The 288,358-nt window shown below is 40.6% G+C and overlaps 16 protein-coding genes and 2 long non-coding RNA genes across 36 annotated transcripts; 10 read left to right on the top strand and 8 right to left on the bottom strand.

Annotated features, from left to right (window-relative positions):
- The first annotated feature begins 2,743 nt into the window (after positions 1 to 2,743).
- On the top strand, positions 2,744 to 26,754 carry LOC307023637 (heparan sulfate glucosamine 3-O-sulfotransferase 6). The gene is made up of 2 exons (XM_079657032.1): positions 2,744 to 3,513; positions 25,107 to 26,754. The coding sequence occupies exons 1-2, from the start codon at positions 3,005 to 3,007 to the stop codon at positions 25,723 to 25,725; spliced, it is 1,128 nt and encodes a 375-aa protein (XP_079513158.1). The 5' UTR covers positions 2,744 to 3,004; the 3' UTR covers positions 25,726 to 26,754.
- Positions 26,755 to 47,809: 21,055 nt separating this feature from the next.
- Positions 47,810 to 61,805, top strand: meiob (meiosis specific with OB-fold). Its single transcript, XM_079657031.1, has 14 exons — positions 47,810 to 47,890; positions 48,233 to 48,339; positions 48,539 to 48,596; positions 48,775 to 48,906; positions 49,232 to 49,304; positions 49,478 to 49,673; positions 51,875 to 51,975; positions 52,183 to 52,235; positions 52,423 to 52,518; positions 53,252 to 53,344; positions 57,733 to 57,877; positions 58,747 to 58,933; positions 60,916 to 61,002; positions 61,461 to 61,805. Exons 2-14 carry the CDS (start codon positions 48,283 to 48,285, stop codon positions 61,575 to 61,577), a joined length of 1,395 nt encoding a protein of 464 aa, XP_079513157.1. The 5' UTR covers positions 47,810 to 47,890; positions 48,233 to 48,282; the 3' UTR covers positions 61,578 to 61,805.
- Positions 61,806 to 62,327: 522 nt separating this feature from the next.
- mlst8 (MTOR associated protein, LST8 homolog) lies at positions 62,328 to 68,773 on the top strand. Of its 2 annotated transcripts, none has more exons than XM_079657035.1 (9): positions 62,328 to 62,452; positions 63,564 to 63,716; positions 64,895 to 64,946; positions 65,037 to 65,199; positions 65,282 to 65,357; positions 65,471 to 65,623; positions 66,565 to 66,689; positions 66,788 to 66,951; positions 68,074 to 68,773. In XM_079657035.1, exons 2-9 carry the CDS (start codon positions 63,588 to 63,590, stop codon positions 68,190 to 68,192), a joined length of 981 nt encoding a protein of 326 aa, XP_079513161.1. In that variant the 5' UTR covers positions 62,328 to 62,452; positions 63,564 to 63,587; the 3' UTR covers positions 68,193 to 68,773. The 2 variants fall into 2 exon arrangements, with proteins under 2 accessions (XP_079513161.1, XP_079513162.1); XM_079657036.1 differs by having other exon boundaries at positions 62,384 to 62,452; positions 63,561 to 63,716.
- Positions 68,182 to 75,008, bottom strand: bricd5 (BRICHOS domain containing 5). The gene is made up of 6 exons (XM_079657038.1): positions 74,483 to 75,008; positions 73,633 to 73,770; positions 73,408 to 73,557; positions 73,195 to 73,302; positions 71,338 to 71,491; positions 68,182 to 69,228 (listed from the first exon to the last, which is right to left on the bottom strand). Exons 1-6 carry the CDS (start codon positions 74,534 to 74,536, stop codon positions 69,134 to 69,136), a joined length of 699 nt encoding a protein of 232 aa, XP_079513164.1. The 5' UTR covers positions 74,537 to 75,008; the 3' UTR covers positions 68,182 to 69,133.
- A 106-nt stretch (positions 75,009 to 75,114) lies between these two features.
- On the bottom strand, positions 75,115 to 77,548 carry pgp (phosphoglycolate phosphatase). The gene is made up of 2 exons (XM_079657037.1): positions 76,604 to 77,548; positions 75,115 to 75,959 (listed from the first exon to the last, which is right to left on the bottom strand). The coding sequence occupies exons 1-2, from the start codon at positions 77,202 to 77,204 to the stop codon at positions 75,634 to 75,636; spliced, it is 927 nt and encodes a 308-aa protein (XP_079513163.1). The 5' UTR covers positions 77,205 to 77,548; the 3' UTR covers positions 75,115 to 75,633.
- Positions 77,549 to 77,965: 417 nt separating this feature from the next.
- zdhhc4 (zDHHC palmitoyltransferase 4) lies at positions 77,966 to 81,703 on the bottom strand. Of its 2 annotated transcripts, none has more exons than XM_079657034.1 (7): positions 81,530 to 81,703; positions 81,137 to 81,271; positions 80,936 to 81,009; positions 80,328 to 80,506; positions 79,676 to 79,801; positions 79,332 to 79,576; positions 77,966 to 78,580 (listed from the first exon to the last, which is right to left on the bottom strand). In XM_079657034.1, the coding sequence occupies exons 2-7, from the start codon at positions 81,257 to 81,259 to the stop codon at positions 78,281 to 78,283; spliced, it is 1,047 nt and encodes a 348-aa protein (XP_079513160.1). In that variant the 5' UTR covers positions 81,260 to 81,271; positions 81,530 to 81,703; the 3' UTR covers positions 77,966 to 78,280. The 2 variants fall into 2 exon arrangements, with proteins under 2 accessions (XP_079513160.1, XP_079513159.1); XM_079657033.1 differs by having other exon boundaries at positions 81,517 to 81,700.
- Positions 81,704 to 82,186: 483 nt separating this feature from the next.
- grid2ipb (glutamate receptor, ionotropic, delta 2 (Grid2) interacting protein, b) lies at positions 82,187 to 144,420 on the top strand (the record flags this gene model as incomplete). Of its 10 annotated transcripts, none has more annotated exons than XM_079657015.1 (26): positions 82,187 to 82,844; positions 85,644 to 85,897; positions 86,580 to 86,909; positions 87,719 to 87,873; positions 104,173 to 104,469; positions 109,130 to 109,215; positions 112,791 to 112,860; positions 114,984 to 115,136; positions 115,689 to 115,844; positions 117,414 to 117,565; positions 118,073 to 118,210; positions 119,537 to 119,622; positions 119,773 to 119,920; positions 121,453 to 121,751; positions 124,286 to 124,330; positions 125,187 to 125,954; positions 128,564 to 128,713; positions 129,079 to 129,166; positions 131,098 to 131,187; positions 137,485 to 137,681; positions 139,478 to 139,633; positions 139,716 to 139,802; positions 139,885 to 140,014; positions 140,629 to 140,747; positions 141,406 to 141,570; positions 142,847 to 144,420. In XM_079657015.1, the coding sequence occupies 25 exons, from the start codon at positions 85,652 to 85,654 to the stop codon at positions 142,916 to 142,918; spliced, it is 4,383 nt and encodes a 1,460-aa protein (XP_079513141.1). In that variant the 3' UTR covers positions 142,919 to 144,420. The 10 variants fall into 10 exon arrangements, with proteins under 10 accessions (XP_079513141.1, XP_079513138.1, XP_079513137.1 ...); XM_079657012.1 differs by lacking the exon at positions 82,187 to 82,844 and adding an exon at positions 84,575 to 84,888 and having other exon boundaries at positions 131,110 to 131,187; XM_079657010.1 differs by lacking the exon at positions 82,187 to 82,844 and adding an exon at positions 84,576 to 84,888.
- Positions 144,421 to 145,905: 1,485 nt separating this feature from the next.
- On the bottom strand, positions 145,906 to 193,660 carry arhgap17a (Rho GTPase activating protein 17a). 3 transcript variants are annotated; one of them, XM_079657565.1, is made up of 21 exons: positions 193,138 to 193,659; positions 180,095 to 180,134; positions 170,903 to 171,007; positions 170,225 to 170,301; positions 168,266 to 168,377; positions 167,208 to 167,284; positions 166,985 to 167,102; positions 164,992 to 165,060; positions 164,717 to 164,798; positions 162,517 to 162,644; positions 160,648 to 160,759; positions 160,105 to 160,186; positions 159,526 to 159,606; positions 157,776 to 157,889; positions 157,180 to 157,271; positions 154,787 to 154,934; positions 154,272 to 154,514; positions 152,172 to 152,305; positions 151,255 to 151,788; positions 149,938 to 149,958; positions 148,180 to 148,400 (listed from the first exon to the last, which is right to left on the bottom strand). In XM_079657565.1, the coding sequence occupies exons 1-20, from the start codon at positions 193,188 to 193,190 to the stop codon at positions 149,954 to 149,956; spliced, it is 2,406 nt and encodes an 801-aa protein (XP_079513691.1). In that variant the 5' UTR covers positions 193,191 to 193,659; the 3' UTR covers positions 148,180 to 148,400; positions 149,938 to 149,953. The 3 variants fall into 3 exon arrangements, with proteins under 3 accessions (XP_079513690.1, XP_079513692.1, XP_079513691.1); XM_079657564.1 differs by lacking the exon at positions 149,938 to 149,958 and having other exon boundaries at positions 145,906 to 148,400; XM_079657566.1 differs by lacking the exons at positions 149,938 to 149,958; positions 154,272 to 154,514 and having other exon boundaries at positions 145,906 to 148,400; positions 193,138 to 193,660.
- Positions 193,661 to 196,912: 3,252 nt separating this feature from the next.
- lcmt1 (leucine carboxyl methyltransferase 1) lies at positions 196,913 to 210,413 on the top strand. Its single transcript, XM_079658817.1, has 11 exons — positions 196,913 to 197,308; positions 198,342 to 198,433; positions 199,166 to 199,287; positions 200,330 to 200,406; positions 200,975 to 201,036; positions 201,153 to 201,255; positions 203,998 to 204,118; positions 205,365 to 205,466; positions 205,803 to 205,894; positions 209,398 to 209,495; positions 209,729 to 210,413. The coding sequence occupies exons 1-11, from the start codon at positions 197,223 to 197,225 to the stop codon at positions 209,749 to 209,751; spliced, it is 978 nt and encodes a 325-aa protein (XP_079514943.1). The 5' UTR covers positions 196,913 to 197,222; the 3' UTR covers positions 209,752 to 210,413.
- Positions 210,414 to 214,893: 4,480 nt separating this feature from the next.
- On the top strand, positions 214,894 to 222,372 carry LOC307025254 (aquaporin-8-like). The gene is made up of 5 exons (XM_079659899.1): positions 214,894 to 215,214; positions 215,901 to 216,027; positions 216,744 to 216,955; positions 218,935 to 219,069; positions 222,104 to 222,372. The coding sequence occupies exons 1-5, from the start codon at positions 214,961 to 214,963 to the stop codon at positions 222,144 to 222,146; spliced, it is 771 nt and encodes a 256-aa protein (XP_079516025.1). The 5' UTR covers positions 214,894 to 214,960; the 3' UTR covers positions 222,147 to 222,372.
- A 2,776-nt stretch (positions 222,373 to 225,148) lies between these two features.
- Positions 225,149 to 228,455, top strand: LOC307025396 (aquaporin-8-like). Its single transcript, XM_079660028.1, has 5 exons — positions 225,149 to 225,523; positions 225,901 to 226,027; positions 226,660 to 226,874; positions 227,632 to 227,766; positions 228,283 to 228,455. The coding sequence occupies exons 1-5, from the start codon at positions 225,267 to 225,269 to the stop codon at positions 228,326 to 228,328; spliced, it is 780 nt and encodes a 259-aa protein (XP_079516154.1). The 5' UTR covers positions 225,149 to 225,266; the 3' UTR covers positions 228,329 to 228,455.
- A 90-nt stretch (positions 228,456 to 228,545) lies between these two features.
- On the bottom strand, positions 228,546 to 229,694 carry hbae5 (hemoglobin, alpha embryonic 5). The gene is made up of 3 exons (XM_079660030.1): positions 229,536 to 229,694; positions 228,897 to 229,104; positions 228,546 to 228,759 (listed from the first exon to the last, which is right to left on the bottom strand). Exons 1-3 carry the CDS (start codon positions 229,628 to 229,630, stop codon positions 228,631 to 228,633), a joined length of 432 nt encoding a protein of 143 aa, XP_079516156.1. The 5' UTR covers positions 229,631 to 229,694; the 3' UTR covers positions 228,546 to 228,630.
- A 4,320-nt stretch (positions 229,695 to 234,014) lies between these two features.
- On the top strand, positions 234,015 to 234,798 carry LOC307023488 (hemoglobin subunit beta). The gene is made up of 3 exons (XM_079656785.1): positions 234,015 to 234,173; positions 234,265 to 234,487; positions 234,575 to 234,798. Exons 1-3 carry the CDS (start codon positions 234,082 to 234,084, stop codon positions 234,701 to 234,703), a joined length of 444 nt encoding a protein of 147 aa, XP_079512911.1. The 5' UTR covers positions 234,015 to 234,081; the 3' UTR covers positions 234,704 to 234,798.
- A 2,966-nt stretch (positions 234,799 to 237,764) lies between these two features.
- On the bottom strand, positions 237,765 to 243,173 carry hbae4 (hemoglobin alpha embryonic-4). 4 transcript variants are annotated; one of them, XR_013803965.1, is made up of 5 exons: positions 242,824 to 243,173; positions 241,460 to 241,664; positions 240,096 to 240,250; positions 239,169 to 239,224; positions 237,765 to 238,890 (listed from the first exon to the last, which is right to left on the bottom strand). XR_013803965.1 is itself a non-coding variant. In XM_079659057.1 (4 exons), the coding sequence occupies exons 1-3, from the start codon at positions 242,913 to 242,915 to the stop codon at positions 240,122 to 240,124; spliced, it is 426 nt and encodes a 141-aa protein (XP_079515183.1). In that variant the 5' UTR covers positions 242,916 to 243,173; the 3' UTR covers positions 237,765 to 239,224; positions 240,096 to 240,121. The 4 variants fall into 4 exon arrangements, 2 of the variants coding, with proteins under 2 accessions (XP_079515183.1, XP_079515182.1); XR_013803964.1 differs by having other exon boundaries at positions 239,169 to 240,250; XM_079659057.1 differs by having other exon boundaries at positions 237,765 to 239,224.
- A 14,414-nt stretch (positions 243,174 to 257,587) lies between these two features.
- On the top strand, positions 257,588 to 260,489 carry LOC307025500. The gene is made up of 3 exons (XR_013804179.1): positions 257,588 to 257,668; positions 259,849 to 259,947; positions 260,134 to 260,489. It is a non-coding gene; the product is annotated as an uncharacterized lncRNA (long non-coding RNA).
- Positions 258,238 to 264,842, bottom strand: LOC307025499 (5-hydroxytryptamine receptor 3A-like). The gene is made up of 9 exons (XM_079660224.1): positions 264,708 to 264,842; positions 263,785 to 263,829; positions 263,522 to 263,631; positions 262,551 to 262,720; positions 262,068 to 262,228; positions 260,816 to 261,026; positions 260,104 to 260,223; positions 259,885 to 259,967; positions 258,238 to 259,610 (listed from the first exon to the last, which is right to left on the bottom strand). The coding sequence occupies exons 1-9, from the start codon at positions 264,789 to 264,791 to the stop codon at positions 259,374 to 259,376; spliced, it is 1,221 nt and encodes a 406-aa protein (XP_079516350.1). The 5' UTR covers positions 264,792 to 264,842; the 3' UTR covers positions 258,238 to 259,373.
- Positions 264,843 to 271,105: 6,263 nt separating this feature from the next.
- On the top strand, positions 271,106 to 275,838 carry LOC307023633. 2 transcript variants are annotated; one of them, XR_013803751.1, is made up of 4 exons: positions 271,106 to 271,299; positions 275,121 to 275,219; positions 275,425 to 275,623; positions 275,700 to 275,838. It is a non-coding gene; the product is annotated as an uncharacterized lncRNA (long non-coding RNA). The 2 variants fall into 2 exon arrangements; XR_013803752.1 differs by lacking the exon at positions 275,700 to 275,838 and having other exon boundaries at positions 271,116 to 271,299; positions 275,446 to 275,585.
- On the bottom strand, positions 274,535 to 280,910 carry LOC307025253 (5-hydroxytryptamine receptor 3A-like). 2 transcript variants are annotated; one of them, XM_079659897.1, is made up of 7 exons: positions 280,526 to 280,910; positions 280,259 to 280,428; positions 279,914 to 280,074; positions 275,693 to 275,903; positions 275,414 to 275,572; positions 275,157 to 275,239; positions 274,535 to 274,826 (listed from the first exon to the last, which is right to left on the bottom strand). In XM_079659897.1, the coding sequence occupies exons 2-7, from the start codon at positions 280,326 to 280,328 to the stop codon at positions 274,590 to 274,592; spliced, it is 921 nt and encodes a 306-aa protein (XP_079516023.1). In that variant the 5' UTR covers positions 280,329 to 280,428; positions 280,526 to 280,910; the 3' UTR covers positions 274,535 to 274,589. The 2 variants fall into 2 exon arrangements, with proteins under 2 accessions (XP_079516023.1, XP_079516024.1); XM_079659898.1 differs by having other exon boundaries at positions 280,570 to 280,910.
- Between the last annotated feature and the right edge of the window lie 7,448 nt (positions 280,911 to 288,358).

Below are 288,358 nucleotides of genomic sequence, written 5' to 3'. Positions count from 1 at the left end.
AGAAGCCAAATACAATCACGATGAACAAAAATGTTCCAGCTAATGCTAAACTCTGGCTAAAGCTCAACTCTGGCTAAAGCTAACGGTTTAAATGAGAAACATCCCAGCTTTTGACTTAAGTGGAATTCATGTAATTTGGTGTAACATATATAACTGTCACATTTTTAAAAGTAATAGATAATTGATAAATGTTTGTTAAGTTATATAAAAACAAGTTAAAATGGAGAATATGGTGACAGTTTCTAGGTATTGATATTTCCGCTTGCATCCTCGAAATAAAAAAATGCAGGCAAACACATAAGAGCCACCTTGGTGTGAAACTGCCTTCAAAAAGCTAAATCTTTTGAACCCTGCACTTAAAGCAAAGAGAACACAGCTCTGCATGTCACACATTAAACAAAAACAAAGCAAGCCACACATTATTGATCACTTAGACTACGGAGTAGCACGTCTCCGATTGTTTTTAAACATCACAGCGGATCAATACGGAGGAGTGCTCGGAGAGTACAGAAGGGTAAATGATGCCTTCTCTGTTTAGAGACTCGGGGAAATTGACATACTGCCAGGTTGGAGGAGGCCTGCGTCGATAGATATTGTCTTCCCCTTCAGATTGATCACCAGTATGGATGTGCTGCCATGTAGCAACCTCTCTTATATGCAAGCATATAGGGGGACAGTGCCAATAAAAGTGTGATTTATACTGTCACATTTATTGTCAAAAAACTATTTGGGGAAAATGGGGTTTGGCATTCAGAAGCATCCATTTCAGAAGAGTCTGACACTGAAGGCTCATTATAGGATAACACCAACATGGCGCTATGAATCTTACCTGAAATTCAGTACATCGAGCACAATGTCAGGCTATAGGTTGAGCTGATACTGTATGGTTGTTTCAATGATTTAACCAAATAATATATGATCCAAACTTTTTGATAGCTAAGCCTCCGCGCGATACAAACTAAATCTAGGTTTCACCAGCTAGTCCGTCCATAGTAAGCCTACTCGATATTAATCAATTAAAATATGTTATTTAAAGGCAACCCACGCACAAAGCACATATTTAGCATATCTCCGACTAGTTTTGGTTATCTTCTCAACTAAAGCTCTGTTGATTTAACGGTCTATTTCTTTGTTTGTTTTTCTGTCTTCATATATGATTATATTTATCAAAATTGGGAACCAATACATTTGATTCCTGCATTTTTAATACTCTGCCAATTAGGAACAACCCCTAATAACTCTTTTTTTTTTCAAACTCAATGAAAACCTAAAGTTAGTAAATACCCAAAAAAGGGCACAATGTTCAAACAATGGGATTAAGGCAACATTGCAGCCATAAAATATGACATCTTATTTGATGTTTCATTTGAGCTTTCCTGTAGGTCTACTGTGTTACTATACCATTAAGGCCACTTGAGGGGGTATTTTATCCAACATATTGGGATGTTATGGCTCATTATTAAATAAAAAAAGCACAGACTGTTGCACATTCATAAAACAGGGTTGCATTTAGGGTTTTCATTTGCACCACAGTAGAGTCACGAGGAGGGAGGTATCCGGACATTTTATCTGCCTGCGTCATTGCATTTCTGAAAATACAATATGTGTCCTTAGGCTTTGTTGGCAAAAACTCAGGAACAAATGTGTAGATTTCAAGGATATATGAAGGATTTTCTTACACGTGTTAAATCAGCTAATGTCCCATACGACAGCTAAATATATTTATTAACAAGAATGTTGTGAATCTTTTGTTTTGGTTTTACTGGAGGTGTTCTGGATTACTGCATGTTTATAACCACAGTGAACTGGTCTCACATTCACTGGAGCTGATGACACCTGTCTGTCCCTGTTGGGCAGCAGTGTAAAGGTTAAATGTGTGTGTTAAATGTGTGTGTTAAAGCCGTCTCCGTGGGGGTGTGTGGTCAGGAGGGCTCACAGACAGCAGGTGGCCACATTACAGAGAACTGAAAAGTAGGTGGATGAGGTGATTTAAACGGAAAATTAGAGGAAATTGCATCCTCAGTCCGCAATCAAAAACTCATATCCCCTCTTTATTTTGTTTTGCTCCAGATATTTTCCAGTATATTAAAGTAATGGCTTTATTCAGTTGTGAAATGTAACTAAGTACATTTACTAGTATTTAACTAAACTTTAGTACGAATTTGAGGCACTTTACTTCTGCTACACTACATTTAAAAGGGAAGTAATGTAATTTAACTCCAGGACAATTATAGCTCATTATTACAAAATGCATCCATACATTAAACTAGTCGGAGAACTCTTTAAGTGACAGAAAAGTCAAATTATTTAAATATTTTACAAAACGTGAATCAGAACTTTGAACAGTAAAATGCTACTTGATGTAACAATGTTATTTAGAAATGTCACATATATAAATATAGTTATATACACAAATAAACGCACATTTTCTTCACAATGTGACTTTTATACTTTAAGTACATTTTGCTGATAATATTTTTGTACTTTTAAATAAGATTTTGAATGCAGGACTTTTACTTGCAATGAAGTATTTTGACACTCAAGTAAAATATATCAATACTTCTTCCATCTCTGTCTAAATGTCCATAAAATAATTATAATGTGATTTTTATGAGTTTCTATCAGTCTGAAGACGGTGCTAATTGAGCTGAGGATGGAAGGGGCGTGTGCTTTATAAACAGGGCGTGGATTTTACGCACTAACAGGAGGGGGTGTTGAGTGTTTTCCTGTCGAGCAGCTGCCAAGGAGAGCACAGGAGGCACACATACACCCAGAGACACTTTCAGATGACACTCACCGGGACTTTGCTCAAGTTGTTGAAAAAGAAACTCCGATGACGAACAGACGATGAGAGAGGAAGTCAAGGTACGAGAGATAAGCGGAGGAATATGTGGAGCTTTTTTACGCGCTCGGGGCAAGTTTGAAAGTGGCACCAACGAGGTGATTTCTTTAAATTAAAAAGCGTCCTCAGTTTGAGTGACTTTTAAAAATATGACGTCCTTTGATGAGGCATGTTTCCTGCGTTGTGTCCTCATGCCCAGGATTGCGACTCATGGGATGTAGTAAATGGAGAGCCGCGCTCAACCTTGGACACCTGAGGGTGCAGTCCAAGCTGTCCGTGTTCTTTACCATGATCATCCTCTTCACTTACCTTTTTTACTGCCTCAATGGATACTGTGACTCCTTACCCAGGCCTGTATATGACCAACAAAGTAATCATCAGAATAAAATCACTTTAAACGATGGAGCGTCCCAGCAGGAGAAAATTACGCACAACGCGTCTCAGGTTTTCCGCGAGCAGATGTCGGACTTCAGCGATGGTTCCTCTGATAATATCTCTATAGCTAATACCTTTGGGAGCAAAAAGTTCCCCCAGGCCATCATCATTGGAGTGAAGAAAGGTGGCACGCGGGCTCTGCTGGAGTTTCTGCGGATTCATCCGGACGTGAGAGCCGTGGGATCCGAGCCGCACTTCTTCGACCGCTTCTACGATAAGGGACTGGACTGGTACAGGTGAGCAGGTTTTTTCAACTTAATGATACAGAGTTTGGTTACTTGTTGTGGTAAAATAAAGACGTTATTTGGTGTTTTCAAACGGGGAAATGACCGGAATAGAAAGGGACTGTAAGGGTCAAAGTTCAGGGCAGAAGTCATTAAAGCCTGATTAGAGTTGGAGCTGTTTGCTATCACTTTCACATGAAGGAAAACGTCTGGTTATTTAAGTCAGAGAATTGATTTGTGTTTCGTTAGAACACATGTGAAAACGTAGAGCTCATGTATCCATGTGTTGAGTAGCTTCCTTGAAGGGTTTAAAGAATAAAAAGAGGTGTTGATTTTATATAAAAGAATAAAACATTGATATTATTCCTGTGATATATAAGGCTACATTGCATTATACCTAACGTGTAAATAAGCCCTAGTTGAATCAAGTTATACAACCACAGGTGCCAAAAAAGTCCCCCAGATTCTTCCAATGTATAATACTGTACATTTGCTCTATATCTCTCTCTACATAGTGGCAAATTAAGTATTTTCAGCACACTTAACACTCATGATTTTGTCGACTAATCTGTACAGACAGATCTGTAAACATTAGTTTCTCTGTAAAGAATCTTGTAAAAGCACTTGTGTTTACTATAAAAGGAAACATTGTAATTATAGTTGAATATTAAAAAAGCCTAAAAATTGACATATCGACTAAAGAAATCTTAGTTTGCTGGGATGTGTGATCAGCTCAATTTGATTTTGTGTCTTTGGAATCTGTCTGAGCCTGAAGCTTTAAAGTCAGTTATAAACAATATTTTAATGAGTGATACATTATAAGGACTTTGAAAGTTGTACATTTATGGACTTTTTACTGCCAGTTTTTTCATGCTTTTGTCACTAATCACTAAACAGTATTAAATCAATGCTTTACGTGGCATTTGAGTGTGCTGTCATCAGATTATCATCATGTATTTTGTTTTATGGGGGTTTTCCTGCTGCATGCAAGCTCAACCTGTGGGACTTTACAGTCAAGTCTAATTTTTATTTTGACTTTACAAATCACTTTATACATTTTGAGGCAAAAAAACCCAGAATGAAACATTAAGAAATAACATTTTGAGCTGTTTTTTTTGTAGATTTGTTCTTGAATCGTCACAAAATGGTGGTAAAATTCCCATTACCATTTCCCAGAATCCACGACAAAGTCTCCAAATCTATTTTTTTTATCTGAACATCACCTCAAACATATAGAGTTTACTATCATGGCATTCACATGTGCTGCCGTCTGATAATCGTGTACTTTCTCTTATTACTGACTGAGCATGATGCAGCATCAACAGAGCAGTTTCAAAAACACTTTCCACTTATTAGTCGATGTACAGCTTGTTTTTTTGTGCATGCAAACACATCTTTTCATGCGTGCTGTGATCAGTCCCTCTCCTCTCTTCATTAATATCCCTCAGCACCAATAAGAGGCTCTACTGATAGCTTCCAAGGATGGCAGCGTATTCAGTCCCCTGCCAATAAATTGCTGTTTATTGAGCTGACACGCTGCCTCCCTAAGTGTCCCTGCTGGTCCCCTGAGGGCCGGAGGAGGGTGGGGTTGTTGTGGATGGAGGCAGTGAGGATGACCCCCTCAGTCAGGTGTTAGCTCGAGGATGAGCTGAAGATTGAATGCGATATCTGTCTCGTCAAAAATAAGCCAATATTTGTATTTTTCCCATATCGTCCTCGGGATTGCAGAGAGACACTGTAATCGTTGTTAGGCAAAATTGGCTTTTGAAGACTGACAGCAACTTTTATCTTGTCAATATAGCTTTATTTAATTTTCTCACACATTGATATCAATCTTGGGATATCAGCATGCATCCATCGTTGTTTACATGCATAAACACACAAATAAAAGCGGTTTAAAATATTTTTTTAGTCTTAAGCTTGTTCCTTGAAAGCTCAAACAAATTGAAAGACTTGTTTTAATGTTATGGGTAAAATGATTCCAATTCATGTTAAGCCAAAATAGGCTTTTTTTTTTTTCTATTGTCAAAAATAACCTATATTTTTTATTCCATAAAAAGGCTGTAAAATATTTGTATATGGGAAGAAGTGTTTTTTAGGAACCTTTATATTGTGTGTGCCTGATATCTGATAGCCCAGAGATGAGAGAAAGAGAGACTGAGACGGAGGGACAAGGAGAAACCATTACACAGGAAGACTGATGTGTGGAGCAAATGACGGTTTGAAAAAGAGACAAGTAGAAGGGAGTGGAGGAACATGGAGGTGTGGCGGAGAAATGTGGCGTGAGAGAAGACAGAGAGACGCAGGAGAGATCAATACAACCGCGTAATGATCGGTGCTCTGGCTCAGGTGGAACAGCACTAAGTGACACCAGACATCAATGTGTGTGTGTGTGTGTGTGTGTGTGTGTGTGTGTGTGTGTGTGTGTGTGTGTGTGTGTGTGTGTGTGTGTGTGTGTGTGTGTGTGTGTGTGTGTGTGTGTGTGTGTGTGTGTGTGTGTGTGTGTGTGTGTGTGTGTGTGTGTGTGTGTGTGTGTGTGTGTGTGTGTGTGATCGTGTGCGGGTTTGCAATTACTCAGTAGCTGTTTCAGAGGAATAGGTCGGGTTTTCCTGCTGCATGCAAGCTATTTCAACATGACTGATATGTATGTGGGATGATACAGTTATGAGTCACAAGTTCATTTTGACTTTATTTATTTATTTTTTAATTTTAATTTTTTATTTATTTTACTAAAATCATACAAAAACAAAAACGTATAATTCATACACACAAATGAACAAAATTAGTAGAAGCGGGAGGGCTGAAGCATAGCTTATGGGGAGTAGCCCTCCCGTGCATCATCATTAGCATCAATATAATAATAATGGCATTTATTTAATCAAAAACATATAGAAATTAAGGAGTACAAAGAAACCAAGAAAACCAATGACAACTGGAAAAAAACAATAAATAAAACAAAAATTAGAATACATATATAAGTAATACTGGGAATATCCAATACCTGTTAGCTGGAGTAATCTGCAAATATAATTGTTTTTACTTTAGTTTTGAATTGTTGATGGCTTGTAGTACCTGAAAGGTCTGGGCGAAGTCCATTCCACGTTCTAACTCCGATTATGGATCAGCTGAGTGATTTGATGGTTGTTCTACAGGGCTTGCTATACAGCCAGTTAGGATGCCTGGTTGGGTATTTCATGACTGTGGTTTGGAACTGCTTTTGAATGTTAGTAGGCATTTTATTATGGAAAATGTTGTGCATAATCAGTACCGTTTTAAGCTTAACTATATCAACACATTTGAATAGATTGAGTTTTTTTAAATATGGGAGTTGTGTGTTCATATTTACCAACACCACAGACGATTTTTTTTGAGATGTTAATATTTTTTGTAGATTTGTTGAGTATGTGTTTCCCCATATTTCGGAGCAGTAATAAAGGTAAGGGAGAAATAGACTGTTATAAAGAGTTCTGAGTATTTTTTCCTCGAGAATGTTCTTAGTACGATACAAAATACCTATTGTTTTTGACAGTTTAGTTTGTACATTTTTTATATGGTGCTTCCAGTTGAGTTTTTCATCAACAATGAGTCCTAAGAATTTACATGCACCAACTTTCTCTATCTCAGTATTGCAAATCCGTATAATACAGTCATTTCTACTCTCAGACTTTGTATTGAATAACATGTCATTTGTTTTGGCCACATTAAGAGATAATTTATTAACTGCAAACCAGTTACATAGTATTTCTAATTCTGCATTAACAATTTTAACAAGATCACAAAGATTATGAAGGGAGCAGAGAATGGTGGTATCATCGGCAAACAAAATGAATTTTAACATGTCGGAGGTGTTGATAATGTCATTCATATAAATCAGGAACAGGAACTTTACACATGACTAAAACTGAAACCCCTGCAATAGTTTCAACACAGATATGCACATTGTGCAAGTTAAACAACTGTTTGCAATCTGTATTCAGACAAAATGCGAGTACAGGATGAAGCATTCATGAAACAATTTGAATTGTAGCTGTTTCTGTCCACACATTTGTGGAAAAAGGCCCATTATCATTTCCCAGAATCCAACATGACGTCTCCAAATGTCTTTTCTTTATCCCAACATTACCCCATAACCCCAAATGATCCAGTTAATATCAAGCAATCAGTCAATCCTTACATTTGAGACATCAAAACCGCTATGTTTGGAATTTTGCTGGTAGAATAAGGAAAATGATACATAGATTTTCAAAGTAATACATTTTCTGTGGAGCAACAAATCAAATATTTGACAGGTTGTTTCAACTGTTATAGGTTAACTGTCTGGCTATTAGTATTACATAATTTTTAATTTAATTTTAATCTAACAGGTCATTTACAGAACTCTTTCACCAAACGCTCTTCAGTAAAATCATTCCAGTCATAACCTCTGAATCTTGTCAGCACAAGTAAGTCAATTTAGTTATACCAGCGGAAAATCATGATGGCTTGCTTTTCCACTCTACATCGGAAATAACACCGCAGAATTTTTTAATAGTACTTTTGGTGTTTAACTACATAGGATCTGTTTCTTTAAAAATAAAAAACATATGATATTTGGTGAGAAAAGTGCAGGTAAAACTTAATGTTTGATGGCATTCATTTTCATCTGAAGCAAGCAACTTATCTAAGTGGTGACAAAGCTGAACATAACACGAGAAAGGGTTCTTCGTTTCTTTCACTGCTTCTGTTGATGGTAAACGGACCTTACACTTCTAACTCTTTTTTGTGTGTGACTCAGACATGACGTGATCACCTTTCTTTTTTCCCTTCCTCTCCTTTTATCTTAATGAAATGTGTTTCTGCTCCTTCCTAATCCACTGACAGCTCGTTTCAACACCGTGTGAATTGGACCGGTGTAATGACAGGTCAGGCATTAACATGGACAGCTCAGGGACATGCGGAGTGGCTGAGAGGGATTAGGCCCCCCGGTCGCAGTTAAACAAGGCCTTATGAAGCATTAGTCAACACCTTCTTATTATACATCCATGGTCAACACCCCCGCCCCGCCACCCCCTCACCTCGTAACACTGGAGCATGATGAACGCTTCAGTGTTCCTACACCTCCATCTTTACTGCTGTAGGAGAAGGTTATTGTGCCCAGGGGCTGTGTAGTTTCTCTGGCCTACAGACAAGCAATAAGACTTACTGGGACTTTTTATTTTTATACGACACAGATGTAAATGTTCAAAGCAACTAATCTATCGTCCAGGAGGCACTTCTTCTGCACGCGCACTTCCCCAGGAAAAATTGGGCGGCGCTCAATTTATTTGAACAAAAAGAAATTGTGATGTAATATGAAATGTAACACAGACTGGCCATTTTTGCAAGAGCTGTAAAACGACACATGTTCACGTTCAGGTGCCAAAGACCTCGAGCTGTGAAGGTATTGTGAACCTCGTATGAAGTCAAGTTGGATCAACGGCTCGACAAAACGTCTTCATATGCAGCATCGTTATTTTGTACCGTTTCTTTCGGACTGTCAACTTTTTAAATTCCTTTTAACCATGACAAGGACCGTTCCCTGTCCTTAGACTAATGTGTATTACTGTAGCCATGACTCCGAAGGTCCCGCAACCTTATCAAAGGAGCAATTATAACCCACAATATTTCCCTGAGGCTGAATTATACTTGGTTTGAACGTCTATGGTTTGAACAACATGTTTTCCTGCGTCCTTCTCGACCGTTGGTTGCGTTGGTCTTAATATTAACGTGACGTAATGGCAGATTAAAAAGAAAGTATTTTCGGTATTTTTCAACAGTAACTGGAAAGCATAGAAATATGATATTGTCAGAAAAGCAACTATGTGTTGTTCTACAGGGCAGCAATATACTACATTAGCTTGCTTGCTAACTAAAACTAGTTAGCAACGAAGGAGGAAGTTAGCAACGGAGCTAAAAAAGCTAGCAGCTAGCAAAACATTTTTGTATAAATGCTTGAAATAGAAAGCTACAAGTAATGGATACGTTTTTCATTTCTTGCCTTTCTTTTGTCTCCCATACATCAGTTCCATCATCACATATATTTCTGAAAATATTATATTTTTTGAATGTTACAATCTTTGACGTATCAATTAAGCATTGACCCAATATGACTTATGAAGGATCAGTAAACTCATAATGTCCTTTCCTCGTCCTCTTTCTGCTTTCTATTCCCTGTATTTCTTCCAGATATCATATGTAGTTATATAAATATTATGTGAAATTGCATGTTAAGTACCCCGTGATCCACATATATCAATTTGAAACAGAACCGTCATATGTGAAGCCAACAAAATCATCAGAAACCGGGCTGCAAAGTATCACTTAAACTTGTATTCTCTGACAGAGCTCTTCATTTTAAAATCAGTGTCTCTGAGCTCAGAGAGAGAGAGCGAGCCTTGGCCCGTGTCTTTAGATCGTAACCAAGTAAAACACATGGACATCCTTAAAGGAAGCATTTGGCAAATTGTTTTCGAAAAAATGCTTACATGTGGAAAAGCCTTGGCTCTGACCTCCACTGGAAACGATTCGGTGGTTTCGTGGTGGAGAACGAGGGTTTAGACAGCCATGGTGTGCGAAGTGTGTGTGTGTGTGTGTGTGTGTGTGTGTGAGGTCGGATTCATTCACATTGCTCTACCTGAAAATCCATCCTGTTATCCTCGGCATCTCTCCACCTTATTTCTTGACACTATAAATATCCAGCAGATATAAATGTCATTTCCCGATATCGATCACCTACAATAGGTTCCCTTCTATTGATCTCTCTCTCTGGCCGGCTTTATCACGCTGTTGCGGCAGAAATGAATTAACTTCTGAATATTCAATCTTGTTGACAAGGAGCTGTTACTGCTGACATTTATACCCCTCAGTCTCGAGTGTTGCTGCGGTGGATTTATCGGCTTGTTCGGGTCAGTCAAACTGTGAAATGTAAAGCCAGCAGACGTGTCCTCGCTGCCGTTAGAGAGGCTCTCCGTAGAGTCGATGTGTTTTCTCTCTGTCTCTAAATCTCTGTCTTTATCGACTCATGTATTCGTCTCATAGTCTCCTCTCTATGTTCTATATTCCAGTTACTAGGGCTGCCCTCAAATAGTCGTCTCGTTCGACTATCCGGCTAACCCCCGTCCACACAGCAGCTTTAAAAAAATCTTCCAACGCTTCTCTGCCCATTGACTTTGAATGGGGGTGACGTCACTTTGCCTCGCTTTTCGCCGAACTGCATTGTGGGGAAGCAAAGCGAAGATTTCCAGGATTTTCAGGATTCAAAAGTTGAGCAATGTTCAATTTTTGAAGCTGAGCTGGAAGCGTCAGCCAATCAAATCCCGTTTATGCAAATTTGACAGTACAAACGCTAGCCAATCAAACCACGTGCAAGCTGGGAGAGCCAGACCGCAGTTCCTTTCCTCATATTCCAATTACGGTAGCAAATCACCCGGTTCTTTAAGACCATTACTATTTACTGGGATACAAACCGGAGGATCCAGGCATGGAGGGAGGTGGCAGAGACAGTGGGTGCGTTTCACTTCGGTTAAATGGAGTCCTTGCGTCCCTCACTTGCGTCTTTTCCCTGCGACTAGTCCCTCCCACCAGGGAAGGAGAGACGCAAGGAAACCACGAGAAGCAGGGAAATTAGTTTTAAGAGCAATGGGACGTCATTTCCTCCAGAGCGTCACGTGAAGCGACGTCCATTTGTGATGACGCCGCACAGCTGATCGTCTGACAGCAGCCAGATCAGTGCATGCGCTGCATCGCCCAATCAGTGAGCGATACACAGTAAGGGGGCGGGGCGAGTGTCGGAGGATTTCACCAGAGGATAGACAAGTTTACGCGCCAAAACACGGGTAGCGCCATGACACTACACAAATGCACTTCATTTCCGCCGGAAGTCTTTTGCACAGCGTCTGTCGGTGTAAACCGATGTAAACAGTCAGACGGGCACTGGTGTAAACACAGCGATTTCGATGCTAACAGTGATGCTAGCTTGGGAACACGATTCTACTTCTTTGACTGGAGATGGCGTTACTCTCCCCCACCCGAATTCAGTGCAAAACTGGGAGGATAACATGACGACGTGGCCCAGCATAAAACCAAAATAAACTGCCTTATTTAGGTCATGCCCACAGGAGCCAACAGTTGTCTGTTGTTTACATAATGCACAATCTACATGATCTCTTTATGCTGTGCAATATATCATATGTGCCTGTACTGTTTGAGTGAAAATAAAGTTTGATGTAATTTCATTTCATTATTGCACTGTTATTGCATTATTGCATTTCATATGTTCCTTAGAGTGCTACAATTTCTTTTAACACAGTTCATCATTCATATTAAGCTCATACTGTACATAAATAACACTGAATTAATTAATTGTTGAGAGGAAACTAAAGAAATGGCTTCAACAAGAAAGATCACATGTTTAATCCTAACAGGTATTACAAATTAAAATATAAAAGCAGCCCACACAATTACATCACTATGAAAATATTCATATATAATATTAAAAAATACAATGCATGCACTATTTGTTGTGTTTATCTGTATTTAATGAACAACATGGCTGGGTGCTGGTTTGTGGTCGTAGCACTCTATCTAACCACTCGTTCAGGTGCTTTCTCGAGTGATTGCAACCAACTACCGCACACGTAGTTCCCGAACCACTTTTCTTCATGTTGTAATTGTTATATCCTCTTTGTCTCTGCGATATCAGTGCTTTGTCGGCACAACGGAGCTAGCTAGCAAAACAAACCCAGTCCGCCAAAACGGAAGTGCATTGCATCGAAGGGAGGAGTTCAGGATGTAGAGCGGAAACGGCTCAATAACTTGTGTATAGTCTGGTAGTTCCTCGATTATTGCTCCTCGATCCTCCGGCAAAAATAAGGCCACTGGGACGCTACTCAAGTTGGCGCAGACAAATCAACTTCCCGTGATACCGAGCCCGAGGAGCGAGGAAATGAAAAATAACCGAAGTGAGACGCAGCCAGTGAGTCAGGCAGCAGCTTAGCCTTATATAAATATATACATATAGAGACCTATTTAATGATATAATAATTCTGATCTCAGAACAAAATTAATTCAAGAGTGTAAGTCGCATAGGAATTTTTCCCAATGAAAATATTTTCAAGTGTTTCCGTTTGCTGTGTTATATGTATTTATTTTTGTGCTGTTATTGACGAGTGGACCGCTTCGTCCGTGCACTGTGACTCACGTGCACTTTCCTCATGCCCTTTCCATGCGTAACATTTTATTAATATTTCCAGGGCTCATTATTACAGATTGTATTGTGTCTTTTATATGTAGCAATAGGTAGCACTGTTTTACTCATATTTGTCTTCCCTCAGCCCTAAAACAAAAAAAACAAAAATAATAACCATAATATTAATAATCATAATATAGCATAAAAGTGCAATGCCTTGTCGACTAATCTCCTGCATTGATGTCTCCTGGTCGACTGGAAAAATGTAAAATCGAGCAGACCCACCAGTCCCATATGCAAGTTTTATTTCCTGTCAGACCTTTCGACCAATCACAAGAGGATTCTCCAGTGAAATTCCTCTCTGCTTGCATTCTTGGAAGCTGTATGTTGCAAAGAGTGCAGACTGACAAAGGGTTTTCTTAAGAATATGGAAAGATAGGAAATGTGTAGATCTTGTTGGAAGAAAGAAGCCTTTGTGCATGAGACAGGGTTGAATGCTTGGCGAGTATTTGAGGAATATATGCATAAATGAGCAACACTATCCGGCACGTCTGTCAGAGCTAATAAACATAACATGACACCCGCTGCTATTTACATGCACAGGGATTTTTGGCCGAATTAATATGTAAATGCACCTGGAAAGAGTATAAGGATATAATCAAACATGACTTGATAAATTGGTGTTGGACAGGTATGGATTTTTTACTCGTTGAAAAAAAAGGGCCTGATCCAACTCAGTCATCAATATTTTGACAGCTTGCCATTGGTCGACCTTTCGACTCCCAGCATGCCTTGTCTCGTCCAATCAGAAATAATGGATCAGAGGCACGACGAGAGGACAGACGGGGAAAATGTGAACCTCGCTTCTCTTCAATCACAGTTATAGAGCGATGTAACGGACAGCTTGTGTCATTTATCACACTGACTGATCTTTCATTTCAATTGTCTGGCTTTCAATTCCAGACTAAGTGTGCGTTTAAAGTAAAACCCTCTATGGCTGGGCAATATATCGACATGATAATGATATGAGGCCAGATATTGTGTCTGATTTTGGATATCTTAAAGGTCCCATGTCATACTTTTCTGGTTATTACCCGTCCCCTTGTGTGTTATGTAACCTTTTCTGCATGTAAACGGTCTGCAGAGTCACAAACCCTCAAAGTGCACCCTGTAGCGAGTAAAACTCTAACACAGAAAAGACCTGTCTGTGCTGCCCCAGAACGCCTCGTTGGAGATTTCTCTTTTTCCATTTGTTTCTTCCGGGAACCAAGTGAAGTCATGCGGTTCCCGGAACCAAAATGGACCAATCCGTGGAGCTCCTCACACACCAGGAGGGGTGGGGACCTTTAGCGTACATTTTCAACTAACAGGGACTCCCATTGACTTGCGTAGAGCTCCCTGGTTGGTAATAGACGAGATGGGATGGCGGAGAAATGCTCTCTACAGACCAATTCTCACAGCGTTTATAAACCTTTTTCTTACTCAATATCAAGCCACACTTATTGTTTTTACTTCGGCTGTGAGTCTTTGTGTGTGCTCAGGATGAGTTTCGCTGTGTCCCGCTGTATCGCCGACCCGGAAACCACACCAGTAAGCCAGCTCACTGAGCAGCGAGCCTCGCAACGTCCCGACCAATCAGAGCACACTGGGCTCACAGGGAGGGGGGGGGGGGGGGGGGGGGGGCTGGAGCTCCAACAAGCCGTTTAGGACAGAGAGTGAATACACAGACTATACAGAGATGCTGTATGAGAAACCAATGTGAGTTTGGAACATTGAACAATATAAATGTATTCTATTAGACCTCAACAATGGAAATATGATCAGTAGAAATGGCCATGACACGGGACCTTTAATATCGTAGGTGTCGTTTTCTGTTTTTAAAGGCAGTTATTCTATAATATAAATAATTATTTCTGAATGTACTGGACTGTTCTAGCTGATCTACTGTATTATTTGCTTTTACCCACTTAGTCATTATATTCACATCCCTTTTTATGATTTATAAACAATGTCATTATGTTAATATATTGTTAAAGCACCAATAGTTAATCCTATAACATCCTTTCAATATCAGTATTGGGTTTTTAGTCATGTTTTATGTCGTAATATTAGATTTGTATTACCTAACCCTACCACAAACTCGTCAAAGTCTTGATGTCTTTCCTTGGTGTGTGTGTGTGTGTGTGTGTGTGTGTGTGTGTGTGTGTGTGTGTGTGTGTGTGTGTGTGTGTGTGTGTGTGTGTGTGTGTGTGTGTGTGTGTGTGTGTGTGTGTGTGTGTGTGTGTGTGTGTGTGTGTGTGTGTGTGTGTGTGTCAACAACAACATAATTATCTAACCCTACCTTCTTTTGTCTACATCAATTGCTTTCATTTCTTATTTTGAGTGTCTTTGCTTTGCGTCATCAGCCTTTCATTTTAGGTTACCGTGCGTAAAGGAAATGAGAAAAGGATGAGAAAGACATTCAAAGTAATTGCTTATTCATAAAATAAGGGGAGGTTAAGGAGGAAAATGGAAGAATAACATTGCTGGCAACAGTAACATTCATCAGATTGGGTAAGCTCTGTTTGATGTATAGCCAATTACCAAACATCTGCAATACTAATCTGATTGAATAATATATGGATCTGATTAAACGACACAATAGGCTTCTTAATGGATACGTTCACATGTTTTCTCTTTTAAAACCAAACTCATATTTACATGAGTTTTTTTGGTCACTAATTGTACATGTGTCATTCATTCAATGGTCAGCAGTTAAGGAATTCCTTCTTAATGCAATTCCCTGAATATAAGAAGGTCCTTATTTAGTTTGAACAGAGTTGAGCGATAGTGACACAAGAAAGGATTTTACAAGATACTAACTCCATTTGTCCAATTCAAATTCCTGTGGAGGCATTTTAGCTTGCAATGAAACACTTGCATTGAAATCAAACATATCAATTAATGTGCAAGCAGATGTTATTGATGTGCATCTTCTGTGGAAAACCTACAATTTTCCATACAGTGCATTACTAAAGGGGCATCAAGATACTTCACCCCGTGCTTTCTTATGATGGTAACTTATATTTAGTGAAATAAAGATCCTCTTTCTCTCAGAAACCAGAAATCCTTTGTTTGTCCCACAGCGGGCAAGTATATATGGAAACAGCAAGTGGACAGTACAGATAAAAGGAACAAATGAGAAGAGTAGACAAGCCATCTTTAATTAGCATTTTAAAAAACAAGTCCATCGTAAACATAAATAAATAACTTGGCGCATTTTTTAAAGTAAGTAAACATATAAGGATATCAAAACGGCAGTCAGTAATATAAGTTTCAACTCATTACAAATGATGATTTCAGGGAAAGTTATGGATTTCAAAACATTGTAATTCGACTGTCTTCTGGTTCTGTTTCACATTACAGTAAAGAAAGAATCTCAATGCAATATCAATCTGCTTTCCCTTTTCCATCAACAACTAGATCCCTTCTACTAGATTAGAAAATAATTTACCCCAGTTTAAGAACTAAATCAGCTAAAAAGTAACAACCTGCACCGTAGAGTCACAGGATTTTCACCTTATGTACCTATTTCGGACTTGCATTTGCACACAGACATATATATATTTAAATATTCATAATTGTTCATATTTGTATTAATCAGCTTCACCCAATTATATTGTTGATATTCTGTATACCTTTACGAATCTTATATTCATTGTTGTCCTTCTGTTTACCCTTAACTATGCTAGCCTGCATATCAATCTTATTCCTGATGTTCCTTAGACACTAGAATTGTATTTTTTTGTTGCCCATATTTTAATATCCTGACACATTACATTCACACATGCTGCTTGGTTTGATGGGCATGAAACCCTGTTAACCATCACTGCTCTGTCTGGAGAGGCAGGTAATTATTGACCGTGTGTGTGTTTATGTATGTCCGTGTGTTTATGTGTGTGTGTGGCAGCAGTGAACCCGTCACTGGTATCTATCTCTGTTTAATGTCTGACTGCCTGGGTGGGTGTGGGGTCGTGAGAACCTGCAGCCACCCAGAGAAACACACCTTTCTTTGTGTGCTATAAAACCTCCCTAGAAAAAAACTGTCTGTCGGACTTACCCGACCTGAACTGTTTAATTGTCGCTGATGTCTGCGCTGGCTTTCGGGAGGAAATGAGATTAATTAGGCCTGAAACCCTGGCACAGAGGGCAGGGAGCTGAGTTTGAGGACAAGCTCAAAATCAAACAAGACCCTGGTTTTGGGAGGAAATCTGGAAAGCAACACGAGTTCATGCTGCTTCCAAACTGTGTCCTGTGTGTTTGATGCGTGTGAACGTTGCCAAGTCCTCTCTGATGAGCCTGATAGATGCCACTGATGGCAGAGCGCTGACTGGAGCGACTCCAGTTGTAAAAGCTGAGCAGCTGCCAGAAGTGATTTCCTTTTTTTCTGCTGAAGACGCTGCGAACAATGAGCGGAGAAACCACAAGGAGTGTAAGAATGAAACTGCTCGGAAGTGGGTTTTTAGCATCGGACAGTAATCGAGTGTTCTCATTGGTCAGGAGTTGGGTTGTTGCCAGATTTGCTAAAGTCCATTTAGGGTCAAGGTATTTAATAGTGAAAACTTTGCAGTTTTTTGACACCTTTAAATATATATTTAAATATATGCTCATTATAATAGCTAATACAATATATTTTCATTATTTTATTATATTTTCTGACGACTTTTTGCTGCGTTTAGTGTAGTATAACCTTTCCAGAGAATTGGAAATCAAAGATAGTTTAGCGTATTATTATAGAAAATAAAGCAAGTTCGAAAAATATGTTCCTTCATTCATTAAAATACTCAAGAAATTAGATAATAATCGAAGTAGTTCCCACTTATTTTCAGTCTTGATTGCTTCAGTTTTAATGAGCTGACTTTAAGGTCAGTTTCGACGTTTTTATTCCTGATTAACTTTAACTGTAGATATCCATATTGATTCATCAGCCTAATTATGTAACGTGGCGAGGACATCATTCGTGACTTCACCGGTTCAGGATCGACTGGATCTGTCCATCCTGTGTTCAGGGGATCAGAGGAAGGCAGGCAGGAGATAAAGCCACACAAGTAGGCCACTGCGGACTCGACAGGAACACATCTGCAGATTTTCCCAGTTGATAAGTCAGGAAGGGTGGGAGCAATCAGTGCGCGCACACACACACACACACACACACACACACACACACACACACACATAATTACACCGCTCATATGGACACATACAGTAGACTCAAACATAAACATTCAAACACACATAACCGTCATAACAGGTTGTTACGCAATCAGAAAGATAAAATCACTGCATCCCGTCAAGTAATAAGCTCATTGGTTTAGAATTAGATGAGAGGATTTATACCACTGTTATGTCTGCATGGTGAATATTATAATAATAATAATAATAATAACAATACATTTGATTTATATAGCGCTTTTCCTAGTGCTCAAAGCGCTTGATATCAATATGAAGCTACAGCCGGCAGATAGTTAGCTTAGCATCTAGTGACAAAGGGAAAGAAGTCTATTTGAATATTCGTCCATATACACAAATTATCCAGAGAAAGAGTATAAGGCTCGCGTGTAAAACCATACGCTGCTGTTTACTTTGGTTTTTGTACAAATTAAACAAACAACATGCGGGCTCCAGCTACGTATAGGTTTGTACTGTATCGATCTTTTCATCAAAGTCAAAAATCTCACCTAGAAAAGCTAATTAGCACATTTTCAAAACATCATTAAGTCAGGGATTTTGTTGCAAAGTGGCAAGCTAATGCGTAAGCTTCAAACACTGTAGAATTAGAAGCTTTGCTGAACACAGAAAAACAAACACACTCACACACACACACACACACACACACACACACACACACACACACACACACACACACACACACACACACACACACACACACACACACACACACACACACACACACACACACACAGATATTCCTCTGTCATTAGGGCCGGTTCCTCAAAGGAAACTCTGACTGACCACTTCTCACTCACCGCTCTCAGGCCCTGTGATGTCTCTATTAACCGTTACGCCTCCATTTTCCCCTCAGATAGACACATTCTTCAGCTCTTTCCTACCGACCTACCCGTGTGATGCAAGCCTCCTCCGTTAAAACCCTCCTCACCACCACGGTGCGTCAGCCAGACAGTAACCTTGGGAGTGTGTAACGGCCCGCCACACACGCGCTGAGGGAAGATACAGTAACATCAGGTGTGGGCAGAATGGGTTTATGTAGTAGAGACATGACGTAAGGGGCTGAAAGATGATGTGATGTAGAAAAGGGTATCTGCGGCTTCTGAAAAAAAGAGCTCCTATAAAAGCATTGAAATCCAAATAATTCTGCCACTTGTCTGGGTCCAAGTTGCGTGATTTGATAAATACCTCAACATAAATAAATGAACCTAGGAATTATATGTCACAAAATCATACATGAATTTAGGCATTATTGTCCTGTTGTGTAACTAATACTAAACTACCAGACCATCTAAACTAACTAATAGTGCGTATTTTCTTTGTAGAACAAATTCAGTTTGATTTTTACATTTCTGTTATTCTTTAAACATGAAAAGGGGTATTACATTGCAATTTCAAATATCTCTAAAAGGTGTTACGAAGACCTGAATTTAATGTTGTTAGCTCTGCAGAAACTGCAAAAAATGACTATTTATGACTAGAACTATATACGTATGGACCGTTTCTACCTGAATTTTCCATCAAGGAAAAGCCCGTAAATCTGCATTTCAACAACTATGCAATGAAAACCAGATGAAATTACTTATCATTAATTACTCTAGCCTTAAAATCTCCTTTTGGCTTGAAACAATAAGGAAAACGTCCAGGACTAATTTTTCTCTATTTTTACTCAGCAATGAATTGGCTTTCATTTAGCAAAAAGTCACATTTTGTCCAGCAACAGCAACCAACTAATGTAATAGCCCACCTCCAACAGACACAAAGAGAAGCACTACTTTACTTCCCCTTTTATTGAGTTGCTTACAATCCCCGCTGACTTCTAATCAGCCCACAGGAGCTGCTCGGCCCTGTATTTGCCGTCAGTAATGACAAACCTCTCCCTCTACGCTGCAGATCTTTGAACACACACAGTATCCGTCTTCATACGTCCCTCTGTAGTGGTTCAGGATGTGTTTCAAAATTCCTTCACACGTGTCAAATGTATTCATAACAATCTCACACTGAAGGATACACTAGAGGCCAAGTGGAGGCTTTGAAGTTGTCAGAAGCAGTCGGGGAAAAGTGGAATAAATAGAGGAAGTGAATGGAGGAAAAGAGGGGGGGTAACATCGCATGTGGAGGGAGAAATCTGCACATGATGACATGTTGCATTACACGATCCCTGGTGGTCTCGCCCCTCTGAATCACAACCATCTGCCGCTGACCTTCAGGGTGGAAGAGTCCATTTCCACGCTGCGCGGGCTGGCACGGATTAAGAGGGTCCGGGGGTCTGGCCGGCGGCCCATCAGAGACCGTTTGGATCGCAGCTTCACGAAGCTCTGAACCCCAGAACCAGAGGGAAACTTCCTAACCCAGAAACACTTCCCTCATCTGCCACACACACACACACACACACACACACACACACACACACACACACACACACACACACACACACACACACACACACACACACACACACACACACACACACACACACACACACACACACTGAGGGCTATATTGCTCCCAGATGTGGAAGGCATGTTCAGATGGTTGGTTGGTTAGTGTGTGTGTGTGTGTGTGTGTGTGTGTGTGTGTGTGTGTGTGTGTGTGTGTGTGTGTGTGTGTGTGTGTGTGTGTGTGTGTGTGTGTGTGTGTGTGTGTGTGTGTGTGTGTGTGTGTGTGTGTGTGTGTGTGTGTGTGTGTGTGTGTGTGTGTGTGTGTGTGTGTGTGTGTGTGTGTGTGTGTGTGTGTGTGTGTGTGTCAGTAGAAAGTACAGAAAAAGACATGCGTGTTGTACAAACGGGAATAAAAATAGCTTGTGCTTCCAAATAAAAATGCGATAATAGCCACCATGTTTACAGTACCTGCCTAAAACTGTTTTAGAAATAAAACACTCACTCACATTTGAGAAGCGCTTTAGTAAGGGAACCCTTTCATTCCCTACAAAGTCATAGAGAAATAACAACATTAACAGGGAAGTCAGTAAAAAAAAAGGGATTTTCAGGCTGCACAACATTTAGATTTTAACATATAACACGTGAAAAATACCTATATTGAACTCAGATGAAAAAGGAAAACAGTGAATATGCAGATTCTACAAACCTAGAGCTACATTTTTTTGTTTCCAGACAGGAGAATTTAAAGGAGCTTCCCAAGCTTCACAGGCGATTGATCACACTGACAGCTGGAGTCAGAGGCATAGGAACTCCCATCATTGTCAAAAACTGTTTATTTCATTAAAGGGAAAGAGGAAATCCAGGCATAGTTCAGGGTCTCTAAATATACACACACCAACTCACACTTCTGGGTCATAAGTGATGATTGAGAGGGATTCTTCTCTCCCCGTGTATACATTGTTTTAAATCAAATTAAGCTGTTTTGTTCTCGCTCATGATTGGATTTAGTGCCTGCATCGTTTCAGTGTACCAAGAAGTCAGTTCATTTAAGTTCATATATTTCAATTACAGATATTGTTAAGCAAAGCAACTAAATATACCTTTAGCTGAGGCTATATAGCTTTGACTTGATATAGCTGTCTCCGAGTGGCAGAGTTTACCGAGCCAGTGTGGTTTGGCTTTGCTTGTTATACTGCAAATACTTCTTAGTGTTTTCATGGAAAAGTTACATTTCTTTGGCACTTTTTATGTAGTAAATATGTCAACAGATCTTTGTAGTGACCAAATATGTAGTTACCTCAGCTTGGCCTGCATGCCAATAATAGAAAATGTTATTTAAACAATCCATCTGTAACTTTTGAAGTTGTAAAATCTGTCAATAGATTCTGGTATTACCTCAAGTTTGACCAAATATGTAGTTATCTCCACATGGCTTGCTGGGCTGAAATAGAAAAGGGTATTCAAACAATCAATCTACAACATAAACTAGGCTCGCCTTTCTCCTGGCAGCTTTTTACGGGGGTCAGTATACACAGCTCACTCCTCATATCGTAGTCATAAACAGTAGCCTATTAGCCTGCAGTACTTTAAACAGGCCCTAATAAACCTCAGGCCACCTACAAAGAGCTCAACTAAAACGTGAGCGTCTGGACACTTTTTGTATACACCGATAAACGCACATCTGCACACTTTTAAAAGCCGACTGCATTCCTGCTCCAGATGGTAACGCTAAAGGTGTGATAAAAACAAACAGGTTGCTAGTTTTCTGTAAAGACTCTTTGGAAACAATACAGAGGCGGATATCAGATAAGAAGAACAAACGCTATGTATTAACCTCACGAGAGAAATGAGATAAGAAGTTTCTCAGATGTGAATCCAGGTTAATGAGAGGATTACGTCACTGCTTATTTTCTTCTCTACATCTGTGCTCTAAAATTGTGTTGTTCTCCACCACTGTGTGGCCTCCTCCAGGGCTCTTCTGTTGTATTCAAGCTGGGCTGTGATTACAGGCTAGTGGTTCAAAATGTAAACATGATGTCAAAGGAAGCCCCACTCCACCACCAAGGGAAACGCCGTGGCTTCCATTAGACTGATTGGATGAAATCAAAAACATCCATTTAGTGCCATAGACACGCTCACAAAAAAACACCAAACATTGCAAACACACGGGCACCTCGGGTTGCTTTCAGATGTTGTTGTGGGCATGGGATGCACTGCCTGCAACCACAGAAAAAGAAATGTTGCTTTTCTTTGCATTCATGTGGATAAGATGCACATGATACAGTAGGAGGCAATTATGTTATACTGGGAGAAATTCATCATAAAATAAGCCTCCCCTGACAGTTATATTGAAGGAGTGCTTGCGGCCAGAAATATTTTGATTAAAGGATGGAATGCTCCCTTTTTATGCACTCTAAACACTTAATTGATCAGGCATGTTCTCTCGGGGGTTGTTTGCGAGTCAGTCTGCGACATTAAGGAAGGAAGCACAGGCAGGTAAAATAGCAGTAGATGGATCGAACCGACATCTAATTCCTGCAAAATAACCTCCCAGATGAATGACACGTCAGGGTAACAGCATCCAAATGGCCCCTCAGAGCCAGAGCTGCTTAACTGTACTTGGCTCCAAATGAGAAATCTAACTTTTTAGATTCATAAAAGCTTCCTTGCCACTCACGTCATGTGGTGACCAGAAATAAGCCTGCGCCCACAGCTTCAGAAACTTGGCTTCAGAGCAATAGGTTGTAACTCAAAGGTTTTTAACTAAAACGCTCATTGTAGTACATCCCAATGTTCAGACTACCCATAGAAACAGTTTTGTTTTTCAAAACTGTTTGGTGTTATTGTTTAGGCCCGGCCCTGTTACACATCTCAAGGGTTTCTTATGAATACCATAAGTTGTGTATTTGGTGTTACCCTCGGAGCTTCATGCCAGGGACACGCTGGACTTGGAGCTGACTGTGTGTGTTGGATCAAAGTGAAAGAGAGGAATGGAGTCGGCTCCATCACCACAAAACAGAGCTCAGAGCCCCATAAGCCCTTCACTTACAGACCAACCACGAAGACTACGACCCAACCGTCACCACATGACTCCTAAAGAAAGAGGGGGAAGCATGGAAATTAGCTGAGGGATCTCTCACAGTTGCAATACTGGTCTTCCTCAATGCTTAGATTTCTATAACAAACTGAGCCTCAGATCTGAATATTTTTTAACCCAACAAAAGGGTCTTTCTTTTGAGTTGATATTGAGGATATTACATTCCATTTTAGTGTTACTGTAGCATTTGATTTAAATAAAGGACACAAGACGAATAGGTTTTTCCTTTTTCCTTCCATTTGCCTCGTTTTATATACAATCTGCTCAGGCACTTTAGAACGACTCTCAGTCAAAAGCAGTCTTTGGTCAGGGTTTGTTGTATTTTTTCAGGCTCTTATATGTCCTCTCAGCCTCTGAGTCATCTAAGTAGGGGTGAAGATCAAGAGGAAGAGGGCAGTGCAGTCTATTAAGAGCCAGAGTGTGCTTAGAATACCTCAACCACTGATGATAATAACAAACAAAGGGCCAAAAGCAATAACCAGGATTGGATGCGAACACACGGTTACCAATAGACAATACTTCACTGACCTCTTTGGATAATTTTGGACTGAAATGCATTAATGAGACTTGGGAGCATGCAGTAGTTGGCTGCAACAAAATAAGACATGGCAAAAAACAAGTGCATCAACAACATCACAATTACAACTGCTGTCCACTACTGCTGTTTTTTATACTAACATTAATACAAAAAAGGACAATTGACAATAAAAAACACATTCACAATCAATGTTTATTTATTTTCCGTGGCAGTAACGTATTACAGTTATGTCATAACCTTTTTTTTCCGTAATATGTAATGTAAGGAATAGCAATTGGAAATTCAATAACTACTTCAATACTGTCACTTATCCCAATAACACTCTGTAAGCTTGGCGCTGGACATGCAGTTTGCCAAAGGAGTATAAATGTCCTTCTCAGTAACTCCAATTAATTTTCAAGTAGTGTGTTCTTAGCTGGCTTGCTAAAGATCGCCAATGTTACATTCATTTATTTCTTATTTTTGTTTAGAGTCAGGGCTAACTCCATAGATTAAGCTACAGTCATTGTGGCTCCCGTTAAGCTAACTGTTCAGTAAGTATATCCAAACAAGGAAGGCGTCCGCTTGCTAAACCATAATGTCTCATTTGTTTTGTTTCCACACCAATTAAAAACTGAATGTATTGATTGGTATTGAACATTTGGAGAGTTTAAAAGCTACCTCAGGTTTAAAATAATGTAGCTAACTTTAATTACTTTTCTCTGTACCCGTGGTATGGCTATTTTTTCAGTCCTGTGGGACAGTCTCCCAGCTTTAAAGACCGAGAGCTGAGGGGAGCCCGTTTAAGAGGAAGTAGTGGATGAGAGGAAATTACTTTCCTGAGGTTTATATAGCCCTGTGGTTTTCCTAGTAGCCGTTCAGACTCATTCGTAGTCACCGCTGACATGGTCTCTCCATCAATGCCAGCAGCTAATGTCAAGTTTATCTTCCTCTAATCTCAGATTTATCCCACTATTTACAAAGCAAAATCAAAAAGCCTTCAAGGCAAGTGAGGCATCATCAAAGGAATGCTTTGGGAATAAGAAGAAAATCTGGGAAATGTGTACAAAATTAAATAATATGTAGATGTGTTTTTGTATTATAGAACAAGCTGTGTGTGTACACTCATGTAGTATTTAAACAGTTTTATTAATGTAACTCTTTTTTTCTGTCATGCAGGAATCTGATGCCTCGCACTCTGGAGGGCCAGATCACCATGGAGAAGACCCCCAGTTACTTCATCACCAAAGAAGCCCCTCGCCGTGTTTTCTCCATGAGCCGCCACACAAAGCTCATCGTGGTGGTTCGTGACCCCGTGACCCGGGCTGTCTCTGATTACACCCAGACTCTGACCAAATCTCCCGGGCTCCCGTCCTTTCAGAACCTGGCTTTCCGCAACGCCACCACAGGCCTCATCGACACAACTTGGAGTGCCGTGCGCATCGGCATCTACGCAAAGCACCTCGAGAACTGGCTGCGCTTCTTCCCGCTCTCACGTCTCCTCTTTGTTAGCGGAGAACGCCTCGTGACGGACCCAGCGGGCGAAATGGGCCGGGTCCAGGACTTCCTGGGGCTCAAACGGGTGGTGACAGACAAGCACTTCTACTTCAACCAGACCAAAGGTTTCCCGTGCTTAAAGAAGCCAGAGGGGAGCAGCAGGCCTCGCTGTTTGGGGAAGTCGAAGGGTCGGCCTCATCCCCAAATCCCCTCTGAGGTCCTGCATAGGCTCAGAGACTTCTACAGACCCTTCAATCTCAAGTTTTACCAAATGACCGGCCACAATTTTGGCTGGGACTGAACGCCTACTCACCAAAGCTCTTAAAAACTGTTAGTAGCGTTCTTGTTCAGCCAACTACCCAAAAACCAGACAGGGATATCTTAAAGACTGTGTGTTACCAAAGCTTTTACTGTGCAAAATATGCCATTTCTTTATTTTTTAAGCGATGAAGACTCCATTTTTTTCATCACGATTTACAACAGCAATGCTAACAAGGGTTGTGAGGGCCTCAATCCCTTGGGCTACTTCAGCAAACCTTTTTGGAAGCGGTGGTTGCTGACCCAAAATGACAAGAACAAGCCAGATGGAAGTCATATTTGCACTTGGCACCCCCTAGAAGCAGGAGTGTGATAAGCCCTTATTGCTCTCTAAAAAACTTAACAGCCTCAGTATTGAAAATAACTCAGAAAATGTGCCAACAAGAGATGTGCATAAAATATATAAATGGCAAAAGAGTAACAAGCCTTAACAGCCTGGCAAAGCTACGATGAACAAAATGAAATGTTGGAGCTTCCAGAGAAGCATGGGAGCTCTGCTAAAAGAATCTACAAGCCTTGACAGCATGGAAAGAAGCAAATGGTTTGGATTTAAGCACAATCAAAATAAATAAGTCTTCAGAATTATTGAATCACATCAGCATTGTTCAGTTCACCTCTGTCACATTTACACGGTGGTTGCAGTTTTAGGAAGTTCTGTTTTTTCTTTAGTTCTTTCAATGCAAACTTTTTTTCTGGACCGTCTTTGATTTAAAATGAAAGCTTAAGTATGGTGGGAACAGTACCAGCATTTTAAAATGCAATCCGTTATGTGCTGTAAATTTGCTGATATTTATGTTGCCATTTCAATGCTTGTATAAAATGTTCTCTACAGACAAAACCAGCATCTGTGATTGTTTTCGACTTCATTTAACCAACACTCACCTCCACAAACAGTACTTGCAACTGTATATTTCTAAAAGATTAATTTATAAGAAGACAAAATATTGTTCTGATGTTTTTCTCTGAGACTTTTGTATTTGAAATTCTGACTTAAACTTTTCTTATTCTAAAACATGTGTTTTGGGGCTCATTTTTCTGAGAAGCACTCTGTCCATCCTCTTTGTATTTGATCCAAACAAACTAATGTTGCTGCTGCCGGGAATCTAAAATACATCTGCTGAGCAGATGATTCTTTACCAGAAACAGGCAGATCATTAAGAGGAAAATGCAAATAATCACTGTGTTGTGTGATGACTTGTAGGAAAGCAGACTTTTATTTACATACAAATGAAAAATGCTCTAGTTTAGCCATTGTTCATCATAAAGTAAGTTTTATAATGATGAATAAATCATTTTTGAAACGTAGTGTTTTAATTAATAAAGATTTGTATTGATATCAACAGTTGAAGCTAGAGTCAGCAACCAATTAGCTTTGCTGAAAGACTGAAAACTGGGGAAAGTTTACCTGGCACTGTTCAAAGGTGATCAAATACGCCAACGAGTACTGATTTGAGAAATACATGTTTGCACTTTTTTGCTAAGAGATAGATAAGAGTAGCCATTGTCACGTCTGTATGCTAAATATAAAGCTACAGCTAGCAGCAATTTCGCTTAGGAATGGAAACAGGGTGAGCAATCTAGTTTGACTTTATGACTTTTATACAAAAGACATCAAATATGCCTATCAGCACCTCTATAACTCATGATTATTTAATTCACTTGGGTTACATTCATCAGAGCTAATAGCTTAGCCTTAGGGTGACCAGACCTCCCCGTTTTCCCGGGACAGTCCCCGTTTGTATTGACCTGTCCCCGGTTGAAACTGTCCCCGGAAATGTCCCCGTTTTTTAATATACGTTAAAAACACATACAGTAGCAAGGTGAAATAAAAATGTTTCATGTCAGGAAACACTGGGTAAACAGACTGTGGTCAAACGGGTCAAACCAGTCCCCACTTCGGAAAACACAGTAAAGCCAGCCCGCACATTGAATTGCAGTGCACGAACAGATAGAGGCCTTTAAAAACTGCCTTCAAAATAAAAGCGTTTACTCGGTCAATAACAAATATACCTAAAAAACACACCAAACACATTCATATATACTGGAGCTTAAATTAAGAAATATGTACTATACAATGTGATCAATAATAATTTAAAACAAACTACGTATAACTACCACATTATAACTGACTGAGTGAATGCAAAATGTAAGTATACAGTTATGAAGACATATCTGACATTTCCACTGGGTGAATAATTTCAATTGATGTTGACACCATCTCACAACACTCCTAAAATAACATTACTTTCTGAAGCACAGAAAATGTATGCTGTTTAAAATCTCAAATTAGATCTATTGTCCATCTATATTTTGATTATTATTTATTTAATGGAAACCGTCCATAATCAAAGAGTCATTTGAAATCAATCAAATACTTATTTCACTTCAGGGTGATAGCAGGAGACCCCATCTAGTCAATCAGAGAAAATCAGGACAATCTGATGAAGAATTTCAAAATAAAATACTTTTGAAATTTCATATATGGCCTATCGTCCTTCTGTTTTTATACAAGAATAAATAAAAAAACTTTCAAATTATCAAAGACTTATTTCACTCCAGGGTGATAGCAGGACACCCCATCTAGTCACTCAGAAAGAATCTGGACAATCTGATGTACAGTTTCAAAATAAAAGACCTTTGAAGTCTCATATATGAGCTATCGTCCTTCTGTTTGTATCCAACAGCTAAAATGTTCGAATTACATTGAACCAGAATTGTCCCCCTTTTTTCTTTAACAGTGAAGAAAATTGGATATGTTAATGATATATTGACCGCAAAACTCAAAATGTCCCAGGTTTTAATTTTGAAAATCTGATCACCTTACAGCTTCCCCCCTGTTGTCAGTCAACCTCAACCCTGAACTAAGCTAACAGGCTGCTAGCTATAGCATCAAGTTGCAAAGGTTGGTGTTTGTAGTGACTGATCAGGAGGTTTATGAGGGGTCATATGGTTGCAGGGGCTAAATTTGAAGTTAACGCAGGACAGTGGCTTTTCTGGTGTGTAAGCAATCAATTCACTGGGTGATTGGAGACCTTTTGGGAATGGACAATCTTTGACCTCTTTCGCTCCCCCTTGACCTGTGAGCCTGCCTGCCATAAACTGCTGACCGCTACCAACACGCTGGTTAATGGAGTCGCCCTGCATGAGCTATGAACATGCCCTCACACACATGCACACACACAAATGAACACACACACGGGTATACAACAACTCCCCCCCCCCCAATCCATTAATATTGCATTCTCAACCTCTGGGACCTCCACTGAAGGGAGGTGGTCCGGATCAATAACTGCCTGTTTAGTTTATAGGCTGCAGGGATATGTGCTTATACCTACATGTCCCACTGTCACTTTGATTTAACTCAGAGGTCGAGCATGGGCCGCTATCACACATTTGGAAAATATTATTTAACACCTGATATATCCTCCATACATCTGCAATCGATGCAGGACCTTTACACAAGGGAGCACACATGCTGTAAATGACTTTAATCTTTCCATGTTCATCCATCTACCTTCTTATTCATGCAGATGTTGAAGTTGATATTTCATTTAAGGACAAATCAACAATGGAATCAATTTTAGGTTGAGTTGAGTTGATTATAATTACTACCCAACTCGTCCATTCCCATTTGAATTACAAACTTTATAGCATGCTTATTGCAGTTTTAATATCATGTTTTATTTTATTTATCTCTCATTTTTTAGCAGTCAAAGCTCCAAATTAATGCTGCTTTGTATCTTATATGTAGTTTGTTGTTTTTCCAAAGAGCAAAATAACTGAAAACCGGATAAGAAAACCTACAATATCAAATAGTTTAATGTAAAAAAAAAGCCACTTAAACAGCCAATGACATTTTCAGAATATAGTTTAGACAATGATCCGTTATCTCCATTCATATTCACTAAATGTCTAGCATTAAACAGGTGGGTGGTGTTGATTTTCTACCCAGCATACTCTCCAGTTATAAAATACCTTCGAGTCATACAACCCCATTCATGTGTGAGGAGTGCGTAAAGGGAACCAGCCAGCTATGTCGTCGAGTTTCCCGCTGGTGAAAAGTTTCCTTTATGTCTCTCTCTGCACCAAAGAGCCCTGGGACTTGAGATAGCAGCAAATCTCTCATTCATCAGCTGACTGAAGTTATTCAGGCCTGAAGGTATTGATATGCAAACAGGCTGGTTCAGCTGCAGGTCTGCAGAACAGGCCTTTATCCAGAAAGTCTCCATTCCTGATACATTTCTGTGCTGCTCACACAATGACCTCCCTGTCAATGGTGCATGTGAGCGTCTGGCTTCACTGCATAGAACCCAAACCCGCACGGATTAAATCAAACCCGGATATTGGGATGGATGGGCGAATGTCACCCCTTCAGATCTTTACACCCATAATGAAAGTGACTAGTGACCCCTGTGGAGGAGGTCAAGTGTCCTCAGTCGGGTGGGCGAGGAATGGTTGCTTGAGGATTGCCCGACCATTTGCCAGCCTGCTTTAAGGGCACTGCATGGGTGCAATCAGGCATGGAACAGCTGGAGGACAGGGGGAAGTGAAAAACATTTGCCCATCAGACAAACAGCCTACAGCACTGCCTTGTGCATGTACGGGATACGCCTTGTTGAATTTGGTCAAATCTGACCATCAGTTCTGAAAAACCAATCCCAATACTCAAACGAAACATCGTGCAGAAACCATCGTTGTCCCTACCAAATGTCATGGTAATTCATTGGATAAATGATACGATGTGCGTAAGTTTGTGTACCAAAGTGAAGGACTGTCTTTCTCACTCACAAACACATTTATGATATGTTGCATTAAGGTAATAATGAATCTTAAACAGAAACCCCTTTTCCTTGGTCCAGCCAATGTACAATTCAGAGCATTTTAGGCAAAAAGTTGCTTGCCAAAAATACCAGGTTTTCCTTTACTTAAAGTGCAATATGTGACGACATCCCTATATGCGTCATAGGTTGGTAAGTGTTGATGGAGATTGCAACATCTGCTGATTGACATCTTGCTAAAAATCTTTTTTTCCAATATACCTTGTGCAATGGCCTCATTAATCTGAATACAATGGTTCTGCTCAAAACTGGTCAGAATATGGCCTGGTTTGCTACAAGTTAGTACGGAACAATTTCAAGGACCAGATCAAATTGGGGATGTAAACATACATTTAAATAAATGATTACTAGTGTAATTAGCCACATCCTGCCACTGTTGTACTCTAAAAATCTAAATGAACTAGCACTTAAATTCAGACGTGTTTTATTCCCACAGCAGAGCACTTAATGTCCTTAACATCCACACAAGGCCTACTGCCGTCCATACTCCACTTTCTCTCTCCTGAAGTGACTCGAGCAACTGGTCTTTGCTCCAGGACTCTGTCTCTTCTCTCTGCAGGTCAGGATCAGCCGTGTGGCCCAGAGGTCAGAGTTCAAAGTGCCTTCACCCACCAGGGTCATCTATGGTCGTTTGACCCTCATATGCACAGGGTTATTCTCAGACCAATAAGGGGAAAGTGATTACGATCTCTTAACGTCGCCATGTAATGGACTCATTTACTGTGAATGATAGAGCTATATTGGTCATTATTGGGGAAATTGCTCAGGGAGGAACCCTTTGTTTGACATTATTATGAATGATCCCCTTACGTTTTGCCAAATCGCAGCTGAGTTTGACTACGGTGGGATTTCATTCAGCTTGGAAATAACACAACTCAATGTAACATATCTTGAAAAGAAGCACATATTTTATGAAACAACTGCTTACCAGAGGGACTTCTTTGTGGGTGGGGTGTGCCTGGTGGTCATTTGATAGAGGAGTCATCTGTTGCCCTTTAACCTCAAAGTCTGGAGGTGTGAGAGGGGGAAAGTCTGCCGTCAGCCACACATACCTGATTCTGACACCTTAACTTTAAAAACCTTAGCGCAAAGATCCTTTATTAACTCGTACCACACATTTTTGTTTGACATTTTTTCTAAATGTTGGCAAAATCTTCATAGCTAAGCGCTGAATATCCAGTTCCAATTTTTAGAGTCGAAGCCAAAAACCAAAGGATGTTTCTCAGGATACACCATCGGACACTGGATGTTCTGGACTGACCACAGGCTGAAACAATTCTGAGATATTTATTAAGTCTCTGTCTCAGGAGGGACTCTTGGCTAAGAAGCTAACATCAAAATATGCAGAAGGATCCAGGAGTTGATAGGCAGTTGGCGTGTTAGTTTTACGGATAGATTACTTACAGTAAATGGGCCTGGACCAGAACCTATGCATGAAGTGAGAACAGTTCCAGTTCAAAAGTCTGTCAAAGGACCTCAAATGACTGTAAAGAGACGAACAATGACTACAAACCATTGATAAAGAAGATCCCAAATGACCACAAAGGGACTTCATACAATGCAAAATGATGAGAACGGTATGCAAATCCACCGCAAAGACACCCAAAATGACCAAGAAGACACACATAATACTTTGAATTAATGTGAAAAGACCACAGAGACCCAAAACAAACAGAGAGAAACCAAAAGCAACTTCCTAACGACCATAAAAGGGCGCAAAATGCGTCAGAAAAATACCAGAGATGACACAAAACTACCACAGAAAAATGCAAAACCAGCAGAGAGACGCAGAACGACCACACAGAGAGACAGAAATGAACTTCACAAAGGTGCAAAAGAACCAAAGAGAGATGCAACATGACTACAGAGATGCACAAAGCAAGTTTGAGTGATTCTGGATGTCGTGTCCTACAGTATTTTGGAGAGGTGTAGACCTTATGTATCTACAGATTCCCATTGCCTCCTAAGCTGTGCTTGCATGTAGGCTGTTTGGAGACACGAACAACAGCTCTTCGATTATTAATCTTCGAAGAACCAAGGATGTAAATGTAGGTCTTAACATATTCCCTCTCTCTTTTTAAAATGTGCTCTACATTCAAAAACATTTCAACACACCCTTATGGCGATTGAACTGGCAGAAAATGTATTGAACTGAAGGTTCTTCAGAGAAAAGAGGACTTTTGAACCCCATTCCCTGCTAACAAGAACTCGGTCAACTCAAAAAGCAAACTGGAATCAAAGTCTTTAAAATCAAAAAGGTGTCCTTAAAACTCTCAGTCTGGCAGTTGTCTGTGTATCATAACTGCCTGAATGGATGCCAAATCAAACAGCCTGTGATTGGTTTAATATGAGGCCTTCTCCACTTCGACAAGCAACCTTCAAATTAGGAGAAAACACTCTGTTCCTGGCTGCAAGAGACGCATTCCTGCAGTGGAGAGCATTTGCACCCGTGTCTCCTCTCTAATTAGCAGATCAAGGGAGGAACAAAGACATGCAACATACATTAATTACAAAATCACGGAGAGTACATCTCAAAGGTCTGTGTAACGTGCTCCTTTATGCTATTTTTCCACTTTAACGGCCTCCTGTTGACAGTTTGGTTAATGAATGGGCCCTCTCATTGATTCCACCATATGTTCAGCAGAGCCAGTTCAATGAGGTTTCGTGTTGTTTCGGATCCAAGATGTTTGGTGGTTCAGTCATTTAAACGTCTTGGGAAGCGAAGGAGACAGAGAAGGAGGAGAAAGAGCCAGATGAAGAGATCTCAGGGAACAGGTTTTTATTATGAAAGAGAAGCTGGGGTTTTAAAATATAGGTAGAAAAGCACAGCTGACAACTTGTCCTCAGGGAGGGTCATTAACACCTAATGAAGCGGACACACAGTGAGTATCTATGGATGACCTTTGACCCTTAAAGTGCATGCAACAGTCAAATTCTAAGGGGAGGGATATTGGTCCTACTGGGAATATGCAGTTATTCTTGATAATGATCTACTGCTATTAATTATTAATGATCTGTTCTGGAGTTATTGTGTCCATAAAAGGACTTTATAGGAATTCAAGCAACACAACTTTCTCACATTTTTGCTGTAGTGAATGTGAACAAAAATATTTTTATTGTTAGCCTTTTCACTAGAAGCCAGAATTAAAATGGAGCATGGAAAAACATAATTAGTTTTTTTCCATAACCCTAACCCTACATATTCAGCTTTACATAGACAGTACAAATAGGACAAAACTGTGAAAATGAATGACATTTTAATTATGCTAAAGCTTTAATTAAGTCAATCCACCGAAATATATCCATTGATTGTAATGCTAAACTTTATATAGAAATATTTAGTTTCATTTAGTTTTATTTGAATCAAATTTTTAAATGTTGTCAATTCTTTTTTTGTTAATCAAGAAACAATTAATCGTATTTAAATGTTGGCTTATGTAATTACATTTGAAGCTTTCCATTATCATTTTTAACCTTTAACCTTTAACCACACACACACACACACACACACACACACACACACACACACACACACACACACACACACACACACACACACACACACACACACACACACACACACACACACACACACACACACACACACACACACTGTACATTTACCCATGGTGCCAAGTACTCATTTCAGTTGTGTGTCTTTGTAGTTAGAAGTTCGTGGGCTCTGCTTTGGATTTTCTGTTACCAGAGGTTTTTCTTTTCTTTCTATGCAAACTTACAGCATCATCTGAAGAGAACTGTACAGGAATGAATCCCCAAAATGAATCTGCATTTTCTCACTTATGCTTCCTCTGTTTCGAGCCAACTATCTTTCTTTAGGTGTTTTTGGTTAGAGGCCTTAAAATAAGGTCTTTGGTTAACACAAGCTTGAGATATTTTTTCAAATTTTTTTAAGACATAAAATACTTCAATGGAAATCTTCTGAATCTTTTACATGTCTTAAATACAGCGTTTGCCAACAATTGCCTTAATCAGACTACAAAATATCAAAATGCCAAACATAAACCGCTTTTAGCTTAGCCGTTGTCACTTGAAGTAATGTGACCGGGATCTAGTTTAGTTTTGTATAGACTAACTTTACTTCATAATTTCTGGCGATTATATTTGAAATTGCAGCTTCAAAAATTATAAAAGTAGTGTTTATGTGGAGATAATCCTGAACAAAACATGTAAGTGTGTTTTCCACAGATCTTATTTTGCACTGTATTGTATCAGGCATACCAGTTGCAAAGATGGACACACACACACACACACACACACACACACACACACACACACACACACACACACACACACACACCCACACACACACACACACACACACACACACACACACACACACACACACCATGTATACATCACTTCAGGGGACATTACATTGACTTACATGCATTTCCTGGAGACTTATCCTAACCTTAACCATAACCAACACATGCCTAACCCTAACCAAGTCTTCACCCTAAAATTAATGATTCCCCTCATGGGGACCTCCAATTTGTCCCCATAAGGGAAGTGAGTCCCCACACGTGACTGTGTAAACAGATTTAGGTCCCCACAAGTATAGTTATGCCACACACACACACACACACACACACACACACACACACACACACACACACACACACACACACACACACACACACACAGACCTCTATTTCCCATTTCCCAGCCCTATACTTCCCTTCACCTCCTGTCCTCCGTATTCCCCTCTGCACCAAAAGGTAAATTAGACGCCACTCCACGTAACAGATGTCTGGGGAGTCAGGTCTCCGCTCTGAAGGCTCTCTCCGGTCAGATGGAGTTTCCTCTCGTTCCCGCTGAGGATACGGAGAATGTCCTCAAGGACCCGATCGTCTTTCAGCAGCTCGAAGAACGCTTCTGAGAGGAAAAGTTTAAATTCTTGCTCCAAGGAAAGTATGTCGCTAAAAGCTTTTTCCTTTTCTAATACAATTAATCAATTATTTGGACATTTTTCTTATTATGAAGCAGTCATTTAACAACATTTAAGCCATATTTTATGATATGTATTCATATTAAATACATTCATAATAATAATAATAGTATTTATTAAAGTTTTTAACCTATATTGGAAATTATTAAAAGCTCACCTTGCAATAGTGAAGTAGGAAAACTATAATTATTTGTAATTGGATTTTCTTATTTATTCAGTAATTTACAGTTTGATTTTACTCTTTGGGTTTTGTAATAATCAATTATTTCTATTAAAATTGTATTTTTTGTTTTAGATGATTGATTTGGTATCCAATAATAGTAATGTCATTGTAAAGGCAATTATATTGAGCCCAAAAGTGACAGATTGCAGATCATATCTTTTGTTAATAATATCAAATTAAATTACATTACGTTGTTCACTTACACTCTTTACATTTCCACATTATATCAATGTTTCCAGTGCATGCAAGACCACAATGAAAATAACTTACAGAACCATAGCCTGTTAGTTTTATCTTCCTTTAAAAAAAAAAAAACATTTTCTATCGTAGCGTAGGCGAACTTGTGCTGACTCACTTTGTTCACAGAGAATGTCAGTAGCTCTCTGAGCAAACATTATCCGTCGGTATGAGAAAAGATTATCAAGCTTTATTATCTCCAGCGATTACCCGAGCACATTGGGGGCAGTGTCCTCTTCCTGTGTACTGCTGGGAGCCAGGCTGCAGTTAATTCCAACTTTGGAGCCAGAGATGGGAACAATATCGCATCTCATGCCCTCGGGGGCCTGACAGGGGACCAGATCACCTCCCCGAGTCTCATTATTTAATATCAGAGCGCTTTACTCAGAGGCTGCCAGGAGGTCAAAGACTTATTGTCAGCGTTCAATAAGAGGCTTGTCACACACACGAACGCGAACAAACACCAGCGTACGATTTACAGACTAGTGTCTCTGTACAGGAGAGAAAGATGTACAGATAGGAAGAGACAGCACAGTTAAGTAAAGGGTGAATAAGAAAGAATGGATAAGGGCCATTTGACGGGAATGGAGAAGGAGGGAATGTCCAGGTCAGGCCTTCATCACCAGAGAGAGAAATGAGACGAGAAGACCCAAGAAAAATAGAAATCGTTGGCCACACACACTTTCCGTCTTTCTTTTCCTTTCCCTTCACAATAACAAAACACACAAGACGAGAAGACCACCAATAACTACGCACAGATGTGGTTATCATTCACAATACAAATATAAAATATGAATGCAATGAAAATAAAGTCATAATTTCTCTTCAATAGAGTTATTTATCATCTTGTTTTCTTGCCATTATGGCTGCAGGCTAAAGTTTTTGTTATTTTTGTCGCTCTGTCAGATTGACATCCTTTGGTTTGAGGGGTAAAACAAACCAGAAATTAACATTGAGAAAAATTACATAGCCATTATTTCTGCCATTAATCCAAATGACCTTACGTAACACTTAGCAGATGATGAGAGGTTGGAAAGACCATCATAAATTATTCTATATATACTTTAATTATATGAAATGACTGCTATGATGTTACTGATGCTCAACTCAGGCATCTTATTCATTAGACCGACCAAAACACCAAGCATTACAGCTGCACATGTTCCATAATAAAGGTTAATTTTTATTCTAAAAGATATGTTATAAATCTAATATCTGGACAAGAAAAATACCCAAATTGGCAATACAAAGACAGAACGAAATACCAGACTCAAACCTTTTAATACGAACCTGATATTGGCAATTCACTATCATTCTTCACAAATAATGATGGTGGATATGAATTTATGCTCCTTGTTTTGTCAGGGAGTCCTTACTCTGCCAGGATGGGATCTAAAATAGGAATTTTAATCAATGGAGTTTACATGTAGCTTCATTGGTCAAACATAATGTTCTTGTGTTTCCAAACTATGACCAAGGTCACCCCCTTGCTATGTAATGCACCAGTAGTACTTTTAAAAATGTAATTTGGGTGTTGGAATACTTATTTTCATTTGTATACTGCCCTATCAAAAATGTAGTAGTTTTCAAGCCATGCTAGCATCATAGCTCTTGGGATGCTAATGTAGGACAGTTGGTAAATATGTAAGCGATCGTCTGACGCATTGCTAGCAAATTTCATACGTACATTCAAGACCCTCATACGATTCCTAACGACTTTGATGGCTTTTGGGATCTCCTGACTTTCACTCTAGCTCTACTTTGTGTAAACATTCACAAATACTATCATGCTAACACTCTTAATTTAGATGGTAAACTGACATTTCTATGGTTAGCAAGCTGATGTTAGCATTTAGCTCAAAGCACTGCTTTGCCTAAGTAGCATTACAAAGCCACTTGCATCTCTGTGAGGTATTGCCCTATACTTTACTTATGAGTCAATTTCATGCAAGACTGAACATGTCAGGGATGATGCAAAAGTAGCTGCGCTTATGTGCCTTGTTTTGTGTATTGTAATGGTCAGTCAAATAAAATAATTGTTGGAATTGAATGTCACCTTCAATATAAAACCATCCTTTTTAGTGTGATAAATCCATACCAGTCAAAACCTAATCCATACTTTGCTTTGCAGGACACCATAGCATGCTCCATATGCCATACTGGTGTCCATCTGTACCGAAGACTTCCCAGAGATGAATGTGAAGCCTGGACACACTATACTCCCCCCACTCTGAGCCCTCCCATGATGCAAAGTCAATCCCACCCCCCGTTCTGAGAGGCTGACACTTACACACAGGTAATAGAGCACATCGTAACCAGCACACGAACAGCCGCTGCAGGCCTGATCAATAGGCAGCTAAAGGAACAGGTAATATGATATTGATGGAGCCACAATTACAAGGATGTAACCGTCCATGCATGCATGTGTGTCTGAGTTAATATATCTTTTTACTACACAAATGTATCTCTGGCTGACTTGACATGCCATTGCATTCAGAGCAGCTCCTTTCCAGTCTGACACACCGGAGGAGTCATGGTCTAAAATAAATCAATTACACAGGGACTATGTTGTTAATATCAGCACTGCATTGGCACTTACTCCTGAATGAGTCCACATTTACACATATATCTGTTTCTATTGATATAAACAAGCAGGGACATTTCCCAAATGATCTTTTAAAGATGAATTAGCTTTCAAGCCCATCAATATTCAGTTTTATTCGACCATCTTCACAACGACTCCTGTATATTATCTGTCCTTTCATTATCAAAACACTTTTCAACACGTTTTTCCAAATCCTTCAAATGGCTGCTTGGCAAGCGGCCCAACGCTTCAAACTATGGGTAAAAGGCTTGTGATACATCCCCCTAATCCTTTTTCCATCATGAACTCTATCGCTTCTAATGGTTTTTCCTTAAATCCCGCCATAATTACGGCCATGTCGAATGTTAAAACGTACGGCCACGGTACAAGCTGCCGTATTTTGCGACATGATATTGAGACAGTTTGCAGAATCCAGACAGAGCAGCATTAAGCGCTTTCAATACAAATCCTTTAACATGTAATTATTCCTACATAAAGTATACGGTAGGTATGTAGTCCCAAAGTCAGAGTGAAATACCAGAAGCCTAACTCTGGTGGTCCGGGGTATAACGTCACTGACAGTGAAGGGGAAAACGACTTAGAGGTCAAAGTAAATGTCCCAAAAAGAGAGCAGGAGAGCAAATCAGGCGAGCTGGGGTCTTCTAATCCAAATATAACAGACGTCTGTGTAGGTTCAATGTAACAGACCCCTTTCATAAAGACAGAAAGAGACGGTGCGCTGGCATGGAGGTCCGTATCATGTGACCAAACACAGTAAAGGGAGGAAGGGACGGGAGCAAAATAGTTGAATTAAAGTTCCAGTATAGCCCAGACAGAGAAAGTGAAAGAAAGCTAGAAAATTCAGCCAGAGTTTGGTATAGTTTTTATTTAAACTTAATTTCAATCTTTTTCTTTTGTGTCTAGAATATGTCATGTTAATAAAGTCACAGACAGTTCATGTTTAATGATGTCGGTCCCGTCTCATCATTGTCTTAACACTTAGTTTAGTCATTTGATGTCAACAAAATGACCACTAGAGTCCATTTAAGTGTCCAAACGCAGTAAAAGGATGAAGGAGACGGTTGTAAAATGGATTAAGCTCCAAAATAGCCCAGACACTCACCGGTCAAATATAATTCTGCTTCCTCCACAGACTCAATCTCAGGCAGGTGCTGAAACGGTGACATACAGGTCAAAATTCAGAGGAAACACAACATAACGGACAGTACAAAGTCCTGATGGAGCCATTAGGATTCCCTGCATTGCTGTAGGTCTGAACTAACTGTCATTTCCTGCGCTGGCAGCTGATTTAAGGACGGACATGTCACTGCATACTGAGTCTAGGGTTAGGGTCTTATCTGCCCACCCAGGAAGAGCCGGCACCCACTTTCACTTCCAACTGCTCGACTGGTGTCTGCATCCGCTCTGACTTTCTCTTAATCAAGCTAGATTGACTTTTCACATTTACAAAAAGAGGCAATGAAAGTGATGATAAAGTTGCGGCTGACCCCCACAAAGGGTGAAATGTCAGCGTGAAGCTCCCTATTAGAGGCAAAGACAACTATTTCAAATTAAATAAGATACAATGATAACTTTGCCTTCACTAAATAATTAGATGAATGAAAATCGAACACAGTTTTAACAACCGAAACTGTTTTTAGACCATGAGGTGTTTTTTTGTCTACCTCACTTTTGAGATGCAAAAATTACATTTACAGAACTTATTTTCAGATGTCCTAGAATATAATTTTTGATTAACAAATAACAAGCGGAGTGCACGAAAGGATTTACAACCTGCACTGTTTGAAATGATAGCAACAAACACTAAAGACCATGGAGCATGACACATCTGTGTGTGTAGGTGGACCGCTAAGAACATTTGAGAGTGCTTGTCCTTTTCGTCCTATTCATAATATAATATATTTCTCCTTACGTGTGTATTAATGCCTCATGCATGTGTGTACGTTCGTGATTTAGTGATGCACAACTACATATAATTTCAAACAATAACAAGGATTATAGAAGACTCTAAATCTTTTTAAATATGTTTTTGCTTCTTTCCCATCCTCATCTTGTGACCTTTTTCATTTTGTCCCCCCCCTAAAATTGAAACCACTGCACTAAAGGACTCCTGGAGACTTTTAGACATAATAAAAGCGACCATTATTTGTCTTCTTTCTAACTATTATATTCAGTCACTAACTTCATCAATCACTCTTTCAGTGAAAGTTAAATTCTCATGTCTCCGGTCTTTCTTTCCTGCAGCTCTACATCTTCCTCTGATACTCAGCGGGTTCTTCACTGCTGAATCCCCAGAGTCTCCCTGCGTTCCCATTTGTTCACTTATTACGCTGAGCATGACATACTCTTACTTCCATTTTAATCAAGACTCGGCTTAACGTCCTTTGTGAAACTGCTGTTGACGTTGCATTACCCCTGGCAGAGTCTGTGCTGCCCAAAGGCCTTGTTTCTCTATATATCTCTCTGTGTGTTCCTCCTCTCCACCACAACATCGAACCCTAGAGCCTGACTGGTTATTGCTGGGAAGCTTGGCTCTTCCCAGTGACATCCCCCCCCCCCCCCCCCCCCCCTTCTGTCCTCCCTCCCAGTCTCTGCTAGTCTGGACTGGCTGCTGCTAAAGCGCTGCAGTACATGATGGCTGGGACGAGGCCATAATTCGTTCCATTCCTTTTTATTAGACCCATAGCCACACTGTTATTAGTGCTCGGTGAAGAGAGCTGTAACAGCATGATGTCTTCCATATGTGATGTTAGTGCCATCCCAAAGAGAGAGACAGATGAGACATAGGCCTTTCCCTCTAATGGCAGAGTTGGTTTGAAGAAGGCCTCCAACCATCCAACAGGGTACAGAGCGGCATGGCTCCCTCTTACAGGCAGGCGTCATTGACTTGCTGGATCACTTCGAGGCAAGACTCATTATCTTTGCATAATCTGCAGGGGCATTGCAGAATTCTTCCTTTAATGCATTTGTCATGCACCCATCTTACAATCACATTCAATTTGTACTTGCAAAGAGCAGCATTGTTTCTCAGATAACTCACTATTATCCAATTTGTTATTGTATTTGAAATAGAGTAAAGTTTTGTTTTACTTCTGCGCTGGAAACATTTACAAGGAGAAGTTTGTCTAACTTAGCTTGAAGTCAAAATAAAAATAAATACCATATTTTTCTGTTTCCCTTTCGCAAGGAGACTGCTCTACTTTGAATAGGTGCTAAATGCTAACCTGTTGCTAGCTCTATGATGGACAGGACAACAAAGCCACAGTCAGGACATGCTTAGCATAGCTTAGCTCAAAGACAAAGAACAGGGAGAAACAGCTTTGCTAGAAGCTGTAACACACTTTCTAAAGGCACCCGTGGAGGTCATGTGTTCAAACCAAAGACTGTATGGTTTAAAATGGTTTTATAAAAAAAAATTATGTGTAAAAAAACGTCAAGTTGTGGTGCCACGAGGGGTTTGGTGCTAACTGTTATAGCTAGCTACTGGATGTAGCTTCATATCTAAGAGACAGATAAGGGTATTGATTGTAGGGATGCCAGCGATTATTCGATTTTTCGAATATACGTTACAGACTCCATAATCGAAAATTATTTTTAAAATTTGATTTTATTTATATATTTTTTGATTATTATTTATGTTTTTCTTTTTTAAGTTCGATGTCGGCGAATAATCGATTAATATTCGCCAGGGCTGTCCGATTTTTGAATTTGATCATTGTCAGTTTCTGGCATCCCTAATTGATTGTAGCACATAAAGCACAGACAGATCTCTTGTTAATGTGCATAATAACCTTGATATCTTAGGAAGTCTAACATAGATCTAGATGTCTTTGTTATTCATCCCTATCAAACCGATCATGACTAGAATAAGCATAAAGGAAAGATGGAAGTGAAAAACAGAGAACATTAAAACACAGAACCACATCATGATCGTAAACTATGGATAAGGCCTAAAAAACGGATCAATCATATTCAGTTTTATATTATAAGATCCTTGAACTTCTCACTGAACATTTCTATGAAGTAGCTTATATGAAGAAATCAATCGAGTGTTTTTTCCACTTTTGGAAAGAAAAGGAGCCTATGAATGATTCATGCCTGAATCTGGATTTCTTTTAAAAGTCCAAGTCTTACGATAAGTCCAATAATACGACATAATGAGTTTTATATGCCAAACAGTAAGCACTAAGACTAGTTGATGTCACTGTTATTCAAACATTGTTTATTTCACTCTGTAATGAAACTCTCCCGTGACAATATCACATTATAAATAATAGAAAAGCCACTTGTGTGCATATGTGGATGCCATACAGATGATGCAGAACATCAGTGCCACATGCCGTCAAATCTGAACCTAAACAAAGCAACGCTGAAGTAATTTAACAATTAACTCGTAAACACCATTATAGCGTGAAACTGTGTCCTGCTTTGTAGCACATTTAGGGCGATTCTCCAGAGTATAATGATTCACTGTTCAGGAACACATGCGGCAAAGAAATGAACGCTTCTGTTTCATATATCACTCGGTAATAAGTGAAAAAATATGTTTCTCGCCTCAATCTGAGGAAAAAAAATGACTTCAAAGATGGATTTATTTTTATTTTGAAGAAAAAGAGAGTTTCTATCTGAGGTTTTCAGGGGAACTACCTAAACTGTGAATGTTTGAAGACGTTTGTGAGGCTTTGATGTAGGTGAAATGATGAATGGTTGAAAACAAACGTCTCTGGGTAACTTCACATCAGGCCGGATTTTGAGTGGATAATGCGTTTTAATTGTGTGGTTTCCGCTGTGACTAAATACTGGAAACTACGTATGCACATATGTAAAAACACATAGCGTGGATCAGAAAATGCATTGCAAGCTCATTTTCACACAAACAATCTTATATGCTGTTGTCAAAAAACATCCCATAACATACATCATGTTCCATATTCAGATCAGAACATAATAACATTGGAAGCTGAGTAAAATATATTAAAAACAACATAGATTTGAAAAAAAAAAGATCCACAGTCAATCAATTTTGTCTAGAGTAAAAATGTTGACAGCTATTAAATAATTTGCCCATTACACTTACATCAAATAGCAATAATTGTCTTTCTGGAGCTTTTTCAACACATCTACAATTGATTGATTCCCAGCTATGAGCCGCTCCTCCATCTCCTTTGTTGGGTTTGAGAAGCAGTGCCACATACTGAACCTATCCGCCCATACCCCCTTTCATTCTTACCGATACAAGGACACCACATTTGGATTAAGTCCAAAACTGTAGAAGCCAGACAACAGGAAGGTCAAAATCATGCCTCAGTCGGGCGTGTAAGTGGTGGTACCTGTTTTGTGTTGACAATGAAATAAAAGCGCTTCAACCACAAGCTACACTGAAACATAATTCCTTTTTACATTCAGTAACAGCGTGGGAATGTTCACTGTGAAACAAACTGAAAAGAGTTGTTTCATTTTAGTCATGTTTTGCGACAGAAACGTCACTTTCCCCTCGTTTAATTTGATGTCATGTAATGTAATGTTTCCTGCCTCGCTTACAGAGAATCATGGCAACAACTTGGCCTCAGTATTCCTCCCATTACCTCAATATGGTGGCATACAGTAATAATTGGAGATGACATCATGCATGCCACTGATTTCTGTCCTGGTGCAGCTTTTCAACAGCACGTTATTAACATCATTTAAGGTTTCCCTCCACAGTCATGCACCCACCCTCCTCTTTCTGGACACGGAGATGAGAAAACCGACGGCATTGTTCGACCGGAGCCCAGCTGGATTCAATGGCTGTGTGCAGACTCTGCGGTGCGACAGCTTTACAGTGCAGTTAGTCACACAGGTGGCAGGGAAATTACAGTGTAGATACTTGGACGTCTTCCACTTCTTGAAGCCAATAAAGACTGCCAAACTGCTGCCAACCACTGTTAAAGCTATACTTGGATGTAGACCGTGCCAAGATATTGCTCACCGTTCAGAATGATTTGTTTTAATGGTTGGGTTTCAATCAAATAATGATGATTGGTACCATTTAAAAAAACGTGTTTCATTATCAACAATAGCTCTTTTGTCTATGTGTGTGTGCAAACTGAATCCCTTTGGTCCACCAAGCGAAATACTACGACTAAATACCCACTTCCTGTTTGAGTTTATTTGGAACATCACATGTGGATATAGTGTAAACACCAGTTCCGGATCAGAAATGGTCATTTAGATGAAAACACGAGTCTCTGGCGTAGTTTTTTTAGACAAAGAAGGAACACACAGAAAGTAAATTTGGCGGAAATATGTAGCTGTCACTTCCTTGCCATCCCTGCAGATGTAAAAAGACTTAGCTCTGTGTTGCCATGCATCTGAGCAGTCTCTGCTTCCTCTTCTCCTCTCTTGTTTTACACAGCGAAGTGCAGCTGAACCACAGATATCCTGTCTGGTGCCCTCATGGAGGTCCGGTGGACATTCGCTAAATATGAACAGCAGTGGAGGAAGTATTCATTTTTTTTTACTAGTAAGACCACAATGTAAAAATACTCCTTTATGAGTGAAATTGATGCATTAAAAAGTAAACGAATATAGGTACCATGAGCATAGTTCTCTTAAAGTCTTAAAAGGATGATACAGGATGGCTTCGGTCAGTATTTTATGATATTTTTTATATTATTAGATTATAGGAAAGGGTTTTACTACTGATGCATGCATATGAAAACAGCTTTAAATGTTGAGGTGGGGCTAATTGAACTGTTCCGGTATGACATGGTAGTTATGCATATCAGTGCATTATGTGCTAAATTGCTATTATGGAAAAATCCTAATTAGCATATAGCACAAGTAAAAAGAGAGCTTAAAGGAGCCCTATTATGCTATTTGTTTAAAGTTTCATTATTGTATTTTGTGCCTCTACCGTGACATGTTTACCAAAACCACACACTGCGAGAAACGGAGAACCCCAAAAAGCATAATAGGGTTTCTTCAAGCATTTAAAATGGTCACATTCTTAATGAAAATGTTTACGAATGTTGCGTTTCAATGTCTGGCATGAGCCTCTGTAGTCCAGATGAAGTTTGTGTTATTATTCCCAGTGTGTATAGTGCTGAATTGCAGTTTTCTTAAGAAGCAGCAAATGTATAACAAGACATTGATTGATGTATCAGTGGCAACATAATGAATTCCCAAAGAAGAACAGCCCAGTAAACTGCTTAGTTTAGTCAAGATGGACAGGTTGCATTGCTTAACACAGTCAGCTTAACAAGGTGTGTTATTGTACACTTTAATTACCCGGTATTTGAGCGTTACACCTGCAAAAAGTCGGTTCTGATTGCAGTCATTATACTAGCCTCATTTACGGTTGAGACTGAAAAAACAGCACTGTGTTTATAATACATGTGTTAAGTAACATGGTAGATCACTGTATGCACTGGTATGCATAAGGGCAGAACACACACACATACACACACACACACACACACACACACACACACACACACACACACACACACACACACACACACACACACACACACACACACACACACACACACACACACACACACACACACACACACACACACACACACATGATAGATTAATAGCCGGGCAGTGGTCAGACAGCTGCAGGCCCTCCAGGGAGCCGACCTGCACTTGAAAAAAGGCCATCCAATCAGATCAGATTCATGCAGTGCCTATGTTTGAAGCCGTGCAGTTACTTCCTGTATAGGCCCTGAATAAAGTCACACCATCAGAAGCGACAAGCAATGCTGATGTCTGCTTATCATAAAGAAATTCAAACGGTTTATTCAAATCATTTGGAAAAACCCAACCAAATATCGGAAGAAAAGGCATGATTGATGACAGATAAACCGAGGCCATGAATTCATTATGGATGAATCACTGAAGCAAAAGTAACTTGATTTATCTGATGATGCTTTACAGTGCTGCTGTGATTAATGGACTCACAAACTGTAGTGAGAAAAACCTAATGAAATTAGAATTTGAAATTTGGTATCATTTGAATAGCCATGCACCGGTGCAAATAACAAATCGATGCCTCTGCCTAGCTACCATGTACTTAATCAGTTCACATTATACAACATTATTCAAAGCCTGTCAATACATCGATGAAACGTAACACACCAGACTGTCTGTTGGGGATTAATCTGTTCTGTTATTGTGCTGAAAAAACCTTTATAGCTGCTACTGCACTTTTTCCTCTCAGCGATTAAAAACACATTGACCGAAGAATTATATCACCAGACATATTACTGCCTGAAAAACAACATTAGTCACAGGGATGAGATATCCAAACCACAGGGATTAGTCACCAGGGAAGAGGTACAAGGCTAAGCGAAGCTAAATAAGGGTTTACTGTTACACCTTTTGATTCCTGCTTCGGTGTGTGAGACAGTATCACATGTCAAATACAGCTTTGTGTCATCAAAACAAACCAGGAAACTGTCAAATTCAGCTCCGCAAATCCGTCTGAGAATAAATCCCATGCTGTGGATGGTGACAGGGGTGGATTATAAAGGTGCATGATATCTTAGTTTTAGGTGCAATGAAACCTATCAAAGAAGAGACTTTTAAAGAGATGACTCACATATATGATGTGTGTCTCTGTGATGTGAATGTGTGTAAGTGACAGCTTCCAATTAATTGGTCTATCAGTTATGGCAGTTGTATTGTTCAATCTCATTTCCTGCATGTTTGCGCAGCTGTTCATAATGTTTACTGTACTGAATGTGTGTTGAAATTGTGGATTTGATCTTAGGTAACATCACCTAACGTCTAACAAAACATTGGATGAATGCAGGTCTCTTGTCATCACAAAAGAGATGCATAAACTTTATACAGTAGTTATAGGTTGTTAATCAGTAAATAATAGTAATTAATGGTAATAAAGTGGAGATGAAAGTGACTTCCTATTTTGTTATGAAGTGTTGATTTCAGACTTTTTGCAACATTTACTAGCTCCTAATAAAAGATTGATGGTGATTTTTGGTTAAGAGGAGATAAGATATACTTAATTAATTCCAATTTGGGAGAAAACTAATTGTAGATGCATTGCAGATGAATTGAAAATACAATTAGATACAAAATAAACTTAAACAGCGAATATGTACAAACCGTGAACAAAAAAAATGAACAGTACATTTTTCCTAGATGAATACAACGTGAAATTACGATTTTCTACCACCTGCATTTGAACGCAGCATCTGCTTATTCCGTCGCGTGCCGTGCAACAGTTTTGCCGCGATACACAAATAACCGTTTGGGAAAACAAAGCAGGTAGAGTCAAAGAGAAAAGACGAATTAAAAAATAAAAAAGGTCTTGGGTATAACTGAAACTAAGCTAAAAATATTCTAAATATTAAATTCAGACTTAGTTAAAACCCTCAGGTAATTTAGAGGTGTTAAGAGATAAGAGTGAACAAGTCACTGTTAATGTTAACTTTACTAGCCTTGCTAGCTAACTACTTAACAAAACTTAGCAAGTAACTGCTGTCTGTTTGTTTTAATAGTTTAAAAGGCCATGTTAGAAATTGAGAAATGCTTTAATAACTTTGTTCTAGTTGGAATTAAACCACAACTTTCACCTTGTATTCTTTTATTTGTTTTACCTCATTACAGTGACTAAATATATTAAAAACTGGACTGGATTTAAGTGATGATTTGATAAAATGGCTGCTCAGACGTTCATTGCCATCTCTGAGCTGCATCCCAACCTCTCTCATCCGGTGAGTTTAGATATACAGCTATTTCATATCTATGTGTTTCTACAATATCCCTTTAAACAAAACCAGTGTGTAAACGCCATGAAAAATGTTCTTAAATTATGGATATTTGGGGCCTGTTTTTCTGAATTAGTTTTGTTAATTGACCACTGATTAAAATATCCAATATTGTAATTTTCATTGTCTTTTAAATATTTTTCAGAAAGTGGCAGGCATCGTCATTGGGAAATCAGATGTCAAAAGCTTCCCTGACAGAAAAAGTTAGTATTTTTTTTTGTCATATTAGTTTACATTTTACATTTATTTTCAATGTCACACTCTCCTAACATCACTGCACCTCATTGTGTTGTACACCAGCCCCCTCTTCTGGAAGCATTTTTCTCCATTTCTTTCCCATTCAACTGGATTGAACACTAACTGAACCTATCCGAATTTCAGATATCGGTGTGGACAGATTCACGTTTGGCTTCACTATCAAGGACTCGCCTGACTTCTTTGTTAATGTCACGGCATGGGGGAACGACTTGTACGTCAACGGGCTCTCCAACAGCTTCAGCACTGGAGACTGTGGTGAGGAAGTCACTGTCAAAAACCCAAAGCTTGAAGAGTTCCTAAAAATGACTGGATTTTGGGAAATAGAAATGTATTTTATGGGATGCAACACAAGTGCTTATATCTTGTTTTTCTTTTATTTAGTCGTAGTACAAATTAAGCTTTGGTCATGCCAGCTTTTGATATGTCTTTACTTGTAGAATATAAATCAAGCTACACAAAAACGTCTTAATTTAATACAAAATGTAGCAATAAGATACTTTTAAAAATGCCTAAAAACTTTAAATCTAATACAAAAAAATAAAACTAATGTGAATGACTTTTTTCTCATCATTTTTTCCAGTCATTGTTGAAAATCCTTTAGTTTCCAGCAAAGACCCGGAGAAAGGGGACAAATTCTGTCCCACAACACCTAGGTAATTATCACTTTTTAATACAGATTCCATAGAGGATTCTTTCATGGTCACTCTCTGGAGCTTTTAACAGCCGGAGGGTAATAATGTTAATATACAACCCAGTGTAATGCTGTGTAAAACATGATGTAACTGTGTGATGATGGTGTTCAAAAGGCCTGTGTCTGCTCTGTTAGCTTCTACAGGCTGATGGTGACAGAGGTTCACTCCCAGGTGTCTCTGTGTGCCGATACGGGCACCATCGAGCGGCTGCTGCCTCTGATCCACCTCCCAGTGAAAGACCCTGGGGATTTCTACTCTCTGGGAGACATCGTGGCCAACGGGCAGAGGCTGGAGGGCACGGTGATAAATATACTGGCTGCAGTGAGATCGGTAAGACGCCTTAACATCACAGGCGTTCAGTATTGAATAGCATTGAAGAAGCGATATAATAATATACTTTTTAATTGGTCAAGCTTTGCTATATTAGTTATTTGCTTTTTTTGATGATCCTACATTTCTGTCAAGCTGCTGCTTCTACTTTTACTTTTGTATGTTGTTTCCTACATTTCACAGAAGTCTTTTCTATGTGTCTGAATATGCAATTGAATAAGTGATTGATTTAGGGAAGGTGTTTTTTCCTACAGGGAACGAGAGAAATTGAAAAACCCAAATTTATTTTCACACATTGATTGCATTAGATGTAGGGATGGGTATCGTTAAGGTTTTAACGGTACTACTACTTTTATCGATACCGCTTATCGATCCGGCCCTTTAACGGTATTATTATCGGTTCTTTAAAACAAACAAAAAAAGTAAATTAACCAAACAAAATAAATTAAATAAATAATATTTCACATCAAAAGAAACAACAGTGTTTTAACAAATCGTATTAAATAATCTGATGACAGAACTGTAAACAGAATAGCTGAAGCTTTAACAAAATAAATAACTCGGTTACCTCTAATCATTAACCCATGTATGTGTGTTACTGCTTGCATACATAACACCTGACGTGGAAACGTTACTCGTGGATGGGGCTACAGAGCTACTAGAAAGACAGTTGAACCCGGTGCATTTCTCCGTCTGAATGTGGTGCACTTTTGCTAAATGTTTTTGACAAATTGCTCGTGTTACCGCCCTTACATGCTAAACTCTTATTGCACTTTTGGTAACGAGCATTGTCCACATCGAGACGGGTAATGTTTAACCACACCTCGGAGCACTTAGTTCTCCTCGCTATCTCCTCCAATGCCATGAATCAATAAAAAAGGCTGTGCGCGTGCATGTGCGTGTGTGTGTGTGTGTGTGTGTGTGTGTGTGTGTGTGTGTGTGTGCGTGTGCGTGTGCGTGTGCGTGTGTGTGTGTGTGTGTGTGTGTGTGTGTGTGTGTGTGTGTGTGTGTGTGTAAACCGCCCCGCCCCCTCGCACACAGACGGGGGAGAGAGAGATCTCTCGTCTGGATTGGAAAGATCGAAAATAATCATAGACGCATTTGTTTGTCTTTTTGCATGTTAGAAACGGAGCTGGCGACACTAAAACCGCAATATAATGTTTATGTAGCAATAATACATATGACATATATTTTTTAAATGTCTCCAGTACTGATAAAAAGACAGGTAACGTCGGAGCTTAACGGTGCCACGGTCTTTAATAATTCAGCCCCGGGCCCGTTTAATACCGGGTGGAAAAAAAGCTGTAAAAGTTTCCTGAGCTTAAACAGACTAATCATAAAAGGGTTTTTAAAAAGTGTTCCAAAGTCAAACTGGGAAAAGTATGGTTACCTCTTCCTTAGATCGGGGAGTCCAGGAACCTTTTTTCCAATGAGCCTGAATGCTAAGCAAACATATATATGTTTTCAGGGTGTCTGCGGGGTCTTAAAAAGTAGTAAAAGTTGATAAATCAATTAAGAGAAAATGAAGGCTATTAAAAAGTATTAAACTGCATTTTCCAAGGTATTACATTGTGTAGCTTGTTTTCAATAAGTATATAAATGGTCCAAAGAGGTTGTGTTCTACAGTCTGCCTGAATGTAATCATGGCGTAGGTGTGTAGTGTGATTCTGTGTAGTTTATTTATGGCATCCCGTTGGATTTGACGTCATCTGAACAGGACATCGCACACTCACTGCTTGATAGCGCACGAAGGTCCGTTTACGCCGGTTGCTAAGCAACATCGTTATGGGGAAATGCAAGTTTGCGTCCAAATGGTTGGAAGATAAGGAGGAAGGACAATCAATAATGTATATAGTAAATGTGAGTAAAGTGTGTCGCCAAGGTAACCGGTTAAAACTCAAAGTGGCGATGAGGTCTTAAAATGTATGGAAAGGGTCTTAACAAAGGTCTTAAAAAGGTTTTACATTTGACTTCAGGATTCCTGCATATACGCTGGGTTTTCTAATGTAACTGAATTGACATCTTTTAAATTGCCTAATTGACTACATTGTGTCTGTTTTGTCTGTGTGGTTACTTTGTGGTGTTCTCATTGATTCACCATCAGAGAGAGGCCAAACCCTTCTCTTAATATCACTGCGCCTGTTCACAGAAAGGAAAGATACTGTGAAATGAACTTCTGATGATCCTGTTTACATGTTCAGATTGGAGAGATGAAGCAGTTCATCACTTCAGACCAACGCAAAGGGCAGAGGCTGGAAGTGAAACTCTTTGATGACTCCGTGTCTTCCTTCCCTCTCGTCTGGTGCGTCTTTTATCTGTTTGGAAAAGTGAATAACTTATGTTGCATTCGTTCCATGTTCCATCTCCTTGGCCCCCTCGCATCACCGCTGAGTATCTTTAGGTTAACCGCACATTTACTTTGATGAGATGCAGCTTTAGATTAACCTGCTGAACTCCATGTGCGTTTGATTTCCACTGAGTAACTCCCTGACCTCTGTTTTACCCACAGCTGGGACAGAGAAGCCATTCAGCTTGTGCAAACTTTGATACCCAAGGAGACGGGTAGGTTAGCAGCTGCTGCTCACTTCCAGCCACAAAATGAATCTGTATTTAACTGTTGTTCCCGACTGTCACGTCTCATTAGCATACTGTAGTGGAGAGAAACATGGAGGCGGATATCTGAGATGTTACTCTGTGTTTATGTTTAAAATAGCTTTCTGTTGTTTTAACTTTTATTCTCCATTCACAGTGCTCTTCATAGCCGATGCAAAGATTGGTTTTGACAGCTTTCGCAGCGGCATGACAGCAACGGTTAACGCAAAAACTATTATCACTCTCAACCCTGGTGAGGCTTTACAGCAGGGGTGTCAAACTCAAATTCACAGTGGGCCAAAGTTAAAAATGGCTACTAGTGGAGGGACGGACTGGTTCAATGTTTATTGCAAAACTAATTGAAATGAACTTATTGCACATATTAAACCTGGAACTAACAAAGCTTAAATTATTGCCTATAAAAACAACATTAAATAATCAGTTGCATTCATTTCTTATGGCTCTATCTGCAGTTTTTCCGGGTCATTTCTTATGATTACATTTTTCCACAGGCCAACAACAGCTTCAAAAAAACTATTTCCCTCAAAAAACAAACCAAACATGCCCTGTTGTCGTGAGAAAAAAAGTACAGAAGGAAACATCCATTGAAACTCAGTGTGCTGCTCTGTGATGCTAGTTCAAGCCAGATACTTGGCATCTCATCTCGGGTGCAAGTTCATCAATGTTTGGGCTCAGGCTCTGAGCTGAGGAAACCCTCAGGATGGAGTGAAGGTGTGCGTGGAATATACCGGCGGGCCAGATCTAATAGTAATGAAAGGTTATCCTGCGGGCCGAAATTAAATCCACCAAGGGCCTGATTTGGCCCCCGGGCCTTGAGTTTGACACATGTGCTTTACAGCAACAGTTTATAAAAACACAACATCTGATATATAACTTTTAAATGTGGAATTAATCAAAACAAGATTTTCAACCGTTTCCATTGTGATCCTGCTGTGTACTGTAAGTCAATCACAATTTGCTCTCAGACACCAGAGAGGCCAGTCTGCTGTTCAGCTACGCCAAAGAAGTGGCGGAGTCTGGAGCTCTGGATCAGGACGAGAAGCCAGAAGACGTGCCTGGTGGGTAGGGATGGGTATCGTTTGAAATGTATCGATTCCGATTCCGGTTCTTATCGATTCCCCGTTTCGATTCCAACATTGTAAAAGAAAGAGGTCAAACGTTTAGATAACAAAAATATCTTTATTCTTTTAAGCTTTAACTGACATTTTTACAAATAAAAATATACATGCAATACAAAAGTATTGCACAATAGCTGTGCTTTATTTTAACTGAGCTATGCCTGTGGCAAGCTATTAACAGGCGGCATTACACTGTGCCTTGTCTTTTTCTTTTTTAGTGTAGTGGAGCCTCACTTTAGAGCGTTTACCGCGACCCATCTTTGGTGTTGTGAAATGACTGAGCTCGTGAACTGTCTACGGGAGGGCGGGGGGAGCCTCGCTGCGGCGCAACTGTGGACCTTTGTCGCCTGTCAGCGCAACTTACATGATGCCGTTTGAAAAAATGAAGGGCGGTGCTCGCCATCAGCGAACCGAGCCGGCCTTCAACGGCCCGCTGACGACCGGCCGCTCTGTGATTCTCCAGAACAAACAGATGGCCAGTCCGCCCTTACCCTGTATTCCACCGGGTCGCCGCGGCGCAGACGGACCCGGTGTAATACAGCGTCTACCGTGTTTAGGAACCGTTAAGCAGAACCACAATTGTGTATTTTGTACGGGTACCCGGTACCTGGCATTTTCTTATCGGTTCTCATCTGGAACCGAGTTTCGATTCCCAACCCTACTGGTGGGTTACTGTGAAGAACTCCCCCCATTCTCATACTGTTACTGTAGTATTATAATAAGGGGAAGTCTGGCTGTATGTTGGTGTAAAGCCTTCTTTGTGTTTTAAATCCCTTATGTTATCATTTACTTTAAAGTCACAGTGTTAATTGGCAATGCACTTCTAACTGTTATCCTACTCCCTGATACATGCAACATTTTCTTATTTCAGTCAGACAACTCATGTGTTTCTTAATAGGTTTATTATAAGCAGCATATAGTTTGAGTTAGGCGTCTAGGCTTGGGCCTCATCACTCCACAGATTTACAAAGAACATTGAGTGATGATTAGATAACTATACCCCGAGCCTACAGGTGGAAGCTGGGGTGGAGCTGGGGTGGTGGTGGGGCAGCAAGTAGCAGCAACATGAAACACAGCAGCAGGAACATGAACGTAGCAAGTGAACACAGCAGTGGCAGCAGCAGCATAGCAGAGGCAGGAAGACCAGGGTTGCGTTCCAATAGTCCATTTAGTTTAGGAACCTTCCTAACCAAGTGCAATGACCCGGAAGTCCCTCAGTGGCAGCCATGATAAGTGCCGTTCCAATTCTCCAAATGAAAGGAAAGGAGGTTTCAAACTTCCTTTATAACCTCCTTTAGCTTAGGAACCACTGGACCTCCCTAACCGAAAGGAGAGGAGAAAATACTGCCCCACAATGCCTTGCAGCCGCAGCATTTGCGTCACATAACAGTCGCCCGTTCACGGAAACAAACGATTATGACGGAGAAATTATATCATGAAAGTTACGGTGCTTATTAAGCATTTTAAAACGTATGTGGTAAGTTGCCAAAGTGCTTTGTTTTGAACGTTCATCAGTATTATAATCAAAAAGAGAAATATGACGTTTATAATAAATACATTTGTATTGATTTTAAGATATTTTCATACAATCATACGTATTGGGATCATTTGTATTAATGTGAACCGGAGGGAGAGGGTGACGAGCAGAAGTTTCATTTTCCTTTTTTATTTAAATTCCAACTTTGGACATGAAGAATATGTTTCTCTGTTGTCCACGTTCATAAAGCATAAAGCAACAACATCGGAGCACGGTGCAGAGTCTCTAGATGAGTCCCTTGTTCTTATTAAACATCCATGTTGTAGTCCGTTGTATAGAACACTGTAGTTTCCATAGTTTCCCCACAGCAGCAGCAGACGCACACAATGACGTCCGCTGGCGCATCATAAACACGTCGGATAGTGAAAGTGCATTCGGATTCTCTAAAGTACCGAAGTCTCTTCTCCTAAGTCCTTTTGAATTCTCCTATCCACTATCCCTTAACCCCGTGACGTTTCACTCAGAGGTCAAGGAATAGGAGATAGGGTTAGAACTTAGGAGCTGATTTTTGGATTATCGGAACGCAACCCTGGCAGCTTAAATAGAGCGGCATGTTTAGGAGAATGTGTTTGATTGGTTGTAAGAGGGACGAGGTGCGTCACGTGTTAATGTATCATTGGTGCTCGAGTTGACTGCCTGAACTAGCTCGCAGGTGTCACGATCTGTCTGTGTTGCGTTTTGTCTTTTTCTGTCTTTGGTTTCCTGTTTTATTTTGATAGGTGTTCACCTCCTGTCTTGCCTGTTGCTTTCTGTCTGTTTCCCTCCCTGATTACCCGATTGTGTTCACCTGGTGCCCCTGTGTTTTCTCCTCCCTCCTCACCTGTCTCTTGTTTGTTTGATTAGTCATGTGTGCATTTAGGATCTGTGTTTTCTGTTTGTGTTTGTTAGTTCCTTGTTGTTGTTGGACTGTGTTCACGAGTTAGTGTTCTGGTTGTTCTAGTTTAGCCTGGAAATAAAGGTATTATCTGTGAAATCTGCATTTGGGTCCTGCCTGCTTCACTCAACCCTGACAGAAGGAACTAACCAAATATGGGCCCAGCAGATCCTTTTGAGCAGGATTTATTGGATTTTTCCTTTTCTTCGGCTGGCTGCTCTGATAAGTGGAGGGGAGCGTCTGGAGTTCAGCAGCGTGAGGCTGCTCTGAATGAAGCGCACCAGATGGCAATGGAGAGACCAGGTTTAGTTAAATTCTTACCTGGTTGGGTTTTTGGACTTCCTCTCAGTGTGTGATTCCAGGCTAGCAGCCCGAGCCCCAAGAGCCATGGTTCCGGCCCTAGTTCTGGCCCCAGCAGCCATGGTTTCAGCCTCAGTCCTGGCCCCAGCAGCCATGTTTCCAGCCCTAGTTCTGGCCCCAGCAGCCATGGTTCCGGCCCCAGTTCTGGCCCCAGCAGCCATGGTTCCGGCCCCAGTCCTGGCCCCAGCAGCTATGGTTCCGGCCCCAGTTCTGGCCCCAGCAGCTATGGGTCCGGCTCCAGTTCCGACTCCAGTACCGGCCCCAGCAGCGTTGATTCTGGCTCACGTTCCGGCTTTCCGGCCTACTCCAGTCCCTTGGGTTCTGTTGGTGTTCCGACCCACTCCAGCTCCCCGTGTCCTGTTGGAGGTCCCTCCGTCACCTGTTCCGCCGGGGGTCCTGCCGACACCATGTCCTGTTCCGCTAAGGGTCCTGCCAACTTCGTGTCCGGTATGGTTCGGGGTCCCGTCGACTACTGCTCCGCCGGATTTCCTCCCAGCACCATGTCCTGTCCCGTTGGGGGTCCCGCCAACTACTCTTCTGCTGGGGATCCAGCCAACCCTGTGTCCTGTCCCGTTGGAGGTCCCGCTGACTACTCTCCTGCCGGGGGTCCTGCCAATCCTATGTCCTGTTCCTCTGGGGGTCCCGCCGTCAACTCTTTTGCCGGGTGTCCTGCCAACCCCTTGTCCTGTTCCGTTGGAGGCCCCGCCATCACCTGTCTCGCCGGGGGTCCTGCCAACTCCTGGTCCTCTTCCATGGGGGATCCTGCCGAAGCCTGTCCCACCGGCTCCGGTTCCTGTTCAGCCGACACCGGGTCCTGCCCGGCCTCCGGAGCTGTCTGGTCTTCGCCCTCGAGCCCGGCCCCCTGAGAACCGCTGCCTTCGCCCTCATGCTCGGCCCCCTGAGTTCGCCCGCTGTGGCCTTCGCCCCACCTTGAACTCTGCCTTGCCCCCGGGCCGTCCGCCCGAGACCCCATTCTTGATCTCTGCCTTGCCCCAGGGCCGTCCGCCCGAGCCCCTCCTCCGGACCCCCTCCACCCACCCTGTTGGTCCTAGTTTTGTGTCCCTCCTCCGGTCCCCCTCCACCCACCCTGCTGGACTTTTTTTGGGACGTCTGGGATCCGTCCCTTGAGGGGGGGGGGGTACTGTCACGATCTGTCCGTGTTGTGTTTTGTCTTTTTCTGTCTTTGGTTTCCTGTTTTATTTTGATAGGTGTTCACCTCCTGTCTTGCCTGTTGCTTTCTGTCTGTTTCCCCTCCCTGATTACCCGATTGTGTTCACCTGGTGCCCCTGTGTTTTCTCCTCCCTCCTCACCTGTCTCTTGTTTGTTTGATTAGTCATGTGTGCATTTAGGTTCTGTGTTTTCTGTTAGTCTTTGTTAGTTCCTTGTTGTTGTTGTTGGACTGTGTTCACGAGTTAGTGTTCTATTTGTTCTAGTTTAGTCTTGAAATAAAGGTATTATCTGTGAAGTCAGTGTCAATAAGATATACTGTCTATCAGCAACCAATAAAAACAAAAAGACTGCACTCACGTTTGTTTGCGTTTGCCTCTGTGTGTGCAGTGGAGTCCATCACTGACGTGTACACCGTGAGCCAGCTGAAGCAGAAGGCCCAGGAGATTTCTGAAATGTTCTTCGGGATCACATACAGCTTCATCTCCAAACTCGACCTGAACTCTTCTGTTTCTAAACTCATCAAGACTCGCTGGTAAATCCATAAAGTGCATTTGTTATTAAACAGCGGCTGTATTAACGGTTTCCCCTCAATTCTTTCATCATCTGCAGAGGTGGGAAGTAGTGGAGTACAAATACTTAGTTTCTGTACTTAAGTACATTTTTCTGGTATCAGTACTTTACTCACTACTTTTTTTTCTGACGACTTTTTACTTTGACTTCTTACATGTTGAACACAAATACCTGAACTTTCTACTTCTTACACTTTGAACGTCTACTTTCTACTTCTTACACTTTGAACGTCTACTTTCTACTTCTTACACTTTGAACGTCTGTACTTTCTACTTCTTACATGTTGAACACTAATACCTGTACTTTCTACTTCTTACATGTTGAACACAAATACCTGTACTTTCTACTTCTTACATGTTGAACTCAAATACCTGTACTTTCTACTTCTCACATTTTCCAAACAGGCTGGTTCCTTTAGTTTGAATGTGTGTTTGTGGCGTGATCATTATTATTTAGAGTCATTGCGTGCCTATTGATTTGAACACGATCCGTGTATCCGTCATTTCCTGGTCTTCTCTAAAGAAGAGGGACCAATGAAAACGTTGTCATGTTGCCGTTGTTCAGCATGGAAACATTCATTAGCTAACAATGACATTATTGTTCTATTAATATAAAGGGAGGTCAGGTACTCTTTAAAACAGCTGCTAGTTATGGGTACTTTTTACTTAAGCACATTTCAAAGCCTCTTTACTTTTACTTTAGTAAAGAAGTTTAGTCAGTACTTCTACTTTGACCAGAGCATTTTTAAACACGAGTATCTGTACTTCTACTTGAGTAAAGGATGTGTGTACTTTTGCCATCTCTGATCATCTGTTTCCTGACCCTCCTCAGCACCAAGTGTAAGTTCATGGTGACGGAGGAGGAGGTGAGCTGCAGCAACCTGATGTGTCCGGGCAGGGATCAGATGTTCTCCAGCGCCGCAGGCTTCGACATGCTGATGGACTTCACGGACCACACCGGCACGCTGCAGGCCTGCTCTCTGAGGAGCCCGCTGGCAGAGAAGGCTCTCGGCTGCACGGTCAGTAACGCCTCACAGGATCATCAATCATCCTCAACTCTATATGCGGTTTCATCCGGGAGTTAAAGAACGTGAAAGCAATGGGATGAATGGTTTCTTTAACAAGGGGCCACAACATGTAGAAGGTCTCAAATCCAAGACATTCAACATGAAAAACAAATCGTATAGAAATCAAATCAACACTGAAAACGTAAATAACCCAGTTATAACAAAAAATAATTAAAAGATAGGTTATATATAAGGTCATCCTACATATTCTCCTCATTTTAAAGAAGCCATATGATATTATTTTGGGGTGTCACACAGTCCAGTTCCTTTTTTTATGCGGCCTTAATAATCCTTCCATTATTAATCCCAGTTTCCTCGTATTACCTCCACCAATGGTGTCCATCCTCTGTAATCGTATCATATATGCAATACTGGTGAATTTCGAGTATAACACGAGCAACTCTACTACAAAATGCAGTGTTTTCTTCCACTGGACAGTATAGTGTGCCACAGTGACGCGTCCTACAACCCGGAAGTAAGCTGCGCATTGGGTTCCCTCGACAAAAAAGCAATGTTCATTTCTCCATAGGATTTTGGAAAATAGCTGGAAATAAGGTCTGTGGTTGAGACACATTTAAGAGACGGATCACGTTTTGTTCAGCCGGATAATCTCCACATGTCTACCCTACTTTTATCATTTTCGAATCACAAATCAAAGGAACCCATGCGCAACTTACTTCTGGGTTTCAGGACGCGTCACTGTGGCACTCTATTTAAGTTTAAATTCTGTTTCATCTTAATTATATTTAGCATGTATATGGTTTACTTCTTTCTTCCTTTTTTGCCACTTGAACATTTCTCTTGCACGGTTTTATTTCTATATCTTCTTGCCTTATTTTTTACGGTCAGTAACTCTTCACAGGATCATAAATTATCCTCAACTCTATATAAGATAAGGTAGTACTTTATTGATCCCAAATAAACAAGAAAGTAGAAAATATACATGTTGAATTTACAAATTAACAATAACAAAAACTAAATATAAAGTAAGTTATTATATATACATAAGTATGTAAGAGATGGAATATTAAAGGTGACCTATCATGCAAAATGCACTTTTGTACGTCTTTTCTACATGAACATGTGTCCCCGGTGTTCCAGGGAACTCACCAAGTGTCAGAAAACACAACCCTCTCTATTTTCCTCCATACCCAAATCTCTTAAAAAGGGGCTGCAACGGATCTGATACAGACTGATCCAGATTTGAACGCTTCTATGACGTCACAGAAGTGGCACTACAGCTATTGGGCCAACTCCACCAATCAGGAGGAGACAGCCACGGACATTGCCGTTGGAAAGCGCTGGAGACGCTGTAGTACATATTTCAGGCCTGTAGATGGTGCTGTTCTCACAGAATCAGCCCATGATGCAAAAACGGTGTTAAATTGAGCGAAATGAGGAATGGCTAAAATGCATGATCTGTTTGGTATTTTGAAAAATAAAAAGTATAAATATGCCTTATATAGGTATGGTACTATGTTATTCAAATATATCATGATAGGTCCACTTTAAATACAAACTGAATATATAAATGTCAGTGGTATATGCGGTATCAACTGTGTAGGAGTTAAAGAACACGAGAGCAATGGGATACATACTGGTGCATGCCGAGTATAACACAAAGAACTCTACCCTGGTTGATCACAACTACAATATATATTATGTATATTTTAAGTATATTGTTTGTTACAGTACACTGTTGGAGGAGCTTGGGCCTTAAGATTTGAATTTCCAAACTAACCTTTAGCTACTATGAATATGACAGCCTTTGAGTGCTGTGTTACGTTTGTGTTTACATCTACGCCGGAAAGTAGAATTTGCTGCTGTGTAAATATAATAAATCCATGTCATAGTTATACTTTTCTCTTATGAACTGGTATCTTAAGCAGCTATGCTTCAAGTTGGATAAACCGCATTTTAATTTCTTCCATCAGACAGAGGAGTTTACCAATCTGACTGAAGACGAGCGGACGGCAATGAAATGGAAATTACTTTTGGAGAGATGCAAGATATACGTGAAGGTACTGTAGCTCTTTGATTAAATAATGTGTGTTACGGTTAAATAATGTTAAAAGTTATTTTAGTCTATATTATTTACCTACCTTTATATTGTTTCATTTATTTATAGGTCTTAATCTCTTTATTTTGCATTTCTGTTGTACCTATGCTTACTTAGTTGTATGGGGTTTTACATTTTATATTGTTGCATCGACTCTTGTGTCCTATCTGTCAGAGAGAAACCATTATTTATTTTATTTTTATTATCAAACATTTGACCTCCTTGTGTCTCTTAACCTGATAAATTGTTATATTTTGCTGCAAGTTCTTAAACAAATAATCTGAGGGGAATTTGTTGTTGTTTACTTTTAACTTGTGGTGTGTCATTTTGTAAAGCACTTTGAGCTGCATGTGTTGTATGAAAAGTGCTATATAAATAACGCTTTATTATATATTTAAATATTGTAATGAAACGTTTCAGATCCTCCCCTCCATTAAGATGAAGAGTGGGATGAGGGCGGTGGTTCTGGACTGTTCTGTGGCCGACCCAGGAGAGGTGAAGCAGCACCTGTCCGCCCTGCTGCAGCAGCAGCCATGACCAGAACACATAGTCACAGTACTGTTTTGATTGAAATGTAATAGATGGTAATTTATATACATGTGGAATTTGTGTTTTGATAACATAACATTCTTTGCATAATATATTTATTTATTTAACTTATTTATTTAAATATTTATTAAAGAATATACTGTTTGCATGACTGCTTGAAACTGTTGAATGAACTAACTTATATGTTATACATTAAAATAAAGTTATATGTCAATATCTCATGTATCAATCGGCCTTTATTGTTCCATGTAAAGAGGCTTTGATTAGCAGCCACACTCATAAATAACACCATTATAGAATTGTAATCACTTACCCATGTTTGTTGTGAACTAGTCAAAGTTAATTTTATTGTCAATCTTTCAGTTTGTGTGCACAGACAGAGAGATTGAAATACCCCACAATCTCAAATACACAAACAAATATATATAAAAATATGTATGTAACTAAGTATTACTTCAACCATCTATCTATCTGAATTCCTAATAATATCCTGATTGTAGTACACACTTTTTACATGCTGTTATTTTTGTTAACTACATTTAATCAACTGGATATTTTAGTATTGGTACTGGAATTCATTCACCAAAATCTTAGTATGTAATTTACAAAGGCCTTCACAAACTATTCTAAGTGGTTGGATGAGTCTTTGTTAAATAATTGATCATTTAAAAGCCACAGGTATTCATTACTCGACTGTGGTCCATTTATCCTGCTATGACACAACACGCCACAAGATGGCAGCAAAGCGACGGTTATCAAAGCGGAACGTTTGAATCACCAGTGTGTGTTCCTACGTTCCTACCGGACAGATTAAGGGTCGGGGACATTCCTATTTTTCACGTCAACACCAACAACAACTGAAGGTAATAAAAAAACTTGTACATTTTATTCTGTAAGGTAGTATAAATGATCACAAATAATATCACACAGTGAAATAAGTCACAATGTTTTAGCTGTTGAAATATAGTTACCTAACTGCCTTCATTCCACTGACCCTTAACAGCTAGCAATGCTAACGTTAGCATGCATGTCGCAAGTTACATGTATTATTCCCACAGTATTGCACTAAATTAAACTACCTTTCTGTTTAAAGTTGACATTAAAGAGACAGAAGTCTGCAGCAGCTGACTGTATCTCCACGCTCTGTTTGCATTTCACATATTAATTTATATTTCAGTAAAGTATTGTATTACTTGTTTTTATGTCTTAAGTATATTGCATGGTGCACAATTGGAGTCTCGGTCTGAAGGTGTTAATTGCCAAACTACGATTTACCATCTAAACAGTTTTATTCCTGTACAGTATTACATTTTAAATTCTGTTTGGAGCTCATCTTATTCTATTAATACATGTTTATCGTTTACTTCTCCTGCAGCTATTTTATTTCCACTTGGTTTCTTTTAGCACAATTTTATGTATTTTATATATATTTATAATTCATTGTTGGAGGAGCCTGGGACTTTCATTGCCATGACTACTGTTAGAAAAATCTCACTCGTCACCGGCTTGAGCTCCAACATCAGGATCCATGTATTTATTATCTTTGTAAGAACGGAAGTAGTCATCACATACAGAGCATCAACTAGTTCCTGAACAGTGTCCTTCACATGCTGATATCCAAGAGAGGGAGTTCCACAGTCCCAAGATGGAGGAATAGAAAGCAGTATTCAATGTTTACTTCAGATTAGCTCCACGTCAGAAATGATCATGCTTGTCATATGTCTCTCTCCATAGAGGCTGAATCATCATGTTAATCACATAGCTATCATATGCCTCAAACAGTCCTGATGCTCTTCTAGGTAATCACACATCCTGTCATGCACACAGTTGGGATACCTTTGTTATCATGTGATGTGGACTCTGATATTGGAAGAGGACATTCAATATTTTCCCAACAACTACACTGTAGCTGCTGACTGTGCATATGACAATATCACCTTTGAACCCTTGAATCTTACCTCCCTCTGTGAGCAGTGACAGCCAGCAGCAGCAGCAGAGATGAATGTGAACGCGGGCACGGTGGGCAGCGACCCGGTCATTCTGGCCACGGCTGGATACGACCACACCATCCGCTTCTGGCAGGCGCACAGCGGCATCTGCACCAGGACCGTCCAGCACCAGGACTCTGTATCCTTACCGTGACTTAGAGCAACAGTGTGCTTTTACTGTGACATGAGGGTGATTGTGTACAGAATGCATATTACACAAACACATGTGGGTCATTCCATAACAAGTTTTATTATCTCGAATCGTATAGATCTACTGCAAATATTTGTAATTGTAATGTTTGTGTATTCTTGCCTTTATCGCTGGATTGGGTTTTAAGACAAGTCAAGGCAAGGCAAGTTTATTTATATAGCACCTTTCAACACAAGGCAATTCAAAGTGCTTTTGTACTAAACACCCAATAATGACATAGTGGATAATGGAGGAATGTGACATCATCATTTTGATATGATGACGTCACTCAGGATTGACTACAAAATCACCCTCTTCACTCATCAGTGCATATATGGAAATGCTCCCTCCTACATCAAGGAATTGCTCACCCCACAAACCTCCATGAGGACCCTATGTTCAGTAAAGGCAAACCTCCTCATCTCACCAAGGACAAAACTGAAGAACATGGGAGACCGAGCCTTCTGCCCTCCCAAACCAGCTGAGGACACCACAGACTGTAGATGCTTTCAAAAAAGGCCTAAAAACGCATCTTTTTAGGATAGCCTTTAACTAGATTTTTAAATCCCCCACATTATGCCATGCCGGCATGAATGCCACAGCTTTTATTATGTTGTTTTAATTGTTTTTTATTGTTTTTGTTTCACCCTTTTTAATTTTGTAGCACTGAGTTTTGTTTACGTAAATGAAAAGTGCGCTTATAAATCAAATATATTATTATATATAGAGTATACTTAATACAATCTATATGGACAAATCAATGCTGTCAATAAAGCATTTGTCTATTGTCTTTCCAGAATTTGACTGTAGTACATTACATGTCATGTCACATGTCAGACACTTTTATCCAAGGCAACTTACATACTCAACACTGTGGACAATCCCCACAGGAGCATTTTGGGGTGAAGTGTCTCAGGGACACAACGACATGCTGCCTGCAGTGGGACTCGAACTTGCTACCCCCTGATTTGAAGTCCAGCACACTAACCACTGAGCCACAGCCTCCCTCATAGTAACTCTCTGATTCTATTGTATAAAGACAGACTTGCTCAAGTTGGCTAACCAGATCAAGAGCTGTAAAATATTACAGAAATTAAAAATCAACTTTTCTTAACGATTGCTCCCAGCAAGTGAATTACCTTGAGCTGACGCCTGACAAGAGTATGATTGCTGCAGCAGGTTGGTCCAAATGTTTCCCAAACTCTCTTTTGCATTATATAATTAAATGAATATCTCCTTTAATAAGTAAACTCCACTCTGTGTTAATAGGTTATCAGCACATCCGCATGTTCGACCTGAACTCCAACAACCCAAACCCTGTGATAAGCTACGACGGCGTGAGCAAGAATATCTCATCTGTGGGTTTCCATGAGGACGGACGCTGGATGTACACGGGAGGAGAGGACTGCATGGCTCGCATATGGGACCTTAGGTATTGTAGAGGAAGCTCATTGTGCTAAAGGAAATTCACTTTGTTAAAAAACCCTTACTTGAATCCCTTATGCTCCCTCCAGGTCAAGAAATCTGCAGTGTCAGAGGATATTCCAGGTCAACGCTCCAATCAACTGTGTGTGCCTGCATCCCAACCAGGTGAGACTTAAACGACAGTCTAGGATATGCATTTGTTTCTATATTATTGTAAGACAGTTAACAGTTTATGCTGAAAAGACTTGCATTAAACCATGAGTTGTTACATTTCTCAGGCAGAGCTGATTGTTGGCGATCAGAGTGGAGTGATTCATATCTGGGATCTGAAGACGGACCACAACGAGCAGCTGATTCCTGAGCCAGAGGTCGCCATTAACTCCGTTCACATCGACCCGGATGCCAGTTACATGGCAGCGATCAACAGCTCGGTCAGTACTCAAGCAGTCTGCAAATGGCGCTGTGTTTTGATACATTGGCATGTTATAATGATAGGCCACCTCCAGTCCATCGCCCCTAGTTCTGAAAAGCAGACGGGAGTCCCGGCACAGAAGCCATTGAAAGAAAAAAAAGTCAATATCAGTATGAAATGTTTGCTATATTTGCTACATGTTTTCAGCACCTTACCTTGCTGTCAATCAAGCCTTTATATCCACCTACGCTGTCTTCAAAGAAAATAGAAAATATTCAAAATATAGCACTTCATTCTATTATTCTCATTTGTTTTGGTGGCTAAAGCATGTTTTGCAGGGTTCTTACGGATCATTTAAAAACCTGGAAAAGTCAAAATGCAAATTCCAGGCCCTGGAAAACTTATGGAAAACAATATTTTCCCCAAAGTTTTGGAAAACAATATTTTCCCTAAAGTTATGGAAAACAATATTTTTCCCAAAGTTTTGGAAAAGTCATGGAAATTTAACTAAAGTTGCATCAAATATAATTTATATTTTATTTAATCGCCGAAATAGTAATACTATAACGATAATAAATACTGTATCGTATATTAATGAAACTTAAAATGGCATTTAACTGACGAGGCATTTCGCTGGTGAGAGATTTTTACAATCACGCCCTCTAGTTGACAGTGGCTTTAGTCTGTAGGAGCTAGTAAGCCTACTATTTGATTTGTTTTAGATAGGCACAACATGTTTCATATGCAGACCTTATTTTCCAGCTTACCATGTTCAAATAAAAACGTTCCAGTGGTACCGCTGAGAGAGTCATGTTTTTGGTCATGGAAAACGAGGTAAAGGTCCTGGAGAGAAGTCATTGAAAATCATTAATGAAAAAGTGTATGAACCCTGCTTTTGCTTTTGCCCCCTTGAAGTTCCTCGAGGTTACTGCATATTAAAGCTCTTCTTTTCTCTAACAGGGAAACTGCTATGTGTGGAACCTGTCTGGAGGGGCAGGAGACGAGGTGACCCAGCTCATCCCCAAGACCAAGATCCCGGCACACAAACGCTACGCCCTGCGCTGCAAGTTCAGCCCTGACTCCACGTGAGTGCCCTCCTCCTTACTTTACACACTGAACGTCTTTCTCTGACTGTCCCTGCTGATCAAACACATATGTGTGTGTTTCTTTGAATCCCCTCCAGTCTGTTAGCCACCTGCTCCGCGGACCAGACCTGTAAGATCTGGAGGACGTCTAACTTCTCTCTGATGACGGAGCTGAGCATCAAGAGCAACAACCCCGGGGAGACGTCCCGAGGCTGGATGTGGGACTGCACCTTCTCCGGAGACTCCCAGTATATCCTCACTGGTCAGTACCTTTTTATATATATTAATCAGGAGAAGTAAAAAAAACTTGAGTAATGCCACTTTTGAAAGAACCATAGCCTTCTGAAAATCCAATCAGGACACTCCCGTAGTCCTAGGGCCATTTGCACTTTGATGACATCCCACACGTCTCCTCATTTCTATTCTCCCCTTGTCTTGCCACATTTGATCCAACACATCTTTAAACACTGTTTATATATATGTGTAATTATATATTACCTTCAATAGTGTTTTTATTTGTCAGTCAGTTTATAGATTTGTTATCTTCACGGTAGGGATGTCCCGATCACCTTTTTTTGCTCCCGATCCGATTCCGATCATTTGATTTTGACAATTTGCCGATACCGAATTTTTCCCGATCCGATCTTTATGCAATGCATTAAGAGAAAAAAAAGCATTCGAGTTGTCCCTTAAGGTTATTTTTTTATTTAAATTGGATATTCTATCCAACATGGATATAGCTTCTTTCTTTCACAGCAGCATTGGATCAGTTCAGTTGTGCAGCATTGGATCAAAACAAAATAAAGCTTATCAGTACTCGTTAGCTTACTGCTACAATTAGACACTGCGCCCACTCTGTTGCCAGATTTGAGAGAAATAAGCAACCAGGTCTATGAAAACAAGCCCCAAAGAAGCAACACATACATGATGTTGTGTCATTTGAAACCAAAACTAAGGCCTCAGGATGACTTTAAGACTTGAACATGGACATTTTTGTTTTGTAACATTGAATTAAAAAAAAAATAAAAAAAAAAATAAAATCCGATCCCCGATTTTTTTGTCCCGATTCCGATCTTTTGAAAATCACGTGATCGGCTCCGATCCCCGGGACATCTCTACTTCACGGTCATCTGTATAATGTTCTTACTCTCTCATGCTGCTTTATTTCTATTTCTATTTTGAGATGTTTAATTTGTTATTACGTGTAAAGCCTTGTTTTGTTTTATGCTTCTACAAAAACAACAAAAATCACAGATTGGGATTAATAAACTATGAATTAATTTGATCTTTATTTGATTAAAGCACAGAGGAAGTGATTTTTAAAGTGATAATATAAAAATGTCTACGAATGGAGTTTCCATCTTGTTCCTGTTTGCATCCACAGCCTCTTCTGACAACCTGGCTCGTCTGTGGAGCGTAGAGACCGGGGAGATCAAGAGGGAGTACAGCGGACACCAGAAGTCTGTCACGTGTCTGGCTTTTAATGACAGTGTGCTGGGCTGATGATGAAGAGGAGGAGGAGGAGGAGGAGCTAGCACAATAGGGAAGAATAACAGAAAAAGCAATGGACTCAATCTGGGGATAATTACTAAATGTTCCCAGAGATGATCACCTTGAGAAAAAATGGAGGCTTGTGTTTGAACATTACGATGAATCTCAGCTGTGTTCCCAGTTCTCCACACTGCTCTTTCTTGCCAAATGCCCGTAAGTCTTTTAAAAAGTCCATTCATAGAGTCCAAATCCATCAAGCGCACCGCGTACAGGAGCACTTCTGTACCGTGTAGCAAATGGTAAGTCTGATTAAATATGTATGTATGTTAGCATTAATCAGCGCCACTCTATGTTTTTAAATGGTGCACCATATTTATGTTATAAAAAGGACCACATTTTACAGCAACTTGGAATAGATAGATATGTGAATTCCTTTGATACTCTTAACTCAAAGACCACTTGTACCATTCTTAATGTGGATAGGGAGATATCAAATGTTTAGGAAGTGATTCTGCAGTAAAGGCGTTGTTCAAAGTTGTTCAAAGTCTTATTTCTTTAGTCAAATAAAGACAGAATTGGCTGCAATTACACAACAGTCTTTTATTGAACAGGTGAAAACACTCTGGAACGGTTACGCATAATTATACTGCAGCAGTGGATTACAGGGAATACAATCGGAGGCAAAAAAAGGGGGATCTTTCTTCTGTAATCTCCAAAGTGTCCCAGCAGAGACGGTATCACTCATGAAGAGAGTGACGACGGGGCTTTGGCGATAACCTGAGCGCCTGTCTCCATCTTCTCTCTGTCGGAAAGGCTCTGAAGGGTTGGGCTGCGTCACTGGGTTTCTAGCGTCTGCATGGCACAGAGGAAACAGTCAAAGCTAGCTTTTGTTCTGTATTCTTTTTTTCTTTCTTGTAGAAGGAGCTAAAAAGACAACTTTGTTTCCCTGACCTTCACTCTGGCAGGTAGTAGAAGCACACAGACACGCAGATGTTGCTGGGGAAGCAGATGTCGATGCAGAAGTAGACCAGCCTCTGATTCCCCGGGCCTAAAACCAGACAGAGACATTGGTGACTACAGAAGATACGGGTCATCATTAAGGAGGCAACGTAGCATTACTGTTGAATATTAGAACATGTAAAGCAGGGGGGGTCAAACTCAAATACACAGTGGGCCAAAATAAAAAAAATGGCTGCTAGTCGAGGTCCGGACTGGTTCAATGTTTATTGCAGAACTAATTGAAATGAACTTATTGCACATATTAAACCTGGAACTAACAAAGCTTAAATTATTGCCTATAAAAAACAACATGAAACATTAAATAATCAGTTGCATTCATTTCTTATGGTTCTATCTGCAGCTTCATTTCTTATGATTACATTTTTCCACAGGCCAACAACAGCTTCAACAAAACTTTCCCTCAAAGAACAAACCAAACATGCCCTGTTGTCTCAAGAAAGAAAGTGCAGAAGGAAACATCCATTGAACTCAGTGTGCTGCTCTGTGATGCTAGCTCAGATACTTGGCATCTCATCTTGGGTGCAAGGTCATCAATGTTTGGGCTCAGGCTCTGAGCTGAGGAGACCCTCAGGATGGAGTGAAGGTGTGCGTGCAATATACCGGCGGGCCAGATCTAATAGTAATTGAAAATTATCCTGCGGGCCGAAATTAAATCCACCACGGGCCTGATTTGGCCCCCGGTGTAAAGGATCCAAAAGCCAGCCCTAAAAATTCCTAAATGAAGATTATTAACCTCTTAAACTGCAGAAATGACCCAAATTGTAATGCAGAAAACACATGCATTGACTAATGATCTGTCACAACTTAAAGGCATGAATAAAAAAAAAGGGGTTTTTCATCTGGGTAAAGCACAATGTATTCTCCGGGTTTTTAGCCATAACAAATAAAAACAAATTAAACAATATCTACATCTGATAATTATACCAATAATAATAATAATACAATAAAAATAGATTAAAAGCATTTTTTTTTTTTTTACAAATGTAGAGACCACTTATTGTTTAAAAGCAGCCTGAATAATAGTTGTGCTTCTGTTAGCAGAACATATGTTGGTTGAGTGAAGATTTGTCAGCCTATCACTGACTGCCACAGTGGAAAGGTCACTGGATGTCTCAGATTAGGTTTCAGGAGGTCTCTATGGAGCTGCCAGCTGGTGCTTTTTAAAAGCTCCCTTCATGCTGCTTCTGTGGTTCTGACAAACACATCCAGAACCTCTGCTGACCATTCCTTTTTTGTGATGTTTAACTCTTGAGCCTTACTTTAAAGGGGCCTTATTGTTGGAGTTGTCCCTTTTCTGTAGTGTGTTAAATAGGTTTTTGTGCATGTAAATGGTCTGCAAAGGCTAAAATCCCTGTGTTCCAGAGGGGGTTTCTCTCCCCCCCCCCCCCTCCCTCCGACTCATTTGGTTACTTCTGTAACATAGTGTCATCACTCTGTAACACTCACGCTTCTATTGGCTAGTGCTCCAACAAATTTTTAAGTGATAGGCTAAGGGGCGGGACATCTCTAAGCGGTTGAGCAATCACAACAGAGCCGGCCAGCTAACCAATCAGAGCAGACTGTGCTCTGGTTTCAGACAGAGGGTGAAAAGAGGTGCTGCATACTTGCCAACCCTCCCGATTTTCGCGGAAGACTCCCGATTTCATTGCCCTCTCCCGGTTCCCTCCCGGGGTCATATTTCTCCCGATTTCTGACAAAATTAGATTTACTCAGGACTGTTTCCACTCGGACTTTAATACAGCTACACCATTGTTTGGTTTCCATGGTAGCGCGTCTCTTTAGTAGCGCGCGCAACTGAAAGTCTGAGAGGGTGAGGCAGACAGTCACAGAAAGCTGAACAAGAATCGACAACTCTACCCTCTGCTCACTCCTTTCCTGTATAATACAGGTCCAGCCCACACATATGCTCCATCAAGGATGGTGCTCCAGGCCGCAAGACAGTGCACTTACAACTACAATAAGCATGGTAATGTTTAGTGTCAATGTTCATGCCACCAAAGGCCACCCAGTGCTATGGTGTGGCTCCCAGATACTTTATAACCAGGCTGGTGATTCAAGAGTGTTTACACTTTTTTATTTAACCATTTGAGTTTTATGTCAAAGCAATCGACTCTAGATAACGTGTTGCCGTCCTCACCGTCGACCCTCCTGGTCCAGTGGACGGAGCTGTGCTGACACAGAGTTTGCAGAGGCTCCTCCAGCGTGGACACGTCCACCGGACTGCCTGCCAACACCCCCAGGAACTCCCTCTGCCTCTGGGTCTCATTCCTGGACAGCTGGATCTGACCCTGCTGAGGAGAAATCACAACATCTCAACAGAAGACCCAAGAGTTTCTGTCTGGAGCTGCAGGCTCATTTAATAAGGGGGAGAAATAATATTCAGCTCACAATGACAAAGTAAGAATGAATAAATAAGCGAAGAAGAAAAAACAAACTTGAAACTGGAGTTGCTATTACCCTGATATCTGCGCTGATGAGGTCAACACGCACATTTGCGCTCTAATTAGTCACAAAGGCAGTGTGTAATTGCAACACTTACAGCTTCGATAAGCTCTGATAGCGAACCACTTAATGCGCTCTTATGCTCGAGTGGGTCACGTAACCACCAGCTCTCCTCTGCTGAAGAAGACCTTTGTGCTAATAGAGACAGAGAGCGTTTACTCTCCATCCATAAGGGCCCCCTCCCATCATAGATTGAATGACAGCAGTGAGGAGCTGTATGAGATACGTGACACCATGAGAGGGGATCAGAAAAGACGCTCTGAGACTCAACTAAAGATGGAAATTATGCTATTGTGCAAAAAGAGGATGAACTCGGTCATCTTGGATTACCTGCAAGGTCAAACCGTTTTTGACTTGTGGAAAGAAAACCTCAAACACATTTCAAGGTGTTGATATTTAACTATACTGTCTATTTGCTAATGTAGATTTCTCTTAAACAAATATAAAAATAAGCATAATTTACATAAAGATAACATTTCATGACATTTGTAACACAAAGAATGATTGTGTGAATGTAAGAAATAATCTTTCTCAATTTGTTTTTTTTGTTCCAGAAATCTCCACTTCAGTAACACTTACATTACAACTAACGTTCACTTCCATTTCTAGCCATACAAACTGAATTCAAACGAGTACCTTGTATGTCTACATTTTAAACCTTAAAACGTGGCAAAAATAGATTTGTTCTAAAGCTGATGTTGTATTTTCTGATTTATGTGTTGTTTTTTAATAAGTATCTAACATTGACTTTAATGTTTAAACAAAATCAAGTATGCAAATGAGCACATACTTAATAAGAAATGGCCTCATATGCAGCCGATATTTACGTTTTGTAAATATATTTTAAGTGCTCTTTTGGTAAAGCTTCATGGTGGCATCTATAAGTACAAATATTTCCCTACTTTCCTGCATCGCTCCCTTTAATCCAGAGCCAAATACCTATTAGAGAACCAGGTATTTGCCACAGAGCAGACGCACTCAGGCCGCTCCCTCACCAACCATGCATCACTCTATTTGAATCCAACAGAAGAGGTCTTAAAAGCTAAAAAGCCCTCACACAGAGCTGCCATTGTGCCCTCTCCACGGCTCAGGCTATCTGCTGGAGCCGCCTGTAAGGAGATCCCGAGCAGCCTGCAGGGATCAGATGTGCCTGCAGGGATCAGATGTGCCGAGGAATTCAGCCGTGGAGGTGAGAGAGGGAGACTATACGGCTGTTCATATGCAACCTTAAAGCTTCAGAGCGGCACGGAGCTATGAAACCCAGCAGGTCCTGGCTCAGATAAAACTGTGAGTCACTGACAGAAAGGCCAGTTCACACATTAGTGAGGCGGCGACTTCACAGACGGCAGGGCTAAAAGGGCAACACTTCCTTTTCTTCGTGTGCCCAGGTGCATGTTTCATCCCAAGTTGTGTGGTTTCATGTGTCCTGAAGGCACTGAAGGACAAACCCTATTGTTTCAAATCAGCGTTCAGCTCTCACATGTAGAAATACCTTGTGTGTAGACTCCTGGAGGAGGGAGTGCACGTTTTTATAGTCAGAGTCCTCCATCTTTCGCAGGAAGCAGCTCTCCTGGTCCATGGGTTTGTAACATATCAAACCCTAAAACACAATGGCAAGACATCTTCCCATTAGTCAGAAAACTCAGGCGCGCTTTCTATCAAAAACTACCATTCAAACCAACACAATCTCATGCACATCCCCTACGTGTTTGATATCAAAGAGCACAGTGGACGTCTGATTTGTAGGTGAGGTGATGGAAAAGGTCACCAGGTCATTTTGCAAGTCAACGACGGCCGATTGGTTGATCAGAAGTCCGGTCTGATCTGGAGCTGTGATCCGGACCAACTGTAAAGACTTACACACACTGATTAATGAAAGACAATAAGGTCTGGAAAAAGATGCCAGAGGGTGCATTGATGGTCATGTTACCTCTGCAGGAGGCTGCGACAGCCCCAGGTGCCCCGTCAGAGCGAGGGCGATGATGACCAGGAGCAGGGACGCTGACAGGCTTACCCAGAAGGCCTTGTGTGGGAAGTGGGACTGAGGGGACGCAGCAGAGCCCCCATCCTGGTTTACGCACACGAGGAGAAGCTATTTACACAGTACTTCAAATCTCATTATTGGATGTAAACAAACTGCAGCAGGGTGGGAACACTGCTGCTGTTGAGATTTGTATTAAAGGGACAGTTCACTCAAATCTCTTACCTAAAATGTTATTCGTCAAACTAGATTGTTTTGTTGCTTAGTTGGAAATAAAGGCTGCACAGGTCTGCCTTCTCTCCAGTATAATAGCTCTTGATGGCACTTGGCTTTCGATGCTTAAGGCGTTAGAAGAAATCTTTCTAAAAATCATGACCAGGATTTTCAAGAAGATCCTAAAACCATATTGGACTTATTTCGACGTTCACTGCACAACACATACCAAAGAGACAGAACGACACGAGAAGGTATTCTTTGAGTTAACGTGGTTTCTGGAATATTTCTTTGGAGTTTTTCTGCACAACAGTGTCACCTGCATTATATTTGAGAGAAAGCAGACATCACACTTAACTTACTCTCACAAAATAGTCTAGATATATAAATGTATACATGGCACAACAGCAGGTAGGAGAACTAAATGAACTGTCTGTAAAGCTATGTCTCATCCTGTCATGTATCTTTTACCTGTGGCAAAATTACTTAAATGTGTAGGTACGCAGAATCCAAACATGTCTCGCCATCACCATCTTTCCACGGTCGGCGGCGGCGGTTGCTTTTGAAATGAAAGTATATTCCTTACCGTGCACTCTGCCTCTTCCAAACGGTTTTCCGAATGTTTCCAACACCTCAACATCCTGAGTCCCTTGACGGCTCACTCACTGGGTCAGCTCCCTTCTCTCAGCTACCGGCATGCAGCTGTGGTCATGACTGAGACTCAGTACGCCTGGCCAGCTTCTCTTTGTCCCTGCAGACCTCCCCCTTCTTCCTCCCCCTTCAGTCACACTCCCAAATCCCACTTCACACAAAACTCTGAACCTGCCAAACTCACATTTGGAGTCTTGTCTTCCTGCTATTTCCTCCCTTTTTATATCTAATATGACTTAATATGCCTCTCTAACATTATCCTGTCTCCCCCTCACTCAAACACACACTTACAGGAGAGGAGTTGGCCGCCCTCCCCGGCTCAGACAATGGACAAAGGGGTGAGGCAGGTGCAGGTTGAAATCCTCTCTCATCAGGTGAGAGGCGATATCGCTGCTGCATCCAGACGACGACAGGCCAAGGTGACTCTAAGCACGGGAGGGTTTTTCTGTGTTCACTTTGAGGTGGAAAGCCAGCACAGCGAGCAGACGTTTATTTAGTCAATATAATTTCAGCTTTATTAGGGATTTGAGCAGCTATTCAGGGACAAGTTAGAGAGCACGAGAAGTCAAAAGGAAGACCGGGTTCACTTTAAAACATGAATGAACCACTGTGACTCACTCCCATTAATGTATCTGCTTCTGCTGAGGTGTGAAAATAAAGGTTATAATACACAGAGAGTTCAAGTCAGACACGTAGACTCGGTGCTTGTTATTTATATACGTTAAAACAGCTGTAAACCTGAACAAAACATGTTACAACACATTCTAGTATGTGCTCATCACATGTTACAACACATTCTAGTATGTGCTCATCCTCCTCGAGTTTGACTTGTAGTTGCTAAAGAGGATCTTGCATCACAGACAGTCTTTAAAGTTCACTCTCTCTTCCCCTTTCCCCCAGGAACGGAAGATATACACAACACTGTGAATTTTTGTTCTTATGTTATAAGCAATCATTAATACAATGTTAAATTGGCAGGCATTTCCAAAATAGATAAATTATGTATATCTTAATAAACTTTGTATCATATATATCTTAAGGAAACAGATTCCCTTCTGGTGAGTAATGGAGTCTTTCAGTCCAGGTTCATCCCTGCAGAGCGGGCAGCAGGTCAGCGATGCTCTCCACGTAATAATCCGGCACCATCCCTTGCCTCTCCGCACAGCCGCTCTTCTGGTGGGCCTCGGCGTCCGCCACCGTGCTGACCCCCGTGAGGGTGAGGAGGGTCTTCAGGCCGCAGTTGGAGCCCAGCATGATGTCCGTGTCGAGGCGGTCGCCCACCATCAGGCAGCGGCCGGGGTCCACTCCAAACTGGGAGGCCACGCAGTCGAACATGTACCGGTTGGGCTTGCCCACCGTCTGGGCCTGGCGCTGGGCGGCGGTCTCCACGGCCTGCAGGAGGCAGCCGGTACCTGAGAGGAAGTGGAGTAGTGAGGACACTCAATCTAGCAAGTTAGATGAAAAGGGGCCCTACTATGCACTTTGGGATGTTCCCCTATATGGGTTTAGTGCATGTAAGAGTTTCTCTCCCACACACTCCCCCTCGCTTTAAATTATAATGATCCCTCATAGCATTTTGGATGGGTGGAGCTTAGAAATCCAGACAGGTGAGATGCACGTGAGTTTAAGACATGTCTTTCCAGGAAGTAGACCTAATACTTATTACCTGACACATGTTATACAGTTAAAGTCTGACTTTGTATTGAGCATGTTATGCACAATTTAGTGCATGCTTTTTGTTGTTGTTATAGCCTCAGGTCTGGCCTAAAATGTAAGCTTTGTGTGCAGAAGATCCACTGACTATTGTTAATGTGTGCTGCACTGATTTAACCTGACTTAACCCCCTATAATATGTGTTTGTATCCAGTACCTAGTGCTAGTACTATCAGATTTGTTTCATGACCTGCTGGCACACAATTGAGGCCTTATATGTGTGTGTGTGTGTGTGTGTGTGTGTGTGTGTGTGTGTGTGTGTGTGTGTGTGTGTGTGTGTGTGTGTGTGTGTGTGTGTGCGTGTGCGTGTGCGTGTGCGTGTGTGTGTGTGTGCAGTCCCTACCTGGCACGGCCTTGCCTCCCTCCAGGGGCAGCCTGGTGTCCCTGTTGGTCCCCACAAACAGACACCCAGGCTGCTGGATCAGGTACTGCAGGGCTCTGTTCAGCTTCGTGTAGCTGAAGTGCTCATCGAACCCGACCACCACCGCCTTCACCTCGGGGTTCAGGTCCACGTTGGCCCAGTCCATCTGCTTCCCAGATATATGGTCCTCTCCCACCCCGGTCTGCTGAATCCCCACCGCCTGCAGCTCGTCTCTCATCGCGTTACTTCCGATCAGGTACACCTTTTTACCCTCCAGTTTGCACTCATTCTTCAGGTACATAGCTGAACAGTACGCCGTCCCGAACACCTCCTCTTCGGTCGCATTAAACCCCATTGTGGTCATTTTCTCCACGTACATCTTCCTGGTCTTGGTGCTGTTGTTGGTGACGAAGAACACCTTCTTGCCGCTTTCCTTAAGCAGGTTTATGACCTGAGAGGCTCCCGGGATGGCCTGGTCCCCCCGCCAGATGACCCCGTCGCAGTCAAACAGGACACTGTCCACCGAGTCCAGTACCGGCTTCACCAGAGCTCCAGTTAACCGGGTACATTTTGACCCAGACATAGGGTAAACAACAAGAGACGTGATTTCAGGTTCAAATATGAATAACTGTCTGACCGTTAAATAGCCTTTACGTGTTGTCAGGTTAAAACAAATACAATAACTGTTTAACCGTTATATAGCCGTTACAACACTTCGTGTTCCCTACCGTGCAACGTCACGGGTTGTCGCTAATGTCAGCACTTGTAGTTACGTCCAGTTTTGTGTTAATGGTAGTTTTGTTGTTTAAATAAGTTTGTTGAGATACGTCGCTGACAAAATCCTGACCTTCCACTTCGGTGTAAAAGTGTTGAAGCAATTCTGAGGTTACTTCCGCACCGGCTTAAAGGGAAAGGAACAAATACAGTTCCCTTCCGGTTAAGCTCATTTACTGTTTAAAACATGCATATGTTTTTCTTTAAAATAAACAAGAACAAATCTTTAATACATTATAGCATAATCACGTCGTATTCTAAGCTTTGATTATAGGCTACAAGGCATTACAAAAAGAAGCCAGGTCCAGAACAACACCCAAACAACTGCACTTCCGGTCAAGCTAATGCCCTGTCCACTGTGTCTTTTCAAAAATAATAACACAATTAATGAAATATGTTCCATAATAACTGCGTATTCAAAACTACAAAAGTGCTTCAACAAAAAAGCCAAGGACACTGTCCCTTCTTTGCATCAAACTACAGCTCCCATTAGTCTTTAGGAAAAGTGTTCAAATCCCACTTGGATGCAAAATATATAAAGTTCACAATAAGTACACAACATTAAAAACCTGAGTCGTAATGCCTTTAACAAATATTGAACAATTACAATGGCAGGACATATGCTCCAGCTTTACTCAATGGCAGAACAAGAATGAACAAATATGTTCTAAATTGGCAGTCAAAACATCTAATTACTTTTGTGTTTGCTGTAAATGTTGCCAGAGCTTATTAATACAATACATTGTGTGGGAGGTAGACACCAGAGCTCGTAAATAAATTGCTACCGTAAACTTTATTATTTCAGTCAGCAGTAGTTCTTAGGCACAGTGACCCCAGGGGGTGTACAAAAAAATGCAGCATAACAACACAGACAAGTAATTTCTTTTAGTTGTCTTTTTTGTGAACTGGACGTGGAGGGAAGAAGATCTCTCCCAGGTTTCGGAGTATTCCTCTGCTGTAGTAGTTTCTTTTAGAGTGGTCTGGTGCCGGGCTGCAGAGATGGTCAGCGGTTGCAGTCGGTTGGCAGTGCTGACACACGTAACCTCGACTTTTGTACCACTCGTTGGAGGTCTGGTTCACGAGAGCCAGGTAGGAATGGAAAAGAGCATAACCCGCAAGGAGGAAGAAGACAAAGACCAGAAATCCCAACATGAAGACGATTCGGGGGAAGGTCAGGAACAGATGCTGCAGAAAGAGAGATGTGTATTTTGTAAAATGTGTAACTTTTTTGATTATAATTTATTTAAAAAAAAATCTTTAATACTTTTGTATGTATGCTTTAGGTAACATTAAGCTGTCTTTGGCTCTTTTCTGCTGTAACAATGTACATTTCGCCTCTGTGGGACTAATAAAGGTATTCTGATTCTGACAGGTGTGGGGAAAACTTCTGAAGCAATAGGAGTCAGGACTCAGAGAGACACGATGGAGAGCTGGAGCTTTGATGGCAAACACTGACGGTTTATTTGGAGCTTCGGCCGGAGAATTCACAAGACATGTCACGGGCCACGGTCTGACCACACGGTTGAGATGCCATAATCAACTCTGAAGGACCCTCCTGTAGCTCCAGGTTTAACTAGTTCAGAGTGTAATAATCAACATTCTTCAACAGATAGACTAAACAGCTGAGGACACTGAATCACATTTCTTGTCGCTTATGGCTCGGGGTCATCTACACCCCGAGAAGGATGTGTTCCAGGTGTCCCACAACAATAACTATCTCTGACAGACAGTTGCCCGGTCATAAAATGGTAACAACAACTTGCTAGGGCAGCCCCTCCTTATGGGAGATAACGGCTGCTCAAGGTTGGTCAGCTGCGTCAGAGGGCGAAAGGTAAACATGTAGGGCAAAATTATTCCCTGACAAAAGGTATTACGTGTCTTGAGGTTAAAGGAAGGTAGCCGCGACATGCACTATGTCAGCAGTATGGAGTCTCACCTGCACAACAAACAGAGGCCCTGCTGACTGCTGCTGGCCTTCCTCGTCTATATAACTGGACCTCAGGAGCCCTGACCTCAGGACGGCGTGAAGCAGCATGTCTCCTGTTAGAACGGCCACATCGCCCGCCGCGGCGCACACGCTGAAGAGGTAAAGCAGGAAGTAGCGTGTGTTCTGAGCACCGATGCAGTTGTTCACCCAGACGCAGTGGTGGTCAAAGCGTTGAACACACCTGTTGCAGACCCCTGAAACGCAGACAGTGAGTATGATTCTGTATTCTAAGCTTTGCAAATATAATGCATTACAATGTTAACTATGCTGCCTGTTCATATTTCTGTTCTCACTGCAGTGTTTGGAGCGAGCCGGTTTGACGAGCTCGCAGGTTTCACAGGAGACGCCCGGGTGAAACAGCCTCCTGTCATACGGATAGATGTGCAGCTGGCCGGCAATTTTCTTCTTCGTCACTGTGCCTGCCAAGGTTGAGAGGAGAGAAAAAATTTAACTGCCAAATAAAAGGCAAAAAATCGAGTCATATCAAATAATAATTACCAATTAATACCTAATGTCCTGCACACCCTCAATCCACATGGCTGTATAACCAGTAGTAATATGGACTAATATTGCTTTTTTTTTAGACTAAATGATGGTTGTAGGGAAATGAGCAGCAAATGTAACAGGAGTACGTACACATGCAAACAACACAACATTTCTCATATGAAAACACAGATGCTTTAGGTTGGTGCCAAGAACAAAACAGACACCAGAGTGGAAAGGGCACGTTAGCCGGATCCGTTATTCCCAAGACTTGGACTCACATGAGGCCTGTTTTAGTGCACAATGATTGATGCCATGTAGACCACAAACGTATTGCTTATACGAGTTCTTAATATATCACACCTCAACACACCAGGGTTAACCTCCCTCGTCTGTCTCATATCATATTTCCTAATATTGCAGCAGATAACAAATGACTTTGAAAGCTAGTATAATATGAACCTGGATCTCTCCTGATGCAGAGGTAGAAGCAGAGACTCTTGATAACCAGCAGGATATAAGGCACGGACAGGCTGATCAGACTGGTGTCCATATCCCTGCAGAAGCCAAACACCTCGTAGGTGAACTCTGCAAACACAGCGGCCTCTATCAGGATGTGCAGGTAGATGAACATGTTGTTCCTGCAAATAGAAGCAAATGACAAAGATTGAAGGCAGATATGCAGGAGTATAACTGGAACTGTTGTCTATGATGTTACAGAGGTATATAGGATTAAATAAAAAGCCTTTATTCATTCCACATTTGGGGCATGTACTATTCTACACAGAGCAACTCAAGAGTCAAAGGATGAAAGGAAAATTAGTGTTTAATACAAATGAAACTACATAATAAAAAAGGAAAATCACAAAAAATAAAAGCTATATATACAATAAACACCTTTTGATTTATTCAGAGATGATCCAAACTGGATAAACATTGAGAAAATAAAATGTATCTATACTTTTCATAGACACATTGTGTGTAGTATTGTACAGGGAAATACAAAAAGTGATATAAAGTTAAATAAAAAAGATATCTATATAAAAAAACGAAGGAATTGAACTACAAACCTTTGATGAAACAGCCTGTGTAAGGTCCTCTGTGAAAACTTCTGGAGCCATCTTGGTGTGATCGGTGCAAACACCTGTGCAGAGAATATTTGTCAGCTTTAATTGCAGTGAATATCATGTTTTAATATTGTTATAAATTAGTCAAACAGTGCCACACAGTGTCAGTTTATGGGAATACAGTCAACCTGCATCTTCTCTTACCTTTCCTACAAAGTTGAAGAGGATACTAAATGGAGTTTGCTGCTGGCCTGAGTATTTGCAAATTAACACTATACATGTCAGCACCACCGTGACGTAGATAGCGAACAGGGTGAGGAAATCCATCTCACCTGGGGGCTTCAGAGAGACGATACAACAGGTGTTAATGGTGCAAAGTCAACACGAACAGGGAGCAAACTCACCAAAAAGTTGTGTTACTATTCAGTGTATCTGCTTGTGTAAACACGACTTTAAACAAAATGATGTACCACTCCTAAAAATACCCACATGGACAAGTTGACGTTAGCATGCTAACCTAAATCAGTACCTAACGTTAGCATAGATATTCCCACTTTCTTCACCTCTTAAAGTCCTTTACTTACCTTCTTCCTTCACCTTTTAGTCTTGGTCACCCATAGCTGTCTGTAAGTGTTTTATCTCACGATAACATAGCTTAGTTTGTTCGCGCTATGGACACTAGCATCCCCTTTGGTGCTCTGTAAACAATGATACTTCCTTAGCATCGATGTAGCTACATTCAAAGCTAACGTTTGATGGGCTAGCTGGGTTTACCTACTGCAGGAGGAGGGGGAGTATCTACTGTAACTCCATTTCGATATGTAAAGTTTGTCTAAATATTAAAGGGCAGTGGTGGAATTTAACTAACTACACTTACTCAAGTAAAAAATGAGGGTACTTGTACTTTCCTTGAGTGATTATTTAAAACGTTAAATCTTAAACTCCCACAACCCATCAGAGACTGCACCGACCTCACCACCTTCAAAAAACTCACAAAAACTCACCTCTTCAATCTGGCTTTTAATGTGTGATTGTTTTTGTATTATTTGACTTTAACTTTAACTATATATTTATTTGTTGTTCCTTTCTTCTCTTTTCTTTCTTTCTTCACTATTATCTGTAAAGCGTCTTTGAGCACCTGTAAAAGCGCTAACAAATTAAATCTATTATTATTATTATTATTATTATTAAATGTGCCGTTCTGCATAATGAGTAATTTTGCTACTATGCTACTTTTTTACCTCTACTTGAGTACAATTTTAAATGCAATACTTTTACTTGTAATAGTATTTGTTGTCTTTGGTATTGCTACTTGTAGGCTACTTAAGTGAATAATAAGAAGAGTACTTATTTCACCTGTGTTAAGGGTTTTCTTAATTCAAATTTCTAACACGTTCTATGCTTACTTTAACCTCATATTACTTTTTAAAGCTCACAAGTAATTTATATAATTAATAGACAGTCATATTTTCATCTTATATGCCTTTTCCCTGAAGACTCTTATTTTTCGACACTTTAAAACTATAGCTATTACTTCACTATCTTAGTCACAAATGACAATGCCATTGACTTTAACGCATGTATTTGCTACAAAGTTCAAACATGAAAAACAGGCTAAAGGTTATTTAATGCACACACTTCCTTCTATTTTGGCTTGAAATTCAACCCTTATGAATACCTTTATAACATTTTGGCTATAGTGCATGCTTGAATTCCCGACTATTAGTTACTTAGGCTTGTTTTTCTCTGTCATTGCCTTCCAGAGCTCCACACAATGCAACACGGCATCACAGGACACCTGTTGGGTCTGGTTGCTGACATGGCCCGACACTCATATTACAGCTCTCGGTGCCGGAGAGGAAAGCTTTACTCTGGAGCTCTGCATGGACATCTATGGATGCTGTTTAAAAAGGTACAGGATGTGAGGTGTGGACAATATTATATGTTTCTTATTTTTTATGTGTTTTTGGTCACAATGCATTTTTTCTAAATGCTTTCCACCTTAATTATAACGAATGAAGATGTATTTTATTTAAAGCCCCTTGTTTATAATATTTAAAAACATGACTAAAGGATAATCGATACATATTGTCATAAATTCATTTAGCAAGTACACACTTTAAAACATTTTTTATCGTTTGACCTGCGAATTGTTGCAAGAAAAATAACATACTATCTTGAATAAATAAAGTAAAAACACACAATGAAAACTATAAAAGAAACATATTTTGGGCTCAAAATGTCACTCATTAATTCCTTAAAAGCGTTACGTTGGCTAAAACGTTGCTAGCATTCTCATGTAAACAAACGCTCGTGCAAACACATCAGGCTATATCAACGTCATGTTCATGTTTCAAACAATAACTGGACAATGTATACGTTGAAAATCCTTCACGATTTCTCTGAAGAATAATTTATTACAGGGGGGTTTATCAGGGTTGATTGCCTGTGATATGTCAGTTTCTGTCTTGTCACACGTGAGTAAACGTCTTCGCTGTAATGTAAGAGGAGTTTGATTGTAGCGAGCAGCATCCGTGTTGAATTATTCAGTTGAAGCCGGACTGTCTTTTCTTTATTGCACGCTTTGCACCTAATGACAGTTTGAACTCCAATAACTTTGTCACTACTTTCTCTTCAGCTGTAATGACTTTTCATATAAATGTATTACTGACTGCAACATGTTACCCGCTCTTATTGACACACCCTCTACAAATACTACGTCATACAATTAGTGTATCTGAGATGTCCAATCAATCATAAATACAATCAAATACATAATAATATGTTTTTTCAAATATCCTGCACTATATACAGTACTTTCTCATATTGAAGGGTGAAGCTAACACATTACATTGACATCATCTTATTGTAATTGACAAGCTTTTGTGTATTTTCACTATATGATTATTTTTTCTATTACATGTTGATTTTACAGCCACACGATTTTTTGAATTGTCTACAGCCTTTACACGTTCTCTTTATTATTGGGTACTGTTATTGGTATTGGATTTTAGCCCTTGCAGACCATTAACATGCACAACCTATATAACACACTACAGGAAAGGCAAAACCCCAACAAGCATATTAGGGCCCCTTTAAAAAGATAGTTCTGATTGAAAGACGTTATCTTCACACTGTGTGAACTTTCCGTCACTTGTCATAATGTCACATTCACAATGTGTCCTTCCACTAGTCAGTGTCTGCATTCTTTATTTGAGGGGAGCATGTGTTCCTTCAGTATTAATGACATGGGGGGTGGAGGAGCACTGAAGATTCAGTTCATAATCCAACTAATCCCACAGGCTGAAGTCTTAAATTGCCCCCCCCTCCTTCTCAATGGACGGCACATTTCGTTGTGCTCACACACGGACGGACGCATTCCCAGGCATGCAGACGCTCCAATTAGTCCTCATCAGGCTGGGCTGCGTCGACTCAGAGTGATTCTGGGCCACGAGCGGTCCCTCGGAGAGCCACCTAGCCGAGAGAGCAGGAGGAGGAAAAAGACATGTTGGTGTATTTATAGAAAAATGAGGCCTCGCACAATACCCTGTTTGGGAGAGAGAATTATTAAGGAACCGAGGTGCCTGGGTGCACGCGTCCCAGTTTTCTGATTAACACTGTGCAGGCGGGCCGGCCCGAGGATGAATCAGGGAACAGGACTAACTCGTTGACACACTCGCACAGAGATTGCACTCGCTGCCCGTGTACACTCACCTTTTGCTTATGAGGACACTGCTGTGGTTTTAAGGGTGGAAGAATGGGGTATTGTTTTGAGTTTGTCACCCTTTCCGTTTGACTTGTCCTTGGGTTTTTTCTAAAGATATAACATTTGAGGAGACAGATTGGCTGCCAGCAGGCCGCCCGCTGTTTGACATTCAAGATGAAGAAGTTTTTGCAAAACAAAAAAGGCAGATACTCTATCCGACGGGGCTCTCGGTATCCATCTAAAGATTTCTGTAAGTCTTTTATCAGCTTTGTGTGATGGCTGTGGAGCAAAATTAGCTTCCAGCTGAGCCAGAGGGGTTTATATTGAATCATATTTAACAAAATCCAACATGTGTATATCTGTAATTCTGTATTTGTCATATTAGATATGTTTTTGAGAACTGTCCATGTCTCATTTTGACATTTCAGAATGCCTAAAATATAAGCCAATTTGATTGCACTTTTTACCTTTTGCCTGCTCTGAAATCCATGCTGTCAGTTGTGTGCTCTATTATATCATTGTCATTCAACAGGATTGACTTGCAGGGAGTTAAAAAAAAATGGAATTGCTGCAGGAACTTTTGTCTCTAAAGCTAATTAAGGTCACAATCCCTGCAATGACTTCATTTGATTGGCTGCTTTGGAGTTTGTGAACCAGGTCAGGGACCGCTGAGTGTGTCATGGTTCAGGGTAGAGGGTTACAGAGCCGCACTCACGAGTACATCTTGAGATGCGAAAGACAGCAGAAGGGAGAAGAGACCGGGGACAAAAACGTAGTCACTTTGAACGCAAGCAAAGGATTATTCGATCAAAAAAATGTCACTTGACTTGAATATTTTGGCCAAAGTGGGTAAGTGCTTGTGTTTGAATGTCTATGCGTGGGCTTTCTTCATTTCGTAGCTTTTGTCCGCAGTATAGCCAGTGCAAGACCCTTGGAAAGTCCTTGGATCATGGGTGGGGACTATTTTCCTTCTCCTATCTTTCATATTCTCTCCCCCCCTTTAAGTCCTCAGCATGCCGTCGTCCAACCAGGGCTGGCCTGAGGAGTTCGGCTTCCTGCTGGGCGGCAATGGCCCCAGCTACATCCTGTCGGTGGAGGAGGGCAGCAGCGCTCACCTGGCCGGGCTGCAGGCGGGGGACCAGGTCCTGGAGATCGAGGGCCACAATGTGTCAACGCTGGGCCCCCAAGCTGTCGTGGCCATCGCCCAGACTCAGAAGAACATCCCTCCCAGCATCGGAGTGGTGTCCCGCATACAGCAGGTCTGACAGCTCCTGAATCACAGCAATAATGCATAAGTAGGTTAATGCCTGTGGAGATACCGCAATATGTGACATCTAGATTGATCAAAAGTCTTTAGGGGTATGTTCCTAAAGGTGTTCTTCACCCGCAATATGATTAATTGTATGTCCGTCACTCGCTCTGTGTGACCTTGAATCCTTGAACCCCGCATGCCTCTATGGTGAACAAAACATTTGGAAAAGGTTTGACGAATTTAAGTACATTGTGGCCATATTTGACAACAGCGATACTATATATATAAAACATCCCTTTTCACACTGTCATCGAAATCGTGCAGGTTAATCCAATTATTATTTGTCTTATCGAATGCTCTGTATTTCCAAACGAAGTGCATACTTTCTAAAATCTTAACATTTAATACACTTCTGCACTAACAATCTCAGCTGCACGTTTCTTGTGAGAGTTTATAAATGCATGATGTGATATGATTTTGCTGCTTTTTAAATAAGGCCCCCCATTTACTTCAATACATCGAGACTCTTGTTCTTTTTTGGATTCATTATTTATCATAGTGGCATGTGGGACAAGCTAATATTTTGTTCAAGATAACGGGGCAAATAATTATTCAATAAGGGTCTTTTGGGGAGTTTAATTCCTTAAATTTCATTACATTTACACTTTTATTTTTTTCTTGCGTCACAGATGGACATCATACCGGGTCCGGACGGTCGTTTTGGGTTCACCATCGTAGGAGACTGCCCCCTGCTGGTGGAAGACTGCTCGCCCTGCTCTCCGGCGGGCCGTGCAGGTCTGAAGGCGGGGGATTACGTCATGGAGGTGAACGGGATCCCCGTCCGGCAGCACGAGACGGCCGCGGCGCTGATCAAAGCCTCGCAGGGCCGGACGCTCCGCCTGGGGGTTCTGTGTCTCGGCCCGTGGCAGAAACACAGCATCAGCATAGAGGACAGTCAGGTGGGAGGAGAGGGAGCGAGGCTGGACCGCAAACACAAAGCTCTGGAGTTCAACAGGAGGGTACGTTCAAACGGCAACTGCAACTTCATTAATATTCCAATTACTTGTATATAGACTATTCTGCACTATTTCTATTTGATTGTATTTACTTGCACTATTATCTGTTGTATTGTGTTGCACTGTTGGAGGAGCCTCTGACCTAAGAATTTCATTGTAGCTATGTACCTATAATAAAAGCCTTGAACAGCGCAGGTTAACTTATTTTTCTGTTCAAGTTGGGTTTGACTTTGTTCTTAATGTGATCAATTGTTTGAATGATACAACTATTGGAAATGATTCATTAGGGCTTACCTAGATTGAAGAGTACGTAGTCTTCTAACACTTATTCAATTTTGTCTACTAATGGATTAATCAACATATCTCAAAACCAGAATTATAAAATAGCATTGCTATAAACCTTTTGTTTACCAGATGAATTGCATATTTAGTCATGAGACCTGAAAAATTCAGTTTTGAAACCAAGTGTTTCATTTCCACCATGTTTTTGCAAAAGTTAAAGCAACACTTCAGATGTTTTCCTTAAATATGCTAAATACTATTACATTCAAACAATGTATGTGTGTAATTTCATTCACTTCACTGGTGTAATCCTTTTACAAAATGTACACTGTGAGGGAATAAAAACGAACAAAGGAAGATGAAACTCTTCGAAGGAAGTAAAAAATATTTAACTCAAACTCAAGAGCCCTTCTTAAGGCAATTTGTCTTTTTAATTGCAGACAAAGTTTCTCATAGTACCAATCAGGCTTTGAGTTAAACTATGAGCTGACAGCCTCTCCCCTCTAACATCTCTGTCCGTTCTGCATCAGGTGGAACAGATTCTAGGTGATGAACCCGAAGTGAAAGAGAAGCTCTTCACGGCTCTGAAGCAGTACGCAGCGGAGAAGAGAGTGGAGTGGTTGGCCTCGGTGCTGCCAGACATCCTGAACACTGAAGAGCACCGACAGCTCATCTCCAACATCCGGTAAGGACAAAGCGTTTGAACTTCCATTACAAGGGGTCACCAAACACAGTGCAGAATAAACTGCTGGTAGAAAGTAGAGAGTTGACTTCTGCTATCTGGATTCTAGCCAAGCGTCTTGAGTCTAGGCTTTGAGACGAGGGGAAATGTACCAAGTGGCCTACTGGTAAATATAAAAAGAGATGCATCATTTGTGACCAGTGGCGAGTGGCACAGCCCCACCTAGTGTCAGCAGAAAGTAATTCAAATTATAATTCCAAAAAAATGCAATAAAAATACATCTTAAAATATATGTTAAGATCAAGTTTGATCATCTGATTCGTCTGTACATTGCTGTTTTAGTCTGTGTTCTTCTAATTAGTGTCTACAGTGTGCCTATTGAGCCGTTTTGAGTGACGTGGGTCAAGCCCCGATCGACCCCCTCTCTCTCACTGTCTAAATGAATGGGTGCTGTAAAAACTACACTGCACATGCTCAGAGTCTGTTTCTATTCAAAGTGTGCGGCAACAAAATAATCACCATAGGGGCAAAGTGCTGACATACCTACCAAACGTCATCTCATAATTCAGAGAGCTGATTGGCTGTAAAGTAAATGAGCCGCAAAATTGTAGTTGTTTGTGAAGAGGTGACGAGACAGAGCAGCGTGTAGCGATTACAATCAGTAAAACGGAAAGAAATTGAATGAAGTTGACCATCTGCTTCAGCTTTGGTAAGTTATGTTATGTCATATCTTTAGTTGATCTTCTGTGTTATGCCTATAGGCTATTGCTCTGCTGGATCCATTGATATTGTGACCTCGGTGATGAGTGTCCTCCCCCCCCCCCCCCCTCTCTATGGGAACCATGGATAGCCTTAAGCTATTTGTTTACGTGTTTAAAAAAGCACCAGGAACTTATATATATATATATATATATATATATATACACATCTAAGTTGTTTTGTAGATATAAAAACGCCACTGTTTGTGACTAAGACATCTGTTATTTAAAAATGGCTTCTTCCATGTTATCCCCCACTGTCTCGGTCCCATGGTACAAATCATTTTGTGCTAATTTGTATTATTTTGACTTTAAGGCATTTGAGATATGAATGGCAGTATTAGAGGGATTACTCATTTTTAATTTCTCATTTTCATTATAAATGAGATGAAAGGACCTTTGAAAATGAATATGTACTACCGGTAGTTGTAAGCTGGGATGTCTCAGCAGCTCCACAATACTTCATTCAAGATGTTATTTATAACATATTGTATTCAACATTTAACACATTTTGTGTTTCCTGGGATTATTACACCAGTCCTCATTGACATTTCGATACAAATCGATTAATTGTGCAGCCCTTACTCCCCATCTACTGTATCCCACACACACATCCCAAATGTGTCATATATTTCAAGTACTGAAAAGTAAAATAATCTGCAGGGTTTTTTTCGTCATAATGACGGGTAAACAGGCTTTTCCCGGTGCTCGTCCTGCAGGATGGATTAGCGCGGGGGTTTCGACCGCTGCCAGCCGTTTCAGAGCTGTGCTTTAGGTTTAGGTGGGCCCCATCTGCCACTCCACAGTAAACCCACAGTGACCCCCTCCAAGTCGCTTCATCCGTGTTAGTGAAACTCGGACTTAACTGCCCGAGCTATGAGTTTTTGTGCCGTAAATGAGTATTGGCAACGTGAGGCGAAACTCACAGCATGGAAGTGTGTGTGATGACGAACCACAGACAGATTTAGTCGAGTACTCGCTTCATGGAAACATAATGTAATACCGGTGGCTCTGTATCCACTGTCCCTGGAGATACACGCAACAGATTTTGTGAGTTTCTATGAAGTGGAAACGTGAAAAAGCACTGGGGTAGCCAGAGGATTTGTTTGCGCCAAAATCACCAGACGTTCTCTCAATCCCCAGACAGTTAGTCCACAGATTCCTCCACAAGTAGAGCCAATCAAAACCTTTTATTGTCTTACTACGCTGGCTCTCATCCACTACTACACCACTTTGTTCTATTTTTAGTGGCACTAATATACAGTATAAAGCCTTTCCAGCAGTATGAGGTCAGTGAGTGCTGTGGTTACCTGAAATGACAAATGAGGTGACAGGATTTCTGTGTGCTAAATTGGTCATGAATAATTCAAACACTGACAACTTTTTTTATATTCAAGGACACTCCTATTTGCTCGAGCACCAATAACAACATTATTATTATTATTATCTCTTTGTGTTTTTTTTACGATTCCCCCACCCATCCCCGAACTCTTCTACCTTCCCCTCCCTCTCTCTGTGTTTTCTCCGGATGGATTTTATTCTCATTATTCTGCTCACTCTCTGCTGGCGGTCGTTTTTCCCCTGACACTTGGTAAAGTCCCAACATATATTTGATCCCCCTCAGAGAGCCAGCAATGAAGCAGTCTTATAGTGAAGCTGCTCACTATTTGACGGTGTAACTTAGTTTCTTTCTTTGAGCAATGGGTGACAGCTAACAAGATGAATTGCCTGGGGTGAGTATTTACTCTTTCAATTGGACTCTTAGGTGTTAGGAAATGTGTTATTGAGAATATGTGAGAATTTGTGAATTTTTTTATTGGCTTCTTTGGGTCTAAGCCTGCACTGGTTTTGCCATCAGTGTAATTATGTACGTGAAGTGAAATCTGATGGCGGCTGCTGCTGATGTTTTTGCCTCCGAAATCCTCTATTCCCTCGTTGTTTTCCTAGCTTTCTTCAAGGCAATTTCGAGCCTTAAATCAGGAGTTTGTTCAGGCTGCTTCATATGATTGTGACCAACATTAAAATGGACACTGCAGGTTGTAACACAGTGAGTGATACAATGGAATGTGAGTGTATCTGTCTCTTTCGTGAGCAAAGTCATTAGCTTGAGTGATGCTCTGCTTTTAGGATTTAATCTCTCGGTGTGTGTGTGTGTGTGTGTGTGTGTGTGTGTGTGTGTGTGTGTGTGTGTGTGTGTGTGTGTGTGTGTGTGTGTGTGTGTGTGTGTGTGTGTGTGTGTGTGTGTGTGTGTGTGTGTGTGTGTGTGTGTGTGTGTGTGTGTGTGTGTGTGTGTGTGTGTGTGTGTGTGTGTGTGTGTGTGTGTGTGTGTGTGCCAAATGTTGCTCCCTTTTTAAACTGAGTACTGGTTGTGTGTTTCTTCTCCTTAACTCAAGACCCACCGTTTTATTTGGATTTGAACTGAATTTTATTTATTCACATTAAATTCCATTTGATTAGAATGTTTTATTCAGTGCTGCTGGTTTGTGAAGCCCTTTGAGTTACCGTTGTTTGTGAATACGTTTGATGCGATGTGATTTGACATCGCTGACACTATGGTCATTATGGTGCACTTATTTAATCATGCAAACATCGACTTACATCTTCATTACTTCATTGAAATTCATGCATTATAAAAGAAACGAGTGATTAGAGGGTGATCACGGTGCGTCTAAATGATCCCCATATCTGCTTCTCTCAGCTCCTTTGTCTTGACCCCACAGCGCTTTCCGTTCCAATGGTGCTGATAATGATGGTGTTTAATCTTAACTGCAGGAGTCAGTGGAGCTCGTTCTGCAACTACTGCTGAGATGCTACACTTAAAAACACAACCATGGCCCACAAGAGCCTCCCAAACTGCTTTTAATATGAGCACAAGCCGTACTAAAGCCAGTACATTCATAATTTAGACTGGAATCAGTTGGTTTTTTATCGTTGTTGGTGGATTTATTATCTGTGCTTTATGTGAGCTGCTTGTTTGTGACGAAGGAAGAATAAAAAACAGATTGCTTTTTATCCACACGGCTCTAAGGATGCTTATGCCGGATGGTATATCTTTACTACTACGTCTTCATGTATAACATACAATCATGTTCACATAGAGAGTATACTGTAAACCATGTAGTCAAGATTCTAGGGGAGGATTTCGACTCTGATTGATCCTTAAAAAGAAGTGGACGTAGTCACTCTGACATCACCCATTAGATTTCTAGACCAGGGGTTCCCAAACTTTTCACCCCGCGACCCCCAAAAATAACAGTGCCAGAGACTGGCGACCCCCTGTCGACGGGGTGGGGGGGGGTGCCAGTGAATTAATTTCAGTTTTCCGCACAAACACTGCGCTAGTGGGTTGTCAAAGGGGGAGCCTCGTTGCGGGGAAATTATACAAATGGCTAGTCCGCCCCTGAAAATGTCTATGCAAACGTTATTATTAATAATAATTAAAAAAATATATATATAAAAACCATTAATCAATTATTTTTTATAATTATTATTTTTTAAATTTTCAATTTAATTTTTTTAAACGCGACCCCCACTTTGGGAACCCCTGTTCTAGACTACCGTTTTGAACCCTCAAGTTTGGCATTATGGCCGGCGCCATCTTGGTTTTATTTTTTCCAGAAGTGACCATATTTAGACGAGAGGGTTGAGCTGGGGAAGGGCAATGCCGTGCGGGGCTAGGTACGTTATTTTAAATACTTTATTGAAGGTATTTGCATTCCAGTTATCCGTCTCTTCACTTAAAAAAAATTATAAAATAAAAGACTTAAACAAGAATTAAAAAAACTAAAAATTAATTAACTCTAATTCACATAAATATATTAATTTTGACTCTAATATTTACTAGCAAAAACATGCTTGGAGACTTTTTTGCTACAACAAAATGCTGACGAATGTTGTTGTCGCGACTTGTCAATCACAAGGTAGCAAAGTATACTCAATGCTTATTCCTCGTGTGTGTAAACATATTGGTAATCAAACCGATTCTGATTGTGATACATTGTGCCCTTAATCGACAACATGGACATCAGGCTGTTTTAAAGAAGACCATTAATTGGCGATTTAATCCATAAACCTTTCAGGAAGATGTTTACAGAGTTAATAAAGCTCGCTCCTTTTTGTCACCAGTGTATCTTCCCCCTGCTGGCCATTTGAAAGAATGCAGGCTCTTTTGCACTGGTTCCACTTTTCAGATTGCAATGCAATGTAGGACACACATTCATGTCCTCCTCAGGTTTAATTATAATAACTGTGTTTTATTTTAAATAGCAAATGTTAGAATGCTTACTCAACTGTATCTGTTTAATTATTGATTTCTTTATTCATCACATTTAAAACCACATTAGTGTGTTTATTCAGTGGCTCAGACTTTTTTTAACAGCACCGTTTTTTAATCTACTTACTTTTGACATGTTCCTGGACACAGACCCAGTGAGGCTCAGTAAAGGATTTGAAATCAGATACATATATTTGTATCTCACTGGCTTTATCCTTACATGTGTGACCAACCACTGTGCCTTTCTTGGCAGGATACCATATCACACCTACCTCTCTATTTGTCTAGACATGTCATCAATTTCCCCCTCACTCACCTGTAGTCTGGACACTTGAAATGAAATGAGGTCTCCTCTTTGTAGTTTCCTGCTCGTCATTCTTCCCTTTGAGATATCTGTCCCTGCTTGCTCCCTCCTCCACAACCCTCCCTCAGATAATTATAGATCCCTCTTCCGTATAAATGAGGTCAAATCAGAGCACTCATTTAGTTTCGGAGAGTTGACGCGGAAAACTTTTTGTGATGATGTGGCTCTTTTACCCTATGGCAGTGCATTTCGAGGTGAATGAATATCTGGATTTTATAATATAAAAAAAATGCTGATAGCAGCAGGTAAACCCTCACAGACAGGTGCTGTGTGAGAGACAGAGACATGTTAGTGCTGTGATATGAATAGATGGCAAAAAGCATGGAGGCTAAGATAGAAAACAGAGCGAGGCTGTGTGGGATGCAACACCTACATCACTACATAACATTTATTTATATCTCAGGAGACTTCTCATTGTAGCCGGTAGTCTGTGCTCAGGCTGCAGTGAGACACAGCAAAGCCTCAACAACTGATCAAAACCTGCAGAGACAGCGACAGCAGGCTAAAAATACGTGCCCTTTATTTTTCAACTGAGCAGATTTGTTCCCAAAATGTGATAGCCGCCATTCCCCTGAAGTGGCAGCTACTTTCAAGGTTCAAGGTTCTTTATTGTCAAACTAACATAGCTACAGAGTAATTATGTCGTTGAAAATCTTAGGTCACAGGCTTCTCCAACAATGCAACACTATAATACAGATAAGCAGACAATATTAAAACAATATTAAAATATACTATATTAAAAGTAATACACAAAGAAAAATGTTTTTTTTTAAAAGTGAGAAAAAAAAAGTGGAATAGTGCAATACGAGTCTATATACAAGTTATTGGAATGATATATTAGATAGTAGATAAATAATTACTAAGTAGCAGATGAATGTTATGAAATTGTTTCAGCAGTTCAGTTGTTCAACAGTCTTATTGCCTGCGGGATGAAGCTGTCACTGAATCTGTTGTTTTTGTCTGGATGCTACGGTAACGCCTGCCAGACGGCAGCAGACTGAACAGTTTGTGGCTGGGGGTGATGGGGGTCTTTTATAAACCTGAGGGATTTCTTCCTGAGCCGCTGGGAGTAAAGGTCCTCCATGGATGGCAGCTCCGTCCTGGTGATGTTCTCTGCAGTTTTCACCACCCTCTGTAAAGCCTTACGATTAAGGGCGGTGCAGCTGTCGTACCAGGCCGTGATGCAGCCAGTCAGGATACTCTCTACGGTGCACCTGTAGAAGGTCAGGATCCTCTCTATGGTGCACCTGTAGAAGGTCAGGATCCTCTCTATGGTGCACCTGTAGAAGGTCAGGATCCTCTCTATGGTGCACCTGTAGAAGTTACAGAGTATCCTGGAGTCCATGTTGAACCTCCTCAGCCTGCGGAGGAAGAAGAGCTGCTGTCGAGCTTTCTTGGTGATGGTGGTGGTGTGAAGAGTCCATGTCAGGTCCTCGGTGAAGAGTCCATTTCAGGTCCTCAGTGAAGAGTCCATGTCAGGTCCTCAGTGAAGAGTCCATGTCAGGTCCTCAGTGAAGAGTCCATGTCAGGTCCTCAGTGATGTGGACAGCGAGGAACCTGAAGCTGCTGACTCTCTCCACCGTAGTCCCATTGATGGCGATGGGGGCGTGTCCCTCTCTCTGCTGCTTCCTGTAATCCACAATCAGCTCCTTGGTTTTGCTGACGTTAAGATGGAGGTTGTTATCCTGGCACCAAGATGTCAGGTTTTCGACCTCCTCTCTGTACGCCGTATCGTCGCCGTGTGTGATCTTGCCGATGACGGTCGTGTCGTCAGCAAACTTTACGAAGCTGTTGGAGCTGTGTATGGCCACGCAGTCGTGAGTGAACAGGGAGTAGAGGAGAGGGCTGAGCACGCAGCCTTGAGGGGCTCCGGTGTTGAGGATCAGGGTGGATGATGTGATGTTTCCCACCCGCACTGCCTGCTGTCTGCCTGTCAGGAAGTTCAGGATCCAGAGAGCGCTGTTGAGACCAAGGTCTCTGAGCTTGATGGCCAGCTTGGAGGGCACAGTGGTATTGAATGCTGAACTGTAATCAATGAACAGCATTCTCACATATGTGTTCCTCTGGTCCAGGTGTGAGAGGGCAGTGTGGATGGTGTGGGCTATGGCGTCGTCTTTGGACCTGTTTGCGCTATAGGCAAACTGCAGGGGGTCCAAAGAGTCAACGCTAACACGAGTGTTACATCTAGAAAGATGGTGTGTTTTTCAAGCGATGGCTTATAACGTGGCCACTATGTGTGTATTCTGTACTTTGATGTAATTTGGTATTTTTAAAGTGATTCTTTCTCAAATAAGATGCTTCTTTGCTGCTCCACTTGGGAAAAGACCTAGGGAGAAAATATGTTGTGCTTTTTTTCTCACTAGAGGGAGGATATACTGTATGTGGTAAACAGCTGATGATATAATTAAAGGGGCCCTATTGTTCTTTTTGCGGGGGTTTACTCTATGTTGACCAATCACAACAGAGCCGGCCTCCTATCCAATCAGAACAGACTGGGCTCTGGTTTCAGACAAAAAAATGACAGAAAATCGTTTTTTTTGCTGACCTCTCGTGGTTCCACTTTTTGTTTTGCTGCAGTGAGGTATATGTGTACTACAGCATGCCATCATTTCACAGTGAGGTGTAGCTACAGCAAGCCATTTCCACTGCTGGGTGTTAGACTTACATTTTTTACATTAGATTACATTTAGCGACTTACAATAAGTGCATTCGACCAGGAAGATACAAACTTGAAGAAAACAGAATCATTTAAGTCCATCAGGTTTCATAGAGCCAAACCATTTCAAGTGCTACTCAACTGGCTTTAGATAAGCCAGTCCTTTATTAGTATATAAGTGCTTTGTTAATAATTGTATTGCTCGAAGTGGAGTCGAAAGAGATGAGTTTTTAGTCTGCGCCGGAAGATGTGTAGGCTTTTTGCTGTCCTGATTTCAATGGGGAGCTCATTCCACCATTTTGGAGCCAGGATAGCAAACCCACGTGTTTTTGCTGATGGGAACTTGGGTCCCCCTCGCTGTGCGGGTGCAGCGAGCCGGCAAAGAGAGAGGGAAAACGCTGCCTGTACGCTTGGTGTTAAGTAACTCTTAAATGGGTCATTTCAGTGATTTCAAATGCAATTCTACAAAGTTATGGGGCTCATGAGAGACAGATTTGAAATAAAAAAGAGATTTCACTTGAAGAGTAGTACTTCAAATGACATTTAAACTGATCTAAATGTGTAGAACTGGAAAAGAACCCCCTTTATACGCATTTAATTGGCTCATTTAATCCTTTTACACTTCACAAAAACACACATTTCAAGCAGCAGGAGAGGGAAATGTGTCAGAAGCAATAGGCTGCTGCATTGCTGCTCTTTTGCTGTGTGTTATGTGCTGAAGGGAGAGCTCATGTAAAGAGAGGAGAAACAAAACCATTACCACAGTTTGTGATGCTACCACTAGGGGGCCCAGTGTCTCAATTATAGTCGATAGATGTATAATGCAGCATTCTGTAAGGGGCTGTGCTCCCTGTGAGGATGGATTGCATTCAGCATGAAATAATAGAAGACTTGCTTGAGCTCAGCTGTAGTGTACTGCTCTGTACTTCTGATTTCATTTCATTTCAAACCTTTATTTAACCAGATTGGTCCCTTGAGATCATAGATCTCTTTTTCAAGGGAGACCTGATGTATTGCCAGCATATCTTAAATGCTTTAAAGGTCACCTATTATGCAAAATCCGCTTGTTTATGTATTTTCTACATCAACATGTGTCCCCTCATCTTCATGTCTCTTCTACATCAACATGTGTCCCCTCTTCTTCATGTCTCTTCTACATCAACATGTGTCCCCTCTTCTTCATGTCTCTTCTACATCAACATGTGTCCCCTCTTCTCCATGTCTCTTCTACATCAACATGTGTCCCCTCTTCTTCATGTCTCCTCTACATCAACATGTGTCCCCTCTTCTTCATGTCTCTTCTACATCAACATGTGTCCCCTCTTCTTCATGTCTCCTCTACATCAACATGTGTCCCCTCTTCTTCATGTCTCTTCTACATCAACATGTGTCCCCTCTTCTTCATGTCTCCTCTACATCAACATGTGTCCCCTCTTCTTCATGTCTCTTCTACATCAACATGTGTCCCCTCTTCTTCATGTCTCTTCTACATCAACATGTGTCCCCTCTTCTTCATGTCTCCTCTACATCAACATGTGTCCCCTCTTCTTCATGTCTCTTCTACATCAACATGTGTCCCCTCTTCTTCATGTCTCTTCTACATCAACATGTGTCCCCTCTTCTTCATGTCTCTTCTACATCAACATGTGTCCCCTCTTCTTCATGTCTCTTCTACATCAACATGTGTCCCCTCTTCTTCATGTCTCCTCTACAACAACATGTGTCCCCTCTTCTTCATGTCTCTTCTACATCAACATGTGTCCCCTCTTCTTCATGTCTCCTCTAAATCAACATGTGTCCCCTCTGTGGAAAGAGACTCTGAAAGTTTCAGGAACAAAGATTCTCTCTCTTTTTGTCCTGATCCATTTCTATAAAAACCTGTCTGAAAATGAGCTGATCAGATTTTGCCCACTTTATGATGTCATCATAACAATGTTTTGTCTTGTGTAACCATTAGCCAATCACTGACCAAGGTACCCCCCCCCCCCCCCCCCCCCCTCCCACCTTATCACCTGAATCTCCTCCGAGCACCATTGAGTTCTTTGTAACCAAATCTCTCTCAGAGGGGCGTGGGGAGGGGCTCCTTATTTTCATCTAAAGTAACAGACAGAGAATCAGCACTTTGGAAACAGGGCTGAAACAGAGGGGATTATGGGTAATGCTGCAATGATCTGTTTGGTGTTTCAGCCAATCAGAGACAGGTTCTGTATATATCTGAAACCTGTGATATACTTATGAAAAACAGTGTAATAGGGGACCTTTTAATTAGGAAAAAAACGTTGAACATGTACCAATGTATGTAGTCGAATACAATCAGACCTAGATCTCACTAACTAGGAGGAGCAAAAATAAGTGACATGACAAAATCATGCCTTTATTGATCTACAATTTTTAAAATAATATTTGTTGTGCCGCCGAAAGATAGCATGCCAATATACAAAAAGCAACCCTCATATTGTAAGGATCAGAATTTCTTCTGTTACATCTTTATACAGTTTTCTTAACATCAGCATTACAACGACAGCATGTTCAGGCTCTAATGAGCTCCTTACTACGCCTATCTTAAAATACCTCTATGTGTTCAGCTACTAAAGAGAGAAGATAAGCTGTGCTGTTTATTCAATGATCTCTTCACACCAGCGTTGTTAACAGGAGCCGTGACCTTTAATATCCGCATGTACTGTAAGTGGGACTTCATTATCCCCCACTAGGCATTAGCAATAACAGCACAGGTCTTAAGGTCCTCTATATGTACCTGAACAGCTTTTCATAATACTCCAGATAATGAAATGAACCGTGGTGGTGCATCACAATCACTCTGCGGCTGTTCCCTCTCTCTATGTGTGTCTCTGTGCAATAAGTGTGTCCTAATTGCTTTATTTAGCTGTCAAAGTTGTTTTTTACGCGTCTTAATTCGCTTCTTCAGACCGTGCCGTGGTAGCTGCTGTCTCTCTCTTGACTTCAGTGGCGTGTTTGTTGCTAATTACTCAACTGGTGATGTTTTTCCCATGTCGGATTCATCTGCATCAGCTTCAGACTGCTGTATGTGCAAAACACTCCGCTCTCAGCTGGATGTTAATGCCGCTGTGATTCAGCAAACATGGAATCCAATTATTAACTTCTGACTCGCTCCATGTGTCAGCTGGGGTTTGGTTCTCTTTCATTCACATTAACAAGTGCAGTCAAAAATGTTCACACTTTATTTAGATTCAGGCTCTTGTTTTATTCCAAAATGAGATGATTTTAGTCAGATTTACACTAGTGTACTGGGACTAAAGCAATCGTTTGACATTTTTGAGAATACTCTTATTTATTCTTCCTGCCAAAAGTTAAACGCTAAGATTGATATCATCTTTACTCCGTCTGAAATGGATATTAATCTTCTTATCTAACTATTGGAAAGAAAGCAAAAAGGATTTTTTGCCAAAAAGTCAAACTGTTGATTTAATAAAGAACTGTCAGTGGGTCAGTTCAGCTTTTGGACCAAGATCTTTGCCTTTGCGGACCATTTTCACGCAGCGAGACCCAGCTGAAACCTTGATGTGGTGTTTTCTGTTTGTCTTTCGATCTCCTCCACCCCCTGAGTTTTTAACACAATGCATGGCGTCACACCTACACAAGCACCCTAATTAAGCCACGCTCATTTAACCCTTTCACAGCACAAACGCCCACTTGATTAGCTGTCAGGCTTACAGTAATCAAATGCCGACATTATAAGACCCCATTTACACGCAAACTCATACGAAACGTAAACGAACCGAATACGATATCAAAAAAGTATTCCGTTCACACGAGACCGCTCGAAAGCGCTGGAGACGCTGTAGTAGCCTACATATGCCGGGCATTTACAGTAAGTGGCGCCACAAAATACACCAAAAGCAGCGAAGAAAACCCCCGAGCATGGTTGCCATGGTTGCCCTTCTGTTTATGCCCCGCGGTGGATTTAGCAACATGTAGTTCATGTAGTTCTCCATGTCCACTTGTTGCTGATGGTTGTGGTAGCGGAGCTGTAGATTTTGCACTAACATCTGTAGCATGGTGCTACAGCAGTGAGCAGCAGAGGTGGGGAGAGGCGGGGCTATGGCTTCATCGTTATCAGGAAATGACCGTATAGGACGTACACACTGAGCCGTTTGGCCCCCCAGAGCGTTCCGTCCGCAGATCTATCCACCTTGGAACCCGTTATCGTTTTAGGGGTCCGTTTCCGCGGTTCTGTTGCGGCCTCGTGTGAACGAACGGGCTATACGAAAGAGAAATGTAGCGGATACAACCCGTTTCGTTCCTATCTAAACAGCACCAAGACACCAACATGTATTCGACCAATGGCCCGCATATTGTGTATCTACTGCTTTATCTTCATACAGTCTATGAGCAATTCATATGTGTAGTATTAGAAAATACTAACTTGATAATTCTGGGGGATGGGAACTTGAATCAAGGTTTAAAACCGCTGCTGTATAAATGGAACGCCAAATAGCCCCCAGAACTGTGTAAAGAAATGTTATTATTAGTGCATAATGATACATTACTTTGGTAGCAATAACAAGAATTATCTATTTTATGATACCTTACTTTGAAAAGAGCAATTCTTAGCATTTTCCTCAAGTCGGAAATAAAATAATGTGAAAAATTGTGATTTAATTGTAAACTATCTTTTGAAAGAACATGTTAACAACACTACAAGTCTGACTTAAGTTAATCTGAAACGCTGTATTTCCAATTCATTCTGTTCACACAAAATGAGAAGTACAACAGTAAACATGGATTTTGTGGCACAATAAACTAGCAAAAAGTAAAACGGGGGGGGGGGGGAGCGTACTGTACTGTACACGCTGCTTCATACTGAGGGCTGGCCGCGTAACAAACAACAAACAAACAATGAGAACAAAAATAAAATGAGTCGTCACCCACACACAAGGACAAGAGAAAACATTTCATTCATTGATCAGAACTGCTGCAAAGAGACAAGGCAGCTGCCCACACAGGCATTCACTCACACGTTTTATAATTATACCTATGAGGATATCCACACTCTCACATTTATCTTAAATTGCTCTAATGCCTTACCACAAACACCTTTTCGATGTGGGCACAAATAGTGATGTAACTGCATTTCTGAGTCTTTTGTTCTTTAGTCCCTAACCTTAATTGACACGATTGCAATGGATACAAATTAATGATGTGATTATTGAGTAAAGCTAACAGAGTAAATAACTATCTGCAATTCATCACAGACTGATGGTAGACTTGTAAGATAAGGCACTTTAATGTAGAAAATTAAAATTCACTTATTTGTTTGCTTGCCCAGAGTTAGATGAGAGTCTCTTCTGTAACCGTGCAGCCATTCAAAACGTATTTGTTACAGTAAAATATCACAAATGATGGGCTTTAATGTTCAAAAGGCTCTTTATTTTTCTCATACTGCCTGTGCTGCAGAACCTCTTTTCACCCTCTGTCTGAAACCAGAGCTCAGTCTTCTATGATTGGTTAGCTGGCCGGCTCTGTTGTGATTGGTCAACCGCTTAGAGATGTCCCGCCCCTTGGCCCCTTATCACGTCAATGTGTTGGAGCGTTAGCCAATAGGAGTGCTAGTGTTACATATATTCTAGAAACTCCCTCTGGAGGATTTAGGATGTCAACCTTTGCAGACCATTTACATGCACTAAAACTTATATAACACTACAGGAAAGGGAAAACCCCAGAAAGCATTATAGGGCCTCTTTAAAGAATTCCAGTTGCATCATGGGAATGGTAGGATCCAGCATTGTTGGGACTACAAGTCAGACATATCAGCTTTTTCTGTACCAATTTTGACTGTTTGTTTTTAACGTTTGTCTTACTTAACGTTATGAAGTACTTTACTCAATCTCTGGACTACCTCTTTAACCCTCCTATTGTCTTCATCCTTCGTCTTTGGTGTTCGCGGTCAAATTTGACCGGTCCTGTTTTAACTGCTATTACATTAACATAAAAAACATTACTCATCACCAAATTTCATTTATCACCCTTTCAAACTGTACATATTGTGTCAGACTACTGGTATACATGAAAAACTGCATTAAATATACAAAGAACAGACACTGAACATGTGTTGCGTGTGCCAGGTGTGATCCATGTGGGGGGATGGGCACATAAGAGCGGGAAACGTGTCAAATTGTTGTGTGTGTGTGTGTGTGTGTGTGTGTGTGTGTGTGTGTGTGTGTGTGTGTGTGTGTGTGTGTGTGTGTGTGTGTGTGTGTGTGTGTGTGTGTGTGTGTGTGTGTGTGTGTGTGTGTGTGTGTGTGTGTGTGTGTGTGTGTGTGTGTGTGTGTGTGTGTGTGTGTTCTGATCATGATCCGGATGGTTACTAATTCCTTTTCTTTATGGCGGTCATGTTTGAGCGGGAACACCATGGGTGTTACAAAGTTGACTAAATCATCCAAAATTCAATGAAAGTGGTGATCAGCAATTTATATGTTCAAATGTCTACTGTGAAGGATATCATAAAGCCTTAAAGGTCCCATGTCATGCTTTTGCGGTTATTACCCGTCCCCTTGTGTGTTATGAAGGTTTTTATGCATGTAAACGGTCTGCAGAGTCAAAACCCTCAAAGTACACCATGTAGCGAGTACAACCCTAACACAGAAAATACCTCCCCAAAACGCCTCGTTGGAGATACGTCACTGTCCATTGATTCTTCCGGGTACCGCATGATGTCATGCGTTACCCGGAACCAAATGGACCAATCCGTGGAGCCGTTACGTTAAGCCCCCGCTGATTGGTCCAAATTGACCAATCCACGGACTGCCTCACACACACACTCGGTGCAGGCAGCTCTGCTGATTTCTCCTCCCTGCTGCAGGCTGATAACAGACAGTTGGGATTGCGCAGAATTCTCTCTGCAGACCCATTCTCTCTGCAGACCCATTCTCACAGCGTTTATCAACCTTTTTCTTTCTCAATATCAAACCACACTTATTGTTTTTACTTCGGCTGTGACTTTGTGTGTGCTCAGGGTGAGTTTGGATGTGTTTCGCTGTCGCTAAACAAGGAAACCACACCTCCACGGAGCTCAACGCGATTCACAACGTCCCGACCAATCAGAGCACACTGTGCTCACAGGGAGGGTGGGGGCTGGAGCTACTGGAGCTACAACGAGCCGTTAAAGGCAGAGAGTGAAATTCAGTGAATACACGTAGTTTACAGAGATGCTGTATGAGAAACCAAAGTGATTTTGGAAAATTGTACAATATAAATGTATTCTAGTAGACCTCAACAATGGAATTGTGATCAGTGGAAATGGCCATGACACGGGACCTTTAATGCAATCGAATGTAAAACAAAAGAGTTAAGATTGATGAAAGTAGTAAAATCGGTCAGATTTGACCCGAAGACAACAGGAGGGTTAAGAAAATGGAGCTTCCAGCGTGTTGTTTGTTCCCCTCGTTGGTGTTAGTATGTTGTGAAAATGTCAACAGCCGAGCTTTTTCCATTAAGAGCTGAAGCTGTTGGAAATATACCAGACTCTCAATTTAAATCGGAATAATGATTCAAACTGAAACATATCCACCCACTGATTTGATTAGGCATTCTTTCCTAGTCCTCTTAAAGCTTAAAGAAATGTGATTTGTTGCACGTTGAGTGTTTCATTGTCAGAATGGTAAGGTGTGAGTTCAGTACGATGATGATGACAGCTTTCTGCTCGGTGCTCACACTGACAGTGACACAGAGGTGAAGCGTGGACGGAAGTGTGGGAGAGAGTGAGAGAAAGAAAGAGAGGAAGAGAGAGAGAAATCCCATGCTCGCCCACTCCCACACCTTTTCCCTCTCGCTGTATTCTGGCTCTGGTGCCGCACGCTGCTGCAGTGAGACTCGGGCAGGCAGCGAGCGACGGCAACATTTCCTCACTGTCTCAGAGAAAGATCTTTTATCTCCGGCTTCCTCTTCAACTTCTCTTTTTTTCTCGTCTCTGGGGACTGAAGTCCAGAGGGAGAAACCCGTCAGCTGTCCGTCTTCAAGCCTGTTGAATTGAATTAGAGTGGACTTCAAAGATAATCACTTTTTAGAATCTGCTCAAGCTGGATTTTCTGATTTAAAAACTCTTATTTCACCGGGAAAATCCGAGGTCTTGTGTTTTCCGAAATGGATTGAGGTGGATCTGTGATGTAGATCCATACTCTTACCTTTTTTTTTTTTTTCAACTCTTGAGGACAGAAAACTAACAGTCGCCCTCTTTATTCCCCCCCCCCTCACATGCCACCATGTTTGCCAGAATCTTTATTCCCAAGAAGCACCGGCAGCGTTTCGACGAGTCCGTGTCCCAGAACGTGATCAACCGGCTCTGTCGCAGCAAGAGCATCAGCGAGCCGCAGGGAAGGATCCGGAGGAGTCGGAGCGAGGATCATTCGGACCGGCACCACGGGTCCAAACGGGCCAGCTCGGTGCCAAGAGATGGGGAACCAGGGGGGAGAGGGGAGACGGAGAGGGAGAGGGAGAGGGACCGGGACCGGGGGGTAAGGAAGTCCAGCTCGGGGATACCGCCACATCCCCCCCTCGGACCCAATCAGAGGTGAGCACACATGTTCTTTTTGTTAGATTCAATGCTTGTATTGTCATTTGTACGTAGCTACCGTTTAGATATGTCAATGGAAATCTTAGCTCGTCCAACAGTGCAACACAATAACACAGATACAATCGTGCAAGTGAAAAGAAATAAAATAGAATAGAAATAGTGCAATAAAAGTAATTGGAATATGATATCTTAGATAAATAAGTTGTAAGAGGCAAACAGGTGAATGTTATGGATGTTCCGGTTCAGGTGTTCAACAGTCTTATGGCCGATCTGATTAGTGTTGACAGCAGGTAATCCACAGGTTCATTTCCACAGGGAATGGGATCCTATAAAAAAATGAATGTCATTCTCTGTGGCAGCCCTGAAGCTCTGGAACTCCCTCCCCCAAGACCTCCGTGAGTCTGATTCCCTCACCCTGTTCCAGTCCCGTCTCAAAACCCACCTCTTCAACTCCGCTTATCCTTAAACCCGCCCCTCCCCCCTCTGAACCAACATCCTCCCGACTGCTTTTCTGTTTTTGTTTTGTTTTTGTTTGTGTTTTTGTTCTTGTTTTGTTTGTCGACCTTACTCGTAATGTAAAGTGTCTTTGGGTCTAGAAAAGCGCTATATAAATCCCATTTATTATTATTATGCTAATCCTGATCGTGATTGGTGATATCCCAATCTTAATCCAAATGGATCCTTAAACATACTTGGATCACTTTAATTTTCATGGAAAACAATCTTTTTTCAGACATAGGAGACATTTTTTATAGTAAACATCCTTTTTTAGAGGAAGACAAACGATCTTCAATGATGTCATCGTGGATCGAAAGGTCCCCGTGCATAACTAAAGGATGAAAAAGAGCAACTGTCTCATATTTGTTACATAATTAATAATTCCTGTATTTTTCTTAGCCCAGGCTCTGGTTTACACTTATCTACCATGATGCTTATTATTAACATTTTAAACTGTATACCCCGGTTATCTAGGCCCTTTTTGTTGTTGGTTGATGTATATATGTCACACTGTAGGACCTCGAGAAACGATATTTGGAGATTTCTGGATGTACAACATGTAGAATTCTTGACAAAAAAGCTGACTTTGACTTTTGATGTTGAGCTGCACACAAGTGATCACAGTTATAACAATCTCTGATCGAATGCCAAAAATGCACTTTATTATGCAGACGCTCATAAGCCTTATGTCTTAAAAATATATCTAGAACAGACAACAGTGTGTCTCTGTTCCATCCTTCCTGTTTTCCTGTCATCTTCAGATTCTTTCATCTTTTACCTCACGTTTTCCTCGGCCTCTACTCGCAAGCTGACGTTAGGAAACCCCAAATCCGTGTTCAAAAGAAGACGTTTTCAAACCCTACGACACATGTTACAAATCGCTCAAGCGCAGTTTTTATTAAGCCAAATAACCAAATCTTTTTCAAACTGAAACTGCCTTCCCCTCCTGAAATCCCTTCATCTATTCAACGTGTTAATCCTGCCCTGTTGTAGAGCTCCTGACCGTTCACCCTCTCATGTTATCCTCCTCCCACTTACACACTGATTACACGACTGTCCACTTAATAACACCACAGTGGACTTAGTGTAGGATACCAGTCAGGGTAGCAGTGCACACCCACTCCATCTAAACCCTGAGATCTGTCTCTCCGTCCACTCACTCAGGATATATGAATATGTCAAGTGTGATAACACCGACAGGTCTCACTACAATAGGAGGCAGACTGATTGCGTGAAATGAGACAGGAACTGACGTCATGTGGTGTAAAAGGCACCGTCACAGAAGCATGCTAAACTCAAATAACACCCCTCTCTAGAGTATTGTGTAACACTGCTGTCTCTCCAGTGTTCTCTCCAGTTTCTTTTCTTTTCACTATATCTCTAAAGCGTCTTTGAGCACCTGTAAAAGCGCAAAAAAAAAAAATCTATTATTAAGAAACTAGACTTAAATTGATGGAGAAAGAAAATAGATTGAGATGGAGACAGAGTTTAAGATTAATAGCTATTCAAAAAATAAGGTAAAATATAGCGATAGACGGAGATACAGAGAGATACAACAGAGAAAGATTGATAGTTGTTGGAGATAACATTCAGGTCAGTCCTTATCTTTGTAGGAGAAATTAGAAATATACAGATCAAACTGTATATGAGAACTGTGAAGTCCACTGAGACAAATGTAACATTTTTGATATTGGGCTGTATAAATAAACATTGATTGATTGATTGAGATCGAGAAGAGATTTTAAAAGAAGAGAAATTGGGATTGATTGATGGAGAGAGGAATAGATCCGGATAGATAGACACTTAGAGACAAAGCTATATATACATGGCTATCCTTACATGCTTGACACTGTAAACAGCCTTACAGTAAATGGTTTCCAACGGCTAAAATCTACTTTGTTTACTTATGTGACATAGTGACATCACTTTGTAACACTCCATTACTATTGGCTAGTGCTCCAACACATTGTATGTGATATGCTAAGGTGCGGGACATCTCTAAGTGGTTGACCAATCACAACAGAGGCGACCAGCTAACCAATCAGAGCAGACTGGGCTCTGGTTTCAGACAGAGGGTGAAAAGAGGTGCTGCAGCACAGGGAGTATGAGAACAATAAAGAGCTTTTTGAACATTAAAGCATGGAGACATGTCCCAGTAGAGACATACTGATATACACCTGAACATCAGCAGGAGAGGACTCTTTAAAGTAGAGACACTACATACTGATATACACTTGAACATCAGCAGGAGAGGACTCTTTAAAGTAGAGACACTACATACTGATATACACCTGAACATCAGCAGGAGAGGACTCTTTAAAGTAGAGACACTGCATACTGATATACACCTGAACATCAGCAGGAGAGGACTCTTTAAAGTAGAGACACTACATACTGATATACACCTGAACATCAGCAGGAGAGGACTCTTTAAAGTAGAGGCACTACATACTGATATACACCTGAACATCAGCAGGAGAGGACTCTTTAAAGTAGAGACACTACATACTGATATACACCTGAACATCAGCAGGAGAGGACTCTTTAAAGTAGAGGCACTACATACTGATATGCACCTGAACATCAGCAGGAGAGGACTCTTTAAGCTGAGCTGTCCATGGCTCATGGTGCTGATTAGGCTACTGTTTCCTTTCTCTCCTCATACAACTACAATGACTACTTATCTAATTTGAATCTGACTTTTGATTTCTTAATAATAGGCATCAATTAACCAGAGAAAACTATCTTTGTTATCTCGAGTAAACAAAATATTTAACTTGTGATCTCAAGATAACAGCTTTTTTTTAAAAATGGATTCCCTGCTGCTGTAGTCATTTGTCATATTGCACGCTCAGTGGCTTCGTTATAAAGTGACTGATTGTTTAATTTGGGTTGTTATAAATAAAATCCTTTGCAAAATGTCTGGGTGGAATCATGTCAAATCGTAGAAACAGCTGGTGTCGAAAGAAGGGAATCATCAGGAGAGGCCTTGAGCAGCCTGAAAGTCTCTCAGTTTGTCAAGAGTGTTCACTGCTGACACACACACACACACACACACACACACACACACACACACACACACACACACACACACACACACACACACACACACACACACACACACACACACACGCGCATCTGCATTTAGCTGGTCTTGCATAACAGCCAGTAGTCTATCAAAGGACATTGTTGTCTTCCCTCTGTTTAAATATCGAAGCAGTGTACCCTTTAGCGGTTTCCAAGGCAACGCGCTGGTGGATAGAAACCATAAGTGTCTCATCTTAACGGGAGGTTTCTGCTTGTACTCCTCCACTGGGGGGGGGGAGGACCGTAGCAAACCACCACCATCAGCAAAATGTCAACGCTTTAATAACAAGAATGTCCTTTCCTAAATTCTTATTTGTTTCTAGACCAGACTCCCACCTACAGAAAGAGACAAATGAAAACACAATCAGTCTGGTAAACAGCAGAGAGTGAACCCTCCCAAACACACGAAGGATGTTAAGCATCTGAAAAGTTAAAGGACTTCACGATTCGTGCTGGAAACTATTGTTATGATTAATTGTTTAATCTCAAGCTCTCAAAAGTGAGGCGTCTGTCTGTTCTATCATTCTGAGTTAAATATATTTGGTAATTTGGGATTCTTGCTGACATTTTAATCACTCAATCAAACTTTATTTATATCGCACCTTTTGGGCCAATGAAATGCACTCGCTTTAAAAGTGATTGAGAAAAATAGGATGTTAAAAAAAGTCAAATGTAAAATGTAAAACAAGTCTTAAGTCAAGAATACTTTTCATGACGCTGTTTGTAATCCTTGTGTTTAATCCTTTAATATAATAATAATAATAATCCTTGATTCAATTTGATCTCCCGCAGAGAAGGTCAAAAAAAACAGAAACAGAAGAAATAGGAAAAGCTCTTAGCATAAAATAAAATAATAATTTAAGCTTAAATTGTGGGAAACAAACAACATTATCTCGAAAGTAAATACAACAGATGTCATGATGCTCTCTGTTAAGCTTTTATGTAATAATGTATCTCCTGTTTCTTTTATAAATGTATTTCTTTATTTTATATAAGAGGAATTTCCATAAAACCCAATTTCGCCATAAAGATTTAAGATAAAAAAAAATGCTGAATCTGATTGTTTCCTCAGGATCGTTCGTGTTTACCGGGGGAAGAAGAACTTTGGCTTCACGCTGCGAGGCCACGCCCCCGTGTGCCTCGACTCCGTGATCTCAGGTACACTAACACACACACTCCTGATGGAGTCCTCCTCTGTGTGCGTGAGAGTGTGGTGCTTGACCCAGTGTGTGTGAGTGTGTGTGTGTGTGTGTGTGTGTGTGTGTGTGTGTGTGTGTGTGTGTGTGTGTGTGTGTGTGTGTGTGTGTGTGTGTGTGTGTGTGTGTGTGTGTGTGTGTGTGTGAGTGTGAGAGTGTGGTGCTTGACCCAGTGTGTGTGTGTGTGTGTGTGTGTATATATAAACGTGACTCACCAACAACAAAGGATGATAGGAAAACACTTAGCACAGGCTGTTCTGTGCAGGAACAAGCACTTCAAGCATCATGCTTATTTTCATATTCAATACAAATTGTTGTAAATTGAGTTGTCACGATGCAATATTACAAACGAGGTATAAAATAAACCGGGGTGGTTTTTAAACAGGAATTACATAATTTGATCTCATGTTCATACTTATCATGCACTTTAGTCCCATCCGTCACACTTTTATACATAATTTCATTACTGATACTTTTACTTCACAGCATCTCAGAAAAGGGTCCTTGTTTTCAGCCCGATTACCTCTTTTTATCTTTAATGGACGCTGATATGGACCCTTATAATTAGCTGCTCTTAAATGACTGTTTGCTCAAGGATCTCTTATGTTTGCAGAGATTAACAATGGCTAAATAAACACATTTTAAATGGGCCCTGTCCTGCTCATCTTCAGGTTCATATCAGTATGTAGTGTCTCTACTTTAAAGAGTCCTCTCCTGATGATGTTCAGGTGTATATCAGTATGTAGTGTATCTACTTTAAAGAGTCCTCTCCTGCTGATGTTCAGGTGTATATCAGTATGTAGTGTCTACTTTAAAGAGTCCTCTCCTGCTGATGTTCAGGTGTATATCAGTATGTAGTGTCTCTACTTTAAAGAGTCCTCTCCTGCTGATGTTCAGGTGTATATCAGTATGTAGTGTCTCTACTTTAAAGAGTCCTCTCCTGCTGATGTTCAGGTGTATATCAGTATGTAGTGTCTCTACTTTAAAGAGTCCTCTCCTGCTGATGTTCAGGTGTATATCAGTATGTAGTGTCTACTTTAAAGAGTCCTCTCCTGCTCATCTTCAGGTGTATATCAGTATGTAGTGTCTCTACTTTAAAGAGTCCTCTCCTGCTGATGTTCAGGTGTATATCAGTATGTAGTGTCTCTACTTTAAAGAGTCCTCTCCTGCTGATGTTCAGGTGTATATCAGTATGTAGTGTCTACTTTAAAGAGTCCTCTCCTGCTGATGTTCAGGTGTATATCAGTATGTAGTGTCTCTACTTTAAAGAGGTCCTCTCCTGTTGATGTTCAGGTGTATATCAGTATGTAGTGTTTCTACTTTAAAGAGTCCTCTCCTGCTGATGTTCAGGTGTATATCAGTATGTAGTGTCTCTACTTTAAAGAGCCCTCTCCTGCTGATGTTCAGGTGTATATCAGTATGTAGTGTCTCTACTTTAAAGAGTCCTCTCCTGCTGATGTTCAGGTGTATATCAGTATGTAGTGTCTCTACTTTAAAGAGTCCTCTCCTGCTGATGTTCAGGTGTATATCAGTATGTAGTGTCTCTACTTTAAAGAGTCCTCTCCTGCTGATGTTCAGGTGTATATCAGTATGTAGTGTCTCTACTTTAAAGAGTCCTCTCCTGCTGATGTTCAGGTGTATATCAGTATGTAGTGTCTCTACATGTCTCCATGCTTTAATGTTCAACAAAAAGCTCTTTATTTTTCTCATACTGCCTGTGCTGCAGCACCTCTTTTCACCCTCTGTCTGAAACCAGAGCCCAGTCTGCTCTTATTGGTTAGCTGGCCGGCCCTGTTGTGATTGGTCAACCACTTAGAGATGTCTAATATATACATGGTCATCAATTGGTATACAATTTGTTGGACCAATAGCCAATAGAAGCACAAGTGTTACACAGTGATGTCACCAGAAACTCCTTCCTGATGGAACTTTGGGATTAATCACAGGGCCCCTTTAAGGGATGAGACAATTAAGTGACATTCAAGTTTTTATGGTTTGGGAGATACACCTAGAAGAGATCTGCACTTTTTTGTTCAATTTTCTAGCTGATTATTTGATCTTTGATTTGTTGGTGTATCTCCTCTGCGGTGCATTTGGATAAAACACCACTTTTACCAGAGACTTTATTCACAGAAAAATAAAACTCTATATATTAGTTGGCGAAAGCGCTTCTAGCGAGCATATTCATTACTTCCATTTTCTTTCATTTCCAGCAGTAAAATGTTTTTTAATTAACTGTTATTGCTCTCCCAAACAAAAGCACCAGGTGTGTGTGTGTGTGTGTGTGTGTGTGTGTGTGTGTGTGTGTGTGTGTGTGTGTGTGTGTGTGTGTGTGTGTGTGTGTGTGTGTGTGTGTGTGTGTGTGTGTGTGTGTGTGTGTGTGTGTGTGTGTGTGTGTGTGTGTGTGTGTGTGTGTGTGTGTGTGTGTGTGTGTGTGTGTGTGTGTGTGTGTGTGATGAAGGCACTGTTCCCGCCCACCCTTATCTCCCACCATCATGTGCTGAAGCGGCAGCGCTGACTCAGTGGGCCTTATGGAGAAGGAGGGGGTGCAGAGCCTCTCATCTGAACACAGATCCTTTTCTGATAAACAGGAAAACACCAAACTCTGTGATTTAAGATCTGTCTCTAACAGAATCAGACACGTTTTGATCCCAGGGGTAAAATAGATTTGATCACAGGTGCTCCATTTTAGAGTGAAATAGAAAAATAAATAAATCAATAAAAAACAAAGTGAAATATTTTTAAAATCGTAGAAAGATTCTATAAAAGAAACAACAACATTAAATATATAAAAATATAGAAATTTCAACTTGTAGAAATATAATAATAATATAGTGGGTGGAAATTAGATTTTCTAACGGTTGCTCTATTTGAGAATAAAATACAATAAATAAATATATATATTAAAATCAACATAGAGAACTAAAAGTAACAATTAGACAATTGAATTTGAACTTTTTAAAATGTTTAAATATATTAGTATCTATAAAAACATAAATATTACAACATATACAGTCGTGTTTAATATCTATAATTATATTAATCTTCAATCGCAGACTCAAACTCATCTGTTTTGGCTGCACCTTGGCCAACAATGTTACATAAATAAGGATTTATGTAACAGCTAAAAGTGTTTTGCTGTTGAAAGCTAACGCAGGATCTCTTCTATAGGTTGAGATAAAAGCATCAGCTTAACCTGCTGTACTGTACAGAGTTATACAGGGATCAAACAGCTTGTTATTTCCAGGTTTGGGGTAAAGAAAAACAAACATGATTCATTGGGAGTGAAATCCAGCAGTGAGTTGACGATGAGGAGGAGGACGGTGCAGTCGGAGCGGGATGTTTTGACAGCACTGCTTCCTTATGTAATGACAATTAAGCATGAAGAGCATCTCATTATGTTGGATGACAGACTGACAGAATCACATTAGTCACCATCTCCCATCTGTTCAGCGCACCTTGTTAGCCAGGAACCTTTTATTTATTTTTAACCCTGATTGACGTTTGATTTTCTGCCATCTTTCCTGTCTCTTGTAGACAGTCCTGCGGAGGAATGTGGACTGAAAACAGGCGACCGCATCCTCTTCCTGAACGGACTGGACATGAGGTTTGTCTTCAATGAAAAACAATATTATTATTGAAATCTTTTTTTCATGCTACCATTCTTTTTCTTTCTTTTTTTATACTTATTATTATTTTTTATTTTTTTAAGCAGTAGTTTTAATAGGAATTTGTCTGTCCCTACTCTCCAAGATATTTTACTTATTGTAGAATCAATGAAATAAACTGATACCGTAGTATTTTTATATGAAATCATTGCAAAAACATCACAAGTTTTGTTTCCCCAAAAATTACTAAACTAAAAACAAATCCGTCTCAAACTAAAGATAATACCTTGAACAATCTCTACTTTCGACTTTATGCCGCCGTCTATTTGACTGTCTTGAAGACCTGTGATTATTATCATTATTTATGAGTGCTTTTGTCTTTAAAGCTACAGTGCTATCAGCAAATATAACATGTTATTAATAAATTAGAGGCACGAGCGTTATAGAAAGTGTTAGCATTAACATGCAATTAAATCATGAACGTAGTTGTCAAATACTGTGGGAAAAATCAAACACAGCTGATAAATATTCAACATTTTGGAAAATGTGCTTTTCTGCCAGGAGTTATGTGAGAAACGTCCGATATGTCAGACTATTCTGAAAGTCACATGGTGCGTCTCATTTCGGTTATCTTTCATTTCCTCGCTCCTCGGGCTCGGTATCACCAGAAGTTGATTTGTCTGCGCCATCTTGAGTAGCGTCCCAGTGGCCTTATTTTTGCCGGAGGATCGAGGAGCAATAATCGAGGAACTACCAGACCATCCTCCGGTGAAATCCTCAGACACTCGCCCCGCCCCCTTACTGTGTATCGCTCACTGATTGGACGATGCAGCTCATGCACTGGTCTGGCTGCTGTCAGACGATCAGCTGTGCGGCGTCATCACAAACGGACGTGGCTTCACGTGACGCTCCGGAGGAAACTACGTCCCATTGCTCTTAAAACTAATTTCCTTGCTTCTCGTGGTTTCCTTGCGTCTCTCCTTCCCTGGTGGGAGGACTAGTCGCAAGGAAACAACGCAAGTGAGGGACGCAAGGACTCCATTTAACCGAAGTGAGACGCTCCTACAGTCTTCACCTTTAACCTCGTTCGGGCCGAAGCACTTGAGCACAGCCTTTATTTAAAACATGTTTTGTAGGAGTAGTCATCGTTCTTGTGTGGACTTTAAAACTTTTTGACCTCCTGCCTTTAGATTTTTTTAGTGTGTGTGGGATCGCAAATAATAAATCCAGGGTGTATCAGAGTGAATTGTACTTTTACGAACTCAGTCAACACAGTGTATGAAGCTATTCATGAGCCAGTGCTGTGTGAAGTGGCAGTGTGGCTCGTTGCACCAACCTGATAGCCGCCATGTGGGAGCAGAATCTGTTCCCATGGCTGCCTGATGTACGGGTTTGATTGGCGCTGTATAATTTTGCTGCTCTGCCTGATAACACGGTGCTGCAGCAGTAGGAGGTGATCGGCAAAACTGTGGGAGTTGTTCACCAGAGGGAGGAAGAAAATAAAGAACAAGGCAGGTCGGAGCTATCAGTGTCGTGTTTACAAAGAGAGCAGATGGTGAACGGTTTCTACGAACAGAGACATTTCTTTGCTCCTTATCTCAGGTGTTTTACATTCCTGTAAATCCCATTTCTTAATCATGTTATCTCAAGATCACAAGCTAATCACCTCGTTATTGACATTATGAAAGCACATTTTCTACAGATAACAAAACATGTAATAACTTGTGTTTACATTAAACCATAATTTGACTTAAGAATATTAAGTGTAAGCCTTACAGTGACTTTCAGAGAAGCCATGTTGTTGCTGGGCTCGCTTACATTAACATTATTTTATTGTATTTCATTCTGAAGTTGAACAGCTGTGGGTTGCAGTATGATAAACAACGTAAGAGGAAAAAGAACAATATTAAAAATGTATATTATTTGATCATTTTATTTCTTCACGTCTCTCAGAATTGTTAAGGACCTCCTTGATATATCAATTCCTTGGTTTCATGAGTTTTATACATTTAATTTCTTCAATCCATCTTCTATAAGCCAAACACACAAACTGAAAGATTGACATTAAAGTTGACTTTGACTCTCCATTTGTTTGCTTCTGTCCCTTTCTCTCTCTTTGCAGGAACTGCTCCCATGAGAAGGTGGTGTCCATGCTTCAGGGCAGCGGGGCGATGCCCACTCTGGTGGTGGAGGACGGGCCGTCTGAGTTCTCCTCAGAACAAAACGACTCGGAGGAATCCCCGAGCCGAGCCCCCACCACCATGCCTCGCTCCAGGTCAATACACTCCAACAACACACCTGACATTTGGATTCGATATTACCCAGCAGCCCCTAGTCTGCAGGGACACACACTAACCTCAGTCTCTATTATTCTTTGTAAGCCAAACACTAACAGGAAAACAAGAGGAAGACAAGTCAATACAGGCCAGTCATCAATATTTAGACAAGCAATAAGAGAAGGTTATGTAAGGTGTTGTGTTGATTTGATCTTGGTGTGTGTGTTTGTTTCTATGTGTGTCAGTGTGTGATCTAAACACACAGTCTGGAGGGGAGTGTGTCGGGTGGGTGGATACAAAATAGAACAAAAGTGTGGGGGGTTTGCAAACTAAGCGAAAGAAATTGAAAAGAAAAGTCAATAATAAATAAGATATAACATAAAATATAAAGAAATCATAAAAATACTTTAAAGTGAAACACAAATGCATATAAATCCGCTAGCTAATCTCAGACCCCTCTGTTAAATGACACTGGGTGTTGCAGAACGAAGGAGAAACAATTATTTGGTGAATATAAATGTAGGAATTAAAGTATAACTAAATCCTTGCAGGTCTCCAGCCCTCAGTTCTCTGCAGTGGGTGGCAGAGATCCTCCCCCCGAGCATCAAAGTCCACGGGCGGACCTTCAGCCAGCAGCTGGAGCACCTGCTCACCATCCAGGAGAGATACACCGTCTGCAAGTCCCTGGAGACCTTCTTCCAGCACAGGTCAGTCTAGGGGAGGAGGGGAGGAGGGGAGGAGGGGAGGAGGGGGTCTATAATTGGGAGTAGTGGGGCAGAGGATGTACTGTTTAAAGGGCCCCTACTCTGCTGATGTGCAGGTGTATATCAGTATGTAGTGTCTCTAATTTAAAAAGTCCTCTCCTGCTGATGTTCAGGTGTATATCAGTATGTAGTGTCTCTACTTTAAAGAGTCCTCTCCTGCTGATGTTAAGGTGTCTATCAGTATGTAGTGTCTCTACTTTAAAGAGTCCTCTCCTGCTGATGTTCAGGTGTATATCAGTATGTAGTGTCTCTACTTTAAAGAGTCCTCTCCTGCTGATGTTCAGGTGTATATCAGTATGTAGTGTCTCTGGGACATGTCTCCATGCTTTAATGTTCAAAAAGCTCTTTATTGTTCTCATACTGCCTGTGCAGCAGCACCTCTTTTCACCCTCTGTCTGAAACCAGAGCCCAGTCTGCTCTGATTGGTTAGCTGGCCTGTTCTGTTGTGATTGGTCAACCGCTTAGAGATGTCCCGCCCCTTATCCTATCACGCACAATGTTTTGGAGCGCTAGCCAATAGAAGCACGAGTGTTATGTAATGATGTCACTATTTTTCCGAAGTTAACAATGGAGTCCAATGGAGGAGTTTCAGGCAGGGGGGGGGGGGGGGGGGAGAGAAACTCCCTTCTTTTGCAGACCATTGACATGCACTAAAACCTTATGTAACACACATCAGGAAAGGGAAAACCCCCAAAAGCATAATAGGGCCTCTTTAAGGAGTTAGAGAACAAGAACATCTGCATTCTGCAACAATGCAATATTGAACAGATGGAAAAGAGCTCAGGGCTGTTGTATAGAGAGAAGAGAAAGATGTTGTTTCAGAAATGTGATAGTCAGAAATCCTGACGGAACAGCTCGAAGCAGCTTCACTTGGAAACATCACTTTATTATGACGTAAGCTCCAAATAGAAGAAGGAGGCTGCGGGAAAATATCTAACTGAAAGTTTTCAGCATTTTTCAAACTCCATTAACCCGATAGCTGACATTGACAGAAATGTAGCTGTTGCCTGGGAAACTATTTTTTACCATATTGGATATATAACAGGCTGCAGAAAGCTCTTAATGCAGCAAAATAGAGAGGAATATAAAACCACGAAGCAGTGAAGACAAAAAAAATGCACAAAGCTAAACAGAGGGTCGATGATTCCCATTAGGTTTAGATTTCATTTTCTCGAGGGTGAAGAGTTGAGGAAGACATATGGATAGAGATTTGCTTATGATGCCAACATGTGAGGAAAGCATCAATTCTACACAGTGTGCATACAGTACTAACCCCTGAAGGCATTACTTTCATCCCTGTCATCCTCCCACCTTTTCATATTCTGTGTCGTTATGGATGCCAAATCCTTACATCATGTGGCACTGAATTACCCTGCAGTAAGCATGGGGTTTGGTTGTATAACGATGTGTAACGGAGGCATTGTGTGTCAGAATCAGAAACAGGTTTATTACCAGCTAGGTTTACACATACGAGGAATTTCACTTGACGCCATGGTGCGTGTGTGTTTGCAGGAATGTGGACACTCTGATTGTCGACGTGTTTCCGGTGTTGGACACTCCGGCCAAACAGCTGATCTGGCAGTTCATCTACCAGCTCCTGACGTACGACGAGCAGGAGCGTTGCCAGGGGAAACTGTCACGCTTCCTGGGCTTCAAGAGCAGCGGTGAGGCACAAAGAACATCGTGGAAATAATGAAACAGTATCAGGACTCAGTCAATAAGATGCCTGTTGGATATGGATGATGGTTCCTAACATGTGAAGTGGAAAAACATAATAAAAAATATGTGATTTAATTGAAAATCAAGGTGTTTTTTATCAACAACTTGGTGTTAGATTAACTGTAAGGTTGTTTTTTATAATTAACACAAAGGAGCAGGTGCATATCATTTGCAAAAAGGAAAAGCGATGCTGAATATCAGAACATCAGAATCAGATTACTTTATGCGCTCAGGGGAAATTGGGTTTCATGACAGATGCTACATTTTAAAATACAATATAATTATAGAAAAAATTCTGATTTAAAATAGAAAAAATAGACAAAAATAATGTTAAAAAAATATCAAATGTAATAAAAAATAATGTTGATTAAATTAAATTAAAAAAATTAAAACAAATATATAATGAATAAATAAACAAATTACAAAGAAATAAAAAGGTGTGTGTTTTGCAGCCGTTCTGGAGCCTGGCGTCAGCCCGGAGCAGCTCCACCGTAGGAGCAGCTCCATGAGGGTCTCGGGGTCGTCGTTCCGCAACCCGATCCGAGAGAGGAGCTCTGACGACTGCATCATCGGGACTCACCTGGGAATGGGTACGCTGCAGATCACAAGAAGAAGGATTCACTTTAACATAACATCTGTGTAATCTCCGCAGGTTTGGTTTCAATAGCTTTTCATTCTGGATCAAAAACTTCTCACCCAAATGGGAAAGAAATGTTTACCTGAGCTGAGACAACATTGTTATATGTTTCTCTTAAGAGGAAACCTACGGAAGAGGATTAGGGCCACATAATTATTTTTTTTGGGAGGATTTGAAAAAAATATGTTTTTTTTTTGTTCTGAGAAAAAAGTCAGAATTCTGACTTTAATCTCAGAATTCTGACTTTTTTCTCAGAACAAAAAAATGTTGGGGGGAGAAAAACTATTCTGACTTTAATCTCAGAATTCTGACTTTCTCCTCAGAACAAAAAAACATAATTTTTTTGGGGAGAAAAAAGTCAAAATTCAGAATTCTGTGAAAAAAATTCGGAATTCTGAGATTAAAGTCAGAATTCTGACTTTTTTCTCCCAAAAAAAATTATGTTTTTTTGTTCTGAGGAAAAAGTCAGAATTCTGAGGAAAATTCTGACTTTTTTCTCAGAACAAAAAAATCCTCCCAAAAAAAAAATCATGTGGCCCTAATCCTCTTCCGTAGAAACCAATATCATCTAATTGATATAACCGTGAAGCTTCCCCAGTTGATAATTTATATTAGGACAATTATTTTTTAATTGCTACAGAATATTATTGCGATATTGACTTTATAGGTGATGATTCGTCAGCGTTGTGGTTACAACTTGTTGCCACTCCACCCGGCTGACCCCAAAAAAGTTTTTAAAAGTTTAACAACAATTAAAACGGTAAAGATAATATGCTATTTGGTTTTGTAATAAAAACTCATCTTCCCTATAGATTCAGTATAATGTAATCGTATTTTTAGTTGAATAACTCGACAAACTAAGAAAGTCTGAGACAGCAAAGCAGCTTCCTTCAGCAGGAACTGAACTGCTCATATTCCCTCAGGCAAGGCATCGGAAACCCAGTCACTAATAAGGCAGTGTTTGCACCTGTCAGCTCCCTGGTGTGAACGTCTGTAACTGTTGTTGCAAAGATAGTGTGCTCAGTAAATCCTCTGTGGATGTATGGAGGCTACAAGAGATGGCCACCATACATTCATAGAATAACTCCTCATATCTCAGCTTTCTAGAATGTTCAAGCTCTCTGAAGGACACGTAGTGATATCTCCAGCAGATTTCATTCATGCTTTTCAATCGCCATTGTTCCTCCACCACCTTGTTTACCTCTGCTTCATCCTCTCTCCTGTCTGGGAGGGTGGATGGAAGTCCATGTGTCACTCTTCATGCCTTGTTGTGCTTTAGGAATACATGTGGATGAATCCGGGAGCCCGGAGGAGAGGCAGTCAGGAGACGGGACCTCCTTCCCCGAGTCCCCTGACCTCAACCATGTAGGTATACCTGCTAGCTTTCATGTTATCTGTGCTTTCTGGCCCCACATCATTTGAAGGTTGTGCTGTGAGTGCAAAATCCAGCGGACCTTCAAAGGGGATGTGCGCGGCGATGTGTGTGCTAACAGCTGACCATGCCTCCACCCGTAGATGACAGGTGTTTACACGGAGCTGGAGAACGTTTACGCAGGAAAGAGTGTGTCGGCGCTGCAGGGCTCCTCAGGAGAGCCCGAGGGCCCGGGACAGACCGAGGCCTACGGGCGCCCGCTCTCCCCCCTCACACTCCCCCCTCTCAAAGGTACTCTGGGGCACCCGAGACACAATAGCACACACACACACACACACACACACACACACACACACACACACACACACACACACACACACACACACACACACACACACACACACACACACACACACACACACACACACACACACACACACACACACACACACACACACACACACACACACACACGCTTTCAGACACATGCTTTCACCAGTGGTTCGAAAACAATGTGCCGTTGTGTGTACAGACAGAGAGATCGAAATACCGTTTCCCACAATCCCAAATACAAATACAAATATATATATATATGTGCAACTCATTCCAGGCAATTGCAGAATGAGTTATTGATATTTGAACACTGGATATCTCTGAGCCTTAATGGCACATTACTGATGCCATGTTCAAATCCTGTGAAATTTGCCGTAAAGACAAGTTGCTGAGTGGGGGATGGACAGTGGTCAAAACAGTAGTCAAACATGGCATAAGATCTGTTGAACTACTACAAATGGCACACATATGGTTAATAATCTCAAAAACCAAATACTTTCCCTCTTCCCTGTAGTGCTTTTTATCAATCTGAATGGTTAGTGTGAGTTATGTTGGAGATGTCGGCCATAAAGATGTCTTAGCTACAAAATAATTGAAAAGATTCCACAGCAATTTCTCCTCTCAGAAATCCAGTCACTGATTCAACGAGATTGTTTTGTAGATTGTAATTTTGGATTTATTGTTGAACTGTCCCCTCTCATCCCCAGCCTTGTGTTTATGGATGATTTAACATTAACAACATCATTGTGGATGTTTTAACTGAGTTGGTTTTACCCGATGTGATGAGAAAACCACTGAATGTGATCTCCACCTATATGTGCAAACCAGCCTGCAGTTCATCCATGTGTTTCCATGGTTCCCTATCAAGGGTCCCCAAGGTGAAAACATGGCCTATAATATAACACGTACATTTTCTTGAGGTAATGAAGAAGCACAATATATAATTTTTTCACTTAATTATACTCTTGAGCGTCAAAAGCACAAGTGACTTGATGCCAGCTTTGATTCCCGTCTACCAGGAAATATCAGAGAGGCAAACTCAGTGGACATTTTCAAACTCCATTCTTTTTAGATTAGCTGTTTCTTAGCAACCCCCCACTTTAAATGTTCTTCAATAGCAATTTTCATTTTTACGTTGGTCATTTTATTTCTTAATCGTTTAACCTTTATTAGAATTATGGCATTTTTATTACTATTATCTTTTTATTTGTATTTCTGTTGTGCCTATATGTTCACTTAGTTTGATGGGGTTTTATATTTAACAGTGTTGCATCGACTCAGTTGTCTTGTGTCTTATCTGTCAGAGAGAAACCATTATTTATTTTATTTTAATTATGATACATTTGACCTCCTTGTGTCTATTAACGTGATAAAATGTTACCTTTTAAAGTTCTTAACAAATAATCACTTTGCAATTTGAGCTGCATGTGTTGTAGGAAAAGTGCTATATAAATAACGATTTATTATTATTATTATTATTATTACTACAGGTAACCGTAAATCCGGCCTCTCCCTGTCCTGGAAGGAGCCTCTCCCCACTCCGGTGTACCAGATCCACCACCAGAGCAGCGTGGACTCCAACCCCTACGTGTGTCTGGAGAGCCCCCCCGCCTCCCCTCACTCGGACGGAGGGCCGAACACGCTGACCCGTCGCAAGAAACTGTTCACGTTCTCACGTCCGCCTCGCAGCCGGGACACCGACAAGTTCCTGGACGCTCTGAGCGAGCAGCTGGGGCACCGAGTCACTCTAGTGGACGACTTCGTACACGGGGAGAACGACTACGAAGAGGTGAGGAAGAACGATATACTGCATTATCAGCTGTTGTTATAAATACACATAGACGACATGCTTTGATGTTATATTAAAGGAATGGTGCAGGTTGGTTTAAGTGCGGTTATTTAAAGTACATAGCTGAAATGCATTCATTTGATGGATGACACATTTGTAGTGGAGGTAGGAGGTGTTAAATAAATGAATAATAGTTTACAGCAGAAAATGTACCCTTTGACTCATTAGTAGTCATTCCCTATTATAGAGTACATTATTACTTGTTATAGAAATTATTCAAGGGATAATTTGAGGTACTTATCCAAAGTCAGAATACCACTTACTGTAGACAAAGGATCGACACGCCACATTTTAGAGAAGCAGACAAGTACTTGCACATAAGCAAAGACATGTATTGCTTTGAACAGGGCAGGAGGCAAATGTATTGTAAACACCTGAAAGAAAATCTATACTACTTTAAGTGTAAGGTAAATTAAGAATGTGTTCATATTTGACTTTGCATCAGACAGCTTTCTACACCAGACTATCGACAAAACTATTCATTGAAGCACTTATACAGTAATACCCAATTTGCTGGTCTACTGCTGATTTGATGTGTTTGTTTGTTTTGTTTTTGTGCCAGGTTGGTAAATCCAAACTAACCAAAGCTTAAATAAAATAGGAAATGTTAACCAGGTCAAAGACTCATTGAGATTAAAGTCCAAGAGTGACCTGGCCAAGAAGGGCAGCATTTGCAAAGTTACAACAGATAAAACACAGACATGACAGGCAGACAAATACATCTGTAAAACACAAATCAAATGGCACATTAGCCAGTCAATATGCGAAGTAAAACAAACTATTAAAAATCATTAAAAAACTGTCAAAATTTAAAACGATTTTAGGATATACGAGCACTCACATCGACCAATGGTGTCGTGTTCTCTGTCCTTTTAAGATGGACCTGAATTCCCCCATAGTGATTCAATCTGAGAGTTTCAGCTCCTTCTGTACATTGTTCCAAGCTGTGGGGTCAGCATATCTAAAAGCTGTTTTTACCCAGTTGTGTTCTCACTGTAGGGACCAGCATCTGAATAAAATCTTGGGAGCGCAGGCCATATAGACTTTCTCTTTGACACATATATGTGCAAATGTAGGAGGGAACCAACCCAAGCAGAGATTTATAAATAAAACCCAACCAATGGGAAATGAATTTTTCATTCTTATTGTATTGTATAAAGTTCACATCTCATCAATCCTAACTTCTTGAAACCTTGCATGTAAAGTATCAGGAGGCTGGGAATATTGTGGATATTAATATCTCTATTTTTGTATACAACTAGCAAATGAACCTTAGTATCGTGGAGATTGTGAACAGAATGACTAACAGTCTCCATCTCATGCCAGTAGCCTACTACTATTCTACCTTCGTGGCCAGGAATTGTGACATGTCTTTGGGTGTGATTTTCCTCCTGTTATGTGCTAAAGCAATGCTGCTACATGTAATACTTCAGCAATGATAACATATTACATATAGCAGCATTTACCGGAAATGTTACTGTTGTGCATTTGCTTGTATAGCTTCTGAAATTAGCATATTTTAGACCCTCCAGAAAAACGCGAACCACATAATCAGCAAAATGGCGCAGATTTCCAAAAGGCCGCATAATCCCCGCATTTTCCCCGCGTTGAGAAAAAACAAATTAACTCGTCTTGACGCGACGTCATCAGCTCGCGCATCACAGAATGTAAACAACACTGTATAGAGTGAACGTGTGGAGCTCACACGATAGAGAAAACACCAAGATGAAAATATCTAATCCATTTCATTTACCGACGAACATTTCTACTAAAGACCGGGCAAAAAGTGGGGGGAAACTGTTCTGCACCCCGTGCAACTGTGTGTTGGAGCATAAGAGAAAATCGACGGTGACGACCCACTTTGATTCATTCAAACATTCGAAAATGCTTTCTGCTGCTGCGGACAAGAAAGCCAAACAACTCACGTTCACGGGGCATCAACCTCCAAAACCCTTTCGAGGGCTACAAGAAACGAGGTGAGTAGCCTACAAGATTGAAGCTGCAGATAACGAACGAGTAAATGAAAACAGAATGAGGCGGAGAAGTGTGTGTGTGTGTGTGTTTGGGGGGGGGGGTGTGTGTGTGAGATTAAAATAGCCCAATTGCTTTTACAATAAATAAACATTGAATGTGTTTAATTGAATAGTAAAGGGGTTTAACGTTAGTGGTAGGTTGTGTGTGAGAGAGAATAAATAAGACAGCCCAATATTTTAAAAAAAAATCGATAATTTTTTCCCGCATATTTCGCAACTTTCCGCATATTTCGCAACTTCCCGCAATTTCACCGCATAAAATCCCATAGAAAACCCCGCATGTTTAATCGCATAATCAAGGAATTTAGCCCGCATAATCAAGGATTTTTGCCCGCGTTTTTCTGGAGGGTCTATAGCATTTGAATGACGTTGTAGTGCTGCATGTTGACATTAGAGCCACTCTAATGTACGCTACAATGAACACTTGTGTCACATGAACAGATATATGAAGGAGGTTGTCATGGTTTCAGAAGAAGAGGGGTGTCTGTAAGTAAATACTCAGTTTATACAGTAGAGTCTAATTGTATCTAAGGTTATAATAAGATGCTGGCTGACGTTAAATCATCAAACAAACATTAAGGCTTTTGTCTCTTTCAGGGACGTGTTTGCTACTTTTCGTACTTCATTCAGTGGGATGCAGAATAAACGATAAAGAAAAAAGGGTTGCACATATTTTATGCTTTTTAGTATTTACTGTAAACTTCACATTTATTTAGTTCTATGAATAGATTGGTCTGATGATATTTAAGAGCATGTGATACAAATATTTCATTTAATTTGGTAAGGCTTTGCTGCAGAATACTTGAGAAGCAATTGAAACATTTTACAAATCTGATCTCAATTATTTGTTTTTTTGTTATTGACTAATATAATTTTAAATGTAATGTGTATGTGGACCAGAGAAAAGGGTTTTGACAGGTTATTGTAGGATGGATAATTAAAAAATGTTGGTGCTAAATGACTAATTTTGGCAACTTTTATTTTGGAATCACAAAAAAAGATATATATATATATTGATCAAAACATGAATAATGTAGTCCTATAGGAAACTATTTAAAAACGAGTGTAACAAAAACACTTTCACGACTGTCAAAACTTTTTTTTTGTGGTTATTATATTATAAACACAGAGATAACAACTTGTATCCAAAAAAAAAAAAAAAAATCTCAGTTGCCTCTCAGGGCTTCCGTACTTTCTGTCCCATAAGTAGGTAGAGGAAAAAACTGATAAGCAAAAGTATAACTAAAAATAAAAATCATAATGCGTTGTTTTTAGTCTTTTATTTGAGTTGGAGGAGATGGACATTACGATCATCAGTGTGACGGTGCTCCTCTCCCCCCAGATGAGTTTCCAGGAGGACCAGGAGGTGGGCTTCATGCCCCGGCAGCTCAGCAGCGGCAGCAGTGAGGACCACAGCAGCTCCTCCCCCTCCTCCCCCTCCTACTCCTCCGGGTCAGAACCCATCCCTCCTCCTCCCACCCAGAGCCCCCCGCCTCCTCCACCTTTCCAGGGTCTCATCCCGCCCCCTGTGCAATTCACCGACCCCCTTCCTCCAGTCCGATTCTCCCCCGAACACGTCCCCCGCAGCCGGATGCCCTTCCAGCCTCACCACCCCATCATCCCTCCCCCTCCTCCCCCTCTCAGGACCCTCCTCTCCAGCCGCTCCCCTATCCACCACCGAGAGGAAGGGGAGACATCTCAGCAGCGCTTCCAGACCACCACCACGTCCACGCGCCTCTCCCACGCTCACACCACCCTGCGCCCCTCTCAGCAGTCCCGCCCCTGCTACCTTCCCCGGCAGCACAGCCAACCCCAGCCCCTCCTCCAGCCCTCCCCACTTCCCTCCCCCCAGCCCTCCCACCAGCCCTCCCACCAGCCGCTGAGACCCAGCCAGCTCGTCCTGCAGAGGCACCATCAGCTCCACCACCAGCACAGCTACCAGGGCCCGCTGCCCCCCTCCCTCCACGACCACAGCTCCTCCTCTCAGAACCAGAACCAAGGCCCCCCCACCGGATCCTCGCTGCTCTCCAAACCTCCAGCCTCCCACTCCACCCTCCCCACTCACAGCAAAACCTATGAAACCCCTCATGAGGAGCAGCAGTCGCAACAGGTGACATCTACATTCACATATTCTGCTCATTCTCAGGTGTATATCAGTATCTAGTGTCTCTACTTTAAAGAGTCCTCTCCTGCTGATGTTCAGGTGTATATCAGTATGTAGTGTCTCTACTTTAAAGAGTCCTCTCCTGCTGATGTTCAGGTGTATATCAGTATGTAGTGTCTCTACTTTAAAGAGTCCTCTCCTGCTGATGTTCAGGTGTATATCAGTATGTAGTGTCTCTACTTTAAAGAGTCCTCTCCTGCTGATGTTCATGTGTATATCAGTATGTAGTGTCTCTACTTTAAAGAGTCCTCTCCTGCTGATGTTCAGGTGTATATCAGTATGTAGTGTCTCTACTTTAAAGAGTCCTCTCCTGCTGATGTTCAGGTGTATATCAGTATGTAGTGTCTCTACTTTAAAGAGTCCTCTCCTGCTGATGTTCAGGTGTATATCAGTATGTAGTGTCTCTACTTTAAAGAGTCCTCTCCTGTTGATGTTCAGGTGTATATCAGTATGTAGTGTCTCTACTTTAAAGAGTCCTCTCCTGCTGATGTTCAGGTGTATATCAGTATGTAGTGTCTCTACTTTAAAGAGTCCTCTCCTGCTGATGTTCAGGTGTATATCAGTATGTAGTGTCTCTACTTTAAAGAGTTCTCTCCTGTTGATGTTCAGGTGTATATCAGTATGTAGTGTCTCTACTTTAAAGAGTCCTCTCCTGCTGATGTTCAGGTGTATATCAGTATGTAGTGTCTCTACTTTAAAGAGTCCTCTCCTGCTGATGTTCAGGTGTATATCAGTATGCAGTGTCTCTACTTTAAAGAGTCCTCTCCTGCTGATGTTCAGGTGTATATCAGTATGTAGTGGCTCTACTTTAAAGAGTCCTCTCCTGCTGATGTTCAGGTGTATATCAGTATGTAGTGTCTCTACTTTAAAGAGTCCTCTCCTGCTGATGTTCAGGTGTATATCAGTATGTAGTGTCTCTACTTTAAAGAGTCCTCTCCTGCTGATGTTCAGGTGTATATCAGTATGTAGTGTCTCTACTTTAAAGAGTCCTCTCCTGCTGATGTTCAGGTGTATATCAGTATGTAGTGTCTCTACTTTAAAGAGTCCTCTCCTGCTGATGTTCAGGTGTATATCAGTATGTAGTGTCTCTACATGTCTCCATGCATGTTCAAAAAGCCCTTTATTTTCCTCATGCTGCCTGTGCAGCAGCACCTCTTTTCACCCTCTGTCTGAAACCTGTTGTGATTGGTCAACCGCTTAGAGATGTCCCGCCCCTTATCCTATCACGTACATGTGTTGAAGCGCCAGCCAATAGAAGTGCAAGTGTTGAAAGAGAACCCCAAAAAGGATAATCGGGCCTCTTTAAAACCAAATAAAGAGTTGTATACATGTGTATGCAGCAGGGAGCGCCTAGCAACAATAGCGTCACAAAAGCATTGACGTCATGGAAGCAATTACTGTAAAGGGTTCTTGCTATTCTCATCGTCACATTATATGTGCAAATGGAAGAAAGTGACAGAACAACTACTATACTCTATGGCTCTTTCCTGCTGTAACGATGCAAATGTCCCCTCTGTGGGAATAATAAAGGTATTCTGATTCTGACATACTGCTATTAGGAAGCTCACCTGCTCTTTACTTCTTGTCAAGTGTTTCAAGACTACTTAATTAAATCTTTCAAACAAACAAGATTCAGCTAAAGCAAACATCAGTATTTGTATAGAAATGTATTGCTGTGGTCACCTACTGTGTGAAGACACACTTCAAAACGTCAGTATCAGTTTAAGTGTACGCTATATTTAGAATATTCTCACAGCTTTACCTTGCTTTCAGTCAACCTTTTCGATCAGGCGAGCACAGTTCGTACCACAGTTGTAACGCCTTTAATACCTGTGTACTGTTCACTGTAACTTCAAAGGTCACCTATTGTGAAAAATCCACTTGTTCATGTCTCTTCTACATAAACATGTGTCCCCTCTTCTTCATGTCTCTTCTACATCAACATGTGTCCCCTCTTCTTCATGTCTCTTCTACATCAACATGTGTCCCCTCTGTGGAAAGAGACTCTGAAAGTGTCAGGAACAAAGATTCTCTCTCTTTTTGATCCATTTCTATAAAAACCTGTCTGAAAATGAGCTGATCAGATTTTGGCCACTTTGTGATGTCATAACGAATGTTTGTCTTGTGTAACCATTAGCCAATCAGCAACCAAAGTAACCCCCCCCCCCCCTTATCACCTGAATCTCCTCCTAGAGCACCATCGTGTTCTTTGTAACCAAATGTCTCTCAGAGGGGCGTGGGGAGGGGCTCCTTATTTTCATCTAAAGTAACAGACAGAGAATCAGCACTTTGGAAACAGGGCTGAAACAGAGCGGATTATGGGTAATGCTGCAATGATCTTTTTGGTGTTTGGAGCCAAACACTTCAGAGACATGTTTTGTATATCTGACACCTATAATATATTGATGAAAAACAGTATAATAGGGGACCTTTAAAGCTTCACCTATACTGTGGTACTTTCTGCACTTCCTGCTATTCATGTAGTTGATCTGCTGTTAGCATGTGTGCTATACAAAACCATATACTGATAAATACAAATGATTATAATCTCCTAGGCACCACCGCCCCCTCCTCCTCCTCTGCCTCCCCCCTGTGAGCCGCCTCCTCTTCCCAAACCGGGCCACGCCTCGGACACAAACCACATGAGTGTGAAGCGTCTGCGCTGGGAGCAGGTGGAGAACTCTGAGGGGACCATATGGGGTCAGGTGAGTCCCCTTCTTCAGTCTGAGAAGAGACGTGATTCAATTACAAAATCATGTCTGAAGAAATCTTACATTACAGTGAATACAGTAAACAACAACTTGTGAATCTTCCCACCTTGGCTGAGAAGTTTCTCACTCCTACATTTCTCTTTCCATATTTGGAAAGTCCTACTCATGCAGTCTGTTGTTTCTCTGATGAGTCACAGCCGCATGGAGGACGCATTTTGTTTTTGTAAATAGAATACATGGTGGACCTTTTATCAGACGTTTTGCTCCTGCTTTCTAACCCTATCAGATATCTTTGAATAACAAATCAAGCCTTGACTTTGTGACTGGAGATTAAAGAGTGTGTGTTTGTGTGTGTTTAGCTCGGAGAGGACTCGGACTACGACAAGCTCACTGACATGGTGAAGTATTTGGATCTTGATCTGCACTTTGGGACTCAACGCCAATCCAGTAAGTATTTGTGTGCTTGTTGTCATTCATTCTCCGACTGCAGCGTTATTGTACAGAAGCCATGAGAGGCAAGTGACAAAAAAACAAGGTGATCTAATTCGTTTTCTCTCCTGTGTTTGTGATTTTAAACCAGTTGTTTTTTTCTGGCCAGATTAAACTTCTAACTTAGATATAAATACATGCATTGTCTATCATTATATTATATTTCTCTGTGTACTCCTAGTATATCAGTAAGGATATTTTGTGATAGAAAGTGTTATCATATCGTTTATCGTATGTCTTTGCTTTGGCTATCACAAACACTTAAAGGTCCCATGTCATGCTTTTCCAGTTATTAACCGTCCCCTTGTGTGTTATGAAGCCCTTCAAAGTCACAAACCCTCAAAGTGCACCCTGTAGCGAGTAAAACTCTAACACAGAGAAGACCTGTCTATGCTGCCCCAGAACGCCTCGTTGGACATTTCTCTTTTTCAATTTTTTTCTTCCTGAGTATAGTGACGTAACGATACCCACGTCCAAATGGACCAATCCGCGGAGCTCCTCACACACACTCACTCAGCCTTATCTTTTCTCAGCCACGGATCTCTGCACACATCCAGGCTGTGTGTGTGTGTGTGTGTGTGTGCTCAGGCTGAGTTCTGCTGTGTCTCGCTGACCCCACGCAGCAACCAGGAAACGACACCAGTAATCCAGCTCACACTGTCCGCTCCTCGAGCCTCAAAGGGCGGAGCAGCGAGCCCCGCAACGTCCCGCCAACACGGCACACAGACCCCACGCAGCATTCTCATCTGTTTGTCATTACTGGCGTCATTTCCTGGTTGCTAACAAACGCCATTGTAACACATAAACACTGATGTTCCGCTGTAACGGTGGTGGACTCATCAGAACAGAGTGGGCGAGCTGACCAATCAGAGCACAGTGGGCTCATAGGGAGGGGGGGGGTGGGGGCAGGAGCTCCAACAAGGATCACCAGACTTTTCTATTTGCCTCTCAGGGCTTCTTCTATATTTCCATCATGCTTCATGTTAGGGCTGTGCAATTAATCGTATTTTAATCTTGATTACGATTTTGGCTTGCAACGATTACGAAAACAATGTAATCGAAATACAACGATTATTAATTTATTTATTTTTTAAATGTAAATGTTTTTTTTTTAAATTGTTTTTTCAGTTGAATTATACTTAAAGTTCAGTGTAATCAACTGTTAAAAACATACTGTTCACATTTCTTTTTCAATAAATTGATGTTTTCAAATTAAATGGATAATCGTTTTTAATAATCGTGATATCAATTATTGACCCAAATAATCGAGATTATGATTTTTGCCATGATCGCACAGCCCTACTTCATGTCATACATTATTAATATACCATCATTATAATCATCAGGGTTCTCAAATTACATCTAAAGTAATGTATTTATCTGTTGACATCTCCTGTTTTGTTTTTGCCTTCACAGTTGTGATGCTCTTCATAACCTGTTTTGGAGCCGCTCCATTCACCTGTTCTTCAAATGCATTCTCCATAAAGCACCATAACCCCCCCCTCCTCCTCTCATACTTAGAAAGGGTTTAGTAATAACACAGCTCTGCTACAGAAAACACACAATTTACTGTTATTTATTATACTTTCCCGTTTGATATGGCCTGTAGCGGTACAGAAATGGCAGAGCTGTGTTATAAACCCATCACCCTGCCACCTGTGTGTGTGTGTGTGTGTGTGTGTGTGTGTGTGTGTGTGTGTGTGTGTGTGTGTGTGTGTGTGTGTGTGTGTGTGTGTGTGTGTGTGTGTGTGTGTGTGTGTGTGTGTGTGTGTGTGTGTGTGTGTGTGTGTGTGTGTGTGTGTGTGTGTGTGTGTGTGTGTGTGTGTGTGTGTGTGGACCCCCCTCGGTGCTTGGAGAACGGATCCTTACACTGTTGTTAATATTATCAGTGTCTCCTCCAGAGCCAGCCTTCCTGCCGGAGAACTTTAAAAAGAAAGACGTGGTGGAGATTCTGTCTCATAAGAAAGCCTACAACGCCTGTAAGTACCACAAAAACATGGCCGCCGCAGGTCACTCCTGCAGGCTCAGGCGTCAGGTCTCTGACACAACGGGGAAATAACACAAACTGCAGCGCTTAACGAAGGCTAACGAGGAGACAGATTTAATTAACCAGGGATAGTCGTTTGAAGTGTGAGGTTCTTGTCCACAAAAGGAATCAGAAATTATGTATTTATTTGGGGGAAAAGTGAGTTTTGTGACGGTTGTTGCATTTGAGAATTAAATAAAATAAATATATTTATATGAACATAAGAAGTAAGAATGTGCAATAAAAAGTTATTGTAAAATTAAATATAAAGACGTGGTGGAATACATATTAATGTATAATTAATAAAACTCTAATAATAATAAAATCTTATTATCTATACATATATTTTTTATTTATTAACAATAATTTTGTAATAAAAATAATATTATAATTATAACAATAAAAATAATAGTTATAATAAAAAAGTATATTAATGCTGTAGTAATAATAATAATAATAATAACAACAATAGTCATAATAATAATAATACTGCAATAATAATATCTTATTATTTTATTTGCACATTCTTACTTCTTATGATTTAATTATTTATTTTTATTATATATATTTTATTATTTTTAAGTTACCTGCTGACCAGTTTTCCTCCATTGACCTGATGCACCTCTTCAAAACATCTTTTAATCCTGACACTGGTCCCAAGGTTAAATAATCTATTTCTTTAGTCCTCGCTGGTTCTCATAAACCAGGTCATTTATTTTCACACCACCATCTCAAAGAAACACAGTTTACAAAACACTGAACACAAACTCAGACCCTGAACTCTCTGTGTGTCACTTCTGCTCACGGTCTCTCTATACAAAGAGACTCCAGGCCAATCCAAACCCAATAATGGCTTCCCTTTCTCAACGGGGGTTTACACACACTATGCAATCATCAGACTGGATTTGTCGCACACAGCTTTTGTACTGAAGGCTGTACAGAAACGTAGGCATGATGTGGATGAAGTCTATGACCTGATGTAAAGGATGTAACTGATGCAAAGAACAGACACATTTTGTTAATTATTTCACGTGTTTAACTCAAATTTCACTCAATGCACTGTGCTGAAAAAAGAAGGTTGTTTACCAATTTGTTTTCTTGACTGAAACGTTTTTTACTGCATTATTTTGTAGACCCCTGTTCTTCAAATGTAACTTAAATAATTCATCTTTAAAATAATCCTCATCAATCTATTTTGGCTCGATTGATCCCAATTGAAATGATCTTGAAAAGGCGCTCTTATTTTGAAATTCGCTGACTACTGATCATTAGTGATGTGACGTTCGTGAACGATCCGATTCTTTTGAACGGCTCTTTGGTACGAACGAAGCGAACCAAGTCGTACTTGGTGAGAGCCGTTCTTTTTATCGTTGGTTCACTGCCTGCCATAAATCCACTCGCCTTTACGGGAACTCGCTTTCCTGAGTGCAAATGTTCCATAGAGGATGGCATGCTGCTTGAGTAGTAGTTTGGCTGGCTGAGAGATGTAGCAAGTTATACATTTTCTGTGAGTAAAAGTAGATTTCTGGCAATACAGTCAATCATTATCCTGGTGATTATTTTGCAGATAAACCTATTAACCCCGCCCCCTTTAAAAAAAACGGCTCTTTTGAACGGCTCTCGGAAAGGAACGGAGCCATAAGATCCGGCTCCCTTCAAAGAGCCGTAATTCCCATCACTACTGATCATGAGATTCCAGTTACATGAGGTAGGTGTGTTGGGAAGCCTCCCAGCATGCATTGGGGCAAAAGATGAGTTCTGGGCTGTTTTCCTGTACTGTTACTGGGGTTATTTCGGTGATACAGTGCTGCACAATGTTCCGCTTTCCTCACCGTTACCTGTTGGATATTCCGTGAGAATGTGGTCACACTATGAGGGATGTTGGTGCATGACTAAACTTCCCAATGAGCATGATTTTGGATATATTTATAAAGATATTATGAATATTAAACCTTACTGAAATCTCTTAAGAATCAGCTTCACTACACACACAGTTGGAGTACAAATTCCCATTTTTAATGTCAAATTAAATGCCATCTATTCTGTCTCCGCTGGCCTTTTTGACAGTCTTTCAATACTTGTTTTAATGTATTTCTGCTCACAGTTTCTTACTTTGTTTTGTATTGTTTATGATATTACTGTATAATTAAACATGTATAATTAAAGGTAAGAAGCCCTGAGAGGCAAGTAAAAATAAATGCTTATTTTAGCATTAATAAGAACATTGTGTTATACTTTCCTAACCTACCAAAACAAGTTCATTATTAACACAATATATTAAACAAATATAATAAATCCAAGAAGGCATTTTGTTTCCCACCTGCCTCTCAGGGCTTCCGTAGAACTCTTATTGTGAAAAACAATTGTGATATTACAGCAACAGATCATAATTATTTCTCAATAACCTGCATGTTCTCATCTAAAATCCTAATAAAAGGCGCTTTCACACCAAGTACTTTTCCCAGGAATAGTTCCCCGGAACTTAATTCCTGAACTATCTAGTAGATCGCGTTCACACCGGAATAAGTCCCTGAGGGAGGATTACGCAAATGAAGCCGCTGACGTCACTACTTCTTCTTCTTCTGCTTTGGGTTTACTGGCAGGCCGCAAACAATTTCACGGCGTATACTGCCACCCGAAGTCCCGGAGCCCCCCGGAGTAAATCGCCAGAAGCGCCGACACTCCCTCATCACTCCACCGTTCCCACGTTTTATTTTGTGTTGCCATAAGTTAGTCTCTCTCCGTTGGTGCGCTGGGCTAATGCTAATAATGCTAATGCGAGCAAATAAAATGGCGGCTCCACAACATTTTCCCGAGTTTTACGGGGCGTGGTTTGCAATTCGCCCAGCCAATCAGAAATGGGAACCTTTTTCTCCCCAGGAAAGTACCACCTCTCTAGCAGGGACTGAAAAGGGGTGAAAAGGTTCGCAAAAAAAGTTCTACTTCCAGACCTTTTTGGTGTGAATGCAAAATCCCAGGAGCTATCAGAACTATTCCTGAGAAAAGTACTCCGGTGTGAAAGCGCCTATTATCAACTCTCTTTCATTTCACATCTAAGAAAGAGTGCCATGTGCATCTGGAAATGTATAAATGTACAGTCTGCAGTACATTATCATGCTTCAGCTGTTTGTTTTTTAAATATCTTTTGTTTGTGAAACTTATTGACCTGCTGTATCGTGTAGTTTCTTGTTCTACTGTAAAATGTCTTTCTTGCTGCTATCTTTTTAATTCCACATTGATAACTGTGATACCCTGATTTCTTCTCTTTCTTCTTCTTCTATTTGTTATTAGAGAATAAATTAATTTCTCTTGATAAAAACGTGTCTTCACTTGGTGATCCAAAGCAAGAGCCTTATGAAATACTTGTATCAGGCTCCATAACATCATGCACCAACATCCCTTTGTGTATCAACAGGTAATATTTAAGGGTTAAACTGTGGTAGAGGTGTGAAAACACTGTGGAGCACAATGTGAAACAAAATAACATTCAGTAACAACACGGGAATAGATCAAATAACCCTGATTGTCATATCTATGGCCCCAATGCATTCTGGGAGGCTCCCCATCACACCTACTTCAAGTGACTGCAATCACATGACCAGCACTCACAAATTCTTCTCATGGATTCATCAAGGTTCATTAAGAAATATATATATTTCAAAATAAGAGCCAAAAGATACATTCTAAGTATGAGTGCACTGTTTTAAAACCAGATAACAATTCACAATTAACAAAATTGTGCTTAAATAACTAAATTATGAGAGAATTAACAGGGTTATTTAAGACGGATTGCAGCATCTTAGCCTAAAGAAAACTTTTTTTTTTTTTTTAAAGGTGGTAAGATTATACATTATACACAATATTAACAGAAATTAAATAATAAGTAACATGACATTAAAAAAATAGCTGTGAACTATACATGAATGTATCGGTATGAAAACTGGAGTCATGTCTCATAATCTGAGGATATAACCAACGTAGACACTGTTTTGATGACAGAGCAACACATTCAAAGGTCCCCTATCATACAGTTTTTCATCAATATATTACAGGTCTCAGATATATACAAAACATGTCTCTGAAGTGTTTGGCTCCAAACACCAAACAGATCATTGCAGCATTACCCATAATCCCCTCTGTTTCAGCCCTGTTTCCAAAGAGCTGATTCTGTGTCTGTTACTTTAGATGAAAATAAGGAGCCCCTCCCCACACCCCTCTGAGAGAGATTTGGTTACAAAGAACTCAATTGTGCTCTAGGGGGACATTCAGGTGATAAGGGGGGGGGGGGGGGGTTACCTTGGTTGCTGATTGGCTAATGGTTACACAAGCCAAAAAACATTATGACATCATAAAGTGGCCAAAATCTGATCAGCTCATTTTCAGACAAGTTTTTATATAAATGGATCAAAAAGAGAGAGAATCTTTGTTCCTGAAACTTTCAGAGTCTCTTTACACAGAGGGGACACATGTTAATGTAGAAGAGACATGAAGAAGAGGGGACACATGTTGATGTAGAGGAGACATGAAGAAGAGGGGACACATGTTGATGTAGAAGAGACATGAAGAAGAGGGGACACATGGTGATGTAGAAGAGACATGAAGAAGAGGGGACACATGTTGATGTAGAAGAGACATGGAGAAGAGGGGACACATGTTAATGTAGAGGAGACATGAAGAAGAGGGGACACATGTTGATGTAGAAGAGACATGAGGAAGAGGGGACACATGTTGATGTAGAAGAGACATGAAGAAGAGGGGACACATGTTAATGTAGAGGAGACATGAAGAAGAGGGGACACATGTTGATGTAGAAGAGACATGAGGAAGAGGGGACACATGTTGATGTAGAAGAGACATGAAGAAGAGGGGACACATGTTGATGTAGAAGAGACATGAAGAAGAGGGGACACATGTTGATGTAGAAGAGACAGGAAGAAGAGGGGACACATGTTGATGTAGAAGAGACATGAAGAAGAGGGGACACATGTTGATGTAGAAGAGACATGAGGAAGAGGGGACACATGTTGATGTAGAAGAGACATGGAGAAGAGGAGAAACCTGTTGATGTAGAAGAAACATGAAGAAGAGGGGACACATGTTGATGTAGAAGAGACATGAGGAAGAGGGGACACATGTTGATGTAGAAGAGACATGAAGAAGAGGGGACACATGTTGATGTAGAAGAGACATGAGGAAGAGGGGACACATGTTGATGTAGAAGAGACATGAAGAAGAGGGGACACATGTTGATGTAGAAGAGACATGAAGAAGAGGGGACACATGTTGATGTAGAAGAGACATGAGGAAGAGGGGACACATGTTGATGTAGAAGAGACATGGAGAAGAGGGGACACATGTTGATGTAGAAGAGACATGGAGAAGAGGGGACACATGTTGATGTAGAAGAGACATGAAGAAGAGGGGACACATGTTGATGTAGAAGAGACATGAAGAAGAGGGGACACATGTTGATATAGAAGAGACATGGAGAAGAGGGGACACATGTTGATGTAGAAGAGACATGAAAAAGAGGGGACACATGTTGATGTAGAAGAGACATGGAGAAGAGGGGACACATGTTGATGTAGAAGAGACATGAAGAAGAGGGGACACATGTTGATGTAGAAGAGACATGGAGAAGAGGGGACACATGTTGATGTAGAAGAGACATGAAGAAGAGGGGACACATGTTGATGTAGAAGAGACATGAAGAAGTGGATTTGGCATGATAGGTGAACTTTAAGGCATTGTATGTAAGACCCATTATATAGACAGGCTATAGTTAGACCCATGTTTTTTTAAATGTGAAAAATTATGAAAAAAATATGTTTGTAAGTAAGAAACATTACAATTAAGTAAGTAACTTTAAAATACTGATATAATTACATTTTAGGATTTTTCCCTACCTTATGTTTATTAAAAAGGAAAATATATATTGTTAAAGTCAATTACAAATGAAATACATTTAAAATAATGAAATGTGACCCTGTTATATATTCATTAATACAATGAGTAATGGATTCACTTTCCAAAGTAACAAGGCTGTTCCTGCTGACATTACGTGCACCCGTACACAATGAATAAGAGAGAGAGAAATGAAACACCATCAGAGTGGGATTAATGGTTCTGTCTCAGTCAGGAACACAGCTCTCATCTTTGTGATGTGTAAAAACAGACCTTAATCTTCATCTCCTCCTCCTCTCTTCTCATCTCCTCCTCCTCCTCCTCCTCCTCCTCCTCCTCACTGCAGCCATCCTCATCGCCCACCTGAAGCTCTCCACCTCTGAGCTGCGTGAGGTTCTGATGAACATGACCACGGAGCGTCTGGAGCCCGCTCACATCAAGCAGCTGCTGCTGTACGCCCCCAACGAAGAGGAGGTCAAGCAGTACGAGCAGTTCGAGCAGGACCCCGCCAAACTCAGCGAGCCAGACCAGTTCATCTTCCAGGTACAAATAACTCTAACAATCAAACTAAAGAAAACCATGAGAAAAAATTACTTCAATGTTCAAAAAGCTCTTTATTTTTCACTTTAGTCACATCCGTCACAATTTCCTATATCATTTGATTGCTGATCATTTTCCTTCAGCATCTCAGAAAAGGGTCCTTGTTTTGAGTTTGATTACCTCTTTTTATATTTAATGGACGCTGATAGAGCCTAAGGCCACGTTTACACGGAGACGGAACGGGTTGTTTTCGCTACAGTTCTCTATCGTATGGACTGTTCGTCCACACGAGGCCGTAACGGAACCGCGGAAACGGAACCGCGGAAACTGAGCCGCGGAAACGGAGCCCTCAAACGATAACGGGTCCCAAGGTGGATAGATCTGCGGACGGAACGCTCTGGGGGGCCAAACGGCTCCGTGTGTACGCCCTATACACCATAACCCCGCCTCTCCTGCTCACCCCGCGTCACTGCTGATGTGTTTCGAACAACAACAACAGTGTTCCGAGTGTTTCGAGCCAGGTCCCGGTATCTCGCAGGACAGTGCACCCAGCACGGTTCCCTCGTCCCTTGGAAGAGGCGGAGAGGTGGGTGTTTTTCATCTGCTGGTGGACTACCGGGGAGAACGTCCTGCTCGGGAGCCAGGCTCAGAGTTAGTGGCAGTGAGGGCGGTGCACCTGCCTTTTACAGCAGGAGCACACGCTCGCCTCAGGGAGGGAGAAAAAGAGAACAGATGTTAGTGCAAAATCTACAGCTCCTCTACCACAACAATCAGCAACATGGAGAACTACATGAACTACATGTTGCTAAATCCACTGCGGAGAATAAACAGAAGGGCAACCATGGCATCCATGTTCGGGGGTCTTCTTCGCTGCTTTTGGTGTATTTTGTGGCGGAAGTACAGCCATTTACAGGCCCGGCGTCTCCAGCGGGTCGAGCGGTCTCGTGTGGACCGACATGTTTATTGAGCCGATACCGTGTGGACGGAAGACTTTTTTGATATCAAATTTGGTTCGTTCTCCGTTCTGTTCTCCGTTTCGTCTCCGTGTAAATGGAGCCTAAGGAGCCTTGTAATTAGCTGCTCTTAAATTACTGTTTGCTCAAGGATCTCTTATGTTTGCAGAGATTAACAATGCCTAAATAAACACATTTTAAAGGGGCCCTATTCTGCTCATTTTCAGGTTCATATCAGTATGTAGTGTCTCTACTGGGACATGTCCACATGCTTTAATGTTCAAAAAGCTCTTTGTTTTTCTCACACTCCCTGTGCTGCAGCACCTCTTTTCACCCTCTGTCTGAAACCAGAGCCCAGTCTGCTCTGATTGGTTAGCTGACCGGCTCTGTTGTGATTGGTCAACCTCTTAGAGAAGTCCGCCCCTTAGCCTATCACGTACAATGTGTTGGAGCGCTAGCCAATATGACTTGAACAAAGGAGTCCAATGGAGGCACTTCTGTTAGAATGGAGACTTCTTGAAATGTTGTCAGATTTTCTGTTGCAATTTGTGTGATGTTTTCAACTTTTTTTCTCACAAATTGCCTGTTCAATTACAAGAAAAGATCCTGTGTACCTCAGAAACTTTTTTTTTTTACCTGACAACATTTTTTTTTACTCTTAACATATTTTTATTTTTTATTTTTAAGAAACCAAGAAAGATATTTATATTCATGTCCTTAAGTCATGAACACAGAAGAGAACGTATTTTAGATCAAACTTTTTCGTCTTTTTTCTCAGTTTCTGCATGAAAAACACTCAACTAAAGTTAGAAAAAGAAAGTGAACTAAGCCAAATGTGTTCTTCAGATGCTGACGGTTCCCGAGTATAAAACCCGTCTGCGGAGCCTCCACTTCAAGACCACCCTGCAGGAGAGGACGGAGGAGATGAAGGTTGCGTACGATTACATCTACAAGGCTTCAGTGGAGCTGAAGAGCAGCAAGAAGCTCGCCAAAATCCTGGAGGTAAACACCCAGAGAAAGGAGAGGAAAGTTTAGCTTATTATTTATCTTAAAAGCAATCATTAAGTGTTTCTTCTTTCCACAGTTTGTACTTGCAATGGGGAATTACCTGAACAATGGGCAGCCCAAGAGCCACCGGACGACCAGCTTTAAGATCAACTTCCTCACTGAGGTAGGGGAAAAACTCCTACGCTAAAACCACAATAGACTTCACTTGGAGCTTTTAGCATTCATTCTTTCCTCATTTATTCCAGCTTAGCACAACCAAAACAGTAGATGGGAAATCCACCTTCCTCCACATTCTGGCCAAGTCTCTGTGCCAACACTTCCCCGAGCTGCTCAACTTCTCCAGAGACCTCACAACGGTGCCTCTGGCCGCCAAGGGTACGATGATGTTTCAGCCTCAGGAATATCACTTAGTAGCTGAATGCAGTCATTTTAACACTTTATAAGCATCTAATGCAAGTTGATTCTCGTTATTCCAAGACTTAATTGCCAGTTCCCTGCACCTGTTTTACAATATTTAAACAATGTACAGTTGCTTAAAGAGGACATATAATGCAAATGTTCAAGTTCATATCAGTATGTAGTGTCTCTACTGGGACATGTCTCCATGCTTTAATGTTCAAAAAGCTCTTTATTTGTCTCATACTGCCTGTGCTGCAGCACCTCTTTTCACCCTCTGTCTGAAACCAGAGCCAAGTCTACTCTGATTGGTTAGCTGGCTGGCTCTGTTGTGATTGGTCAACCTCTAAGTGATGTCCCGCCCCTTAGCCTATCACGTACATGTGTTGAAGCGCTAGCCAATAGAAGCGTAAGTGTTACATAGTGATGTCACTGCAGTTTGGTTGTAAACAAAGGAGTCCAATGGAGTTGATTTACACTCACAAAAACCTAAGCAAAGCACTACATGAAAGGGAAAACTTGAAAAAAAGGATAACAGGGCCCCTTTAAACTATTTTTGTAACTAACCTCCATATATGTGAATATGCCTTCAGTGAACCAGAAGGCCATCACTGCAGAGCTGACTGACCTTCACTCCACCATCCTGGACATCAGGAAGGCGTGTCTGAAGATCCCGCCCACCTCCGAGGACCACTTCGCCTCCGTCATGAGCGTACGCCAAAAACTTTAAATATATGATCATCAGACATCTAAGCATTACAAATATATGTTCATGGAAGCTACTGATTACTGACAGTTTACGTAATTAAAGGATCATTTTGATATTTTGGGAAATGTACTTATTTGCCAATAAGATGAAATGTTCAATCCCCCTCTCTCTGTATAGATAACAGTTTAGCTTAGCTTAGCATTAGGACTCGAAACGTGGCTAAATAGCTAGCCTGGCTTTGTCCGGAATCAAGGAAAAGTAACTATTAGCACACTTCATATCTTGTTTGTTTAATTTGTGTGTAATAACAACTTTAGTCTACTACACAAACCCCGTAAAAAATATAATTTGTCATTTAACTGTCACAAATTAATCATACAAGATATAACATGTCTTGTCGTTATGCTAAGCTAGCTGTCTCAAGCTTTATTAAATCTCGAACAAATCAGATGGTAACGCAGGCTGTCTGTTATCATTTATTGGACTGCAGATCTGAGAAGAAATCAGTGTTGTTTCTCAAACTTTAGAAAGGTCATTCAGAGCCGCAAGAGGACATTTGAAAGTTTTACTGGCTGACAATTCCTCATGACAAGTTAGCTGACTTTGATGTGTAATAATGAGTGTCATGAATCTTGAATGTGTGACCTTGTTGTTCCCACAGAGCTTCCTGGAGAACAGCCACCCTGCGATCCAGTCTCTGGAGTCCCTGCAGACCCTAGCCATGGAGGAGTTTTCCAAAGTGGCCTCGTTCTTCGGAGAGGACAGCAAGTCCGCCAACACCGAGTCCTTCTTCGCCATCTTCGCAGAGTTCATCGGCAAGTTTGAGGTAAGCTCACCACAAAAACTCGACTCCTTGCCAAGTATATTTTTCTAGTATCTAGTCAGAATATGTCTCTACACCTGATATAAGAACTAACGTCAGAAATACACTGCAGTGAGATATCAGGTCTTGTTGTTAGACAATGCATCATCTTGTTAAGTCAAAAAATCTTATTTTGAGTCGTATCTCAGATAAAACACATATTTTCTTTACATAATTATTAGAAAATCACCAACTAACATCAGAAACAGAACACTTATGAGCAGTGGTGTAGTGGGGATTATTTTACTGGGTGGACGGGAGGTGGTGGGGAGACACTATGGACGCACTCGTGAACTGTCAACGGGGGGGGGTGGTACACTGTGTGTGACCTCTGTGTCGCCTCTCAGCGCAACTAACATGATGCCGTCACCCCCCACACACACACACACACACACACACACACACACACACACACACACACACACACACACACACACACACACACACACACACACACACACACACACACACACACACACACACACACACACACACACACACACACACACACACACACACACACACACACACACACACACACACACACACGCTTGCAAGTTGCATAAAAGCCTGAGCTACGTTTTTATTATAATTACTGTGAAATCTGCTTATGTTTTCGTCATTATTACTGTACAACAAATACACACTTGCAACTGATAACACATGGTAATGAATTTATATTTATTAGACTATTCAAAAAAAAAATCATGCTTCAAATAAGTGGGGGTACGGCGTACCCCCGCGTCCAACGCCCACTACACCACTGCTTATGAGCATTTGCGGCTTACATTGTAACAGCATCTCCTGATTCTGGTCAAATATAGTTCAAAATGAGGTTTGAATTATTTCAATTGAATCTGTTTTAATATTGTTTACTTGTGTCTTATGTATCTTTACAATATATATATATGTAGTGTTGGTTGCTGCAGCCCATTGTGCTTCCACCTGGAATAAACTACGCTATATAATTAAGCTTTGCTTGCTGTTTTCCTCAGCTGTGTCGATAGAAGCAGATAGAAATAATGTGGCTTATTCCTGCAGGTGAGCCGTTCATATTGTGATAAATGCATAATCAAAACCTCCAGAACAATTAGGGCTCCAGCTGACAGCCGCCTGCAGCTACCGAGTCATTACTCTGCAAAGTGCTGCCGTCTGTGGAATACATCTGCTCCAAGTCTGAGAATAACACGGGGAAAGTGAAATAAATCACATGAGATTTTTCTTTTTTTTTCTTTTGCAGAGAGCTCTCAGTGAGACCAAGACTCCAGAAAACCCCAGAAGCCCCAGACTGTCCTCCCCTCTGGTCTGGTAGAAGAAAAGAAAGAAATAGAGGATTATGGTCAGATGTCGGCTTCATTTTCACTCTGCTCTCCAACAACCAAAGTGCCAAGATCACACACAGAGACACTCACAGCGACGGGAACAGAGAGCGCGTCATCTATAGCAAACGGAATCTAACTGTAGAAAATCACAGATAATGAGCGACCTGTGTGCATGTGTTATTTCGGGTGTGAACAGGAAGTCACCGCACACTAGTCTTTACTCTATTTACTTTTTAAAGCAGGTAGTCAAATAATTAAACCCTCTATTAGCTCCGGTGCATCTCGATATTTAGGTTACTAGCGATGTTTAATACCTGACTATATAAAAGTTTATATTTTCTATCAGAGAGTAAGCGTAGATGTAGACGGATGAAACTAGAAGCAGGTGTAGTTTAGGTAGCGTGTGCAGAGCCAGAGTTCATACAGCGGTGCGTTCACTGCCTCACACACAGCACGAGTTCATTACTAATGGTAAAAATCAATGTTGTATTCCAGCATTATGTATCACCATTACTGATTTAGAGTTACATTACAGTATCATGCTATCATACTGTGAGTTTAAAGGGCATCTATCATAGGAATTGTAATACAATACAAATATATAGGGAGATTAAGTCAAATTCATCCACCCACTGGTTCAGTTAATAATCTCTATGGAAGCAAAACCACGCCCAGACGTTTTTTAATATAAACATCTGAATGCCCTACTTTTTTCAGGTTTTCACATTAATTCTAAAAACTTTTCGTTAAGGGCATTAGTTGGATGAAACAAATGAAATTGTTCAAAACCCCCCCTGGAGGTAACTTTGGGATTTTAGCCTTCTGAGACCATTTACATGCACCAACACTTTGATAACACACTACAGGAAAGAGAAAATACATTAAAGAGCCCCTTTAAAAACGCAGCTACTCATTTACATTGCGACTTTTCTGCTTGCGAAGGACTTCAAGTTGAATGAAATAACTTATATTTATTCCTGAAACATCCTCAGACCACCTTTCACAGAGAGGCGACACTGAACACATCAGCGTGTGGAGAAACCTGGCTCACAAATCCTCTGTTTGGCAAAGCGTGGGTCTCTGGGTTTACATGAGAGGGCTGAGTGCTTCAGGCAGTGCGGGAAACACAGCGTCTGATGAATGAAACGCATGTGGAGGAAAATCTAAACGTCCTCCTGTAAATGGTTCCTTCCTGCTTCCTGGTCGTCATGGTGACTCCTCTACAGTACAGTGTGTTGTATTTATGTCGATGAAATATTGTTGAGATTGTACATTTACAGTTTTTGCTATGCACTGCTCATCATTTCATTTTTTACCGTATGTGTGTCATCGGGACATTCTTGTTATTTATTCTTTATGCACTGCTTTAGTCAGGCTCATACAACGACGTCTTAGGGACATTTGTAGTTTTAAATTAAATGAATGACAGAGCCAGGAGAGGTGAGTAATATCTGAAAGAAATATCCAAAGACTAAAGTTGTAAATACATAAAGTGTATTTTATGTGAAAAAAACATGGATATATTTTGTGAATAAAGAGGTCAATTTAGGTGAAAAAACATGTACATTATTTGAGATTAAACTATTAGGAAAGAGTAATTAATTCATCTTTTATAATTACATTTTTTATATTATTAATCTGTAAATAAAAAGTAATAAATTGGCAAAGAAATCTGAAATACCCCAAAATCAAAGGCTCACATTTTAATTAAAAAAAATCACAATATTCAAGTTTTTTCCTCATGAATGTATTAATAATATTCACTTATTCCAAGAATATATAAATACTTTTTTCAAATTATAATCCTATGCTTTAACTCTAAATATGACTCCCCTCTGGCTCTGTTATTATTTACTTCTGAACCTCTGTGGTCCCAATATGCCGAGCTGACTGATCTTGTAAAATGCGACCCCAGCTGCGGCTGCAGTCTCAGTGTTTGTTGTCCAAATGGATTGCATGTTGGTGCAGTCGATATGTGAAGATGTGCGGCTGGTAGCATCCCCCCCCCCTCCCTGGATATTTAAGTTTAAAATAAATACAGTTCTGTCTACTTTATTGTTTGTCTACAGACTGCCTTTTATTATCCTTTCATTTGATTCCTTGGAAAGTTGCTCTAGTTTCGACTGAGTAGTTTTTGTATACAAATAATATTAACCATATATAGATTTGAAATATGTAGGTATGTTAAAGGGGACCTATCATGCAAAATGCACTTTCTGATGTCCTTTATACATGTGTCCCCGGTGTGTCAGGGAACTCACGCAGCATCAGAAAATAAAACCCTCTCTTTTCCTCCGTACCCAAATCTCTAAAAATGGGGGAACAACGGAGCTGATCCAGATTTGCGTCCGACATGACGTAATATCAGAAATGTGGACCCACGGCCCAATCAGAAAGTTGCTATCAGAAACAATGCCCGACTGTTTTGGACGTAACATGGTCAGTGTTTACATTAGCATCGCTAACACTCAGAGCTAACCTGTACTGGAGAGCATGTGTGTGAAGAAGCAGGAAGTAAAAAGGAACTCACCTTGTGGTATAACCGGCAAGAGAGAAAGCCTTTGAGCTCCATACTGTTTCAGAGATAATCCTTGATAATCCATGATAAGGTGTTTCATCACGGCAGTATTTAGTTTAGACAGTAGCTGCCGGGTCCCGCATGAGCTCCGCCCCCTTTTTTTTTTTTTTTTTTTTTTTTTTTAAAGCTTTATACCCCAAAATCATCACTTTTGAAACAGGAAGTGAAATAGAGGGATATGAGGCATGGCTAGAATGGGTGATATGTTTGGTATTTAGAGCAAAACACTTCATAGACATGTTTTTTATATATTTTTATATAACACCCACAGTAGAATTAACTCCTTAAAAGGTTTTTTGATATTTGTAAAGTTTATGTATATTGTAATATTGTGCTCGACACACAGCCCCCCCCCCCACCACATGAAAAACAAACTCTTGAACCCCTCGATGGGGAGCGTTCATATTACATGTTTTTATTCCATATTTCAGCTCTCCAGATGGCATACATACAAAACAATGGCGCTTTAAAATGCAGCATTGTCACTTTTTAGTTTAATGGCGTTTGTTCGTCTTCAGGATAAGGCAGCAGAGAGAAGAGAGGGGGGGGAGGGGGGGGATTATAACGTTCGAGTTTCTCTGAAAAAAAAAAAACATTTTCCGGGAAGGTGCAGCATCCAAGACGTTCTTCATTGGTACCGTATTGGGTCAGAACATCTGAGGCCGAAGAGCAAAAGCTTACACAGAGATACGTTTTTTTTTCATAAAGCATTTTTTTTTTGACCTGGCGAAATCTGACACCACTTCACGACTGAGAGATCACAGCGCTGCGTGCTCTCAGCTCAGTGGGAAAGACAGGGGGAAAAGACCTCTAAACCGTTCACTCATAAACCACTTGCCTGCGCTCGGGTGCAACATCAGCTGTTTGTGCGTCTTTCTGTTCAGGCTGGAAACACCTTTCACTACATTCACTCACACACAGCCTGCTCAAAACACACACAGGATCGATGGAAAATAAACAGAAAAAGGCAAAAACAAATACTGACTGTTCAGGCTGGGCCGGTGGTTGCTACTTCTCCTTATAAAAACCCAAAGAAATCAACCAAAAAACACATTTAAATAACAATACAAGACTTCTATTGCAGAGGGTCACCTTCCTCACGTCCCTGAAACAAACTGATGCCAAGACAGCTTCTTGGAAAATACTGTAGTACTAGGAGCCGATACAGTAAATATATATGTATATATATATATATATGTTGGTTCTGGGAGGAACCCTTAAGGCATGATTTACATTTAAAGACTGCATTAATTACGTCAAGCCACAGGGAATGTGTGTTGAATCGGTGAATAAATACAGGAGGGAGGGGATGCCATTCAAAAATCAAGTGTTTGAGACGACTGGAAACCCGCAGTCACACTTTACCAGTTTTTGGTTTCTCCGTCACCTGCTGACCTTTTCTTTTAGTTGATATCCCCCTGTGCTGTAGAAATACCTCTTCTTTAATTCATTCATTGATCTAAGGCCTTTTTTCAACTTAAAAAAAACATACACAACCTCACACCAAGGTCCAAAACGAGTCCATGTGTTGGCGTTCCCCCCGCGGTCGGTGCCCACGCTCTTTACTCGTTTTCTGACGTGTTAGCAGTGAGTCAGAAGTCCTTTTTTTGTCCTCTGCTGGGTGATTGTCTGCGGAGTAGAGACAGCCGGGCGTGGGCAGCGGGCGGGGGGGGCTTCAGTGACACAACGCTCCCCACCGGCTGCTACCATGATGGAGGTCACGAGGACTCTGGGTAAATAACGGCAACTCTGGGACACCTGAAGAAGAAGGGGTTTGTTTTGGAGTTTCTTTTCTTTTCTTTTTTATCACTAGATATATCTTAGATTGAACTGAACTGAGCAAAATGTAATTTAAATATTCTGTGACTCCAAATTAAGTATTTAAAAACAGAGAAGAAGAAGAAGGTGGTGGTGGTAGTGTGGCTGGAGGTCTGGTGGAGTGGTCTAATACGATGATATCCCCCATGATAAGGGCTGCACATGTTTTTTAACCTGCTGGTTAGTCTCTTAATTAATTATTTGATCTATAAGATTTCCCCAAAAAGTTGAAATGCCCTCCTAAAAACCTTAGTTTACATATTCTAGTAGCTTGTTTTTTGTTATTTTTAGCTTTAAAAATGATTTATGGATTATTAAATTGTTAAAGTAAATATCTATTGAATGTCTTTCAGATCCAACTACTAACATAAATAGCAGAACATTTTATTTTTAGCCTCTTAAATATGGATTTTCCTTTAACTGTGGGTTCTGGACTGTCAAATAAAGACATTTAGACCTTGGACATTTTTTACTATTTTCAGACTAGACAAGAATAATCTATACGTTGGGAAAATAACCAGCAGACTAATCAAAGATAAAAGATAGTTGCAGCCCTGAGCCCCTAGATTTGCTAAATGAAATATGCTTGTGACAAGGAAATGAAGTTTAGTTCTTCAAATACATTGGATTCCCATTTCAGTTTGGTGAAACTGGTTTTAAAGCCGTTATTTACGAGAGCCGGACCCCCGTCATGGTTTCCAGAAGTGTTGCGTCACATTGAAGTCCTTGGGTTCCAGATATGGGACGAGCAGATTAAATGAGGTGTGTGTGTGTGTGTGTGTGTGTGTGTGTGTGTGTGTGTGTGTGTGTGTGTGTGTGTGTGTGTGTGTGTGTGTGTGTGTGTGTGTGTGTGTGTGTGTGTGTGTGTGTGTGTGTGTGTGTGTGTGTGTGTGTGTGTGTGTGTGTGTGTGTGTGTGTGTGTGTGTGTGTGTGTGTGGTCTCCTCCTCTCTTTACAGGACGGTGCTCTCAGTGTCCAGCTCACAGTCTCTGGTTGGCAGGCAGGGGGGGGGCGGCTGCTCTACAGCGATCTCAGGGACCAACGCTCGACTCAGGCCTCGGAAAGACATCGTCGGGTCTGAGGGGGGGGGGGATAAGTCAATATAAGAAAGTAAATAAAAAAACAATAACATCAAACTTTGTTTTGTTATCCTTGTGAACTTAAAAAAGTTACTCCGAGGACAAAAACATATTTATTTATATTATTTTCCACTGAGTTAAATCTCTTTTCCAAATTCAGTCCCCATTATCAATATTGAATATGTATTTATTTTCTAGATTACATTATTTATATCTAAACAATGCCATTGTTAATTTAAATGAAACACTTTTCTTTTCATTCAGCGACTTCAATTAACTTACTGTAACAGGAAACTAGGAAAATTGGATGAATTTGACCCATAAGACCAACAAAACTAAGTAGCACAAAAGTTTGAACTTCCAAATTGAAAAATAATAACACCCTAACTTGAACCAAAATATATGCTTAATGCGCAAAAAAAGCTCAAAAGTGATGCAGAAGTTGAGCTGCACTGAACAAGACTTTGTGAAAGAAAGGAACACGGAAGCTTTACAATCATTAAAATATATATAGAAAAAGTCAAATAGAAAAAGCTTATTTTAGTAACTGGTTGTGTTAGTAAGTAGTGGTTCATCTGTCTGTGTTGCATGCAGGCATAAGCTGCATCACAGGAACAATGAGCGTAATCACTAAGTGTTGCCTCTCACTGCAGCTGGGTCATACTTTCCAAAGCTTAGAGAGCAGCGGGCAGTCGTACAGTGAGCAGCAGGGGGCGCTGTGGGGCCACACACAGAGAGAAGCAGGGCAACAGCTGTGCAGAGTGGATATTAAATGGGAAATGTAAAGAAACCAGGTTGGAATTCATTAGCTGTTCGATCAGAAGTGCAGAACAAGCTGTGCTCAAGTCCACAGGTCACATTTTAATACTTAGTTTGAGAAAAATGCTCAAGTTTTGAATGTGTTGTGTTAGATAAAAGCTGGTTCTGAATGTGTGCATTATCTTCAGCAAGACAAGAAACATGCATGTTAGAGTCAAACATGCGCGATACACGGACACTGGTTTAAAAAAATATATATAATTGTCACAACACCTCTGATGACAAAAAACAAAAAAGGTTCACAACATAAAAAAATCAGGAGATACATTGTGACAGTTTGTAAATTCAGTTGTGAAACTTGCATTCAATGCTGTTTCAAACCCCACTGTGTGACTGATGAAGAGTGACTGATGATGAAGGTTAGCCCTGATGGAAGACGTGTCATGGTGCATAAAGTCGCATTTTATTATTAACTGAGATGTTGCTTTTTTACATTTAATATGAACTTCTGTAATAGATTAACCCACTGTGGGAGACAGAGACACCCATATTTGCTCATGTTTTGGGGGCTAAGTGACCTTATTTGGACAATCTGTTGACAGTGGGTTCCTTCCTACATATTCATACACTGTGACAGTCGAGCATCAGGGCTACACGTAGGTTCATGATATATCTGGATGAAGCAGCAGCTGCACAAAATGAAGATGATGGGTGTGATTTTAGGGGCAAACCAAAAGTGATGGTGCTATTGGTGAAAAGTTCAATTAACAACAAACCTCAACAGGTGCCTCTTTAACCTGTGGAGGTATTACAATGCAACACTATTAGAAAGAGAGCACATTAGTATTACTCAGCAGACAGGAGAAGGGTGCAGGAATGAGTCCTAAAACCTGGAGATGAGTCAGCATTTTACCACTTTCGGTTCCCTCTTCTCAAAGTCAATGTGTTTTTAACGAGTTCTTGGTTAGATGCATGAAATAAAGGCTGTTAAAACAAATACAGTATGTCAGTAAATCCCCCACTTGTGCATCTCTGAAGCCTTTAAGTGTCTAATAAGAGTTGGATGTAAACAAGTGTATAAATGAGACGACTTGAGGTCATCACACTAAAAGTTAGCCGCCTTTAGCTTAGCGGTGGTGACGTGAAGTCATGTAAAGCAGGGGTGTCAAACTCAAGGCCCGGGGGCCAAATCCGGCCCGTGACTTCATTTTCTGTGGCCCCACAAGGGCTTGCAAAGAATATAATATGTTTATTATACGGGTACATGATGATTTACAGAAGCACGTTGCCCATAAACTACATGTCCTACAATGCTTCTCAAATTTTCCTCAGAATTTGACTTTTTTTCAAAATGTTACTTTTTTTTCAAAATGTCAATTCCTTTTTTTTTTTTTTTTTTTTCAGATTTTGGCTTTTCTTTTTAAATCATTTTGTGACATTCTCACTGAAAAGGCAATTATTTGCCCTAGACTTCTTCTTTCAGACGTAGTTAATTAAGAAGTTATCCGAAAATAATCCAATGCAGAGGCAATCATGTAATATAATGCGTTATTTTATATATATTAAATATTTATATATGTATTTTTATATAGTCTTAAAGTTACAACCGGCCCTTTGAATGCAACCATAATGTTAATGTAGCCCGCGATGAAATTGAGTTTGACTCCCCTGATGTAAAGGAACTACAGCATGGAAAACACATGATGCTCCATGACACTTATGACGCCACTTTTATGATAGTTGAAGCGTAAATGCAATGGCCAAAAGGAAAAAGCTAACGTTAAGATAACATGATGTAGTTCCTTCATAGCTTAACGTTAGCTTTGGAATTTTGGCAATTGCATGTACGCTTCAACTATCATAAAAGTGGTGTCATAAGTGTCATATAGCATCACAAACATAGCTTCTGCAATATTCCTAAAGCCAATGACCCCATTGGCTTGTTCTCCCATTGGCTTGTTCTCCCATTGGCTTGTTCTCCCATTGGCTTGTTCTCAATGGAACCGGAGTGATGCTAACTCAGTTTCAGAACACAAACTCATCACTGCACCTCTCTATTAATATAAACGTTTCTACACACGAGACACACTCACCCATCATCTTGTAGGCGGTGGCACAGATCCCGTTGGTGTCTCCGGTCAGGGTGGGGGGTGGCTGTGGAGGGGGGGGGATGCTGGGCCGGTTCCTGGGTTTGGGGACGGGTCTGGGCCGGGGGAGGGAGCCCGACTGGAAGGGAGACGGGGACGGAGGAGCTACTTCCTGGGCAGCAGCAGTGGTGGAGGGTGGAGGGGTGTCTGGAGGGGTGGGGCTGCCTGGGGGCGAGGGCTCCGTGCTCTGAGGGTCTCCTCCCCCCCACCCGTGATGCGTTTGAGGACTGGCGGGTGACGGGGGCTCGGGGGGAGGGTGGCTGGGCGCCTGGATGGGAGGCTGGTTGCTGGAGTGGCGTCGGGGCGTGGCACAGGGCTGTGAGGAGGGGGAGGTGGGGGAGGAGGGGGAAAGGTAGGACACGGGTCTGGGGGAGGGGCTGAGGCAGTGGGAGGAGGGGGGGGCGTGGTTTGTCATGTTACAGGGCTGAAAGGGGTGAGGGTTCGGCGGCTTGGGGGGAGGCGGAGCCTGCTTCTTGGTACCTGAGAGGTGAAGGTGAAGATCGTCATTATTGGTGGAAAGATACACTTTCAAACAGCAGCCCCCCCGCCCCCCCCCCCCCTGCATCTTTAAACAGTGAATATGAAGCTACAGACCGCTAGCCAGTTAGCTTAGCATTATCAAAGTTTATATTAATAGTAGGGCTGCATAATCAATCAAAATAGTGTCGTGGACAGTCCCCATTGATCAACTGTCACAAAAAACAGTAAATGGGGCAGCTTTAATCACAGCAGTAGTTATAAATTTAAAAAGAACAAATCTCTTCAGTTCAGTTCCAGTTGCTTTAAACGTCTTGTAACCTGGATTTGTGACGTTCTAAATAGAAATATACCAATTTGAAGCAGATAATCACACAGACTCTTACCTCTGCGCATCAGATGTGGACTGGGCCCCAGGGGTCCAGCCCCGGGGGTCACAGTGCCCAGCTGCCCCGCTCCGGAGCCGTTCCTCTGGAGCGGGGGGGTCGGGCCCGGGGTGTGGTCACGCAGCTTTGGGTTGCTTTAAAGAAGAAAAATAATAGAAAGTATTTTAAACTTGAAAGCTTTCTGACATTCTGGGTAGGGGTTATACCCCAGCACCCACTGAGGGTTAGAGCTAAGTCAACGTTTTTTTTAAACATGTTTTTGGTTAGACGCCTGAAATAAGATCTGTGGTTAACACGAGCCGAAAAGAGTATACCATCAGTCAGTAAATAATAATGTCCAAAGCTTCCATGTGTCTTAAAAACTCAAATGTCATCACGACAAACATTAGCTGCCATTAGCTTAGCAAGTGCGACCCCATGTAGATCATTTATAGTCTAACGTTACCTTTTTACTCTGCGTTAACGCATCAAAAATCATAAAGTGGTGTTAATATGTGGAGAATATCCTGCTGAACAAAACCGGCAACTATAAAAAATGTCATAATGGAAAAAGCTAATTGCTTTTTGTTGAGGGAGCCTTTTGTCATGCTAACATCCGGGTCGGCCTTCAAATATATCTCTGCAACGCTTTATTAAGACAAACATCCCAATCTGGGTGTGTCATCTAAGTCTATCAGAGTCTAAGGACCAGGAGAATGCTGAGCTGAATGGCGCTAAGTGTCTGGATATGAAGCTTGTCCTTTCAGCAGCTAAATCAAAGACACCCTTCAGTAAAATGCGAGGCTTTTCAAAGCAGTTTGGGCCGGTCAGTGTGAGGTTCCTGCTGATTCCAGTGATCTGGGGGGAAAGCAGAAGGATGGGATGTGGAGAGGCCCTGGGAGTGACCGTTAGCAGAATGACAGCGGCCATTGTTGTGTCTGTGGGATGGACTCAGACACTTCTGCATATCTGAAGCTGCTGGAGGAGTGTGAAGATTTTTGCACGAGAAACAACAAGCTGAACCAAAGTGACCCAGAGAGGAGGACATGTCTGTAATGCACCAGTGAAACATGCATTAATAATCAGAGGTGGAAGAAGTACTCAGGTCTGTTACTTAAGTAGAAATAAGAGATAGTAATTGTACACATACTCTCAGTGAGAGTCACTCACTTGGAGCTCATTTTAAAAGGTCATTTTCAGGTTCAAATGTGTATTTAGTGCCTCTATTGCAATGCTTCTCAAAGTGTGGTCCTCTCCTCTAGTGGTCAGTGAGTATATTGGTAACATTTCACATTTGAAATAAATAAATAAATTTAAGTTTTCCGCACTCTCGAGGGAATATCTCCGCAATGGAGTTAGCTTAAGTTTTCCATTCGATTGCATGATATAGCCCAGCGCAACACCTTCGTCACACCTGTTGCCACCTGTTTGTACCATTTTCAGGCGATTTGTAATCTGTTCTAGAAAAACGATGTGTTTTTAGATATTTGGTGGTCCGCAAGTGTTTTTTTATTGGTTAAGTGGTCCTTGGTGTGAAAAAGTTTGAGAAACGCTGCTCTACTGGGACATGTCTCCATGCTTTAATGTTCAAAAAGCTCTTTATTTTTCTCATACTGCCTGTCCTGCAGCACCTCTTTTCACCCTCTGTCTGAAACCAGAGCCCAGTCTGCTCTGCTTGATTAGCTGGCCGTCTCTGTTGTGATTGGTCAACCGCTTAGAGATGTCCCGCCCCTTAGCCTATCACGTACAATGTGTTGGAGCGCTAGCCAAAAAAAGCTCGAGTGTTTCAAAGTGATGTCAATATGTTACAGAAGTAAACAAGGGAGCCCAATTGGGAGGGGATTTGAGCCCTTTAGACCATACACTAAAACATACATTATATAACACACTAGAGGAATTGGAAAACCCCAAAAAGCAGAATGGGGTCTCTTTAAGTTGAACAACTGAGCTCTTCTTCCACCACTGACTGAAGTTTAGTTTGTTTATAGTGTCGTGGACAGTCCCCATTGATCAACTGTCACAAGAAACAGTAAATGGGGCAGATTTAGCAAATCATTTCCAGCTGTTGTCCCCGGAGTAAAGTAATAACAGCATGCGTTCTCCACAGTGTTTCGATGTTACCTGAGCTCCTCCGTGTGCTGCGCTAGGAGCTGCTGCGCGGCGGCGAGGGCAGCCAGGCTCTGAGCGAGGCCCTGCTGGGTGTCGGGCCCCGGACCCCCTGATGGAGCCGGGGGCGAGGGCTCGGCTGAGGGGGGGGCCTCCACAGGGGGTAAAGGGGGCTGGAAGGCAGGTGAGGTGTGCTGCTTTCTACCTAAGGTGTTACTGCCTCTACGCAGGGTGTGGTCCGAGTACTTGTTAGCAGTGCTACACGAGGGGGGGGAGACAGTGAAGGAGAAACAAAAAACACCAAAGCTTTGATCAAAAAGAGGAGAGAATCACCAAAACCCCAGAGATTTTAAAAACAGTGTTAAGGATTAAAAGGATTCAATTAAATCTACCCCAAAATCTACAGGAAGGGATCAGAAAAAGCCCCTGGATTAATGGCAACATTTCTAAAGCAATTAATCGGAGGAATAGATTAATGTAGGCTTTGGAAGCGAGAAGGTTTCGAGGTAAGAAGACTCCAGATGAATTACTTTTCTTTGCGTGTCGAGTCGTTCTCTGGTCCCACCATGCTGCCCGGCCTCTTCCTCTCGATGGTGCTACAGTCATAGTCCAGGTGGTTGTTGTGGTTGGATGCAGGCGTGGGCATCGCAAACATGCCGGACACATTGAACTCCACATCTGTAGGAAAACAGAGGAAGTTAAAACTACATGAAAACTGGACAGGAAGTGAGGTCAGGATTTTGACAGATGCTCATGATCTGCTTTAATTAAGGTGTACGTATCAAACACCCTCTGCATGCTTATCTCAGAGAATACAAATCAGAATCAGAATACTTTATTAGCCCCACAGAGGGGACATTTACATTGTTACAGCAGAAAAGAGCCAAAGACAGCTTAATGTAAGAAGCACGCACAAAAAAGTATTTTAAAAAAGTTACACAATTTACGAAATACACATCCTGTAACGGCAGCATTTGGAGCAGGGCAGACGCAGCAGTGATTCTAATCGTAGCCTACTGGAGTTTGATTTCCGCTGACTCTTCCTTTCTCACCAGGAAGTTCCTATTAATTGCCTTCATTTCTCAGAAATGTCCAATTTAGCAAAACAACACTGTATTTTTATGATCAAATAGTTTACACAAGAGACGAGCATGACCATAAGAATAGACAAGCTACATCAGGCCATCTACGGGCACCTAAAACAAATCTTAAGAAATCTTCTGTGACTTATAGAGCTACTGTATAAAGCAGGGGTGGGGAACCTTTTCCCTCTCAAGGGCCATTTCAATTTTTTCAACATCCTCCGAGGGCCGTACAAATTATTGACCTCTGCTTAAAAAAACTAAAATCACTGCACATTCATTTCGCCTTTCTTTCATGCTGTGCAAAGAAAAAGCAACGTCTTAATCCAGATATCTTACCATGACTCGCGCATTCATGCACGTGCACGGTTGTGGCATGACCACCACAACAGAAAGATATGGACACAAGATGTGAGCAAATTTATTTAGTTTCCTATCCATGTGGACATGATTTAAGTGGGGGAGGACCTAACCTCCTCTACGGGGGTCCGGGGGGCATGCTCCCCCGGGAAGATTTTTTTTTTTAATGTTGAAGTTAAAAGCATCAATCTGGTGCACTTTGAGAGCAACATGAGGAGATCTATGGATACATCTCTCAACACCCATATGAAACAGAACTGTAAGCCGTTTTATTTTTCTTTATGGATATTTTACAAATCACTCCCCTTTCAAACTGTATTCTTGTTTATTAATAACAACTTTATTTTACTGTCATATAGTATTTTATACCAGTTTATTTTATTATCTTATTTTTTTTATAATGATCATATAAAGGTGTGCCTTTACCTCAGTGGTTGTAGAAAAAGCTTCTTATATTCGTTAGCATAGCTAGCTAACCAGATGCTAATAACAACTAAGTTATTGACTGTATGATCAGTATGACAGATGAACAGATCGCCACTGGGCTTTCAACTGAAGACACAGCCACGCAACAACTGCGGCATGTGTACGGCTCCTTATGGGTAGGCTATTGTCATTTTTGGAAGTGCCGGAGCGGTGTTCTTGTGCTCTCCGTCAGCACTACACCTCTGTCAGACGAGACATAATTACCACGTGATGACACGTTAGGCCCGTGTTGTGTTCAAGGACCCTGACCTTGGCCAGGAAAAACAGGCACTCGCTTGTTTCGTTTTTTTGCGGTCTAGATTTCTTTCATTTTTTTCTTTTTTGCGTGTGTTTATAAATCACCTCGAGGGCCGTGCCAAATGGTCTCGCGGGCCGTATACGACCCGGGGGCCGGAGGTTCCCCACCCCTGGTATAAAGGAATGGAACTCATTGCCAAACTACCTTACTGAAATATATATATTTTTTGATTTTTATATACTTTATTAATCTCCGTGGGGAAATTGTTTCTCTGCATTTGACCCATCCTAGTGTTAGGAGCAGTGTGCTGACATTTTGATCGGCGCCCGGGGAGCAGTGTAGGGAACGGTGCCTTGCTCAGGGACACCTCGGTAGCACTTGGTCTTGCCGGGACTTGAACTGGTGACCTTCCAGTATCAAAATCAGGTACCGGTATTGACTTAGTACCGGTTCTCGGTACCCATCCCTACAGACCGCTGTCAAGGACTTATTGACCGTTGTAGCGTACAATGTTCGTGAAAATAAAAGTTTAGGTCATCGTCATCAGCATCCGTGATATTTGATTCCTTGTTTAAAACAAAATCATTTTTTTGACTTCGCCACAACCGCCAGTCCAGAGCCTCTTTCAAGAAGAGATTGAAGTGCCATCTACTAATGAGCATGTACCCTTGTGAGCTGTGAACCCTAATTTAAAAACATTGTGACTCCATGGTGTAAGATAGTTTGTGATTACCTACAAAGATAAAACAGGACCTACCCTCAGGAAAGAACCAGTCAGCGTGCTGGATGATCGGCTCGATGATGGCCACCACGTGCACAGAGGTCGCTGCAGCCATCTCAGCCAGACTCCTACACACACACACACACACACACACACACACACACACACACACACACACACACACACACACACACACACACACACACACACACACACACACACACACACACACACACACACACACACACACACACACACACACACACACACACACACACACACACACACACACACACACACACACACACACACACACACACACACACACACACACACACACACACACACACACACACACACACACACACACACACACACGTCTTTAATGTGTGCATATGTATAAATGTGTCTGTTGATTATACATATTTTTATATATTTTGTATTCTTCTGGATTGTGGGAAACGGTATTTCGATCTCTCTGTCTGTATACACAAACTGAAAGATTGACAATAAAGTTGACTTTGACTCAAATAACAGATCAGCCTCTCCACCAACAGGTGCTACAATCAGGCTTCTTGAGATGAATGCATGTTCCTTGTTTGACACAGTAACTGAAGTGTTCCCCTTCTCACCCCTCAGTCTTAGCCCACATCATATTGGGTCCCAGGACGATGGCGAGGTTGCTCGGAGACATTTTGTTCACATCGCTGTCCTGGGCCAGTTTGGCTAGAAACTTCACCAGATACCTGAAGGAAAACATGGAGGTAATCAACACAGGTTTCAACAATAACCAGGTTCTAAAATTGATCACAAATATCACCTGAATTGCCAGAATATAAGCAAAATGAAATGTGACTTGAGTACTTGTTTGAATCCACTGATGATATGCAATTATTAGGATTCGTTTCAGCAAGATTCAATTCAATTCAAAACCTTTATTTATCCAGGTAAAATCCCATTAAGATCAATGATCTCTTTTTCAAGGGAGACCTGCAGCAAGTAGGTTCCACATGAAAACATAAAAACATAAACAACAGAACAACAAAAGGACATCATACAGCAAAATGTACAGGGATTACAATTTACATATCAATCCACATGTACAGGTACCACCAGCATCTGACTGTGGAGCATCCAACTGAGCTTTAAAAACATGTAGTGGTACCAGCTTGGTAATTTTCCATTCTTTTTGCAGACTGTTCCATGTTAGTGGAGCTGCACATCTAAAAGCTTTTTTCCCTAAGACAGTCCTAGCTAGAGATGTCCCGATCCGATCACGTGATCGAGGATCGGAGCCGATCACGTGATTTTCAAAAGATCGGAATCGGGACAGAAAAATCGGGGATCGGATTTTTTTTTTTTTAATTAAAATTTTTTTTTTTTTTTTTTATTCAATGTTACAAAACAAAAATGACCATGTTCAAGTCTTAAAGTCATCCTGAGGCCTTAGTTTTGGTTTCAAATTACACAACATCATGTATGTGTTGCTTCTTTGGGGCTTGTCTTCATAGACCTGCTTATTTCTCTCAAATCTGGCAACAGAGTGGGCAGGGCGCAGTGTCTAATTGTAGCAGTAAGCTAACGAGTACTGATAAGCTTTATTTTGTTTTGATCCAATGCTGCACAACTGAATTGATCCAATGCTGCTGTGAAAAAAAGAAGCTATATCCATGTTGGATAGAATATCCAATTTAAATAAAAAAATAACCTTAAGGGACAACTTGAATGCTTTTTTTCTCTTAATGCATTGCATAAAGATCGGATCGGGAAAAATCGGTATCGGCAAATTGTCAAAATCAAATGATCGGAATCGGATCGGGAGCAAAAAAAGGTGATCGGGACATCCCCAGTCCTAGCACTTGGCACATTTAATAAAACCATAGCATGCGATCTCAGGCAATAAGTACTTTCAATTCGCCGAGAGATCAGGGAGCAGATATAAGATAAGATAAGCAGAAAGTGGTTTTTATTATCCCGAAAAAGAGTGGACAACAAGTGAAATAGCTCTGAAGAACCTCACATGGTGAAAAGAAATAAGAAATCTAGATAGAAATATAAAATGTCTGTTTAACACCTGGGTGTCATGTATTATTGTGAGTGTGGTTACATCAGAAACTATTGGAATCAGCTGCTCATTATGTCATCTCCATGGACGTCACATACATGGCGTTCACTCAATCTGCTTGCATTGAACTTTTCTTGCTTCCAACAACTATTGCTCCTCAACAAGCATTTACCTTTTTTACCTTTAAAGATTTTATCGCAATTTGTTTCAGGTTTTCTTCATGCAAAAGTTGAAAATGCATTAAAACCAGAGCATGGACTACAACAAAGGAAACCTAGGAGACAAAGATGATGGTAACAATGCTTGAAAGTACTCACTTCAGGTTGTTTTTGTTGTTCTTTGGGAGATTATCACACACAACCCAGAGAGCCTGGAGCCTCTTGTCCGGGTCTGACACGCTGCAGAGAGAGACATGTGAACGCAGAGCTTGTTATAAGTCTATTCTAGAGAGAAAGCTGGATCCATCATTCTATTTCAGGTCCGCTGCAACTCTGACTACTTTCAAATCCAGGCTGAAGACTTTTCTTTTTGTCGCTGCTTTTAATTGAACTATTCATATCTTAGACTGCACTGTAACTTTTATCTATGTATTTTTTCTTTTAATATTTATTTGATTAACTTCTCTTTTTAATGACTGATTTAAAATGCCATTTTCTTAATGTCTTTCATTTTTTGTAAAGCACTTTGAATTGCTTTGTGTTGAAAAATGCTATATAAATAAACTTGCCTAGCCTTGCCTTGCCTTGCCTTGCCTTGCCTTGCCTTGCCTCGCCTCGCCTCGCCTCGCCTCGCCTCGCCTCGCCTTGCCTTGCCTTGCCTTGCCTCGCCTCGCCTCGCCTCGCCTTGCTGGACAAAAATGGTTGATTTTATCCCCAGTGTTTCGGTGTTATTGTTACCTGCATGCCTGTATCCATTCATCGTAAAGCTGGAACGTCATCAGAGGCTCAGGGAGTTCCCTCAGGTAGGACTTCAGCGCTCCTGAAACCACACAGACAGAATTATTGAGCCACCTTTCCACACAAAATGGGGTAATATTTCATTATATCAAACTGATAAGTGAAATTCTAACCAGTTAATAAAACATCAAATAGAGTTCTTCCTTCTTTAATGAAATCTATGGAAGCCCTGAGAGGCAAACAAATCTGCTCGTCCGTTTTCTTAGTCCTTTTTTTGTAAATATGATTAAATAATGATTTTTTTCTTCTATATAAGTCGAAAGATTAGTACCGACCTGTTTTCGTGGAATGGAAAGAGCTACCGTATAATTTTCTAAAACATTTAAACATTTTAATTTGCAGGTTTGAGACAGTGGCTTGTAGACCGTGTCAATACATTTCAACCGTCAGTAAAATAATCTCATTAAAATTGTACATTTAAATGAATTGGTCCGAGCAACCAAGAAAAATAATTGATAAAAAAATGAGTAGTTTGGGACGTACCAGCGACAGCATGGGGGTCAGAGTAGAACTCCTCCAGTTGTGAAGTGGAACAGTCCAGCGCTGCCTTTAGCTTCTTTAGCTTCGACGCCCCGGCTGCGATTCTGAATAGACCCTGACACACACACACACACACACACACACACACACACACACACACACACACACACACACACACACACACACACACACACACACACACACACACACACACACACACACACACACACACACACACACACACACACACACACACACACACACACACACACACACACACACACACACACACACACACACACACACACACACACACACACACACACACACACACACACACACACACAGATAAATAAACCACACTACACTGCCAGCAAACAACAGAGTTGACACAGTTGCCGGCATTCACTGAGCACACGAGACCCCGTGCTTTTCACTGTAACTTACACACTCCCTTTCCTCACACTCACTTACACATAGACTCTGTATAAAGTCCCCTGCCAGCTGCACATAATGAAACCTTAAAGCAGGCGAACAAACACACACCCACCACTCTTTACTCTGACACAAACAAAAGCCGTCTTCACACCATAATGACACAGAGAGGAATGAATGGCTCCACCAATAATGTGCTGTGCAGTTACCACTTACACTCTCTCAGGCTTTTTTCTGCACAAACACACACACACGCACAAGTCAGATTTATGGTCAGGAGACAAGTAGATTCTATTGTTTTCTATATTTGTATCAGGGTGGGACATCTCAAACTTGTCATAAATCGTCTCTGGTGACACTTTCTTTGGAGTTTCCCTTGTTTATAGTTTGTCTGTCCGCCCGTCTCCCAGTCTGAAGATGTGCATGTGAACAAACAAGTTGGAAGCTTGGTTTCAATTAAGTCAATGACCAGTGGGGCCCCTAATGGCAGCCACGGCTCCATGTGACTTTTAATGACCTACGCCAGCACTTCTTTCACTTTCATGGTGAGGCGAGGAACACAAAAGGAGCAGTCATGTCAGTTAAAGCAAACAGAAACGGATTCTTCATTATAAAATACTGTGAAGGGAATAGCTTAGCATTAAGATGTGTGTCCTCGCTGTTATTTAAAGAAGGTTTTCCCTTTCCTTCAGAGTGTTGGTTTGAGTGCATGTAAATGGTCTCCAATGGCTTAAATCCCTGGGTTCTGTGTGCAAAATACGGCCCCTTTAATCCTGATTAATCAGAAGTTTATGTAATTCATGGTAAAAATCTGCAATACAATTTGGGGGGACATTTTGGGATAAATGTGGTAATGTGATTACTTTGCGTAATATCTTAATACGATAAAATTTTACGATGAATGATAGTGACATTTTAAGACCTCATCGCCACTTGGAGTTCTAACCGGTTACCTTGGCGACACACTTTACCTCACATTGACTATATACAGTATTGATTGTCCTTCCTCCTTATCTTCCAACCATTTGGACGCAAACTTGCATTTCCCCATAACGATGTTGCTTAGCAACCGGCGTAAACGGACCTTCGCGCGCTATCAAGCAGTGAGCGTGCGATGTCCTGTTCAGATGACGTCAAATCCAACGGGATGCCATAAATAAACTACACAGAATCACACTACACACCTACGCAATGATTACATTCAGGCAGACTGTAGAATACAACCTCTTTGGACAATTTATATACTTATTGAAAACAAGCTACAAAATGTAATACCTTGGAAAATGCCCTTTAATACTTTTTAATAGCCTTCATTTTCGCTAAATTGATTTATCAACTTTTAATACTTTTTAAGACCCCCTGAATAAAGGGAGTTAAAGAGACCAGGGTCAACAATAAAAACAATAAAACCATCTCTCCAGGTCTTCACCCCCTCACCTCCTCCTTCATGCCGGTCTCCAGCAGCATCATGACGCAGGCCTCCAGCGGCAGAGCGATCTCTCGTCCGCTCCTCTTCAGGTGTTCGTCCAGCATCGTGCCGAACGCTGGCTTCTCCGTCCACGAGTCTGAAGACGAATGGTGAAATAAGACGCAGTGATAGTTAGAAGATTAATGCTGTTGTGGAATATGTGCAGGGCTGGGCAGTAACGTATACATGTAACGTAACAAACACAAATAATGATATACTCGATTATATTTTGAAAATGTTTTGATGACTTCTTAAAAATATGGCAATTTTATAATAATGAAACTTTCCATTATAAGAAATACACCTGTAGTTTGTTGGTGTATTTGAAGCAAGCAACCGTAGAAACACAAAATGCATTTCCTTGCATTAATAATCCTTTAAGGAGTTTGGAAAGAATAAACAATACATTTGGAGATCTTGTTTTTCTTAAGCTACCTCCATTTATTAGTGTAAGGTGCAATATCTCCAACGTTGGATCTTGACTTTTATATATATGTTTTGGTTATAAAAGGGACAGATATTAGTTTGCGCTTTGGGAACAGAGAAGAATTCCCATGTAATGTGTATCTAGTAACTGAATAACTTCAAAGTAATTCAACCTGTCCCTGGTCATTTTATAAAGATCCGTCTTTTACTCTGGTATTCATTAAAGAAATATAAATATATTTATGTTTCGGCCCGGCTCCAGGCCTCTTGCTGATCTGCAGATTTTTGGTTCAACAGTCCTCTCTCCCCCAGCAGGGAGCCATCAAATAAGAACCACAGGACTGACTGTGAAATCTTCTGTGTGTGTGTGTGTGTGTGTGTGTGTGTGTGTGTGTGTGTGTGTGTGTGTGTGTGTGTGTGTGTGTGTGTGTGTGAGCTAATACGCTAGTGAACAGGGAGGGGTGTGTGTGTGTGTGTGTGTGTGTGTGTGTGTGTGTGTGTGTGTGTGTGTGTGTGTGTGTGTGTGTGTGTGTGTGTGTGTGTGTGTGTGTGTGTGTGGGTTGCTGTTAGCAAAACCCAGGTGGGTGTGAAATGAGAAGGGTGTCTGTGTGTGTGTGTGTGTGTGTGTGTGTGTGTGTGTGTGTGTGTGTGTGTGTGTGTGTGTGTGTGTGTGTGTGTGTGGGTTGCTGTTAGCAAAACCCAGGTGGGTGTGAAATGAGAAGGGTGTCTGTGTGTGTGTGTGTGTGTGTGTGTGTGTGTGTGTGTGTGTGTGTGTGTGTGTGTGTGTGTGTGTGTGTGTGTGTGTGTGTGTGTGTGTGTGTGTGTGTGTGTGTGTGTGTGTGTGAGCTAATACGCTAGTGAACAGGGAGGGGTGTGTGTGTGTGTGTGTGTGTGTGTGTGTGTGTGTGTGTGTGTGTGTGTGTGTGTGTGTGTGTGTGTGTGTGTGTGTGTGTGAGAGCTAATACGCTAGTGAACAGGGAGGGGTGTGTGTGTGTGTGTGTGTGTGTGTGTGTGTGTGTGTGTGTGTGTGTGTGTGTGTGTGTGTGTGTGTGTGTGTGTGTGTGTGTGTGTGTGTGTGTGTGTGTGTGTGTGTGTGTGTGTGTGTGTGTGTGTGTGTGTGTGTGTGTGTGTGTGTGTGTGTGTGTGTGTGTGTGTGTGTGTTGCTGTTAGCAAAACCCAGGTGGGTGTGAAGTGAGAAGGGTGTCTGTGTGTGTGTGGTTCGTGAGTCATCGCCACATGCTGGGAGGCCAGGCTCGTCTGGTTTAGACCACATGTGTTTAACACTGAAAAAAAACAAGCTCCCTTCAATGAGACACATGTAACATTGGCACAAGAAACTCGAGGAAATCTGAGAGGAGAGATGATGTTTTAAAAATGGAAAATGTGATTCTTTTTGGAGGGCAGAGCGCTGAAAACAAAAGGCTATTCTTTAAGATCTGGGCCTCAGTTCTAGAGTTTGACGGATACCGGAGTGGGTAAGCTTCTGGGAGAAAACAGAGTACAGTGATGTGATTGAAATGTACAGTAGCAGTAGTAAGTGTTTCTCCTCCTAGCAGCTACTTGTCTCACACCTCCTTCCCAGGAAAATGCGTTTAAAGAGACCAAGACAACTCAGGAAGCACAGATAAACATTGGCGGTCCCTCGGTGAAAGGTGCATTCTTAAGAGCATGAGTGTCTTTCTGTCTGCAGTGTTTGTGTTGAACAGCTGCGAGTGCATAAAGCCATGTTTGCATGTGTCTCACCTTGCTGATCCTGGATGGTTGGCAGCACGCTCTCCAGCACAGTGAGAGACTTTCTGTGGTAATCAGCTTGAGCTTCTAAGAGCTACAGAAACCAAACCACAGAGAGAAAAAGATTAGGGTCGATTAAGACGAAGCAGTAAAAGACAGGAAAGTAAATAAAAAGCATTGCCAAGTCTGTGTTCCCCGGTTAGTCTGCAGCTGGGAGTGTTCTCACAACAAACTCATGCACACACACACACACACTTTGTGGCTTGCTGATGACACGCTGTACTCACTGTTACGAAGTAGCAGGCATAGTCCCCTTCTTTGGAGAAGAAACTGTACATGTCTGCAGCGAGTTGATCCTGGTGGATTAAAAACAGAGATTGCAAAAGTTAGATTACTGATTCACGTAATATTAAAGAGGGCCTAATATGTTTTTGACGTAACTGTCTCCATCCATGACAATCAAAGACACTTTAACTTGTGTTAAAAGAAGAGAACAGTGAATAATAGACATGTAAAGGATAACATGGAAATAAATGTACCGAAACAAACAAACAATATCTCTCTGTGTGATGTTTGAGCTCGTCGGCCAGGCGCAAAACGAAAGGACAGAAAGGAGCAGAAAGGAAGTAGGAAAGATTGCTCTGTTAGGCGGTTTCCTTTCCTGTAGTGTGTTTTATGGGTTTTTTGGCATGTAAATAGTCTGCACTTTAAAATCCCTGTGTTCCCTCCAGAGGGAGTTACTGTAGGGCCCCTAAAGTGGGGGGAATAGGGACTAGTTAAGATGTTTTGGTTTCCTATCTAATACATTTCCATATTCACTGTATTACCTAAAGAGATGCCGGTCGCAACGCCCCCGAAAAACCAAGATGTGTTGAGCCCCGAAAACCCGGAACAATTGACTACCGGTATATCTTCACTTCTAAAAAGGGGTAAATTAATAATCTGTTTTGTCAAAGCAAGGATAAACCTGTGAGTTGGATGTAGAAAAGTCAGAATCAATATAGATTTTTTTTATTTTAAAGTAAATTCAGATTGAACATATTAAAATATGTAAATGATAGTGTCCGTCCAAAAAGAAAAACATTATTTATAGTGAAAACCACTCTTGAATGATGGGATAGTCGACTAAAAGCTTTAGGAATCCAAACTATAACATATAATAAGTACCCTGTATCAAGATTGATGCAAAACAAGTGACATGTGCTAGAGAGATTTGGAAAAAGAAACCCACTTCTGGAGTCATTTGGGTGCATTTTCCATATCCCTGGAATCCGTCGGTCAATTTTGAAGATTGACATTTCTTTTTAACCGTTAGCCAATAGAATCGAGGGGAAGTTCCTAAAATCCATCTAAACATTAGCCATTGGTGAATGAGTGATGCGCAGCCAGTCATTTGACTTCCTCGGAGACAGGAGTTGTTTACTTGTTTACTGATGCCTCGCTTTGATGAGGCTCCATTTGTTATTGTGTGGCTCGGTAGTTCTGCTGCTGTTAACTGTTATTATTAATGTATCAAAGATCTTCCATCTCCACAGCGTCATCCATCAGATGAACGTGTGCAGACGTCAGCGGTCGCTAAGCTTCTGTCCGTTATCGAACTGACTCATAAACCCTCCGGCTAATGCTGGCAGGACTGGAGGGGAAACACACGGCTCCAACCTTCCTGGATAGAAAACCTGACGCATCATGCAGCCGCTGGACACTGAGACTCACTAATGATTCAACACACACACACACACACACACACACACACACACACACACACACACACACACACACACACACACACACACACACACACACACACACACACACACACACACACACACACACACACACACACACACACACACACACACACACACACACACACACACACACACACACACACACACACACACACACACACACACACACACACACACACACACACACACACACACACACACACACACACACACACACACACACTGCATTTTCAGTGTGTGCGTCGGCAAACTGGGTCAGAGGTCCCGAGGGTCTTGGGAAGTCCAGAGTCATCTATATTCAACTGTTAATCTCTGCAAACCTCACATTTCTTTGGAGCAAATATCTGCTTTTATTAACATATCTTTTTTTATATTTCTTTTTTTTATATATTGAAGCACAATGTGTGAACAATTTACCTTCTCTTAATAATTTTTTTTTTAAAATGTTATAATTTTATTTATTTACTGTCACAAAATCCATTTCTCCCGGGGATACATGCAGTAGTTCTGATTGTGATAACATGCGGGTTACCTTGCAGAGCTCCACTTTGTTCATGGCCTCGTCCATCTCCTCTTTGAGGAGGTCAGCCTTGGCCGTCAGTGCGTGAGTGTTTGTTCCTGAGATTATTGACTTGGTTGCCTGCAACCATCTAGAGTTTGGAAAAACAAGGAAACATGGGATATGGAGTTAGAATACCTGAAGCTGTTTACGGTCATACTTTAAAAAAACGAAATGTTCATAAAGCATGACAAACCGTGCTCTGGCAGAATCGTAGTCCAGCACCAGTTTGGCCAGCTGTTTCCTCTGCTTCAGGATGTTGGGAATGTCCACCTGTACAATTATACAACACACAAACATGTTGAATGAGCCTGGGGATTATTAATGGCAGAGACATCTGTTTTGATTCTTCTTCCAGGATGACTGTTCTAAGACTTTTCTTCTGATTTGGAAATACCTACAATTATTTCTAAAAGGTTGACTGAAGCTATTGGAAAATGTACTCCTACTATATAGTGAAATAAATAAAACAATGAATAAGTAAATTAATAATTAGGCAATATAAAGAGAAAGGAAAAAGAAAAAAAAGACTGAAATATTAAGACAAATAAAAACATTAAAAGCATGTTCATGGTTTTTTTTACATTTAAAAATTGTTCATTTATTTCTGTATATTTATTCAATATTTAAACTATTCTATTTGTATTCCCTTTCATTGATAAATAATTGAATTGACTTTATTTTATAATACATGCCTCCAGTCCAAATCTCAGTCGTCAATTCCTGCACACATAAATCCTGCTTTATCAAAACCATCAACAGGAAGGAGATGCAACGCTGAGTTTCTCACGCAGTGTGAATGTGGTGGGAGTTTGGGGAAGTTGGACAAGAAACAACCGAAAATGCAAGTTTATGGGAACAGAAATACATAAGTCTGATAGCTAACAGTTACTCATATTTGGAAAACCCCCAACCACTAGTGACGAAGGGTAAAGTTCCTTAATTTATCTTGTGCTAACAGATCTGGAATCAGTTTTGTTTTGACCACAACATGCCAATGTGACTGGGCAGTGTCCTCCGAGAGGGACTGAATACAAATGTTAAATGTTACACAAATAGTTCAATTCAATTCAAAACCTTTATTTATTCAGGTGAAAACCCGTTGAGATCATTGACCTCTTTTTCAATGGTGACCTGCTGAAAGTAGTGAGGGTGTGACTGCACTTAAATACACAAACCAAGAGCTATGACAGAGTTTTAAATATGTAACTTGTGTTTCGTGGCTGTTACGTGCAGAAGGAGTTTTCATTTGACCTCTGCGAGCTGGCTGAGAGGATCCAGGACGTCCTTCTCGATCTGCAGCTCGTGGAGCATCAGCTCTGACGCCAGGCGATTCTCCGCCTCGCCGCACACTTCCATCATCTTCCTGTCAACACACACGTCAGCACACACACACAGCAGGGTGTTAGAGTCACAACGGCGTCATATTCAGGCCTCGTTAGCATTTTAGCACTGTAACAACACAGAAGGATGAAAATCCGTCCGGTCTCTTCCGCCGCTCCAAATCAATACGTGAAAACTAAACCAGGTTATTGTGATGATGTCATTTCCATCTGCCTATAGCCTGAGGACGCAGAGTGGCCTACTGACAGGTCTCCCACAGTCATTTATCAGGGGTTTCGGGTCACAGTTATTGCAGGAATCAGATTCCTAAGCCTTTAATTACAAAGAATGTGGCATCGTAGTGGACTCACTGCTGCGGGAGTGACGGTTCTGTCCAGGTCTGTGATCAGTTTACGATAAATGAATGAGAATAAATGATTATCTTCACAGAGCATTTGGTTATTTTTGACGGTTACGGCTAAAGCAGCTAATCCAGTTACGAGAGCAATCATTCACTTTAGCCAATCAAACCATTGTTTAGCGTTTATAGACAGTCCACTAGAGAAATGACAGAAAGAAATGACCCTGATTCTTTCTGTTTAGACACCATGTCTCACCATGTCTCACCATGTCTCAGCATGTCTCACCATGTCTCAGCATGTCTCAGCATGTCTCACCATGTCTCACCATGTCTCACCATGTCTCAGCATGTCTCACCATGTCTCAGCATGTCTCAGCATGTCTCACCATGTCTCACCATGTCTCACCATGTCTCAGCATGTCTCAGCATGTCTCACCATGTCTCAGCATGTCTCACCATGTCTCACCATGTCTCAGCATGTCTCAGCATGTCTCAGCATGTCTCACCATGTCTCACCATGTCTTAGCATGTCTCACCATGTCTCAGCATGTCTCAGCATGTCTCACCGTGTCCCACCATGTCTCACCATGTCTCAGCATGTCTCAGCATGTCTCAGCATGTCTCAGCATGTCTCAGCATGTCTCAGCATAGTAGACACACCTAAACCATGTCCGGGTCGACTTACAGCTGTGAGTCATATTATTTGCCGTTAATATTAATAAAATAAATTATTAATCCAGGCTCCTTTGTAAGTACTTACAGGTTGACACAAACTTCATTCAAGCCAATATCAAACTACTGTCAGTGCAGTCACATGTCCTTTTCTTTTACTTTTGAAAAAACATATATATATATAAAAAAAGAGTTGCTCTGAACTATTTTTGGATTTAGAAGATTTGTCTTGTTTCTTTTACGTGACGACTGACATATAGTTTCACTGTTCTGAGAGTAATTGTATCATTATACATTTATATTTCTCTTTATTATATGTATTCCAAACAAGTGGCTTATAGGGTTAATATATCTACTGTCTACTGTTTGTTAAAAGTATTCTACCTCAAAAAATCACAATTAATATTGTTGTGCTGATATGCACATTTGATAGGCGTATGGGTCACACTTTAAACAATGTCAGGCTTTTGTTGGGAGGACATTTTAGCAACTTGACCTCTTTGCATTTTAACTTGATACCCCTGGTCTACGCTGAAGTCCACATGAATGCATAAAGTTTACCAGCCGACCATCTGACGCATTTTCTCTTCCTCATTTCTCCCATACAAATGTATAGATAGCTTTCTAGATTTGGACTCACTTTCTAGATCCTCAGCCTCAACCTATTTCTCGGTCACGATGAAACATCTAAATAAGGGAACTAAAGAAAAGTCCCTTCAAGAGAAAACTGGGTGGATTTCTTGCCCTGGGTGCATGGCTTCATATTTCATACTCTCCAGGGTGCATCTGCTCCTTTAGCAACAGTTGCTAAGAGGGAGCAATTGGTTAACCAGCCTGTCACTCATTCCCAAACTCACCCTATCAAGGAGTCCTCCCCCAACTGGTTTCCTCCTTCCACCATGGCCTGGGATAGTGCAGTGAGAGGAAGCTTTTTCTGTGAGAAAGAGGCAATAATTAGACTTGTAAAGTACGTCAAACAAAGCATAAGCACTAAAAGAACCCATTTCTATACAGTAGCTTCAGCATTTGATGTTGAAACCAATGGAAATGCATCAAAGACTTTCCATTGAGCAGTAAAGGAAGAGGAAGAGATGCTAAATGGGACTTGAGATGCAAACTAGGGAAGTGAGACATCTATCAAGCGACAACACCGGCGCTCGCTTAACGGCGACATGGTTTACATGTGTGCAAAACATTTCTTCTTGTTCAACATCCTGTTTTTAAACCAGAGGATCCCAGAGGCTGAAAAGTGCCATGCATAAAGAGCAAAGATGACAGATGTCTGAATGGGAAATGGAGCGAGCGGTGCTGAGAACCAGAGAGGCGGAGGAAGTGATCTGTGTCGTTACCTGACCGTTTCCTGTATAGAGGCGTGTGGGGCGTATTTGGTTTGGGGGTAGAGAAAACAAAAGAGAAATCATGGACTGTACGCCTACTGTGGAGACTTTGAATAAAAACATCTTGAAATGAAATTACACATCCTGGTTCTTTATTAAAAACTGGAGATTTATATTAGAACAAGCTTGTCGTCTTACATGTCTCTTTTCTGCCTCTGCTCCGATGTGTCCCTGTAGACACGACACCATCCTCTTGTGTGTGTTGTGAGACACGACGCGCACCAACTCCATCCGCCGTTCAATCTGTGGGCACAAGAAAGGATACGCAAGGATAAATATTAAGCAAATACCTTCTGGAAACATGTCAGATTTCCTTTGATGCCATCCCAGAGCAAGTAGCAGCAGCGTTTGGTTAAAGGTTCAGCAATTTGCACAAGATGTGAGATCAAATTGAATAAAAGTCATCAAATAAAAGAACAATATTATAGGATTATTATTAAAGAACTCCACAAACATATTTGTGCCACTCTTTTTGTAATATGTTGTTATCAAAGCCTGACTATACTATATTGATTCCTTCTTGTTTTGTAGAGGTGATAATACTTGCTATATATAAACAGATATTACTCAGGCCTGCCTTTCTGGTGATTTCCCTATACTGCTAAAAATAAAACAAATTGACCGTTAAATACATTTAAAGGTCCCATGTCATGGCCATTTCCACTGATCATAATTCCATTGTTGAGGTCTACTAGAATAGATTTATAATGTGCAATTTTCCAAAATCACTTTGGTTTCTCAAACAGCATCTCTGTAAACTACGTGCATTCACTGAATTTCACTCTCTGCCTTTAACGGCTCGTTGTAGCTCCAATAGCTCCAGCCCCCCCCCCTCCCTGTGAGCACAGTGTGCTCTGATTGGTCGGGACGTTGTGAATCGCGCTGAGCTCCGTGGAGGTGTGGTTTCCTTGTTTAGCGACAGCGAAACAGAGCCAAACTCACCCTGAGCACACACAAAGTCACAGCCGAAGTAAAAACAATAAGTGTGGCTTGATATTGAGGAAGATAAAGGTTGATAAACGCTGTGAGAATGGGTCTGCAGAGAGAATGGGTCTGCAGAGAGAATGGGTCTGCAGAGAGAATGGGTCTGCAGAGAGAATGGGTCTGCAGAGAGAATTTTGCCGCAATCCCAACTGTCTGTTATCAGCCTGCAGCCAGGGAGGAGAGATCAGCAGAGCTGCTTGCACTGAGTGTGTGTGTGAGGCAGTCCGTGGATTGGTCAATTTGGACCAATCAGCGGGGGCTTAACGTAACGGCTCCGCGGATTGGTCCATTTGGTTCCGGGTAACGCATGACATCATGAGTTACCCGGAAGAATCAATGGACAGTGACGTATCTCCAACGAGGCGTTTTGGGGAGGTATTTTCTGTGTTAGAGTTTTACTCCCTACAGGGTGTACTTTGAGGGTTTTGACTCTGCAGACCGTTTACATGCAGAAAAACCTTCATAACGCAGAAGGGGACGGGTAATAACCGGAAAAGCATGACATGGGACCTTTAAAATAAATTATTTCCAAAAAAATGTTATTAAATAAATTGAACACTAACCTGAATGAAAAAGGCATTGATTAATAGAAGAACAAGTTACATTTCAAAGTGACATTTTATCTACTGATACCTTCTTTCAACTAACGTAAAAAAAGAGGGTAATATCGCAGTATTTCTCGTTGTGTTTATCACTGAAGTTCACATTGCGAAAATATATAGTGTGCAGCCCTACATTCAGCAAATAAGAGGTGGAAAATTGCTGTTGACTTCGCCTTAAAGTGCTTTGTGATGCTTTATTAAAAAAAAGAAGCTTTTTTTTTTACTTGTACAGCCCTTCAATCCTGGCCTGAACTACATCCTGCCATGTTTGGTTGAATACCAGAACACACAATAACACACACATGGCTAACATGCTTTATGACCACACACACGCTGTGTCCATAAACCATCACAACAGTGTGTGCTGTTCTGATGACTGATGAGGCCCAGCTCCACACACACACACACACACACACACACACACACACACACACACACACACACACACACACACACACACACACACACACACACACACACACACACACACACACACACACACACACACACACACACACACACACACACACACACACACACACACACACACACACACACACACACACACACACACACACACACACACACACACACACACACACACACACACACACACACACACACACACACACACACACACACACACACACACACACACACACACACACACACACACACACACACACACACAATCTGTAGCTGCCTGGAGGGAGAGGTGGAGGTCAAAGTTCACGCATGATGGAAACAGCTCGTCCCTGCAGGAATGTTATCTTTCAAACACATGACTCATCGGAAGTGTCTCTATAGCAACGGGCCCTGGGCTGTGACCGAGAGCGATGGGGGGGCTCTTTAGTTTTTGCTGTTTTTTTTTTTTAAAGGCCTTTTTGATTACACAGGCTTTCTCCTGTCTGCTGCACTAACAGCTCCACTCTGTGCTTTCAGATGTAAGATATAATACTGTCATTGATGGGAGTCACAGCTATTCTGGCCTAAAGACAAGAGGCCGACTGACGCTCTGCGGGACGACTATTCTCTGTCCTCGTCATGCCAGGTGCCCGACTGTCAGTGTCAACATTCGGGAAGGCTGTCACCGCCCATGAATAGCTGATAGATGATTGCACGCTACTGTTCGAGTCTACTTGAAAGTCTGACGATGCAAAGAACTGGTTTGTGTTGGCAGCGCTTGTGAGATCGGAGCAGGTGTGTCACCGCGTTGTGTGAAACTAAAAAGCACAACAGAAAGTCTCAAACGGAAAAAGCACGCTGGCACAAACAATGTTCCAAATATAAAACGGGAACACTGAGGTTCAACCAAATACCAGACAATTGTGTTTCCAAAACCAGAATGCAGTGGGATCTCTGGAATTCCACAGCAGATATCGTTTCCCTTGCCCTCCCCTCCCTCTGTTCTCGCGCTCTTACGTCATTCCCGACCCATGCTGGCCCCTGGCATTCCTAAAACAGCTGGGTCAAATACAAACCTGTCAAAAACATACGAATACACACTTTAATAAGCTTGGGAAGAACAGTACCTGGCACAGAACAAGCAGGGGATTCCCCTTTTCTGGGATCCAAGAGGAACACGATTCCCATGTGGGAGAACTGGAAATGTTTTGGTTACAAGGCACCGGGAGTACTCCTATCCTTTCATTGTAACCAAATGGACGCAAGAAATTAAATAAAGCGGGGGAGTGGGAGAACCTGAGGCCAAGAAGTCCACAGCACCGCAGGCAACAGGGTGTGATTTTCCTCCGGCTTTGTGATGAGGTTAACGCTTGGTCTATCCCATGATGAGTCACAGAGGGAATCCCAATACTGAGCGGGACAGACAGGGAGGGTGTCTGCCTGCCTGTGTGTCGGTGTTTGTTTATTGGTTCCTAAGAGAGGATGTTAACATGTCTGGACAAGTACAAAATGAACTAAAAAAAAACCTTCATGACGCATTAAGGGTGGGATGATGCAGTGTTCAAAACACAGAATACTCTTTGTTTGCATTAGGGATTTGTGACATCAGTGTTGAAGGGAAAATGCTATTTTTGAACATGGAGCTTATTCAACGTTTTGGTGTAAAAGTGACTAATGCTATTTTTGAACTTGGTCCAGTACTGAGCAGGAGAGCTGCAGCAGCTAAATGAGCTGCAATAACATCATTTGGGGGAATTTCAAAGCATTACTCTGCCTCTCCATAAGTCTGTTTTGGCTGTGCTGCAGCACCACTTTTCACCCTCTGTCTTAAACCAGAGCCCGGTCTGCTCTTATTGGCCAGCTTACCTGCTCTGTTATGATTGCTCAACCGCTTAGAAATGTCCCGCCCCTTAACCTATCATGTAAAATGTGTTGGGAGCCAATAGAAGCAGATCATTTACATGCACAAAAACCTATGTAACACACTAGAGGAAATGGAAAACACCAAAAACCATAAATGAGACTCTTTAATATCTTGCGAAAAAAATACAGTCCTGACCAGGCACGTGCACATAGACATCAAAGTGAGCTTGAGCCCCTGCCCTTTTTCTTCCTCCAGACAAAGTGCCCTTTTTTCCCCCTTTTTTTATTTTTATAAATGAATATATATCGACTGCTGTTTGCGCACAGTTTCCCTTTCCAAAAAAATATTGATTGAATACAAAATGTAAATATCAGGTCGGGAGATTAGACTGTGAAGTTCCGTAGCTCTCCCTCCCCCCACGTCTCCTGCACAGCGGTGTGGACATCAGCAGTCCCTTCAGACAGACAGGTAGGAGCACCTCTCACTTTACTGTCCCATATTATGCCGGCTTTTCTTGGTTTGTTTGAAGGTGAGTGGTGATGAACAAATGACTAAACTGCCAGTGCCTCGAGTTTACAGCTAATTAGCTAAAAGACAATAACAAATATAGTTAACTAAGGCTACTAGCTAATGGATAAGTTAGCTCAAGGTTTAGCTAAGGCAATTTATCACGGGCATACAGGCTAATGTACTGCACTTAAGGGGAGACACTTAAAGTGAACAGAGTAAAATGTGTATCTAATAACGTCATCACAATCGCCACATTGATATGCAAATTAGGCGTTAACTATAGGCTAATTAAAATGCGCTAATTTGCATGCAGTTACCAAGGCATTGCAGGTGAAAAAGAGATAAAACTAAAAAACATATCACCTCACAACTTCCCCGGATAGTTACTTACGTCAAGTCAGTATTTTCCCCTGAAATGTTATGTTTAAATGCAGATAGCTTTAAATCTATAGATGAATTCAGACATGGTAGTAAAACGAACACAATTTATATGCGTTTCTTGGAGGTTTTCTTTCCATTATAGTGAAAGAAAACATGGAAGGAAAATAGACCAAAATAACAAGTACTGTAGGCTAGATGAAAAAACGATCTATTTGCCTGTAATGTCCTTAAACAGTAACTTCATCATTTTGATTTAATAACTATTAAATTGTACTAGTTTGTGCATTGTGAATACTAACGAAGACCATTGTCTCTGTGTTAGCTGATTATTTTGTAGAATTCTGCTGAGTATTAAACAAGTGCGTGAGTGTGAGGGTATTAAAATAAATTGGTCAGTAAGTCAGAGATGTACTATATTTAACTTTTTGTTTTAAAATATTTTTTTATAAATGATTATGGGAAGTGCCGTTTTTTCTCACTTGAGCACCCGCCCCCCGAAATGTCTGTGCACGTCCCTGGTCCTGACATAGAAACATGGGAAAATAGGGTCCAGATTTAAAAATGCCAACGTTTCCATTTAACAGCAGCTTTCTGCCACCTTATAAAAGATTACACCCAACTACCAGGGTGTGCAAGAAGGCTCCTTGGTATGTCTGCTGCATTTCTTTGGTATCTCCCCCCCCCCCCCCCCTTGTGGATCAGCGGCTATGTCGAGGAGATGAAGGAACGGACAGCTGGCACAAGAATGCTGGGTGGCTCTTTGGCAGCCAGGAAGACCTAATACTAAGAAAGTCTTGAGATACAGGGGCTGAGAATCAAATATAAGATCAAATGGACGATCAAAGTTAATATCAGATGGTAAAGATGCATTCTCACTTTCATTTCAGAACAAGACTTTGCAGAAGAAAACGATTTAAAGGAATACGACAAGGGGGAAATCCTGGTTTGTTGTTGAGTAAAGTAAAAGAAGAAGTGGGAAAAGAAGGGGGAGTCTGAGCGAAACTAAAGACACCAAAGTTAAACTAAAAGTCTAAAATAGCTTGCACATAAAACACTGCAGCAAAGCAGCAATCTCAGAATGTACTCCCCTTTTCTCTAACGGACAGCAAGTGAGGAAACGGTGCCGACAGCGGCTGATTTCAGACGGAGGCAGAACAATTGTGTCTTTGAGGAACAGAGAAAGTCAATTGTCAGTCATAATGCAATGTCCTCTCTCTGGTGAAAAGCCCCCTGAGCGGTTAGTCATCACTGTCCTCTTGTCTACTTCCATTTCATCCACTCATGACAGCTCTAAGTATAACTCTGATGTTCTAGCTGTCACTCAAATGCATGCTGTGAACACCTGAGAGAGAGGATGGTTTGAAAAGCTCTGTTTGTTTATGCACAGACTACAATACAGGGTGTGGGGATGAATCACGAGGATAAAAAGGGCTTCCGACGTCGTGGCTGTTCTCAGACGAGTTTGTTTTAACATCCATGAAACCCTTCATCTCAAACACAATAGACGATATTCATCCCAGGAATGTCTTTGCTGAGCGGCCAATATTTTTTCCCACCTGCCGTCTCAGAGGCTGGAGATTCCCCCCCCCCCGAGGAAAATCCTGTACCGGCGGCTTTCACACACAGACATAAAGCTATATATCACTCATAACGGAGGGTCTATTTGCACCCGGGCGGAAAAAAAAAAGTCACACTGCAGCTGTTTGACCATTTACGATAGTGGTGCACGATAATTATCGGCCCGATAATTATCGGTGCGTATTAGGAATTATGACGTCATCCCAATAAACCCCATAAAAGTATTAATAGTCCCGATAATATACAATATTTTTTTTGGTTAAAAAAAAAGAAAAAAATACTGCGGTGTGGGTGGATTGGGATGAGGGGCGCTTGTTTTTTACTCGGCTCCTCCCGTTTTGCCAGTACTGTGGTATTAGTGGTTTAGGAAGAGGGGAGTTTTTCACAAGTCCAGCGCTCCCTAACTCATGCCTGGCTGTGACGTAAATGGTGTGCGGCCGTGAAGCCAGGACAGTAAACAAACTTGTCGTCGGTAGTATGGGACTATTTCAAAGTTTCAGAGTTAGATAGTTCGCTTGCTATTTGTATTAACAAATGCAATGCAGAAGTTCCACGAGGAGGGAAAAAGACAACGAGCTATAATACATCCAACCTGATTAGTCACCTGAAACATCGCCATCGCTACGATGGTGTGTTAAAAGCGTACGAAGACGCCTGCGCAGCTAAACTAGCGGCGAAACCAAAGCCAGCTGCAAAGGCACCGGGGCTTTTACCCATCGACGGATAGACGGAATATGAACCACTCATTGTTCAGGGAAACACATTGTCATTGACATTGACTGATTGACTCAATTATATTTATTTGGGAAAATAAATATGCTCACTTTGAAGAGTCAAAACTGTTCTTGGCTTTGTTTTGTTCATAGTAGTAATGCTCATGTCATTTGCTCACTACTAGTCTTGTTTTTACCACCAGGTGTGCAAAAACTACAGGTACATTTCATATATATATATTTATTATATTATTATCGGTTATCGGTATCGGTCTTGAGAAGCAGGAAGTTATCGGTATCAGTTTCAAAAAAACAATATCGTGCATCCATAATTTACGACCTACCGAAACTGACAGTATTCAAGGTGGAACTTTGTACATCTTTGGTGGGATACACGGAGAAAATAAACACAAATAATACTCTTAACAACAACTATGACTTCTCACTGCTTGTGTTATTCAAATGAAATGGTCTAAATGAACACTTTTTATGTGCTTAGCTAGTTTAGCCAAATTTTACTTTTAGGGAAACTTTAACAGCGGATAGTAATGAATTATGATCGGTTTTGCCGTCCTATACACACCCGGGTGTAAATAGCCACATTTATTTACTCGCACATCTCAAAACAATCTCTTGCACTATTTTATCTGTTATATTTGTTCTATCTCCTATATATATGTTGCCCTGTTGGAGGAGCCTGTGACCTAAGTTTTTCATTGCCATATATACACTTTAGCTAATGTGCTAATGACAATAAAGCATTGAAACTTGAAACATTGTCTACGGCAGGGGGGCCCAATACGTCGATCGCAAAGGTAGTGTGGGTTGATCGCATGGCATTGAAAAAAAAAAAAAGTATTATTATTTATTTTTTTAGTTTGCCTATCATCCATCCTTACTATGGCATTTTCCACTTGATTGACGTACAGGTAAGCCAGTCTGAGATCTCATCTTTCTCAACACGCAGTTCACCACGCATGGGCTGCAAATCACCGACGAGCTGATTACCTAGTTAGCCTTCCAATGTATATAAAAATATCCTGAGTTGTATCGTGCCATACGGGTTCATGTTTCATGGGTTCAGTTACGGCAACCAGGGTGCAAATAGCATTGTTAGCTATAGTCACCCGGGTTCAAATATTATCCACCAACTAATACATATATCTACAGCTTCACTAACATCTGTGCAGCTAGTTGAGACCTTATTGTTTCTGCAATAATTTCCACCAAGAGCTTCAACCACTGATTATGATGATTCAACCACAGAAACTGATCTAATAATTGGTATCAGCTGCTGTTACGTTGGCATGGAAGCTTGCATACTTTGGGGTTTGTCCAACACATGGTCCATCTGCTCTTTAATCTTCAATCAGACTCTTCCTGTCCAAGAAATACAGCCAGGATGTTCTGAAGCATGTAATGCAGGGTTAAAAATTACCTTTTTTTATCCACAAACAAAAGGCTTGTGAATGTTCAAATTATAGCAGGCACGTAATAGATTACCACAGTAAGTGAAGCAAATCTACTAGCCATACATATGAAACCATTATTTCCCTGGTAAATCGTGGTTAAAGTTCCCCTATTATATTGTTTTTCATCAATATATTATAGGTCTCAGATATATACAGAGCCTGTCTCTGATTGGCTGAAACACCAAACAGATCATTGCAGTATTACCCATAATCCCCTCTGTTTCAGCCCTGTTTCCAAAGTGCTGATTCTCTGTCTGTTACTTTAGATGAAAATAAGGAGCCCCTCCCCACGCCCCTCTGAGAGACATTTGGTTACAAAGAACTCAATGGTGCTCTAGGAGGAGATTCAGGTGATAAGGGGGGGGGGGGGGGGGTGTTACCTTGGTTGCTGATTGGCTAATGGTTACACAAGCCAAAACATCGTTATGACATCATAAAGTGGCCAAAATCTGATCAGCTCATTTTCAGACAGGTTTTTATAGAAATGGATCAAAAAGAGAGAGAATCTTTGTTCCTGAAACTTTCAGAGTCTCTTTCCACAGAGGGGACACATGTTGATGTAGAAGAGACATGAAGAAGAGGGGACACATGTTGATGTAGAAGAGACATGGAGAAGAGGGGACACATGTTGATGTAGAAGAGACATGGAGAAGAGGGGACACATGTTGATTTAGAAGAGACATGAACATGTGGATTTTGCATAATAGGTGACCTTGAGAACAGAAACCAAAGTGTTGGGAATTGCTGTTTTGTTTTTTTAACCAGGCTGTAAAACAGCCACTGTCGGACAGATGCAGCCATTCAGAGGATTAATGATTTACCTGCAGGAGGTCATCGCTGAGGACTTCTGTTTTCTCCGCTCTGTGGGTGAGAAAAGACAACAGAGATTAGCACTGACAGACAAACCAGAGCAGATACAGCTGTATTTCAACACACAGAAGAGTCACTTTGAAAATATCTGATAAATGAATGCTATCGCTCCTGAAAGGCTGGTTTCCTGCTCGGCGTAATCATTCAAATAGTGTCTGGTGTTATTGACCTCGATAAACGTGGGAACGCTTCAATTGGTTTGTTGCCAAAGCTCAACCACCAACATCATGAAGGCAAAACATGTCTATTACTCTGCATGTTGCGTCAACAAGTCAGTGTGCAATTACACATTTTTGACTGTTATTACCGTACTCGCTGCTACGTCACTATTTGTACATGTTAATTTACTCTCTTATAATGCGTTACTTCTTTTTAACCATGGATGTATTCTTATTTAGTTTTATCATATTGTATTACGTTCTTCTTGCCTCTTTATTCAAATTCTTATAACTTTATTGTTCATTAAATCCACATAACATGGAAATGTCACACAGTTTACAAACACGGGCTAAAAGTCACAGACATTAAAGTCACAGTTTCTTTATTGCATTTGGCTTTTACTTGCCCTGTGTCTTTGCTGTAGCACTGAAACATATCTCCCCTACAGTACGAGATGAATGAAGGGTGTCTGATTTATGATGGAGCTCAAATGATATCTGATAATAAACATAAGACTAACACTGTATAACAAATCACCTCTGTCTCCATAGTTTTATATAATATCTAATATCCTATCTCCTATTGTATTTTACATTTATATTCAATTGAATATGTAAATAATACATTCCTTACACAATTAATGTCCATATAATATCCTGATTTATATATTGTTGCTGTACATTTGTATCACAACATGTATATTTTGTAATGCTATTTTATTTCTATTTGATATGTTTCCATTTTGGATTGTTTATTTTTTGTCTTTTAATTTCCTTAATGTATAATGCCTTGTCTTTTTACGCTGCTGCAACGAAAACATTTGCCAAATTAGGATCAATAAAGTACTTCTTATCTTTATCTTATCTTAAATAATGTGTTGTTCTAAGTCACACAGAAGGCATGTTTCTGCTGCTCAACGCTTTTTGGTATCTTTAAGCCACTGGCTAGCAGCTCCTGTGTGCACAGCGGCTCGGCCTGAGCCTATTAATAGTGAACCAATAGCTGGACTTGAGGAGGTCGGACAGATTGGATTCACTTAAAGGGAGGAGGCTGAGAAACACACTGTAAGCTCCTGCTGCTCATAGACACCTTCAAGCGAGGCGTGTGGCGCAGTGGGGTAATGCGCTGATCTTTGAATCAGAGGATAGCAAGTTCGAGTCCCACTGCAGTCAGCATGTCGTTGTGTCCCTGGGCAAGACACTTCACCCCAAATTGCCCACAGTATTGAGCATGTAAGTTGCTTTGGATGAAAGCGTCTAACAAGTAAGCTAACAAGCTTCTGTAGGCAACAGGGGCGGAGACTGGAGACAAGGTGGTTTTACTTGCAACTCAGCACAAAAAGCAAGTAGGGCTGCAAAATGTATCGATATTGCAATATGGAGTATTAGTCCAATATTTAAATTGCAAGCTTCAAATATTTGGCTGTAGGCTAAATATAACAATAATACATTACATTTATAAAGCGCTTTTCCTGGTGCTCAAAGCGCTTACAAGCAAGTAAAACAAAATAACAACAAAAGTAGAAAGTGCTAAGTTAGGAGGAATAAGGGCAAGGGGTTAGTTGATTAGGAGTTGAAGGCAAGAGTGAAAAGGTGTGTTTTGAGGGATTGTTTGAATGATGTGAGAGTGATGGCAGATCTGACGTGGCTGGGGAGGGAGTTCCAGAGTGTGGGGGAGGCTGCTGCGAAGGCCCTGTCACCCCAGGTCCGGAGTTTTGTCCTGATGGGCTGCAGTAGGTTAACTTCAGCAGACCTGAGGCGACGGGTGGGGGTGTGTCGTTGGATGAGGTCACAGAGGTAGGGGGGGGCAAGGTTGTTGAGGGCTTTGAAAGTGAAAAGTAATATTTTAAAGTCAATGCGGTGTTTGATGGGGAGCCAGTGGAGGTCATGGATAAATGGATAAATATGTGTTATTTAATATCATATTAAATGCAGTATTGTGGCTGCAAAGATATCCCACCCAATCAATCTGATTCTACAGACGTAACAAAACACATTTGGCAAATCACACCATAACCATAATACTTTTTTTTAAAGGAATGTATAGAAAAGCAATGTTTTAAAAATAGACTATTCTGATTTGCATTTGCCGGTATTGATATAATATGGATACATTCCTCAGCCCATTACTTAAATTGTTTGTTACTTAAAGTGGACCTATCATGCTATATTTGAAACATATATTGTAGGGCCATACCTATATAAAACATGTCTGTGAAGTTTTTTTTTCAAAATACCAAACAGATCATGCATTTTAGCCATGCCTCATTTGTTCTATTCCAGCCCGGTCTTCACAAGGGCTGATTCTGTGGAAAATGAGCTGCAGCTGACCTCGCCCCCCTCCTTTGCAGGGGGGCGAGGCAAGAGCGTCATGTTACCATGCTGTTACCATGCTGCTACCATGCTGTTACCATGCTGTTACCATGCTGTTACCATGCTGTTACCATGCCACGCAACCTCTCATTCCCCTGATAGGTGGAGAGTTGCCCATATAGGCGGAGCTCCTCGTTTCAGATGTCAGAACAATTTCAAATCTGTATCAGTCTGCATCAGATCCGTTCCAGCCCCGTTTTTAGAGATTTGGGTATGGAGAAGAAGAGAGACGGTTATGTTTGACACTTGGTGAGTTCCCTGACACACCGGGGACACATGTTCATGTATAAAAGACGTACAAGGTGCATTTTGCTTGATAGGTCCCCTTTAATAATTTTTATTTTTGTCGCATTTGGTTCTGTTTAATTGAGATTTGTGTTGTTTTTGTTCTATATTTGTTGCTACACGGTAAAAGGCAGATTAACCCTAAAGAAACAAATCACTTATGAGCATTTAAAGCAGACAAAATGAAATGAAATATATGCTGTAAATCTTTTTGCAAGTCTGTTTAGATTCAGCAAAGCAATAGCTAGTTCCTATTTGCTGTAAACATAATTCATAGTCAAGCAGAAGTTGTGATATCTAACTGATATGATGTGAAAGACATATTTATACCTTGACAACAAAGCTAATGACCCAACATGCAGGAATGCGCCTCTATTGCTCGTTATTCCCACCTTCTCTCCGTGCAAGTACTGTAGTATCAAACAATGTGCACACGTTTCAGAGTGCACGTTCAGCCTTCTGACTGAAGTCACATGTATTCAGTGGCTTTCCTACATTTTGGGTAACTGGATCTTTAAATGACGCCTGGGCCTTCCTCCAAAAGCTGCTCTCTATGAACTATAGTAACCCCATCACAGCTGCTTTCAATTACAACACAGAGGCAGAGAGCGAGTGACAGAGAAGGGATGATAGTTTGGGGTTTTTTGAAGGAAAGAAGTATAAACACAGAGAGATTTTGAGGGGTAGGGGGTTTAAAGAGTCTTAAAAGTGCCAAAAGCAGAATAATCTAGAGTCTGGGGATGAACGGAAATATTTGCTCTGGAGGAGAGCCATAGTGAGCTGGTGAGTGAGTGGACCCAAAACCCACAGAAACCAGACAAGACTTCCAGCTAGCTGCGGTACAAAAAGTGAGGCTCACACACATTTGAAATGCTCACACACATGCAGAGCGAGATTATGTCACCACAATATGTAACCCGTGCTCTGGTGTAGTCTACATGTCTACTCTTTATGTGGTCCTGTCAAGAGCCTAATCTTAAAAACCAGTGTATTAATCAAGCAGAATTATAAATCCACGCTTATGGATCATACACACATTGATTATCTGTTCCTTGATCTTCCGTCCAGGGAGATCGTGACAGAGAAACGGATGAAAGCAAATAGGAAAATACCTGGGATGGTGAGGTTGCATTGATTTGCATTCAACGTGTTTGAAATGACTAATCAAAACCAGTTATATGATGTAAGCTCAAACTCACAAAATGTTGCTAGACATTAATTAGTGTGCTTTATTTATGCAGGGACGCTTAGAAAAATATAACATTATAACCCCATTGAAGGTTTTTCACACAAAAGTAATCCCTAAAAATGTGGTCTTTATCTTTCTTGATGGAATAAAAATATTTATTAACAAAATAAAAGGTGCCTCTTTGAAAAATGCTAAGCTAACCGACTGTAGCATATTCAACTGACAGGGACTGATGGGAGAGTGGTATCAAACAGAGCGTCAGACGGCAGAGACAGCTTTGTTTTTAAGGAGCTCCGACGTCACGTTGTTGTTTACGCCGGCGACGCCATCTTGTATACGAACGTCATGTTCCCACGATTATTGATGTATCTTGCATGTACGTAGACACGTTAGTTTAGCTGCTATAGGCTTGGACTGTCGGGGGGACACCTTACTTTCTGTCTGTTTGTACCTGTGTACTCTCATGTTCCGATTAACCCAGCTTCCCCCAAATCTCTTTTTTGTGTCTACATATACGCCGGGATCCTGAGTCGAGGCTGATCCTGTTGCTGTGGTCGTGTGTCCTGGGTCCTCTATCCTGAGTTCTGGATCTGAGTCCTGGATCCTCTATCCTGAGTTCTGGATCTGAGTCCTGGACTTCGAGTCGTGGCTGAACCTGTCTCTGCGGTCCTGCCTGACTCTCATCACACTACTTCCCTGATGGCTCCGACAGGACTGTTGACATCCTCGTGGATTCATCTTTTTATTACAGACACATGCATTTCCAAACATTTGGTCTACCTATGTTGTAAAATGTATGAACTCTTCGATTTACACATGGCATCTATTGCACGTCTGTCTGAGAGGGATCCCTCCTCTGTTGCTCTCCCAGAGGTTTCTCCCATGTTCCCCTTTAAACTGTGGGGTTTCTCTGGAAGTCTTTCCTTGTACGATGTGAGGGTCTAAGGACAGAGGGTCTAAGGACAGAGGGTGTCGTGTTGTCATACTGATATTCTGTACAAACTGTGAAGTCCACTGAGACAAATGTAACATTTATGATATTGGGCTATATAAATAAACATTGATTGATTGATTGATTGATTGATTGATTGATTTTATACACCACATCAGCGCCCTCATACTATATTTTTCTAGAAAAAACCCTGTTTTAGTCTCTTAAAGATCAGAAGATTGGGAAAAAAAGTGTTTTTAATTACAGGTTTGTTTTAATGTGGGTTTAAGAGTCTTAATTACATATATTTAAATGATCCTGGATAGTAGCCAGAATACATTTCATTAACACACACTGTTAACTGAGCTCTGCTTACTGACTTTCAGGTGAGCAAGAGGCTGCATGTCATGATACTTCTATATATTGCCTTTATCTGGTTGTAACTGAATGATCAGAAAACATGTGAAGACCCTTAGAGCATAATAAAAGCAACACTTATGTTCACCAACCCCCAACAAAGCAGCAGCGTCAGAGGCACATAAAAAAAAGGCTGTGAGGGCAGGCAACAACAAACAGATCAACAATTGTTTTGCCGGTATCAGCTGACCTCGAGCAAAAAGAGCTGCCTTTGCAGAAAGTGTGCCAATACATGTGACTTCTAAACAACGTGAGATCCTCCCTGCACACTACATCAGGAGGTAACCATGGAGATCTACTACTAAAGTGGAAAGGGAGTAAGTGAATACTGTAGCCATAAGCACAATGGAGCGGCTGTTAGCAGAACACTCAACACAATCAGAGAAGAAGAAGAAGAACTCTTAGCGCTGCAACAGTTGGCAGATTGAGGACGAAGGTAATGGATACTGGAAGCAGATGAAAGGAGAATAATTGAGTGACTCAGCTCGTACAGGGTCCGTAATGTGGATCATTAGGTGAGCTAACGCTAACATTAGCTCTGGGCAACAACGAGCAAAACATGAGGGTGAAAGCTGGAGGTAGACACCGATCAATCGGGGCTAAGCATCGTGACTAAACAGGACGCTTCCTTCCTGGTGGGTATTTATATTGCAATGTTGAAACAGTAAATAAACATGTTATTAAGGAATATCTAAAGGTCTGATGTTTTTTACAACTGCAGCTGTCCAAAAAGGAAATTGTGAAAAAAGTCCATCAACAGATTTTTTGTTCAGAACCCACATATTTTGTCTACTGTATTAATATATAGAAAATAAGCAGCAAACCTCACATTTAGAAGCTTAAATGAGCAAATATTTCACATTTCCATTAGAAACATGACCCAATTATCTTTTTTAAATAGCTCTCATTAATTCAACAATTGTTCCTGCTCTAGTTTTATGACAATTTCTCTAATTCTAACATTAAAACAGAAAAGTAATGTTTTTAATTTTAACATGAAAGCTGTGTTAAATTTCCTTAAAACTGGATCCTTTGTCACCATGTTTTCTTTTAGTTTAAACCTGAATTATGTCAAACAAAAAGTCCAGATTACGAAATAGCTTCCTGTGACTGAGGCAAATTATAGTCTCTAAGCTAATTAAAATAAGCCACATCCTCATTTTGCCATCCTACCAACTTATTATCTGGATAAAAAGCACACATGACTTTGACAGCAAACAAACAGCAGCTTAGCCTCATACTGCAGGTCTCTTCTAACACCAGCAGAACCACAAAGGCTGCCAGCTGACGCACCTCTTTGTCCCGGAGACTCAGGGGAACGCCCAGAGTCACCTATCCTGGTTCATTCAACAGTGACATTTTGTGGATCCCTACGGGGAAAAACGATCTTTCAAAACGTCTCCCTCCTGACTGAATCAAGGACTTTCAAAAAACAATAGATGCACATTAGATTGCACAACACTACTTGTAAGAAGGTTGTTGTTGTTGATATCAAAAAAGGATTGTTGGATGAAACTAGAAGATTTGTTGGAACAAGTTTCTCGCAGTTCAAGGTCAGGTCTTTGTGATATTTCAGCTATAAGTGTTGACTAAAACTGAAACTCATTGCAGCTCCAGAAGTGTATATGAGAAGAAGAAGAAGAAGAAGAAGAAGAAGAAGAAGAAGAAGAAGAAGAAGAAGAAGAAGAAGAAGACTTATTGTCATTACGTAGTACAGGTACTATGTAACGAAACGGTTTCTCTGCATTTGACCCATCCTAGTGTAAGGAGCAGTGGGCTGCCATTATGTACGGCGTATCAACTAACCAGTAGAGTGACTTCAACTACATTCCAGTAGCTAAAATCACTTGAGCAAACTGAGAATTTGGACTTCAACTTTCAAAAGAAACTCAGCTGTGTTTTGTTGCACTGGTTTAAAGTCCCCCTCCTCCTCTTTACTGTACCTTTTACCTTTGAACCCCCCCCTTAAAAGCAGCCTCTGTCCACACTCTTTGATTGAAAAGCACAGATGATCAAATCTTATCTTAAATAACTTATCAAAGGCTGTTCTCCTGACAGTCAGGGGCGATCACAAATGCACACTCTCAAACATCTCATGTACGAGATCTCATGTATCTCATTGTTGGAGGTTAGAGCGTGATTGTTAGTTTACCTTACGCAGGTATTGCCTCTGATACCCTATCTATCGTTAACCAGCAGAAAAAAATGCACATATTGGGAAAGAGAGTTGAAAGATAGCCAACTAAAAAAAGCTTCTTCAAAAACCTTCCAGTCATGTTCCCTGGCATGCGTAAGTCACATGCTGTTTTCTCCCTGCACCTCAGTTTCACCCTCTCTGCACATCAATCTCTCCCCAGATTTCTCTAGAAACCACCGGCGTGTCTCCGGGAGGCAGCTTCCTGTTTGTAGAAGAAGAAGGAGAGACTTCCTCCGAGCGGCTGCTTGCTGGACACACTGTTCTGCCTTTCGCACAATCACAGGAACCCAGGGGGGGGCAGCGCAGAGGGCCTCCAAACTCCAGATATTTTGCAGATGCACAAACAGGGCAAAAAAGTTAATGGCCAAAGCAGAGTATGCTCGCCTCTCGCCCCGAGCCAAGTGCTGACAGGTCGCTCGGTAAGAAGGGCATACAGTATGAGTGCAAGAGGGATTCAACCCGTACGAAAAAAGCACACACACACTAGGGCTGCACGATTTTGGGAAAAAATCTAATTGCGATTTTTCTGACAAATATTGCGATTGGCGATTTTTTTTTTTAAGCGACCCAACGTAAGTTTATTGTAAAATGCGACCATAACTCTGGCTAGGAAGGTCGTATCAACGTACTCCCGTCTCTAGCACCCCCGCAGCCCGAGCTACGAGTGAAGGAACAAAACTTTGTTTCACCAAACCATCTAGGAAAGCTCCACTGGAAGCCATTTGGAAAGGGCAGGCACTTTCAAAAATACTTGGCAGGTGATTGGATCAATCTGTCTATCACCTTCTATCATGGGCCACTTCTGATTGGTTAACAATGGCTGGTACATGTGGAGCACAGCACCTCTGATTGGTGTGGATGACTGACACACAAGAATAAAAAAAATGTAAACACACACACACACACACACACACACACACACACACACACACACACACACACACACACACACACACACACACACACACACACACACACACACACACACACACACACACACACACACACACACACACACACACACACACACACACACACACACACACACACACACACACACACACACACACACACACACACACACACACACACACACACACACGTTTTCTGCATTACTCTCTCTCCACTTCTAAATGACTGCTGTGCACTGCAGTGAGGAGGTTATGAGTATTCCAGCTGCAAAGTAGCAGGAGATTTAAATATTTGCGCCCCTGATGAAGGGCCATCTGGACATCATCAATAAATAGAGCTTTATTTTATCCGCTGAAGATTTATTTTTTCTAGCAGCTCCTTCGTGTTTTCACTTAAAGATGAAAGAGAAAGCAAAGTTTTGTGTTTCTCTGAAAGCCAATCCTAAAAATAAGACTTCCGAGAAAATGAACATATGCATTTCAATAACTGGCAATGAGTTTGTGAGGGAAGAATCCTAAAACACATAAACGAACAAGCGAATCTTCGTCAGTATCGAGCCAGACTAGGAATTTGAGGGAAAACGAAATAGAAAAAATGACCGCTCAAAAAAGTGAAACTTATATCCTGCAAACAAATAATGTGTGTTATCATGTAAATTATCAGTCGTTTAAAGAGGCCCTGATATGCTTTTTAGGGGTTTCCATTTCCTGTGGTGTGTTATAGCCAGGTGTGTGTGCATGTAAATGGTCTGCAAAGGCTAAACTCCCAAAGTTCCCTCCACATAATGACATCACTTTGTAACACTCACGCTTCTATTGGCTAGCGCTCCAACACATTGTACGTGATAGGCTAAGAGGCGGAACATCTCTAAGCGGTTGACCAATCACAACAGAGCCGGCCAGCTAACCAATCAGAGCAGACTGGGCTCTGGTTTCAGACAGAGGGTGAAAAGAGGTGCTGCAGCATACTACATACTAATATGAACCAGAGAATTAGCATTAAAAAGGACCTTTTAAAACAAGTGGTAAGTAATTGATATACACTAGGTCATTTGTGAGTTTAAACTACTCCTTTAAAGGTCCCATGTCATGGCCATTTCTACTGATCATATTTCCATTGTTGAGATCCACTAGAATAGATTTAAATTGTTCAATTTTCCCAAATCACATTGGTTTCTCATACAGCATCTCTGTGTAGTATGTGTATTCACTCTCTGTCCTAAACTGCTTGTTGGAGCTCCTGCCCCCGCCCCCGCCTCACCCCCCCTCCCTGTGAACGTTGCGAGGCCCGCTGCTGCGAGGAGCGGACAGGTTTGCGGGTCGGCGATACAGCGAGACACAGAGAAACTCATCCTGAGCACACACAAACACTCACAGCCGAAGTAAAAACAATAAGTGTGGCTTGATAGAGTAAGAAAAAGGTTTCTAACGCTGTGAGAATGGGTCTGCAGAGAGCATTTCTCCACCATCCCAACTCGTACCAGCGTTCAGGGAGCTCTATGCAAGTCAATGGGACGCCCTGTTAGTTAGCCAAGGGGTCCTGGTGTGTGAGGTGCTCCAAGGATTGGTCCATTTTGGCCAATCCGGTCATTTGTTGTTGATCTGGGTATTCACACGTCACTGTACCCAGCAAGCAAACAATGGAAAGAGAGAAATGTCCAACGAGGCGTTCTGGGGCAGCATAGACAGGTCTTTTCTGTGTTAGAGTTTTACTCGCTACAGGGTGTACTTTGAGGGTTTGTGACTCTGCAGACCGTTTACATTCAGAAAAACCTTCATAACACACAAGGGGACGGGTAATAACCAGAAAAGCATGACATGGGACCTTTAAAATAGAAATATATCACACTTTTTAAACGTAGAAACTATATTCTATGTGGTGACATTGCCTGTTCAGCGTTGACACATTATTGTTTCCAGCCTGTTGTTGGATTTATCTGGTACCATCCAGTACTCTGGTGCATGTGCAGTGTCTGCCTGAGGTACACACACACACACACACACACACACACACACACACACACACACACACACACACACACACACACACACACACACACACACACACACACACACACACACACACACACACACACACACACACACACACACACACACACACACACACACACACACACACACACACACACACACACACACACACACACACACACACACACACACACACACACACACACACACACACACACACACACACACACACACACACACACACACGATGAAAACATCCTCTGGCTTAACCCCCCCCCCCCCCCTGTCAACACAAGGCCAGGCTGAAGCTATTGCTGCTGTGGATACTCAGTCACAAAGGAACACCGCGGTATTACTTAATAAGCTGCAGAATGCCTCCTCATTGTTGGGATGTATTATCTTAGAGAGAGGGAAGTTTTGGATTGAAGACAGAAAGACAATTGTGCATCACTTAGGAGCATTCATCTATTTAATATGTTTTAAGTTTGATGTCCGGTAGAAGCGGAGCGGCTAGAGTTTCACAAATGGAGAAGGCTCTTACTGCCTCTTTACCAGCACAGAGTGAAAGCTATGGTGCAGAGTATTAAACATCCACTGCTGCAGGATGTGAGTCCTGTAAGTCCTTCTCCCCCTCCCTCAGCTGCTCAGGGGGCAAGTGAGGCCGGACATGGACAGTGCAGCAAAGACTAGGAACACACCTTTATAAACTCATGCATTAATTAAGGTCTGTTATCAGCTAAATATCTGCTTTCAAACGTCATCAGTTCCATAATAATGAAATATTTTACCTGCCAGTATTTGGATGCGCCTATTTGACCTTTTTAATCCCTGGTTTAGGATGTTGGCCAACCCCATTGTTATTTATAATGAATAAAGTGTATGCTTCACTAGGTAGAAGAGACTATGATATTGTATGTGTAAGGCAACATTAGGGTTGACCTTTGTAAGACAGGATGTATTAAATACATGCGTTAATATAAATGTACTGAATTGTTTTTATTAAAATAATGGTATCAGATATGAGATTGGCCTACTTTCACATCAAGCTTTTTGACTTTTGCTGCATCTCAACTTTTGATCTAGATTAAGCATATTTGACTGTCAAGTTTGCACATTTTACAAAGCAAACTCAATCCCTATACAGTAGAGAGGTAAAATGATAACCCTTTACTGCATCAGTATTTCTAAGAAAGCTCTAAACTGTAGGAGAGGAATGTAAAACACATGATATGCTGATATGATATAATGCAGTACTGTGCTACTTATAACCCAGTATCTAAAATTGGTTTCACAGTGACAAACTACAACTTTAAAATGTGCTTAAATGTATAAATTAGGGATAAAAAAAGGACAAAATGATATTCTACAAAAATGTAATACTGTTAAAAGTGTACTTTTGATACTTTAAGTACATTTAGCCTATGATACTTTTGTACATTTACTTGTAATGTAGTATTTTAAGACCTAACTATTTACTGTTTTACTTGAAGGATTTGAGTACTTCTTCAACCACTACTGTATTGATAGTATACTGTAAAATCATCCAAAAGTAGGAATTGGTTTCTTACTGTAGTTTTCCAAAGCACGTCAGACATGTATGCTATTTTACACAGATGTTGACAGCAGAATACAACCTTATAATGAAAGAAAGTGACTCAGCTCAGGGCGGGCCAATGACCGAAAGCAAAATGCACACTCATGGGGCTTCTTGCTGTTGCTGTTTATTTCCCAGGCAGACAGTGCTAATGTGCAGATGGCTGATTCAGACTTCTCAGGAGGACATCTGGTTGGATTGCACACATCAAGGACAGCTTTTCCCACATCCAGTTTAACTGTCTGCAGGCCTGCATGTTTGGCTTTAAAAGCAATGGATTCATTCAGTCTGAAAACTAATGTTCTCTTGTTACAACATTGCATTGTCATAACTGCAGTGGTGTAATGACTCATGTACTGTACTTAAGTACAATTTCGATGTACTTGTACTTTAAGTGAGTATTTTCATGTTATGCAACTTTGTACTTTTACTCCACTACATGTATTTAACACCTTTAGGTACTTAAAAAGGTAAACAACATAATCAACACTTCAATTAGACTTTAGTTACACCTGAGGTAAATTCACATTCTACCCTGCAGTAAATAAAGTAATCACATTTAGTTCCACCTTTAGCATCTTTGATAAACACACCAATAATTATAACCAATACATAGATGATTCTGAACTGGGTCAATCTGCAGAATTAATATTTGTACTTTTGGTACTGTAAGTATATTTATATGCAAATACTTTTGTACTTTTACTTGAGTAACATCTTCATTGCAGGACTTTTACTCATTACTGAGTATTCGTACTTGGTACTTCTACTTTTACTCAAGTAGATGATGAAAATACTTCTTCCACATCTGCATAACTGATAGAAAGCAAGTTAAGGAATAGTAAGGGGTTAAAATAAATCGAAAAGCATGGGAGAAGAGCAGAATAAAGTGTGTTTACTAACTAGTTTTCCCATAAGCATTAACCAGCGGTGACTTGAATACTTGCCTGCCAACTGTTTGATTGGCGAGCTGCTTCATCCGATTGAATTGCTTCTTCATTTTGGGTCCCTTTGGCAGCTTTTCTTCCCAAATTACGTTTTAAATCCGGGCTTTTGGTTGGTCATGAAGGGCCTCTCCCTTTCCTTTTTAATTCCCCAAACTGTCGCTATGACAGGAGAACACAAGCAGGAGCCATTCAAAGCCAATTAAAAATAGTTTGCAGCCTCGCTAGCCCCTAAACTAGCCTTCCCGTTCCCGAAGGCATGATCCGGGATCCTCCTTTTTTGTGCCTTTCCGTGCATTAAAGTCTTCGGGTAAACCGTGCGTAACTTTCACTGGAGGGTTTTCATAGCTCCCCCTCGGTGGCTTGTTTTGGTGTTGACCCGTTAGCCGACGAGCTAACTGTTACTGAGCTGATAATCCGTCCGTCGGCCGCTTTTTCTTTCCCAGAGTGAAGTGCAGCAGCAGCAGCAGCGGGGCTCACCTCTGCCTCTGCCCGCTCAGAGAGGGAGGAGGGCGGCAGGAAGTCACGTTGGAGCACCACCTCCCCCTAGACATCGACTGGAGAACATATGGAGCCCTGCACTGTGCACAAAAAGAAAAAGTGCTTTTAGGGAGAAAAATTCCTTTGGAGCTCTAACCTAATGTAAAAAAAAAAAGCCTGTTCTGCAAAAGAATTAAACAACATTTTTTTTTTTTTAAACACACTTTTGGGTTCAGTGATGCAAAAAAGACTGTACTACTATAAAAAAAAATACTTTTATTAAAAAAATACTGAATTTGGAGCTCTTGATGCAAAAACCCGGTACTAGTGCTTTTAATAAAAATACTGATTTTGGAGCTCTAAACTAATGTAAAAAAAAGCCTGTCCTACAATCAAATTAAACAACTTTTATATACAAAAAAACATACTTTTGAGTAATTAACTGATGAAAATCGAGTGTACTACAATAAACAAATACTTTATTAAAAAATACTGACTTTTTAGAAAGGCAAGGCAAGTTTATTTATATAACACCTTTCAACACAAGGCAATTCAAGGTGCTTGGCTGTGCAATGATGCAAAATAACCTGTACTTCAACAACCAAAAAACGACTTTTATTAAAAGAATATTGACTTTGAAGCTCTGGACTGATGTAAAAAGCCTCTCCTACAATGACATAAAACTACTGTTAGAAAGCCTCTACTTCAAAATTAAACAACTTTTATCTAAAAATACAGACTTTTGAGTTCTTCACTAATTACAATACAGCCTTTAATGGAATAAAATAAACTTGCTTCAGATGTTGGAGTACTGCATCGATGCTAAATTGTCTTCCTTTAAATCCGATGGTTTAAATGTAAAGTACCAGAGAATTCATTTGACTGGAAACAGCATTAGTAAAACCCCACTTCCTTTTTGCTGAGAAGGCAATAAGGCTAGACGGACTCCTAATGGTATTCAACTTCGGTAACTGATAGCATTCAAATGACTCGGACAGGCGTCTTTCAGAGGCCAAATGCATCAGATCGAAGTCACAGTTAATGATGCCTTTCAGCTGGATGTCAATCTAAATTTAAATATTGCAACGTCAGCTTTAAGACATTATTGTAAAAACACATGTTGTGTACAGCCATGATGTTTAACAGTCGATAAAGCACATAGCACTTTGTTTCTCCATGAGAGCTGAGATCTTTGCAGCTGAATGGTTTCTCACCTTTATTGATATCTAAATAGATGCTAAAGTTTCGTATGTCTCTTTTTATACATGCTGCAGGTTTCAGACACACTGATGCCACAAAGAACATCTCAATTATCTGAGTGACACCCTCAATGACATTGGCTTTATAATAGCAGGATTGCCCCCCAACAACATATGCGAGGAAATGTTGCACAATGCCTTAGATTCCATATTCCACATGGGAATTGATGAAAGCACCATTTTATTGTTTCCCCCTTTTGTAAATCCCCTTTTTTAAAACTCTTCAAAGCGAGATATTATTTCACTTTTATCATTCTGGCTGTATTCACTAATCTCCAGAATGAAACAGATGAAAGTGATCAGCTGATTGTGGTGCCTCTTTTCAGGATAATAATCAACCGGGCCTCTATCCAACCAAAAGATGAGGCTCAGTGCAAAACACAGAACATCAGATTAAGAATCCTATAATGCAGAGAGTGCACTCTAGGTGAAATACTTCACAAATTCAAATCTCAACCACCAATGTAGAAACAGAAAAGACAACAACAATGTGAAAGGGACTGGAGACATGTTATTTTATTTACATTACATTGCATTTAGCTGACGCTTTTATCCAAAGCGACTTACAGTAAGTGCGTTCGACCAACAAAACACAAACTTGAAGAAAACAGAATCATATAAGTACATCAGGTTTCATAGAGCTAAAACATTTCAAGTGCTACTCAACTGGCTATAGATAAGCCAGTCCTTCATTAGTATATAAGTGCTTTGTAAATAATTATATCGCTCGAAGTGGAGTCGAAAGAGATTAGTTTTCAGTCTGCGCCGGAGGATGTGTAAGCTTTCTGCTGTCCTGATGTCAACGGGGAGCTCATTCCACCATTTATTTAATCGTTTACATTACATGTTAGACGACTTACATACATTCAGTACTGTGGGCAATCCCCACAGGAGCAATTTGAGGTGAAGTGTCTTGCCCAGGGACACAACGACATGCTGACTGCAGTGGGACTTCGAACTTGCTACCCCCTGGTTCGAAGTTCCGCACACTATCCACTGAGCCACAGCCTTTATTTAGCGGGGACATTGCACATTAATGAACACTAAAAACAATAAAACGTGTCAAACGTAAATATGCCAGATTTAGCTTTGAGCTAATTTCCATCCGCAGTCCCTCACATAAAACATTTAAGAAAATGACATTTTACAAACATAGCAAGAACACATACATGATATGCAAAAAGTGCAAAAGAGCAAGAGCAGCATAAACAAGTATTTATCACATGGTAATACAATATAGCAGCAACGACATATAAAGTGCAAGAGATGATACAAGAGCTACCTAAAGTGCAAGAGGAGATACCATGTGTTAAAGTGCATTTAGCGGTGATTGCGTCTGTTTGTTTCTTAAACATTCTTTGAGTTGACCTTTGAAACTATTGAGAGTGGGACAATCCCGTATCTTAGTTGGGAGGCTATTCCACAAAGAGCTGCCTTTAATGGAAAGGACATTTTGTCCAAAAGTGGTCCGTCTGCGGTGGACTTCACAGTCTCCTCTAGTTTCTGACCTAGTGCAGCATCCAGTGTGTTTTTTGTGGATGAATTCCCCTACGGGAGGGGGGGCAGTCCATGTAAACATTTATAAATAAAGCACATACTTTCAAAAGACTTAAAAGGGTCAAATAAAGAAATTATTTTTTTCAAGGATGGTGCAGTGGTGGTATGAATATGGCTTTCTGTCATGTTGCAGAGAGGGTTGATGTACGCCTGCTGCAAATATGGGCACTATGGCTACTGATTTTAGAATTATTAACATTATTCCTTTTGTTTATTTTCTATCTTATGTTATGCCTTCAATGTATTCCGTTTATCTTTCTTTTTCTAACCCTTGTTTGTAATGTAATTGTCCATTAGTTATACCTTCTTTTCATGATCATTTTATTCTATATTCTCAAAGAGTAAAGCATTTTGTGTGAAAGATTCTACAAATAATGTTTATTACTGTAAGTGAAATTGGGGTTTACTTCATACATTTTCATTGTTGTTTACTTTTGCAGGGTTTCTTTTATTCTGAACATATCAACCGGAAGTGTTTACCATCTGGTCGGAAGTGCTCATTCATTTCTTGCTGCGAGTTGTTATTAGCCTGCAAAATATTACTCCCTCGTTAAATATCGCTTATTGTTATTCAACTAATACATTGTTTATTATACGAAAGTACTTGAGCAACCCGACTACGTTCACAGCTTTTTTCTTCTTCTTCCTCGTTTTTATTAAACAGCCCCACCTGTCAAAAAAGAGCTAGCCAGTTAGCTTGTGGCTAAGTTAGCCCTTGTTAAACAGGTGGACGAGCTGGTGAACGCTTACAGTTTTAATGTTAAAAAGTTAACTTTAGGACTAGAATCGCCAATGGCAGCTCGGCAGCCTTACATAGACTCGGACACTTCTGATGAAGCAGTGAGGGCGACCTGTGACGATGCAACGATCTGCAAAAGGTAACATGTGCAGCTTTCATTATTTAACATGCAATCAATGACCATTTAATAGGTGAGTAGTATAGGATACAATGCATATGCACGAATATTAACTAACGTGTCTTATTGCTAAATGTTCTCCTTGGCTCGCAACATTTTGACACTGCGTAGATAGCTTACAGTCTGCTGCCCATGGTTTATCATGGGAATGGTCTGAGATATGGATCAGAACATATAGTATGAACAGTGGTAGAACAAATATATACAGATCCTCTAAAAGTACGTATACCACACTTTGAACGTACTATGTAACAAGTAATAGTCCTGCATCTCAAACCTTTAGCCAAAGGTAGGAATGCATTGTGAAGTATAATGTTCCCTGTCAGTGTTTTAAAATTATATATGAATATTGGATTCATATTGTTGACGCATTAATGTGAATGGTACTGCTGTAGATGTTTATGGTTGTGCTACATTTGAATCATGTTAGTTTAAATCACATAAACGCATCATACTGAATAAGATCATCACATCTCTGTTGTCTCTTAAAAGTAATCTTCTCATGAGCTCTGGAAACTTCACATTTCTCAATAAACACTTTATCTTTCAGTTTATCAGGAATATTCAAAAGCAGCACATCTGGAGGTACATTGTTTTCACTGGACAGGAAGGGGATATCAATGTCAGATAAGTGTAGTGAGGTAAAAGTCCTGCATGTCCTAAACAACTGCATTTCCCCACTGGGATTAATAAAGCTCCATTTTATCTTTATCTTTATGTAATGGAACAGAAGCATAAAGCTGCATGAAAGGAAAATGCTTATGGAAAGTACACCTTACTCGAATTGCACTTAAATAAATACTTGAGTAAATGTACTTAGTCACCACGGGTATGGTGCACAAAAAATAATAATATGTAGGGGTTTAAAATTCAACAGAGCCAGTTCTTGATCCTTAGAGTTCATATTCAAGGGGGTACATTGAATAAATAATAATACTACTTAATACCTAATCATCGATGCCATCTACTAATCAAATGTCTAATTGTGTTCTAGGTTTGCTTCCAGTAAAAGCTACTGGAAGGATCCTTATATACAGTATTTTGTAAGATCTGTAGGGGAGCGGAAGGCCCCTGAAATCAACAGAGGTGAGCCATGAACTCTCATTTTACACATTGTTTTCTTAATTGGAAGTAACTCATTAGCTAAGTGAACATGTCGTTACGCCGGGATCCTGAGTCGTGGCTGATCCTGTTGCTGTGGTCGTGTGTCCTGGATCCTCTATCCTGAGTCCTGGATCCTCTATCCTGAGTCCTGGACTTCGAGTCGTGGCTGAACCGGTCTCTGCGGTCCTGCCTGACTCTCATCACACTACTTCCCTGATGGCTCCCGCAGGATTGCTGACATCCTCTTGGATTCATCTTCTTATTACAGACACATGCATTTCCAAACATTTGGTCTACCTGTGTTGTAAATGTATTATCTCTTCGATTTACACACAGCTTCTATTGCACGTCTGTCCGTCCTGGGAGAGGGATCCCTCCTCTGTTGCTCTCCCTGAGGTTTCTCCCATGTTCCCCTTTAAACTGTGGGGGTTTCTCTGGAAGTGTTTCCTTGTACGATGTGAGGGTCTAAGGACAGAGGGTGTGGTATTGTCATACTGATATTCTGTAAACACTGTGAAGTCCACTGAGACAAATTTGTGATATTGGGCTATATAAATAAACATTGATTGATTGATTGATTGATTGATTGATTGATTGATTGATGTGGTGCATGCTCCAATTCAAAGCCAGAGAGGGTCTGAGAAATGTCTTTCTTTATGTGATGTTGCCCCGGCATGTGTTGTTATGAGCTCATCCCCCTCTCTCTTTCAACAGGTTACTATGCCCGTGTTCAGGGAGTGAACCATCTCCTGGACGCGTTCCTCAGGAAGACGCAGTGCGACTGTCAGGTGATCAACCTGGGAGCTGGGCTGGACACCACCTTCTGGAGACTCAAGGTTTGCATCATGTAGTGTTCATTTCGTTGACTAAAACTATGACGAAATATGTTCGTCAACGACCTTTTTTTCCATGACTAAAACGAGACGATGACGAGACGGCACCAACGGCAGTGAGTAAACGGTAACTGTAACAAAATCAGCATGCAATATCGTTGACGAAAAGTGACGAGACGAAAATGTAATTCAGTAAATAAAAACTATGCCAAAATCTCTCTTTACTTTCGTTGACGAAAAATGAGGAGACGAAATATTATCAAAGATAACGTAACATCTCTGATAGTCCGTTTTTCTCCCAGCAGTTCCTTTACCGGTGCTGCGGCCGGGCAGCAGCTGTGTGTCTGTGCTGCGCGTGGCGGTACATTTGAATTACACCGGGCAGCAGCACAATATGAACTGTCAGGAAGACTCGGATCTAACTCATTGTCTAACTAACCTTAGTTAACAGAAAACAAAATGGCAACAACAGGCCTTGGTGGTCGCGTTAACCGATTACCCCCCGTCCGTCCGTCCGTCAGCGCGAGTGAGTGATGAGTTGTGTACAGACTGACAAAAAGTAGACTAAAAATAATTAGTTGTCTTTGACTAAAATGCTTAGACTTTTAGTCGACTAAAATTTGACCAAATAAAAATAGGATGAAGGTGACTAGATATGACTAAAACTAAAAAGGAAATTGAACACAGGACTAAGACTAAATAAAAAAATAGCTGACGAAATGAACACCAGCATCATGGCTCAGTGCTAAACTCTGGTCTAAATGTGACTCCCCATTGCTCTCATGTTGCTTTCAACTCTGTATTTAGTTTAACCCTTTAACCCGGGTTTAGGGACATTTTAGGCTTTCTCTTTTGAAATATTTATCCAAAGGTAACAAGTGGGAGATTTCTTAATAATCTGACATTACTCAAAAAATATATTGTTTTTTTATTCATAAAAATAAAAGGGTCAAAATAAATGTATATTATTGTATCGGAAACATTTATTTGTAACTTTAGTATACAGATTAATGTGTGTTAATTAAAGTGTGCTTGTGTGTTATAGGATGAAAACCTCATGCCACGGAAATTCTTTGAAGTTGACTTTCCTACAGTTGTGGCCAGAAAAATACACAATATCAAGTAAGACAACCATGCTATTATTATCATTAGAAGATCAGATTATAAAATCTAATGTTACATGCATATTAATAAGAACAATGTCCTTAGGTGGTTAGTATGGCAGTCTTTATGAGGACGAACACTAGGAAGCCTGACTGTGATGTTTTTGTTCCCTTCTCTAGCTTTGGTATGCAATGTGGCGTCAAAGACTGTAGAGGGCGGCAGAGATTCATTTAAAACTGTTCAGAGTAATCCAGTGTGTTAAGACTGTTCTCATTACATGTATGCACGATTCCATTTTATATAACATAAAGTATATTATGTGTAGAAAATGACTATCATTATTCACAATAAGCTTCACATAATTTAACCAAAGAATGTATAGGGCTGTTTTATTTGACTACATATAGTGAGGAACATTCTGTGTATTTTTACATCGGTAAAGATTATATGAACTAGTAATCTGAACATACATATGTTGCTTTTTAGCTATATAGATAGTGTATCCGGTCAAATGTGTTATTGTAGTGCAGCTTAAGGTTTATTGGTGATCCGCACTTTATGAATTATAATGCTGTTTTTTTATTAGGACGAAGCCACCCCTGTCAAAACCCCTCATCGAAACCCACTCAACAGACTCCTTACTGCTAGGTAATGACCAATAAATTACACTCATTCCATACAAATATTTTGTATTTTAGGTCAGAAAATATACGCGTCTGTCCCGTATTGTTTCCATTCTTCACAATATGGTGTTTGTGTTTCAGATGCCCACAGCCTGGACTCAGACCGGTACTGTATCATTGGAGCTGACCTCAGAGACATCTCTAATCTGGATGAGAAACTGAAGAAGTTCCAGCTTAATCCAGAGTATGTGAATTCATATATTTCCTCTCTTAGTTTCATCCCAATATCACGCTTCATACTGAGCAAATGATTTAGTTTTTGAAGAAATAATTCAACTTTAGGATTTATTTTGATGTAAGAAGACTCACTCTAATAATAATAATAATCCTTATATTTATTACAGCGCTTTGTCAATGACTCTCAAAGCGCTCCGTACACATACATATCAGACATACATGTAATGGTCATGTACTGTGGACAATACCCACACGAGCAAATTCAGGTGAAGTGTCTTGCCCAGGGGGGTCAAACTCAATTTCATCGCGGGCCACATTCGCATAAAGGTTGCACTCAAAGGGCCGGTTGTAACTATATAAATATATAATATATATATAAAATAATGTATTATATTACATTATTGGCTCTGAATTGGATTATTATTGGATAGGATAATAACTTAGTAATTAATTACGTCTGAAAGCAGAAGTCCAGGGCAAATAATTGCAACTCTCTTCAGTGTGCATGTCACAAAACGAGATGCATTGTGGGACATGTAGTTTATGGGCAACCTACTTCTGTAAAGTAGCATGTAACCGTATAATAAACATATTATATTCTTTGCAAGCTCTTGCGGGGCCACAGAAAATGAAGTTGCGGGCCGGATTTGGCCCCCGAGCCTTGAGTTTGAGACCCCTGGTCTTGCCCAAGGACACAACGGCTTTACAGACGTAGCGGCGGGCGGGTTTCGCCCCCTTGATCTGATAATCAATGCACAGTGCACGGCGCCACACCGCCCATCTTCACACCTCAAAGTCATCAAGGCGCTTTACAAGTACACATTGATATCATACATGTACTGTGGACAATACCCACAGGAGCATCTTCGGGTGAAGTGTCTTGCCCAAGGACACAACGGCCTGACGCAGTGGTGGCGGAGGCGGGTTTCGAACTGGAGTTCCCCAACGCCCCCTTGATCTGATGATCAGACGCACAGCCCACTGCGCCCTGTCAGTTAGTTTCCCCATCATGTCTTTAGAAATCCAAGACTTGGAGCTTATCTCTGTGTTACCTCTTGTTGAGTAACACTAGATAACACAGTGACTGTACTGAGTGTCTGCAGGGCTGAATGTAATGTTTGACGTCAGGAGCTTGATTTGAAAGGAAACACCACAGATACTGCATGTTTTGAGTATCAAACACTCATCCTAAAATATTACTGAATGTGCTTCTTCGAGGAGAGGGGTAGCATGTTTTGCAAACCATGTATTTATTGAAGTTTGGGATAGTTTTACCATTGTACAAACTATTTGAATTCACTTTTACTGCCATGGATTTAGTTATTTGCAATGGAGAAAGCTAGCAACTAAACTGTTTTGATATTGAGTTAAAAAAATAATAATGGTTTTAGGTGGAGTACAGTATCATTTTATGGCTGTCAGTGGACAGAGCTACTTGTTTGTTATAGTACTTGGATGACAGACATCCTTCTTTATATGATGGGATGTTTTCTTTGGTCCTCCTATCCCTTAACACACTGTCGTACATTCATCTATCTATTGGAAGTTTCACTGAGAGGGAGGCTTCTCTTCTTCAGGAAGCTGCCGGATGTGATCGTGTGAGTTTAGGCCTTTTTATTAGTCTTTGTTTTAAAGTGCGGGTCATCACTTTTTGCCTTCCCGCACTTAATGTTGTGAAGGTGTACGTAATATACTTCTGGGAAACAAATAGATTTGAGTGCAAGTCGTTTTTAGGTCATAGATTATAGAGGTCTCCTTGTCCGTTAATCAGTAAGATCTTTCAATGAAATTCAGTGGAAAGGAAATGACTTTTCTGTCTCTCCTGAGCCATTAATGTTTTAAACAATGAAACATTCCAGCTAATCAAATCAATATGATTTATATCAAACAATATCAGAACGAACACATTTGTCTCAGGGGTTTTTATAGACTGTACCTCACACAACTCATTAAGACTCTTGCTTGGGAAAACTCCCTAAAAGAAAATCCCACTGTCAAAAATCTTGGAGCTGGGCGTGTCTGAAGCTTGGCGATTTTTTGCGAGCAACCAATCACATGAATCTCCCGCTCCCGACATACAAAGCAATAGCAATGTTAAAACGAAGTAAACTGGATATAAACTCTCCAAACAGGCGAAAAAACGATCAGTTTCACCCACTGTCTCTGCCACCTCCCTCCATGCCTGGTTCCTCCGGTTTGTATCCAGGTAAATGGTTCTGGTCGTAAAGAACTGGGTGATTTGCTACCGTAATATCTCGTTTGGAATATGAGGAAATGAACTGCGGTCTGGCTCTCCCAGCTTGCACGCGGTTTGATTGGCTGCGCTTGCACTGGCGGGATTTGCATAAACGGGATTTGATTGGCTGATGCCAAGCATATGCCGATAAACGCTCGTGATGCTTGCAAAGCCATGACATGCTCCCCACAATGCAGTTCGGCGAAGATTAAAAATCTTCTACGTCACCCCATTCAAGTGAATGGACGAAGCGTTGAAAGCATTTTTTGATGCCTGTAGTGTAGATGTACCGTTACTCTTATCTTAGCCAAAGTGTAATGTATTCATGAACAGTTTTACGAATACTGGCTCTTATCTTAGCTAACTATAGTGTAGAGAATATAGAGTTCTAACACCTTGATGCATATCTGGATCCAGATAACATAAATTGAAGCACATTTCGAGGCTTGTCTGGCAGAATCACAGTGGTTTCTAGTATTGTTGCGGTGGTTAAGTGTGTTGCTGCTCTTCCAGATTACCCACATTGCTGCTGTCGGAGTGTGTGCTCGTCTACATGACGCCCTCGCAGTCCTCCAATGTCGTTCACTGGGCTGCAGAGACCTTCCCCACCGCCATGTTCGTCAACTACGAACAGGTGAACAAAACAAACGTCTTTTAAAGGTCCCCTGTTTTTCATCAATCATGTCTCTGAAGTGTTTGGCTCCAAACACCAAACAGATCATTGCAGCATTACCCATAACCCCCTCTGTTTCAGCCCTGTTTCCAAAGTGCTGATTCTCTGTCTGTTACTTTAGATGAAAATAGGGAGCCCCTCCCCACGCCCCTCTGAGAGAGATTCGGTTAAAAAGAACACAATAGGCGCTTTCACACCGCAGTACTTTTCCCACAAAGGTTCCTGAGAACTAAGTCACTCCACCGCTCCCATGTTTTCTTTTGTGTTGCCATAAGTTACTCTCTCTGCGTTTCTGCGCTGGGCTAATGCTAATGCTAATGCTAATAATGCTAATGAGAGGATAATAAAGTGGCGGCTTCACAAAACCTTTCGGGAGTTTGACGGGGCGTGGTTTGCAATCCGCCCAGCCAATCAGACATAGGAACCTTTTTCTCCCACGAAAGTCCCTGCTCTCTAGCGGGGACGGAAAAGGGGGGAAAAAGGTTCTGATTAACTCATTTTAGTCTCTTTTTGGTGTGAATGCGACATTTCGGAACTATATCTGAACTAAAGTGGGAAAAGTACTGCGGTGTGAACGTGGCTAATGGTGCTCTAGGAGAAGATTCAGGTGATAGGTGATAGGTGGGGGGGGTTACCTTGGTTGCTGATTGGCTAATGGTTACACAAGCCAAAAAACTGTTATGACATCATAAAGTGGCCAAAATCTGATCAGCTCATTTTCAGACAGGTTTTTATGTACATCAGGACAAAAAGAGAAAGAATCTTTTTTCCTGAAACTTTCAGAGTCTCTTTCCACAGAGGGGACATATGTTGATGTAAAAGAGATATGAAGAAGAGGAGACATGAAGAAGAGGGGACATATGTTGATGTAGAAGAGACATGAAGAAGAGGGGACACATGTTGATGTAGAAGAGACATGAAGAAGAGGGGACACATGTTGATGTCGAAGAGACATGAAGAAGAGGGGACACATGTTGATGTAGAAGAGACATGAAGAAGAGGGGACACATGTTGATGTAGAAGAGACGTGAAGAAGAGGGGACACATGTTGATGTATAAAAGACAGGAAAAAGTGGATTTTGCATTCGGTGACCTTTAAACTGCAAAAGAAAATGTAGTTTGCTTCTGTTATTCACCGTACACAAGCATCTTGGTTTTCTATAGAATGGTCTTTGAATAGACAAGTGTGTGTGTTTGATGTTTGCAGGTGAACATGAGCGATCGATTCGGCCAGGTGATGATCGAGAACCTGCGGCGTCGCCAGTGCAACCTCGCAGGAGTCGAGGCCTGTCAGTCTCTGGACACCCAGGTAACATCCAAACTCAATATTTCACAACAAAAAGTCTCAGAGGTTTAACTTCTGAAGGATTATTATGAGCTGTAGTGAGGCTAGTAATTCAGGTCAGAAATGTAAGATTCTTTTGATGTGCTAACGTTGGAAAGATACAAGATTGCATTTTAAGGCCATTAGTTCACGAAGAAATGTATCTTTATATTAAGCTAAACTCATTAACAGATCATATGACTCCTATGGAAACGTTTTTGCCTCCAATCAGAATCATAAAACTCTTTGGCCTTCCGACGAAAACGTACTTGATATTTGGTTAATATGATCTAAATGTGTATTTGACTGTGTTGTTTGCAGAGGGAGCGGTTTCTTAAGACAGGCTGGGAGCAGTCTGATGCTCTGGACATGATGACGGTCTACAGTATGCTGCCCCAGGACGAGGTGGCAAGGTGAATTTTTAAAGTTTGAGTGTTGCAGAATTATGTCATGTGTCAGTGGGGAAAAGCCTCAAACGCTTCAACCATGCATTAATACAACTGAAAGAAAGACACAAACACTGAAAAGAACATTATGAGCATTAATAAACTAGTATGTGTTGCAGGGTTTTGGATTTATAACCTATTCTTGTTACGTTAAAGAGTATAGTGTGTCTTCAATTGATCAATTTGATAAAGCCCTTTGTCCTGTGCACTAACAAAGCACTACATAATTGCAGCCCTTTAAAGTTATTTTTTCTCTTTCTGTGGATATAGTCTGATACAAATGATCACATTTCTGAACAGATTAAATATTTAGAACTTATTTTGCTCTTTTTCAGGTGTATATCAGTATGTAGTGTCTCTACTTTAAAGAGTCCTCTCCTGCTGATGTTCAGGTGTATATCAGTATGTAGTGTCTCTACTTTAAAGAGTCCTCTCCTGCTGATGTTCAGGTGTATATCAGTATGTAGTGTCTCTACTTTAAAGAGTCCTCTCCTGCTGATGTTCAGGTGTATATCAGTATGTAGTGTCTCTACTTTAAAGAGTCCTCTCTTGCTGATGTTCAGGTGTATATCAGTATGTAGTGTCTCTACTTTAAAGAGTCCTCTCCTGCTGATGTTCAGGTGTATATCAGTATGTAGTGTCTCTACTTTAAAGAGTCCTCTCCTGCTGATGTTCAGGTGTATATCAGTATGTAGTGTCTCTACTTTAAAGAGTCCTCTCCTGCTGATGTTCAGGTGTATATCAGTATGTAGTGTCTCTACTTTAAAGAGTCCTCTCCTGCTGATGTTCAGGTGTATATCAGTATGTAGTGTCTCTACTTTAAAGAGTCCTCTCCTGCTGATGTTCAGGTGTATATCAGTATGTAGTGTCTCTACTTTAAAGAGTCCTCTCTTGCTGATGTTCAGGTGTATATCAGTATGTAGTGTCTCTACTTTAAAGAGTCCTCTCCTGCTGATGTTCAGGTGTATATCAGTATGTAGTGTCTCTACTTTAAAGAGTCCTCTCCTGCTGATGTTCAGGTGTATATCAGTATGTAGTGTCTCTACTTTAAAGAGTCCTCTCCTGCTGATGTTCAGGTGTATATCAGTATGTAGTGTCTCTACTTTAAAGAGTCCTCTCCTGCTGATGTTCAGGTGTATATCAGTATGTAGTGTCTCTACTTTAAAGAGTCCTCTCCTGCTGATGTTCAGGTGTATATCAGTATGTAGTGTCTCTACTTTAAAGAGTCCTCTCCTGCTGATGTTCAGGTGTATATCAGTATGTAGTGTCTCTACTTTAAAGAGTCCTCTCTTGCTGATGTTCAGGTGTATATCAGTATGTAGTGTCTCTACTTTAAAGAGTCCTCTCCTGCTGATGTTCAGGTGTATATCAGTATGTAGTGTCTCTACTTTAAAGAGTCCTCTCCTGCTGATGTTCAGGTGTATATCAGTATGTAGTGTCTCTACTTTAAAGAGTCCTCTCCTGCTGATGTTCAGGTGTATATCAGTATGTAGTGTCTCTACTTTAAAGAGTCCTCTCCTGCTGATGTTCAGGTGTATATCAGTATGTAGTGTCTCTACTTTAAAGAGTCCTCTCCTGCTGATGTTCAGGTGTATATCAGTATGTAGTGTCTCTACTTTAAAGAGTCCTCTCTTGCTGATGTTCAGGTGTATATCAGTATGTAGTGTCTCTACTTTAAAGAGTCCTCTCCTGCTGATGTTCAGGTGTATATCAGTATGTAGTGTCTCTACTTTAAAGAGTCCTCTCCTGCTGATGTTCAGGTGTATATCAGTATGTAGTGTCTCTACTTTAAAGAGTCCTCTCCTGCTGATGTTCAGGTGTATATCAGTATGTAGTGTCTCTACTTTAAAGAGTCCTCTCCTGCTGATGTTCAGGTGTATATCAGTATGTAGTGTCTCTACTTTAAAGAGTCCTCTCCTGCTGATGTTCAGGTGTATATCAATATGTAGTGTCTCTCCTTTAAAGAGTCCTCTCCTGCTGATGTTCAGGTGTATATCAGTATGTAGTGTCTCTACTTTAAAGAGTCCTCTCCTGCTGATGTTCAGGTGTATATCAGTATGTAGTGTCTCTACTTTAAAGAGTCCTCTCCTGCTGATGTTCAGGTGTATATCAGTATGTAGTGTCTCTACTTTAAAGAGTCCTCTCCTGCTGATGTTCAGGTGTATATCAGTATGTAGTGTCTCTACTTTAAAGAGTCCTCTCCTGCTGATGTTCAGGTGTATATCAATATGTAGTGTCTCTCCTTTAAAGAGTCCTCTCCTGCTGATGTTCAGGTGTATATCAGTATGTAGTGTCTCTACTTTAAAGAGTCCTCTCCTGCTGATGTTCAGGTGTATATCAGTATGTAGTGTCTCTACTTTAAAGAGTCCTCTCCTGCTGATGTTCAGGTGTATCTCAGTATGTAGTGTCTCTACTTTAAAGAGTCCTCTCCTGCTGATGTTCAGGTGTATATCAGTATGTAGTGTCTCTACTTTAAAGAGTCCTCTCCTGCTGATGTTCAGGTGTATATCAGTATGTAGTGTCTCTACTTTAAAGAGTCCTCTCCTGCTGATGTTCAGGTGTACATCAGTATGTAGTGTCTCTACTTTAAAGAGTCCTCTCCTGCTGATGTTCAGGTGTATATCAGTATGTAGTGTCTCTACTTTAAAGAGTCCTCTCCTGCTGATGTTCAGGTGTATATCAGTATGTAGTGTCTCTACTTTAAAGAGTCCTCTCCTGCTGATGTTCAGGTGTATATCAGTATGTAGTGTCTCTACTTTAAAGAGTCCTCTCCTGCTGATATTCAGGTGTATATCAGTGTGTAGTGTCTCTACTTTAAAGAGTCCTCTCCTGCTGATGTTCAGGTGTATATCAGTATGTAGTGTCTCTACTTTAAAGAGTCCTCTCCTGCTGATGTTCAGGTGTATATCAGTATGTAGTGTCTCTACTTTAAAGAGTCCTCTCCTGCTGATGTTCAGGTGTATATCAGTATGTAGTGTCTCTACTTTAAAGAGTCCTCTCCTGCTGATGTTCAGGTGTATATCAGTATGTAGTGTCTCTACTTTAAAGAGTCCTCTCCTGCTGATGTTCAGGTGTATATCAGTATGTAGTGTCTCTACTGTGACATGTCTCCATGCTTTAATGTTCAAAAAGTCTTTATTTTTCTCATACTGCCTGTGCTGCAGCACCTCTTTTCACCCTCTGTCTGAAACCACAGCCCAGTCTGCTCTGATTGGTTAGCTGGCCGGCTCTGTTGTGATTGATCTACCGCTTAGAGATGTCCCGCCCCTTAGACTATCACGTACAATGTGTTGGAGCGCTAGCCAATAGGAGTGCAAGTGTTTAAAAGTGATGTCAATATGTCTAGGAAGTAAACACATTTTCCATAGACCATTTACATGCACACAAACCTATATAACAGGAATGGGAAATATCTTAAAAAGCATAATGGGGTGTCTTTAACATATTTATATTATATATTTTATTTACAGAATTGAGCGTCTTGAGTTCCTGGATGAGCGCGAGCTGTTGCAACAACTTCTTCAACACTACAGCATCTGCTGGGCTACCAAGGACAAACTCAAACTGGGTAAAAACACATTTTAGATGACCACTCCATTCAAATGAAACAATGTTAACTGGAAATATGAAATGATGACTGCTCAGCGTCATCTGTGACCACTACGGCGCCATGCTGTCCGTTAGTTTATTTACTTAGACTTACTTATATGTGTGAAGTGTTTTATATTTTTCCACCCATCCTCCCAGTGTGAATGCGTGGAGCGGTCATTAACAAGAACAGGTCATGCTCTGTTTCCTCAGGTCTGTCACAGTTGGCGTTTTGAGTGTTAAACGGCTCCTCTGTTGAACATGCTCTACATGTGTGTGCGCCAAAATCAACAAGTGGAGAAGAAGTACGGAGGGAGACACTGGGAAACAGGAAGTACGATTAATCTCGATCAAGCCCTCTCCTTGGAGCTGTTCCGGTGCAAAAACTCCCGCCATCAGCAGAATGTCATTTGTTGAACGTCCTTTTTAAGTGTCAGAAAATAAGAGAAGGAACCGCCTGAGAACCGTGAAGACGTTTGTGTCTCTACTGTAAAATAGTTCAGGTTTGTTTTATTCATTTGTTTACAGGCAGATGTTGTCTGTGATTGAGCACTTATATAAAAATAGGATTTCAAACCCTGCTCACATGAGTTGAAAATGAATGAAAATATGTTTTCAGATGCCATTTATTTGGCCTTTTCTGTTTTTTCCATGTGCCATTTTTGTTTTATTTATTCATCAATTCTACTTCCAGGATAATTTCAATACAACACATGCAGGTGATAGACCTTAAGAAATGCAATACATCGCAACTAATAGTTCATTTACATTTTCCCGCATTATTTGTTCTATTCTTGCGCCCTGTTTCAAGCAGGAAAAAGGACATGAGGGATTAGTTTGTGAAAGAGTTTTTGATGAAAGCTGGTTAAGTGCAGTTGAATAAAAGCTTTTTGTGTAATGCTGTTTTGGTCTGTTCATTTATTTATTATTATAAACAATTATTACTGATTATCTGCAGTGGGAGGGACAAGCTGACGTCATTAAAAGCTGTATCAATGTTAAAGTCTTTATAGTCATACTGTGTGAACTATAAACTAAACTGTATTATAAGGCCATTACTTCATGGAAGAATCCATCTTTATATTCAGCCCAGATTTCAAAACCGCCTCAATTGATATGTCTTTATTAACAGATTAAATTACTCATACGGGAAAGGTTTGCTTGTAATCAGACTCCTACAACTTTACTGATATCTGTGGAAAACGTGAATAACATTACAGTCGCTGCAATTCTGCAATATAAATATTCGTTAACATATAAGAGAAATGACTCTGTAGGTCAAATGTATGTGAAACATGTAAGTAAACATTTGTAATATAGCAACGTTAAAAAGTAAAAATCTGTATAACTGTAGAAATTATGCTGAAATGCGATAAACGGTATAGAAATACATATTTTGAAGCATAATAAAATTATCGTCTGAATCTGCAGTTTTCTTTATTTCAAAAGAGCTTTGTAGCATTATTCAGACGAGTTTTAGTTCATCAGTCGAAAATGTATTCCATTTGTCTCAGCGCTGATTTGTCTATGCTAACGCTGCTAACTCGATGGGTAAAATGTTTGCTGACATGTTAAATGTAATTGTTGGTACTTTACTTGACTTTTTCCTTCTTTATACCTCAACTCCACTGCTGTTATTTGATGTTACTTTTAAAGTATCAATATAACATTGAGTTAACTGATCAATTAGGATGTTTAGCTTCTTTATTTAGCTAACCAGCAGTAATTAACATTAGCATTAGTTTTCTGACAGAAACTTGTTTTGGTTGACTCCCACCGCTCTCATCGCTAGCTGTTTTCCCTAAAAACATTTGATTTTTCCTGACACTGAAGATCCGATTGGAAAATGAGGCAACTAGCTGGTGAACAATGGAGGAATAAACCATTTACATATGGAAGAGGAGGAGACCAAAAGCAGGGGAAAAAGCAGGTAAAGAAACACAACTCCAGTAGCCTGTTGTGCTAATTTTGCTAGCCGGTCGGATATGTTTGCTAACATAGCCTATTAGTACTTCACTTGATAATTTCCCTTTTATGTTTAAACTCCATCAACTTTAATACATTTATTTGATATTACATTGCATTTAGCTGACGCTTTTCTCCAAAGCGACTTACAATAAGTGCATTGGAATAGCAGTTCAGTCTTGTCAAGGTTGAGCTTGAGGTGGTGAGTAGACATCCACTGAGAGATGTCTGCTAGACAAGCAGAGATGCGTGCGACGACCTGGATCTCTGAGCGGGGGAAAGGACAGAATTAATTGGGTGTCGTCAGCGTAGCAGTGGTATGAAAAACCATGCGGGCTAATGACTGATCCGAGCGAGTTTGTGTACAAGGAGAAGAGGAGGGGACCAAGAACAGAGCCCTGAGGGACCCCTGTAGTTAATTGACAAGGGTCAGACTCGGACCCTCTCCAAGTTACCCTGTAGGTGCGGTCTTTGAGGTATGAGGTGAGGAGGGAAAGTGCAGTGCCTGAAACTCCAAGTTCTTGGAGAGTGCGAAGGAGGATCTGATGGTTCACCGTGTTGAATGCAGCAGACAGGTCCAGAAGGATGATGACAGAGGAGAAGGAGGCTGCTTTAGCCGTGTGTAGTTCCTCACAGACAGCAAGGAGAGCAGTTTCTGTTGAGTGACCTGCCTTGAAACCAGACTGGTGCGGATCCAGAAGGTTGTTCTGATGGAGATAACAGGAGAGTTGTTTAAAGACAGCGCGTTCAAGTGTTTTAGACAGGAACGAGAGGAGAGAGACAGGCCTGTAGTTTATAACATCAGACGGGTTGAGAGTGGGTTTCTTTAGGAGAGGGTTTACTCTTGCCTCCTTGAGACTGTTTGGAAAGTGACCAGAAGTTAGAGAAGTGTTGATGAAATGAGAAACGGTAGAATATCAGGAGCGATAGTCTGAAGGAGGTTTGAGGGGATAGGGTCCAGAGCAAAAGTGGTAGGACGGGCAGAGGTAATGAGGGTAAGAACCTCACTTGGAGAGAGAGGGGAGAAGGAGGTCAGTGTGTGGATCAAAGGAGGGTCCGGTGACCCAGCGGTGAGTAAAGGTGAGTCAGAAAAAGAAGAGCGAATATCATCAACCTTTTTTTTTTCACTAGAAGGGAGGAGGGGGAAGAGGCTTTGGGGGGGTCCAAGAGGGTGGAGAAGATGGAAAACATTTTTTGGGGGTTGGAATAGGAAGATTGGATCTTATCTTGAAAGAAAGTGCTTTTTGCCTGAGAGATGGAAGCAGAGAAAGAGGAGAGGAGAGCCTGATAGGTTAGGAGGTCGTCATGGTGATTGGATTTCCATCATTTCCGCTCTGCTGCCCGAAGGATTGTTCTATTAGCACGCAGTGCATCATTTAGCCAGGGAGCAGGAGGGGACTGACGAGCCTGCCGAGATGTGAGAGGACAGAGAGAGTCCAGAGAGGATGAGAGAGTAGAGAGGAGAGATTCTGCAGCAGAGTTTGGAGGCAGGAGTTGGAACGAGTCAGAGGAAGGGAGGGCTGAGAGCACCGATGAGGCAAAGGTAGAGGGGGAGAGGGAACAGAGGTTGCGGCGGACAGGTGCCGGATGAGAAGAGATTAGGTTGTTATGTTTGGAAAGGGGTAGAGAGAATGAAATGAAGAAGTGATCGGATGTGTGGAGCGGGTATACAGAGAGGTTAGAAGTAGAGCAGTTCCTTGAGAATATGAGATCAAGGACATTGCCAGCGTTATGAGTTGGTGGGGATGGAGACAGTGAGAAAGCAAAGGTGGTTAACAGAGATGTTAGTTCAGATATCTTCCCTGTCTGGAGGTTGAAGTCTCTGAGAAGTACAGCGGGAGGGCCAGTTTCAGGGATGTGTGAGAGGAGATTATCTAACTCCTCCAAGAAGTCCCCCAAGGCGCCTGGTGGACGGTAGAGAATAACAATGGTTAATTGTATAGGATGGGTTACTGTGACGGCATGGAATTCAAAGGTGGAAGGAGTGAAGTTAGGTAGCTTGAAGAGGGAAAAGCTCCAGTTGGGAGAGAGCAGGAGACCAGTGCCACCTCCTCTGCCAGAAGGTCTGGGTGTATGGGAGAAGGAATATGCTGTGGAGAGAGCTGCTGGGGTGGATGTGTTGGATGGAGTAATCCAGAGCAAGGAAATCCAGAGACTGCAGGGAAGCGTAGACAGAGATGAAGTCAGCTTTAGGAACAGCTGACTGGCAGTTCCACAGGCCCCCTGAAAGTAGCTGTTGGATCTCAGTGGAGCATGTGGGATAGACGAGAGCAGGCCGGTTATATCGATTAGGAGATACACGGGGCCAGTAATAATTGCGAGAAGACACATAAACAGGAATGGAGAAAATACACATGATTATAGCATGAGGGGCTAAAAAACACCAGCGATACTTAGCTCAATCAAAGTAGGATTTGCCTCCCTCGTGACTCCCGCAGGACTCCTTTGTCTGACGCTGAAGCTGACGCTCCATGAAAGAGCTGCCTAAAATGGACACTAGTCCTGATTGCTGAGTTTTCACAGCTGTGGGCCTACGCCCCTTTAATTAATTAACTCTCGATATGTTTAGTAAGTTACTTTACATTTATTCATAATGATCATTGTCAAATATGAGTTAACTGAAGAATTACGATGCTTTTATATTAAGCTAAACAGCAGTAGGCTACTTAACATTAGTGCCACCAACATCAAAGAAATTAACACCTTAATGCATAAATTATTATTAAGAAATGTGACTTTCTGCCTAATTAGAACTTTTGCTTTTTAGTTCTGTTATCCTGATACTATTGTGGGGTTATTTTACTTTTTGTAACACAGTATTTGTATACTGTATACTTGTTTTTATTTTTATTGTATTGTTAAACGGCATACAAGAAATGAAATATCGATAAAACTATAATATTTTAAATAAAAAGCAACTAATCAGAGCATAGATTACAACTCTAATTTATAAAGGAAAAATAAAATGATGAATAGGATCAGTATTTATTATAATCATATATCTGAGGTATTGCTATTTATACCCTATAGTATAAACTCAGATTAACCTTTGCTAATAGTCTGGTCATATCATCTTGAAGGTGATAATAGATTATGAGTTTATAGCTTTTTCCCACTGCCCTAAAAGTGGCAACACAAATATTTGTATTATAGGTTTAACATAAAAAACAACACAATCCTCAAGTATTAAAATACTGATAGAGAACTAAAATATGTGGTACCCCTTAAACTTAACATGCTGCTTTTGTGCTGACACCCCCTCATCCTTATCTCTCAAAAACACATCATTTTATGAGCTTCTCTTGATTGCTCTTGGGATTATAAACAATTGCAGGAAGGTGGGGCATCAGAAGGGAAAACAAAAAGTGGGGATGTGCGTAGGTATTTTTATGAATCATCCTCAGAATGGCTTATAAGTGTCCATCATCAGTGTGAGCTGTGAGTGACACAGGACAGGTAAAGACATCATTTGTACTCAGTATGTCGGGCACAGAAAACAAGGCTGAGATTTTCACCATAACTGAGATGGTGGAACCTGAAAGGGAAACCATGAAGACGAGCATGTTCGAGCAGTATGTGCAGCCGTGCCTGGCCGAGCTGTACGGGACGACCCTGTTGGTGTTTGTGGGGTGTGCGTCTGTGATTGGGAACATTGGACAGTTCGGGGTCCTGCAGGCTGCGATGGCTCATGGCATGGCAGTGGCTGTGCTCATCATGCTGTTTGGGAAAATTAGGTAAAGATATTGTGTTTTCTAAAGCGGACTAATCATTTATTGTCTTTAAATTTTTTAGAAATGTCATAACATCTTGTGTAGAGACAACATGAATACTTTTGTGAGATAAGAAGACCTTTTTGGTATGATTTTCTGTCACATATTGACAAAGTAAGGATGAGAACAAAAAAATACTTAAAATGAACTCATTAAGTTGGTTTCTCAGCAGACTGAGTATTTCTTGTCTTTTCAATGTCATAAATGTCTTAAAACAGTCGTAGAGCCAACATACATTTACACGGTTGTTCATTTGCTTTAAAATGTCAGTAAATAATACGCTTTATAAAGTTTCTATTGTTATCTGTCACTCACTGATAACGTTGTGTACAAATAAACCCTGCAGCTGTTATTACAAGCTGTGATACAACTGATAGATAAGGGTCATTATTTTTCATCTCAATTAAAGATAATTTGCCTTAACATGTAGTTCACAGAGAATATTAATTGGATTACTTACGATTTTTATGATTTGTCACACACTGACACATTTCTATAAATAGACAGATTATTATTCATAAGTATCATTTTAATTCAAAGAATGACCTTGAATTTACTTTTTACCCCATGTGTGCTAGATAAGGTCCATCGGTATCAGTTCAAAACGTTATTCCAGAGATAACAGAGCAACGTTTATTGTGTTTTTGCAGCGGCGGGCACTTTAACCCTGTGGTGTCTGTGAGTGTGTACCTGTGTGGAGGGATGAAGCTCGCCCTGCTGCTGCCGTACGTCCTCGCCCAGATGTTAGGAGGCATGTTGGGGGCGGCTTTAACCAGGGTGAGTGAGGAACACTGTGGAAGCCCAATTCCGCCCAAAAAAGCGAAACAAATATATGAAAAGTTTGTTATAATGAAAATAGAAATACTCAAGGTAAGTCACAAAGTTGACGTAACTTCTGCAGTCAAAAGCATTTAACATATTTTGTCAAATATACAAGATAATAAGCAAGTATTCCGTCATTTTAACTTATTAAATTGCATTATTGACGTAATATCTCTTAAGATTATATTTTAAAATAATGATTTTATATTGCATACATTTTAACCAGTAAGTCCGATTTTTTACGTAGTATCTCAATTAGGACAAAGTAGGTCCACAATGTATTAAAAATATTAGATGAATTAATACTTGCTCATGATTTTAACTAAGTAACGTGAAAGTATGTAATCAAATCCCAAAATATTGATCTAGTATTTCAAGATTTTGTCCTAAAATATCAGAATTTTGACGGAATAAGTTACATTTTTGACTTAAAATCTTCTAATTTTGACTTACTAAGCTAAACGTTTTGATTTATCTTATAATGATAGTCATGGCATTTTATGAGAAAAAAAGAACACGAAACATCTGATATCCTTAGCAGCCTTTAATCCTGGTCTTGATTTTGTGCTATCCTTAATAGCTTAGCCTTAGAGTAAAATAAAAAAGTGAAAATAAATGAAAACTATTCTCGTCATGCAGGGATATCATATATTCATTTGTCCTTCTTTCAGGGCGTATTTCCCGATAACATTTATAAAGCTTCCTTCGGAGGATCCTTTCTCGTGGGCCCGACCGCAGATCTGGCTAAAATCACTCTGGCCGAGGTGATAATGTCGTCGTTCCTCACGTTGGTGGCCTGCATGGGGGCCGTCAACAAGAAGACCAGCTCCCCAGTGGCTGCGTTCTGCATCGGCCTCACTGTGAGCGCAAACATATTGGCGGGGTAAGTTCGTCCACAATCCTGCACAACATTACCCATCCACAGATCACAACCAGAGGAAAGGGGGTTATTACTGTATGTTGAATGCTGAGGCCATGACAGCCAGAAATACATTTAATTAGATTTAGATACAAGTTTAATTATGGAGGAAAAAACGCTCACATTTCCAAGATTACATTTGTACATTTCCAAGACATTTGCGGAGATTGATGCAGTAAATGTAAGAATCTGTACAAAAAGAATATATGGATTTTCACGATTAAAGTCACATATATAAATGAAAAGAACTTGAAAAATAGTGGTCTTTTTGGTCATCGAATCACATTCCTTTACTTGATTGGATCAACCTCAATAAACTCATACATTTAACATTTTAATCTTTAATAATATCCATGTTTAATATATATCTTTATTCTAAATTCTCCAATCTACCATGATGAGATTCTGGTGGAGTATTAATAGACCTGCTTTCAGTCGGCCTAACCATACAGTTAAAAAAGTCTAGAAATATTTGAATCAGCATTAAAAAACATATATTTTATTTAAAATACTGAACATAAACTCCCCCTTATAAATAATATACAGTACAGAGGTCATGAATACCGTGACCTTAAAGTCACCTGCGGCCGTAAACCCTCCTACACACATGTATTTATTACTATTATCAGTTATAAGAGAGAAGACAAGGTTGACTCTTTGTATTACCTTGAAAGGTCTGTTTAATATTTAATCCAATCCTAACATAAATAAATAAATATTGTAATCTGCAGCTAAACTTTGTGAAGAACTCTATTAAACCACATTGCATTATTTTTGTATTTGAGTTGCCACGGATACTTCTAAATGTTAAAGGTCACCTATTATGCAAAATCCTCTTCTTCCTGTCTCTTCTACATCAACATGTGTCCCCTCTTCTTCATGTCTCCTCTACATCAATATGTGTCCCCTCTTCTTCATGTCTCTTCTACATCAACATGTGTCCCCTCTTCTTCATGTGTCTTCTACATCAACATGTGTCCCCTCTTCTTCATGTCTCTTCTACATCAACATGTGTCCCCTCTTCTTCATGTGTCTTCTACATCAACATGTGTCCCCTCTTCTTCATGTCTCTTCTACATCAACATGTGTCCCCTCTTCTTCATGTCTCTTCTACATCAACATGTGTCCCCTCTTCTTCATGTCTCTTCTACATCAACATGTGTCCCCTCTTCTCCATGTCTCTTCTACATCAACATGTGTCCCCTCTTCTTCATGTCTCTTCTACATCAACATGTGTCCCCTCTTCTTCATGTGTCTTCTACATCAACATGTGTCCCCTCTTCTTCATGTCTCTTCTACATCAACATGTGTCCCCTCTTCTTCATGTCTCTTCTACATCAACATGTGTCCCCTCTTCTCCATGTCTCTTCTACATCAACATGTGTCCCCTCTTCTTCATGTCTCTTCTACATCAACATGTGTCCCCTCTTCTCCATGTCTCTTCTACATCAACATGTGTCCCCTCTTCTTCATGTCTCTTCTACATCAACATGTGTCCCCCTCTCTGAAAGAGACTCTGAAAGTTTCAGGAAAAAAGAGTATCTCTCTTTTTGTCCATTTTTATAAAAACCTGTCTGAAAATGAGCTGATCAGATTTTGGCCACTTTATGATGTCATAACGATATCACCTGAATCTCCTCCTAGAGCACCATTGAGTTATTTCTAACTCTCAGAGGGGCGTGGGGAGGGGCTCCTTATTTTCATCTAAAGTAACAGACAGAGAATCAGCACTTTGGAAACAGGGCTGAAACAGAGGGGATTATGGGTAATGCTGCAATGATCTGTTTGGTGTTTGGAGCCAAACACTTCAGAGACATGTTTTGTATATATCTGAGACCTATAATATATTGATGAAAAACAGTATAATAGGGGACCTTTAAGCAAACTGTTGAGCTATATTCCTCCAGCTGTGTTACAGTGTTAGTTATTGTCTGTTGTTTCAGAGGCCAGCTGTCTGGAGCCTGCATGAACCCGGCCCGAGCCTTCGGTCCTGCAGTGGTTACAGGCCAGTGGGACTTTCACTGGATCTTCTGGGCAGGACCTTTATGTGGAGCGCTGATCACCGTCACCTTTGTCAGGTTTGTATAGCCAACAAATACTACTGCAACCGTTTGTTTCATATCTTAAAAAAAAAGTCTGATTCAAACGTGACTACAAAGATACTCGAATTGCCCGTAAAAAAACACTTAAAGTGGACCTATCATGCTATATTTGAATAATATAGTGTAGGAACATACCTATATTAGGCATATTTATACTTTTTATTTTTCTAAATACCAAACAGATCATGCATTTTAGCCATTCCTCATTTCTCTCAATTGAACACTGTCTTTGCATGGGCTGATTCTGTGAGAACAGCACCATCTACAGGCCTGGCATATGTACTACAGCGTCTCCAGCGCTTTCCAACGGCAATGTCCGTGGCTGTCTCCTCCTGATTGGTGGAGTTGGCTCAATAGCCGTAGCGCCACTTCTGTGACGTCATAGAAGTGTTCAAATCTGGATCAGTCTGTATCAGATCCGTTGCAGCCCCTTTTTAAGAGATTTGGCTAAGGAGGAAAATAGAGAGGGTTGTGTTTTCTGACACTTGGTGAGTTCCCTGGAACACCGGGGACACATATTCATGTAGAAAAGACGTACAAAAGTGCATTTTGCATGATAGGTCCCCTTTAAAAAACACACAAGATGACTTCAAACTACCATTTTCAGTCTTGGGCTGTTTCTCAATGTCGAGTATACCTGCCACTATTTCAAGTATACTGAAGGACTGTTTAAATGCATGTTACATGCCCAGCATTCGGCGCCACTCGATGACGTAGTATACTTGAAATAGTGGCTCTGCAGCAGGTATACTCGACATTGAGAAACGGCCTTGGTGTCTTTTCCATGTCTGTGCCCATCGTTAATCTGTGCTCACCAAAAACATTTCCAGCCAAATGAGACCTGGGCAAGCACCTGCATAAAAAGACGACCTGGTTAGAAGACAAAAAAAAATGGTGTTGTTTAAAATGACAATGTTTGTTTGTTATATAACTAACGTACGTGCGTTTAGTAGGTATATTACCCAACTAAACTACATTAAAATAGGTCAACATTCACTTCTGGGTTCACATAAACATGAAATGCTTCATGGTCAAGTAGATAGATAGATACAAGTGGAGGACAGAGGAGGCTCTTAAAGAAGAAGTTTCAGGTCTGTGAGAGCCAGAAATCTTGTTTGTCTGTTATTGACCAAATACTTATTTTCCACCATAATTTGCAAATAAATTCTTTAAAAATCAGACAATGTGATTTTCTGGATTTATTTTTCTCATTCTGTCTCTCATAGTTGAGGTATACCTAGGATGAAAATGACAGGCCTCTCTCATCTTTTTAAGTGGGAGAATTTGCACAATTGGTGGCTGACTAAATACTTTTTTGCCCCACTGTATCTATCCTCCCCATAATCCATTTTATATCGGACATTGTCGCATTTAACACTTTGTCATCTGACTTCTTAAGGCCCTGCACATCCTGGCTCACATTTACGTTACAAACTAACTATGATGCTTCCCTTACAGGAGGTTTAACTGAAGAAACAGTACATGATATCCGTCTGGTACAGTAGTTTGATATTGTTACTATTCAACAGGGTCTTAATATATTTTACTTAAAGGTGTCCTGTGGAGTTTTCGCCACTAGGGGGGCTACAGAGCTATGTTTGTACATGAGAGTGACATTTTGGGCGGCACATTGGTTCACATCCTGCTTTTCCAGTGATCCATTCACATTTAAAACAAGTGTAGCAATGTGCCAACAAGGGCACAAGTCAATGTGGCACCTTTTAATAATTATAGTTTAAAATCAAGCAGTATTTCACATGTGTTTGGCAGTGAGGTGTATTTTCCCCACACTTGTTGTATCAAATATCCATTCAGGTTAATGTGAAATGCAAATTACACCATTTTGTTGAGTTAAATATAAATAGTGACACCTTATGTTCCATGTATGTGCTTCACGTGATGCTGAAAGGTCATAGTATCTTGTTCAGATAGACAGGAGTGTATAGATAAGAGGCTGGATTAAACCTGACCCATAGTTGATCTCGATTACATATTTAATAACATCCCTCCTTGGACTTCAGTCTCACCTAACACAGACACACAAAGTGACCTCCGGTAGATCCACCCACGGAGCTTTGCAATCTGACCTACCCACCTTTATAAATGTAGTCAAGCTTTAACTAACTTTTAAACATGCATTTTAACCTGGACGGATGGGGAGACGATGGGCACAGACATGTACTGTAAAAGACTGAAATTGGTACAGTCATTTTGTGGTTATTTGAATGTTTTTTTGAGGGCAATTTCAGTATCTTTGTAGTCTCTTTTTTAGATTATTATATTACTTCCTTTCTGTATTTGCACAAATGATGACCCCCGGATAACTTGCAACTGTGCAGTCACACATTTCTGTAGGTAGTAGAGATCAAAATGAAGGTCGTGGGTAAAAAGGCGATCATTTGTGGCACTGGTAACCGATTTGCTTCATTTTAAGGGCATTTAAAGTGTCTTAGTTGGCAACTCGTATCATTTTGTGTTTTTTTTTCAATAATTTCTGAGTTTTTTATATTTTGGCTTTCTGCCTAATTGTCACTGCACAGATTGTGTCACCTCATTTTCTTTGCAATCAAGCAAGATGCAGTCGCACATTTGTAGTTGAGATCAAAATGAAGGCCACGTTTGTAGATGTGATCCGAGCAAGAGGGCCAAAAGGGGGAATAGGTAGGAAATCGGCAATTAGCCCCCAGACACATTTCACATCCTGTGTCTTTAGTTGTGTGTGTCTTTTTGGTTGTTTTTGCATGATTTTGTAGTAGTTTTGTTTCCTTCTGTGGACATTTACAGACCTTTCATGATCATTTTTTGGAAATGTTTGCCATTGGTAATCATATTGTACCTTTGTGAGCATTTTGAGTCTCTGTGGAGTCGTTGTGCATCTTGTAGTGGTTTGGTGTGTTTTTTTGTGGCATGATTGGCCATTCAGTAAATGATCCATGTTCATAACAAAATAGTAAATAATTCTCAGTGTTGTTGTGAATGACCAATAATTGCTTGTATCACTCTTTTGCAGGTTGCTGCTTGGTGACCAGGTGACCCGAGTTTGGTTGAAGTAAAAGTGTAATTTATTGAAGAGGAAGACAAAGGACATTCTGGCCGACCTTATTAACATCGTATTTAAACTTGGATTTTCACACACAATTAATAAATTGACTGTAATATATTTAAATTTGTCAGCAAAATGTGTGCAAATATATTTGTCGTTGAACCGGCCATGACTGTTGGCTCTGACTGAAAGACATGTTTGCATTTCAAGATTCAATAAAGTGTTTGATGATGCGATCATGATCTGATAGCGTGTCCTCACTCAGACTTCACAGGTGGAAAAAAGTCCAGGGATATTTGATAATAAACTCCATAGAATTGCATCCAAATGATCAGACTTTCTGTTATCTATTAACAGTCTTTTTGTACTCAAGTCTGGGTCAGAGTCCTCCATGGAAAACCATTCTTTGACAGCTTGATTACTGAAAATACAATAGACAATAGACTTGACTGTAATAAATCTAGATTATAATCATAAACTGGTGCCCTCAGATCAACTGAATCACATTAGAATAAAAACATTTCAAAACTTATGATAAAGATGGATCATTTACATTTTGCATACCATACACACCGCTTATATCTATTTGTAGGTGCAGGGATGTAACAATCACATATAAAAACGGCTAAGGTTTCATTAAAAAAAGCATGAAAAAGTAATACTGTACCTACAAAAACAACCAGTGCAATAAACCCATATGAGTATGTTCAACAAATAAAGATATAGACATTAAAGGACAAACTAACATAAAATAAGGTGTCATGCCGCTCCAGGCCTGCAGGGTGTTTAACACTATTTTGACCAATTATTTACCCTTTTTTGGTGTCACTGGTGGAAAAAGTCTTTGGATATTTAACATAAATAAAAGTAACATACCAAATGACACCAAATGTACACATTTAAAAGCCTAGATAAGTAAAAGCACATAAGCTTTAACAGCAGCAATATACTTAACTAAGATGGTGTAATACATATTATTATCAAAATAGTAATACTTTTTTGGTTTTCCCTCTCCTGTAGTGTGTTATATAGGTTTGTGTGCATGTAAATGGTCTGCAAAGGCTAAAATACCTGTGTTTCCTCCAGAGGGAGTTTCTCTCCCACACTCCCCCCATTAAAGGTCCCCTATCATACTGTTTTTCATCAATATATTACAGGTCTCAGATATATACAGAACATGTCTCTGAAGTGTTTGGCTCCAAACACCAAACAGATCATTGCAGCATCCCACAATCCCCTCTGTTTCAGCCCTGTTTCAAAAGTGCTGATTCTCTGTCTGTTACTTTAGATGAAAATAAGGAGCCCCTCCCCACGCCCCTCTGAGAGAGATTTGGTTAAAAATGGGTGGTGGGGGGTTACCTTGGTTGCTGATTGGCTAATGGTTACAAAAAAATCCTTATGACATCATAAAGTGGACAAAATCTGATCAGCTCATTTTCAGACAGGTTTTTATAAAAATGGATCAGGACAAAAAGAGAGAGAATTTTTTTTCCTGAAACTTTCAGAGTCTCTTTCCACAGAGGGGACACATGTTGATGTAGAAGAGACATGAAGAAGAGGGGACACATGTTGATGTAGAAGAGACATGAAGAAGAGGGGACACATGTTGATGTAGAAGAGACATGAAGAAGAGGGGACACATGTTGATGTAGAAGAGACATGAAGAAGAGGGGACACATGTTGATGTAGAAGAGACATGAAGAAGAGGGGACACATGTTGATGTAGAAGAGACATGAAGAAGAGGGGACACATGTTGATGTAGAAGAGACATGAAGAAGAGGGGACACATGTTGATGTAGAAGAGACATGAAGAAGAGAGGACACATGTTGATGTAGAAGAGACATGAAGAAGAGGGGACACATGTTGATATAGAAGAGACATGAAGAAGAGGGGACACATGTTGATGTAGAAGAGACATGAAGAAGAGGGGACACATGTTGATGTAGAAGAGACATGAAGAAGAGGGGACACATGTTGATGTAGAAGAGACATGAAGAAGAGGGGACACATGTTGATGTAGAAGAGACATGAAGAAGAGGGGACACATGTTGATGTAGAAGAGACATGAAGAAGAGGGGACACATGTTGATGTAGAAGAGACATGGAGAAGAGGGGACACATGTTGATGTAGAAGAGACATGAAGAAGAGGGGACACATGTTGATGTAGAAGAGACATGAAGAAGAGGGGACACATGTTGATGTAGAAGAGACATGGAGAAGAGGGGACACATGTTGATGTAGAAGAGACATGAAGAAGAGGGGACACATGTTGATGTAGAAGAGACATGAAGAAGAGGGGACACATGTTGATGTAGAAGAGACATGAAAAAGTGGATTTCGCATAAAAGCATGGAGACATGTCACAGTAGAGACACTACATACAAATCTGAAACCTGAAAGTGAGCATTATAAGGCCCCTGTTAGGATACAAACAAACTAAATCACCTTTGCATGGCTGGGCAATACCAACGCTAAGCTAAAAAGTCAGACTTCTGTCGGTGCGTTGTTCCTTAGTTTCACCAACTTAATCTTTAACAAAGATTAAATCTGTTAAGTGTCTCGAGATATAGCTCTTTGATAAATGTAGTGGAATGGAAAATCCAAACATTTCCCTCTGATTTGTAATGCTGTATAGAGTAGGAGTAATATGCAAGTTTCTCTGATCTTTAAGTAAATTAAATGTATTGGTGAATGTACTTGAGGCAAGATTATGGAGTGCAAAAAGGCACTGACCCATATTGCTTAGTCTGAAGTCTAATTTCTGTGTATATCTTATCTATATAGGCCACCTTTACTCTTGTTATACCTGCCTCCAAAATGATGACGATGAAAGAAGCCACCTTTATGACCCCACTGGCCCAAGTTGAGTTTGAAACAGGCTGTGTCTTGTTTTGAACCTTATCACCTGTGGACTGGATCACCTGGCTTGGTGTTAAAGTACTTATTTGGGGCGGGGATTGCACCAATACTACTATAATACAACACTACTAACACCTTTGATGTCTTGTAACCCATGATGCAATGCAATCCCAGTGTGTGTCAGCTGCATATAAATAAGCCCAACACCTCGACTTAGTCTGCAGGCTGGGCCAGGTGCAAGAGTCTTTGAGAAATACAACGAGCAGCAATGGGAGAGAAAATGGAAATGGAGGACACAGACTGCACTCTGATGGAGCAGGGGAAGAAGCCAACAGCGCCCAAACCTCCAAACAAATACGAGACTCTGTTCCAGCCTTGCCTCGCCGAGATCATCGGGACCATGTTCTTTGTTTTTGTGGGCTGTGTGTCCGTCATTGAGAACGTTCCGGCGGCTGGACGCCTGCAGCCGGCCCTCGTGCACGGACTGGCTGTGGCTGTGATGGTAGCGGTCATGGATAACATCAGGTAAAGGTGTCAAGACTAGTAATAACCAGAGATGGCAAAAGTACACAACCTTTACTCAAGGAGAAGTACAGATACTCGTGTTTAAAAATACTCTGGTAAAAGTAGAAGTACTGACTAAACTTCTGTACTCAAGTAAAGCAGTATGGGCACCAAAATGTACTTAAGTAAAAAGTACCCTTAACTTTGTGTCCTTGGGCAAAACACTTTACCCTAAGTTGCTGTATTCACTGTCTCATGTCTGATATGTGTATTATCAGAATACCTTTATTAGTCCCACAGAGGGGAAAGCGCTTTGAGATGGCAATAAGTCAGATGCTTTTGGACGAGTCATATATTTTGAGGAAATGAACCTTTCTGTGCTGCTTCTCCTTCTCCAGTGGCTCCCATTTCAACCCTCCCTTCACCATTGCCATCTATCTGTGTGGAGGCATGAAGCTGATGATGGTAGGGCCGTACCTGGCCAGCCAGCTGATTGGAGGAGTGCTGGGAGCGGGAATGGCCAAGGTCAGTTGAAAGTTAATCAACTTATAAAGGCAAAATACTCTGAAACAACTCTGTCTTCTACAATTATGTTCCCTTACATCCGAAATGCTTTGAGGAAACTGTTCTTTTTAAAAATGTAAACAAGGATGGACTTATAGATTGAAACAAACACAACAAAAACTACTTGATCATTTTTGTTGAACCTCATGGTTCGCTTTAAAATAAGAGAAAAAGCTACATACATGTCCTCTTAAACTTCCATATTTATTTTGCTGGAAGCTATTAAGCTTATTAATATCAACTTATTTGACAATGCGTTTTTTTTTTGTGTGGGTGTAAAATGTTCTAAGATATTGGGCTCTTAAAAATGTCATGAAAGTGGACTGTGACACATGCTGTATGCACACAAGACTTTTCCTAAATATTTTATACTTTGGGCATTTAAAGTCTTCCATATATTTCTGCTGGGGGCTTTTTAGCTGGTTAATATAAAGATGTTACTCCTTATCTGTTTGGATTACACTGCATATTATGTGTTTCCCCTAAAGGCTTAACGGGAAATGTAACATGGGAATGCACTTTTTAAAAGAAAAGGACGCATGTTTGAGCACACTGAAAAGCTAACTAAAGAAATCGTGAATCTTCTCTCCCAGATGATGGTCCCTGCAGACCGTTACCTCAACGCGACAGGAGCAGCGTTTGACATCCTGAAGTCGGAGAGCCAGCTGTCCGGAGCCATCTTTGGGGAGGTGGCCATGACCTGCCTGATCACAATGGTGGTGCTGCTGGTGGCTGTCAACCAGAAGACCAAAACCCCGCTGGCCCCCTTCCTGGTGGGCTGCACCGTCATCATCAACGTGCTGGCAGGGTGAGATAAGAGGGCAAAGACCAAAACATGTGTTAGCAGTTTATTGAGACACCCTGTTAATTATTCATGCTTGACAGTTATCAGCTCCTTGTCGGTTGCCACCTTCTAGGTTTATGATCCAACCAGTGGGGTCCTCCCTGCATTTACAGCGTGCAGGGAGGACCCCACTGATAATAAATGGCATTTAATTCAAACTGAATAAAAGCGTCCCCAAAATGAAAATACTTTAATTATTAAAACTGGCAGACATTGACATGTATACGTTTCTTAAGCACTCAAGTTGTAGTAGTGAGCTCTCTTCATAATTAAATCAGTACAGTTTTTACAAATTTCCCTCACAAGTTATTTAAAAAATAAGGGTAATTCAAAATTTGAATTATTATTTGAACATAATTACTAAAATAATGACATTTCTTAATCAATTGGAAAATACTTGAATCTACACTGGCAGAATCTGAATTAAATACAAGTCAATGCAGCTAAATTAATTTAGCTTCCACTGTTGTTATCCAAATTTTTTTAATGTAATATTTCTGACCGTACAACCATAACATCTCCAATGGTGAAAGTATGAAATTCCATCTCTGGCTGTATTTACTAATATGACCAATACATTTGTTAGATAACCACATTATCATGAATTAAACAATGGTGATTAAACGTTATATAATTTCTGCAGCTATAGTCATAAGAAATGTTTAGGTTTGAACAAATTACGCAACTGGCATTAATAACAAATATTGTATCTGTCCTGCAGGGGCGATGTTTCGGGGACGTGTCTGAACCCGGCCCGAGCGTTCGGTCCGGCTGTGATGACAAACTACTGGGTTTACCACTGGGTTTACTGGGTGGGACCCATCGGAGGAGGCCTGGTGGCCGCCGCTCTGCTCAGGTGAGAGAGGCTTGAAGCAATAACATAATTAAATTAATAAATACTACTTCATAAGTTAGTTTCTTATTATTTAAAGTGTGTTTTGTTGCTGGATTAGTGTTCAAAGAGTTGTACTTTTATGTTAAAGCACTGGTGATGTAACTTTAAAAAAATGCATTATTAATATTATTATTATTATTATTATTATTAATGTAATAATTATAATTATTATATATTATTATTATTTATGTTTGTATTTATTTAATAATAAAACGTATTTTTATGAAATAAATAAGTAATCAAACTATAATTATTATTAAATGTTATTATTATTATTTGTACTATTTATTTATTTTATAATAATAATAAATCATTATTATTGTCATTATTTGTTATTAGTATTTGTATTAATATTATTATTATTATTATTATAATTTTCTTTAGTTATTCGTGCATTTCTTTTATTATATTTGTATTGTTATTATAAAGTGTGTTATTCATGTTATTATAACTCATGGTGCCTCTCTTCTGTTTCAGGCTCATTCTGGGTGACAGTAAGTTACGAGTGGTTATGAAAACATAACAGCATCTATTGTGTGTGTATTGCAGCAGGTGATGATAAACCTGCAAAACCCTGTCCCTTCCTTCTGTGTCAAACTGTATGAGTTGAAAACCATGTGGATTTTATGAAATAAAGAACAAAACATGTAGATGCTCTCTTCATTTATTCTCTTGCAAGAAATAAAGTATTGTGTGAATTAAAAGACACATTTCAGAAGACATGAAAAACACAAAGCCAATTTTGAGCGGCATGCAGTTTATTCTCTAATTGTTCACAATGAGTGAAAGGATGGCCTGCATGTGGCATTTCCCTCCGCGTGCAGTTTAGCGGTATCTCTCAGCGAGAGCCAGGGCCACTCCAGAGAGGAATTTATCCAGGGAGACGTGGGCCTCGGGGGTGAAGTCCTTCGGGAACATGGTGCTGATCACCACCAGGATGCAGTGGTTCAGGATCTGCAGAGAAACAATTGAAAAGCAAATTGAAAAAAAATCATAAAACCACATTTAATTTCACTGTAACAGAAGAGTTGTTATTTTTACTTAATTCCCGTGTCGCTGATGTCATTGTTTTCACGATGTTAATGTCTCACCTTGAAGTTGGCCGGGTCCACTCGCAGCTTGTAGGCGTGCTGCTCGCTGAGGTCAGACAGACCAGCCTTCAGGTCGTCAATCTTGGACACAGCCAGAGCGATTCCACCCATCACCTTCTTGCCATGGGCCTTGATGTGAGGAGAGCCGGGGGTCACGTCAGGCCAGTGGGAGAAGTAGGTCTTGGTCTGCGGATAGACAACGATCATCCTGTGGGGGTGGAGAGGGCGTTAGTAGGGAGCTTAACACTGAGCGTAAGGCAAATCAATGACAAATAACTTCACGAACTCTATATGATGTTTTTACTTTAAAGGTATTTTTCTGTATATATATAGCACTAATGTAATATCATTCATATTTGAATAGATCATTCTTACATTTAGAGTGTATTTGCTGCCATGAATCCAATGTAATTGAACGGTTTAAGGGTCCTTAAATGTGATGCCATTACTGTGTTTTTAAAAGGTAAATAAAGACACTTAAAGACCCCACATTTACACTAGTAAATTATTCAAGCACCGAATAAAAATAAATATTTAAAAACGTTTTAATAGTATTTTATATAATCACACATGTAATAAAACACGTTGTAAAATATATAAAACAAAAAACAAACTCCGATATAAACCGGATGCACTCACCTGCTCAGAGCATCGTTTCCAATGGCATCAGCTGACTTGCCGATCTTGCTCCACAGAGCCTTGACTGCTGCCTTGTCTTTGTCGGAGAGACTCATCTTGCTTGCTTATTTCTTAGTGACCTCTGAGGGTTTGGAGTTCCTTTTTAAATGCAATTTCGATCAGGTTACACCCACACTGAGCCCACCCCGCCTGACTCATCGGAGCCTTCCTCCCGGACAGATAGACCCGCAGATGGCGTGATGCCAGCTGGACAGCAGTATCAGCAGGTCAGTCTGTGCATCAGTTGGCACCAATTTACGTCGGCATGAAATGGCAAAATAGTCTTGTGAATAGAGTTTCTCTCTGATGGGCATCTCAGGTCACAGCAGAGGAGCAGCGAAGAGTGAGTTTACTCCCCAGAGAGAGACTTCTCCCGCTTTACACCAGTGTGGCGTTTCAAGCCAAAATGCAACTTAAGTGCAACATATGAGTGACATTTCAAAACAAAGATATCTGTTTTCTTGGATCATATTAAACAGAAATTAAGATTTTTAAGTAAAGACAGTTTCTTTTTTGCACATTCTTAATTTACACGTAAATAAACGTGTGCGTAAAAGTACGCTCAAGACATCCAAACCTTGGTGTGATGTGAATGGATTTTGTTGGCACATATCTTTCAGCATGATATCAAATTGTGCATTATGTACTTCTTGAGAGAGTTGAAGTTCCCATCAATAAAGTCATTTTTCTATTATCATTCAAAGTTTGGAGACATTCTTGCTCTGGTTTTGGGCAATTTAAACTAAAAACAAAATGCAAAACTTCAGAAGGAAACCCCAGTGTGGATTAATAACATGTACTTTTATTAACATCATGTATTGATGAACTTTCACGGACATTAAGATCCTCAAACACACATATGTCAAACTCAAGACCCGGGGGCTAAATCAGGCTCTTGGTGGATTTAATTTCGGCCCGCAGAATCATTTCTTAGATATGGTCCGCCGGTATATTGCTCGCACACCTTCACTCAATCCTGAGGGTTTTCTCAGCTCAGAGCCTGAGCCCAAACATTGATTAACTTGCACCCAAGATGAGATGCCAAGTATCTGGCTTGAACTAGCATCACAGAGCAGCACACTGAGTTTCAATGGATGTTTCCTTCTGCACTTTCTTTCTTGAGACAACAGGGCATGTTTGATTTTTTCTTTGAGGGAAATAGTTTTGTTGAAGCTGTTGTTGGCCTGTGGAAAAATGTAATCATAAGAAATGACTCTGGAAAAGCTGCAGATAGAGCCATAAGAAATTAATGCAACTGATTATTTAATGTTTAATGTTGTTTTTATAGGCAATAATTTAAGCTTTGTTAGTTCCAGGTTTAATATGTGCAATAAGTTCATTTCAATAAGTTTTGCAATAAACATTGAACCAGTCCGGCCCTCGACTAGTACCCATTTTTTTTAAATGTTGGCCCACTGTGTATTTGAGTTTGACACCTAACACCACAAACAAAGGCTTCATCATGTTTGCACAGTTTCAGGATTTTACGACAGCATGCTTATTTTGTGTATCTAGTATGGCCCGTAAGAAAGGGAATTTTGTTGAATGTCTCAAATAAACACGATGAAGCCATACCGTTCATTTTGCACATGATGATCTCATTCCTACGATTGTTTTGTTGGAATTGGTTGCATAATAAGCAAGAACACGTTTCATTAAAACATCCCAGTTTCAACAAATCAGATACATCAATGCATGTATGTTCTTTATTTGTCACTAACGTAAACTACATTTTCCTAAAGCTAGCCGCACTGAATCACTTCCTAAAAATGAAAGAAATATATAAATAGTCATTGCGGTTAGTACACTTAAAGATGAATAAGTCACATGTATATATATATTGATTTAAAATCCGTTTTATTTCAAATGTATCATTTTAAAAATCATTTATATAATTTATTTTGCTGAGGCCATTACTTTATTTCTCGGAAATGGAGCTCGTGGAATTGTATCATGAACAAGATTAATATGAAGTTTGGCACCAGGTGGCAGAGGGTGGCAGAGGGTGGAGGGGGGGCGCTGCTGGAGATAACAGGCGCGTGCCTTCAAAGATAAACACTCTGACATCAACCCTTTTGGAATGCTTTGCAAATTCATTAGCATTATAAATTAAGTGTAATAAACACAAATGAGTGGTTTATGACCTATTGTGCTATACACTTCAAAAATAAGCATGCTGTCGTAAAATCCTGTGCAAACATGATGAAGCCGTTGTTTGTGGTGTTAGAGGATCTTAAAGGCTGTGAAAGTTCATCAATAAATGATGTTAATAAAAGTACATGTTATTAATCCACACTGGGGTTTCCTTCTGAGGTTTTGCATTTTGTTTTTAGTAACTTTGAATGATAACAGAAAAACAACTTTATGTATGGGAACTTCAACTCTCAGGAAGTACATAATGCACAATTTGATATCATGCTGAAAGATATGTGCCAACAAAATCCATTCACATCACGCCAAGGTTTGGATGCCTTGAGCGTATTTTTACGCGCACGTTTAATTACGCGTAAATTAAGCATGTGCCAAAAAGAAACTGTCTTTACTGAAAAGTCTTCATTTCTGTTTAATATTATGTAAGAAAACAGATATATTTTAAGTCTTTTAAAAGTATGCTTTTTTAATAAATGCTTACATGGACTGGCCCCCCACCCTTAGGGGAATTCATCCACAAAAAATACACTAGACGCTGCAGCCCGTAAGAAAGGGAATTTGGTTGAATGTCTAAAATGAACACGATGAAGTCATACCGTTCATTTTGGACATGATGATCTCATTCCTACGATTGTTTTAAAGACAGTTTCTATAATAAGCAAGAACACGTTTCATTCAAACATCCCAGTTTCAACCAATCAGATAAATCAATGCATGTATGTTCTTTATTCGTCACTAACGTAAACTACATTTTCCTAAAGCTATAGCCGCACTGAATCACTTCCTAAAAATGAAAGAAATATATAGATGGTCATTGCCGGTCATTACGCTTAAAGATGAATCACTCGAATGATATATTGATTTAAAATTCGTTTTATTTCAAATGTAGCCTTTTAAAAATCATTGATATCATTTGTTTTGCTGAGGCCATTACTTTATTTCTCGGAAATGGAGCTCGTGGAATTGTATCATCAACGCCCTTTATAATCAAGACTAATATGAAGTTTAGCACAAGGTGGCAGAGGGTGGAGGGGGGGCGCTGCTGGAGATAACAGGAGCGTGCCTTCAAAGATAAACACTGACATCAAACCTTTTGGACTGCTTCGCAAATTCACTAGCATTAGAAATGAAGTTTAATAATTTTTAAATGCCTGTGCTGTATCCAAGCAGCTGATTAAGTCGCTGAAATAAAAAAATGCATGTATGTCAGGGTTCATACACTTTTTCACCAATGATTTTCAATTACTTTTCCATGACTTCTCCATGACCTTTACCTAATTTTCCATGACCAAAAACATTACTCTCTCAGCGGTACCACTGAAAATGGTTTATTTTAACATGGAACAGGAAAATGAGGTCTGCATATGAAACATGTTGTGCCAATCTAAAACAAATAAAATAGTAGGCTAACTAGCTTCTACACGCTAAAGCAACTAAAATCTCTCACCAGCAAAACACCTCGTCAGTTAAATGCCATTTTACGTTTCATTACTATACCATACAGTATTTATTATCATTAGAGTATTACTATTTCGGCGATTAGATAAAATATATCGTATTGTTTTCCATAACTTTTCTAGGGCCTGGAATTAGCATTTTGAATTTCCATGACTTTTCCAGGTTTTTAATGACCGTAATAACCCTGGTATGTGTTTCTGCACAGAAGGTACATTGTCCATTAATAAGTTTACATGCATTTTCTTTCAAAACATCACCACATTTTTACGAAACATATGGATGCTATAATAAATCACACATATAACGACTTCATTATCATGTCCCTAAACAACACTCAACAACTAAAAAATAAATAAGAGCCAAAATAAGTACATTTTGGTTCAATGAATGCCATGAGAGCTGAAACTCTGCCGGTTAAATGAGGTAAAAGGAGGAGAACCAAACTGTGGGAATATTATCATAGAGGGAACATCTTGAAAACTGGGAAAATACAAATAGTTTAATGTGCAAGAATATTAATTCCAGACTAAATAAATTGAGCAAACTTGCAACAAGTTTCCTTCACACTCAAAAGTTTTCTGACTTGCCTCAAACCGCTTCTACAAATTGCCAAATTAACTTTTTTCTTAAGACACGTTATCCGTATTGACGCATCTGTGCCTCAAAAGACGATGTAATTCTATTAAGAAATCCTTATCAGTTCAAAAATATTCCAGAAGCTTCTGCAGGGGAGGCTGCGGGTTATCTTTGCCTCTCCATCTCCAGCCTATCACAACTGACTTCTCCTTCAGGGGGGGGGGGATCCCGGAGACATTTAAATAAACGCTGATCGAGCTTAAGGAGCATTCAGAAGGCTCGTTTTCTTTCAAGCCTAAACACACATTAAACATCAGCCATCATGGTTAATTGGAGCGATTCCGAGCGTGCCATTATCACCGACATCTTCTCCCACATGGACTATGATGACATCGGACCCAAGGCTCTCAGCAGGTACGGGAAACTTCTCTAAATGTAATGTATAAACAAATCCTGGACAACCTAATACTTCTTCTTACCGATCCTGTGTCCTCTTCCCCTGCAGGTGTCTGATCGTTTATCCCTGGACTCAGAGGCACTTCAGCGGCTTTGGAAACCTCTACAATGCTGAGGGCATCCTCGGCAACGCCAACGTGGCAGCCCACGGCATCAAGGTGCTGCACGGCCTGGACCGCGGCGTGAAGAACATGGACAAAATCGTGGAAGCCTACGCCGAGCTGAGCAAGCTGCACTCCGAGAAGCTGCACGTCGACCCCGACAACTTCAAGGTAAGGTTTCGCACTCCTTACACACTCAGGTTGTAGATACACATGTTTAAATTAAGTTCTTTAATGGTTTGTTTGCTCTTGGTGTAGTTGCTGTCTGACTGCATCACCATCGTTGTGGCCGCCAAGATGGGTCACGCTTTCACTCCAGAGATACAGGGCGCCTTCCAGAAGTTCCTGGCCGTCGTGGTGTCCGCCCTGGGAAAGCAGTACCACTAAACCAGCAGCTTGTGCTCCTGGCAACCATGAAGGAGATCTGACTTCTGTCAAGAACTCTCCTTAATAAAAAAATAAAGTCTCACTGAAGAAAAAAGCTCTTTAGTTTGTTGTCGCAATTTTTTCGTGCGTAATTACGCACCCATCATAGACCGAGGTTTGGTACTGAGGTGACCCTGGCCTGGCATACTCTCAATGATTTTTTATTACATTGACTATTCTTTGGCCTCGTTTAGAGTTACTGGACGGTTCATTCATTTGTGAAACGTGAGGAGCAATGTTTTCTTTAGAAGGTGAAGAGACATGGCTCAATACATCTAAGTTAAAGGTGGGACATTTCAAAAAATTATAATCGTGTACGCATATCATAAGGTCTTACAAATAAAAGTACAACCAAATAAATGAACATGTCGTAAATGATAACGTGGGAAAACTTAAAACAATGCGTGAAAGACATGATTTACGTTATTTTTCTCCTTCCTGCAGGATCCAACCCAATCCACTTTATTTGTATAGCACATAATAAAGACAGAGGGTTTACCAAAGTGCTTCACACCAAACATAACATTATAATAAAATATAATATTACAATAATAGATAAAAGGCTTAAAGGCACACATAAGAATTAATACAGGCTATGGACAGACAATAAAAGCATACAAATCGATAAAACATATAGCTCATACTGACTCAAAAGCGAGGGAAAAGAGGTGGGTCTTTAGGCGGGACTTAAAAGTGTGTAGGGTGGGCGACAATTTGACATGGGGGTGCAGGTCGTTCCAGAGCCTGGGGGTTACCGCTGAGAAGGCTCGGTCTCCCCATGGTCTTTCTCTTGGTTTTAGGGACTACCAGCCGCAGCTGATCAGCCGACCTCAAAGCCCTTGAGGGGGTGTACACCTGTAGGAGGTCGGAGATGTACTGAGGGGCCAGCCCATTAAGCGATTTAAAAACAATCAATAACATCTTAAAATTAACTCTAAAATGGACAGGAAGCCAGAATTGGTGTGATGGATGTAGGATGTATCACAAAGTCCTGTAGCATTGACAAATAACAATTTCACTTCTACTTTATGGGATGATTTCACACCTAAAACCAGGCTAGCTAACATTGGAGAAGCCAACAAAAGTAAGAATGTTTTTATTATTATTATTATGCTGTTACTTTAGTGTGGTATCTGTAAACACATTTGAATTGAAAGAAATCAAAACAATCAGAAAATAAAATTGGGTAACTCTGAGGACCTCCTAGGGACTGAAAGAATACTTATTGTAACCCTTTCGGTGTTATCTGAGGTGGATTTCTGTGTTGTGTTTCCGTGGGACCCTTGAATTTATCACCAGCTGAAACTTTACTTACCTCATTTCAACCCAGAGCCACTGCCTCAAAAAGCACAGACAGAACACATGGAGAAGGTTTTCTTCCATTTTAAATGTTTCATTGATGCCCGTACCGTGACCACAGATTTACCTTCACAGTATGCAACTCACTCTCTAAGTCCATTTTGAAAATGTTTATGTATCTTTAGACATGAGAAAACATGTGCAGTTGCTTGTTAGATCCAGCAGGTGGCCTCATTTGCAGGTCTTTTATGAAAGTAAACAAGGTCTTGGCTTAATCTTCAGTTCAAATAGTTACTTTAGAAGTTTGCAACCACTTTTTTTAACTTAAGTTGCAAAGAAACTAAGAGCTTCGCATTTTTTTTTTATTAACTTGTGAATTTCACTCATTCATAACCCAACGACAGGGTCCAAAGTTGTAACATTTATGCATGAATATTTGTGAATGTTTTGTATGGAGGTTTAGTGTTTATTTGAAAGTCAAATCATGACGAAAGGCCTCCTAAAACACAGTAGATCATTTCGTTCTAGATTTGACCCGTTCCTTCAGTTTGCTCTCCTGAGTTAACATAATTATTTTTGGATTATGTCTGGATAAAAGACAACTGGCAATGGCTTTAAGTTCTTAAAGGGAAAAAGTATCAAATTAAAAGTTTTGAATTGTTTTTGTTTAGTGTATTTCAGCACCAAAGAAAGGTCTCATATGTTTTATAAGTGTATCTCAGAACCATGGACAGCTCCATATTTGCAAGCTGTTTAAGTACATAAATCAAATCAAGTTTTATTTATATAGCACATTTATAAACGATTTTGGGTCGAGCCAAAGTGCTGTACATATAATAAAAATAGCCTACAGTAGAGACACTTTACAGCAAATACAGCAACACAGATTGTTCAGAATACCAGTATGAGAAAAACGACCCCCTCTATCCTTAGACAATCACATAAATAAACAGCTCAGCATTAAAACCGTTTGAAAAGCGACCACATGGACCTCCTGTCTGCTCTAGTTTTAGCAAATACATTATTTAATTGCATTTGATTCAAAACATAAATAAACAAATTATGACAAATGACAGATTTGGGTTGAAACAGTATGAAATTAAAGCGTCCACTGTAGCACAGCAGTAAAGATGAATTATAAATACTGCCTGACTGCACTTTATCTGCTCCTCTTCATCTCCAGCCTATCACAGCTGACTTAGGAGGGGGAGTCTGGACACTTTTAAATACACACTGATCGATTAGCATTAAGAAAGCTATTTTTCTTTCAAACCTAAACACAGAGTAAACAGCCACCATGGTTGAGTGGATCGAGCAGGAGCGCACCATTATCACCAGCATCTACTCCCACGTGGACTATGATGACATCGGGCCCAAGGCTCTCAGCAGGCACTTCTCTTACTGTAAAGCTATGGCTTTGCTTGAAAGAAAATAAGAAGCTCCAACCCACTAGTGCCTCAGGAGGATCAGGAGACCTCAGTTCAACCCAGAGCCACTACCCCTACGAGCACAGAAACCAGAACTCAGGAGGATATTTCTTAAATGTTAGTAATTGTATATCACCACCAAAAAAAAAAGGTCTGGATGTTTAACACAATGTTTATTTCAGCACCACGGAAAGCAATAAAGCAGAAAATAAAGGTTTCACTGGATCACAGTATTAAACATGAATTTAAAGTATTATCAGTCAAATGAGCTTTGAAGTAAAAAAAAAACCCAGATGTTTCTTTTGGTTTAAAACTTTATTATAATTGATACAGAAAACATTTTTCAAATGGAAGTAGCTTATTATTATATTGTGATTTTGATAAAGTTCTGGTTAATTGTTCAGCTCTTCATGTTAATATAAAAGAAACATATTAAGTCCTGTAAATGAAAGTGGAATAAATAATATATTTAATATTCAATCTGGAAACTCTTCCAGTACAATGTAACAAGGTAGACATATTCCTAATATGTTTTAATACCTGTCCACAGTAATGCAACTACATCAATTAGTATGGCAAACTATGGTAAATACATACAGTAACAGTAGGTAGCTGACACAGAGGGTCCAATTTTGAGTCTTTCTTAACACTCATGACTGAGACGTGATTCCTTTAAATTTGTTTACACAATACTTAAGGTACCACTTTTCCAGATCTGTTAAACCATATCATTTAGATATAATACCAAGATAAATGTATTACTTTAACATTAAAGGGCCCATGTCATCCTTTTCTGGTTCTTACCCGTCCCCTTGTGTGCTATGAAGGTTTTTCTGCATGTAAACGGTCTGCAGAGTCCAAACCCCTCAAAGTACACCCTGTAGCGAGTAAAACTCTAACACAGGAAATACCTGTCTGCCCCAGAACGCCTCGTTGGAGATGTCTCTCTTTCCATTGTTTTCTTGCTGGGTTCTGTGACGTGTGAACACCCAAATCAACAACAAATGACCGGATTGGCCCAAATGGACCAACCCGCGGAGCCCCTCACTCACCAGGATCCCTTGGCTAACTAACAGGGAGTCCCATTGACTTGCATAGAGCTCCCTGAACGCTGGTAATAGACGAGTTGGGATGGTGGAGAAATGCTCTCCGCAGACCCATTCTCTCAGCGTTATAAACCTTTTTCTTACTCAATATCAAGCCACACTTATTGTTTTTACTTCGGCTGTGAGTGTTTGTGTGTGCTCAGGATGAGTTTCGCTTGTTCTCGCTGAATCGCCGACCCGGAAACCTGTCCGCTCCTCGCAGCAACGAGCCTCGCAACGTCCCGACCAATCAGAGCACACTGGTCTCACAGGGGGGGGGGGCAGGAGCTCCAACAAGCCTTTAGGACAGAGAGTGAATACCTGGCGAATACACATACTACACAGAGATGCTGTATGAGAAACCAATGAGATTTGGGAAAATTGCACAATTTAAATCTATTCTAGTAGACCTCAACAATGGAAATATGATCAGTAGAAATGGCCATGACATGGGATCTTTAACAGGTTAGATTGGCGGCAATATTGAGAAAGTAGTGTGGTGTAGCAGTCTAATCATAAAAGATGTAGAACACCAACCGTTGCTTCTTCTTTTCACACCAACAAATTAATGCTACCTTAGCTAATGCTACACCACCAAAAATTAAAAGCACTCACCGGCGAGCCGACCGTAGGAGGCCCATCTTCGGTCAGGTGAAGACAGGAGAGCCCACCTGGGTCCGGGTGAAGTTGGTGAACATCCGAAGAGGGGAAGCACACGGTCATTTGGTAAAGAAATGCTTCTCTGTGGAGCTTCTACAGCCCGGTAAAGTTTGTACATATCATTACAGCACCATGTTAAACAAACGACAAAACGTAGCTATGCTAATTAGCTAACATGGCTACATAAAAAAAAACAAGCTACCGTTGATGCCACTAAAACTTGGAAAGGTTCACCTAAACACCAAAACAACGATATATTAGCCTTTTTTTTTAGACAATTATGATATATAGTTTTATTTTATGTCGTACGTGTATGTAGAAATACGTGAAAAACGCACTTTTGAAAACTGTTTTCGATGCTTGATAGACTTGAAATCTGTTAATTGTTTTAACATTTTTTGTAATCAGTGGACTTTTGTATCTGCTAATAAATGTTTGGATAGCATTTTATCATAATGGTGGTGCCGTTGTAGTATACAGTAAATGTGTGCTGCTATTCTGGTACTGTCTTGTATGCTGGACTGTGGTATAACTTACACGTTTTAAGTTCAAGTATATGTCAATTTATAGTTTTCTAAATAATATTGTAAATGCATGAATTCATTTTGTTTCAGATCACCATTGGCTTCCATTCAAGCTAGTATAGTACGAAGAGATGCAACAAATATTTAAAAGTATTTTTAGTTGGATTACACATATGTTGTGTGTACGTAAAATAATAACTCAAAACAACTTTTTGGTGCGTGGACTTTATGTCGTCATACAACAGAACAGGGACCATTTTAATTGCACATTTGTATTATTATAAAATATTGCATTGAAACAGCTACACATATATAAATATATCACATCATACAACATCATAAATGTTTTTATATATACCACAAACACACGACTGGGCCTGGGTCTTATCTGTATTTCTCGGAGAGCACGGCTGCGAAAGCTGACAGGTACTTGTCCATCGCTGCGTGTGCAACCGCTGTGAAGTCATCGCGCATGTGACAGGACAGGGCGACGAGCATACAGTGGGACAAGAGCTGAAGACAAGGGAGAGGCTTGTTAGTCATGAAACAATCTAGTTGGGCCAAATCAATCAAGAAACAATCAAGGCAACATATTTGGATATCAATAGAAAAGAAGTTTGTTCAGAGTTAAGTATAAATATAAACTATATGGAAAATACTTAAGCACTTCCCATTTTCAAGCACAGGAGTAACGGGGCAAAGAATTGTAGTTTGATATGTACGGAAAATGTTTTAGTTTGGACTTTTTGTGGTTGTTACGTTGGGCTCCGAGCTAAATGTGACAGTATTAACCACAATTCTTTGAATATTTACAAAACAAACTATTGATTTGGCAGAGCAAAAATTATATATAGCGTATTAATCTATAAAAACAATCATTAGCTGCAGACCTGTACAAAATGGTAAAGAAAAAATATCTCCACCAACTAAAGAAATCCAAAGCTATATCTTGCTTTCACACTAGTGCATGCGTAGTTATGTTATAGTGATATAATAAATAAAATATATCAGTTAGGTTAGGGTTAACCTAACTCTAACTCTAACTCTAACTCTAACCCTAACCTAACCCAACCCTTTCGTACTGACTACAATTGCATTTTACATTAAGTACATTTTCCTGATTGTACTTCCACAGCGAAATGTTTTGAAAATCAGTACTAAATGTACTTATGCTGAGGCTCTGAATACTTCCTCCATCACTGTTAATAAGAAACTGTTAATTAAATAAAGAACCATTCATTATTCTCAGTATAATTGATTAATAGCACTTTGTTGGGAAAATAGTGAATGTACTCCTTCAATATCAGAGTAGCACATGATAACAAAGGCCCTACGTAGCTGTGTACATGACAGGATGTATGATTACCAAGAAGAAGCTTTTTATGAGACACTGTGTTGAACATATGATAGCTATGTTCCAACGATTAACATGATGATTCAGCCTCTATGGAGATAGACATATGACTGTCATGTTTATTGCTTACGCGGGCCTTAGCTAATCTGAACTAAACATTAATAAACTGCTTTGAACCGGTATTCCTCCATCTTGTGACTGTGTAACTCCCTCTCCTGGATATCAGCATGTGAAGGACACTGTTCAGGAACTAGTTGATGCTCTGTACGTGAAGACTACTTCCATTCTGGAGAGGATCATAAATACATAGATCCTGATTATTGAAGCTCAAGCCGGTGAGGAGTGATATTCTTCTAACACACAGGTACCTTGAAGTTGGTGGGGTCTATCCGGAGCTGGTAGGCGTGCATGATCTGCAGAGGAGTGAGGGTGACGGTCAGCTGGCTGATGTCTTTGGATCCCTCTGCGAGAGCCAGAACGATCTTCTTCCCGTGAGAGAGCAGGTGGGGCGAGCCACGGCTGATGTCAAAGTGGGAGAAGTAGGTCTTGCTTCCCGGGAAACAGGCAAACATCCTGAGGAGGGATTGGGAATGTTAGTGGTATTACAATAATTCACATTGTAGGCACCTTTTCTACCACTAGGGGTTTCTGAATCAAAACAATAGCAACATTGAGATTTTGGTTGGGTCAATTGAGTCATTAACGTTTGCATCTCCAAGGATTACTTCTTTGTTCAATAATTCGTTAAATGCTTAGCTAGTGATTAAAAATAATGAAAAACAATTCAATAGAGCAGTTTCAGGTTGTTGACCAAGTTGTTAGAAATCCCGCTAATCCAACATTTTCTTTGCGTGATTTTAAGGTTACTTAAGATCCAGACATCCTGACTAAAAACCTTTATTAGGATAAAACAAAAGGTTAAAAAACAAGCAGGATGGAACATTCAACGTTTTGTTGAAGTATTACTTAAAACTGGAAGAAAGTAAATGAATGACAGCTTCTGACAGACAATACAACCTGACCATTGCTCAAAGGGGACATGACGCCATATCCGCTGACTGAATGGATCATACCATGAGTTTTGATTTAAAGGTTTTACAGGCTTCTCTTGGTTTAAAATAAATGGAAAGCCTTTGATATTATGTAAGAACTCAACTCAACAAAAAATAAAACAAAGGACTAGTCGTTTTCATACTACACAAAATCTTTTAGGCAAAACAATTCATATAATTTACCTCATGTTGTACATCAAGTATATTTTTTAAATCACTGAATATGGAACGGGGATTTTTTATTGCCAGCTTTTAAGACACTAATGATATGAGTGACCAGCAGTTATAATAATTACCATCGGCACTTAATATAATGATACTTTATGAAGCATTATGAACATTTATGAATAACTTATTTGAATATTAATGAGTGCTTTGAACTATAAGCATGCAGGGCTTTGAGCAGACTATAACACCTTGTACACAAGTATGTTTATAATGTATTATAGACATTGGCATTATAGAAATGGCTACTGTAAAGGCAAACGTACTGTTATGTCTTACAAAATGGACAAAACATTTTTAGGAAGCCTTTACATTCATGAACACACACCAGACCTATGTGGAGGAGGGGTCCAGTTTTCCATGTTAGCTAACAATTATTTTACTACTCAGTTGATAAAATGACCTGTATTTCCATTCAGTTCACACGCAGATTATATTTAGAAGTGTTAACCTACCTGAGAAGCGCATCTGCTCCAATTTCCTCAGCCACGGGAGTCAGACTTTCCCATATTTCTGCAATGAGCACTTTCTCTGTATTTGACAGCATCGCAGCCTATTGCATTGAACTTTACAAATATTCACTGTAGCTGAAAGTACAATGACTTTGCAGCGGAGCACTTCGGATTTAATAAACGTGCAACAATGGTGTGCGTAAAAGGCGTTAATCGACCATTGTATCGCCAATTTAACGACGTTACGGGAAGAAACGAAGAACCGGATAGAGAGTAAAAGTAAACAAATCCTTCTGTGGTTAAAGCTGAAGAGTGATGGTGAAGGTTTGTGTTGATCCTCTGCTCTCTGTTATCAGTGCAGACAGGCAGGGTGGGGACTGCTCTGCGCTATCAGCTGCTCCACATAATTCACTCTGGAGGTTTTTCTACCATAACATTAGTGTGGCTGCTAATCCACCCAAATGACCCCAGAAGTGGTTTTGTTTTGCTAAATCTCGCTAAAAAGATCAAATTTCACTTGTTTTGCATCAATCTTGATGCAGGGTACTAATTATATGTTATAATTTGGATTCCTAAAGCTTTCCTAAAGCTCGTCTACTGTCCCATCATTCAAGGGTGATTTTCACAATAAGTAATTTTCTTTTTTGGACGGACACTATAATTTACATTTTCTTTACTATGTTCAATCTGAATTTATTTTAAAAATAAAAACATCTATATTAATTCTGACACTTCTACATCCAACTCACAGATGTAACCTTGCTTTGAGAAAAAAGATTATTAATTTTCCCCTTTTAGAAGTGAAGATATGGTCATTTGTTCTGGGAATGTCATTTTCGAGCCTGAGGCCTGAAAAACAGGCTTGGGGCTTAACAGGTTAACGGGATTAAAACATGTTTAGCTGCTGTATCTTCTCTAGAGTGGCTTCTTTTTAATTATGAAAGTGAAAGTGAATAATAATAATTCAATTGTTTCCCAATGGAGAGCAAATGGCTTCCTGTTGGCCAACTTCCAACATGTCTTTCTATATTTCTTAAAGGGAGAGTTAAACAAGTAAATAGGGTCAAATGGAGAATTAAAAGATATCACTATGAAACTTTCCCCGTTGATTGTTTGCATTGAGGCACTTTTTGTATTACAAGAAATTACAATTTTGCAAATGAGGCATTATCTATTCCTCACATTTGGTTAATTTAAGATTAATCATATGCATATTGAAAAAGTTAGTATATTAAATACCTGAATGTGATTTTTGGATGCTTTGCCTTTCCACTGAAACAAGACATGTTATGGAGAATAGCCCAAATCCTCTCCTTTACCAGGGTATTGCAATTATTTTCCTTGTATTGTTAACCCTTTTAAAGTGTCTTATTGCACCAGTTGACAAGACATTAACGTATTAAATGTGAGTCAGGAGCCGTTTAGCTGTTATCTGCTGCACCATAAGCTGCTGGTCCAGGGCCAGGGGGCATGAGGCCCGCCTGCATCAGATACGGCAGCTTATATTACATGTCACTTGTTAGATGCTTTTATCCAATGCAATTTACATACTCAATACTGTGGGCAATCCCCACAGGAGCAATTTGGGGTGAAGTGTCTTGCCCTGGGACACAACGACATGCTGACTGCAGTGGGGTTTGAACCTGTGCTCCCCTGATCCCAACACCAACGCACAACCCACTGTACCACACGCCTCCCTTTATATCTGCTATAGCACAGCATTAGTCTTTTATTGCACATTTGAAGAGAGACCTTCATGCCCAAGATCCATAAGACAGACAGGGTCAATATGTTGGTGACAGGATTTATCCGTTTTAAATATCAATAAATCTGCCAAATATTTCCCAACACGGTTAAAGTTTAATCAGATTATCACGTACTAAATGCCACAGAGTGAAGCTTTGAGTAAAGGCTTTAGGAGCCTTTTGGGTTTTTGGGGATCCAGGGCTGTTACCCAATGTTCCCCAATATTGATTCAGCACGCAACATTTTTGCACGTGGACTATTCAAAGACTAAATATAATACCTTACAATCTAAAAGCTTTTATAGTACTGGAATTAATACAAATAAACGAGTTTGAAGACATGATTTTAAAAGATAAATGCAAAACTATATCAACAGAAAAGAATAATCAATACATCTTCCTTTCATTCGATCAGCTCTGGTTATGAATATATCTAACTTTTTTTTGGATAGTTGACTTGATTGTTTGCATTTCAAGCGGCTGCAGAAACCAGAAATGGTGTTTTTCACCGGCAGAAAGTCATCTGAGGTCGTCTGGGCAATAAGGCAGGAGATAAGACGGGGTGTTTGTGAAAGAGAACTTAGTCAGTGCCAGCGAAGTCACCATATCACTTCCAGATAGCTCAGCAGTTAATATGGTGACCTTGCAAGACCCCCTTCCCCTCCTACATACAGTACATGCAGCATTCTCGCTTTATCGCTCATAAGCAGAGGTGGGAAGTAGTGGAGTAAAATACTTTGTTAATGTACTTAAGGACATGTTTCTGGTATCAGCACTTTAATACTTATTTTCTGACGACTTTTTAATTCTTACATGTTGAACACAAATACCTGTACTTTCTACTTCTTACATGTTGAACCCAAATACCTGTACTTTCTACTTCTTACATGTTGAACCCAAATACCTGTACTTTCTACTTCTTACATGTTGAACCCAAATACCTGAACTTTCTACTTCTTACATGTTGAACCCAAATACCTGAACTTTCTACTTCTTACATGTTGAACACAACTACCTGTACTTTCTACTTCTTACATGTTGAACACAAATACCTGTACTTTCTACTTCTTACATCTTGAACACAAATACCTGTACTTTCTACTTCTTACATGTTGAACACAAATACCTGTACTTTCTACTTCTTACATGTTGAACTCAAATACTTGTACTTTCTACTTCTTACATGTTGAACACAAATACCTGTACTTTCTACTTCTTACATGTTGAACACAAATACCTGTACTTTCTACTTCTCACATGTTGAACCCAAATACCTGTACTTTCTACTTCTTACATGTTGAACACAAATACCTGTACTTTCTACTTCTCACATGTTGAACTCAAATACCTGTACTTTCTACTTCTCACATGTTGAACACAAATACCTGTACTTTCTACTTCTTACATGTTGAACCCAAATACCTGTACTTTCTACTTCTTACATGTTGAACTCAAATACCTGTACTTTCTACTTCTCACATTTCCCAAACCGGCTGGTTCCTTTAGTCTGAATGTGTGTTTGGTGGAGTGATCATTATTATTTAGAGTCATTGCGTGCCTATTGATTTGAACATGATCCGTGTATCCATCACTTCCTGGTCTTCTCTAAAGAAGAGGGACCAATGAAAACGTTGTCATGTTGCCGTTGTTCAGCATGGAAACATTCATTAGCTAACAATGACATTATTGTTCTATTAATATAAAGGGAGGTCAGGTACTCTTTAAAACAGCTGCTCGTTATGGGTACTTTTTACTGAAGTACATTTCAAAACCCTCTTTCCTTTGACTTGAGTAAAGAAGTTTAGTCAGTACTTCTACTTTTACCAGAGTATTTTTAAACACGAGTATCTGTACTTCTACTTGAGGAAAGGATGTGTGTACTTTTGCCACCTCTGATCATATGAGGTTTCATTCATACCAGTAATGGCGCTTGTACAGTTTAGGTTAGATTTTAGTTTAATTTTTTAAACATTGTCAGACTTTGGGTGTCAGCTGTAACCCAGTGGATGAGGGCTGACTCAGCATAATAAGGGGGCTCTCAGTGCCTCTTGCTGTGTAACAAAAAGGCTAAGTCATGCTTTCTTTTTCAATGTGGTAGGCGGGTACATCAAGAGGAAAGCATTGATAAGCAGGAGGCATGTTTTTCTTAGAAAGTACAGAATATATGTTCTATTCTATGTTGTTAACTTATATGTATTATAAAGATGCTAACATGTTGTTGGTTGATACCTATTCGAATTTCTGACAGGTATCACAATTGTCCATCTCAACTTCTGATATTTATGTTATGAATTACACAGTTATATCTGCAGGTTAAAACTTCTCTGCTCCAGGTGAGGCTTGAACTCACAACCTCGGCATCACTCTGCAGTTACTGTCATATAAGTACCGCGCGCTGACCGATTGCGCCACTGGAGCACAACAATGTGACATACATCAAATTATTAATCTTGTATATAATCAATGTATCTGTTGCGTGGACTTCCATGTAAAGAACAAAATACCTTAAAGGGGACTTATCATGCAAAATGCACTTTCTGATGTCTTATATGTGTCCCCGGTGTGTCTGGGAACTCACGCAGCGTCAGAAAATAAAACCCTTTCTCTTTTCCTCCGTACCCAAATCTTTTAAAAAGAGGGGTACAACGAGAGGATACAGATTTGCTGCCGATATGACGTCAAATCGGCGGTGGACCCTCAGAAAGTTGCTACCAGAAACAATGCCTGACGTGTTTTGTACGTAATCTCGTCTTTGTTTACATTAGCAAGCCTCGCTAACACTCAGAACTAACCTGTACTGGAGAGCACATGTGTTTAAAAAGCAGGAAATAAAAAAAGGAACTCACCTTGTGATAAACCCGCAAGAAAAAAAGCATTTGAGCTCCATGCTGTTTCAGAAATAATCCTTGATGTGGTTTAGAACAGGATGGCGTTTTATCACGGCAGAATTTAACTTTATCTCCAATAGAATTCATTAAACAAGCACATATGGTCAAATGAGGCAATGTGGCACTGTGGACTAATTCGTTGGTATACGGATCAGGGTAGCACAGGTTCAAACCCCACTGCAGTCAGCATGTGGGTCTGTCCCTGGGTAAGACACTTCACCCCAAAGCTATTTTCAAGCTAAGGACCCAAAATCCACGTTTCTCTAACAGGGCTGCCAAAGAGGGATATGAGCAGTATGAGGCATGGCTACAATGGGGGATCTGTTTGGTATTTTAAGCAAAACACTTCACAGCCATGTTTTGTATAGGTATGGCCCTACAATATATTTGTCCAATATAGCATGATACACACTTTAAAGAACCCTATTCTGCTCATTTTCAGGTTCATTTTTGGACTTTGTGTCTCTACTGTGACATGCTTCAATGTTAAAAAATCTCTTTATTTTTCTCATGCTGCAGCACCTCTTTTCACCCTCTGTCTGAAACATCACAGGGCCTTTTTAAGAGTTCCAGACTAACAGAGGTTGTGTGTGTTGTCAGTTCACCTCACTATTAAAACTTCTGTGCTCCAGGTGAGGCTTGAACTCACAACCTCGGCATCACTCTGCAGGATACTGTCTTATAAGTACCGCGCGCTGACCGATTGCGCCACTGGAGCTTGAAAATAGTCTATCACTGTCAAAGAATCGCACAAATAAAGTCTGTCAGTTTAATAATGTGCATTAACCTAATAGGGTGGCATATGAAAGCATTTAGTTAATGATCTCTTAAACAATGCTTTCCTCTTATTTTTATTTTTAGCTGTGACTGACAAACCAAAAACACGACTGCGTTTTAAACTTTATATCAAGAGGAAATGACATACTTGAGACTTGCCTTGGACAGTAGGCGTTGCTGTTTCTCTGTCTGTGACTAAAGCAGTTGGTGGAGGTTTCATCTCTTCCTCACCAGTAATGGGCGCTGTTTCACTCTTTTGCTTACTTACTGTTGATGAGATTAGAGTCTCTCTGCAGACCAGAGCATCCACTGTATAGAGAAAATCACCAAATGTGGTCAACCTGGTCCGTCTGTATCGGTTTCTTGGTATCCTAAAAAGTTGTTTTGCTCAATTCCTTAAAATAGAAAATGGTGATGATGTTTTTAGACAGACAACCAGTGACCCTATAACTAATATAAACATTGAAAATGCTATTGATCACAAGGTTTCTAACTGGAAAATGAAAAACAAGACGTAAAATCTCACACTCAATGAATTAAACCAAATCAATAAGCTGTAACTTTTAAAACTTTCATCCTTATGTTGACCTCTATCTCCTGGCTAAATGTATGATTGATTTAACTCAAACAGGTGGAATCAATGTGAATATTACCTTGTGTGTGTATAATAGAAATACTGTGACATTGTAAGTGGGCTCCAGTGGCGCAATCGGTCAGCGCGCGGTACTTATAAGACAGTAACCTGCAGAGTGATGCCGAGGTTGTGAGTTCAAGCCTCACCTGGAGCAGAGAAGTTAGCTTTCTAGTCATCTGCACGCAACATGAAAGTTTAAAAAGGTGTTGGTGCTGCCGGATTTGGCACCCTCACTTTAACTTTGTCCTAGATAGTCGTACTGTCACCAAAATCAAACTGGTGTTTGCTGTCCCCCTCTAGTGTGCATTTTACTCTGCGTTCAGCAGCTGAGAAACATTGAGCAGGTAAAAGCTCTGGATCATTCTTTCAAACAAAGTTTCTTTATATTCAGAGTTACTCACCTAAACTCATTGTGTGGATCTGCAGGTTTTAAAAAGTGAGTAAAATCAACTTCCTTTTAACAAAACACTTTTGCAAAGTAGGCGCTGTGGCTTAGCGGTCAAAGCGCCTGTCTTGTAAACAGGAGATCCTGGGTCCAAATCCCAGCAGTGCCTCTTTGTTACAGAAAATATCTCTTGAAATCTGTGCGACATTCACCTCAGAAGTAAGGGTTTTAGTTTGGGCGTAGAAACGGCCATTCCCAATGTGATCGATGAACCCTCGCAGATTATCTGATGTCACCTGGTAAATACCTGCGAGTGCAAGATCTCAAAAGTATAAATACAATGAGACAGCCCTTTGTGACACATCCTATTCCCTTGAGGACGAATGTTAAATACAGTAGTGGATTTGGGACTTTTTATATTATATATATTTTTTGGAGCCTGATAATACATTTGTTGTGGAAGAATGAAAGGAAACAGCTGAGCCCATAACTGAGAAGAACAAGATCTGAAGGCGGTGCTGTGGCTTAGTTGGTAAAGCGCCTGTCTAGTAAACAGGAGATCCTGCGTCCAAATCCCAGCAGTGCCTCTTTGTTACAGAGAGCATCTTTTAAGATAAAGCTCTCATCGTTACCACGTTCAATTACATTCAGGGGGGATAGTTTGTACTTCAAAATGGCTTCGATTAAGGTTTAAAGTTGAGTGTTATCCACCTCTGAAGTAATGGTTTGGATTCACTTGTGTGTACAAACTAGATTTTTTAATCTAGATGTATCTGATGCCCACTGGTAAATATCTATTTAAAGAACAGTATTTGAGAAAATCATAATTGATAGAGGTTGGGTGTTCCTAAAAGCAACCGTTTTCACTTTCTACTGACAAATTAAAGCCTAAAAGAAAGACTCTCGAGCAGGGATGGGCTACTTGGATGGTGGGGGCCACATCATTTATGTACTGGCCACCAGGGGGCAGCAGAGTTACTTGGAACACACACACATACATATTCCGTGTATTGTGTGTGATTATTAACAAATATACTAAGTCTGACATCTTCATTGACATTTTTCAATCTTTCAGGGAACAGTCTAAGCTCACTAAACAAAAATATCAGTTCACAGAAATGTTATTTCATTTTTACAAGTGGCGTGTTTTTATTGAACAGGTTATTTAACAGTGGAATGAAATTATTTTTAAACTATTGGAAAGCACGGAAAATGCGTGTGCATTAAGATTAAACATTAAGATGACATCGTGTACGCAGCTTGCGACGTAACTAGGAGTCTAGTGGATGGTATCAGTACTACAAGTAATACAAATAGAGCATGGGAGAGTGTTTGGTCATAATTACAGATACATTTAGAAAATTCAAGAGTAATGGCTATTGTTTTTGATATTATTGCCATTTTGTGCTCCAGTGGCGCAATCGGTCAGCGCGCGGTACTTATAAGACAGTAACCTGCAGAGTGATGCCGAGGTTGTGAGTTCAAGCCTCACCTGGAGCAGAGAAGTTTTAACCTGCATTCAAAGGATATGATCTGGGTTACACTACTTGGAATGAAGCAGACGGAAAGGGTTTTTCGGTGCTCATTGAGTCATTCATTAAATCCCACAGGCCAAATATTGATGAATGTGACACAAGCCATATGCATTGGACACACGGTAAATATGGTCATATGGCTTTGGTTTGCTTTGGTCACAAAAACAAAATTCAGGAGAGAGAATGAAAAGAAAACTATTGAGAGGCGCTGTAGCTTAGCGGTCAAAGCGCCTGTCTTGTAAACAGGAGATCCTGGGTCCAAATCCCAGCAGTGCCTCTTTGTTACAGAAAATATCTCTTGGATTATCCACCTCCAAATTAGGGGTTTGCTTTATTTTGGGCGTAAAACTATATTAGTGCATTCCCCATCTAATACTTGACGATGACAGGATGCAACATAACAGATCAACATATTGTTATTTTGGGACTTTATGAATACAATATTTAAAAGCCTGAAAGAACATGTGTAGAGATAAAGAGAAACAATGGCATTTAGAAAGTAAGGAGGTAATAATAGTACAAAAAGGCATTGTGGTTTAGTGGTAAAGCGCCTGTCTCGTAAACAGGAGATCCTGGGTTCAAATCCCAGCAGTGCCTCTTTGATACAGAGATTATCTCCAAATTACAAGACTACCTAATAAAAAGTTAGTTTCACATCCCACCACAAAAGTGGCCTCTTCATTGTTCTTTCAAACAAAGTTACGTTTATATTCAGAGTTACTCACCCTAACTCATTGTGAGGATGTATAGGGTTTAAAAAAGAGTCAAATCAATTTCCTTTTAGAAAAAACACTGTTGCAAAGCTGAATGTTTTTGATCTAGTACTTTTTCAATCTGCTATCCCACTGTCTTCTTGCAACACAAATGATGGTGAAGGAGGCGCTGTAGCTTAGCGGTCAAAGCGCCTGTCTTGTAAACAGGAGATCCTGGGTCCAAATCCCAGCAGTGCCTCTATGTTAAGGAAACTATCTCTTGAATCAGGTGTGTTATCTACCTCTGAAATAAGGGTTTGCTTTAGTTTGGCCGTAAACTATATTAGGGCATTACCAATCTAATACCTGACTGTGACAAGCGGACAAACAGGATGCAACATGACAACTAAACATGTTTTCGCTTTGGGATTTTATGAAAGCATATTTTCACAGCGTGAATAAACATTTGCAGAAATAAAATGACACACTGGAAGTTAAAAAGTAAGGAGGTAGTGGATGGAGAAATGGGCGCTGTGGCTACATTTTAAAGCGCCTTGGAACAATGAAAGGAAACTACTGAGCACAGTATCTGAGAAAAACGAAATCTGTAGGAGTGGTGCTGTGGCTTAACGGTAAAGCGCCTGTCTAGTAAACAGGAGATCCTGGGTTCAACTCCCAGCAGCGCCTCTTTGTTACATTGTTGCATCTATTTAAATGCAGCTCTCGTCGTTACCACGTTCAATTACATTGAATAGTAAATGTTTGGTAAGGTTTGTACTTGAAAATGACTTAGGTGATAGTTTAAAGTTGACAGTTATCCACCTCAGAAGTAATGGTTTGGGTTAGTTTGTGTTTATAAGTTAGATTTCTTAAACTAGATGTATATGATGCCCACTGGTACATATCTATATAAGGAACAGTGATTGAGAAAATCATAATTTATAGAGGTTGGGTGTTCCTAAAAGCAACCGTTTTCACTTTCTACTGACAGATTAAAGCCTAAAAGAAAGACTCTTGAGCAGGGATGGGCTACTTGGATGGTGGGGGCCACATCATTTATATACTGGCCACCAGGGGGCAGCAGAGTTACTTGGAACACACACACACACACACACACACACACACACACACACACACACAAATTCCGTGTATTGTGTGTGATTATTAACAAATATACTAAGTCTGACATCTTCATTGACATTTTTCAATCTTTCAGGGAACATCCTCTAAGCTCACTAAACAAATATCAGCTCACAGAAATGTTATTTAATTTTGACAAGTGGCATGTTTGTATTGAACAGGTTATTTAACAGTGGAATGAAATTATTTTAAACTATTGGAAAGCACGGAAAATGCGTGTGCATTAAGATTAAACATTAATATGATATCGTGTACGCAGCTCGCGACGTAACTAGGAGTCTAGTGGACGGTATCGGTACTACAAGTAATACAAATAGAGCAAAGGAGAGTGTTTGGTTATAATAACAGATACATTTAGACAATTCAAGAGTAATAGCTATTGTTTTTGATATTATTGCTATTTTGTGCTCCAGTGGCGCAATCGGTCAGCGCGCGGTACTTATAAGACAGTAACCTGCAGAGTGATGCCGAGGTTGTGAGTTCAAGCCTCACCTGGAGCAGAGAAGTTTTAACCTGCATTCAAAGGATATGATCTGGGTTACACTACTTGGAATGAAGCAGACGGAAAGTGTTTTTCCGTGCTCATTGAGTCATTCATTAAATTTCAAGGGCCAAATATTCATGAATGTGACACAAGCCATATGCATTGGACACACGGTAAATATGGTCATATGGCTTTGGTTTGCTTTGGTCACAAAAAAAAAATTCAGGAGAGAGAATGAAAAGAAAACTATTGAGAGGCGCTGTAGCTTAGCGGTCAAAGCGCCTGTCTTGTAAACAGGAGATCCTGGGTCCAAATCCCAGCAGTGCCTCTTTGTTACAGAAAATATCTCTTGGATTATCCACCTCCAAATTAGGGGTTTTGTTTATTTTGGGCGTACAACTATATTAGTGCATTCGCCATCTAATACTTGACCGTGACAGGATGCAACATTACAGATCAACATATTGTTATTTTGGGACTTTATGAATACATTATTTCACAGCCTGAAAGAACATGTGTAGAGATAAAGATAAATAAATGAATTTTCAAAGTAAGGAGATAGTAATAGTACAACAAGGTGCTGTGGCTTAGTGGTAAAGCGCTTGTCTCGTAAACAGGAGATCCTGGGTTCAAATCCCAGCAGTGCCTCTTTGATACAGAGATTATCTCCAAATTATAAGACTACCCAATAAAAAGTTAGTTTCTCATCCCACCACAAAACTGGCCTCTTCATTGTTCTTTAAAACAAAGTTACTTTTATATTCAGAGTTACTCACCCAAACTCATTGTGAGGACGTATTGGGGTTTAAAAAAGAGTCAAATCAATTTGCTATTAGCAAAAAAACTGTTGCAAAGCTGAGTGTTTTTGATCTAGCAGTTTTTCAATCTGCTATCCCACTGTCTTCTTGCAACACAAATGATGGTGAAGGAGGCGCTGTAGCTTAGCGGTCAAAGCGCCTGTCTTGTAAACAGGAGATCCTGGGTCCAAATCCCAGCAGTGCCTCTATGTTAAGGAAACTATCTCTTGAATCAGGTGTGTTATCTACCTCTGAAATAAGGGTTTGCTTTAGTTTGGCCGTAAACTATATTAGGGCATTACCAATCTAATACCTGACTGTGACAAGCGGACAAACAGGATGCAACATGACAACTAAACATGTTTTCGCTTTGGGATTTTATGAAAGCATATTTTCACAGCGTGAATAAACATTTGCAGAAATAAAATGACACACCGGAAGTTAAAAAGTAAGGAGGTAGTGGATGGAGAAACGGGCGCTGTGGCTACATTTTAAAGCGCCTTGGAACAATGAAAGGAAACTACTGAGCACAGTATCTGAGAAAAACGAAAACTGTAGGAGTGGTGCTGTGGCTTAGCGGTAAAGCGCCTGTCTAGTAAACAGGAGATCCTGGGTTCAACTCCCAGCAGTGCCTCTTTGTTACATAGAGCATCTGTTTAGATGCAGCTCTTTTTTGTTACCACGTTCAATTACATTCAATAGTAAATGTTTGGTAAGGTTTGTACTTGAAAATGACTTAGGTGATAGTTTAAAGTTGACAGTTATCCACTTCAGAAGTAATGGTTTGGGTTAATTTGTGTTTATAAGTTAGATTTTACAGGAGATCCTGGATCCAAATCCCAGCAGTGCCTCTATGTTAAGGAAACTATCTCAGCTCGACTGAGCCTTCTATTCCCATAGCACTCAGTAGTAATGATTTTATGTGTTTTTTTATTGATAAAACTGTTAATCTTAGAAACAAAATTAATGACCTCTTGCCTTTGACCAGTATAGTGTTATCAACAGCTCCCGGTAACATAATTTCTAATATTACACTATATAGTAAACTAGAATGATTTTCAGCCATAAACCTTGAACAATTACATTTAATGATTCTCTCTTCTAAACCATCAACGTGTAACTTCGACCCAATTCCAACTAAGCTGTTAAAAGAAGTTTTTCCATTAATTAGCACTTCTTTATTAAATATTATGAATATGTCTTTATTACCAGGCTATGTTCCACAATCATTCAAAGTAGCAGTGATAAAACCGCTTCTTAAAAGCACAACCTCGATCCAGAGGTTTTAGCCAACTATAGACCTATTTCTAATCTTCCATTCCTCTCAAAGATTCTTGAGAAAGCGGTCGCAAAACAGCTGTGTGATTACTTAAAAAACTATGATTTATTTGAAGATTTTCAGTCTGGCTTTAGAACACAACATAGCACAGAGACAGCTCTGGTTAAAGTCACAAATGACATTCTAATAGCCTCAGACAAGGGACTTGTCTCTATTCTTGTCTTGCTCGATCTCAGTGCTGCATTTGATACTATCGACCATGATATCCTATTGCAAAGACTAGAGCACTTAGTTGGCATACAGGGAACTGCTTTAGGCTGGTTTAGGTCCCATCTATCTGAACGCTCTCAGTTTGTACGTTTCAACGATGAATCTTCCATGCAAACCAAAGTTAGCCATGGAGTGCCACAGGGCTCAGTGCTCGGACCTATTTTGTTCACATTATATATGCTTCCGTTAGGCAATATTATAAGGAATCATTCTGTAAATTGTCATTGTTATGCGGATGATACTCAACTATATTTATCAATCAAGCCTGATGAAATTAATCATCTAAATAAAATTCAAGACTGCCTCAAGGACTTAAAAACGTGGATGACCTTAAACTTTTTGATGTTAAACACGACCAAAACTGAAGTTATTGTACTCGGCCCGAAGAATCTACGAAACAAATGATCTAAAGATATACTTACTATGGATGGCATTAATTTGGCCTCCAGTGAGATTGTAAGGAACCTTGGTGTTATATTTGATCAGGATTAATCCTTTAATGCCCACATACAATCAATTTCAAGGACCGCCTACTTCCATCTACGTAACATTGAAAAAATCAGCCACATCTTGCCTCAAACCGATGCAGAGAAACTAGTCCATGCATTTGTTACTTCAAGGCTGGATTATTGTAACTCCTTATTATCAGGGTGTACCAAGAAGTCAGTCAAGTCGCTTCAGCTGATTCAAAATGCTGCAGCTCGTGTACTAACCAGAGTTAGGAAAAGGGACCACATTACTCCTGTTCTGGCTGCCTTACACTGGCTCCCTATAGAACACAGGATAAAATGTAAAATTCTTCTTCTTGCCTACAAAGCCCTTAATGGGCAGGTGCCATCTTACCTTAAAGAACTCATTATACCCTACTGTCCTACTAGGGCATTGCGTTCCAAGAATGCAGGGTTGTTGGTTGTTCCTAGAGTCTCTAAAAGTACAATGGGAGCGAGAGCCTTTTCTTATCAAGCTCCACTTTTGTGGAATCAGCTTCCAGTTTGTATTGTGGCGGGAGACACCCTATCCGTTCTTAAGAGTGTGTTTAGGACCTTCCTTTTTGATAAAGCTCATAGTTAGGGCTGATTAGATTCAGCCCCTAGTTTTGCTGATATAGGCTTAGTTTGTCGGGGGACATCTTACTTCTTCCTTCTCTCTGTCTATACCTGTGTACTCTCATGCTCCGAATAACCCAGCTTCCCCAAATGTCTTTCTTTTTGGTGTCTATATACGCCGGGATCCGGAGTCATGGATGATCCTGTTGCTGTGGTCCTGAGTCCTGGATCTTGAGTCGTGGCTGTGGTCCTGGATCATAAGTCCTGGATGGATATCCTTGTGGATTCATCTTCCTATTATACACACATGCATTTCCAAACATTTGGACTACCTGTTTTGCAATGTATTATCTTTTCAATGTACACACGGCATCTATTGCACGTCTGACCGTCCTGGGAGAGGGATCCCTCCTCTGTTGCTCTCCCTGAGGTTTCTCCCATTTTTCCCTTTAAACTGTGGGTTTTCTCCAGAATTTTTCCTTGTACGATGTGAGGGTGTAAGGACAGAGGGTGTCGGATTGCCATACTGATATTCTGTAAAAACTGTGAAGTCCACTGAGACAAATGTAACATTTGTGATATTGGGCTATATGAATAAACATTGATTGATTGATTGATTGATAGATTGATTGAATCAGGTGTGTTATCCACCTCTGAAATAAGGGTTTGGTTTAGTTTGGGCGTAAACTATATTAGGGCATTACCAATCTAATACCTGACTGTGACAAGCGGACAAACAGGATGCAACATGACAACTAAACATGTTTTCGGTTTGGGATTTTATGAAAGAATATTTTCACAGCGTGAATAAACATTTGTAGAAATAAAATGACACGCTGGAAGTAAAAAAGTAAGGAGGTAGTGGATGGAGGAACGGGCGCTGTGACTACATTTTAAAGCGCCTTTGAACAATGAAAGGAAACTACTGAGCACAGTATTTGAGAAAAACAAAAACTAAGTTAGTTAGTTAGTCTAACTCCCGCCTCCTCCAGCCTGATCCAAATAAGGGCAAAGAGGCGGGACCTGCTGTCACCAAGCTGGAAACTCCAGAGATAGCTGAGGCAAACAAGCTAAGCTAACATGCTCAGCAGTGCTGGCTGCTCTGCGATGCTAGCTGGCTAACCTACGTCTGTTGCTCCCCCTCTGTACACTGCTGTAGCATTTTACGTTTCTAAGGTAAGCGGACAAAAACTATTCAGTAGAACTATAAATAATAGTAATAATAACTAACTAACTCAACTTGAAACTCCGTTGAAAGTTAGTTAATAATAATCTAAGTTATTGAGTTTTAAGGATGATACTTCAGAATCTTAAAATCCCTTAAGGTTTGTATATAATTGTGCGTAATTCAAGTCTGGAATCAAGCAAATATTAATATGTTTGCATGACATTAGTTACTTATATTTTGCTGTCACAGTGATACCGGAGGGTTGTACTTGTGTCCTATTTTCCCCAAACCCTGACAACTGCAGGACACACACAACCAAACACACTAACAAACAAAGAATAAACACATACACAAATAGATAAAAAAACATTTTGTTTGAATTTTTTATTTGATTAGTATGAAGTCTAACATGTTTTAGACCAAGATGGCAGGATTAATATTTCATGTATATACATTAGGCTATGTACTGAAATCCACATGCAGATATAATTTTTTTTAAACCACAACAAGCTACGGTAAAATGACTTGAACTATAGAAGAAAATACGAATGTAAAGCCTTAATAAAAATATAAAATCAATAATAGTGTTTCCATAGCATGTCCACAAAGAAGCAACACTCACAGTTTTCAATATATAATATAAAGTCATATATTACTGTAACTTTACTGTAGGAGATATTTATGTAAATTGTTGGCATTTCATTTGATTATGATAGATATATCAGGCAGTATTATTCTAGACACTTAGGGCTGGTGATTAGATGCAGAAGGTTGTATATAAGGGCACATAGTTGACAGGAGAGGGACAGCACAGGTAGAGGGAGCGCACACAGTTCTCACAAGATCTACAGACTAGAACACTCACTTGCAGAATTGGAAAGTCTCTTAATGTTCAACAATTAAGAGAACATGCCATTACATTTACAATACTTCTTTGTACGGTTACACCATGGCTGTTCAAGTGATCGACACAGTGTTATGAGTGAACATCAACATTAAAGGCAGATTAAAATGTGTAATGTGACATAGCACAATGTAGTAGATTAATTACAACGCAAAGTGTCTGCCTATCTTAAGTTAATATTTATAATAGTAACATATGGCTGCATACTCTTTATTGACACTTGCTGTCATTAATTAGAAATAACTGTTGATGAATGGTTTCCCCCTGTGGGTTCATGTATTGATTCCTAACAAGTCAGTTGAACCCTCGACCCCCTCTTAAAAATAACAATAAGTTTTGTTTAAAACGTTGGTTCTGACGAACCAACCTAAACTACGGATGTGAAACTGACTACAGATGCGTTAAAGAACATGTTAATTGAAGCAATGTCCTAATCAAGTCAGCCTGAAGACAGGTTTTAAAGTTCATCAAAATGTGTTGCTATGATAAATATAAAGTTTAGATGATCGAAAGGGTTAGTGTTAGGGTCAGGGTAAGCGATTGAGAAATGTGTCCCTGACCTGTGCATCACTGCTTGCACTTGGTAGACTCGCACTTTGAAGCAATAGTTAATTTAGTAGACTGTTTCCCTGTGGATATGTTTGGCTTTTGAATTTGTGACAGACTCTAGTTGTGCAAGTTTATTCCACAGACATGTGCTGCCTTCAGTAGAAGAATGTATCATCAGTTCTCTCTGGTGACAAACTTGCAAAGATACAAGTCGGTTAGTAAAAAAAACATGTTTCTGAATAGACCCCAATTGTTTACCACTACTCGTGGTTTGCATTCATCCATTTTGAAAAGATGACAACCAAAAACAGAGCGGACACTATGACATAGACAAAAAAGAAAATGATGTCCAATTTTTTAGCCACCCTGGTCCAGTAGTCGGGCGTCCTTTCTTCCTTCCTGCTGAGGAGCAGAGAGAGTGCTTTCACCGCCTCACTCAGCTCATCTGGGAGCTTCTCCAGGGAATCGGACTCCTCCATCAGTTGGCTTCTTTTGTCCTGCAGACGTTTTTTGGTGGATTGATCATTAACAAGATTATGAACCATTACAAATAGAAAACGGTTCAACCTTTAACATTCTTGATTTGTGTCCATTGTGCTCAAAGAATACAAATATTTCACATTCATAATCCAACGGCAACATCTCTTCCCACAAACAAACCTCTGAAACTGTGAGTAACCCTAAACTGTTTTATACTGTACTAGTATTTATTTTAGTTTAATTTTTTTAATTTAGGAACACATTCCCTTTACAGAGTAACCCAATCCTCACCTCTTTGCCCAACGACAGCACTTCAGATGGCGGTTCATCAGACACATTACACACAGAAGCACAGTGAGTCCATTTCTTCACATCTGAAAGGAAATTGTTGACACATGACAACGGCATGTTCAGAAGATGGATTATTAGTCCTACATTTTTCTTTGTGTATTCAAATAATATAAATAAAGTGTCCATCATAGTTGCCCTGTTTGTCTCCTCAGTCCTTACTCAGGCATTTATCTGCGTTGTTTCCTTCAGAGTCAGAGTCTCTATCAATCAGATACATCACCAAAATCGTCTCCAGAAGGCTGATCATCATCAAACCAAATATCCCAATGCAGAAGACCGCTAAAGAGAAAAGGCAACGTCATGAAAGTGACACTGTTAGAGCCATTTTCCTTTTGTTATTATTGTCTGAATGTTAGGCTTAATAATAATAATAATATAAATTAGATTATACTGTAAATTATCGTTTTTTTTTGTGAGTCACACTATGGTTTAAAATGTATTAATTTAAGGCTCACTTATTATTTGTTATGTGCGTCAGTATCCCGTGCATGGCTATATGCCTATATATGGTAGGTGGTCAGACACAGCTGATGGTGATGAGACAGGGAAACGGAAAAGTCTTTTGACCGTGTTCTTTTTGTTCTTTTGGAGACTGTTAACGTTTATTTAGTATGAAGCGAAGAAATGTGTCCTACTGTTTCTATGCCGTCTGGACTAACTAATAAAGCTCATCTGATTCAACCACGTTCTCAGCTATTGTTTGGAAACAGAGAGGCGCGTCAAAACCCACAACCCCGAGGTGGCTATTAAATTGTACACAAGGATTAAAACGCCACCACAGACACCAATGACAAGAAACTAAGTCAGTTCATGTGTTGTTTCTGCTTAATGGAAATGAAAGTGAAATCAAATAATGACTGAGTTGCTTTACCTATAAGCGGTAACCTGTCTGAAGAGGAAGGCAGAATGTCGTTGAGAATAAGCTGCATCACAGTGACAGCGAGCAGCACAGTGACCTTGAAGCTGAGCTTCTCGCCCCCGCTGTCTGAGATCAGGAAGGAGGCCAAGTCCAGACAGAAGAAGAAAAGGATGGGCACTAAGAAGTTGGCGATGTAGAGCGCAGAATGCCTCTTCATCGTGATCTGTGAAACTTCTAATGGTCAGTTGGTTCATGATACTCAAATACATTTGTTTTAAGCAAATTATGTCAAATCAGAATCAGGATAACTTTATTAGACATTTACATTGTAAAAATTAAAACCATTTTGACAATGAATTCATCAGTAGAGCTGCTTTGTGTGTTTTATATTATATTATATTTTGGTAATGGATTGATAAACACACTGCTGCAACAAACGTCTGGAGAATTTAATCATGCATTCAGCAGCTAAGGAGACACATATTCCCCTAAGGAGATGGTAGAGACCGAAAACAGAACTAAGAATAGACGTGAATATTGAGCTTAAATTGCCAAGGTGTTCAGAAACACTAACCCAAATTAATTCCAATGTTGCTCCAGTACTAATGTATGTGTTCATAAGTGTGATGGAAACTTCTGAAGCAATGGAGACGAAACTCAGAGAGACAGGGGGAGAGCTGGAACTTTGATGGCAAACACTGATGGTTTATTTGGAGCTTCGGCCGGAGAATTCACAAGACAGGTGCTGTGCCACAGCTGTTGCCAATCCAATTCTGAAGATCTCTACCCCAGACCCCTGTATATAGCTCTGAGAGAATAATCTACATTGTGCATTACAAGATAAAGCAGGCAAAGCACTATAACACCTCTATCAGCTGACGCCAACAGGCAGGGACAGGGAGACCAAACACTGAGAGCACAGCAGCCCAAGTTTGTAGGCCTGTGCTCAGTGAGGGCAGTACAAACTGAGAAACTGGGTCAAAGGTATGGGCCTAGGAAAATATTTCCTCAACAATAAGAAACAGTTTGACTAATTGTTTCCGTTTACACCCAGTGTCCAAAAAAGAAAAGCTGTAGATGTTGGTTTAAGTAGAATATATAACTCCTGCAAACTGTCCTCTAAACTGGCAGTCACAGATTTCCATCATATTATAAATATGCCAGAGTGTTTATTTCTGCTTTTTATATTGCAGGTTAAATGCAAAAGCAGCAAGTGGAACTTCAGAAATCTACATTTTGATAGTAAAATGTCCTCAATACTTACAGTATAAACAATCCTGCTTTGCGTAAATCCATGGGTGTTGAGAGTTGTTTTGTTGACTGTCAAGTTGAGGAACAGCCACTCATACTGGTTCCCTATATCTTCAAGAGTCCACTTAGTCAAAAGTTCATTGTTGCCAATGACGTCAAACGTAATGCCATCATCTGAAGTGAAAATAATATGGGTTTTCTTATCCGGTCAACAAAGAAGAAATGCATGTGGGCACACACACACACACACACACACACACACACACACACACACACACACACACACACACACACACACACACACACACACACACACACACACACACACACACACACACACACACACACACACACACACACACACACACACACACACACACACACACACACACACACACACACACACACACACACACACACACACACACACACACACACACACACACACACACACACACACACACACTTTAGATTAATGCCTAACTTGCAGACTCACCAGTGTATATAATTGACTTGAAAGACAAGTTGCAGCTCTGAACGTCGAAGGGAAATTGGTAAACTTGCATCTTGCATGTGCTGACCACCATAAGGTAATTAACATCTACAACGTAACCAGTAGAGTTAAGGGTGACATAAGGACTCTGAGGAGCCTTGTCCTTCTGCATCCTGTAGGAAAATACATACAGGAACAATATAAACCATTTATCATAAATCTACATTAACAATGATAGTGTTTTAGTGTTAAACTCTTTAGTTTACTCTAGTTATTATGCAGGAGAGCAGAGCAGGGTGGGCCCACGCACAGGATTAATGTAGGTTACCAGGAATAAACAGAGCAGGGCAAGGCAGGGCAGGCAAGGCAAACCAAACTAAACAGAAACCTCCCCATGAACAAAAAAAGGGTCTGCCTTATCATTGCACTTTTAGTTGCCACCAGGATTTTATTGCTTTTATGAATTTTCTTTTTTTTGTTTGTTTGTTTGTTTTGTTTTTAATGATTATGTGTTGAATGCCTATGTGAAGCACTTTGAATTGCGATCTTAAAATGTGCTATACAAATAAAATAAACTTGACCCTTGACCCTTTGTCTCTCCCTTGTTTGTGTAACCAGTAAATATTGTATTCATTATTCCATGTACATATTAATTAAACCCTAATGGGGTGTATTAATTAAGATATTTAATGTTTTTCGAGTGCAATATTAAGCCTGACATATCTTCTAAAAAAGTAGAACATAGAAAACATAGAAGTAAGTCTGTTCCAAGAGATTGGTAAGATTGTAAAAATACAACACATTTGTGTAAAAGATATAATTGGAATAATATAACATGTTTGAAAGTTGTAGCACAATCGTTTTTACATCCAAATGATTTAGTTTGTGTGTCCTTCCTAACAGTAACACGCTCTATCATCAGTTTCTGTTGTGAGTGTGTGTATTTGTGAGTAAGCACAAACATTCAAACTTACATCTCTTCAATCATCAGATCTGGTTTCCACAACAAATCAGCAGGAAGAACTAGATATGTAATTCCACAAAATTCATCTGGATCCCAATGTATGTCAGGATCTCTCCACTTCTACAGAGAAAAACAAAGAAGGAAGGAGATCCGGAAGAAAGGAAGGAAGAAGGGGGAGAAAGAGAAATAAAAGCTGAAAAGATGCAGTTAAATTAAAATAACTTTCACCCATGATGATTATGAAAACTGCCGTCTTTCTCAAAGACAACTCACCATATAAACCCAAATGTAGGAAACCAAAGTCTGGTCAATCTCTCTCTGTAAGCAAAAGAAATGTGTGAAAATGGGCAGCACAATTAACATTTCACTCTGACAGTTTGGATACAAAATAAAAAATATATAAGATGCAATTGGTGATCAGGTGAGACTTGCCAAACAAGTTAGGTAGAAGGACATGCACATGTGTAGACCAAATGTAGTTAGTGCTGTATAAACCTGATGAGACTATAAGCTGAATTAAGTCCTGTAAGTCAAAAGGTTACAAAACACTTGTGCTTCCCAGTATTTATGTTGTTAGCCTTTAGACCTCTGGAGTAGGCCACAGGGCACTCTAACATAATATTCTGCAGTTTAGCATTTACAGGAAATTTGAGGGCATCAAGTATGTATGAGAGCCAATCAGAACCAACAAAGTTCAGCAGTGTATTTGTAGATTTTAAAACCAGAAGTCTTTCCCATAATCTTCTGAGTGAATTTGTTACATTATTTTAGGTCTTATATGCTTACATCAGTATGGATGGCAGTGTAAGTGGTGTAATCTATTAAAGCGCTAGCACATGGCTTTTTCCTTGAGGCAGTTGGTATCAGAACCAACCACTTTTGTGTCACTAATGATTAGCGTGTTTGTAGAATGTATGTTGAGGTGTTATTCTGTTCCTTTTGTATTAGCTTACCCTACATTTTAGTTTGATGTCACTGATACCAATTGCTTTTTTCTCTTCATCTATTTACCATGTGTTTACAGGGTTTGATCATATTTTATTTTATTTTGTTTAATTATTTAACAGCTGCATCCACCGCAAAAAAACGTGTTTCTGGGCACATGGCCTTCATTTTCACAACAACAAAAAAAACATAACCTTTTTGACAGATCGAATATAGATTATCAATAAAATAAAGCATCATTTAAAACTTACCACATCTAGAATGCCATAGATCAACATAAAAATGAATACTTCTGTAGTATTTCTGGTGTCACCAGGTCGAACCATTGAGTGCATGTCCTTATTTTGGGTCAGGTTCAGATAGTTCAAAATATTACGATAACGGCAGGTAACATCAGAATCCTCGGATTCTATTGGGATGATAAGAAGACAATACCTCTGTCAGAAAGGTACTTCTTTCAGTTAAACCATCCAAATGTTACCATGATTACGTTACATTTCATTTAGCTGAGGCTTTTATCCAAATCGACTTACAATAAGTGCATTCGACCAAGAAGATACAAACTTGAAGAAAAAAGAATCATATAAGTACACTAGAAAATGCATTTCCTGCAGAATATGCATTTCCTGCAGAAAAAGTGTGTGAATGCTGTAAACTGTGAACATCTGTGGCTGAATTTAGCTGAAAATGCAGAAAAAGCTGAATATTTTATTAGCTGAATGGTAGCTGCTTTTAGCTAAAAAAAACAAGTGTGTTGCTGAACTTAGCGGAGAAATGCAGAAAGGTTAAATGATTTGAATCAAATTGTTACGGCTCAAATGTATTGGAATGACTTTGTTGAAAACTTGAAAGTGAAATGTTAAACTGGAAGAGTAGGAAAAATAGTGAAGAAGCTTAATATTTAAAAGAAAAGGTTTAAAAAAGGTATAAACAACAACATGTATAGCCTCAATGTCCTGAAATAGCTGAATAATGTAATAGTTGAATGTTTTCTGCAGCTGAAAGTAGGCTGAAGGAGTTACATATCAGATGTAAGTAGTAGTGAATGAATGTGTATTGGGAAGAGAAAAGAAAGTAAAAAGGCTTGGGAAAACAGCGGAATATTTTGACTAAAACCATAAATCACCAATAATATATAAAATATGTGGAACATGTTGAAGTCAGTATGAAGTTTCCATCAGACAGAAAATAATAGACTGAGACAGTCTGTTAACGTCCAGTCTATTTGTCAGTGTTTGTTTCTGTGCTGAGCACCTACTCATAACAAATAATCATAACACCTGTGTGAGCCCAGAGATCAAAGGTTTCAATCTGCTCAGCAACACCATGGCAACCAACTGTAGCACTGTGTACCATTAAGAATGCATTGAGGATTATATCTGACAATTTTGCCACCTGTTCAAAAACTATGGCTCCTATAAAACAATGACCAGAAAATGAGCATCAGGGAACCCCAATGAACTGATATATGTGTTTTTTTTGGGTTTTGTGTGGTAAATGTGAAGATGGGACCAGTTTGTCTAAAGTGTACTTCTCTCTGTTCTGAAGAAAGATCCGGAAATTGTTTACATGGGAGTCTATTTGGAGCTAGGTGGACTTTTTGACAAGTTTTTGTCTCTTCATGCCCTCAAGAGGCATTTTGTTTAATTCTTTTTCTTAATTTATTTTTATTTTTCAACCTAGGAGAGGTTTTCCTACGTTTTTCATGACAAAGGATATCCAAGGAGTGCAGGGTTTGGAAATTTTGGCAGGTTTAAAACGTTTTTTTTGGGCGAATTTCAAGCTGTCCTCCACTCTGTTTTGAAATCAAAGCACTCTAAGCTGTGCAATACACACTCATGTTAAAATCTGAAGAAAGCCTCTTTACCAAGCTCCAAACTAAGTTAAATATCTCAAAAAGTGTAAAAGATATCAAAACTGAATGTCTTGTGATCATTTTAAAGTTGGAATGAAGTCTCTGGCTGACAGTATGTGGAAGGAGAAGCATTTGGCGCAAGGTGTTGGTAAAAGAGGATTTGAAGGCTCTTCCGATTGACTTCCATGTTAAAAAAAAGAGTTTAAAAAGCTGAATATTTCAAAAACTATGACATATTTTGAAAAATGTCAAAGTTCTTCATCAATTGCTGAACAGGCTGAATACTTTGATATTTGAATGGTTTCTGTAGCTGAAAGAATGCTGAAGTTATTGAGAGCCAAAGTAGTGGCTTAAATAATAATAATAAAGGGAAGAATGAAGATTTGAATAACTATAGTGGAATGCTATAAATAGCATTCGAACTAATTAGGTTTCATAGAGCCAAACCATTTAAAGTGACACTCAAAAGGCTTTAGATAAGCCAGTCCGTTGTTAGTATATAAGTGCTTTGTTATGTAAGTGTTTGGTTAGTATCTAAGTGCTTTTTTTTTTTTCATTTTATTGCCCGAATTGGAGTGGAAAGAGAGGAGTTTTCAGTCTGCGCCGGAAGATGTGTAAGCTTTCTGCTGTCCTGATGTCAATGGGGAGCTCATTCCACAATTTTGGAGCCAGGATAGCAAACCCACGTGTTTTGCTGATGGGAACTTGGGTCCCCCTCGTAGCGAGGGTGCAGCGAGCCGTTTGGCTGATGTAGAGCGGAGTGCACGTGCTGGGGTGTACGGTTTAACCATGTCCTGGATGTAGGAAGGGTCAGATCCATTCACAGCATGGTACACAAATACCAGTGTCTTGAAGTGGATTCTAGCAGTTACTGGAAGCCAGTGAAGGGAACGGAGGAGCGGCGTGGTGTGGGAGAATTTAGGAAGGTTGAAGACCAGACGAGCCGCTGCATTCTGGATGAGCTGCAGAGGTCGGATGGCACATGCAGGTAGACCAGCCAGGAGGGAGTTGCAGTAGTCTAGTCGTGAAATGACGAGAGCCTGTACCAGAACCTGCGTCACTTTCTGGGTCAGCTGGGGACGTATTCTCCTGATGTTGTAAAGAGTGTATCTGCAGCAGCGGGTTGTAGCAGCGATGTTTGCAGTGAAGGACAGTTTGTTATCTAGGATCACACCCAGATTCCTTACAGTCTGAGTCGGGGAAACAACAGAGGTGCCGATGTTGATTGTTAGGTCAAAAAAGCAGTTCAGTCTTGTCAAGGTTGAGCTTGAGGTGGCGAGCAGACATCCACTGAGAGATGTCAGCTAGACAAGCAGAGATGCGTGCGACAACCTGGGTTTCAGAATGGGGAAAAGACTAAATTAATTGGGTGTCGTCAGCGTAGCAGTGGTATGAAAAACCATGCGGGCTAATGACTGATCCGAGCGAGTTTGTGTACAGAGAGAAGAGGAGGGGACCGAGGACAGAGCCCTGAGGGACCCCTGTAGATAATTGACAAGGGTCGGACTCGGACCCTCTCCAAGTTACCCTGTAGATGCGGTCTTTGAGGTATAAGGTGAGGAGGGAAAGTGCAGAGCCTGAAACTCCAAGTTCTTGGAGAGTGCGAAGGAGGATCTAATGGTTCACCGTGTTGAATGCAGCAGACAGGTCCAGAAGGATGATGACCGAGGAGAGGGAGGCTGCTTTAGCAGTGTGCAGTTCCTCAGACAGCAAGGAGGACAGTTTCTGTGGAGTGACCCGCCTTGAAACCAGACTGGTGCGGATCAAGAAGATTGTTCTGATGGAGATAACAGGAGAGTTGTTTAAAAACAGCGCGTTCAAGTGTTTTATGTCATGATCTCCATCAGCCAGTCATGTAGTTGCTGTCTGTCAATTTAGCCTTTTTACTACACCCTAAATATGTTTAGTCAACATACCTGGTGCCAAAGCTGAGCTCATCAGAAAACCACTCTATATCACATGCAGAGCTTCAGCATCTTCCTCATCTCATCATCACCAGTGTTGGACTCCACAGGGGGTCTACTTACGGCTTTATCAAATCTTGTATAAAGTGATCTTCATGCCAGCCACTATCCAAACGTACTTATACTTCTGTTCACATGTTAGCAAAAACATGTGACTCTTGCAAATAAGTCTTGTCTTATTGACATATCTGTAGGTCACTGAAAGGTCATCATTATAATTTATAAATAAGATGAATGCTTTATACATTTACACAAGTAACTTATCTATCAGTTTTATTACCTTATGAAAAAAACTGCGTTCAACTTATCCATTGCTGACAACAAACAAGTGTATTCAATTTTTCAAAGAATTATATAAAAAAGTAGAATAACACATGATTACTGTGTACTTATTCTTACCGTCATTATTGTCCTTATCCTTATCGGAGAGTTGGCCATTAAGCTCTTGTTGTTCCAAGTTATTGAATGTTTCTCCACCTGACAGAAAAAAAGTATACAGCTTTTAAAGTGATTCAAATGCAGCAGGTTAAAGTGTTGTGTGTCATGATCTGTTTATTTTCTGTTATTTTTTTTATTCAGTTTCCTGTTTTACTTTGAAAGGTGTTCACCCCCTGTCTCATGTCTGCATTTGCTTCCTGTCTCTGTGTTTTCCCTCCTGTCTCATTGGGTGCTTCTCAATGTCGAGGAAGGATGCTCCAGAGCCACTATTTCAAGGATGCTACATCCTCGAGTCCCACCGAAGGACTGTTCCAATGTCCAGGATGCTTGGAATTCTACCGAGGACTGAATCCTTCGTTGCGGGAAATTTCGAGGCTGCACACTTGTATCCTCCGCGGTCTTAAAATCCCCACAATGCTTTGGGCATGGACCAATTTCAAAAATTCCCTGGTCTGCCATCCTGTGTCTCTTGAGTGTTCCCGGTTTGTTCTCGTTTTGTTTGTTACTTTTCTTTTTGTTCCTCCTCGCCCGCTCCTGCCCTTTTTGATGTTATCCCAGCTTTTCATTTAATAAAAGCTCACCTTCTGTTTGTATCCCCACACCTGCCTCCCTGTTTGTACTGCTTTTGGGTCCGCATTCCAAAACCCTGACATTTTGTTTTTAGCTTTTAATAACAGTAACACTATCTTTTCATTTTCCTCTTTTGACAGATTTAAATATCGAGGATCAGTAAATCTAATTACTCAACACATTTTCTCAGGGATATTTAAATATTATTTTGTTTTTGAGTGTTGACATACTTTCTTCAAAGCTGTGATTTGATTTAAGATCATCTTGAAGCTCTGGTAGCTCTGTGGTATTCCAGGAACTTCCACCTGACAGAAAAGAGCTCTACTGTGTCCATGCACACACACAAACAGCTTTCCCACAAAACATTTTGAAGTGCATCTGCATATATTATTTGGTTTAACTGATTTTGAGATAACCATTTCCTAAATGTTTTACCCTACAAAGAAGGTACATGGGATTTGTGGAGCTCACTTCACTGTAATTGGTAATTCAAAATATCTAAATCCACTCCTCTTTCCAGGAACAGCATAATGGTTACGTCAGACATCAGGCATTCTCAAAACACCAAGTTTAGTTTATACTTTATAATATTGTTCTGTTTGCTGTTCACACCATTAACATATCTTTAATTACTACACAAAAGACTGCTTTGAATTATACAATGCAGTAAACAGACAAGTGTATTACTTTTCAAGACTTCTATGTATAATAAATAGAAGAACAAGTAATTACTGTGTAGTTGTAGTTTTACATACCCTTGTTATTGTCGTCCTTTGAGTTATTGTTGGTACTTCCACCTGACAGAAAAAAGTATACAGCTAGAAAAGTGATTCAATTGAAGCAGGTTAAATTGTTGTTTAACTGTTAGGAAAAAGAGAATAGAGCTCTACATTTCATATTATGTTCATGCACACAAATGGTAGTTTTTTAACTAAAGCAACGTCTCTTTAGGGACATACCTGCTACTCTGAATAATCTACATACTTCGCCGGGAAATTATGAGAGTTGTAAAATAGTTTTTTTTTGTTAATTTTTTTAAATTCTGTATCACAAAACAAACCTTCATTCGCCTCAAATACATTGGAGTGGCAACAGAAACGGCCCACCTGCATGCAAAATTTAGAATTGTTCCAGCTTACCTGTGAGGAGGAGCAGAAAGAGGAAACCGGTAAACATCCTGACTGGGAGAGGTCAGCAAAGTAAATGAGCATCCCTGTCCTTTTTGTGTTTTTGTAGTCGTAGAGATATTATTTCTACTAGAAGAGGGACGGGCAATTGATTGACCAAATTGTCTTTTTTTTTTACTGATTAGTCTAATAATAGAAACTCACTAATGCAGCAAGGCTTCCAGGAACTGCCGACCATTTCAATACTCAGCCCTCTGTGGTTAAATCTATTTGGATGTCATAAAATGAGCTGTTTAATTCTTGCTTCCGCTGTTGCGGCGGTTTGTTTTCCAAAGTAAAGTAGTTCAATGTCAGAGCTGCTTTTGGATGCAAGAAACGGTGGGTTACGTATTGTAACCCTGGTTATATAAGCAGAGGCGGAGCCCTCTACCTAGGGGCCCTGTCTTTCCTATGCCGCTCGCTGAAGAGGGTGTAGGATAACAGGATCAGGAGGCATGGCCGCGTTATATACTGTGTGCCTGAGCGCGCATTCAGGTAAGCTCGCCCTGATTGGCCGGCTACGTTTATGCAACTCATTATGTGAATGCTTGCATAGCATGGTTAAGGGTGGTATCCATAGAGTCCAGTAGAGGGCGCCGCCTGTGCTAATATGTAACCCACCATTATATCACAAAGGCTCCGCCCTCTATTGGACTCTACACAGTGATTGGAGCCCTGATGGATAAACGCCCTGTCGTTCAACAACATCGACCCATCACACACGCTTACCTCGTATAGAGTGTGCATGGAAAATAGTGAGGAAGGCGAACGCTTCGAGGCAGGGGGCTAGCATGCCTGGAGCTAGCAGGCCGGGAATCACACGTCTGGAGGAAGTCCATAATCCAGCCAGGTAAGAACTTCAACAACCATGGTTTCTCTGTTGCCAACCTGTTCGCCTCTACCAGAACCCTCTTCTGCCGAACACTGGACGCTCCCGCACCAATCAAAGCAGCAAGCCAAATAAAAGGTCAAATGTTGTAATTCTACCTCAAATGGATCATCTGCTGGGTCATCATCGCTGCTCTCTCTCTCTCCCCTCCGGTACACGGCACCGTAAGACGTAGTGTGGAGTTGCATTAGGTAACGCTGTGGTGGCTGTACTGCTCCAGCCGTCTCCTTTGTGTTTGTTTGTTTCCCCCTGTCTGTGTTGTTTGTGTGTGCGTGGTGGCTGTCACTCCTGGCTCCCGGCTCAACCTCCACTCACCTGCTGCAATCAGCTGTGCACCCTCCCCGACTACACACCTGCTTTCCATCAAGCCATTTACAACGGCATATCAACAGAGGCTCCACAACCTTTCTCCGCCAGATCGTCAAGTATCAGCCGTATCTCGCGTCTCCCCTCCGGTACACAGCACCGTAGTGTGGAGTTGCATTAGGTAACGCGAGATACGGCTGATACTTGCACATTAGTTTCTGTTATGGATCAGTATCAACAGTCCTGCCAGTAACGTTACTATATTATCAATGCTACTTTAGTTATAGCCTGATATATGATACCTAACTTCACAATGTTGTGAGGAGGAGGGGCTCTGTAAGGAAGGGGCAGATTTTTTCCGGCTGTGTATTTTCAAATTGTAGCGCACTCGAGCTGATTTCTCCAAAATTACCTTTAACCACCTTTAAGCTAAAGTATTCTTTAATGTTTAAATAAAGCCTAATTAGTTTGTCTGTTTTGCACATCCTCCTATTAATATCTTTGGACTTCCTGCACTAAACTGTTTTATTGTAGAGATCACTTACAGTATCTTATTGATATGTTCTATTCTATATTTCCATCATTGACCTTCTACTTTCCCCCTAATTTGTATGTAGCCTACTCTGAATATTTGTATGTCTTCATCAAATATAACGTATAAAAAAAAAAATGCAATAACGTGTTTTAACCACTAGGCGTTTAAAGCACTCAAGTTTACAGTGTTAACACAATCAATTATACTGCTGTTTCCAGTTTAGTTTATGATGGATGTATTTTGTTATCCACACATATATTGTTTTGATATTTCCTAACACCGAACTGACAGAAAAGATGGTCTTAACATGACCCAGTGGTCTAGTTAATAAAAAATATATTATCAAACATAATGTGTGTGTTCGAATGAGCTGCTCCGACTGTCGGTCCTGACGGACTCCAAAAGTCCGACATTATACAATGAAACAAATAAATAAACAAGGATAATTGTGTCTTATTGTTGAGTAAATAACAGTGTGTGGTTTAGAAAAGAATACAAAATTAGAAGGCAATAACGAGGAAACAATACAGATTTCAGTATTCTGAGCCCCTACTCTCCCCTTAACTGACGGCAACAAAAGTCAGAAATTATTCAATTAAAATAAAGAAGTAAAAACAATAAGTGTGGCTTGATATTGAGTTAGAAAAAGGTTGATAAACGCTGTGAGAATGGGTCTGCGGAGAGCATTTCGCCGCGATCCCAACTCGTCTATTACCAACGTTCAGGGAGCTCTATGCAAGTGAATGGGACTCCCTGGTAGTTGAAACTCGACGCAAAAGGCGGGGCCCCCCCCCTTGCATTGGGAAATGACGACAGGGACCCTGACATAACGTCGACATAGGCCGAGTTGGGAGTGAGAATGTGTTGGTCTGTCATGCTCCCCGGTTTTTGTTTGTTAATTATTTTCTTGTTTTTCCTGTCTTCGGCTTTTTGTTCCTTGACCTTTTTTTGTCTTTTTTAACTGCACTTGGGTCTTATTTTCCCCAAACCCTGACAACTGCTGGACACACACAACCAAACACACTAACAAACAAAGAATAAACACATACACAAATAGATACAAAAACATTTTGTTTGTATTTTTTATTTGATTAGTATGAAGTCTAACATGTTTTTGAACGAGATGGCAGGATCAATATTTCATGTAAATACATTATGTACTGAAATACACATGGAGATGTTTTTTTAAACCACAACAAGCTCAAATGACTTGAACTATAGAAGAAAATACTAATGTAAAGCCTTAATAAAAGTATACTTGTTTAGTATGGTGGAAAAATCAATAGTGTTTCCATAGCATTTCCACAAAGAAGCAACACTCACAGTTTTCAATATATAATATAAAGTCATATATTACTGTAACTTTACTGTAGGAGATATTTATGTAAATTGTTGGCATTTCATTTGATTATGATAGATATATCAGGCAGTATTATTCTAGACACTTAGGGCTGGTGATTAGATGCAGAAGGTTGTATATAAGGGCACATAGTTGACAGGAGAGGGACAGCACAGGTAGAGGGAGCGCACACAGTTCTCACAAGATCTACAGACTAGAACACTCACTTGCAGAATTGGAAAGCCTCTTAATGTTCAACAATTAAGAGAACATGCCATTACATTTACAATACTTCTTTGTACGGTTACACCATGGCTGTTCAAGTGATCGACACAGTGTTATGCGTGAACATCAACATTAAAGGCAGATTAAAATGTGTAATGTGACATAGCACAATGTAGATTAATTACAACGCATAGTGTCTGCCCATTTTAAGTTAATATTTATAATAGTAATATATGGCTGCATACTCTTTATTGAGCATAGCATAACTTGCTGTCATTAATCATAAATAACTGTTGATGAATGATTTCCCCCTGTGGGTTCATGTATTGATTCCTAACAAGTCAGTTGAACCCTCGACCCCCTCTTAAAAATAACAATGAGTTTGGTTTAAAACGTTGGTTCTGACCAACCAACCTAAACTACGGATGTGAAACTGACTACAGATGAGTTAAAGAACATTTTAATTGAAGCAATGTCCTCATCAAGTCAGCCTTGAGACAGGTTTTAAAGTTCATCAAAATGTGTTGCTATGATCAATATAAAGTTTAGATGATCGAAAGGGTTAGTGTTAGGGTCAGGGTAAGCGATTGAGAAATCTGGCCCTGACCTGTGCATCACTGCTTGCACTTGGTGGACTCGCAGTTTGAAGCAATAGTTAATGTAGTAGACTGTTTCCCTGTGGATATGTTTGGCTTTTGAATTTGTGACAGACTTAATCTAGTTTGCCCGAAAAACATTTAATCTTAGTTGTGCAAGTTTATTCCACAGACATGGTGACAAACTTGCAAAGATACAAGTCGGTTAGTAAAAAAAACATGTTTCTGAATAGACCCCAATTGTTTACCACTACTCGTCTTTTGCGTTCATCCATTTTGAAAAGATGACAACCAAAAACAGAGCGGACACTATGACATAGACAAAAAAGAAGGCTTTGTCCAATTTTTTAGCCACCCTGGTCCAGTAGTCGGGCTTCCTTTCTTCCTTCCTGCTGAGGAGCAGAGAGAGTGCTTTCACCGCCTCACTCAGCTCATCTGGGAGCTTCTCCAGGGAATCGGACTCCTCCATCAGTTGGCTTCTTTTGTCCTGCAGACGTTTTTTGGTGCAGTGATCATTAACAAGATTATAGAGCATTTAAAATTGAAAACTGTGCGACATGTACTATTCCTATTTGTGTCCATTGTGATGAGAATAAAGTGTTCATCAGACAAACATATCAAATTACAATGTCCATAATGCTTAAATAATTAAAAAGTTTCATCTAAAATAACTGTATCTCTTTCCAGAACATAATCTCTGAATCTTTGAGTAATCTTAAAAAGTTACTGTGAACTCCTTTTATACTTTCCTGATTTTTGTGCGTTTTGTTTTTAAATTTAGGTGAACATTCATTTGACAGATTAACCCAACTCTCACCTCTTTGGCCACAGACAGCAGTTCAGATGGCGGTTCATCAGACACATTACACACACAAGCACAGTGAGTCCATTTCTTTGAATCTGAAAGGAAATTGTTGACACACGACAGCAGCATGTTCAAAATAATGTATTTCTAGTCGTAAATGTTTCTTTGTGTATTGCAATTATATCAGTAAAATACATGTAGCATTAGTAATCTGAACTACGATAGATTGCGTGGAAATCCACAGGTTTGAAGAATGTGTTCAGTCTCACCTCCATCATAGTTTCCTTGTTTGTCTCCACAGTCCTTACTCAGGCCTTTATATGCCTGGTTTTCTTCAGGTGCAGAGTCTCTATCAATCAGATACATCACCAAAATTGTCTCCAGAAGGCTGATCATCATCAAACCAAATATCCCAATGCAGAAGACCGCTGAAGAGAAAAGGCAACGTCATGAAAGTGACACCAATGACAAGAAACTAAGTCAGTTCATGTGTTGTTTCTGATTAATGGAAATGACAGTGAAATTAAATAATGACTGAGTTGTTTTACCTATAAGCGGTATCCTGTTTGAAGAGGAAGGCAGAATCTCGTTGAGAATAAGCTGCATCACAGTGACAGCGAGCAGCACAGTGACCTTGAAGCTGAGCTTCTCGCCCCCGCTGTCTGAGATCAGGCAGGAGGCCAAGTCCAGACAGAAGAAGAAAAGGATGGGCACTAAGAAGTTGGCGATGTAAAGGACAGAACGCCTCTTCATCGTGATCTGTGAAACTTCTAATGGTCAGTTGGTTCATGATACTCAAATAAAGGAAATTATGTCAAATCAGAATCAGAATACCTTTATTAGACATTTACATTGTAAAAATCAAAACAATTTTGACAATGAATTCTTCAGTAGAGCTGCTTTGTGTGTTTTATATTATATTTTGGTAATGGATTGATAAGCACACTGCTGCAACAAACGTCTGGAGAATTTAATCATGCATTCAGCAGCTAAGGAGACACATATTCCCCTAAGGAGATGGTAGAGACCGAAAACAGAACTAAAAATAGTAGTGAATATTGAGCTTAAATTGCCAAGGTGTTCAGAAACACTAACCCAAATTAATTTCAATGTTGCTCCAGTACTAATGTATGTGTTCATAAGTGTGATGGAAACTTCTGAAGCAATGGAGACGAAACTCAGAGAGACAGGGGGAGAGCTGGAACTTTGATGGCAAACACTGATGGTTTATTTGGAGCTTCGGCCGGAGAATTCACAAGACAGGTGCTGTGCCACGAGTTGACACAGCGGTTGCCAATCCAATTCTGAAGATCTCTACCCCAGACCCCTGTATATAGCTCTGAGAGAATAATCTACATTGTGCATTACAAGATAAAGCAGGCAAAGCACTTCTAACACCTCTATCAGCTGACGCCAACAGGCAGGGACAGGGAGACCAAACACTGAGAGCACAGCAGCCCAAGTTTGTAGGCCTGTGCTCAGTGAGGGCAGTACAAACTGAGAAACTGGGTCAAAGGTATGGGCCTAGGAAAATATTTCCCCAACAATAAGAAACAGTTTGACTAATTGTTTCCATTTACACCCAGTGTCCAAAAAAGAAAAGCTGTAGATGTTGGTTTAACACTAGAACCGCCAGAGGTTGCTGTATACCTAAAACCGCCAACGGGTAAGATGTACCCGCTATTGATTTGCAAGGTACAATGTTATTTTATTTATCATACAGAACAGTGAGTTTTGATCGCACAGGGATGAAACTTATACCAATAGAATCTGTGGACTCTCAGCTTTCCATATGATATAGTTTGTGCAGATAACATGAAGTATATAATATCGCTAAGAGTGCTGATTTAAACGCTTGGTGTTAGACTTGTGTTTTGCTTAGGTACAAATCTCTCTATCTATCTCTCTATCTATCTCTCTCTATCTATCTATCTCTATAACTATCTATCGATCTATCTGTAATGTTCTGTTCAATGGACATATAATTGTCTACATAAACAGACGACACAGACTACTTCTCTCATTCCGAGTGTCCATCTTTATTCAACTGGCACGTAACCTGCACACATGCATTACGTCCTCAACGTGAGCTCAGTCATCCAAGATCTTGTATTCTCCAAGATTACACTATCTATAACTATCTATCTGTCTATCTCTCTCTCTATCCATCTATCAATATATCTATCTATCTATCTATACATCTCTCTCTCTCTCTCTCTCTCAATCTCAATTTCAATCTCTCTCTCTATCCATAAGGAACCGCAGTAGACAAAAGGCGTTGCTATAGCAACACGTCATGTTTACGCTGCATTTTCTATGAGGTAAAGATTACCCGCTGGCGGATATGGGTATAAATGGCGATTTTTTTCAATCTGACTTCATATTGACAATTGTTAACAACAGAGGGTGCTACATACAGGGTGTCCGCGGGGTCTTAAAAAGTATTAAAAGTTGATAAATCAATTTAGCGAAAATTAAGGCTTTTAAAAAGTATTAAAAAGTATTAAACGGCATTTTCCAAGGTATTAAGAAGTCCCACAGCAACGACAACATGAAACACCCTTTAATTTACTGAAACGACATGTCGGGAAACCCCCTCAAGGCGGCCCCCATAGCGCGCCGTAAAATGCTGCTTCTTATTTTAAGTTTCGTTGCCTTGCTCCGCTCTGTGGGGGGGGAGGTCCCAAGGTGGGTAGACCGGCATACGCAACGCTCTGGGGGTCCAACGGCTCCGTGTGTAAGCCCTATATGATCATTTTCTGATTACGATGAAATAGCCCGCCTCCCTCTCCCAACGTCTCCTGCTGCTGCTGGGCTGTCAGAAGAGGGGGAGGAAAAGAGAGGCAGGCACCGTTTATTAAACATTATTATACAGAGAACAGAGTCGTCATCAATTTGTTTTAAAGCTCAATAAATAACAAAGAAGACGTCTGATCGGCACTTTTCTAATTTTGTATAGAAGATTTAAACTAACGGACATGTTGACCGGCAGAACATTTTTTTTAACGGAAACTCTGCCGCACGGTTCCCTCGTTCCTTGGAAGAGGCGGAGAGGTGGGTGTTTTTCATCTGCTGGTGGACTACCTGAGAGATATACAGCAGGAGAACACGTCGTCCACCGCGGAGAATAAACAGAAGGGCAACCATGGCAACTAGGGATGTCCCGATCACCTTTTTTTGCTCCCGATCCGATTCCGATCATTTGATTTTGACAATTTGCCGATACCGATTTTTTCCGATCTTTATGCAATGCATTAAGAGAAAAAAAAGCATTCAAGTTGTCCCTTAAGGTTATTTTTTCTTATTTAAATTGGATATTCTATCCAACAAGGATATAGCTTCTTTCTTTCACAGCAGCATTGGATCAGTTCAGTTGTGCAGCATTGGAACAAAACAAAATAAAGCTTTCAGTACTCGTTAGCTTACTGCTACAATTAGACACTGCGCCCTGCCCACTCTGTTGCCAGATTTTTGAGAAATAAGCAACCAGGTCTATGAAAACAAGCCCCAAAGAAGCAACACATACATGATGTTCTGTAATTTGAAACCAAAACTAAGGCCTCAGGATGACTTTAAGACTTGTACATGGTCATTTTTGTTTTGTAACATTGAATACAAAATAAAAAAAAAGTATTTATAAATGTTTTTTTTAAAAAGAATCCCGATCCCCGATTTTTTTCCTTCCGATCTTTTGAAAATCGGATCGGGACATCTCTAATGGCAACTATGCTCCAGGGTCTTCTTCGCAGCTTTTGGTGTATTTTGTGGCGGCAGCAGCGCCACTTACAGGCCTGGCATATGTACTACAGCGTTTCCAGCATTTCCAGCGGTCTAGTGTGAACGGACACATTAATGAAACAAATGCGTGTGAACGGAAGACTTTTTTGCGTTTGCGTATGCGTTTTACCGTATGCGTCCTCGTGGGGCCGGGGTCTAAGCCAAACTATATCCGGTCACAGAGATCTGCTATTTTAAAGTAAAGTCAACACATATAGACCCTAAATATAGTCTATATTAAGAACGAGAAAAGTCTTAACATATATATCGTTTTTTGTAAACATATGACAAATGTGTGAGGGTGATGACGTCAGAGCATCGTCCTATGTGCCAGGGCTTAGCCCCGGACAGCCCCAGCCCAATTTAACCCCTGGGTATTTGTGAGGGAGCTCCTATATGGCATTACCCCGCTGAAGCTCACCAAAGTTTAATATATTTCATAGTTCAAAGTTTTTTCAATTGTTTTGTTTATTGGTCAAATAATGGTTTCTAATGTTTTCTGAGGAGTTTTACTGGAATGAAAGAGCACAGAGTACAGAAGCAACAAAGCAGCATACTGCATTAAACCTGACCTTCACAGAGAGGTTGAAGTTCATGTGGAAAGGAGGCTTCAGTAGTCTGTCTGCACTCTGTTTAGTTGTGCTATCTTACAATCAATATAGTAAATGTGAGGTAAAGTGTGTTGCCAATGTAACCGGTTAGAATTCAAAGTTGCGATGAGGTCTTAAAATGTATGGAAAGGGTATTAAAAAAGGTCTTAAAAGGTATTAAATTTGACCTCAGGATTCCTGCATATACCCTGTACATAACACACTTTTAGGAAAAGTCACGGACTGGGAGACTTTAATATGTTATTGAAAAAAAGTTACAGACAATCAAAAAACAGCTGCGGGCAAAATGTACCCGTTGGCGGTTCTAGTGTTAAGTAGAATAAATAACTCCTGCACACTGTCCTCTAAACTGGCAGACAGTAAAATGTCCTCAATACTTACAGTATAAACCATCCTGCTTTGAGTAAAGCCTTGGTGGGTGAGAGTTGTTGTGTTGACTGTCAAGTTGAGGAACAGCCACTCATACTGGTTCCCCATATCTTCAAGAATCCACTTTATCGTAAGTGTTTTGTTGGGAATGCCTTCAAACGTAATGTCCTTATCTGAAGTGAAAATAGTAAGGTTTTTCTTATCCGGTCAACAAAGAAGAAATGCACACACACACACACACACACACACACACACACACACACACACACACACACACACACACACACACACACACACACACACACACACACACACACACACACACACACTTTAGATTACTAGCTTTCGAAGGCTCACCTTCGTATATAATTGACTTGAAAGACAAGCTGCAGTTCTGAACGTCGAAGGGAAATTTGTAAACTTGCATCTTGCATGTGCTGACCACCGTAAGGTAATTCTCATCTTCAATGTAACCATCAGAGTGAAGGGTGACATAAGGACTCTGAGGAGCCTTGTCCTTCTCCCTCCTGTAGGAAAATACATACAGCGCACATACATATAAACCATTTATCATAAATCTACCTTAACAATGATAGTGTTTTAGTTTTAAACTATTTAGTTTACTCTAGTTGTCATGCAGGAGAGCAGAGCAGGGTGGGCCCACGCACAGGATTAATATAGGTTACCAGGAATAAACAGAGCAGGGCAAGGCAGGACAGGCAAGGCAAACCAAACTAAACAGAAACCTCCCCATGAACAAAACAAGGGTCTGACAAACACCAACAGAAAACCAGAACTCAAATATATGAAGAACTAATCACAAGGACAAGACACGTCTCGGCGGGGCAGTAATAACACAAAGGCACCATGTGAACAGAATCAGGTAACCAAACAATTTGGAAGACACAGAGACAGGAAGTGAAAACAGACATAACACAGGGGGTGATCACTTTTCAAAATAAAGCAGGAAACACTGATGTTGAGATTGTGACACTAGTTTACCGCTGGTTCTTTAAATATAGAAATCAACAAGGTATAACAATATAAAGTATATCAACCTCTTAAAAATGAGTAACCCTGCTCATGTCACTTAGGCAGTCTGCTTCATTATTTATTTCATTCTCAGCAAAGTTACATTGTTTTTCCTACTTTTTCTGTCTTGGTATCATACTTGCCAACCTTGAGACCTCAGAAATCGGGAGCATTTCAAAATGCAAAATGGGGGGGGGGGGGGGGGGGGGGTGCTAGTGGATCGCCGGAGCTGTTAGAACTACAATAAGCATGTTAATATTAATCTAAGTGCAATGCCTTGCGGCCTGTAGCACCATCCTTGATGGAGCATATGTGTGGGCTGGACCTGTATTTTACAGGAAAGGAGTGAGCAGAGAGTAGTTGTCGATTATTGTTCTGTTTTCTGTGACTATCTGCCTCACCCTCTCAGACTTTGAGTTGCGCGCGCTACTAAAGAGAGGTGTTACCATGAAAACCAAACAATGGTGTAGCTGTATTAAAGTCCGAGTGGAAACAGTCCTGAGTAAATTAGATTTTTTCAGAAATCGGGAAAAATGCGGGAGAAATATGACCCCGGGAGGAAACCGGGAGAGGGCAATGAAATCGGGAGTCTCCCGCGAAAATCGGGAGGGTTGACAAGTATGCTTGGTATATAGAAACAATATACGAGTACCTTGTAGGTTACTAAGTAGTTCAAAAACAATCGCAGCCTAATAAGTCCCCCGAAAGGTTACAACACCATACTAAAGTTCTAAATGACATTTACTTGAACACTGACAATGGAAAAATATCAGTCCTAATATTGCTGGACCTCAGTGGTGCATTTGATACAGTTGACCACAACATTTTACTGGACGGATTGGAAAACTGGGTTGGACTATCTGACAAAGCCCTTCACTGGTTTGAATCGTATCTGCGGGACAGAGAGTTTTTTGTATCCGTTGGTCCTTACAAATATCAAAAAACACCCATGACATGTGGAGTTCCCCAAGGTTCGATTCTCGGTCCAGTTCTGTTCGATATTTACATGCTCCCACTTGCTCGTATCCTGAAACAATACATATCCTACCATAGCTATGCAGATGACACACATTTATATCACAATAAACCCTGACGACAAAGGACCATTAGAATCTCTGAAATGCTGCATACAACAAATCAGCACCTGGATGAATCACAATTTCCTGCAACTTAATAACGACAAAACGGAAACAATTGTTTCTTGGTGCCAAAAAAGAACGGGCCACTATCAGAACTCAATTAGAAAAAATACTGTTAAAAACATCAGACAATGTCAGAAACCTTGGTGTAGTTATGGACTCTGATTTCAATTTCCCAAAACACATCAAAGGTATCCCAAAATCAGCTTTTTATCACGTAAAAACCATAGCCAGTCTGAAAACACTTATGACCCAACATCACCTCGAAAAACGAGTCCATGCCTTTGTTTTTAGCAGACATCACAACTGTAATAGTGTTTTCACAGGTCGCTGTAAAAAATCAATAAAACAATTACAACTTATCCAGAACGCTGCTGCCGGAGTCCTCACCAAAACTAGGAGAATTGACCACATCACCTCAGTTCTAGAAGATCTGCACTGGCTTCGTATTACACAAAGGATACACTTCAAAACCCTACTTTCAACATACAAAACAATTAATGGATTGAGACCAAAATACATGTCAGAGATGCTTCACTGTTACGAGCCAGCCAGAGCTCTCAGATCAACAGGAGCGGGTTTACTCGTCGTCCCCAGAGTCAGAACTACATTTGCAGAAGCAGCTTTTAGTTTTTATGCACCACTTATGCAAACTGCCTGAAATGTTGAGGTTCGCCCAACCCTGGGTTCTTTTAAATCAAGGTTAACCGTGCCTTATCATTGCACTTTAAGTTGCCACCAGGATTTTATCGCTTTTATGAAGTTTCTTTTTTTTTTTTTTTTGGATTGTGTGTTTGTTTTGTGTTGAATGCCTATGTGAAGCACTTTGAATTGCGATCTTAAAATGTAAACTAACCTTGACCCTTGAACCTTTGTCTCTCCCTTGTTTATGTAACCAGTAAATATTGTATTAATTATTCCATGTACATATTAATTAAACCCTAATGGGGTGTATTAAGTAAGATATTTAATGTTTTTCGAGTGCAATATTACTCCAACATTAAGCCTGACATATCTTCTAAAAAAGTAGAACATAGAAAAAGTACAAGTAAGTCTGTTCCAAGAGAGTGATAAGATTGTAAAAATACAATGCATTTGTGTAAAAAATATAATTGGAATAATAGCCTATAACATGTTTGAAAGTTGTAGCACAATCGTTTTTACATCCAAATGATTTAGCTTGTGTCTCCTTCCTAACAGTAACACGCTCTATCATCAGTTTCTGTTGTGAGTGTGTGTATTTGTGAGTAAGCACAAACATTCAAACTTACATCTCTTCAATCATCAGATCTGGTTTCCACAACAAATCAGCAGGAAGAACTAGATATGTCCTTCCACAAAATTCATCTGGATCCCAATGTATGCCAGGATCTCTCCATTTCTACAGAGAAAAACAAAGAATGAAGGGGATCCGTTAGAAAGGAAGGAAGAAGGGGGAGAAAGAGAAATAAAAGCTGAAAAGATGCAGTTAAATTAAAATAACTTCCCCCACTATGATTATGAAAACTGCCGTCTTTCTCAAAGAAAACTCACCATAAGAACCCAAATGTAGGAAACCAAAGTCTGGTCAATCTCTCTCTGTAAGCAAAATAAATGTGTGAACATCTTTACGGCAGCACAATTAACATTTCACTCTGACAGTTTGGATATAAAATACAAAAAATATAAGATTCAAGTGGTGATCAGGTGAGACTTTCCAAACAAGTTAGGTAGAAGGACATGCACATGTGTAGACCAAATGAAGCTCAGCGTAAATTCTTTCAGGAAGACTGGTTCCCACGCTCTCATTCACAATTCTCCCTCACTCACTCGCCCCTTTTCTCAATTAGCAAAAGGCGCAACTCACCCCAGCTAAACCAATCGGCTGTGTCTTATTTCCCGCAGCCAATCACAGCACACCTGGCAAAACGTTTAAATCTGCTCTTCTCTCCCCCGTCAGCATCTGCGAGATTGCTTCCACATCCTCAGGCGGCCGGCGCACCAGCGCCCGGTTAGCCTCCCAAACCGGCTCCTCCTCAGCAGAGACAGGCTTTCTCATTGCTCAACTTGATGAGCAGGGCATCTCCCCCGCTCCAGGCCTTCCCCTTTCTCAGCTCCACGAATTGGCAGTACTCGCTACAAGCCGTCTTCCCAGGCAGGAGTCAGCCGATCCAGCAGGCCCCCTCACCGTGCACGGGCGTGCACGCGGGGGCAAAATATCTTGCAAATCAGCCAACGCAGAAGCCCCTCCGGCAAAGAAGAAACACCCTCTTCCCACCAACCCTCCCTTCCCATGGAAATCCGCAGACCAGCAGCCACCAGACACCAGCATCATCAATTTGGTCAGCCTCTTCCTACCCTCTCCCGAGTGCGAAGCAAATATTGCCTCCGGGGGAGGAATAACAGCAGTCTTTAAGGCATCAGATCCCCGCCTCAATAGAGACCTTAATATCGGGCAGTTCCTTGTAGCTTTTGGAGTTTACAGGGACATGATTTGCTACATTTATCCCGAGAGAAGACACGAGCTCGACTGCTACCTGGTGCTAATCGGGGATCTAAGCCAGAATTACGCAAAAAACGTATTCCTGCATTACCATAAAAGCTTTTCCAGCAAAGCCGCACTCTTCATTTCTCAGGCAGTCGCTTGGACTGGTCAGTGCTCGACACTGAGCTACTAGTGATGGCCATCGAAGGCTCCCCCATGATCACCTGCATTCACTGCGGTAACCCAGGCCACATTGCTCCCTCCTGCCCCATAGTAGCGCTATCATCCCCTCAAAATCCCCCGCCCCAGGCATTTCACGAAAGACAAAACCGCCAGGTGCGGCCATGGCAGGGTAACACCATCTGCAATAACTTCAATGAAAGTGTGTGTACTTACCCAAACTGTAATTTTCTTCATATCTGTAGTTCCTGCAAGGATGCTCATCCCCGATCTGTGTGCCCCAGGAGCTCAGCCCCCGCAAGATGCAGAAACTGCGCGGGCAAAAACTCTTCTGAAATCTCACCCGTCCACACCAATTAACATTCAATTCCCGGCAGCAAAACTATCTTCCCATCCCGATCCTGTATTCGTTGATTACGTCCTTTCAGGGCTTTCCCAAGGTTTCAGAGTCGGGGTCCTCTCTCTCCCCACAACAACTTAAGTAGCAAAAAACCTGCAGTCGGCTATTAAAGAGCCAGAAACCATCTCCCAGCTGCTAGAGAAAGAGGCAAGCAAGGGTTACATAATCTGCCATTTACATCCCCACCTTTCTCTGTATTTCGCACAAGTCCACTCGGTGTAGCCACCAGGAAGTAATCAGGGAAGAAGAGGCTCATTGTCGATCTCTCAGCCCCTCGTTCCGGCCCTTGGCACCGGGCCAGCGCACCGGCTATTTAAGTTGAGGTGCCAAACTGGGTCCCTCCCATTTCGGCTTCTCCTGTGGTGGCTGCAGCCTGGCGTAGTAACGCAAATTGTTTGGCGTGGCAGCATTCCTGTCCTACTCTCTACCGGACAGGTAAAGCACAGTGCAGTCTGTCATTTATTCATGGTCACAAGCTACACACTGCTGACACTTTCCCATCTTAGCGCAGCTGATGTCCAGGGCGTTGGAGGAGGCATTTGCTCCGCCAGAGGCTCCGTGATAACAGCGTTGAACACTATTGGTGAGTGCCGTTGTCTGCTGTATGGAGCTATTTCAGAGTCATAAGTTTTGATCATTCAAAAAAATGTATTTGAAAGTTCAAGTTTTTATCCTGAACTTTGAAAAATACAATGATGTGTTCAAAATAAAAATAAGTATTTGAAATCATTTTTCAGGTTGAATATTATTTTGATTCAGTTTTGTTATTTTAATCCTTATTTTTTTCAGTTGCAGATTTTTCGTTTTCAGATTCAAAACAATTATTTTTTCAGTTTCAAATCTAGTTTTTTCAGGTTTCACATTGCTTTTAACCTTCAGATCGTTTTTCACTTTCAGACCTTTTTTTCCGCTTTCAGATCATTTTTTTCCGCTTTCAGACTTTTGGCCCTGATGTTGGTTGAGGGGGCGGGGCTTACCAACGAGTAGTTTGGCATCCTGAGTGGCAGTCCTCCCTCTGTCATGTTGCCTTCATGGATGTTAGGTAGCGCGAGAAATATAACTCAATACTTTCTATACACGATACTCCCGTGATTGGTGGAAAACTGATACCAGCATCAAAGTTCCGTTAAGCGAGCTGTTGAGCATCGTAACCTAACCCTAACCCTAACCCTATTTAGAGGCAATGGATGTCCACTCTCGGGAGACGTTCGACAGTGGTGCGGTTACCCAAAGTAACAGACCTAATTTTAGCCCTATTTAAAGGAAATGGACGTCCACTCTCGGGAGAGAGACCTCCAGCATGTGTCCCTGAAATGGGGACTTTTTGGGGTGCCCCGGAACCAGGCAGTACCCCAGCAGGAAACACGTTTTATGGTCAAAGGAGGAAAGAGTGATAGAACCGGGGTAAAGCAAAGAAAGTGTCCGACAATAGTGACTTGTGAGGCGGCCTCTCGGTCCTATCCTCCCGGCAATGTATTTCAATTCATCCATAGAAAAGGGGTGAAAGTGAGAAAATGTATCCGAAAATAGTGTCTCATAATGCAGGTAGAGACCCTGTCAACTCCCCTCACTTTCCTCCAGACTCAGAAAAAAGTCTGTTAACTTTTTGGAGATCAATAGAAAAGGGGTGAAAAGTGATAAAATGTATCCGAAAATAGTGCTTCATAATGCGGGTAGAGACCCTGTCAACTCCCCTCACTTTCCTCCAGACTCAGAAAAAAGTCTGTTAACTTTTTGGAGATCATTAGAAAAGGGGTGAAAACAAAAACAAGTATCCGAAAATAGGGCCTCATAATGCGGGTAGAGTCCCCTGTCAACTCCCCTCACTTTCCTCCAGAGACCAGTTCAAAAACTTAAAGTTTGGTAAGAAGCATGCTGGGGGGTCTCCGGGCAACAAATGAATCCGAGCCAGAGTGCACATGGAGCGGATACATTCCTCCATGAAATCAGACACCCGTGTTTTTTCTGAGTCCTCTCAAAAACCGGGTTTCCGATTCCGTGCAGACAGTAGTCTGAAATTGATGAATGAACTTTTTTGACGGAGTAGGGGAGGCTTGGTTTCCCCTCTCCGTTGTAAGTTGCAACGGGGGAGTGGAAAAGTGTCCGGGGCTTCGGCCCGAAGCGCCGAAGGGTTGAGCTTTGTTGAGCCCCTTCTCCGTTGGCACTTAGTCGTTTTTTCGAGAATCTTTCACAACTTCATTTTTGATTATTTTAAGATATAATTGACCGTTTTCTTGAATTTTTTCTTCTTTCCACGGGTGGGGGCGGATGGCAGGCCGCCTATGAGCTCCCAAATTTGGCCTGGAACCTCAACGATTTGTGGGATAAGCTCCATAAACTGACAAAGTCACCCAGAAATGTCACTTTTATAGCCCAAACATATATAATACAAATATATTTAAATAGTAAAAGGTACAATTGTGCTCCGAATTACCCGGAATTTGATTTATATAGCCCCATGATAGTGAATAAATAGTTTATCCTTTTGTCAGAACTATAACATTTTATCCTGTGCCGGACAGGTGCTGTTGGCCTGAGGCGGCAGACTCTCTGGTGGTGGCAGTGGTTTTCTTCACGTACCGTTTTGAGTGGTGTGCAGTGTCACGGGTGATTTATTTTGGACCCCTTACTCCCATTTTTGGTAACTGCCGCCGTGGTAAGCCAAGCCCTGTCCGTTTCCCCAAAGTGGGTATTTTATTCAAAAGTATTGTGTGTGGTGTTTTAGATATTTTGTAGCCTATGTTGTAAATAAAACTGTATTCTGACCCTTAAAACTGTCTCTGCCCGTGGTGTAAAACGAACCTGATTGTCCTTAGCAGTATTAGACTTAGTTTTTATAATTTCCTGGGGGCGAAACTCCCCCAGTTGGCGTTGTCCGCAACCGACTTCTGACACCTGCCCTCACCACACCACCACAAACTTGTGCGCCTTTATTTGCTATTGCACGGATGACCGGCATTTCAAGCCCCAGTACATTCACAGCCTGCATTCAATTTAATATCAGATGCTATGACCCCAGCTTCACCATCATTTTCTCTCATCCCGCAGTCAAACCTATTCTTAAAGGAACATCCAAATAATTTATTCCCATTCCCAGTAGCAGACAGCCTATTGCACTTTCCATTTTGTCAGAATTTAGTCAAGGAATTTTCTCTTCATATTTAGACGCGCTGCTGGAAGCCCTATTTCTTTTGAATTGATGCAACCCTCCTCCACCTCCTTCACCTCCAGTTGTTCAGATC

This window comes from Notothenia rossii (assembly GCF_949606895.1).
Source record: "Notothenia rossii genome assembly, chromosome: 11".
NCBI lineage: Eukaryota > Metazoa > Chordata > Actinopteri > Perciformes > Nototheniidae > Notothenia > Notothenia rossii.
Note: the sequence above shows the minus strand (reverse complement) of the source record. Positions and strands in the feature narration are given on the sequence as shown.

Coding starts and splice junctions, on each gene's coding strand:
- zdhhc4 (XM_079657034.1), bottom strand. CDS start 81,259: ATGGATTTCCTCACCCTGTTCGCTATCTACGTCACGGTGGTGCTGACA. Junction 81,010..81,136: donor TCTTCAACTTTGTAGGAAAG/GTAAGAGAAGAT, acceptor TTCTCTGCACAG/GTGTTTGCACCGATCACACC. Junction 79,802..80,327: donor CTGCATCAGGAGAGATCCAG/GTTCATATTATA, acceptor CAACCTTGGCAG/GCACAGTGACGAAGAAGAAA.
- hbae4 (XM_079659056.1), bottom strand. CDS start 242,915: ATGCTGTCAAATACAGAGAAAGTGCTCATTGCAGAAATATGGGAAAGT. Junction 241,665..242,823: donor GGAGCAGATGCGCTTCTCAG/GTAGGTTAACAC, acceptor ATCCCTCCTCAG/GATGTTTGCCTGTTTCCCGG. Junction 240,251..241,459: donor TAGACCCCACCAACTTCAAG/GTACCTGTGTGT, acceptor CCTTGTCTTCAG/CTCTTGTCCCACTGTATGCT.
- meiob (XM_079657031.1), top strand. CDS start 48,283: ATGGCTGCTCAGACGTTCATTGCCATCTCTGAGCTGCATCCCAACCTC. Junction 49,674..51,874: donor TACTGGCTGCAGTGAGATCG/GTAAGACGCCTT, acceptor TTACATGTTCAG/ATTGGAGAGATGAAGCAGTT. Junction 61,003..61,460: donor GATGCAAGATATACGTGAAG/GTACTGTAGCTC, acceptor GAAACGTTTCAG/ATCCTCCCCTCCATTAAGAT.
- hbae5 (XM_079660030.1), bottom strand. CDS start 229,630: ATGAGTCTCTCCGACAAAGACAAGGCAGCAGTCAAGGCTCTGTGGAGC. Junction 229,105..229,535: donor GGAAACGATGCTCTGAGCAG/GTGAGTGCATCC, acceptor CCACCCCCACAG/GATGATCGTTGTCTATCCGC. Junction 228,760..228,896: donor TGGACCCGGCCAACTTCAAG/GTGAGACATTAA, acceptor GTTTCTCTGCAG/ATCCTGAACCACTGCATCCT.
- LOC307025254 (XM_079659899.1), top strand. CDS start 214,961: ATGTCGGGCACAGAAAACAAGGCTGAGATTTTCACCATAACTGAGATG. Junction 216,956..218,934: donor AGCGCAAACATATTGGCGGG/GTAAGTTCGTCC, acceptor CTGTTGTTTCAG/AGGCCAGCTGTCTGGAGCCT. Junction 219,070..222,103: donor ATCACCGTCACCTTTGTCAG/GTTTGTATAGCC, acceptor ACTCTTTTGCAG/GTTGCTGCTTGGTGACCAGG.
- LOC307025499 (XM_079660224.1), bottom strand. CDS start 264,791: ATGCACTCAATGGTTCGACCTGGTGACACCAGAAATACTACAGAAGTA. Junction 262,229..262,550: donor CAAGTCAATTATATACACTG/GTGAGTCTGCAA, acceptor TTTTCACTTCAG/ATGATGGCATTACGTTTGAC. Junction 259,968..260,103: donor CAACGCAGATAAATGCCTGA/GTAAGGACTGAG, acceptor ATTTCCTTTCAG/ATGTGAAGAAATGGACTCAC.
- lcmt1 (XM_079658817.1), top strand. CDS start 197,223: ATGGCAGCTCGGCAGCCTTACATAGACTCGGACACTTCTGATGAAGCA. Junction 200,407..200,974: donor AGAAAAATACACAATATCAA/GTAAGACAACCA, acceptor TTTTTTTATTAG/GACGAAGCCACCCCTGTCAA. Junction 205,467..205,802: donor GTCAGTCTCTGGACACCCAG/GTAACATCCAAA, acceptor TGTTGTTTGCAG/AGGGAGCGGTTTCTTAAGAC.
- bricd5 (XM_079657038.1), bottom strand. CDS start 74,536: ATGTTGAGGTGTTGGAAACATTCGGAAAACCGTTTGGAAGAGGCAGAG. Junction 73,558..73,632: donor TGTCGCAGCCTCCTGCAGAG/GTAACATGACCA, acceptor AGTGTGTGTAAG/TCTTTACAGTTGGTCCGGAT. Junction 73,303..73,407: donor TGCTCTTTGATATCAAACAC/GTAGGGGATGTG, acceptor ATTGTGTTTTAG/GGTTTGATATGTTACAAACC.
- LOC307023488 (XM_079656785.1), top strand. CDS start 234,082: ATGGTTAATTGGAGCGATTCCGAGCGTGCCATTATCACCGACATCTTC. Junction 234,174..234,264: donor GGACCCAAGGCTCTCAGCAG/GTACGGGAAACT, acceptor CTTCCCCTGCAG/GTGTCTGATCGTTTATCCCT. Junction 234,488..234,574: donor TCGACCCCGACAACTTCAAG/GTAAGGTTTCGC, acceptor CTCTTGGTGTAG/TTGCTGTCTGACTGCATCAC.
- LOC307025253 (XM_079659897.1), bottom strand. CDS start 280,328: ATGCAAGTTTACAAATTTCCCTTCGACGTTCAGAACTGCAGCTTGTCT. Junction 280,075..280,258: donor CAAGTCAATTATATACGAAG/GTGAGCCTTCGA, acceptor TTTTCACTTCAG/ATAAGGACATTACGTTTGAA. Junction 275,240..275,413: donor ACAAGGAAACTATGATGGAG/GTGAGACTGAAC, acceptor ATTTCCTTTCAG/ATTCAAAGAAATGGACTCAC.
- arhgap17a (XM_079657564.1), bottom strand. CDS start 193,190: ATGAAGAAGCAATTCAATCGGATGAAGCAGCTCGCCAATCAAACAGTT. Junction 167,103..167,207: donor TACGATTCTGCCAGAGCACG/GTTTGTCATGCT, acceptor TCCAAACTCTAG/ATGGTTGCAGGCAACCAAGT. Junction 148,401..151,254: donor CACCGCCTACAAGATGATGG/GTGAGTGTGTCT, acceptor CCCCCCCCTCAG/ACCCGACGATGTCTTTCCGA.
- LOC307025396 (XM_079660028.1), top strand. CDS start 225,267: ATGGGAGAGAAAATGGAAATGGAGGACACAGACTGCACTCTGATGGAG. Junction 226,028..226,659: donor TGGGAGCGGGAATGGCCAAG/GTCAGTTGAAAG, acceptor CTTCTCTCCCAG/ATGATGGTCCCTGCAGACCG. Junction 227,767..228,282: donor GTGGCCGCCGCTCTGCTCAG/GTGAGAGAGGCT, acceptor CTTCTGTTTCAG/GCTCATTCTGGGTGACAGTA.
- LOC307023637 (XM_079657032.1), top strand. CDS start 3,005: ATGAGGCATGTTTCCTGCGTTGTGTCCTCATGCCCAGGATTGCGACTC. Junction 3,514..25,106: donor AAGGGACTGGACTGGTACAG/GTGAGCAGGTTT, acceptor TCTGTCATGCAG/GAATCTGATGCCTCGCACTC.
- pgp (XM_079657037.1), bottom strand. CDS start 77,204: ATGTCTGGGTCAAAATGTACCCGGTTAACTGGAGCTCTGGTGAAGCCG. Junction 75,960..76,603: donor GGGAGGCAAGGCCGTGCCAG/GTAGGGACTGCA, acceptor ACTTCCTCTCAG/GTACCGGCTGCCTCCTGCAG.
- mlst8 (XM_079657035.1), top strand. CDS start 63,588: ATGAATGTGAACGCGGGCACGGTGGGCAGCGACCCGGTCATTCTGGCC. Junction 65,624..66,564: donor TGGCAGCGATCAACAGCTCG/GTCAGTACTCAA, acceptor TTTCTCTAACAG/GGAAACTGCTATGTGTGGAA. Junction 66,690..66,787: donor AAGTTCAGCCCTGACTCCAC/GTGAGTGCCCTC, acceptor AATCCCCTCCAG/TCTGTTAGCCACCTGCTCCG.